This window comes from Xyrauchen texanus, chromosome 14 (assembly GCF_025860055.1).
Source record: "Xyrauchen texanus isolate HMW12.3.18 chromosome 14, RBS_HiC_50CHRs, whole genome shotgun sequence".
NCBI classification, from domain to species: Eukaryota; Metazoa; Chordata; class Actinopteri; order Cypriniformes; family Catostomidae; genus Xyrauchen; species Xyrauchen texanus.
This window is the reverse complement of record NC_068289.1, coordinates 16,032,822-16,321,179: the sequence shown is the minus strand read 5'-3', so window position 1 is coordinate 16,321,179 and position 288,358 is coordinate 16,032,822. Positions and strand designations below refer to the sequence as shown.

The 288,358-nt window shown below is 39.9% G+C and overlaps 1 protein-coding gene across 3 annotated transcripts; it reads left to right on the top strand.

Moving 5' to 3' along the window:
• Nucleotides 1–68,392: 68,392 nt before the first annotated feature.
• Nucleotides 68,393–256,225, top strand: LOC127654693 (ephrin type-A receptor 3-like). Of its 3 annotated transcripts, none has more exons than XM_052141975.1 (18): nt 68,393–68,540; nt 77,151–77,215; nt 91,881–92,538; nt 156,154–156,309; nt 180,923–181,258; nt 190,122–190,246; nt 202,607–202,769; nt 207,980–208,082; nt 209,280–209,344; nt 213,149–213,274; nt 215,919–216,104; nt 220,183–220,244; nt 225,995–226,204; nt 232,264–232,413; nt 243,652–243,845; nt 248,291–248,446; nt 253,154–253,246; nt 254,945–256,225. In XM_052141975.1, the coding sequence occupies exons 1-17, from the start codon at nt 68,456–68,458 to the stop codon at nt 253,227–253,229; spliced, it is 2,916 nt and encodes a 971-aa protein (XP_051997935.1). In that variant the 5' UTR covers nt 68,393–68,455; the 3' UTR covers nt 253,230–253,246; nt 254,945–256,225. The 3 variants fall into 3 exon arrangements, with proteins under 3 accessions (XP_051997935.1, XP_051997934.1, XP_051997933.1); XM_052141974.1 differs by having other exon boundaries at nt 254,935–256,225; XM_052141973.1 differs by lacking the exon at nt 253,154–253,246 and having other exon boundaries at nt 254,935–256,225.
• The last annotated feature ends 32,133 nt before the right edge of the window (nt 256,226–288,358 follow it).

Here is a 288,358-nt window from a genome sequence, read left to right as displayed (position 1 = left end):
TGGGTCCCCTTTGGTGTTCAGGAATAGTGAAGCCACAGTAGGTCCTGCTCTCTCTCTCTGATTACGAACTGAGCACCAGTGGCCAAGGGTGCCATTTTACTGCATTGGGGATTACTCCATTGCTACATGTCACTGTGTGATGATGACTAAATGCAGCCGGTGCCAGCCAAACATCATTTCAGTCTATTATTATGGACTTCAGAGGATGAATTCATGCCAACTCCAACCATAAGACATGGGATATGCCATTGTCTGAACCTTAGGATGGACCCCACCGAACCAACTTGAACTGCGATGCACCTCACTGATCTCTGCCTGCATCACCTCGGTCTATTGATGGACTACACTCTTGAAATGGAATACATAGACTATCAATTACCAACAAAAGCCTTCATCAGCCAATTAACAAAGGCAATTGCATCAATGTGAACTTCTGCAGTAAATCCAGGATGGACTTCAAAGACATTAGTCATTAATCTTACAGTTCATACAAAATCTATGTTTAAACACTGTCCCTTAACACTTACTTAGTTTAATAATTTTAAACCATGATTTGCACTATACATAAGTAATATTGACATTATATTCATGATATTAGCCAGAGGGGAACTGGCCCACACAGTGAGACTGGTTTCTCCCAAGGTTATAAATGGGGTTATAAATACAATTATTATTTAATTACTTATTTTTTAAACACAATTCACAATCGTATTTTATCTAATTACACAATGATGACTCAGACATTATAGTCATTACAGAAGATCATGCATTAACAGAAGATAAAACAACTTTGTGTTGTGAAAGGCGCTATACAAATAAAAATTACTTACCACTTACTAATGCAAATGTTAAAATGAGTTGTCTTTCAAATCATATGTTATAGTAAAAGTGTTTTGATGTTAATATATTAGGAACAGAGCCTTATAGCCAAAAATAGGTGTTTATGGAGTGCTAATCTGGTGTTTTACTTGTGATTTAAGTGAAAGTGAACAAAACGTGTTGTAGTTGTTGCGCCTCTAGTGTTTATTACTCCAGAATATGTAGAACGGAGGACCTAAAGGTCATTTAGCAAAAATGCAGTTATAGTAACGTGATTATATGAGACCAGGTTGCTTTTATTACTGCTTTATGGTGTAAATAAAAAACCAGCCAAATTGAGATGGGGCGAAGTACTATAGAGCACAGTGTGCCGCCCCAGAGGACACAGCCATCCTAGCCTATTTTGCCTAAACTAGCATCCTCCACTTCCTTTATGTACTGACTTGGGTGATCTTTTAACTCAAATAAAAATCTGTGAGATGCTCTGTGAGTTCTTCTATCCTTTTACAAGCCAAGGATTACAGTTTGATAAAGTACGCTGCTTAAGATCTGCCACACTCTCTTCATCTCTCACAGGATAACTGCAATCCATCTGTTTTCTCTCTCATCTGCTCGGTACTCAGGCTACTTGTTTCTCAGCCTCTGCTTATCTTGGCTCAGGTTGACATGTGGTGTGTTAAATCCACTGTTAAAGATGGTATAATCCAATGCCTAAGATTGCAAACACATGTCTTACTGTTTTTAATGTTTATAGAAGAATTCGGATCAAACTATTTAGATCTGTGGTTCATCTCTCTGTTTATTACAGTTTTACATAACCTCATATGTGCGTAAAAAATGAAAATAATATATTGAGAAAATGGTTCAATTATCTTTACCCATAAATAAAGAATTCCTGAAAATACATTGTTTTTTAGATCACAAGACAGAATGAAAACACAGATACAGTATAAAGATACAGTGATTTTTTTTTTAAAGAAAAGTTCCCCTAAAAGAGAAAATTCTGCATTACAATGAATTAAATATTCAAAATACACCATAAAAATAGTACATACAACTTGTTCTAAATTCCACACTATAAACCAAGTCTTCTGAAGCCATATAATAGCTTTGTGTCACAAACCGTCTAGGTTACTGTTGTAACCTCCATTCCCTGATGGAGGGAACGTGTCATTGTGTCGAAGAAGCGACAATAGAGGTCTCAACTGAGAGCCTCGCGCATCTCTGAACTTGAGAAAAGGCCAATGAGAAATTGGCAGACAGAATTTGCATGTCCCTCCCTCGGACATATGGGTATAAAGGGAGGGAAATATGCATCTGTCCATTCAGGTTTTACACTGAGGAGCTGAGAATGAGGTTCGGCCATAACAGTGCTCGGTTCAGCGTCATGGCCAGGAGGACACAAAGTCTCGTTCCCTCCATCAGGGAACGGAGATTACAAATGTAACCTAGACGTTCCCCGTCTGTCGCTCACTTTGACGTTGTGTTGAAGAAGCGACACTAGGGGTCCATGTACTGAACTGTTTGCGTGCGCTGCTGATGCAGGTGCGGGCAGGCAGATGTGTGCCTGCTGCGAGGGAGGACTTGCTACAACACGGCGACCGGAGGCAGTGGGGACTGCCCAATGGAGACGCGAGTCGTCCCGTAGGGGGACCGTACTGTGTAAAAAATACACACAGGAGGTTTAATCCACACAGGGGTCCATCCTGTAGAGCACCTACTCCAGAACAGAGTAGTTTCTGTACCCGTAGTGGGTCTGGTCGGGGAATTCCTCTGCTGAATTCGTGGACAAGAGGGCTAGGGAGGAGTCATCCAGGGAGTTGAGTTAGTGGGGTCTCCTGGGATAAGAGCTCACATGATCGCCTCAGTGGAGGGGAATGGCACTAAGTACAAGCGGTGTACCCGGTCAATTGTTCCGCATTACCGAGTTCTACCGGCTCGGACCTGAGAAAACACGGGACAAGACCGACTCAACCCTGAGATTGTAAAATCTTGTGAAGGTATTGGGTGTTGCCCAGCACACTGCTCTGCATATGTCTGCTAGGGAGGTGCCATTGGCACTCGACACTTCACGTCAAGTGTGGCCTGGCCTGGGTGTGATAGGCCAATGCTATGGCATCAACAACCCAGTGGGAAAGCCTCTGTTTGGAGACAGCATTCCCTTTCCGCTGTCCACCAAAGCAGACAAAGAGCTGCTCAGAACATCTAAAGCTCTGCGTGCGGTCCACATAAGTATGCAAAGCATGCATTGGACACAGCAACGAAAAGGCTGGGGCTGCCTCCTTCCGGGACAGCACTTGCAGGTTCCCTACTTGGTCCCAAAAGGGGGTCATAGGAACCTTGGGCACATAGCCCGGTCACGGTCTTAGGACGACATGAGTGTCTGCCAGACAGAATTCCAGGCAGGTGTCGCTGACAGAGAACGCTTGCAGGTCCCCAACCCTCTTGATGGAAGCGAGCGCAATCAGGAGGGCCGTCTTCAAGGAGAGGGCTTTGAGATCGACTGATTCCAGCGGCTCAAAGGGGGGTCTCTGAAGGCCCGAGAGGACCACCGAGAGATCCTAGGAGGGGAACAGGCTTGACCAGGGAGGGATCAACCTCCGGGCACCTCTAAGGAACCTGATAATCAAGTCGTGCTTACCCAAGGACTTGCCGTCCACTGTGTCATAGTGGGCCGCGATAGCAGCTACATACACCTTCAAGATGGAGGGGGACAGCCTCCCCTCCAACTTCTCCTGCAGAAATGAGAGCACTGACCAGACTGTGCACCTCTGCAGGTCTTCAAACCGGGAAGAACACCAATTTGCGAACAAGCACCACTTTAGGGCGTAAAGTTGCCTGGTAGAGGGAGCTCTGGCTTGGCTGATCGTGTCTACAATGGCAGGTGGTAGGCCGCTTAAATCTTCTGCATCCCATCCAGGGGCCAGATGTGGAGGTTCCAGAGGTCTGAGCGCAGATGCCAGAGGGTCCCCAGTCCTTGAGAAAGAAGGTCCAACCTCAGGGGAATTATTCAGGGAGGGGCTGTCGCGAGGAGCTCGAGATCCGAGAACCAAGTCCAAGTGGGCCAGTTAGGGGCCACCAGAGTGACTCGTCCTCCCTGAAATTGCACAGCACCTAGCAAGAAGGCTCACTGGGGGAAATGCATACTTGCGCAGCCCCCAGGGCCAGCTGTGTGCCAGGGCGTCTGTCCCGAGGGGAGCCTCCATTAAGGAGTACCAGAACGGGCAGTGGGAGGTCTCCTGGGAAGCGAACAGGTCTATCTGTGCTTTGCTGAATCGCTCCCAAATCAGCTGGACCGCCTGGGGGTGGAGCCTCCACTCTCCACTGAGGAACCAGTCATCTAGCCACGAAGGCTGTGGGGAGGACGGATGGGTTCCAGTCCAACCCCAGCCCGGGCAAGGATGTCGGTCATCTGAACGTCAGCCTCAGACTGGCCGTGCCAACCCGAGGGTGGCAGTCCAATCGAGTTTTCCACGTCAGATGCCAGAACGCTCTCCGATGCAGTGGTGAGCTCGTCATCCAGCTCGGGGGGCTCGAGGGAGTAAGCAGACTGGTCGTGAGGTGAGCCGCTGTCACCCCGAGCCAGGACGGAAGTCAACAAGCGTGCCGGGTGGGGGGGCGGGTAGTTCATTGGGATCTACCCGGCGAAACAGAGTCCGCTGCCATCCCTGAATCGGCTCCATCGCCAGCCGGGTTGTCCTGTTACAAGAAGGAGCGACACAGGGGGGCGGCTGGAGTTGCATTCCTCTTTAAGAAGGAAAGCCACGACCTCGACGTTGCCATGGTAAGGTTCTCGCAGTGAGAACACTAACCATCCACAAATGCTGCCTTGGTGTGATCGCTGCCCAGACACACGAGGTACCGTCTGTGACCGCCAGGAGCGGAGAGAACTCGGCCGCATCCAGGAACTACACAGGGGTGGAAGGGCATCTTTATAAAGCCACGTCCTGAAAAGGACGTTCAACGTGCTGTGTAATGCTCTTTTAGAGAAAATAAACTCTTTTAGGGAAAATTTTCTCTTTTAGAAGCGCTGTCAAAGTGCCCAGGGGCAAAGCTGCACTGTTGTGCAGAGACGGAGAAAGCCGCTGATATGCTCCATAGATCAAACAGCATATGCTCTGTAGATATGAATGGAACAGTCAGTCAGACACAATGTCTAAGTGAGCGACAAACGGGGAAAGACCAATATTTAAGTGGTTATTCGCCAAAAGTCTTGCCTTCCCCTGTAACTCTCTGTAGGCCTGTGTAGAAAGGACTTCTTTTATAATATTGTTTTGGAACCCAGTTGGTGCCACAATACTTTTATATTGTATTTTTAGTAACGTGACAGCACCCACCCATCCCCATTCACTTTCATTATAGAAAAAAGCAGACAGAATAATATTTTACCTTTTGTGTCCCATGGACAAAGAAAGTCTTTGGAACAATATGAGGGTGAACTCTTCCTTTAAGGGAGACCACATTTGTCCATTGTTATTGTGTATAGATTTTGTGTCCCTCTCCATTAGGCATTAAATGCTTTATTCCTGACTCGGCTTTTCATGATGAGTCCATGAGATGAGCTAGACAAACAGCTAACATGAATCTGATGATGGTAATCTGAAAATTAAAGGAAAATTGAACAGGGAGAAAATAATGGGGCGGTAGAGGGGTGGAGAGCAAAAAGATATGCGTTGATGATGAGTCCCCCAAATCTCCAGAGCCTGAGCTTGACATTGTGAAGTTAAGCAGTAAATAAAAGACAGGCCTGTCTGAGGGATCCTCCTTCAATAAAGACTAATAGAATGTCTAGCGTGCATTTCTGCCAGGGTTTACTGTATACCGTAAACTATGGAGCAGGGAACTGTAAATGTTAAGTAATGAAATGGTGAAAAATGTCTCTTCCTCAAAGAGAAGAGATAGTGTACGCACATCAAACAACACTTCAACAGGTGCTGGATCAAAGCATGAAGCATAACATTAAATAAAAGTCATTAAGCGAATCACAATCTTTCATCAATTTTCTTAGATATACAATCATTCTTAGATTTATTGTGATAGAACATGTTAAGTTACCTGAAGAGGAGGCAACATTAACAGCATCTTACTAAGGATTTTCTATACTAACACACTGAACACACTGTCCCCTAAAAGCCTTAATTTGGGTTGATCATTTGTTTTAGTGTTTTCAGGGAATTTGCCTTTGTACCTGTTCTTTCTAGCTTGGTTATATGTTTCTGGTTTGAAAATGAGTAAGTTTTGCAGTGAAAGGTGTAGGAAAACTTTTTTCATGTTTGTTTCAATGTAAGTGGGATTTCAATGTGCTTTATTGCCTGTGTGACACTTGTTAGCATGAATTGCACCTAATTGGCAGTTATCCAATTAGTGATCTCTAGTCACCATTAGGTGAACACGAGAGTCTAATAAGTCATTTCAAAGCAATTTAAGAGAATGTGAATAGGTTTTATGTAAGATAATGAGAAAGTTGATTCATTTTATCAAAGAAGAAAAGCTAAATTACATAAAATATTATGTTTTTGTTTTCAGAGAAATATAAAAAAACATTTGTGAACACCCAAATAGCTACTTCCTAATAGATAAAAAAATAAATAAACTTAATTCAAAGGGACAACAATTTAAATATTTTTTTTGTTGTTTAAGCATAAATGTGAAATTTAGCTAGTTTTCTCTGAAATAAGACTGGTAAATAAGAAAGAAGATTCTGTAATAATTTTTTTTTCCTGTGGAACACTAAGGGAGAACCTGTAATAAATATTCCAATCCATCTTTTCAAAGCAATGACTAATTACTCACTTTTAAGCTAAAAAAATTTGCCAAAAGTGTCAAAATGTCACATATTCCCTGTTGTCTTTTGTTTTTGTGCTTTTATGTTGAAGTTCTTGTTTAGTTCCTGTTTCCTGTTTGGTTTTTGTAGTCTTTTGTAGACGATTGGTTTTCCCCTGATTGTCTCTCATTCCCTGATTATTTCCCCAGGTGTTCCTTGTTTTCCCTTGTGTATTTAAGCCCTTGTTTTCCCCAGTTAATTTGTTAGTTCTTGCATGTTTTGTTTTATTCTATTCTATTCAGTGCTTTCTTGTTTACTTTAATGAAGCTGGGTATAGTATTTAACCTTGCCTGCCTCGTCACACAAAAATGTAGTCCATGCGACTCATGCGTAATATGCCTAGTCTTCTGAAGGCATATAGCAGGTTTTAGTGATAATATTACATTTGTTTATTTTTACTGAAAATCTTTACACCTGTTTCGCATGATCGATATGAGAGAAGCTTGTTCATAGTGGCTTGAAAACAGCGGGTTTAGTAAAAATGACCCATTTCTCACTTGCCTCTGCAGTTTCTACGTATGCCTTCAGAAGACTTGGGATACGATCCACTACAAGTCACTATCAACTGCAGTTGGAACGACATAAGAGTAAATTATGACAGAATTGTAATTTTTGGGTGAACTATTCCTTTAATATATTATGTAATTTTGCTTCTCAAATAAATCTTGTTTTGAAGGTGTTAAGAAATTTTTACTGGAAAACAAGACACAGATACTGATTAATGAAAAGTTTGCCATGCACGTCTGGAGATAATTAGTGCCCGTGCTGATATTCAACAAATGCAGCAACTCAATTATTGTCCCGACCCCTCATTACTTCTCCATGCCCTGTGCAGCGTGGCGGGCCACAGATTTTAGCAGCATTATCCTTTCGCACCTGCTCTCCGGGGTGTTGCTGGAGCACCTCGGCCCCGGCACTCGAATACTCTGTCGCCTTTCATTACTCAACCCTATTATATCCCAATCCCCACCCACAGTGGGGAACTGGCAAGCCTGATCACCGTGACAATTTGTTTTCACTGGCAGCTCAGGGTGGGGGCCACTGCTCTTTCTCCAGAGAGCGTCAGATGAAGACATGAGATGGATCTTGGAACACTGCTATACATACAGCTGACAGAACTGCAAAGAGACAGCAGAAAAATGACGCTGCATGGCTGTTTTTTTTGTTGCTGTTAAAGTTTGAGTGCTCAATAAATAAGCTTTTATTTTCCCCAGATCCCACAGTATGAATATTAATGCAAGCCTTTTGCAATTAATCCACATCTTTGGAGTCAGGGAACTATCATTAAAAATTCTGAATAATTTGAAAAGTTTGACTCGGAATGCATTGCATCAAGACTGATGGTAACAAGCTTGAAGGAAAACAGATGATTTGGGATTGCTCAGTTTCTGTAGACCATATACCAGTATTTCCCGATATTTTTATTTATTTATTTACGTATTTATTTTTTCTTATGTACTCTCACAGCCCCAACAGAATGGTTCAAGCACCCCTTCATCAACCCCAAATTAGAAATGTGTACTTCTTAAATTATATAAATCTGGATGTACATTACCATAAATCTATTAAAGTGGTCATTATTACAATGATTCACTTCATAAGCTGGAGACTCAAACATATAACAGCTAGCTGACACAATTGCTTACACTTTTAGAACTAATTTATCAATTTTCCAAGGATGTTTTTTTCTTAATTCCCAACATTTACTGATATATCAATATTTTAAAACTGTTAATTAATTTGCCCTTTCTGCTTGTTATAAATACGTTTTCTTACACAACATTGCCTTTTGAAGTAAAAAAAAAAATGTTCATTATTAACTGGTGAAATTTTGCAATCCTAAATGTCCTGTGTTGCAATTTTGCAACAGTTTTCCTAAATTCACTCCACAAAAATATCCATTAAAAAAAGTATTATTTTATAACTGCTTAAAACACTTCCAAGAAGGGGGAAAAACATACAACATCAATCAATATAAATGCTAGGGTCTCTTGGGGTTAATGAAACACCTGAGTTTATTTGTCTATTTGTTGTGACACTTCTCGGGGCAATCATAGAGAAACTTTCTTTGAAAAGACCTAACAGAAAATGTATTTAGAAATGAAATATTATTAAATTGTAATTTGTGTTAATAAAGCAAAACAAAAAGATAATTTCCCAGTTCTGCCTGGGGTACTAATTCCACTGGTTTGGAATCACTGGCATATGGGATGATACATGTTTTTGTTTTTATGCTCTGCACTATAGTTTCCTAGCTGGCTATGATGCTGCCTGCCCATTCCTTTTACCCAGGGCATGACGATCATGCCAGAATGTCCTCTGAGTCACATACCCCAAAGGGGGGATACAATTCCTCCATTATAGTTGCCATCAATTTAACCATTTTTGTTTGGTTGTGACCCAAAAATTGGTTGCCAGCCTGCAAAAAAAGGAAAGAAAGGAAAATGCAAATAATAAAATGCACAATAGCATACATAGTTAGAACAGCAAAAACAAACAGACTTATCAATTACATGAGTAGAAAATACTTTCCATAAAGTATATCTTGTTAACATCAAAGGCTGTGCATCCAATCAAACTTTTTTCTTTTTTCCTGAAGCTGATTTGAAAGGATGTTTATTGTAAAAAAGCGCTACACAAATTAAAGAAAAAATAAAAACTATGGTATTTTGGAGGAAGTTAGACAACATGGACAACTTGCATGACATGCTCTCACCCTAAAAAAACCTTACCAAAAAATATACAGGGGAAATAAAAACCATATAACCCAGACTGAATTAAATAAAGTTTCACTTGCATCAAGGTTAGTGTGACATTGTTTGTGTGACTGCAATGTTTTTAAAAAAAGTAATTGTTTTATGTAACTTCTGAGAACATGAAACTGTCGAAATCAAAATGGGCAGTTAACTTACACTCACCTAAAGGATTATTAGGAACACCATACTAATACTGTGTTTGACCCCCTTTCGCCTTCAGAACTGCCTTAATTCTACGTGGCATTGATTCAACAAGGTGCTGAAAGCATTCTTTAGAAATGTTGGCCCATATTGATAGGATAGCATCTTGCAGTTGATGGAGATTTGTGGGATGCACATCCAGGGCACGAAGCTCCCGTTCCACCACATCCCAAAGATGCTCTATTGGGTTCAGATCTGTTGACTGTGGGGGCCATTTTAGTACAGTGAACTCATTGTCATGTTCAAGAAACCAATTTGAAATGATTCGAGCTTTGTGACATGGTGCATTATCCTGCTGGAAGTAGCCATCAGAGGATGGGTACATGGTGGCCATAAAGGGATGGACATGGTCAGAAACAATGCTCAGGTAGGCCGTGGCATTTAAACAATGCCCAATTGGCACTAAGGGGCCTAAAGTGTGCCAAGAAAACATCCCCCACACCATTACACCACCACCACCAGCCTGCACAGTGGTAACAAGGCATGATGGATCCATGTTCTCATTCTGTTTACGCCAAATTCTGACTCTACCATCTGAATGTCTCAACAGAAATCGAGACTCATCAGACCAGGCAACATTTTTCCAGTCTTCAACTGTCCAATTTTGGTGAGCTCTTGCAAATTGTAGCCTCTTTTTCCTATTTGTAGTGGAGATGAGTGGTACCCGGTGGGGTCTTCTGCTGTTGTAGCCCATCCGCCTCAAGGTTGTGCGTGTTGTGGCTTCACAAATGCTTTGCTGCATACCTCGGTTGTAACGAGTGTTTATTTCAGGCAAAGTTGCTCTTCTATCAGCTTGAATCAGTCGGCCCATTCTCCTCTGACCTCTAGCATCAACAAGGCATTTTCGCCCACAGGACTGCCGCGATACTGGATGTTTTTCCCTTTTCACACCATTCTTTGTAAACCCTAAAAATGGTTGTGCGTGAAAATCCCAGTAACTGAGCAGATTGTGAAATACTCAGACCGGCCCGTCTGGCACCAACAACCATGCCACGCTCAAAATTGCTTAAATCACCTTTCTTTCCCATTCTGACATTCAGTTTGGAGTTCAGGAGACTGTCTTGACCAGGACCACACCCCTAAATGCATTGAAGCAACTGCCATGTGATTGGTTGATTAGATAATTGCATTAATGAGAAATTGAACAGGTGTTCCTAATAATCCTTTAGGTGAGTGTATATAGCCTGTTTTGCTTATTGCTGTGTCTATACTGTTCATGGTAAAAAAAAAAATGTAAGACTTTTTTTGTTTACTTTTGTATAATTAACAAGTTTGGTATTGTGTTGGGTTGCCACATGATGTTCAATGTAAACTCTGGGTCCTGAAGCAAACCCATTTGAGAACCACTGTTCTACTATCCAATAGGTATATCATTAAAGACTGCTTAAACAGACCTTCAAATCCCCTATGCCAGGCTGAAGCGCTCTTGCACCAGAATTGAGTAATGTAATCAACATGCGATGCCTGGCCCCCTTTATTACTTATCTGAGCACTTGAGGAGAGAGTAGCTTCCGAGTGTTGATTAAGGACGGTGGGTGGCGGGTCTATGAGAGTCCATGCACACTCACTGAGAGGTGTGAGAAAAATTTGTGTGTGCAGCAAAGAGAGTGTGGTGATGAAGATGAAAGGGTTGGCAGGGGAGTAGCGGATGATTCCACAGCTCACAGGCTTGATGATTCCATGGACAAATACAATGCAAATAGGATTTTACACCATGTTGTCAGGCAGAGCTTGGAGCTCCAATCTGGCGAGGCCACAGTGGGAACTTGAGGCTAACAATAGCAGACAGTGTTTCACACATAAAGAAGCGTACATTGAGCCAGAGTGAGTGGGCAAGCAAGTTCATAGAAACTGCAATGAACCTCTCTGTTGAGTTTCACCCACTGAGGTAACCCCCCTTTTTTTTTTTCTTTTTTCTTTTTTTATGTTCCAAACCCCATTGAGCTGCCTTGCTGTCAACTGACTACCTAGGCAGCTGCACCTAACTGGAATGAAACCTCTTTAGAAACGTTTAACACTCTACATAGGCAGCAACTCTATGCATCTTAGGGCACTGAAAGTTGCTAAGCTAATGAAGTTGTACTCTACCCTACTAAGCATAAAAATGCACAGAACACAAATACTGGGTAAAAGTACCACTTTTTCAATTAAACTGCACTGCTTTTATATGAATTTTAGTATGACTAAAATCAACATATACTGTATCTTCCTTCGTTCACCATATATGGATTTTTAAATGCTTGGAAGGAGTATGCAATGCTGCCTTAGAATTTGGCGGGAGTACTCCTATGAAGTCTTAAAAGTTTTTTTTTGTAAGCAGCTCACTAGGTTTCGGAGCAGAGCCATTCTTCTGTGCAAAAGCAAAACACAGTAACTACATGTTTTGTTAAAACTGAGTTGTGACTTAAATCTGGTCTGTCCTGTGACAGACGGTTTTGGGATATCTAATCAGTGCTTTTCCATGTGTGAATGTGTAGCACATTTGGCTGTACAATTAAAATACAAGAAGCCATTTTTTCTCAGTTGCAGTGTTGGTGTAGTTACTGCCTTTGTTGGGCAGCATAGAGTGTAATACCATAATTAGCTTGTTTACAACAGAGTACAGGCTGTAAAAGCAATTTTGAACCTTCTGTTTTTGTAACGCCATAGTAAACCGTGAGATTCTGGCTCTGTATGTTAATTAAGGTCTCCAACTGTCTGTCAAGTCCCTCTGTGCATGCCTATGTGCCCCAAAAAATATTATGATTGGATTACATCATTGTAGCAAAAGCACTTTAAGCTGGCTTCATTGAAGGCGACCTTTTTTTTTTTTACGACAAAAACATACATGCCCTCAAACCACAAAAATGTCTGAACCTGCAGATTATCACAGGATGTTCATTACTATGATGTTTTAACTATTGACCAATTATTTAAAGATGTTTGTAGATTTTACACTATTAAATTCTCCTGTCCAAGCTTAAGATGCAGAGACAGCTAGTAAAATGTGAGCCAGTAAGCCATTCATAGGCTGATTTTCCCTAAAAACGTGTAAATAATGTAGCTCTGTGGCACTATCAAAAGAAAAATGGTTTGAGCATCCCAACCAGCCAGACACAGCTAGATTGGCTCAACCAATGGTGTGAGATTGAGACAGGACCATTGCTTTTGCAATTTTGAATGTCGAGGCTGGTGGCTAATTACACACTTTAATATAAGAAATTTTAACAGCTTTAATATTACTTTGAAAGGAGATATTAATCCTACTCCATACAGAATAGCGGGCAGAGTACTGACTCCAACCAGAGAAGGTTGTACTACAAACCAGAGCTATAAATTTGATAGAATTTGCAGTTGTTTGGGTGTTGGTGAACCAATAAGAGAGAGCAGACCCTCTTTGTAGTTACACACTTCATAGCGAAATGAGTATTAATATTGTATTAATAATACTAAAAACACATCATCAAAGAGTAAACACTTACAATCCTCTGACAGATATGAGCTTTGTTGTCTATGAAAGAAAATCTCCCACATTTGCTGAAAAATCGCAATGAACACTAAAATAAAGTTGTTAGCAAAATACACTGGCATCATTATGACACTTGCTATTAATTCTCTTCCAATGTTAGCAGAACTGACCAAAAAAAAAAACGAAGGAATTTTGGGTAACACTTTATTTTACGTAGTCCTTGATACAGAGTAATTACTTAGTTAATTACTTAGTAATAAATGTTGTAATTACATGTACCAAAATGTAATTAACATGTAACTAAGTTATGGTACAGCCTGTACTTACAGATTGTAATTACACACATGTAATAGGCAGCTACTGTTACACATATGTAACAAGCCGAGTCTGTTACATACGTGTTACAAATATGTAACAAGCCGAGTCTGTTACATACGTGTTACAAACTTGGTACACTGTAATTACGTAAGAAAGTACTTAGTACCACACAATGTAACAAGAAGTACTTAAATATATTAGGCTACTATGGTCTGCAGTTACATATGGCAAATGTGTACGTTTTGTAGCATTACATGTATGTAACATAAAATAAAGTGTATCAAGATTGTACTTAAGTGGACTTCATGTGTATCTACATACCTTATCCATCTTAAATAACCCACTAGTTCACCGCTAAAATACATGCATTAGCTTCTTTATTACATTAAAATTACAGAAAATTACACAGGTATAAGCTACGTAAAATAAAGTGTATCAAGACTGTACTTAAGTGGACTTCATGTGTATCTACATACCTTGTCCATATGTACCTTAGTTTGAATTAACTCACTAGTTTACAGCTTAAATACATGCATTAGCTTCTTTATTACACTGCAACTACAGAATATTACACAGGTATAAGCTACGTAAAATAAAGTGTATCAAGACTGTACTTAAGTGGACTTCATGTGTATCTACATACCTTGTCCATATGTACCTTAGTTTGAATTAACTCTCTAGTTCACAGCTTAAATACATGCATTAGCTTCCTAATTACATTGCTAATTATATGTTGTATTTGAAGGGGGAAAATAAATTTACAATTTGACTTGTCATTTTGATAATGTCACCTTTTGTGTGCAGGCAGGTGGATGGAAAGGGTAACCACATCAATTCAACTCTACACTATTGAGTTAAAATACAGTATTCTGTAATTGTAATGTAGTTGGGAAGCTACTGCTTGTATTTATGCTGTGAACTAGTGAGTTTACCCAAACTAAGGTACATATGGACAAGGTATGTAGATACACATGAAGTCCACTTAAGTACAGTCTTGATACACTTTATTTTACGTAGCTTATACCTGTGTAATATTCTGTAGTTGCAATGTAATTAAGAAGCTAATGCATGTATTTATGCTGTGAACTAGTGAGTTTACCCAAACTAAGGCACATATGAATAAGGTAAGATAGAAATGAAGTCCACTTAAGTACAGTCTTGATACACTTTATTTTACGTAGCTTATACCTGTGTAATTTTCTGTAATTTTAATGTAATAAAGAAGCTAATTAGGGCTGGGATAAACGATTATTTTTTAAACGATTAATCTAGCGATTATTTTTCCGATGCATCGATTAATCTAACGATTCATTTTTCCAGTCCGATTCGATTATCTACCCATGAATTGACTAATAGCAATTTATACATGTTGATTTACATATCTGAATGAAAAAAAACATTAATTCCTTAACATTGCAATATATGTTTATTGCTCTTAAAATTCCAAAATTAAAGACTATACAAGTGCAAAGTAATGCATTCTTAGTCAGAGTTAGCATTCAATAAAACCTTGAAGCCTTGAAAACACATAGGCCTAGCTTACTGAAAAAGTGCATCTTGTAATTCTTCTTTCAGATTAAAATAACAACTTAATGTCTAGCATTCAATAAAAAAATAAAGGTCACCCAAAATACTTGTTTAGAGCAATTGAAAGAATACAGTAACCAATGTAAACTTGAGGGCTTTAAGCTAATACAGAAAGTGCTTTTCCAACAAAAAATAAATAATGAAAATAAACATTCAGAATTCAACATTTATGGGCCTAGCTTACTGAAAAAAAGCATCACATGCAAATAACAACTTACACTTTCCTTTCACCTTAAGAATAGTGTGTGTGTGCGTGCGTGCGTGCGTGCGTCATGCGCTAGCGCCGGATAGCGCCTCTTCAGGTGCTGGTGCATTGCCGTGGTGCTAGAATGGAAGGCCATCTCCATTTTGCAAAGACGACATATCACGGAATTGTTTCCTTTTAAATGAAAGAATTCCCATACTTTTGAGGAGCGAGTGCGTGCCGCCTTGCACTTCTGATAGTCTGAGGAGCTACTGCGTGTTGCTACTACGCTCGGCGCCGCCATCTTTGTTTTGGGTCTGACGAATCGACGCGCATATTTTTGCGTCGACGTATTTTTAGCGTCTACGTCATCGCGTTGTCCCAGCCCTAAAGCTAATGCATGTATTTAAGCTGTAAACTAGTGAGTTAATTCAAACTAAGGTACATATGGACAAGGTATGTAGATACACATGAAGTCCACTTAAGTACAGTCTTGATACACTTTATTTTACGTAGCTTATACCTGTATAATTTTCTGTAATTTTAATGTAATAAAGAAGCTAATGCATGTATTTTAGCGGTGAACTAGTGGGTTATTTAAGATGGATAAGGTATGTAGATACACATGAAGTCCACTTAAGTACAATCTTGATACACTTTATTTTATGTTACATACATGTAATGCTACAAAACGTACACATTTGCCATATGTAACTGCAGACCTTAGTAGCCTAATATATTTAAGTACTTCTTGTTACATTGTGTGGTACTAAGTGCTTTCTTACATAATTACAGTGTACCAAGTTTGTAACACGTATGTAACAGACTCGGCTTGTTACATATTTGTAACACGTATGTAACAGACTCGGCTTGTTACATATGTGTAACAGTTGCTGCCTATTACATGTGTGTAATTACAATCTGTAAGTACAGGCTGTACCATAACTTAGTTACATGTTAATTACATTTTGGTACATGTAATTACAACGTTTATTACTAAGTAATTAACTAAGTAATTACTCTGTATCAAGGACTACGTAAAATAAAGTGTTACCGAATTTTGTTAAGCAAGTTTAGAATTTTGCTTTGTTAATGATAGAGCCAGTCATCCATTAGTTACAGCTTGTGCTCAATAGAAGTAAAGGCACAGAACACAGAATCACTCTGGCTGCTTGTAAGCACCCAAATTACAAACAGATTTATATCAGTGTGCAGGGTTGGTCCTGCAGATAAAGACTTTGGACTTTGAATTTTTTAGTCATAATAGGCCACTACATAAGGGTTAAACACTGGCATGTGAGGGGCCTTAAAGACATCATGACATACTCTTTTTATTATTGTATTATCTTCCCTGAGGTACTCTTATAATGTTATTAAAATTTCTTTCAACAAAAACAGTCATAATGTAGTCATCTATACTGGCAGCCATATCACCCTGCAGCTCTTGATTGGTTGCCCACTAAAGCTAAGCAGGCTTGAGCCTGGCCAGTTGCTGGATGGGAGACCTCCTGGGGAAAACCAAGGTTGCTGCTGGAAGTGGTATTAGGGAGGCCAGCAGGGGGTGCTCACCCTACGGTTGTGTGTGGGTCCTAATGCCCCAGTATAGTAATGGGGACACTATACTGTAAAAAGGCACTGTCCTTTGGATGAGACGTTAAACGGAGGTTTAAAAATTTTAAAATCCCAGGACACTTCTCGTAAAGTGTAGGGGTGTAACCCTGGTATCCTGGCCAAATTCCCCCCATTGGCCCCTATCTATCATGGCCTCATATTAATCTCCATCCCTGAATTGGCTACATCACTCTACTCTCTCTTCCCCACCAATAGCTGGTGTGTGGTCGGCGTTCTGGCGCACTATGACTGCAGTCGCTTCATCCCTATGCTATGTAAAGCACTTTGAGTGCCTAGAAAAGCGCTATATAAATGTAAGGAATTATTATAATTATTATTATTATTATATATAATAAACATTTTCCACCCTGTCTCTGGCCCTCTGTCTGAAAGACTCAGTTTTAAGCAATCTGGCTGTGGCAGGGCGGAGGGCGGGGCCGGGTTGTGATCCTACACACCCGGTCCCGTATTAGGCTAATCAAGCCTCAGAGAGGGATAAAGGTCGACTGCAGAGGATCGTGCGGGAGAGAGAGATCGTTTACGGACATGTCTGTCATGTGTTTTTGTGTCTAAAGTTATTCATTAAAATATTAGTTATATTATCAAGCCGGTTCTCGCCTCCTCCTTTCCATTGATCCCTTTACACTGGCCCTTTAAGACTTCAATGTAAACGCCCGTTATAAGGATTGGCTAACATCATACAGCCCTTCCAATTTAGCCATATTTGAAATGTAATCCAAAGAAACTGAACAAACTCCACAAGACCACAACATTTATAAACCTACATTTCAGGATTAGCATTATGCAACGTCACAACATATATGTTTGTTCAGAGTTGCATTCATTTTTGGCCAAGATCTTGTATTGATGATGGGAGTCAAACCACTCCGTAAAGACCTCTCTAGCATATCCAAAATCTTTCAATGGGTTCAAGACTCTGTGGTGGCCAATTCTTGTGTGAAAATGATTCATCATGCTCCCTGAACCACTCTTTTACAATTTGAGCCGATGAATCTTGGCATTGCCATCCTGGAATACGCCCATGCTGTCAGGGAAGAAAAAAATCTGTTGATGGGAGAACCTGGTCATTCAATACATTCATGTAGACAGCTGAATTAATTTTGTTAATAATGTTGCTGGGCCTAGACCTTTCCAATTGAAGCAACCCCAGATTATAACACTGCCTCCAGAGGCTTGTTCAGTGGGCACAATGTATGATGGTGCATCGCTTCACGCGTTTGCCTTGTTATCCTGACAAGCACAACTCCAGTGATTTCAGCAATGTCCTTTTGCAATTTGCCCCTTCTGAAACACTGTAACATCTTTTCCACGATCATGGGATGCATCTTTGACATGGCTGTTTAAGAAATTAGAAGCTACACTCTGCATCAGTTTGTGTTAAAAGAATTGATGCCAGCTGAAACATATTAATCAATGCAATAAAGATCCAATAATAGGCTCTTAAGTATCTGCTTATTTAAATCCAAAAACATTTTTTTGACCAGGCAGTATATAACCCACATCCAACACATTAAATCTGAATATATTAAACTATTCATTCTAGCAGCACCATAAACTATCAAACAGTCATGATATCCAATAGTATCCAAACAATAAATCCAACAGTCCAATTTTAACTGCCCCATCTTTCAATAACAGTTCCTTTTGTGACTGTTTCACAAGGAATCCACACCGATATGAGCCAAAAACACATATAATCCACCCTGAAATCTTCTAAAAACGCAAACGTAATACAATCCACAGTAATATTGGGTGCTTCAACCCGCTTCAACAGGCCAAAATAGAGATACTGTTCTTCACATCTCACATCTTTAGTGTTTGTTTACACACAGGGCTGCATGTGTTTCTCCCAGTCAGAAGCAGCAGCAGAATGAGATGCATTTTTAAAAGTTGTGCTTGTACCGCTCTTAAAATGCAGCTTACATCACCATAAACGCATCAAAACGATCAAAGAAGTCCATCTAAATTAAACTAAACTAAATTAAAAATAGCACAGATGGGTGCAAAAATGGTCTAGGATGCCTTCAAAATAGCAAGACAGTGCAGCTGAATGAAACACAAGTGGGCCTCCTTTGTAGAGACAACTTGACATCTCGCGTTTTAAAAGTGGCACGAGATGCACGATCACTGTCGAAGCCATTCGTCTAGTGCAAGTTTATGTTGAAAAACATTTAAACCCAGTTAGGCACAGGTGTCCTGTGTAAGTCCACTTTGGTGTAGATGAATCTCCACAAGACCACAACATGACAGGCCCATCTCTCCTCTCTTCACATGTGTGATTGAGCACCAGTGGGCAGGGCCAAGGGTGCAATGACAAAAAATACGCGTTGATGTCTTGCTGAAGAGGCAGTCATATGCAAATGTATTTGGTCCGCAAAGTTCCACAAAATCCAAATGAGCAGTTTTTGCAGCTTGGTTTAAATAAATGCTCTTTTGCTGTCAAAGTTTTCAGTTCTGAAACTTACAGTATGTTTTTATAGTACAATATAACAACAGCAATATTTTATAGTACTCTTTTATGTCAAAATATCAAGACAAATTTTATTCCTCATGTCATGACCCGTTTAGTAACCCGTCCAATGTTTATGGCTCCACGTTTGGGAATTTACATATTCAATAGTCATTGATGCTATTCAGTATCCAGAATACAAAATACTCAAAGAATCTCACTGTTGTTTAATTCACTCAAATAGCACCTGATAACCCTTCATAAAATGAAAACTCTCTGAGTACACTGTCAAAATTGTATTAAGGCAAAAATGCCTTAATTTCTAAAATAACTGTACATCTCATAAATAAACAAAGACAATGCAATGGTATTTGTGGATTCAAAAGTATTTATTAAATTACTGAAGCATTAAAATACGAGTTCAAATTATGTAGTATTTAGGTACATACTGTATTATTTATTACACGTTGCCTGCAATGCAGAGAGACAATAAATTAGGCATAGACTGTTTAATTGCTTTTGAGTCGCTTAAATAATAATAAATAAATATTCTGGGATATTTTGATGCTCTGATATTAATTAGTTAATCAAATTAATAAATAACTGCTTGCTTGACCAACACACATTGGGCTTACTATGCATTACTATGCATTTAGGCAAAATAACCAACTCTTAACATGTGCTCTTTTAAATCTGCTTAAAAATTATAAGTGATTTGTTTTCAGAACTAGTGAAATATGTTTATTTACTGTACACCATTCATTCAACATCATACAGATCTGAAAGGTCTCAAGTAGAATACGACAAATATTGTTTCACTCATGTAACAGATCACAAAAAAATCACAGAGTTTCTAAGTTGTAAACAGATGTGTCTTTTACAGAATATAAAAAGAGCAGCTGCTCACAAAAAATTAAATGAGTCCAAACTAAATGTGACACGATCACTGATCAGTGGATACAAACATTGAATAGATCAAATGTACTTCGCCACCTCGGATAATTCCTTATCCGACTGGTGGGCGGTCTCTGGTAACACAGAGGACCAATCACAGCTCCTGTCGAATGCACTTTCTTCTATACCAGCTTAATATGCATAGACAAATATAAGTAACCTATTCATAGGTTAATTTTCTCAAAAACTGTAAACATTGTATACCTGTGGCGCTATAACAATTCCTGTGTTTGTTTTGAGCGACCCACTTAGACCTGCCCCAACAACATTACTCTGTAAATGAGTTGGGAGCGGGACAATCTGACTGTTTGAACAACTGCAGATGCTGAGCATATTCAGAAAGCTATTTTTAACAGAATTCATTCGGTAGCGCTAGTGTCATAGAAATAACATATTTGTGCTTAAAAGTAAAAAACTCAAAACTCCATTAAGTCTCCAGAGTTATGAAAGAGCAATAAATGTTTTATCCAATTTTATTTGCACAGTGTCTTCTTTGTCAGGCTGCAAAGTCTGGGGATTTCCTCTGCAAATAATCAGTCCTTATCTACGCACAATAGGCAGACATGGCCAAACAAAACTTTGTTGCGTTATGATTATAAGTTTCCTCAGTAAACAAGCAGAACCACTGTGGAAAGTCAGTTAAAACCAAACCAGAGTGTGTTGCATTAAGGAATGCCAAAGAAACCACTTCACAAAGAATGACCCACAATCCATGCAAATCCTGCTCCGTGCAGCCTCCAATCTTTTTGAAAAAAAAAAGAGGGAAGACCCATAACATAGCCCTCTGTGTGACTAAGCACAAAACTTTGTACAGTGCAGCCCAACTACCCTCTCTTGGGACTGGCCCTATTTTGAATGTGATGAAAGAGAAGAATCCACAAAGCTGCATGTGGCACAAATGAAACCCCAGAGAATCCCAAACCGATTTGCTTTTGACAAAAACAAAGGCGAAAAATACCATGAGTCTTGAATATTATGTGATGTATGTAGCAGATGTGAGTAAGATAGAAAAGAAGGGTGTTAAGTTTGTGAGGTGCTTGTTCGTTACCTAAATTAAGATGTAGGGCTTAGGGTGACAGTTTAGTTGTCAATAGACAGGGGATGGTTCATGTGTGCTCAAGTGCAGTCATTAAACAGACGTGGATGTTTTCATCAGACTGTGCTCTCTAATTTACTAAATGAGCTCTTTTGTGTGAAAACAAACAAAGAGTTGACCACTTATGTCCAGGGTTAAATTTGTGCAAAATTCTGAATTATTGTCTGATATTTTCATTTTTATATTGTTGGGATGTGACCATTTTAATGTAACTAAACATTATGAGAATTAAGAGAAAAAAATATTACAGGTCAAACATTTCTTTGGAAGATTGCTAAATTTTATCCAAAACAGTCATCAATAGTGTCAATAGGGACTGACAATGTTTAGTAGCCAGGAGACAATAGACAGTTCATGTGTGCTCAAGCGCAGTCATTAAAGAGATATAGCTGAAAGAGAGCTGTAAAACACTTTTACTGAATTCTAATTGAAGTGTAGGGGCAGAATCTCACCCAGAAGATCTGATGTAACGTCTTTCTCAACTGATTGTAACCTGTGGTAAAGAATACCAGGAATTTAGCTATGTCCAAAATTTGCATAAAATTGCTATAACATTTTGTATTTTATATGATTTTTTTTTTGGGGGGTCACATAAAGAACAGTTAATATTGGGGAGGACTGGAGAGCAATGCCGGTCCTACACCATGTGACACCTTAGATGAGACCCTTGAGTCAACCACCTACCCCCAGCCCTATCAAAATGAATACATAACTCTCAGAAGAGAGTTATGTATTCATTTTTACACACAAACACACACACACACACACACACACACACACACACACACACACACACACACACACACATACAAAAGAGTGAAAATGAACACGTAATTGAATATATCACCAATGGTTATAAACTAGGGCTGTCAATCGATTACATTTTTTTAATCAAATTAATTACATGATGTCCCGATTAATTAATCACGATTAACAGCATATACAAATATTTGCTGAAAAAGCCCCTCATATAAAAATGATTAAATATATAATGAAATAATTATACATAGTTATCTTTAAATATAAAAATATATATATATATATATATATATATATATATATATATATATATATATATATATATATATATATATATTCAGATAATTAAAATGCATTACAGTCTTGTGGCAGAAGAGTAAATCACTGATAAGACAATACAAAAAGCGGCTTTAGAATACAATGTATTTTTTACTACCATATTATTGATCATAAGTCAATCATTGGCATATAGTTCACAGCAATCCATTTCACCAGTGAATTTGTCAATGAGTTCGAGATTTATTATTAGGGCTTGTTTAAGGACCCGTCAATTTCAACAAGCATCAGACATGCTTGAGTAGTGTCTCAGGTGCGTTGCGTCATAATCATAATATGTTTAGGTCACTGTGTCAAGTTAAAAATAGTTTAATACTTCGAACACATCTTGAGATCCCTTAGTTCGAATTTGCGCTCCATCAAATGTTTTGAACGCAGGAACGTAACTGATACGCACTGAATTAATGCATTAAATTGACAGCCCTGGTATGAACTCAAACTAGCCAAACATTAATAATAAGAATGTAGGGAAGAAATATGCAAGTGCATGGCTTCCTTAATAGGCATCACAAATGAGTATCTCCATATATGGAAATAAACGTAATGTGAATTGCACGTAAATCAAACCAAGTGGTCTAAGATGTTCAAAAAATGTATTAATTAATTAATTAAATAAATAAAAATGAGGAAGAAAGAAAGAAAAAAACAAAGTGGGGAGCACTGTAACACATTTTGTTATAATTAAGGTTGTCAACTTTCTACCAGCCAAATACGGCACATTCCAGCTTTAAATACGGACATTTTTTCCAGATGGCTCCGGTGTGAGAAGCTGTGTAACTGTTAAAGATGTTCACCTAAAGCTTGTTTACATAGGAAAACAATTGAAAACAGTATGGACGAATGTGTTCGGTGTGAATGGCCCTTTATACGCACAAAATGTAAACCGCTTTAATACAACCACCCAGAAGAACCAAATGTATTTTCTTTTAATTAACACATTTTGCCCAAAGAATGAAGCTGCAGTCAATAGATAAAGACAATATTTTTATGTCAAGCGTTTTCTTCCCCATGATTAAGCTGAAACCTTTTATGCTTTTAAAGCTCCATTATAAATTTGGCTCATCAGCTTGTAAACCTTCAGTGGATGTCATTGATAGTGATTTTACCCCTGTAGTTCATTTCTAATTGATTAAACTGATGGTGTTACAACTCCCCGTGTTACAACATTCCCTTGGTCTCCCCAATTCATTGGGTTCTTGAAATTTGCTTGATGGTGCTTAACATTTTTTGTTTCAAGTGTGATCTTTTGGAAACCCTCGCTTTTACGTGTTTCATTACACTAGAGGCTGAGTTAACAGGCTCTCTTGTTTAGGTGCATTGGTAGTGACCTGTTTAAACTAGAGATCTATGGCCATCTGTGCAGTTCATAGCCACTGAGCCGTGCCATGCAGTTCAATAGAAACATGTCCAACCACAACTAGCTTAGCCCTTGACTACCAAGCCTGTTAAACTCCTCACCCACCCTTTCAGAGAACCACTTCTTTCATTAGGGAAATAAAAGCATGCCTTGACCACCATTTTGTAGGTCAGCTAGCAGGGCTTTTGTGTGCAGGCTAAATAACTCAGAGAATCACCTCTTATTAAAACTGAAAGTATTGGACTAAATGCTTTCCATTCTAATCGAAATAGCAGCATCTGATATTAAGGCTATATTAAGCTGTTACTGTGAATCTAAATTGGCCTCTATTTTTTGCAGGAGCTTATTGACACCAAGGTATTAATTATCATAAAAAATCCAGAAAAATCAGATGTAAATCCTACAATTTATTTGGCGGTGTGTGCTGTATGGGTTTAACTAATGCTGGCAGGGAGGGAAATCAGCAAAGGTGGCGGAACAATGGGGGATGTTTAAACAAGCTGCAGAATTTTGGTGGGGCACACTCTCACCAAGGTGAGAGAAAGAGCGAGAGAGAGGAGGACCTTTGGAGAAGAACTTGGTAAGTCCTCAAGCTCCATTGTACCCTTGAAACAATTCTTACTTAGAGCTTGGATTTGCATTCGTAATAGGGTTCAGGTTCCTGTTTGTGAAAGACTTTGGTTGGGCTTGACCCTGTGGTTCAGTCCCACATTAACACTCTGTGTACTGCCCCAGCCCCGTCTTGCAACATCCCACTGTGCTATCATGGGAAAATGTGCCAACTTAAGCGAGCTTTTGGAAGGCAGGGGCTGGAAATGAAAAGCTCAAGGCAGCCGCAGTGGTATTTAGTAGGGGAAATTACTTGGGCGTACAATGGAACCCACTGCTGTTAATTACTACTAACAAGGCTCTCCGAAAAAAAAAAAAAAAACGTGGTGTGACACATGGGCTTGCAGAGAGAAAGGAAATGAATATGAAACATACAACTGAGCTCTAGCCTCTTAAGGAAATGGTTCACCCCAAAATTATTTAATTGTTCATTCATGTCATTCTAAACATGTATACTTACTATCTTCCGAGAAACACGAAAAGAGACATTTTGAAGAATATACCTGAAGTTTTTTCTTCCATGCAATAACAATGAACGGGGACGGGAGGTTTCAAGCTTAATCAAGGACACAAAAGCACCTTAAAGTTATCTTGAAAGTAGTCGGTGCAACTTTTTCAAGTCTTCTGAAACCATAGCTTACTGAAAGGAAAAGACCAAATTTAATTCTATACATACTGAAATTCTTAACATGCACCATAGCTCTCCTTGAATGCTCATGATAACTTATAATAGAAGTAACGATGTCCAATTTGTGAACGAATAGTTCTTTTCACTTAATTGATTGATCTGTTTCGCAAAGGCGGTCTGAATCAGACCAAATCAGATGTGAGAAACCTAGTCTCATTGAATGAACTACAACAACAAACATTTTTCAGATTGAGTTTTACGTGCCACTTTCTACGTTTTGCAGCAGTTTCCTCGTGAAATTAAACCTAGAGGCGCCACAACAATTCTTATTCAATTTTTATGCAAATCACCACTACAATGGCTGATTATGACTTTATTAATGTTTATTTTTCACACTATTACTCACACCCTGCTACTGAATGTTATGATATCAGAGTATGATTTTAATCTAACGCATCATGAAAAACTATATTTTTGACACTTGTATTACAGACCCACTAATATTCACACACGTGTTCCTACATGATTAGCTTGCATGGTAGCTCACCTGATTGAGTGTTGGACTTTGGACATGGAGACCGAGTCTCAAGCCCAGCCAAGGACGCTTAAAACAAAAATTAATATTAAGCAATAGTGCCATAGAAGTAACACAAAATGACATGGTTACTTTAGTAAATGTCCTTTTCATGTCGAATTCACTTTTAAAACATTATTGGTTATGTTATGGATTTAGATGGGTAAGTATGTCTGTTTTGTTCACCTCTCTTTTATCTATTAAGACACTAATGGTTAGGATTAAGTTAAATTTAATGTTAGGGAGGTACATTTAGCTCTTTAAAACATCCATCTAATATACACCTTTAAAACCTCGTCTGATTACAACACCATTTCACTTGCTTTTGGTGCCCCGCGCTGGACATGTAACTGGGAAACTGCAGCCAAACATGTAATGAAGCATGTAATGAAGCATTTTGAAATATGTTGCCATTGTCATGTAAATTTCCTGAGAACAGGCTGGATGTGAAAAAAGAGTAAACAACAACAGAATTGTCATTTTTTTAATCATTAAAAAGCCCTTTCCTGCTATGCTTATGGCCAAACTCTTCATCATTCCATAATTTTCACCCTGTGTAATCTGTGTACATGGCAAAGAAAGGACTTTTAGTTACAGTATGTTTCAGTGTCTCTGGGTGGTATTATGGGTGAAATGCTATCCAATTAGAATAGTCAGCCATTCCGTTTTGATTTCTTCCAATGTGAACTCAAAGGAAATATGGGCCAAGAATAAGTTATGCATTTCCCATATTTCTGGGTTTCATGTGGTGTATATGAATTACATATGTAGTTACTAAATAGTGTTGTCCCCCACTGCTGTTCTCACAAATAGATAAGATTTCTGCCTCTGAAGCAATAGCTCGGTCTTTGTTCAATATCTGTCAGGCGTTAAATAAACAGCACTCACTGAATGCCTGTCAGGCAGTTTTGAGAAATACAATTCATTAAGTGAGTGAAAACAATCCAAAGATGGTGTACTTTCATCTAAAAACAATGTGATAAAACCTGTGTGATTCAATATTTAGAGCAATAAGGTACAAGAGGCTCAATGAGTAGCTTTTATAATACAGATAGTTCCAGGTCTAAATTCTGGTTGGATGAGCAGTGTCTGAATCTGATGTAAAATCAATAAATATGCTAATGAAACGTATTTCATGGGGGAAGAATTGTTTATTTCAGCTATTAATATTAATAAAAGTACTGTAAATAAAGTATTTATTTAATGCCTTGGACACTGTATTGACCAAGCAGTATACATGAATGGACTATCCATTTTCAGACTGATCTCACTGTAAATTTGGCAAAACTAGGTTGAATTTTTTTTAGATGAAATCATTCTGTACTGAAATTCGAAGCACTACCTTATGTGGCCAAAGCTGGAAGTGTTGTTAAATGTATAAACACGTTTGAGCTCCAGTTTCCAGGTGAAATGTCCACAGAGTCGTGCCAATAGTGAGTTGTAAAGCGAGTTGCTTTTATTTGTAAATTATGTAATACAGTCAACAGGAATACATATTATATTAACCATATGCACTAACCCAAACCCCAACTGTAAACATAACTGTAATCTCAGAGAGAAAATGCAACCTCCAAATAACACTTATCATTGATTATATGATCATGATTACTTTGTTTTCCATGGGACCAGAACCAAGGGCTGTTTCTCAATGCAAAGAACGAAGAGAACAGTGTTGCATTCTTATGAAGACCAGTCTTGCCAGGCCACCTTGGAAGAACAAACTCAGAATGAAAGGAGGACATAGAATGTATCTGTGGTAAGCTTTTAGATGTGCTACGATCTTCTTGTTGTGCAATTTGCTGTTACAGCACATTTGAAGCCAGTGAGAGAAATACTGGCATTATCACACACCAGTGACATCATTATTGACCATCACACTAGTGAGGTTTTACAGGACTAGTGACACGTTAAAAGAATAAAGTCTGTATACACTCGTTTCCTCCATGTGTTTATTACTTTAATAAAATCATGCCCAACAAAATGACAAATGTTGATGGAGTAAAGGGACTCTCACGAGCCGCCAGACTTTTACAAGCTTACAGCGGGACACTCTTAAGGTAAAACACAACATTAAATGTCCTTCATCTGCCAGTACTGGATGTTTGCCCACAAGTCACCTCCAATGCATCCTCAATAATAGGCCTGATAAAGAACACATCTGGGTAATTTTATGCATTCTGTGTACTCGAGTTTTGGAATTGAACTTCGGCAGTGGATTATGATGTTGAACGAGTCCACGAGAATGTAAGAACACAAAAGAATGCACATTGAGAAACAGTTGTGCAACATACACAGAGAGTGCCACAGGAGAAGAAAAATGCATATGAATTTATACAAAAATGTCTGATGGGGTAGATCGGGGTCGATAAGGGAACATTCGGTAGCTGCATGACGATTATTTTATGTGATCATTTTATCATTTTATTATTCCATTTACTTTTCATTTACAAGAATTCTAATAAATTAACTCAGCTAAATCAAAAATATTACTGACATCAATTTTAATTAAGATTTATATTCTCACAATGGATTACACAAGTATTGCTGGAATCAAAAGAAATCCATACAGCTGCCATTCTCCCACAAACCCAGCCATTCAAGCCTGGATATTTTCCAGGGAATCTTTTAATTACAGAGAGTGAATTGAAGTGTGCTGTGTTTGCGAGATAAATAACAAGCAGCACAGGCAGTATATGAAACAATTATACTAATCTATATATTTAATTAAAATAACACATGTGGGAATGATTGTTAGTAATAGACAAGTACCCCACAAATCGAAGTGTCTAACACAATCACTTCCAAAAGCCTGCCCATAAAGCATTCCAATAGACAAATGAGACACTCCCTTGTGCCTGATTTAAACATTGCTTTACTAGGTGAAAGCACTTTTATTTAGTGTTCATTCCTGGCTCTTTCTTTGAGTGTATTTATGGGTTTGGATACACAGCACTAAAGCATTCTCATGATTTAATACATAAGTAAAACTCTTGTCAAATTAGCTTCATTTGATCCTGGCATTCTGTTACATTATTCTCCTAATGCTGGGAAATGAGCAAAACAACTAAGCATTTCAAACCATCTCATAAACACTTGTGCACATATGATATGCTTTTTACAATATTATGACACTGACGTGAATTTCTAAAGTAGGTCTTGTGTTTCCTGTTATTCGCGTCTGTCTGTTTGTTTTAAACAACATTTATATCAAGTGGGTCGCCAGGATCTGGACAAAATTTTATATTTGCATTTTAGAGAACATTCAGTTGCAAACCTTAAGATTTCAGGCCTAGAAAGTAATGGATAAAAAAAATTAAGAACAATACAACCACAATGTTTAAACCAAACATATTAATAAAATATAGTTCTAAAATGGGTTTGGTAAGGCTTCTGGATAATTTTAACCTTACCTTTTTTCTTATCTTGCTTTCACTCTTTCTTTTCTGTCTGTCTGTCTGTCTGTCTGTATCGTCCCTAATCTGAGATGCCTGCCTGGCTGCTGTCCTCCCCCTGCCCCTTACTTTTATACATCCATATAAGCCAGAAAAAACAAATCAATCAATCAATCAATAAATAAACAACTAACCATTTCTATGGACACCTTTAACATCTTCATTGAACACATGACCTGTATTATACATACTATATACACACATTATATACTATGTACAGTAAACTTTACACATACTATGTAGCTAAATTATATTGGCATATGTACATTTATTGTAAAGCCAGAGGATGATGGATTTTGGCTCAGCTAAAGGTTGTTTCTGTCAACTAACTACATCATGTTTTTTATAATTTTTTATATTAAATGTTTTTCCCGGTCCACAGTTGTCTTTAGTTTGCACACTCTGGGCTTAGAGACATCTAGGCAAGATTTTCGGTAAAACTTTTCAAATGGGGGCATTTACTGTAAATGCTGTTTAATTAAAGACTAGCTGCTACGGTGTTCATGGAGTGAACATTGCTATGGATCCATATAGGTACAAACAGTCACAATGTGCAAACAGTCACAGAACTTTCACCAAAGAATACACAAACAGCAGCTGCACAATGAGTTAATTTGTGTAGTGTACAGGAAGGACACTGTTGCTTAGTTCCTGAAAACCTCTCATGTCTGCTGAGACACTCACAGAGGGTTTGTAAATGATTCCCCAGCCCCTTCAGTTTGACTGCAGAACATACGGAGGAGGCCCGAGGTGAGCAGGGCTCCTTACCGTTAAGTGTCTGAGGGCTGACAAGGCACTCAAACTATTATTCTAAGGACCGGTTCTGGCTGCAGTTTCTCAGGGAGCCGATGTCCACTGAATGAAAGAACAATTTGTGCCAGCTGTGCAGAACTGGACATGTGTTTCCCATTCACTTGGCCTGCTGAGCGAGTCAGAGACCACATTAACATAAAAGAGAAGGTAGGACTGTTCTTATATTTAGCCTCAAGCCCTTCAGGTTGACGGGAGAAGAAAGGCTCCTAAATTATTTAATTTATTATTATTTATATCTTATTTACTTTCCATAGAGTGCATCAGAATTAGGTAGTGTGCAGCAGCTCCCGGGTCTCCGCTAATCGCACCATGGGTCTTGTTGACCCAAGGTCTGGATCTCTCTGGAAGATTATCCAGCCTCTGGCATCAGTCCCTTCCCTCGTTTGCTTGAACGCTTTCCCACTGAAGCATACCACAGTGTGGTGACCTCATGATCCAGTTCCTGACACAGCTATCGATATAGCGGTACCACAGGATGTAGGTGAAATGGTTCTGGCCCAACACTGCAGGGGCCCTGCAATGTGCAAAACAAAACTTTGTTAGACAAGACCACTCTTATGGTTCTCATCTCTACAAGTCTGGTTTAAGTCTTTACCACATGCTCTTAGCATGTACCTTTCCAGTAATATTGAGTGCAAAAGCAATTGCTTTTGCTAAAGCTGAAGTTCTTACTTAATAGATGTTGCAGCAGTTTGTTAATGAACATATCCATTATGGGAACATATACAACAACATGTCTTTTCCAGCATGACAGCATAATTAAGATCAAGAGCCAAATTTAGGCTTATTAGAGTCTTGTAGAGTCAGGTTTTTGACTTGTGACATAGAGTCTGGTCCAAATTGCAGCTTAGTGCTCACTTAGGCACAGGGTTTAAATTGGGATTTTTTAGGTGGGGGAGTCCTAATTGGTGAGTCCTAATTGGGCAAAATATATTAAATGAAACTATTCCCCCAAAAAAGCTTTTTTACTTTAATAATAAAAACATTATTTATTACAAATTAGGTCAGTGTAGTAAAAGGATGAATTAACATGAATTTCAGAAATTCTTAGTAGGCTATTTGGTTTATGGAAATTCATGTAGGCCTACATTTTTCGACCTTTACCTTAAATTGTTGTGCTGATAATATAATTTGTCATTTGAAAATATTTGTATTAAATTATAACATATTTTTATATAAGTCAATGCACAATAGAAGAATTTTAACTAGTGAAACCTACTGTATGTTTTCTAGAAAACAAGCAAAAATGTCCAAGATGAAAATGGATCAAACAAAAGACCTGACTGGAGCCTACAAGAAATGAAATGGATTGAGAAATCAGAGTTTTAATTATTTATTTTTTATCAAACGTGGTTCTAGTCCATTCCAGCCCAATTTACCTCCTGCTTTGACAAAATAAACTATCTAACCAAGATGTAGAGAATAAAGTTTCTTTTCTTTTCTTTTTTCATATTTGTATCTAATAATAATTCAAATCATGTAACAGTCTCCTAGAATTGTTGTTAAGAAAACAAAAATATATATTTTTGTTCATCCAGAAGTAATACATTTGATTATTATTTCACTGACAAACACACTGGAATATGGAGTTCTGCTTTTGCACTGCAAAACATATTTTCTCAATTAGATTTTTTGTCTTGTTTGACTGTAGGAATATTTAAACATTCATTAAACAAGATATATAAGACAATAAATCTTGTTTTGTGAGAAATCCAACAAAATTTATTGAGGTTTATGCTTAATACAAGATAAAAAACTATTTGCCAATAGGGTAAGAAAAATAAATTTTTCAAATGGTAAAAACTAATTTTCTTACCCAATTGACAGATTTTTCTTTTGTTGTTTTAACCATAAAGTTCACTGAATTTAGTTAGGTTAGAAAACAAGACTTAATATCAAGTGTAAATTTGCCTCTCAAGTAAATATATATATTTAGGAATGTTTATATATTTTAAATAGAAAAGTGGACAAATATTATACATTTTTATAAAAAAATGTGCAATGTGAATAACTTACTACTAAGTGCCTCAAACAAAACTCTGAAAATCTTTCAAAGATTTGATGTCACTAACCTGACAAACTTTGACAAATCCAATGATCATGTTTTCCCCAAAAGCACATATTGTATCAAGCCAGTACCTTGTAAACACAACTTTGTTTCCAGGCTAACTGATTTAAAAAAAAAAAAAACTTGCATGAAGTTATTTGACCTGTTATGGAAAATCTAGTTGTTTCACCAATGTAGAGTGTCAGTTACTGTACGATTTCTTTAAAACTGATCTCACTGAGATGTTTGTAAGTAGCCAGTAAAAGGGGAAAACTTGAGAGCAGACTCCTCACTGTGCCAGTCAGTGCCCTCTCCTGGACAACCTGTGGCAAATGGGCAGGAGCAAGTCAGAACCCGAGCCGCACTAGACTGTTTAGAGACCCAGCTGCAACACCACTAACATGGACTAAATGCATTAATCCTATCCATTTAAATTTGTAAAATAGAAGTATATTTAATTCATTTGAGTCTTAATGTAGCAATGATAAAACTGTGCAAGATATTTCTATTTCCCCAGCATGCTTTGCTTTGAACTCAATAGGGAGAGAAAATGTTAAAATTAAATATAATTGTATGTGTTTTTGTGCAAGATGAACATAAAGGGGGATACTTGTTAGTGTTTTATTTTTGGTTATGTTAAGATTTAGATAAGTTTCTGTTATGTTGGAGTTTTGGGTGTTACTTATGTTGAAGAGTGGAGCTTGATCTAATGATGAGGACAGGTAGATGCACACATTAAATTGATTGCTTGATTCGTTGAGCAAATGCTGTGCTACCCATAGCAAAGTTACTCAACTACACTCTGCTGTGCATCCAACCAGCATCTATTTAGCATGCTAACATTCACTTACACTAGTTAGAACTTAAAGAAATAAAAGAGATTTATTTGAATTATTGGTACATCTAATTTTGTTGGGTTTACCCAATTCAACTGTTATTTCAACACAAAAGGTTTGTGTTGTAAGTTCGTAGTAATTTTAAGTAAAGAAAAAAGGTCAGAGAACACAAGGAACCACTGTCCATGACTGAATCAGTCTAATCAACTGAAAACCAAACCTCCGCAAGTCAGTTGGTGTGTGCGCAGGCTGATGAATATGCCTCTTAAACTTGACTGAAGGGAAAAAAAAAGCTTTTGCATAATGTCAAAGATGAACAACCTTGGTCAGAAGTCATTATCATATGCAGCAGAAAATTCCACCTTCACAGCTCTGCAGAGGAAGTTCAGTCAGCTCACCTCACAGGCGGAAACACTTATGCTGGGTGCCTGCCAGCTAACAAGACAGTAGCAATAAATGAGCCTTTTGTCAGAGAGTAATGAATAGAATTTTCTGCAGTTTGATTAAATCATAATGTGTTTCGTAATGAATCTTCCCCCATTCCATTATTCTGTGTGTTATCAGTGCTAAATATAGCTGTGTAATAGATTCCTTTTTTGCCTGCTTTGCTCTGAGGTGATTCTTTTATGCATGTGTCAGGTATATTTAACTACACACAGAATTATTAAAATGCAGCCAAGATATCCATTACTTTTATGTTCTTAAAACAAGACAATTTTTTCATGAGAAGCAATCTCATTAGCATTTTGATATTAAATATAAAGGTTTTAGAATAGTTCACCCAAAAATGAATATTCTGTCATCAATTGTGTAGTTACAAACATGTATGACTTCCTTTTATACTTATTTTTTTGAGGCAAAATATTAAGGACTGATTCGCTTGAAATGCGAAAACCATGAGTTCGGAATGACATGAGGAAAAATACTGGGTTACTGTTCCTTTAAGGAATGTTCTCAGTGAATATATCTTGACTTAAGTTTATAATAACAATAATAATAATAATAGTAGTAATTATTATCATTATTATATCATAATTTTACTGCATTTTTTTATTTTTTTGCATGTTTTACAATTTGTGCAAGAAAAAAATGGCAATGGGGTAAGAAAAATTATCTTTATTCAAGATTATTTAATATATTTGTTTAATTTACATTTAATATGTCTTTTTATCTCTTCAGACAATTTGTATAATAATCTTTAAACATTATTTATTTTTATTATTATTATTCAGAGCAGCTGTTGTATCCACTAATGTTATAATAAGAAGGCTAAACTAAGAAAAAAAATATATATTTTTCTTCCCTCTATATTCCTCTGGAAATCTGCCTAAATCCATTAACATTTTCTATCAAATTATAAAATGTTGAGTGAATTAATATCTGGTCAGCTACTATTTACCACCATAATTTAAAATGTAAAACCAAATAAATCTCTAAAAATGCAAAATATATTTGATTACCATTTTTATGAACCAGTCGCAGAAGGGTCCCTTGACATCAATGAAATCACAATAAAACATTAGCCTGAACTACCTGTGACAACGTCTTGACTGGGACTAGTGCTGTTTATGTTTATTTGAAATCTCATTAAGGGTATCTGATCTCTAATCTCTAATTAACAATGTTTCAACTCTAATTAAGCTGTGACTGTGCTGCTCTGTTGTAGACAGTCTTCAGTATAGTGTATGACTTTAGTATTGGTAGTATGCTTGAATGAGGAATGGCTACTTGTATTCTCTTAATACCTTTCAGTTTCTGTAATACATTTTGCAGTGTCTGGTATACAGATATTCCTCATGGTAAAAACGAATTGTTGTTTTCCACTTTCATGTTTGTTTGTTTCACTGTTGCACTGTTCCACATTTGTTCTTGATACACAAGTTATAGCTTAATTTATGGTCTGTTACAAAAGAAACAAGAACTTGTATTTAAAAGCAATTAAGCACTTATTGCACAAGAAAACATCTTACATGTCTGCTGTAGCACTATATTCTAGTACACAATTGAAATGTGGTTTTATCAAATGAGCATCTATTATTCACAGTTCACAGGGGGGATTTGAAGTATTATTTCCAACCTAGCACCTCATCATGTCCTGTTATCAATCATCAGTGGTTGAGTAGTAACTGTCCTCTGGGCCTGATGTGGAGGCCACTTGTCAGTGATACCGTCAGGACTTTTGTAGTTCTCTCACGTCCTTCACTTTCACATTCCAAGAGGCTCTCTGGAGACTTCTGATCTCCAAGCACTCTTTCCACTCAACACCCCCCCACCTCACCAGGCCGCACCTGCTGTTTCCCTGGCAACAGAGCAGGTGCTCCCCTGGTGTGGCCGGGTCGTCTCCCATGACAGCTGGCCCTCCCAGTCTGTACTGGCCTCAAAAACAACAACAGATCGGCCACACAGCCACTGCAGCACATCAGCAGAGCAAGAGCAATGTCAGAACCTTCAAACCACTGGACAAAGTGAGAGCCAATGTCACCTACATATATGTGCACAGCAGGACACCTTTATATATAAACTAAGTAGTCATGTATACTGATGTATGGATGTATATTTTAGGTGTTTTTTATGCATTACCTACATGAATGCCATGAAAAACAGCTTAAACCAGTTTTAGTTGGTTTGCTGGTGTAATTGCAATGTGAGGTAAGTGTTAAAAAGTAGTTTAATTAAAAAGTGACTATTTTACCCAATATATGTGTGTATATGCTAATGCAAAATTATATTTAAATCAATACTGAGTCAGTTCTCATATGCACGTCATGTGAGGAGTGGAATTTGTATGATGCACATAGTTCCTGCTAATGTATAGTGTTCTAAATCAATTAGTTATGAGGTCCCATGGTGGTTAGGATGCTGGACGGTAACCAGGTTTTTATTCATATATGTTTATGCGAGTTTGTCTCAACAAGAGAATATCATCAGCATCATAGCGTAGCATTTCAAATGTTGCTCTGGTTTTTCTGAAATACCAGGCACAAAGCCTGTCAGAAAAATGAAGCTAAGAAGGGCTTCGATATTCATCTGTCCACAGTTAGACAAACGTTTGGTTACGTATGTAACCTCCGTTCCCCGAGGGAGGGAACGACACGTTGTGTCGGAGAAGCGACACTAGGGGTCTCTCTTGAGCGCCGATATTCACCTCTGACCTATTGAAAAGGGCCAATGGGAGTTGGCAGTCAGTATTTGCATACCCCACCCCCACATACCGGTACTTAAGCGGGGCAAATACGGAAGTTTAGTCAGGATTTTTCTGAGGAGCCGGAAATGGTCCAGCCACAACAGTGGCTCGGTTCAGCGACATGGCGGAGGAAAGACACAACGTGTCGTTCCCTCCCTCGGGGAACGGAGGTTACATACATAACCAAACGTTCCCCTTCTGTCACTCTCTCCACGTTGTGTCGGAGAAGCGACACTAGGGGACCCATTCCAATCTTGCCATGTGCTGAACCGTGTACGTGAACTGCCGATACAGAGGCGGGCAGGGATTCATCCAGTGCCGCGCATCGTCTGTACCTGGCTGCACGTACCTTTCCCCAATGCCCCATAAGAACATCGGGATCGTTCTAGTTACCCTGAGAGGGGTATTCAAGCATTCCCTTTCTGCCGTCCCCCAAAGCAGACAAAGAGCTGCTCAGAGCGTCTGTTGCTCTGTGTGCGGTCCAGGTAAATGTGCAGGGTGCGCACTGGACATAGCAACGAAAGGGCTGGGTCTGCCTCCTCCCGGGGCAGCGCTTGCAGGTTCACTACCTGATCTCGGAATGGTCGAATTCTTAGGAATTCGACCCGGTCGCGGTCTTAGGATCACAGACGTATCCGCCGGACCGAACTCCAGGCAAGTGTCGCTGACACTTAAGAGAGATGGGCCCTGAGTCCAATTGATTCAAGCGGCTCGAAGGGGGTTCTCTGGAGTCCTGCCAAGACTACCGAGAGATCCCAGGAGGGAACTAGGCCTGGCCGGGAGGGATTCAACCTCCGGGCGCCTCTCAGGAACCTGAGGATCAGGTCGTGCTTACCCAAAGACTTGCCGTCTACAGGATCGTGGTGGGCGGCAATGGCGGCAACATACACCTTGAGGGTGGACGGGGACAGCCTCCTGTCCAGCCTCTCCTGTAGGAACAGGAGCACTGACTTGATCGCACATCTCTGCGGGTCTTCAGTTCAGGAAGAACACCAATCTGCGAACAAGCGCCACTTTAGGCCGTAAAGGTGCCTGGTAGAGGGGGCTCTGGCTTCGTTGATTGTATTCACAACGGTCGTCGGTAAGCCGGCTAACTCTTCCGCATCCCGTCCAGGGACTAGACGTGGAGGTTCCAGAGGTCAGGGCGCGGGTGCCAGAGCGTGCCCCGTCCCTGAGAGAGGAGGTCCTTTCTCAGGGGAATTTGCCAGGGAGGAGCTGTCACGAGAAGTCTGAGTTCCGAGAACCAAGTCCGAGTGGGCCAGTAGGGGGCCACTAACGTGACTCGCTCCTCGTCCTCCCTGACGTTGCACAGCACCGGTGCAAGAAGGCTCTCTGGGGGAAATGCGTACTTGCGCAGCCCCGAGGGCCAGCTGTGTGCCAGTGCGTCTGTCCCGAGGGGAGCCTCTGTTAGGGCGTACCAGAGCGGGCAGTGGGAGGTTTCCTGGGAGGCAAACAGGTCTACCTGGGCCTTGCCAAACCATTCCCAAATCAGCTGGACCGACTGGGGGTGAAGCCTCCACTCCCCGCCGGGCAGGTGTTGTCGTGATAGCGCGTCCGCTACGACGTTGGGCTTGCCAGGGATGTGAGTGGCACGCAGCGACTTGAGTCGCTGCTGGCTCCATAGGAGGAGACGGCGGGCGAGTTGTGACATGTGGCGGGAGCGTACGCCGCCTTGGCGATTTATGTACGCCACCACCGTGGTGCTGTCGATCTCACGAGGACGTGTTTGTCCCGAACTAATGGGAGGAACTTCCTGAGGGCGAGACGGACGGTCAGCAACTCCAGGCAGTGGGGCGGAAGGGCATCTTGAAAAAGACGCGTTCTGAAAAGAACGTTCAATGCCGCTGTGTTTTGCTCTTTTAGAGAAATTACTCTTTTAATAGGAATTTACTCTTTGAATACACAGAGTGTGTGTGTGTGTCTGCGCTGTCGAAGCGCTCAGGGGCAACAATGCACGCCGTGCAATGTAAAGGAGAAAGCCGCTGTTGTGCGCCGTCAAGATCCAACAGCATGCAGATCGTCAGAGGAAACAGGAATGTTTTAATGTGGTGTGTAACTCACAGCAAACTGCAGACAGACCATCGGCTCCGAAGAAATTTTCTGACTAAACTTCCGTATTTGCCCCGCTTAAGTACCCGTATGCGGGGGCGGGGTATGCAAATACTGACTGCCAACTCCCATTGGCCCTTTTCAATAGGTCAGAGGTGAATATCGGCGCTCAAGAGAGACCCCTAGTGTCGCTTCTCCGACACAACGTGGAGAGAGCGACAGAAGGGGAATTGTCTATAAATGGTGACTGTTTAGTACTGTGTCTACTCTCCCTAGAAGTGGCCATCCAGCCAAGATGACTCAAAAGGCACACCGCAGAATGCTCTGTGAGGTAAAAAAGAATCCTAGAGTGACATCTGAAGACTTGAAGGAATCATTGGAACTGGTTAACATCTCTGTTCATACTATATGTCTACTATATGGAAAACAGTAAACGGTCATGGTTAGGGTGACAGTGTGCCAGCTGTAGCTCAGTTGAAGTTGAGTGATGCAGCAGAACAGTGACCCTAAACGTTTAAGTAAATCCACTACAGAATGGCTTAAAAAAAAAGAAAATCCACCTTTTAGATTGGCCAAGTCAATGCCCAGACCATAACCCAATAGAGATGCTGTGGAATGACCTCAAGAGAGCTGTTCACACCAGACATCCTAAGAATATGGCTGAGCTGAAGCAGTTCTGTAAGGAAGAATGATCCAAAATTCCTTATGAACTGTGTGCAGGTCTAATCCGCTGTTAGTTGAGGTTACTGTTGCCAAAGGAGGATCACCCAGTTATTAAATCCTAGACTTCACTTTTTCTATAGCACTGTGCAACTTTAATGGGATGTGTTCAATAAAGACATGAAAGATTATAATTGTTTCTATATTGTTAGCTTAAGCACATTGTGCTTTGTCTATACTTGTGACTTTGATGAAGATGAGATCACATTTTATGACCAATTAATGCAGAAAACCAAAGGGTTTTCAAAAATTCCAAAGGTTTCACATACTTTTTCATTTATTAAATAAGCAACTTGGATGGAAACCTGGATAGTGTCCTTACAAGATAAATAAATTGTGTTAATCAGATTTTTTCCCCCTTACCAGCCACATGTGCAACAATTGACGAGTGACATCACATTTGATCAATCACTTGGTGGACATTTGATCAATCACTGGATAGTTCTGCCTATTATGAAATCTCAGTGGTCCAAAATCCTGTTCCACATAACTGTACATTAAACATCAAATCTCTTCTGATGTGACTGTGAATATTTCATGCCGCTCTGCAATTTTGCATTCAGTTTTGACAAACAAATTGCTTGTGACCAGAAACTTGACATATTACTGGCTATATTACAAGGTAGGCATTAGACAGCAAAAAAGCTCAAAAGGTTTTGGTAAAGAGCCTTCATGCCCCAGTCTTCATCTCTCTCTATTGAAGTGAACAGAGCCAGCGCTCTTCACCGAGTTGAGTGTGGTCAGCAAGATCAAGGTCAGCTGGATGCAGGCAGGGATGATTTTTGAACAAAACTTCAGGGTAATCATACTGCAGGTCATCTTGAGTTTATTAGCTTAATAAATGACAGAGTCATACCAGCAGCATGGGTTTTTACAAGGCCAAATGAGATAAGGGGACCTGAGGCCATCATCTGTTTCCTCGGGAGCATGGAAGCATTTCTCTGGGGAGCTCCTATCGGAGTGTGAGCAGAACCAGGGTCAGGCCCCATGATAAGGGCATTTCTCTCCCTCCTCAGGGTCACAGGAATTCTGGATATGGAGACTGTCTTCATTGGCCAGCCATGTGCAGGTGCTTGTCCATGGTCACCCCCTGAACATTCATCATATGCTTTTTGCATTTCGCCTTCAGCATGATAAGTCTGCAGAAGATAAGTGTGTTTCCCCTGTCTTAGCTTTAGACAATGAGATTTACATAATACATTTTGGCAGCAATCCAGATATGTTAGGGTTTATGATGTGATGGTCATTTTTATCAAGATCTTTAAGATATTCAAAAACATAGATACAATGACTTAAATACACAGTGTCTAAAATAACCGTGTTTTCAATTTCTGTATTAAAATTAATACAATTCAAAAAATATCCAGGTGATGTAACAGTCCTGAGATTGTAATAATGAAAAAAAAGGTATCAAAACACTGAAGAAAAGTTAAAAAAATATATTATTTCTTAGAAAAAATAAGCTGTGTGACAACAAAATCGTAAAACAGTAAATGATGCCACAGGACCTATGTAGACCCTCATGATTGTGTCAATGTCAGTATTTATTTATTTCGTTTTAAATATTTATTTTGAATATTTGGAGCTTTTGAGAGTAAGGTAAGTAAAAGGTTTTCAAATGTCAAATTGTGTTTTTCACAATTTGTATAATGTTGTATTACTATATTTTTGGGATGTGCACAGTAACCATTGTAATATTAGAATAAGGTTTACAAACAGTTATTTGGTTATTCGTATGGATTCTGGAATAAAGAAAGTGCACAGTGAGCTATTAGCTTAAATAGCACAATACATACATTTTCAAATGATAAAATCTCATACATTAAAGTCGAACAAAAACAATCAAACTGTCACTGCTTGCAACATATTAACCAACGGAAAAGAAGTAATTTAATGTACGATCTTGAGGAATAATTGTCTGCACACCAGAACAAAAGGGAAAAAAAACATTGGCTTATCATTTATCAAGCACTGAAACTTTGCTGGTCGAATAACTGGAAACATGAGTAACAGTCACATGAAGGTCTGAAGGTCTTTTTAACTTGACATGGTGTCAAAACATTTGGTTGTCCTGCGAGAAACACTGGCGAAAAAAAATTGGAAAAGTATGTTTACTTTTCTTTAGCTTAAATCTGCTTACTGAAATTTGAAACACTGCCCCCAAATGTCCAAAGCGGTAAGTGTTGTTGGATGTATGGCCATGTGTGAGCTCCATATTCTGGGTGAAATGTCCCAAACCTAAACCTAATCATCAGTGGAGTAAAAATGTAACCTTCACACTCATTATTGATTATGCAAATGTATTTACTTCCTAGTTTCAATGCTTCTGACACAACAGACTTCCAGTCACACAACAAGGTATACACACTGAAGCCGATGCAAAAATATCTGATAGGAGTTGGTGCTTGGTGCTGTGAGTCGGCATAATGTGGCCGATCCAAGGGTACAAGAATTATCAAAAACAAAATGCTGACTTCCCATGTGATCATTTTGATGGCGGGACAGTCAAAGACATCCATCCAGCACATGTTTACATAGAAAAACCAACATATATATACTGTAAAAATATTGGGCTCTGTTTTTCATAACAGAGCTATGAGCAATGCTACGGCAAAAAACGTGCACTGTGTCAATATCACATTTTCGTGAGAACGCTAATTCTAAGCACAATTTCAGTGCCAGTGCAAAATGCAAGTGCCCATGGGTGGGATTGTTTGCGCTATCATTCGGTTTATGTGCGCAGATTGTGGGTGTATTGTATGTTAATGAAGTGTAACAATGTGCAGTTTGCTATTTTCCTTAGAAAACTCAGATATCTGTGAACCACGTCTATTCTCCACGCAAAGCCTAAAAGTTCCAGCATTTACAGTTTGGGGATTTCACCAGTAGATCACTTTTAACACTAGCCATGATTTGTATGTCATGTTAGTTGATCAATATGATTATTAATAATAATTAAAAAATATGATAATAATACATTTATTTTGTATAGCACCTTTCCTAATCTCAAGGACACTGTACAGAAATTAAACATAAAAAAACTAAAAAGAAAAACATATAACAAATATACATTACGAAACAATGAACAATGGGAAAGCAGCAAAGCATGTTTCAAACACACAGTAACAGTCAAGACCGCAGGTAAGACATGTGCGAAAAGGACAAAAGCAAACAGTTCCAGAGAGGCCAATAGAGAATACAAGTTATACAACACATGCATCGTGATAAAGATCAGCACAGTCGACAATGCAGTTACAGAGTAGGGTCTTCTCGAGGCAGAAGGAAACAAAAACATCCTCAATAGTATTTCACCACTAAACTCCAAAACACTGGAGCGATGTGATAGAGTTCACAGGAGGGAGTTTAAAGCAAGGACGTATTTATTGCGCAAAAGTAACACAAATTATCAAAATTTAGTTTCTTCTAATACATTGCATTCAGCCCATTTACACTACCAGATTCTTATGAATAGGCTGTCTTCATTCATATTGACTTTGCTTAACATGGAATGGAATATACACTGATGGGCTAAAACATTGAGACCACTCACAGGTGAAGTTAATAACGTCGATCATCTAACAAGGCCACATGTCAAGGTCTGGGTAGATTAAATGATAAGCGAAAAATCACTTCTTGTATATTTAACGTGTTGAATGCTGGAGAAATGGGCAGGAGTAAAGAAAAGAGCAACTTTTACAAGGGCCAAATTTTATGGCCAGTCGACTAGGTCAGAGCATCTCTGAAACAGCAAGACTTGTGAGGTGCTCCCGGTCAGCAGTGGTGAGTACCTAATGACAGTGGTCTGAGGAGGGACAAACCACAAACCGGCGACAGGGTGTTGGGTGCCCAAGGCTTATCGTTGCACGAGGGCAATAAAGCTATCCCATCTGGTCTGCACCTACAGAAGGTCTACTATGGCACAAAATCCATGGCGACTCCTCGCAACTTACAAGACTTGGCGGATCATGCTGTTTTGGCGGCACGCAGAGAACCAACTGCATATCAGGCAGGTGGTCATAATGTTTTCGCTCATCAGTGTACAATAGAATGCAGACAGAGCAACAACTTGAGAAAAACCTCAGAAATATAATTGAACTTGATGCAGCCCATTAGCACTTTGCGTGCAGATTCAACAACCCACTTGCAACTAGACTTAGCACATGCTTGCAGGAAAATATAAAAATGTTAAGGTCATGCACAATGAATCTGCATGCTTAAAACGTAGCACTCTTAAAAGGGTGTCCTTTTCATCATCTTGAAAATCTACATTTGTTACGGACCCATTAGCTTATATTTATGGATGTGTTTGAAGGAACGGAAGATAAAACGCAACTCGCTAAAGTACACTTTTACTTTTGTTGCACTTCTTGACTGTGAATTGCTGAAGGTTGACTGGTACTGTAAATAAAACCCCTTACACCTCAGGTCTTTTTTCTCCAATACTTGCTGTGCCTGAATAATTCACTGGTCCTATTTCAATACTCCTGCTACAGTCTATAACCACCACAATGTTGTGTAGTGTTGTGTTTTTTCCAAACACATTTCTTGCCCTCTAAAATATCTCCCCCAACTAGAATATTTTTGCATCTTGAGAAGTTGCACTTTTCCTTTGGCACCTTTATTTATTATTTAACTCCAGCTTTTTATGAAGTGAAAGATGGAACACAAAGATGGTTTTGGTAGGTCAAACAGATGCACAAAGTGTCTGTCAGGAAGTGTCTTCTCCTCCCTTTAGGACTTAATTAATAGAGAGTGTTGGTGGAGTGGGGGATGTTAGAGAGAAAGAGATAAACAAAGAAACAAGGAGAGATGGAGGAAAAGGGTAGAGGTGAGAAGGGGAGGCACAGGGCTGACAGATATGAGAGTAAATTAGTGAGTAAGGTGAAAAATATGAAGAGTGATCGAGGAGAAATTGTGTGAACTAGAGGTGAGAGGACAACAGATGCAGGGAATGAAGAGGAAAAAAGAGCAACAGAGGATGTCAAATATGAATATACATCATTCTATCGGCATCTTGTAATTTAGTTTTATATATATTTTTTATTGCGTTTATACACCTACAGAGAGATACATACAAAACTACTACAAAATTACAAAGCAACCAGGGAGAGAAAGAGAAAGAAAAAGGGGATAAGGAAATTATAAATACATGAGTACATAAAAATGTATATCTCATGTAATTCATTCAGTTACAAAATGTAATCGATTGACATCCCTATTGGCTACGCATCTAGCTGTTTTTCAGCATCTTCTGCTATGAGCTCGCTCTGAGATGACAAGTTAAACTTTTAAAAATGCATCTCGAGGCCCCCGTTTTTACTCGTTGTATTGAGACAGGAGGTCAGTCTGAGATGTTTAAACCTTCCACTGGCCAATGTTTTTCCTTCTATTAATTAATGTCAGATTTCACCAAAGTACTTTACACATGCTTGTGTTTCTGCTCTACTACAATCAAATGCGTAATAATGGAGTCTAGCGTACACTTCACTCGTCACAACCTTGAGAGAATGATTTGGAAACGCAAGTTCATAATCCACACACTCATTGTCAGTGGACAGGCACAGCGAGTAATAGTAGAGGAAACATCCACCATGTTCCTCTATGCTCTGTGACAAAATCATCTAGGAGCATCCAGTCAAGCATCTACCCCAACAGTGTGGCTACATCTCTTTTAAGTGCCATTAGCATTGAGAACACACTCTCAGTTGGATTACAAATGCAATGCACTTGATCTCTAAAATCATCTTCATTGTGTCTTCCTATCTGAGTTCTTGTCTACCTGAATTTTAGCTGTAGCTTCATTATAGCTGTGACGGCAGTTTTCTTATCTTTCGCCCCTACCAGTTATTAACAAATCACTTTTACAAAGGTCAAGAAAGGAGTTAAATAATCCTCATGGAGCGTTGAACTGTGGCCCCTGAATTAAATTATCAGTTTTAAATGGGAATGACTATGACAGTAAGGTTAAACATAGTGGTGCTATTAATTCCTTTTGACAAGTGTCATGACCTCAACTGACATACATTTAATGGTTGTCTGTTCTCATTCTTGCCATTTAATTTCAGTCTTTTACATTGTTGCTTAAGTATAATAGTCCTTTATTAGTAGAGTTTGGGTTATTGCCTATTTTTAAAGTCCAACAATCAGCCCTTTAATCGCTTTACTAAGTATACTACTTAGCTGTCAGCTTTACTAAAAAACAACATGGGGATGCACTGTCATATTTTTACCATTGCAGATTGCATCATGTGTTTGTCATCCAAATCATGTACATAGAGGGGTGAACAAAACATGAAAAAAAAAAAACCATCAGCCAGAGCATTGGCATAAACAATCTCCTCTAACATGGAGAGGTGCAGAGGAAATCGCAAATGACATTAAGGATTTACTTTAGGGCCACTAAATGCCAGAATTTCAGATCTGTGCATATATTTCTGCACACATAAGCAGATACAAGCTCAACAGGATAACCTTAAAGTCCTCATGGATTTCATTACAGTTCATAAGACCATGTAGCACAAGTCACAGCCTCCAAAAAAACAATAGTCAAGGCTGCTTGAAGCTATTATGCGGTTCTGTGCATTATGCGTGCCTGAAGTTGATTCATTGAAATTATGGCATGGTAGTTTTAAATGCACATTTGAACTCTAATGAGAAACAAATGTCCATTTTCTCCTTTAGGGATAGAGTGAGCAAACATAGTTCCCCCTGAGTGCAGGGTGAGGTTTTTCACAGTGTCAGGGGCAACGTGTCCTTTGCGAAATGTTGAAGTCAATTATCTTCAGTCAAGTTACATGAATAATGGATCCAAAATAAGACAACCTGGACTGGTGTGCAGAATTATTCCACATGTATATGGATATCTATATTAAATATTTTAATTTTGTAAACATCTATAAGGAATGTAAGATGATGTGAGGTTTATCTGAAGCAGACAGTCAACTCAGAATAACTTGAATATCCACCATAAAAGAAGAATAAAGAAATGCTAAATATGGCTCTTCTGACTACTGAATTGTGGTCTGTACTCACAGACGCACCACAGAGTCAAAGGTACCTGTCTAGCACATGTTGATAGAGTATAGATTAACAATTAAAAATAGCACAGATGGAATGCAAGAACGTGCCTCTAATGAACATCATCAACATGCTATGCTTTTGGTGTGGATGTGGATGTGGAGATGTGGATGTGGATGTGGAGGTGAGTGTGAGTGTATGTCTGTCTATGTGTGGCCCTGCGATGGACTGGCGACCTGTCCAGGGTGTCCCCCGCCTTTCGCCCAATGTTAGCTGGGATAGGCTCCAGCCCCCCGCGACCCTGTACACAGGATAAGCGGTTGACGGATGGATGGATGGATGGATGGATGGATGGATGGATGGATATTTAACACCATGTGGGCCATCACATGTGTTGTGAGTGACACCTATTTTCACACATGGAGCGATGATTTGGGAATTCACTCCTGCATTTAAATTCTGTTATCAGTCCAAAAACTTCTACAATGTGATGTCATTAGATTGTGTAGGTATTTGTTAGTAAATAAGCTATATACAGTTTGGATAGACACTGAAACGTACAATTTGAACGTATTGAAACCATCTATAAAAGCAACTAAATAGACATACAAGTGTTTAAATTTGACGTTATTTGACGTTAAAATGTATACTTGCATTTCAAATTTGTTCAGATTTGATGATAAGGTAAATTGTCTTTGTTCATTATAAATAAATTATTAACTGTCTCTCACAAATTTCTCCATTATTTACTGATAAATGAGAGTCTCGGGATTGTGTCTGAGGCAATGTCCACACTAATACGTTTCAGTTTGAAAATGCATGAATTTCTCTACATTTACACCTCTTATCCACACTAGAACAGTGTTTTCTTCCACCTGAAAACATAGACCTACGTAAACTTTCACCATAAAAGGAGATGAAAGCAGCATAAAAGTAATCCAAAAGACTCCAATGAACTTAACTATTGATCTGTTTCTCACCCACACCTATCATATCACTAATGAAGATATGTATTTAACAACTGGAGTCTTATGGATTACGTTTATGCTGTTTATGTGAATTTTGGCGCTTCAATATTTTAGTACCCATTGACTTGCTTTGTATGGACCTACAGAGCTGCAATATTCTTCTAAAAAATTGTGTTTGTGTTCAGCAGACGAAAAAAGTCACATTTGGGATGGCATGAGTGTGGGCAAATGATGAGAGAATTTCTATTTTTGGGTGAACTATTCCTTTAAAGTGTGGAGTACTGAACTTGGTCACCTGCAATTGTAGTCTTCCAAAGATTCTCACAATTTCCTTTCCAACCAGTCTTTACAGAATTCATCAAGATTTGTTAATCTCTAAAGTTGTACATAGGTATATATATATATATATATATATATATATATATATATATATATGTAAAGGATATTCAATTTAGATGCTTTCACTAAGTATGTATGTGTATGTGAATACGAATGAGCAACCCTGCCTCCTAGCCCTTTCTTCCTCGATCGTCTGTTTGGGCTATGTGAATTAACTTAAGAATATCCAGTTTCTAACACACGTTAAGTGAGCTTGACAGCAGATTTAATAGAGAAAGCTGTTTGTCAGCCTGGAGCCATTTCAGTGCACCAGTGTGGCCTAAGATTGCCTTAAAGACATCATCCATTCAGTGCACACATTGGACTAATTGCAATATTGGTAGCCCAGTCATTTGCAAGTTTCTTCGACCACAGTTAATCGCATGGACTGAGAGACTGAACTAATTATCTCTTCAATGTTTTCCCAACATTGGCGAGTAATTTGGCGGCAGTTGAACTCCTGCAGTTCACAGCCAAATGAAAACATGAAGACCAACCCACTAACGATGAAGGCTAACGACCTAGTTAAGCAGGTCCCACACTTACCCCCTACCCCAGCTCTTACCTCATCTGCAATTTACTTTTTAACCGGTTCAGTATAAATAAATGACACTTGGCTTGTGTGATTTTGTTTGTTAAGGAAATAAATATGTTGATGGCTAATTGGAATTAGTTGCAGCTTCAAAAATTATTGACGATTAGTAATGATTCTTGTAATGATGCAATGCTTTCTTCAAATAGATCGAGATGCAAAGTCTCAGCATTTGGTCCATATGATGTATTGCATGCAGGTATGTTGGTAATGTGTTTAGTTAATTAACTCTGACATGTGCTAGCTATTATGGCATTAGTAGGATGCAAATCCAAAGTTCTCAGACAGAATCCAGGAGTGTAATCTTTCAAAATAGAGATTCGTTCTCTGAAACTTTGACCTTGCATGAGAAGGTCTCCTTAAACCAGATTTCGTTCTCCACAGACTCCAAAGCGATAGGGTGGGGCAAAATTCAGAATTCATTTTAAGGTTTCCATTTTGTAAGCCTGCTTCCCGTTATTTTGCTTCATTTTGAAAGTAAATTGTTAACATTCCACCACCAAGGTCCATAAAAAAAGAAAGTTAATTTCTTAAATATTATGAAATAGATATAATTTAAATACAAATTGTGTGTGTGTGTGTGTGTGTGTGTGTGTGTGTGTGTGTGTGTGTGTGTGTGTGTGTGTGTGTGTGTGTGATAACATGTTAAATTCAAACGGAAAAATCTAATTCAGTTCCCTATCATAAATCAGCTACACTTTGATGCTGTGCTGATTTAGGGAACGTCTTTAGTCAGAACTTTCTTTTCCTTTAGGAGATAGAATTTGTAAGGCAGTGCGCAGAAAACCCTTTTCTCCTTTCCAAGAATGAGTGGGAAGCAATGCAAGCAGTGTGTGTTCCCGTGGTTACGCTCTATGGCTGAAACGGATATACACCAGTTTTGTTTTGTGTGTTCGGTGGAAGAGCATGCAGCTCTTGAAGTTAGGGCGGGGTGGGTGCGAGCATTGCAATCTGTTTCAGTCAAAATGCTTTAAACTCGTCTCGCTTACTTCCAAGAGCCAGCACCCACTCTTTCATCGTGGGGTTTTTGTATGGATCTGGCTGAGGAGCGAGAGACGGGTCCGTCCCTATCGCTCGCTCTCTCCCCTGATCTGACAGTTCCTCATTTACATAGACAAAGGGGTAGCGGTCTGCTAAATAGGACCTAAACCATGCTAATGCAACTCTACAAATGCCAACATAATTCTCTAGCCTATTCAAGAGAATGTTGTGATCTATTGTGTTGAATGCAGCACTAAGATCTAAAAGCACTATAAGTGAAATAAAGCCGTGATCAGATGATAAGAGCAAGTCACTGTGTGTCTGCAGGAAAGAAGTTTTTCCTCAAAATAATTTGCCATGTGAGGAAGTAATGTATAATTTTGTGTTTGAAAATAAAGCATATTTTAAGTTAAACTACTACTACTATGGCCGTTCATGTCGAGTACGACAAACTGCTTCCCGTTTTGAGCATCTCTCTTCCAGAAATGACTTGTAGGCCTCCTGAGAGTCCCTGCGGCCGTTGTTAATTGCTGTGCGCCATTTGGTTCTGTCATTTGCAAGTGCCTCCCAGTTGTCCAGGTTGATGGAGAAAGCCTGAAGATCCCTCTTAATGACGTCTTTAAAACGTAGATGGGTCGTAAGTTAAACAAATATTAATATTAATATACAGAATAAGAAAACAAGACATATACATTATTCTTCATGAGATGCACAGTATATTTAGCATAATATTATATACTGTGCACAATACTATTCTATATAACAATAAGTGAAAAGAGTAAACCTGGGGGATGCCCTTTTTCTCAGTTTGAGCCACTGCCCCTAAAAATGTCTGTGCATGGCCCTGGTTTTGGAGATTTCTGTCTTTCCTCATTCAAGTAGATAGGAGCGGTACTTTTATGTAACTTTTATCCTTAGAAATTTGCTCCCGAGGAGCATTCCAAAGATGGCCACTGAGCGAACTGACTTGCCTTGAAAGGGACTTTGGCTACATCGAATGCACCACATTAAATTTACAGTACCATTACCTAATAACTCATACCTGCACCCTTTGTCACAGCTACACAAAAACATGCACAGTGCAGATCAACATGTTGTCACACAAATACAAGCACTTACTCACACAGCGAGAAAGTTGATTTCCTGAGAGCCTTGTAATAAGTAAACAGCCGTGCTGTGGTGACTGGAAGTTTGAGTGACTAACAAGGCCACAGTTACATTATTAGAGTGCCATGGTTTAGTAACAGTCACACCAGGCCTATATGCATCTGTCACAGATGTCCGGCATATGCTCACTCTGCTCTGCTTTGAGTTTGCCCTGCGGGACGTCAAAGCTCTATAATGGAAGGTTTGTGATAAAATGCCCTTGGCATCTTCACTTGTCTCCTGCCTGGGTACAGCCTTTTGAAAAAGAGGCTTTTCTCTGAACTCTGCACAGTCATTCCTCCCCTGTGAAACCTTAAAGCTTAGAATGCAATAAGAGGGTTATTACATGCTGTAACGCATAACTGAAGTCACTACTCTATGAAGTCAGCATTAGTGGAGGAGTAGTGAAGATATGCCAGGGTTTCAGTTGTCTTGCATAGCCAGACTTTTGACCAATCAGATAAAGTCTGGTCTATATTGCAGCTTGTTTTGGTAAAAACAATTGTTTAGACCCAGTAACTTGTAAACACAGCTTCGATTCCAGTCTTCAACTCCTGCTGTAAGTGCCGTAAAGCCAGCCAATCAGACTGAAACTGCCCATTTCGATTTTGAGTGCAATATGCACTAGACAGACATTGAATGGACTTTGGGTGGCCCAAAGGTATTTAATTTTTGGCTGAAACTAGTGCTATCATTGCTGGTAAGTAATAGCTCACTATACATGCAATCAAATATTATCCTCTAGTTTTTAGCCTGGTCATTTTAACACACAAAAAGATGCTAAAATAAACAATCGATCATCTCAAACAAAAAGTAGCTTTGCATTCAATCATATTAGTTTAGGCTGGATGTTTGGTTTATACAGTATTCATAACTGCACTCAGCATGAGCAACACTACACACAACTAAACAAGCTGTAAATGTAAATACATATGTTGGACAGGGCATTGTTTAACATGTTCCATATGAATCTGAGGAGCACGTTATATTGAGCTGTCAATTTAGATTAATGCAGATGGGCTGTTTGTTCTAGTATAAACTATGAATGCACCTTTCTATGACTCTTTCATGCGGTAGGAGTCATGCAGGCTACTGGATTGTAAATAAACCAAAACAAAGTGATAATAGTAAACTATGACCTTGAATTCTGTAGAAGAATCTGGAGATAATCAGTGTTGTGGAAGCTATTTTGAAACTGCTGCTTGTCAAACTACAAGCTACTCATATTTAAAAATTTCTGAACTAACAGTCAAGCTACTCTTTAAAAAAAAGAGTGTAAAATGTCAACCAAGAGATATAAAACGTTTTTAGATTTAAATATGGAGGAATCGGTTTTCACACAGTCAGTGGCTTACAAAATGAGCAATTTCGATCTTTATGTCTGTTACCCACAAACAACATTTGTATGAATTTAGAACACAGGAAATATCTGACATGAGTCATATGTGGAGTCAGTGAAGATGTTAAAGGTGTCCGTAGAAATGATCAGGTGAGGAAAGCAGACGAGCAGGATGAGCAGGTGAGAATTTCTGAAAGGGTTAATGTTTTTCTGTTTATTGCTGTGACTGTTGATGTCAATAAATGAACCTTTCTGTGTGGAAAGTCATCATGCCTGACACTGCAATATAAAACACAGTGTATAAATATTTAAGATTATGCAATTAATATAATTTTCAATTTATCTGTTTAACTATTTATTAATTTGAATTGTTATTATGCATTGTTTAATGTGTTGTAATGAAGGGCTGCACAGAGCATGTTCGATTATTAACTCAATTTGTTTAGTTGAAAAGCTGCACCTACAATACAATGCTACAAAACTGGTGATAGAGCATTTTGCTAAGCTACTTCGCTACTCCTTAAAAATCTAGCTTGTTAGCAGAAAAGCTGCTCTATTCTGGGGACATCTGAAATTTTATCATGCTACTGAAAAGTGGATTTGCATTGCTACTTTTAAGTAGTTACTCCCCAACACTGGAGAGAGTTTAGTTTTAGCAATGTAGTGGTATTTTGATTTCTTGATTTCCTGCTCATCTTCAGCAGTGAGAGGACAGCTGTACGAGAGGTGTGGAGTGTCGGCTCTGGCACTGGATGGGTGCTTCTCATTAGTGGTGTTGAAGAGCGGTGGATGAGTGCCATCATAGACAGATGCTAATGGAAAGCCCCATGTGTGTGATCAGTCTTCACACTATTCTCTCGGCAGCATGTATAAATAGAAGCAGGCAGATATTATTTGTTTACTGTGTACGCTCATGTTTTTTTTTTCTTGGGATGTCTTAAATATTAAAAAAAGTGTCAAGTAGAGGAGACAATTGTACAATTGTTTAGATTTTCCTTAATAACTCTCTGAGAACCACATTTCTTCCTGCCATCATTTGGTATAATAAACTTTTATGTGTGGCAAAAGTATTTGTGATTGAAGAAACGTATTGTGTTGCAATTGTCCCAGTCTCCCCTGCTACTATTGCTATGATCCAATACAAACTCCAGACACAATCTGCATGGCTACCATTCGCCAGCATCAATGAAATGGCTTTCACCAAAACCATTTTTCTCTATGACAACCTATATTGAATTCACCATAGAAAGACATGCATGATTTAAACTTTAATTTAATTTCTGAACTCTCCTGGTGACTGTTGCCGCCAGACTTGTCACTGACATCTGAGGTGACCTGAAATAGACACGGGATGGAGGAAAAATTGTGTGAGGGATGAAATGAGACATGATGTTTGGGGTTTGCTTTGAACTTGGTGAGGTATATACCCTAAAATGAGCTTGACTCTTTCGTGAGAAGCATGGCAGATTCTGGGCAAAGGGGTTTGGCAGAAACAGAGCTTGTGCCGTTGGCGTCACACACAGGTTCTCACATCATCTATTTTGACCAGCCATATAGCATTATGCACGCATCATTTGCCCTCTGCACATCCCGTACAGCCCTAGGACAAGAGAAAAGAAATCACACAACATACTCTGCTGCAAGGGCTCGTTCATCGCATCCTCTTTTAATTATGTGTCATTGGCAAGCACTCCATGTGGGGTTTATTTTGTGTGTTGAGATGTCTTGGAGGAAATAGCAAGCATGACAAAAAGAGTGCTAAGATTTGACAGTGCAGGAGGTGGTTATGTGCTTGCGTGCAATTGCTCCCATCTAAATGTGTGCATGTGGTTTTTTTGTTGTATGGATTGCATGCTGAATAAAAGAGCTTAGTTAGACCTTTGAGTTATCCCACTGGTCACTCACTAGTCTTCAACCCTGTCCTAACCAGGCTCGAACAATAAGGACTATACCAGGAGAGAGCTATTCGTTAGCATTCCCATGCATCACAATGAAAGTTGCTCAGTTGGCCCATTCAGCCTCTATAGAGCTGCACAACATAAAATACTGATCAAATAAAAAATACTGCATGTGGAGGAATGCATTTTATGGACATTTGATAGTCAGATTGGCTATGATTTTTGAAGCTGGCTATGAAGAAATATCCAAGGCGGAATCCAATATGAAGAAACAGTGGATAAATTCTTCTCACCAAGAAACACACCAATTGGTCTGTCGATTATTATATTGTAGCTGTATTAGCCCCTGACATAGTAGACATAGCCAGAATTGTTTTACTGTATTTAAGCAAACACATGCACACACACATACGCACGTTCAAAGGCACACTCATCAGTCAACCAATACGCTTGAATGTTACTTCAGAGACTACTGTATAACATCGAATACCAAGTTGGCTGGCACGACGAAAATATAAAGACAAGTATGAATCCAATGTAATAGAAACTAAACAAGATTCACACAACATGGCAACCTTGATTGCGGTTACATCGTCGTTAAAAACTTAAAATCAAGAACTTCATTGAGCCAAGTTATCCACATCATGTCTCGCACAGTTTACTAAAAACAGCATATCGAAATAAAAATTTTAAATTTGAATTAATATTTTGATATATAGGATATTAAGCCTTTTTAGTCATAATGTAACTACACATGTAGGCTTCTGCATTCTCTTCACCACACAGCTTGAATTGGTCCATAATAGCTTGATGAATTAACTGCTTAACTTTTTAAATAGTCAGGAAAAAATGCATTATTACTAAAGCAGACAGCAACTATAAATAGATAAACAGCACCTATTGATTGACTATTTTCAAAGCATTGAAAAGCTGCTTAATATACATTCTTTTACAGCATTTATCAACCATTCACAACATTCAACCATGCACAATAAAATATTTCAAATATTTTTGGCAGCAAAATATTTTGTTTAGAATTTAATTTAATGACAGAGTTTGCTAAGCTTCATGTTATGAGATGCATTTACATTTTTATTTTAAATGTTTATTTAATTTTTATTGTAAACCACAAGGTAACTTATGCATGTTTTTTCTTTTGGACAGTTCTGTTAAATTTATGACTCAAAATTATTATTATTCATGTTTTTGCAGTTTCAAAAGTGCTCAATGAAATTTTCTTTGGTTGGTATTTGAAGATTTCAGACTGATTGCAGACCAACACATCTCCCGCTCAAGCAAATATCAATTATTATAATTTCCTCATGACTCGTCACAACCGCCTGGCCGAGGGTGCAGCTGGGCATGCAGGGGCAGGGGGCCCACCTCCACAGCACCATACCTGCCATGAATGTGCGGTGTCTGGTGATCGTAACAAAGACGGCCGTAAACACAGGGAACAGGGAATGAGCAAACTGCTCTTTCTTTGAAAATGTGGGTACCGCAGCCCCTCAGGCATGCAGCGAAATTTAGGTTTAAGGAGACTTTTGACAGATCTAGACCAAACTACTGGCATAAGCTGTCAGTCAAAAGTGCCTGCATGTCACCCTGCCGTTTAAATGAGGCCAAAGCCAGAAGGAATGTGGCCTTTAAGGTAAGCACCTACAGCTCAACAGATTCCAATTGCTTGAGTTTGTGAGTGCCTTCAGCACCAGATTTAAGTCCCAATTCGGCACCATAGCAGGGCGAGTTGTGTTAAAACACCTCACTCCCCTAAGGAACTTTATGACTAGATTATGTTTGCCTATTGAAGAGCCAGCCTCCAGGGCATGGTATGCTGAGATAGTCACTACATAACCTTGAGGTTATGTAAGACCAGCATCCAGCCACTCTTGAAGGAATGTCAAAATATCAGCTATGGGTCTTTACATGAAGAAAAACAAATGGCACGTGCCATTTATGTGCAAAGAGACGTCTCAAGGATGGTGCTCTAGCCAGTAAAATAGTGTTCATCACTGACTGAGCAAATTTTGGTTCATCCGAAGAGCTCTGTTCAGGGGCCACAGATGTTTGTTCCACAGCTCTGACTGGGGATGCCAAATCGTGCCTTGTGCTTGAGAGATAAGGTCTCTCCTCAGCTGTATTTCCCATGGAGTGTTGTCTAGTATTTCTATCATTACTGGAAACCAGGACTGATTGGGCTATTTTGGCACAATTAACAGAACTGTTTCCATGTCACTCAGACTTTTCTGATGACAGAATGAAGGAGGCTAACCAGGGAAATGCATACTTGTGTTTCATTGGCCATTTTAGAGACACATTAATGATCTGTACTCGCTAGTTCGTGAGGTGCACGCATGCTCACAGAGTCAAGAAAAACTTCTAAAAAGGAGATTTCCTGGATGGGGAAAAGTGTGCTTTTCGCCCAGTTGACATTCAGACCCAGAATTTTTAGATGACAAAGCAGCAAGTCTCTTTGTTTGCTTATTATTTTCTCTGATTGGGCTAGTAATAACCAATCATTGAGGTAATTCAAAACATGAACACGTTCATTTTCAAAGGGGCAAGCACCGCATTGATACATTTCATGTTCTGTGGGAGCCAGAGACAGACCGAAAGGAAGGACTTTGAATTGATATGCAGTCCCCTCGAACACAAATCTCAAAAAACACCTGTGAAGTGGTGTAATTGGTATGTGAATGTGCGTGTCCTTCAGATCTATTGATGCCAACCATTCCTGAGTACGGATGTGCGATAATATCTGTTTTTAAGTTAACATGTCCACCGTTTTTCGAAATGAGAAAAAAATGGCTGTAAACCCCCCGGTTCGTGTAGCAGTCTGGGACAGTCTCTATCACGTTTCTTTCAAGGAGGCTGTTAATCTCTGTGCGCAACACCGGCACATCCTGTGGTCGGACCACAGATTGCAAAACAGCAGTGAAGCGAGGTGGCCGGCATACAAACTGAATCGTATATTCATGTAAAATTATTTTTAACACTAAAATGTTCACGCAGTGGGATAGAAGGCTTGTTGATTCGCTCATATTGGAGATAGAGCGCCACTCACCATGGGGAAGCTGTTGAACATAATGTGTTGGGTGTATGATACATGAAGAGGAAATGGCACCGAAGCACCGAAATGCTGTGGATTGCTGAATCAGATTGACCCGCTGCTGCATAAGCTTTTCCAGCCAATGCAGACGTCAGTCAACACAGGTTGGACGGGTGGATGGGCGGTATTTCCATCCAATGGTAGTATAATTGCAGAGGTAAACTGCAGCCACCTGTTACACCGGGGGATGCTTTGAGTAGCCTTTTTCCTTAGCGTGGTCCACTTTAGTGAGGACGGCAGCACTTCCAGCCTGAACAATGTCAGGTCTTCGTGAGCTCCGTGTGGAACTCCGCATGGACCACACGGAAGAATGGTGTGCTCCTCCAGACTGCGGTCTGTAGATGACGGCCGGTTTGCAAAAACCATTCATCCAAGCTAGACTTTTCTGTCTCTTTTGGTGGGGACAACTCAAGACCGAGCTCTTTAACTGTCATCGTGAGGATGCAAAGTAGCTCCTTGTCCATGGCGTGTGCACGTTCTTCATCCTCTCTGGGGGAAGGGGCAGCAACATCCTCCATGGACCACTCACCTGAAGCTGTGTGTGACACAACATCATCCCCATCATCAGAGCCACCAAACTTAATGAGGCCGTGTGTTTCATTAGTGGGGCAGAGTTCATCATGCGCATATTGCACAGGTGAGGACGTTAGATAGGAAGTTTTGGGGGCTTGCAGGGCTTGTGCCGGGAATAAAATCCTCCTCTTATTCTTCAAGCTCAAACTCACTGCCCCGCTGTGCCTCCTTATGTGGTCCCTCGGGAATAAACACAGAATAGATGGGTCGGAGGATGCATGAGGCAGGATCTTCCCTCAGAACGTGGTCAATCCTAGTGCATATATATATATATATATATATATATATATATATATATATATATATATATATATATATATGATACATGATATGATATATGAACTCCAGCCGGAGCGCTGTGGTAAGCAGGTAGGTTTTACTATAGATTAACCATGGCTAATCTTTTGGTTACAATAGTTTTACCTCAAATACCATGGGATTTGCAGAAAAATCAAAACAACCACAAAATTATAATTTTTACTACTATAGTTTTTGTTTTCCTATTTTAGTAGGCCTACTATGGTTTTACTACAAATATCAAGGTTAATATATGGTTATTTTAATAAAACCATAGTAAATGTAAATGTGGGCATGCAAAAGTTATTACAAGTTTTATGTATTTACCAATAAACTTTTTCTTAAAAGGTTACACTGATTTATCTAATTGCTTTTTTAATATATGTACATACTGGCGGCTTATATTATATATATATTGTCTTTGTATTTGTTTTTGAGTTACCACAGTATGCAATACACTGGCTTGTCTTAAGGTCAATTTTAGGCCAAAAATGGCAAAAAAGAAACAGCTTTCTCTAGAAAGTTGTCAATCAATCATTGTTTAGCGGACGAAGGTCATACACTGCTTGAAAATGACAAAAAACTGAAGATTTCATACAAAGGTGTACACTACCTTCTTCAAAGACAAAAGACAACTGGCTCTGACAAGGACAGAAAGAGATGTGGAAGGCCAGATGTACAACTAAACAAGAGGATAAGTACATCAGAGTCCCTAGTTTGAGAAATAGATGCCTTACATGCCCTCAGCTGACAGCTTCATTGAATTCTACCTGCTCAACACCAGTTTCATGTACAACTGTAAAGAGAAGACTCAGGGATGCAGGCCTTATGGGAAGAATTGCAAAGAAAAAGCCATTTTTGAAACAGAAAAACAAAAGGAAAGGTTAGAGTGGGCAAAGAAACAGAGACATTGGACATCAGATAGTTGGGAAAGAGTGTTATGGATCTTAACCCCATTGAGATTTTGTGGGATCAGCTAGAATGTAAGGTGCATGAGGAGTGCCCAAAAAGACAGCCACATCTATGGCAAGTGCTACAGGAAGTGTGGTGTGAAATGTCCCCTGAGTATCTGGACAAACTGACAGCTAGAATGCAAAGGATCTGCAAAGCTGTCATTGCTGCACGTGGAGGATTTTTTGATGAGAACTCTTTGAAGTAGTTTAACAGTAGTTTAGAAGGACATTTTTTTCAAATTGTAATTGTATTTGTTCACGTTATTAATGTCCTGTCCATATATTTTGTGATCAGTTCAATGCCACTTTGGTGAATAAAAGTACCAATTTCTTTCCATAAGAGCAAAATCTGTACATATGTACAACTTTTGGCCACCAGTGTATACAGCGCTGTGAATACTTTCCGGATGCACTGTATATGCAGTAAATATATATGTATGTATATATATATATATATATATATATATATATATATATATATATATATACACACACACACACACATACACAAACATATATATAAAATGTTTTTTTAAGAAATCATGAGGTTTTTGTTTCTTTACACATAAAAGAGTGTAAAGTTCCACATAGTGAATAAAATATATTCTAAACTAATTAAGAAAAGAAATAAAAACAACAGCACTGGTATCTGTTGAACGATACTGTGAGTTCAGGTATTGGAATCGAATTGTGAGAGAAAAATGGGTATTAGTGCATCCCCAGTCAATACTGCACCTCTCAATGAGATGAAATGTCGAGATGAAGTCCTCAAACTCCATAATGTTCTGGATGACTTTTGTCTTGTAATTGCAGGCCATTCCAGCAATTACTTTATCCTCCCATGAGCTGTGGCTAGGGGCAATATCCTAATGTGCTAGTGAAGATAAATACTAGTAATCTCCTCCCTGTCGGAATGCATTGCTGTTGACTGGCCAGTTTGCTCAACAGACTTCTGCAGGGAAGCAAATCCACAATGTCTGGAGATTCACAATCACCACACATTTGCAAACACAAAATTATGTCTGGTTATTGAAGGAATGAAGGCTAAGCATCTGCTGTGGTTCTTCACAGTCTCCAAAGCTCATAAAAATTTAGAAAGAAGATGTAGAAGATGTAGTGTAGCACATATTTTTCAAACTGCACATTTTTTTATGAGTTTACAGTATATTCTAGGTTACTACTTGCCAGATCTTCACAATATATTTGACAGTAGAAGTTTTACAATTTATTACAAGTAAAAGACAACTGTGCATTGAGATTTTGCAGTGAACAAGGCCAGAACATGTTGTAGAATCACAATATTAAAATGTACTTTTTTATCTACGGTACAATGTTTGTTAATTGCCACTACTGTTTATGCTGAGTTTTGATGTCTGTGTCTGCCTGGTTGACAACTCATACCAAAAGTTCATGAGTGATAACAATCAGTCATAGCATATACTAATTTCGGCTTACGGGATGACTTGTGTGCTCTTCAGGACTCGTACCCCGGTCCTTTGCATCTCAAGTAAATCAGTTGAGCTACAGCAAAATTTGGTCACATTAGAACAAGCTTATAAATGTAGTTGGTTATGTGATGCAAATGTTCAAATGTATTGCCGTACAAGCCATGCACGATAGTAAAAGTGTTTTGATGTCATACGCAAAACAATAATTTTCTTACCAAATACTTTGTTTCATTTTCCAATAAATATATTTATAAAATCCTTAAAACAATAAAAACATCAACAATGAAGCAGGAAGCCATAAGATATTAAGTTTTGTTTTCAGAGGAATCTAACAAAATTAAGTGGAGTTTATGATTAAAAGAAGAAAAAAAAATTCTATCATATGGTTTCCAGGAATGTTGGTTATTCATGTTTGAGACATTACAGACATTACATCAGAAATTAGCATATTTAATTTGGATTCAAAATAATGGCCAGCATCATCCAATCACTGCCAACCATGTTAAAATAAAATTACACATTATAAATTCTGAATCTATGTACTGATGATCATTGTCCCATGTCTGCCAAAACATCATCTGCAGCATGAAACTGAACTTTTGGTCGGATTTTAGGAGGGAAGTTATTGGATGCTCCCTTACACCCTTGCTCCCTAATTAGGGAATGACAACCTTTTTTCATCCTAAATCTGTATAAAGCTTCTGAAAGTGACATTTTCCAGCTTTTGGATCCATCCATTGATTCACAATGCGATAATGCATTGTGAATATTGGATATTTTAAGGAAAATTTGCCTATATTCCACGTACGTGATCATTGTGTTTAACAGCATGCCGTTTTCGTGATAAATCAATGACATTTTTAAAATGGCTTATCGGATTAAATGAGAAACTCTAATCTTTTGACTCAAACAGTTTTCAATGTAAAAACTGAATTGGATTTCTTACCAGATGTAGTTATGTTGGTGTTTCTCCCAAAGACATTTTGTTGGTCACATTACTCTGTATAATGAAACTTTAACCCTTTACTGACAGCCCAGTATCTCCTGAATTGAGATCATTCAGTTAAAATTAAATTAAATAATGTGATGCATATAGCGAAGCCAAAATACAACATCCACACGAGGATAAGCATAAAAGTTTAAAAAATGTGTTTGATGTCGCTGAATTCAAGACCAAATATATTTAAGTGCATTTTCATGATTTGTGTGAAAGTGAAAAAAATGTAGTTGTTGTAGCACCTCTAGTATTTCTTTCAATACAGTATAGTAACGTGATTACTAACGTGATCAAGACCAAGTTGTGTATATTACAACCAAAACATTCTTTAGGTGTATGTTACTTGCCCATTTCTTAAACATCATTGCTCTAAAATATTAATGAGTCCTTTTAGTATACTTGTTTCACAACAAACACGTTTTAATACTTTAAGAACCCTTGAGGAATGCTGGGGTCTATGTGACGTCTCTTCGGTCTTCAGGGTTTTTTTTTTTTTTTTAGACTGGGGTTGCTCCACAGTTGGCAGAGCTGGCCTTATTAAAGTGCTCTGTCATTGGTGTTGGGCTACAGAAAATGAGCTGCCACTGTGCAACACCCCCCACACAGGCAAGCCCAGCCAAAGGAGCAGAGCAAGACAGCTGTAATTATGCTGTATTCAGTTAATTACCACCTGAAACCCACATCTTAAGCAGAGGTCCCCTTGAATATGTAGATGCCATTTTGTTGTAATTAACTCTGCTTTGTAGGTTTTCAAGGGCTCAGTCTTTGATCAAGCAGAGCATATCATGCTATATTTAGAGAACTTGGAGGCTTCTTCCAGAAAAAGTGCTGAGCTTTGCTGTCATTAGAGTTAGTTTAAGGTGTCTGTGTTGTGTTTCAGTCCATTGCTGCACTCACCCACACGTCGAGTTTGATAAATGTAAATGGCTTCAAGTTGGCACCCTATAATCATACACCTGACAGCTGCTTATTAATAGTTGATATGATTACTTTCAATTGAGCACAAATTATAGTTTACTTGGAAAATGGTTTTTGGTGTGAGTAGGATGGAAAGGTATTTTTTTTTTTATAATTTTTTTTGTTAAAGTTCAGGTAGGCTATATTTGTTTAAATTTTTTCAGGCAGAGAGATTTATTCAAACTTTTTTTCTCTTGGGATAAAAAGTTTTAAATAATAAATCAATAGATATATGGTTCAAAATTGGACAAAAAGTATTTAGAGACTTTATGGTAAACTTTGTGTAACATGTCCATAGTTGATATTAACGTGATAAACTCCACCTATGGTTACACTACTAGGACACCTGTGTGAACTTGATGGGAACGGACTTCATACAGTACATCCACTAAAAATGACCTTGGGACTATTTACAAATAAATGAAAAAATGGCTAATTAAAGTAAAGTTTGTTCTGAGAAAATGTCTGGCATCATTTGTTTGCAGATGGCAGTTTGTGTGACATTATCTTTCTAATGCAATAACAGTGTCCTAAATTATCCAAATACTAAAAATTAGGGCTTTTCGTTTAACACACGTTAATTAAGTGTGAAAATAAATAAATAATAAAAAAAAGAATATTGACATAATTCATTGTACTCAAATAAAGCTAAATGGAGCTCAGGACACATTTTTGCTAATTTTGAAACTTCACTGTAAAAGAACATTATATTTTGTGCCTTTTTGCATGGGCTTTTTTGAGTTTAACTGACTTAATTGGATAAGTTTATCTCACAAAATAAAAAGTAATCTGAACTGATTGAATGTAGTTTGTAGAAAACTTCAGTTAAATTAGTTGCACTTAAATTGGAGTAAGTTTTAACAACTTCTCTTTAGTTTACTGACATTTAAGGCCTGCAACTGCACAGTTGCAAACCCTTTTTTGTACTGCAGAATGGTATTTTCTTAAGAGTCACAAGCTACATGAATAGTAGTTTCATTCGGAGGCACATCGATGTCAACACTTGACACATAAACCTCAGTTATTGTGATACTCACAAACATCATCAAGTAAAAGATGAGCTCTTAACATCACACAACTATTAATCAACAGTAATGACAAAAACAACAACAACAACAGCACAAATAAAGTGCTGTAAATCTGAAAATAGCAAGAAAACAAGCCTACATCACTAACCCTTACTATTTATTCATGCTGCAATGCATGCTGGGAGCTGGCAAGTCTTTGTTTGTTCAGACAACTTTGTAGAGTGAGTTGAAATGGCAAATACACTTGTTAATTCAACTTAAGTTCAAGTTGACAGAGTCACAACTTCATATGTTAAGTTGACTGGACTATTTAATTTTTCTTTTTTGACACAGACGGAATGTGTACTTTGAGAGACTGACGAACTCAATTGTAAAAATGATTGATGTCTATACCAATAAAATGCATATATTCAATGATATGGGTCTATTCAATTTATAAACTTTAAAAGCCACATATTGTGTTGTCTAATCAATGCTTTATAATGTGCTCCCAGAATAATGTAATGTATTTTAATAACATGAATTATATTTATATCATGTTTATAAATATTTTAATGATATATTAAATTATATTTATTTAGAGGCCTAAAATGTATTAGTGTGTGCATGCATGGCTGTATTTGTTTGCAAGTGTTGTTTCTTTACAAGACTAAGCACAATGCCTGCCATTTGGGTTGTAAAATCTTGTAACCTCCAGTCAGAATCATGCCAGATTAGTCTGTGTGTCAGGGCTATAAGCCTAATTAAGGGAGCAATTACGCTCAGCTCTAAATGAGGAGTAGACACAACTAATTGCTTCCGAGAGGTCTCTGTTTTCCTAATAATTTACCTCCAAAGTGGTCTGGCATTAGCCTATTTTATTTGAAATGAAAGTGCATATTACAAAGTCATTGAAAACTGACTTTGCCTTTGAATTGGCATGCACACAAAATTTGCTCTGCAGACACTGTGGGTTTGGATTGTAGCTAATAAGCGCAATTGTCAAAAGGGTAATCATTGCAATACTATAGTGTATAACTGAAGCCTATAATCTACGCAGACTGGCTTGTATCAGTTTTTCCCATCTCTTTTTTATGTCATTGCAGCTGTATGATTGTGACTCATTCAGCTGCAATTAAAGACTATGATTAATGAACTCATGAGGGCAAATTCTCTGACTTTGAGAAAATGCAGATCATACGAGTGACGTCTGTGATGCAAAGTTGTCTCAAAACTCCATAGCAGCAATCTTGTTCTAGTACTGTAACACTGAGTCTGTGGTAGGACCCCCTCCCATGGTTTAAAGTCTAGACAATGCAAATGTGCTCACTGAGCTCTAATAAGCTAAGGTCCAATAACATGCTATTAGTCAAAGTGCTCATATACATCGTTTGCGCACACAAGCCTTGTGCTATATCATAAACCCCACTGTGATTAATCTACATTCAGTAAGCTTTATTTTCGGCCATTTTTCAAACACCAATGCAATAATTCCCTGAGTTGTGCTTGCATTAGTGCTTGATAGGTAATTTGTCAATGCATTTCCTAACACTGTAGACATGAATATATCTGTGCTTTAAAAGTTCATGAACTAAAAATACTCTGTTCAGCCCACTGGGCACATTATTACAGATTATTATTGGTCTCTAACGGTGGCTTTAAAATGTGATTGTGAGGCAATGGATAATTGAAGCTCAAGTGACCCTAAATTATACAGCTGAAGAAAGTACATCAGAAGTGTTAAGCAATTTCATGTGTATTTTCTGAACTATTTATGCACTCATCTGAAGAAATGCAATGACCTAAATCCATGCAATGTTGACGAATAATGTGACTCAGCTATTTGCAGGCTGTAGATAGACTGCTCACTGCAACTTGCCAATAGTATTTGTGGAAAGAATGCTAAACAAAGCATTACTACTTCAGGCATCAAATTACATGAATAATAAATCAACTTCAACACAAAATTTATAAATATTCCTCATTCGCATATAGCATACTTGCCAGTGTATACAGCAACACAATAAACACATACTGTTTGTGTGTATGTATTGGCCACAAATTTGCATTTAATATTCATTATCTTACTCATTAAATGCAGTGATGTATCTAATCAAACAAGCATGTGGCACGGATGATTCATGATATTGAGTAGCAAACTGACCAAATAATTGGGAAACTCATTCTCTGGGAAATTAGATATAGGCGTGGCCTGAGGGAAAATTTACAGCAGACCATGCAATGCAACTGTTATTTTGGCTGACAATACAGAGGTGCCATTCCAAACTCTGATTGGAATGATACAAGAGCAGATGGTGTAGGAATGGCATCCAAAGACTGGCACCCACAAAAACAGTCTGTTAATGTGAAAGACAAAAGAAAGTCTTCACCAAGGTTCAGAAAACTCTGAAACAACCGAGGCTCAGAAGCATTGCAAGTGATATTAAGAGTTTTTATTAAAAAAAATGTTTTATTGCATTTAAATCTATTACATATATTACACATGTGAAGTGTGTAATATATGTGCCTGTAGTGGTATCAAACAGAACTGAAAAAGTAATAACTGTTTTCAAACAGATTTCCCAAACACTTCCCCTTTCTGCTATTGGTTGGAAAAATCAGATAGCCCCACCCCAAAGTCAAATCCAACTACTGAGGGAGTGACAGTAAATTTAGCACCTTTCTCTCTTCTGACTGCCATGTCTCTATATTTTAATCCTATTTTTTTATTATTTTGTTGTTGGAGCAAAATGGAAAGCTACAATGAAATTTGATATGGTCTCCCATTTACGGAACTATGTTCCATGTCATGGACAAAGAAATATGAAAAGGGTCAATATTATATATTTATTGCTTTAAATTTGATTAGAGCTGTAGGAATTAATGCGTTAATCGCATGCAATTAATTTATAACATTTAACGCGTTATATTTCTTAATCGCGATTAACGCATTTACCATTAATACAGCATAAACACTTGTAAGGAGGGTGAAACCTTTGTAATGAGACGATGTGTCCATCCAGAGTTATTAAACTGACATGCCACAAATGATGAACACAGCTTTATGATTGCTGTAGGAAACAGAAAAGGTGGCACAGAAGCTGCATCTGAATTGGCAGTTAGATGTATTTTTACAGAGCGGTAATAAATGCATTTACACAGAAGTTGAAAATGCATAAATAATATTATGAGATGAAATGTTTTAATTAAAAGTATGAATATACAAATATGAACCTATGGGGACTAATTCTTTCAATTAGTTAACCTCCCAATTAGACTTTAAGAAACATTTAATGTTACTTGAATAGATTATATTTTAGTGCATTTCTATCTTTTTTTTGTGGAAAGCTTTGTTTGGAAAATGTTAATGATATTGATATATATTGTTTTGTTTTCTTTACTAACTATTATATTACTGATTAAATAAACGTCAATAATATAAAATGAACTTGTTTTGACCATGACTTTGTATGAATTACTGTAATTTGAAGAGAAAATTAGAGGCAGTTAATATCTCAAAAAGTGGTCATTGGTTTTTCTGTTTAAACTCTAATCTCTTGACTACGATCGAATCAGCAAAAAGTAGTCACATGTAACTTTCACACACTATAATAAGAGCCACACACAGCTCTTCGATGCAGTGTAAGCCTCAGACAAAACCTCAATGGCATTGGGAAAAACCAAATGTTGTTTTCTTCTTTTTAATTGCCATTTTAGTTGGTTTGCCTCTTTGTTTTTCTTTTCTTCACTAAATCATGCTCTAGACATGTTTACTTGTTAAACATACTGTTAAAGCTGGGATTTACTCCATGATGTAAAAAAGTAAAAAGACTGTAAAAAGATGATTTGATGTGAATTGACAAATGTTTCTGGTGTAGAACACATCACATTTGGCTCTCTGAGATTTTGCCCAGGTTTGATGTTGAGTTCTTTGCACCAAAAACTTAAAGATCAAAACAGACTAACTGAAAAAAGGGCTACAGATTATATTTTTAATTCTGGCAAATAATTTGACACTGGAAGAACTGATAGACTGAATAGAGCCCATCATATGCTGTTAAAAAACTAAAGGAAAAGTATATCCTTAACACCAGACAGGAAAGGGGTTCCCATATGGCTATTAAATATGATTGTATGTATTTGTATTTTTAAAGTTTATTTAGTCTCAGTAGCTGCAGGGACATATTTATTTCAACATCTGCTTTCTCTGTTTTTGTAAAAGTAATGTATGCTGTGCTTCGTCTTAACCTATTTAAGTCACAATGGAACGTTAAATCAATACTCAGACTTGATAGCTCTGTCAGAGCGTTTTCCAAAAAGGACCAAAAAAGCTTATACTATAACAGTTTAAATTAGTCTGACAGCTTACATCAAATTCAGTTTGGAAAAAGAACCATTGGCAAAAGTGAAGAATACTACAATAAAGTTACCAATAAGAAATAGAAATATAGTTGTCAGCAATGAAAAATCGAATTTCTTCTAATCTCATTTCCCCCTATTGTATATATGCAAAACATGCAGACAAAAACATTATTATATATGTTATCTTGTTTCACAGCTTAAACTGCCATAGAAACATTTAACCAGTTCTTGTTTTGAGGTGAAAATAATTTGTATTATTATAAATTTTTCATTTTTTTAATGTTAAAATGCACAAATGTTTCTGTGCATTTTAGGGTTAGAGGTAGGGTTAGGGAATAGAAATTATCATTAGATCTGTATAAAATCCATAAAATGCATGTAAGTCTATGGAGAGTCCCCACAATGATGTGTGTTTTGTGTATATGTGTGTGTGTGTGTGTGTGTGTGTGTGTGTGTGTGTGCGTGTGTGTGTGTGTGTGTGTGTGTGTAGGCAGGTTTAAGTGGTTTATGGGGACTTTTTAAGATTACAAACTGATAATTACAATGGTATTATGATATAAATGTGGTTTATGAGGACATTTCTTGTGTCCCCATAATTTAAATCACTTTAAAAACATATTAACAATGTTTTATTGAAAATGTCAAAATGCAGAAAAGTTTTTGTGAGGGTTAGGTTTAGGGGATAGAAGCAATAGTTCGTACAGTATAAAAATCATTATGTCTATGGAGCGTCCTCATAATGATAGTTTCATTATGCGCGTGTGTGTGTGTGTGTGTGTGTGTGTGTGTGTGTGTGTGTGAACTAAACGAACTTTTATTGGAACTTTTATTACAATGTGGGCCCTGTTTTACCATTCAATTCATGGTAAATCCCCCACAGCCCACTTTATTCATCTCCTGTAAGTGGTTCTGTCCAAGCCCAAGTGGTGTTTTCTTCCTCTCTGAATGTCTCTTGAAAGTTGTTCCAGTCGGTTTATGTAAATCCCTGTCCCAGGCTAGATTAGCCCCTACAGTCCCAAATCTCCACCCAACAGCTGCTTAGACCTGTTTTAAAGGCCTAATATGAAAGCACGCAGCCTACATTCTGTTTCTGTATATCAACATGAATATTAATGCAGTTTATGTATAAGAGCTTTTTGCTCAAATATTGATGTACAATGAAAACGAGAAAATAAGGAAAATTAGGAATTGTACAAAAAAACATAGAGTGAATATTGGGGAACTTTGCAGTGCCCATATCACACCTTTCACATTTAGCCTATTTATAATCATTTAAAATGTTAGGCTATACATTGTGAAACCTATTTGTTAATTTGTATATATATATATATATATATATATATATATATATATATATATATATATATATATATATGTAGCCTATATATTGACAAACGAACTGCATAAATTCTGCTGCGTGACATACTAACTGGAATTTGATGAAACTGCCTCTTGTGTTTTTGTCTTCTCTACAGTTTCCGAGAGATGACATGACCTCTCCTGAACCTGCTGGCGCTGTCTGGTTTGTAGGACCCAGCGAAGAAGGAAAGCGCTCTGTGAGAATTGAGGAGAGAGAGAGAGAGAGAGAGAGAGAGAGAGAGAGAGAGAGAGAGAGAGAGAGAGAGAGAGAGAGAGAGAGAGAGAGAGAGAGAGAGAGAGAGAGACTCCTCCTCGTCTCCGGTGTCAAACTTGACATCAGCCTCTGAGCCGAGAATGGTAACTTGTGTCGGAACAGAAGCCCTCACATGAGTGGCATGCTTCATGGAGTTATGTACCTTGCCTTGCCCCCTGAACTTCTATCATGGATTGCAAAACCTTAATTCTTTTTCTTTTTCTCTTCACGTTTATTTCCAGCGCAGAATTCACCATTCATCCGTCCAATGAAGGTAAGACAACGTATGAAGTGTGAGACGCGATGGGATATTATACCCTGGTTGTCTCTGGTTAAACTGGAGCGAGTAGCTATAGACTCTGGACGACGCTGTCAATAGAATGTTGTTAATTGACGTAAAGTGGACGATAGTCTGCCTTCTGGGTAGCTTCAGCAGAAGAAATAACATTAACTTGAAATTGTTCCCTGCTTTCCGTCAGAAGCTTATCTTCTAAGCCGCCTTGATAACGAAGACTCGACGAATTTGATAATATTGGTTTATCGCTCGCTCACTTTGTCACACCATATGTCAGACCAACTGCTCCTATTGAACTGATTTATTCTACAATTCTGTATGAGAGACATAAGAGTATTCTATGAACTTCGCGATGCTTTCGCGAAGAAATACGCCGTATCGGCAATGCACGTGGGTTCGCTTCAAATGCTACTTTAAATATTGCCGAAATTGCCCAATACGTATCTGCGCCTTCTCAACTACAAATTATATTATGCTTTGCTTCAAATAAGCACCCAGAAATGTTCCGGGTGTCTATAATATTGTAAGGGATGGTTGTCTATGCTGCTGTATTTTTTGTTTATTTATTTATTTAGGCCTATTTATTTATTTAATTTCTTTACATAATCAAAACTATAAGCTTTCCTATTGAAGGATGTTAACTTCAAGCATATTTTGACATGTTTATAGCATCGTAAGATGCTCACAAGAGGGTGGTCTTTCTCGGAGGTTCCTCAAAAATTACAGGTTAGGAACATCAGTGTTTATTGGTGTTGCTCAGTTACCTAATAATTTCAATTGTCTAACGTTATTAGGTTAGCCTATTAGAATAATTTTAATTTATTAGCAGCTTAATTGCTCTTCATTTGGTCTATAAATTGAAGTAGTCTATATAAAGTCCATTGTTATAGAAATTAAAAACAAAACAGCATATAGTCAATGCACACCGGCTACAATCATCTGGAGCTATCTAAATTAGGTGTATCTTTTCTTTTTGCTGACAAAACAGTTGTTAAACTCAGTGCGTATTTGTATTTGACCAAGTCATTGTGAAAACGTCCTTCATTGATAAAACGATTGAAGAAGCGGTCAAATCTAGCGACCAAAAAGATCGGTTGAATAAAGTTGTAGACATACTCCTGAAAAAACGGGCATGTTTTTTTTTTTTTTATTCGTGTAGGCTATACACCGTTTATACATGTCTATTACATATTGCGTACAGTTTCCTCAAAAAATAGGGTTGATTGTCCCATTCAGAGCAATAAAGTTTTCAAGAGTCGCTCTTAATAAAATGTGAGACTTGTAACACTTATGTATAGGCCGGTCCCACTAATACAATTAGCAAAAGTTTTAATTAGCATTTCCATAGCTTCAGGGTTTTTTTGACTGTACAGGTATAATAATAATAATAAATAAATAAATAGATAAATAAATAAAGGGACTTTGGCTAGTCGTACTGTATACAGAACATTAACTTGACTTTGAAAGAAATAGTCTGAGGCAAAACAAATAGGCTACTCAAGCATGTATATATATTGTTGAGTTTATTTTTTGCTAGGATGTGTCTGATGTGTGTAGAAAGATACGAGCTGTTCACTGCATGTCGACTAAAGGCAATTGCTTAAACTTGTCTCTATGGTTGCATCATATGATTAATTTTAAACCGAGGAGAGATTTGTTTGTTTGTCTAACAGTCCGGGGTTTTTCTCTTATGATGATTTATGTGCTGTGAATTTACCTTTTGTACAAATAGTATATAATGGGACATGTTTTTCACCAGAGAGTGTCAGTATAGAGCTGCAGCCATCAAAATCATATAAAGCAAATTGAGCTTTTTTGCAGCTTTTATGCGCCCAATTAAGTCAAACGGGGAAGTCAGCGCAGTTGTCGTATTTATTATTTCATTATACGACGTTTAGGCTAATGAAAACTATATTTGTATTAACTTACATCGAAAGTGTCAAAGGCCATTTTTAGAGTGACCTCTATGTGTGACAGCGGCCCACCTTCTGAAAACGCAGTTTGCTTACATAATTTCGTTACTCTTAAGTTGATAAAACTTTTTATTTATGACGATGATGATGATGATGATGGCCAATCTCTTAAACAAGTTCTCAAAAGTTTAACTAAAAAGATTATTCTTCATGTCCCGTATTTGTTTTTTAGGATAATAATTTTCATAACGAAGGTTGAGCAATCGTTCCGAAAGAGCATAACTGAAAGCTTTTATTGGACTGTTAATTATATTTTAAGCCACATTGTAATTAAAGAACTACATAGACTGTGTCGATTTGGAGAGAGGGTTAAGAATGTAATTTCCCCAATTTTGTTTCCCTTTGTTAACGCATAGATCTGTTTCAAAGACCTGACCCGCAGCTCTTATTTTATGGGGTTTTCTCTGCTCTTTGAGGTCCGAAATTGGCCGATTTACTCTAAGGACCGTGTAGGCCTACAATTTAACCCTTAACATTAGGCCGTAAAATAACAACAATAACGACACTAAAGTAGGCCTAAATTCTTCGTTAAGCTGCATGTGATGAATTGTTGTCCCTAAAACCTTGTAGAGCCGACCGTTTTATATCTGTGACGGTCTTCGACTGTTATTAACAGATCTGCTTCAAAAGATGGATGATTAAAAAAAATACATCTTGCTTATGTCACTATGTCATTCTCTTAATTGATCCGAATGCAGCATTTTAAAGGGATAAAGATATATTAAACTTATGTTAAAATTGTTAATAATATTGTGGATGATTAGAAAGTTGGGGGAAGTTTTAAATGAGAGGTCTCAGATCTTCTGTCACTGCTTAAAAACAACAACATCAACATTATTATTTATTATTATTATTATTATTATTAATAATAATAATTATAAAGAAGAAGAATACTAATTCCACTGACTGTTAGGCCATTTCTTTGTCAGAACTTATTTTCTGTTGTCTAGTTTATTTTCTAGACATAAAGGAATTATATACAGTATATATATATATATTAATATATATATATAATTTTTTTTCTTGGCTGTTTTTACTGCATTTTTCCTGCAGTCTATGTTTGAAAACAACGGAGCATCCATTTGAGGCCTGCTTACACAGACCTGCATGTAGCTAAAGTATAGCTATATGTTGAATTTCACATCATAGGCACTTTTTTTTGCTTATATATTCTTTTCCCTTTTATTTGCTCTTTTTTTAATCTCAGGGAATTTGCAGCATAAAACTGACATTATTCTCTAGACCTTAACACAAATTATGTTCAGTTTAGAGTGATTTTATTTTTTACCTATTTCAAATATACATATTCATATTTTATAGATTATTTAATATGAATTGGCAATTTTCTTAATAACTGCAATATGCATGTTTAATGACAGATTACTATTTTGTTTTCTTTTTAATAAACCTAAAGGCTGTTGATATCATCTTTTTTTTCTTCTTGATCTGGGCACACTGCCTAGTGAAACATACTTCTGTTTAAAGAAGCGTATACATTTTTCTGCCATTTAGCTCGGACCGTGTAAGTCAAGATTGTGGTGGGTAAACTTTTAGGACTGGTCTTTTTCCGTAATCCATATTGCATATCATCTGTACAGTCGCGGCAGACAGCTAATCAAAGAACACAGTTGACCACATATTATAGGGGGATTTCAAGCAAAATAACAAAAGCCACATTTGAAATATTTCGCTTTAACTTTACGATGCTGATCATCTTCAGAAAAAAAATATATATTAATGTTTTAATTAAAACATTAATATATATTCAAACATCACTTACTGCATCAGTATGCTAGGGTTTCCATTTTCTAACTTGTAACCAAGATGGCGCACTCATTCTGTGATGGCAACACAACAGTGTCGTGATGTCATGGTGTACTAGATTCTTGCTGGGTCGGCGAATGTTTTGTGAGTGGGGGTACTTTTCAGATGTGTAGAAAATGTATTTACAAATAAACACACATCAAAAATAGTACTTTGCAAGCCTATAGAATCGTCAGTTTGACAGCAATGTGCATGGTCATCCTGATGGGTAGGTTTTGGATGGAGATGGTGGACAGAAAAGCTGTAAGCATGCAGAGGGGCTGGGGCAGACACCCGGAGACTCAGCTGAATTATTCATGCTGTAGAGGTTAATACTTCATTGCCATCTTGCCACTGTGGGTGGAACCTACAATCATCATTTGCATACAGTCATTGTTTTTCCATTTCGAATATGTTTTATTTTTGTTTTCTGATTGTTAAAAGCAATTCAAATCAATTACAGAACAAATATCTCAAAAGAATCCAAATCAAATGGTGTGGCCTGTTCTTGAATCGAAAAGCCAAAATGTGATTTGAGTGATAGTACTTTTCGGATGTGTGGAAAATTTGCTTACTCATACATAGACAAAAAAAATTACTTTGCAAGTCTACATAGAAAAATAAGTGCCTAATTTAGTGGCTCTACCTGTACTTGAATCTAAAATCCAACATGCAACTTGGCTTATAAGAAATCCATAAATCATTGTGATAACATCCCTTATGATTATTTTCCTTGGAAAGATGTTTGTGATGTGTGTTTCTGGTTAAGCGAGGGGTTTCTGTGAATATACAGTAGACCCGCTGCAGGGCTGGATCTAGTGCGGGTGAGAAAAGAGATCATTGGAACAGCAGTGGGTATTTTGGACACACTTGTGCTCACTTGGAAATCCTTTGAAAATAATTCCCAAGTCCACCATGTGTCTTCTACACTCTCCGTCAGATTTTAATAAAGCCAGGCATCAATTCCCTTGCTCTCCGAGGACTCGGCAGTTCCAAGTTGTCCAGACACCTGATTCCCATCTTAATTCAATAAGAGATTTAATTAACTACCTGAAGGTGGACAGTATGTTAAGAAGAGAAGGCAGCATGCCATTTACAAGCCATATGGCTCTCTTACTCATGTTCAGAGCATAATCGACAACTATGATCACAACTATGTATAAGGTTAGTTGCTATTTTATGTGCATTTTCTGTAACCCTATCCATGTGATACAGTACAATTTTGACACTGTACATATGAATTAATTTTAATGACATACAACTGGCATTGAATATCATTATATTCATATTGCAAAGGTAGGGGAGACAATTGTGACACTACATTTCTTCAATCACAAATCACCTTCAGGGATAGCAGTTATTCAGCGTATGACTAGTTTTACTTTTTTTAAATCAACAGTATGATTTTAGATTCAAACTCATTCAAATTAAAATTCATGTGAATGCATATAGGAGAAAGTATATATTTTAGTTGTTGTGAATGGTTTCCGTTTCAGTTAAGTTTTTCAACATTTGAAATGTACTTTTTGCTTTCATTGGTTCGTTTTAAATGACCCTGTGGTGTAACAAATGCATTTTTTAAAGAATACAAATTCCATGTAGTCTCTTAATTAATATAAGGTTGTAAAAGCTGCATGCATAATTAATAATTAGCAAATATAAATGATAATAGTTTAAGATGCATTTTATCATGTCACACTTTCCAAAAGTATTTATGTCAACTATCCATATGCTCAATACAATTCTCTCTATGCCTGAGGAAATATGTTATGGTATCACGACCACAAACTTTTACTTTACTTATTTGAGAAAAATAATTATTTGTCCAGTATTTTAGTTTTCTGGTTTTTAAATTGTGATGCCTTTGATATTGAAACTTGAATTAAAATCTATATTATTTCTAGATTCTTGACTAAAATTATGGGGTAACTGTAACATTGACTTATTATTAAATTCAATATTTTTATTTTTCAATATAAATATATTTATGAGCTATTGGTGTTTGAACATGCACATGCTTCTACATCAAAAAATGAGAACTAGATTTATAGTAGTTTATAAGTAGTTTTATAAGGAAAATGTTACAATTGCCTGCGGACTGTAAATTGCTTTTAATAAATATGAATTAGTCATTAGTAAAGGTAGCCATTACATTACACATTGTGCTATTCTTAGATACTTTGTGAATGAAACATTACCGTTGTCTCGTTTTCAATGCTGTTAATGTGTTCGATCAATTTTTCCAAAGGAAAATAATAGCTAGTTGTCCAGGGATGATACAGTACATTCGAGAGACAGATACCCATTGGTGGCCACTGGTTGGAATCCTAGATTATTACCTCCCTCCAGTATTGATTAACCTATTTTGTCCTATGTACTTAGAGACAGCCATTGGATCAGCTGATAATAATCAGCCCTTTGTTTTGTGCTAAGTTGGGGGGTTGCTGACTGATGCTACTCGGGACACTTTTTAATGGAGAGGGTGGGAATGACGTTGGCTGTGATTTTCGTCACTTACTGCTGCAGAATCTGCCTCACCCATGTAGCTATCTCATTTTGTGGTCTCAAATTTCCCTGGTCGGCTCAATTTGAGACGCTGGCTCAGTTCATTGAGAAATTTAAATTGGAACCAACGGAGCTGGATGTGAGTTGCCATTATCTGAAGCAGAAAGCTTTATTATAGTTAATAGGGATCGTCTACTGTATGGAAACATCCAGCTGTTTGGCTCGCACTCAGGTGCAGTGCCGTTTTGTGCTGGAATTTGATAATGGGGTCTCTAACGGACTCGCCTCTCCATCTAGTGCCTAAAATATATACTTTATTTTTTTTATTTAATTACATTTTTATTTTAATGGATGAGTTATACTGGATGGTGGGGGAAATGCATACATGGGAACTCCTTCAATACTGTTCGAAAAGCAAATATAAAGAATGCACCGCATGAAATTGGTTGAGAGAATGTACAGTTTAGAGAGTAGAGCTGTAATTGGCAAAGTTTTAAAGAAGAAATACATACTGGAAGTTTTGATTTGTTTAACCTTTTGCTCACTACATAATTCCCATACTTTGTGTAATTTCATAGTTTTAAAACTAATAATAGTTTTAGATATTATTAAAAAAGGTAGACATTAGAAATAATAAACAAAGAATCAATATGTCCTAACCGAATGGTATTTTAGATGGACTGGACTGATTTCTTACGTTAAAAAAGCTTTTATGGCCTGACTTCTGACTTGAACATCATGTTTTCTAGCCTCTGTCACACTTTGAGATAAGAAAATGAACATGCTGCCAACAAAATGTATGTTCCTGGCAATTTTGTAAAAAAAGGTTGTCATTCATGTCCCGTCCATTTGTGGTTTGGCTCAATGTTTGCTGGCCATCGCTGTAGGGAGAATGAATGGCACAGCTATTAGCAGAGGCCATAGACGCCATGCTGAGTGCCCCACATGTCAGCTGGGATTATGCCTTTACTGTACGTCGATGGAGGCTTTTGTTCTCTCTCTTTGTGCCTGTAGAAGGCTTTCTCAATCAAACAGAAGTCATCGTTATGAGAGCTTGAGACACAGAAATGTCAAGATCTTTTCAGGACCTTCTCCTCTACAGCACGCCATAGTTCTCATGATTAATGCATCCACATGAGGCAGTCAGCCATTTTTTAAGTGTGCAATAGTTTGTGCTTACTGTCCTCTCTCATTGATTTCTATTTATTTATGTATTTTTATTATTTGTATTTTCTGTTGGTTTTTATCTTTTTTTTTTTTTTATATTTTGCATGATAAATTGATTGAATTTGACAAGGATATGATAATATGTTTGAAGCATCAGCAATTATAAACACAACAATAAATATGGAAAAATACTAATAAAATATTTTATGATTGAAATAATCTTTTCTCCCATTCTACAAAATCATGTTCTCATTTCTTTATTGCAAAAATAAAAACAAATATTTACAATTTGTGCTAAATTTAATTTGAGCTGATTTACATACAAATCATTGTAATATAGTATTCATTTACTGTAACACAGTAAAAAATATTGTATTACAGTAATAAGAATCTAATGAGAATCACCATTGACAATAATGGGAATTATGTAAAACAAAAAGACTTTCTGAATCAAGTACAAAGGGGAAATGTGCTTAATTATTATGAAAATAATTTCACAATGCGAAAAAATCATAATGGTCTCAAAAATGTGCTTAATTGGCTTTAATTTTGGTATGAAAAATGTGACCCGGACATATTTTCGATTTACCCAGGAACAAAATAAATGGAAATGAAAATGAAAAAAATAAAGTGCTTAAAAATGTAAGGATACGTAATACAAATCTGTTTCACATTTGTGAATGCTCTGGCACACAGTGGTATGAACTGTCAACACTTTAAAATACTTTCAGAGGATTCTTGTCAGATAAAAATAATTTGTAATATCGTCGCATAGTTTCAGATGCCTGTCAGTAAAATAATACGCTGACACACACAAAATCAAGAATGGGTCAGATGGTGACATTCAAGACAGCACAACGCATTGAGTATCAATGGTAACTTTCCTGTTCTCCGCACAGAGAAAATTAGTGGAGCGTGCTGAAATAATACTCATTTGGAGGATGAGTCCAAAGTCTCCATTGTTTGTTTAATTGGATCGTGCCATCAGAGCAGTGCAGCTGAGTCAATACTCTCCTGATCAGGACGTTGCGCACTGAGACCTCCTGCCCTCCTGGTCTAAGTGGCGGTGATGGGGGGTGAAATGGAGTTAAAAAAAGATAAAAGTTTATTTGTTTCTCTCTCCTTCTCTCCTTTTCTACAGTTAACCTGTTGGACTCCAAAGCAAGCCAAGGGGAGCTGGGCTGGATATCCTCCCCATCCCATGGGGTGAGTGTAACAGACTTAATCCATATTTCTAGATTGAATAGAAGCAGATTTCATGCTGTGCCAAGAGAAACATTGTTTCCAGTGCATTTATTATTTTGTGTTAAGTTTCTTTGGTTACACTTAAGTTACAGCGTTCTTACTACTGTGTATTTACATAGGTTATTACTGAATAATAAACAGAAATTAAATTAACTTAGGGTTTAATTAATTTGTAGAGCTGCTTGTACTTACATATTGATATTACTATAGTGATTAATAATGGTAAATTGTAAAATGTTGTATGGTCACTTTAAAATAAAGTGTTACTCTTTATTTTTTAGTTTAAAACAATACGTATTCAAACATGCAAAGCTCTGTTTTTTAGTTTTTTAAATTTTGGTCATTTTATTATTGTGGCATGATGGCTCAGTGGGTAGCACTGTCGCCTCACAGCAAGAAGGTACCCGGTATGAGTATCGGCTCACCCAGGACCTTTCTGTGTGGAATTTGCATGTTCTCCCCATGTTCGCGTGGGTTTCCTCCGGGTGCTCTGGTTTCCCCCACAGTGCAAAAAACATGCAGTGAATTGGAGACTGTAAATTGCCCATATGTGTGAGTGAGAGTGTGAATGTGTATGTTTTGTGTGTGTAAACCCCATGATGGACTGGCCACCTGTCCAGGGTGCCTCCCTGCCTTCGGCCCGAGACAGCTGGGATAGGCTCCAGCACTACCCGCGACCCTACATAGGACAAGCGGCTTTAGAATTTATTTTGTTGGGATTATTTAAATAATATTAAGCATCTTCAAAATAATTTTATGTACACTAAAATCTATTTAATTTTAAAAGATAAAAAGACAAAAATTATAAAAGTTAAGAAAATAGGTTTTAAAGGACTAAGCCCACGATATGTTTTCTTTCAGTGCAGTGCAAATCAGAGTACTTTTATTTTGTTGTCAAAACCTCAAGGTCACAACTTCCGATAATAACCATGTTTATTTGTTGAGCTGAACAGGTATTGGTCTCAAGGGCTACTCAGACCAAGCCATTCTTTAAAGTTTATTGTGTGTTAAAATTACTTGCTGGCAGTTGCTAAAGGCAATCCAGTAATTTGTTCCATATAGCTGCCAAACCTTGTTTCCCCTCTTTCCTTTTTACTGTTGGCACAGTAAAATGTTAAGCTTATTTTAAAGAAGCAAGAAAGAAAAAAGGAAAAGAAAAAAAAAAGAGAGAGAGAGACATTTACATTTTATATAAAGTGCTTATTATTATAAAGGGCATTTAGGGACAATTGAGTAATTGTACTAATTTGCCAGATTGATTTTTTAACTGGTCATTATTTGAATAGAGGAAGCATCATTATCTTTACAATATAGCCATAAATGTGATTGAGAATGAAAATGGAAATCCCTCGCAGGTATGTGCTGAATGCTCTGGGATTTATTAAGTCGATGTGTAGCCACATGTGATGACTGTTGAAAGATGATGGCGAAGATCAAGTTCTCAAGGTGAATTAACTCTAATTACTCAGGACTTTTGCCTAGTTTGGAGCGATAAGCATTTTGCCCTGAAAGCTACGCCCTCAAAAATGATTTGGAATAATGTGCCGGTGCAGCGCTGACACTGACGGATGGGCCGCCCGCCTTCTGCCAGTGTAAGCACAAATCGGCCCAGTTAAAGCAAATTAAGAGCTAAGCCCATCGGATGCTCCGTCCGTTGCGGCCTGCACAGATAAGGGCAGTAAATATAAATCTGCCCTGTGCAGACAGCTCTTGAAATGCAGTGCTGTTTATTATGGCCTCTCCAAATTGCATCAGGCCTCAGCCTGGGATTCATTACCCACAGCAGTCGGATTACTCCGTTTGCACCACAGCTACACTTATGAACCGCTACGATCTGTTGTGTTGTTCTGAGGACCCTAAACAATTCTTCCTCAAGTTGGTTTAAAAAGCATCTATGGCATATGTGGAGATGCAGATTAAAGCTTGATTATCACTTGTAGTGTTGGGATTTAGAAAGCCTCATTATTGTGTTTTTTAGGCATTCCAAAGCTGTTTTACCTCTAGCACAGAAAGATAATTGCAAATGACTATTTAACTTTTCAGTGGCTTGGCATTAACGCAGATTGTAATTCAATTTAAAATGATTGAACAAATAACAGGATTTACTTCTAGCATTGAGAGTATTGGTGGCAAAACTGGACAGCAGTCAAGAAATTTAAATATTCTGGCATGGATATATATTTGGATGGGATATTTATAAGCGTATTCAAACCACTTCGAACCAGTTTTTTGGATATTCTAATCCATCAAAAGGATACAAAAGAAAAAAGAATGTATCAACTTTAAATTCTTCTTCTTTTTGTTTTTGCATTTATATAAATTTATTTTCTTTCTATTTAGTGGAGGGTAGTATGACCAAAATCCTTTCTCACAATATGAATTAATCTATATCACAGTAACGGTAGACAGCATGTCATCTATTTTACTGAAAATTCAACATAAAAATTATTTGAATATGTGTGATAATGAATATATATGTTGTTTTAATTCATATATATGTTTACATTTAATTAACTAAATGTACTATATATATTATATATATATATATATATATATATATATATATATATATATATATATATATATATATATATTAGGGCTGTCAATTAATTACATGGTGTCCCGATTAATTAATGCCGGTTAATCGCATATACAAATATTTGCTTAGAAAGCCCGTCATATAACAATAACTCAATATATAATGATTATACATATTTATATCAATATATAGTTATCTTTAATTATTTAAAATGTATATATAAATTAAAATGCTTTACATTCCTGTAGCAGAAGAGTTAATCATTGATAAGACAATACAAAAAGCAGCTTTAGAATACAATGTATTGTTTACTACCATATTATTGAACATAAGGCAATCATTGGCATACAGTTCACAGCAATCCATTTCACCAGTGAATTTGTCAATCAGTTGGAGATTTATTATGAGGGCTTGTTTAAGGGCCCGTCAATTTACACCTACGTTAGTCGTCTCGGGTGTGTTGCATCATAAACATAAAATGTTTAGGTCACTGTGACAAGTTAAATATAGTTTCATACTCAATCTTTAAACACATTTTGAGATCCCTTAGATCACATTTGCGCTCCTTTGAGTGTTTTGAACGCAAGAACATAACACATGTTTTTGTTGTTCTGCCTACTGAAGTGTTTTCTTCACTGTATAAACTGTGCGTTGCTCATACAGCTGAAATTTCACTTACTGCCCTCTGGTTTAAACAGGTGGTACTACAAGCTTGCATTTGTCAGGAATCATCTTTAATCACGTTATTTTTTGTAAAAAAGTCGCACTGACTTAACGGGTTAAGTCGACAGCCCTAATATATATATATATATATATATATATATATATATATATATAGTAAATTTTGTGAATTCAATTGTTTATAAATTTCATAATTTTTTTCTTTTTATTTGGAGTGTGATAGACTCAAATCAAAAGAAGCTTAGCTTGTATTGAACCCGGAATATTTCCTTTTTGGATGAACTTGTTTGGGAAGCATCCTGTGTATTCACATTTTTCAATCTTTTTCCATTTCTCTGTAAATAATGTAAAGTAGTACTGCCCACTAATGGCTATGCAAATATATTCCCCTGGTGCAGAACTTAATGTAAAAATCTCTACCGGTTGAGACATTTCTACTTTGGCACTGTATATACTGTCATACCACCCATTCCATTTTCCATTTATTATTTGGAACAGAAGCCAGAAGATCTGCAGCATTGTAGCTTAATCAAGTTAGACAAAATAGGAAGCAAACACACATAAAATTCATTATGCATTTCTGAAGTCCCAATCTGCCAAACAGCCTGCAGCTGAAAGACAATATTTCCAACATGATGCTAAAACACAGTTAGTTTTTCCCTCTGAAAGGAAACTGTGAAAGACCTCCAGCTGTACAAAGTGCAAAGAAAACCCCCTCGATAAAGGTGGATTAGCACATCATATGGTCGCAGCGAGCTGAACAGGCAGCGCACAATGTGTTGTGGTTCCTCTGTGGTAAGCTGTGATGAAAAGGTATTGACTGATTGGGTACAGTTGTCACTGTGGCCTAGAGCAGGAAATCTTAGATGGTCAAGCACTTGTCATTTCTAATGTTTCCTGCTATATTGTGGGAATGGTGTAGGCTCTTGTGCCTTAAGTATAAACAAAAGTCTTTTTTCAGTTTTTTGTTTGGAATGATTTGCGTGTTTGATTTAGTGAAGTATTTGTATTTCTTATTTTCTGTAACATAATACAGAAGAGTTTACGCTTCCTGATTAAGTTAAATAAAAATGCATTTGGTCATTCTTTCAACCCACTTCATAAGGTGCCACCTGGTATGCTTTTTAAAACAGTACAGGAGTTCCAATGTATGATGAACACTTGATGCTGCCTTTCCTTTACTTTCTGGTCCATCTCATCCATAAAAAATAATAATAAAAAAATCATACATAGACAATTAGTTTTTGTCTGCAAAACTACTTTCAAGGTTTTAAGCATAAGCTTTCAGATCAAGTTCATGAGAAACAAATCCAGTCAAATGTGTCCAAACTTTTGACTGGATGTGTAGTGGTATGAAGGACTGCTGTTTAGACTGACTTCTGCTGACCACTATTCAGTAGTCAGAGTTTCAATATCTGTTATTAAGTACCAATGTGTACTTGACAGCAAGCAACCATCTCATCCATGTAGCTTGATATATTAATTTCCTCGGAAAGATCTCCTGCAGTATATTTCCATAATTAAGCTATGTCTTTTATCTATGCCCTCTCCAGCATCCTAGCATTCAGAATGTAATGGAGTCCTTGCAACCAGAATCCTCTCTAATTTTATCCTCTTAGGCATTATAATGAAGGATTTGATAAATGAAACACGCGCAAACGTACCTACACTGGAAATGGCCATGTGATACAAGGAAAAGCCTGCAGTAAACGTCAGTCTTCTCTAACTAATACAATTTCATTGTAATATGAGCAAGAGGAGGATTATAATTTTATAACATATCTGTCTGAAACATAAGCTCCACTCCATTTTGTCCACAAGTGCCAGGGAATCTATTAGTTTAAAATACCAGTTGGCCTGTGTACACACTGAGCATACACAGGGGGGAGTTGGGCCACAGCCCTGCCAAATGCACCAACTGCTGATTTCCGCGTTTCTCCGCTTTCCTTGCTCAAGTGGAGATTGCTATTGTAAAATGATATTCGGAGAAACCTAAAGTCATCTGCCTGTTGAGTGTTATGTCACAAAGCGGAGGGCCAATGTATCCCGCTGTGGAGTAGGAAATACATATTGTTGTCCAATCGCAGTCCAATATATTCTGATAAATCAATGAGATCTTTAGAAGCTGCTGTCCGTAAAAGAGATATTGAGACAGATTGGCCCATGCTATGATGATTTCATTCATGGCAGCAGAGAATCCATATAATGCTCAATTCTTAAGTGTGTGATCTACACATTGTAAACACATTGCTGTTTCCGGCACACTGCATGAGTCTGTTTGTTTGTAGCTTGCTAGCCTGCTTAGCATTGCTTATTCCTCTACACTCATCTGTATATTCTATGCCATTTTACCACGTGTTTCCTTTTTTCTGCTTTTCTACTGTTTAAACTGTGTGTGTATTAATGCATACACCCGTTTTCTTTTTCTTTTCTTTTTTCCACTTGTCTGCATCTCGCATTTCGACTGCATGCATTCATTTTCTCCTCTGTGTTATTGCATCAATCTCAAACATCGGCTGATCAGGAACCAACACAACAACAGCAAACAATTACATGAGGGATTCACATCGATCTCAAACCCTCGACACTCAAGAACAACCATAACAACAACAACAAACAATTGCGGTAAGTCATGGCATGCGCTCATATTATTGCTTCCTGAATTGCATGCCACATGTTTACTATAGCTTATTCTATAGCAGTGAGGTATTTACATGTGATAAATGTAGTCAGGCTGACAGAGAAGGTTTATGAGTTAGAGACACGCATCAAAATGCTAGTGGAGGTCAGAGAGAAGTCTGTAGATAATGTTTTGGATGCGGGTAGAACAGCGAGCAACACACACACTTTGGTTACGGCTGTAGAGATCCAGCAGGGCATTTGGGCGATGTCTCGGCAGCAAAGCGACACCATTCTCCCGCTCCTGTTAGGGTTTCCTATCGATTCTCCTATATATCATATAGAGACTGTGTCCATTCCCTGAACTACCAAACACAAACCCCTCAATAAATAATGTAGAAAAAAATGGATTAAGGTACTACTTGAAAATAACAAAAAACAACAACAAAAAAAATAATTGAAGATAAACATCATATTACAGTAGGGCTACTAAACATTAGATCTCTTTGAACCAAAGCACTAATTGTAAATTAAATTATTACAGATCATAGTTTGGATGCACTCTGGTTGACTGAAACCTGGCTTAAACCAAATAATATATTACTTTACATGACTCTACTCCCCCAGGCTATTGTTATAAACATGAGCCTCATCTGGAGGGTTGAGGAGGAGGTGTTGTTGCAATTTACAGTCAAGGTTTTTGTGTTACTTAGAGGACAGGATAAAAGTTTAAGTCTTTTGAACTAATAATGCTTAAAGTGACACTGTCATATACAAATACAAATATTTACCCTTGCTACAGTATATAGATCACTGGGCTGTATTCTGATTTAATTCTGTCATATGGAGTTGATGTTGATACTATAGAAATTCTTCCACAGAGCGGTGACATCTCAGATCATTACCTCGTCTCTTGTATGCTGCGATCAGCTAATGTTACTCAACCTACACCACGCTATCGTTTAGGTAGAACTATTCTTTCAACCACTAAAGATAGCTTCACTAATAACCTTCCAGATTTATCTCATATACTCAGTAAGCCAAAAAGTATATAAATGCAGTCTTCTCACACACTCTTGATAGTGTCGCCCCCTTTCAATTAAAGAAAAAAAAAGAATTATTTTTACAAAGATCACATTTAATGATCACGTGTGGAAAATTGAGAGCAAGTGGAAGAATAAAAAAGGTACAAAAAGGTATTTCATGGTGCATGGAAGAATAGAGTCTGTCAGCATATTTTAAGAAACTCATAGAAAATAACCACAACAATCCTAGGTGTTTATTCAGTACTGTGGCTAAATTGATTAAGAATAAAGCCACAGCACAATAGTAATGACTTCATGAATTTCTTTACTGATACAATTGAAATAATCCGAAATAAAATTTTAATTATGCAATCATCTGTCACAGTACCACAGAAACAGTGTCTCATAATTTTCCTCACATGCACCTTCAATCCTTCACTGTCATAGGTCATAAAGAGCTAACAAAACTTTCCAAACATCAAAAGCCACAACATGTACATTAGAGCCAATACCAGCTAAGCTAATAAATATTCCCTGTAATCTCAGAACTTCTTCTTAATATTATTAACTCCTTGCTATCATTAGGACATGTCCCAAGAAACTTTAAAATGTCAGTTATCAAACAGCTTATTAAGAAGCCACAACTTGATCCTGGCGAATTGGCTAATTATAAACCGATTTCAAACCTCCCATTTATGTTGAAAATACTAGAAAAGGTTGTGTCCTCCCACCTATGTTCATTTCTACAGAGAAATAGAATTTATGAGCGATTTCAGTCAGCATTTAGGCCCCATCCCAGTACGGAGACTGCACTTATCAGAGATACAAATTACTTGCACTTATCATCTTATCGCGGCTGCATTTCTCTTCTAGTGCTTTTAGATCTTAGTGCTGCCTTCGACACCATAAATCATGACATTCTCTTAAATAGGCTTGAGAATTATGTTGGCATTTATGGACTTGCTTTAGCATGGTTTAGGTCCTATTTAGCAGACCGCTGCCACTTTGCCTGTGCAAATGAGGAATTGTCAAATCAAACAAAAGTTAAGTAGGGAGTGCCACAGGGATCAGTTTTAGTGCCTCTGCTTTTCACCTTTTCACGTATTATCAGGAATTGTGGAATGAGTTTCTACTGTTATGCCGACGATACCCAACTTTGCATTTCGAAACCCAATGAAGTTTCACAATGTCTCAATGAAATAAAATAATGGATGTCCAGAAATTTCCTTCTACTCGATTCCGATTAAAATAATTAGTAATATTTACTAATTATTGGATCAAAAACCTCTCAAAATATGTAGCTAAAATATAATTTGACTCTCGATGGAAGTACTATTACAGCATCTTCTACAGTGTATAACTTGTTCTTCACTGTAGAAGAACAAGTTGTTATAGAACAAGGTGTTATATTTGATACCAATCTGTCCTTTAAAAAACTAATTTCCAATGTTTGTAGAACTGCATTACGACACATGCTCTCTATTGCTGATGCCGAAAAACAAAATAATGCGTTCACGAACTGAAGACTAGATTATTGTAATGCATTACTGGGAGGATGTCCTGCAAGTTCAATAAATAAACTTCAATTGGTTCAAAATGCAGCAGCCAGAGTACTGACTAGAACAAAGAAATATGATCATATTAGCCTCATTTTATCATTGTTACATTGGCTACCTGTTATATTTCGTATTCATTTTAACATTTTGTTAAATACGCACAAAGCTTTTAATGGTTTAGCTCTGCAGTACTTAAGTGACCTTTTACTATGCTTTATTCCATCTTGTTAATTACAATTACAAAATTCTGTCCTGTTAATAGTTCCTAGAATATCAACATCCACTAAAGGAGGTAGATCATTTTCATATTTGGCTCCTAAACTATGGAATAGTTTCCCTAACTCTGTTCGAGATGCAGACACACTCTCTCAGTTTAAGTCTAGACTAAAGACTCATCTATTTAGCCAGGCATACACCTAATGTATCCATCAACTCAAAATTTGGCTGCTTTATCTTGATCTGAAGTCTGCAAAAAATGTAATGTCATCTACACTAATATTATTCTATTTGTTTACATGTCTCAAACTCAGGATTCATATTCCTATGTTAACAGAGCCTGCCAGATCCAGCTCCGTTCCTGCTTGGTGTCGGACTTACGATGAACTATAGGGGATGAACTGATGCCAACTTTAACCATATAACATGGGATCCTTCATATTCCACTACCTGAACCTTGGATTTAGGATAGACCTCACTGAAATGACCTGCCGTTTGAACTGCGATGCACCTCACTGATCTCTGCCTGCATTAACTTTGTCTAATGATGGACTACACTCTTGAAATGGAATGCATAGACTATCATTGAATTGACAACAAAAGTCTTCATTGACCAATTAACAAAGGACAATGCATCTATATGAACTTCTGCAGTTAATCCAGGATGGATTTCAAAGACATTAGTCATTAATCTTACATTTCATACAAAATCTTTCTTTAAACACCATCCATTAACACTTACTTAGTTTAATCATTTTAAACCATGACTTGCACTGCACATAAATAACTAATATTGACATTATATTCATTTTGTTTGGCCAGAGGGTAACTGGCCCGCACAGTGAGCCTTGTTTTTCCCAAAGTTATTTTTCTCTATTAACCAACATCTTATGGAGTTTTATGTTCCTTGCCACAGTCGCCTTCAGCTTGCTCACATTGGTTCTAAATACAACTATTATGTAATTATTTTTTTTACACACAATTGACAATCATATTTAATCAAACTACACAAGACTTTATATATATTACAGTTTAATTTTCTGCTAAAGCATGATTTTCTGTAAAGCTGCTTTTGAAATGATGTGTGTTGTGAAAAGTGCTCTACGAATAAAAATGACTTGATAGTGTACAGTATATGACGTTTCAGTTATTTTGGCAGCCGTGTTTGTCGCTACAGGATGATAATGCAGAACAGCCCAGGCACCTGGACTCTATTTGGAGCATCAGCTATGCTGTTGAGATCAAGTTGGCTATTCAGTAAATAATTTACACAGTCAAAAGCAGGCAAATGAACAGCTGAAATTTCCATTTATTTAAATTTGCATCATTTTTATTTAGTCTTGAATACATAAAAACATGATAAATGGAAGCAACTGTAAATTAACTGGCAATCAAATTCTTTGCAAATTTGCACATTTATTTGGGCACAGATTCTGCATGGGCCTGCCTAAAGCTGGAATGGAAAAAAAGGCCTAGGCTTGAATTAAACAATGTTAAGGCTTAAAAGTTTAAAGACCCCATACAATTTCTTGACACATTTTTTGTCCTGTTGTTACATAATTCCTGTTGATACAGGAAGTTTGGGTGGGGCATGTTAAAGCTTTTTCTAAAATCCATAATTTTCTACTTGCTAGTCAATTGCGAGTGGTATTAAGGGGAGGAACATTCTCATTGTGGAGAGCATTTGACAGGACAAAAATCTGTGCAGTGTTCTGTTTTCTTGGAAGAGAGTGACTGTACATTTTAATTCTACTAAAAGTTAAAGCATTTCAACATAGTGGCATGACATAATTCATACAAGATTGCAAAATTGTATGATATCTTGGACGAAAAGATAGGACTTTTATTCCCTTAAAGACCAACCTGTCAACAAACTGAATTTCAAATCAATACAATACAGCCACAAAGTTTTAGCTAGCCTCCAATCCAACACTTTTTTCAAGAAAGGAAAGATTACTTACCAAATGTGGTTTCTTATTCCATTTTTAATTATGCAATACAAATGACTGATGTAAATAACCGGTAATATGCTTCTTTGTCTTGTTTTCTCCCATAGTATACACAAGTGATTTTTCTATTGAAATAATGGTTAGGTTTATATGGTTAGGTGTTTGGGTAAGGTGGTAGACTTTATGGTTACAGTTAGGTTTGGGTAGGGGTTAAACGTCGGAAAAACATAATTTGTTGGTTTGTAAATTTTTATCAATGGGAGTTAAAGACATACACATATATTAAAAACTAAAGCCAATTCATACAATTTATAGTGATTTCGCCATCTAGTACTCTTATTACGACGTAAAGGGATAGTTCACCCAAAAATGAAAATTCTCTCATCATTTACTCACATCATGCTATCCCAAATGTGTATGACTTTCTTTCTTCTGCTCAACACAAACAAAGATTTTAAGAAAAATATCTCAGTTCTGTAGATCCTTTTAATGCAAGTAAATGTGTACCAAATTTTGAATCTCCAAAAGGACATAAAGGCAGCATTAAAGTAATCCATTGGCTACTTTAATGCTGCAGTGATTAAATCCATATCTTCAGAAGCGATATGATAGCTGTGTGGGTAAGAAACAGATCAATATTTAAGTCCTTTCTTCTATCAATCCCCACATTCACTTTCACATTCTTCTTCTTTTGTTTTTGGTGATTCATATTCTTCATGCATATCGTCTCCTACTGGGCAGGGAGGAGATTTTACAGTAAAAAATATCTGTTTCTCACGCACACCTAAAGATATTTAACCAATGGAGTCTAATGGAGATACTTTTATGCTGCCTTTATGTGCATTCTGGAGCTTCAAAATCATCGCCATTCACTTGCATTGTGAGGACCAACAGAGCTGATATATTCTTTTAAAAAAAATATTTGTTTGTGTTCATCGGAGGAAAGAAAGTCATACATATCTGGGATGGTATAAGGGAAAATAAATGATGAGAGCATTTTCATTTTTGGATGAACTAAGTCCCTTTAAGACTAGGTTGCAACTTTTAGGAGTACAGTACAAAAGCATTAACTGGCTAAAAGCCACAACACTCCAATTTAACCCTTGTGTGTCTATAAAAAAAGTTACTCAGAGGTCCTTCAAGGACAAAAACGTCCACGCAAAAAACTGCCATAACAATATTATATATTAATATTATTTTCCACTTTCAATTAGTAAATTTTTTTGACCAACATCAGTCCTGATCATTACTACCAAATATTCATTAATTTTCAGGATTGTAACCCTTTAAATGACAGTTTGTTTATATAATGCCACTGTTCTCAATATACTAAATACTAAGGGGAAATTTGTTTGGGAGATTATCACAATTTGGGATATGTCAATGATTAGCAACAACATTGATTTTGATGCATTATAATTTTTTTTGCAGTGTCAGATTTAATAAACAAAAAACTCACACTCAGGACCTTAGAGGACAAAAATGTTTGTCAAAAAACTGCCAAAAAATATTATATATTAATATTATTTTCCACTTTCATTGACCAGTTTGTTTACATAATGCCACTGTTGTTATTCACACACACACACACACACACACACACACACACACACACACACACACACACACACACACACACACACACACACACACACACATATGTTGGTCTACCTATCATTATGAGGACTTTCCATAGACATAATTACTTTTATACTGTACAAACTATAGATTCTATCCTCTAAACCTAACACAACCCCTAAACCTAATCATCACAGAAAACTTTCTGCATTTTTACATTTTCAATAAAACATTGTTCAGTATGATTTTTAAGCGATTTGAATTATGGGGACACTAGAAATGTCCTTATAAATCACATTTATAGCATAATACCCTTGTAATTACTAATTTGTAACTTACAAAATTGTCCTCGTAAATCACAAAAACACGCGCACACACACACACACACACACACACACACACACACACACACACACACACACACACACACACACACACACACACACGTTGTGTTTCCATGTTTTATGGGGGCTTTCCATAGACATAATGGTTTTTATACTGTACAAACTTTATATTCTATCCCCTAAACCTAACCCTACCCCTAAACCTAACCCTCACAGAAAACTTTCTGCATTTTTACATTTTCAAAAAACACAATTTAGTATGATTTATAAGCTGTTTTCCTCATGGGGACCGACAAAATGTCCCCACAAGGTCAAAAATTTCGGGTTTTACTATCCTAATGGGGACATTTGGTCCCCACAAAGTGATAAATACACGCTCACACACACACACACACACACACACACACACACACACACACACACACACACACACACACACACACACACACACACACACACACACACACACACACACATGTTGTGTTTCCATGTTTTATGGGGACTTTCCATAGACATAATGGTTTTTATACTGTACAAACTTTATATTCTATCCCCTAAACCTAACCCTACCCCTAAACCTAACCCTCACAGAAAACTTTCTGCATTTTTACATTTTCAAAAAACATAATTTAGTATGATTTATAAGCTGTTTTCCTCATGGGGACCAACAAAATGTCCCCACAAGGTCAAACATTTCGGGTTTTACTATCCTTATGGGGACATTTGGTCCCCAGAAAGTGATAAATACACGCTCACACACACACACACACACACACACACACACACACACACACACACACACACACACACACACACACACACACACACATAATGCATATAATTCTTGACACCAGCACACTGAAAAAAATGCAGAAAGCTCTTTTTTTAATTGGGGTGGGTGTTTCATTAAGCACCATCACAGTTGAAACACAAATAGTCAATTGTTCAGTTGACTATTTTTTATTTCAGTTGTAATGAACAGCTCACAGCCACTCCTGAGTCCTTGCCTCACTCAGCCAAAAGCTTTTATAAACTTCAGCCTGACAGAGTCCATACACTACTCTATTATTGTAATAGAAAACACTGCCCCTCAGTCCATCATTTATTCTACTTTGTGTACATTAAACCTCAAGACTTCTGGCCGCTTTGTGACTTCGGAACACCCTGTGTGACAAAACAAAGTGATTTGTAAGACTTGACTTACAACAGAGAGTACTCTGAGTGGAGTGCCTCATTAATTATATTGCACATTAATTATACAAACGGGAAATATTATTTCAAAATGATTAATTATTCCGAATGTGTTTTAGAAATAAATAACTCTGCCGCTCAGGTGTTTTACATATGTCTCAGTTGTGTCAGAAATGTTTTAATACGAATAGGTCGGTGTAACTGTCAGAGTACAGTAGCTGTTCGTCAGTGTTGAGGAAGCTACTTTTAAACTGTAGCTTCACAAGCAAGCTACGGTACATAAATTCAACATAAATGTATACTAAATACAATTAAATTGGACATTGAGCATAAATTGTTTTAACTAATAAAAGAAGAAATTACTTTATTTTATCTAACTGTGTTGAGAGGGGTTCAAGTGAATCAATCAATCATTTATTTGAACCGGTTCATTTACATAAACTGTCTGAACTGAAGTGATTCATTTAACGCTAATGTGTGTAATTTTCTCGTATACAAGATTATTATGAAGTCAGCCATAATTTTTACCCAAAAGTGTAACACTGTGGCTCTGTGTTGCTTTCAAAACTTTCCTCAAGGCCAGCATGACATGGCAACATAGGCTCAACCAATTATATTAATGTTATACTATCTTTTTGTACAACCAATGCTGGACAGGGGGAATTTTCTGGAATCAGTTTGAAAATGGTTATTATTTTTGCAATTCTGTGACAGTCCCCCAAAATTTGTACTCTTCAGCTTAACTTTTTAGACTTCCCAATGTTTCATAAGAGAGTGTTTAAAAAAATGCTAAACTGAAACTTCTAAAACTACTTAAACTGTTGCCACACTACAGAATCAAATTAGTAGCAATGCTAATTTTAGTCAGTTACTCCCCAACACTGCTTTGTTTCACTCTAAAATGATTTACTTCTTCCTCTTTTTGCAGTGGGAGGAAATTAGCGGGGTGGATGAGCACTACACACCCATCCGGACCTTCCAGGTGTGCAATGTGATGGAGTACAGCCAGAACAACTGGTTGAGGACCAATTGGATTCCTCGGAATTCTGCCCAGAAGATCTATGTGGAGCTGAAGTTTACCCTGAGGGACTGCAACAGTATTCCCATGGTCCTGACCTGCAAAGAGACATTCAACTTGCACTACCTGGAGACAGATGAGGACCAGGGAAGTAAGTTTCGAGAGCACCAGTTCTCAAAAATAGACACAATCGCCGCAGACGAGAGCTTTACTCAGATGGACCTGGGTGACCGCATACTAAAACTGAACACAGAGGTCCGTGAAGTGCGGCCCATGACTAAGAAAGGCTTCTACCTGGCCTTCCAGGATGTGGGAGCCTGTGTAGCCTTGGTTTCCGTTCGGGTGTACTTTAAAAAATGCCCCTTCACAGTGAGGAACCTGGCTATGTTTCCCGACACTGTACCTACAGACTCTCAGTCTTTGGTGGAAGTTAGGGGCTCCTGCGTCAACAATTCCAGGGAGGAGGATCCTCCAAAAATGTACTGCAGTACTGAGGGAGAGTGGCTGGTTCCCATTGGGAAATGCCTGTGCAACATAGGTTATGAGGAGCGAGGAGTCGCCTGCCAAGGTAGAGTTTGTTTTCTCTTCCTCTTCCTGTTCTCTTTTCTTCTTACACTGCCTTTTTCATTTCACGGCCCATTTTCTCGCTTTCATCAGCGTAATGTACTAGCACCAATTCTGTACACAACAGCTCTAAATGGGACAATGTAGTGTCCCTGGAATACCATTCATTTGTTTATGCTGCTCATTGTCTGTAATGGCGAAGTGTTTGGCTCACAATGTAAATGTTTCTAAACTCCATGGTGAGTTGAGTATCTGTCCCGTGCTCGGCGCGCAAATGGATTTTTTCCAGATACGGACACACCTCGGATCTGTCAGCCATGCTCTGGAGAAAGTAATATGAGAGTTCCCTGTAAGTGAGGACAGAGGAGATCTGTGGTGCAGACCACCTCAAAGGGCAGCTTGAAGCAGTTAAGCTTGTGCAACACTTCTCTACATCACCTCATCAGAGCACTGTAATAGATGTATGTTAGCCATTGAAAAGAGAGATATGTGTGTGGGTGTGATTCGAAATTCAACACAAATTTATACTAAATACAATTCAACTGGACATTGAGCATGAATTGTTTATTTTATATTGTCATATTTTACAAGTTTAAAACTTTTGCTCAGGGGTTCAAGTGAATCAGTCAATCAATCAATCAATCAATCAATAAATCAATCAATCCTTTATTTAAACCAGTTAATTGACATAAACTGTATGAATTGAACTGAAGGTGTCCATATAAGGTGTTTACTTTGACACAGAGCTGCTCAAATATTTTATTCTCTGTGAAGTACATAGCACATGCAGACTATATATTTATAAAGTGAAATTATAGCCTTTTGTGGTTTAATAAGCACACTAGCCCATTTAGCGTACTGTTTTTCCGGAGGTGAGAAATTAAGCCAAAATGAAGTCAAAAACATCCAGTTTTCTGCCAAAATGCCAAAATAAAAGCTCCATTTAACTGGAAGTGTGAAATTGAGTAAACTGCGACAGAAATATATTACTTCTGGATAGTAAAATGTAATATTAAATGTAGTAGTGGTAGTAATTATAATGATAATCATAATACATAAATATTCATTACATTATATTTAAGCAATACATCAAGCAAGAGTTTCATCACAGCTTTCATTAATACTGTGATGCTCTACTGTGCAGCACAGTATTTGACCAACATTTTTTATAAAAATAATAATAACATAAAATAAAAATAAAATAAAGAAAACTCCAATTTTGGGTTTTGGATTGTGGAAGGATATAGGCACTTTTAATTTTATCAAAATGAATGCAATGGTATGTTGAAAAGTAATTGTTCTGTTTTCATTTGATTCAAATTCTATATTTGAATTTGACTAGACAGTTCTTTTTAAAGATATAATGTAATTAAGCTTTAAAACCCAAATTCTGAGAAAATTAAATGGAAAACATGCAATTTGGTAAAAAAATATAAAAGAATTTGGAAAAAAACTAAAACGGATTTCATGGGTCCCTAACTAAACTCTGATTTTAAACTGATTTGGGTCTGCACCAAGAGCTTTAGTGTGAAAGTGCCCTTGGTGAACTAAACAAACTGAACATTGTGGCTGGCGTGTAAGTTTTGCTGTGGTCAAAGGAAGCTGATGATCGATTGGCTTGCAGCTGGTTTGAGCACTTCAGCCCTGCCCATGGTATTATTTGAGATAAGCCGTCCGCGTCCCTGGAGAAATCACTTCAGCTCTTCATGATATTCTCTGTCTGTGTTCTGTGCTCAAGTACTGCTCAGAGATGTTTGAGGATTTCACCATGATGTTTTCTGTCCAGCTGTACTCTTCATGGATGTGAGAGTATCAGTGTTTGCCTGCTGGTATTCAGTTAGAAGTGTATGTTTGTGTGTATTTCTGTGTTTGTTATGGAACACTATATGCGGAACAGCTGCAAAATGGGTCATGAGGCTGTTTACATCAAGATGCATCTATCTGAAACTTGCATGCCATAGATAAAGTGATGAGGAAAACAAGGCCACACTACACTTTTGCCTGCCAGTATACAAAAGTGTACTGCTGTTGTTCCCAAGGTTTTATTAACCACAGCCATGTTACGCTACACTTGACCAATGCAGTCTTTTACTACTGTTGTCACTGGCCGTGTAATTGGAGGATAGTGGTTAAATCATTAAGGGCTCTGACCTCTGACCCAGTGCTTTATGTTTAGGGATGGCATCTTTCCTTGAAGGATCAAAGGCACTTCATCATTGATTATCATCACACTATGTATGCTTGTAATTTGTACACTTTAATTGTGCTAAATGTCTAATCAATAGCATAACAGCATGATTGTTTTGATTTTCAGTTAGCAGTATTTAGCTACATTAATTAGAAGATTTAAGTAAAAAATAAATAAATAAAAAAACTCTGGTTTATTTCTGTAGTGTTAAGAGAGAAATTCTAGAGTTCTACTTTTTATAATTATAATTTTTTTTATAAAATTTGTCAATTATTATTGTCATGAACAAAATACATCCTTAAATGTTGAAATAAACACTGTCAGCTTAGCCAGAGCAATATTATGATTTCTACCTAAACTAGAGTGCAGTAAAATGTGTCACTACACTAGACATATGATGAATAATGGGGCACTGGATGAAATATAATGTGTCATAAATCCTTGCCTATTTCTTCCACATTTATCTTAAAAAGTAGTATTGTAAAAAAACACATTTTTTATATATATATTTAGAGGTCAGTTACAAAATGCCTATACTTCAATAAATAAATAAAAATTATAATAAAAAAAGAATGCTATGGTAATGTTAAATTTAAATCTAAATGATCAATCTAAATGGCAAATATATAAATATAAAAACAATATAAAATATTTTGCTGTGTAAATTGATAGCTTCATTAGAAGTAATAAGATAATAAATAAGTCCACATTGGAATATTATGCAAAATCAATCATTTCAAGAGATTTTCACAATTATTAATAGGGGCCTGGGTAGCTCAGCAAGTATAACATTGACTACCATACCTGGAGTCGTAAGTTTGAATCCAGGGTGTGCTGAGTGACTCCAGTCAGGCTTCTTAAGCAACCAAATGGTGAGTTGTGTGTGGATGCCGCGGAGAATAGCGTGAAGCCTCCACAAGCACTTGGTCTCTGTAATAACGCACTCAACAAGCCACATGATAAGATGTGCAGATTGACGATCTCAGACGAGACTGATCTCAGAAGCAACTGAGATTTGTCCTCCGCCACCCAGACTGAGGCGAGCCACTATGCCACCACGAGTACCTAGAGAGAATTGGGCATGCCAAATTGGGGAGAAAAGCGGAGAAACAAGTTTCCTATTAATATGCTTTAGGAGAGCTTTATTTCTTTCACAATTCCGTCAAATGTGATTTATAAGAAACACATGTGATTTTGGCATCGCTCATTTTACCCTACGAGTGGAATGAAATGTGGAATCAGCCAAAACACGGTGAAACTGAATACAAATGCTGATGTCTGAGGCCTGAGGCCTGACCATACATCTCAAACGCTTGTGCATGGTCATGCATTTTTGCTGGCTAGTTTACTAGCATGTGGTTTGGCAGGAGCCGTGAGGGACTGATGTCTCTGAAGGTGACTGCTCTATACAATGCATCAATCCAAACACCCATTTGTGGCATGTAGAACCAGACGCCTGTCAAGTGATTCAGTGTCTCTGTGACATAAACGATAATGACAAGACACTAAGAGTGCTTTGATAAGTACATGAATGAGTGAATTCATTATTGAGTGAGTGAGTGAGTGAGTGAAGGAATGAATGAGTTATTGACTGAAGTGAAATAATTAGTGAGCGAGTAAGGAAATGAGCGAGTGAATGATTGAGTTAGAGAGTTGATCCTATGTGAACAATAAGTGAATAAAATCATAACATTTTTGTGCATACAATTTTTTGTCAATAGATCTCTACTCTTCTTCCTCCTAATAACTATGTAATGGAAGTGATCGTATCAATGAGCTTTGCATTAAGAGTGTAATTTGTCATGTCCTTGTGTTTTCTGTGGAGTTGTGTGAATGTTTGGATGTATCTGACAATCTCTTATTAGTTTCAGTGCAGCCTAATGGACACTAATAAGGGCTTATATTACCAGAGCGTGACAGCTGCTCTGCCGTACATTCACGGGCCTAACTCACAAATCTCTCCACAGGCCCGCTGTGCTAACGGATTGATTACGGCAGGGAGCCCGAGTGTGACTCTAACAGAGATATTTTGAGGTGTGCAGACCTCCATTTCAACATTTCAAGTGTGGATTAGTCATATAGCAGGTTTGATGCTCCATCGCTGAGGGAGCACCTCTTAAATAATGAATGGCATTTTGTCTTTGCCGAGTACAACTGCTGTATGAGTAATACCTTTGTAAATGTTTGGATTGAGAAGATTTTACTTGAGACACAGAATTTAAAAGTCTCTGGAAGTTTCGGTTACAGGTTGCAATATCTGACCGGGAAGTACAATCAGTAGTGTAGTCTAGGGCATACACAGGCATACACTCTATGCCCAGCTATCTTTCTTAGGATTTTGCATATGCCCACCTAAAATAAGTGATGATACGTATTTCCGCCAGTATAACGATAATTCTTTTGACCTGGAACATTTTCAATCTACTAATGCAATGCTGCAGCACTGTTGAGTGAATTGTATAAACTATGTATATATATATATATATATATATATATATATATATATATATATATATATATATATAGCAAGTCAACACATAGATTGCTTATTCATTGCAATGTGCATGGCATCTCTTAAAACTCTCATCCTCCACAATATAATTGTTCTAATTGTTTTAAAAAAAAAAAAAACATTCCCAATGCACTCGAAGTCCTCTTGGTGGCGTAGTGACTCGCCTAAATCCAGTGGCGGAGGATGAATCTCTGAGTCAATCCGCACATCTTATCACGTGGCTTTTTGTTACTGCGGAGACATAGCGCACGTGGAGGCTTCACGCTATTCTCCGCGGCATCCACACACAACTCACCACATGCCCCAACGAGAGCGAGAACGAAATTATAGCAACCACGAGGAGGTTTCCCCATGTGACTCTACCTTCACTAGCAACTGGGCCAATTTGGTTGCTTAGGAGACCTGGTTGGAGTCACTCAGCACGCCCTGGATTCAAACTTGCAACTCCAGGGGTGGTAGTCAGCGTGACTCCACAATATTAATTAACTGGTACACTGTTGCTATCTGCTTTGCTACAGCAATCGTGAAGCCATGGTCATGATTCATGTCAGGGTGTCTGCACAAGCGTCAGCACAAGCGTCAAGCGTCATGTTGAACTCAACATGAAAAGGGCTCGCAGACAAAAACATCTTGTTCTGTGTGTTGGTGATAGTTAAGACTTGACTTATTTTTGTGGTAATTAAAATATGCCTTACTTATGCTGAAAAATACTTGATTTCTGTCACAAGTTCTATCTAGGCTCATTTTATGCAACAAATAGTGTTAATAGCTTCTTTCCCCGCCACTTTATCACTGATATTGAATCACTGCTGTGTGTATTTGTGGTGTGCGCATCAGTGTAATGACTCCGGCCGGACACATCTCAAAGTTTCCGCCCTTCCAACCAGTGTTTATACCTTTTCTTTACTGTGAACGCAAATGTAGGTATGCATGTTCAAATGTGAGTGAGTGCTTGTGTGTGAATGAGTGTGATCTTGTGTGTTAATATGTGAGATCTTGTGGAGTCAAGTGATATGTTTCTCATAGATAAAATAAAGGTTACTTTAAAGAATCAGTGGAGATGTTGAGCTAGAGAGGAGTCTTAAATAGATTTTCATATGCTCATTATCTGCTAACACAGACACTCTTCTGTAACAGTGTCAGCACTTACAGAGTGTGGAAATATTTTACAATGTATCATAACCTTTGCGTTACTGTTATTCACACTTTTTCATCCGTGTTATGCTTTACGGCTGATGCACCAGACTATTTCATTAAATCGGTCCAGGATTGGAAATGGCAGCCCATTATGGTATGGCAATGAAGCGAGTGAACCATCTAAAATCTGTGTGAAATTCTTCTAACCATCATTTGATCTTAAAACAGCAAATAAAAGGAGTACTTGAGCCGGATGTCTGTCTGTTTGCGAGGCTTCCCATGTTCGCAGCTGCCACAGGACTCCTTTGAGAGTGGCGATGGTTTACATTCCGCCTGGATTTACCAAGATATACAATCCCCGTGCTCGCTATCCCTGATTAGTTATCAGATCTTATTAATGCCTCGGCAGAAAGTGCAATGGGTTATTTTAACAAGCCCTTAAATCTAGATGGAAACCACAAAGCCAAAAGCTGGATTTAATACAGCCTGACAGACACTATTCTTGGTTTGGGGCAGATTTGGGGACTGATATGGTTTAGCGATGCACTCAAACCAGCTGTACTACTGCCATGACGAAGTGTTCCTCATCTTTGAGAACAGTTGTTCTTCTGCTACAAATCAAAAATATCCAATGATTCTGTTTAAGGATGTGCAAAAATACATATTTTCATAATTATACAGGTTTTCCTTAAAGGTATAGTTTACCCAAAAATTTTAATTTGTCATTTACTCACACTCATGTCATTCTACACACAACTTTCTTTTTTCTGTGGAACTCAAAAGGAGACGTTAGAGACCCCTTAGTCACCATTCACTTTCATTGTAAGGAAAGAGATGCAATAAAAAAGTGAACAGGGACTGAGACTGTGTCATTAAGTGTGTCCTTTTGTTTTCCACAGAGGAAAAAAAATGACACAAGCTAAATGACAAAAATGTAATTACTGCAATTAATATTCATTATGAAGTAACTACAAGTTTAACTAACCCCATAAGACCGACTAGTTAACTAGTTCTTCAGACTGATATCAAAGTGAATTTGGAAAAGGAGGGTTGACTTTTCTTTAGCAAAAATCGGTCTGTGCTTACCGAAAATGAAAACAGTGCTCCCAGTGGCTAAAGCGGTAAGTTTTGTTGGGCATATGGGAACATGCAAGCTCCATTTTCCAGGTGTAATATCCACAGAGGGGCGCCAAATGCGAGTTGTGAAGCGAGTTTTTTAGATGTACAGGATGTAATAGAGTGAAGAGGAATGCATATTTTATAAACTGTACAACCCCCAACCCAAACCCCAAACCTAAACCTAAACCTAACCATCAGTGGAGTGAAAATGTAATGTAAGAGGGAAAAATTCTGAATCGTGCTCATCACTAATTATGCAAACACAATTACTTCCTGTTTTCAACAAGGCTTCTGAACCAATGTTTCACACACTGCTGACACGACGTAATTCCAGTCATGCCACAACATAAGGTAAACACACCAGAGCCCAGAAGCAAAAATGTCTGATGGGAGATGGCTCTTGTCAGGGAGTTAGCATCCAATCCTTGGGTGCTAGAACTCTTGAAAACAACATGCCACCTTCCCTTCAGGCAAGCCACCGATCAATCCGTCTTAAGATATGCATATAGGCTTATTAAGCACCATATTCATCAAAAATATTATTGGACATTCACACAGGACTTGATCCTTTGTTAAAAAAACAGTTGGACAGAGTAAAACAGAATGGAACAGATTGAAAAAGTCTTGAGACACATTATTGAAAAGTTTAACTGTTTTTAACCTGACATGCAGTAATAAAAACACATTCTAACCGAAGACACTGTAAAAACAATTATGCGATTGTATGGTCAGAGATGCCATCTTCATATGTACACTGACCAGCATAGACCTCGCAAACAATCATAGTCCTCACATTTCTCATAGCAGGCAATTTGAGTAGTAAAGAGTAAAGTGTCTCGAAGTATTTTGTTTAAGACGGTGGATTTGTGATCACTGCTTTGATGACTGTAGTGGTGGTGCTTTAAAAGTGGTGCATTTTTAGACGCAACATCTCTGAGTGGGTTTTGGGCACTCTCAGGACACTAAAACTTTCCGAGAAGTTGCATCTACAAATTCACCTATTTTAAATCATTGCCGTGGAAAATATTAAAGCTAAAACAAAAAATGGGGTTAGCTAAAACCCTAACCTAAAGTACTAGTTTGTTCCCTTTTGAACAGGATGTCAAAGATCAGTGGCTCTTGCTAGAGTTTGTTTGTTCTGCATGTTGAGTTTCCTTTATGACTCAGAAGTGGTGATAATAATGAGGCTGAGTTTTGCAATACCCAGTGCATAAGGCTCAGATGGGGAATTTGTTTGCTTTCCCTGTATTTTTTTCAAATCACAGCAGCAGGACAGCTCATTAATTCTCATGCACTGATTGCTAAGACTAAAATCCCCAATGATCACTCAGTTAGGATAGCTTGTGCTCACCTCAATGGACACAATTAAATACACTCATGGAAAAGCAAAACACAACAATATGGCCTCCTGCAAGGGGTTAAGCTCCCGCACTCATGCAGATGACTTAGAGTTCTCATTTTGTTTCACAATTCATGCATGCTAATCATAAGTAGTAATCAAACTTAATGGTAGCGTAGGGAATCCCGAGGAGGTCACAGTGTTGTTTTTTCCACCTCTGGGTCCCGACCAATTAACTGTTAGAGGGTTGAAATTAGGGATTGACATGAGTACCTGAATACACAAAGGTGATAACAATCATTAATCATGAAAACACAATAATTGATCGACTTGAGTGATTTTTGGTCAACTTCAAAACATTTATGGAGGGGAGGGGTTCATTGAAAACATTGCACCCACTGATAGTGTTGTTTATTGGCACACACTGTCTGCATTGTTTTGGCACTCCATTCACTAAAGGAATTATGCAAATCAGATAAAAATGCAAACATGCCCAAAAATCTGTGCTTAAATGCATTTCGAATGCCACAATTCCCCATCTTTGGTTCAGAGTGCTAGGTTGTGGAGGATGGCTCAGATGGCCCTGATATGGCTAACTTTACTGGAACAGTACTACATCACTTATACATGAATTATGATGCATGAGTCGCATACACTATGGTTACGATACTCATGGGTGATTTTTACATTTGTAAAAAAGTGACTCCCTATCAACTGTCATTGTGTTCAAAAGACAAAACATTAAAATACTGAACAAAACAGATGGCCAAAGATGCATATGTACTGTACATAGTCCAACAGTTGTGCAACTAGACGTAACTCACTCATTTATTCCCCAACTGACTCTGCGTACTTTAGTAGTTAGTTTGTCTGTTGAGTACTCGATGAATCAAAATGACCAAAATGCACATTTCTAGTTGACAGAGCACCACTGTCCAAGCGGCTGATTGTTCTGGCTGGTGGATCAAAGGCTGTGTGTGCATGCCTGCACGTTAATCTCATGCCACGTGTTTTATATCACTCTTTAAACTCTCTCTGAATGCTCCAACTCAGTACTCATATAAGTACTCTCACCACACTACTGTCCACATCAATGCTCCAAAACAACAGCAAAGTCCAGTTAGGGCCCAAGCCGCCCTACCCACAATCAAAAACAGTGCACTTGTTGTGTTGTTTGTCCTCTTTTGCTTTCAGGTCTCACCCTTGTCCAGGTATTTGCTGGGGCCACTGGTTGTAATGAGAGAACCAAATGTGGCTTCAGACAGGGCCTGGATTTTCTCAGTAGGAAATTCAATGTATGCAATGTATCTCCTCATAATCATTGGAGCTCTGACATAATATAACTCCAGAAATCAGCTTCATTTAGACCAAATCACATGCATTTAGTTACTGCACCTCTGTTTAGGTATTAGAGAGAGGGAAATAAGGGTTTTAGAGGGCATTCGATTGGATTCTATGAGAACACACGCTGGAGATTCATTTTAGCTTCAATGGTTTTCTGAAATTAAGTTGCTTTGTATTTGGGCTTGTTAGTTGCCATAACACTGTTTCCTTTGTGTAGTAAATCTTCACTGGCACTCAGCATCTTGACTGATTGATTACAGAGGGCTTGGATTGGAATGTCATTACAGAAATCTTTTATATTAATTTTTTTCAGCTGGGTAGATATAGGCCCTGTGATAACACCAGCACTAACCAGCCTGAAGCAGCATGCTGGTCTAAGGTGAATTAGTCAGGTCTTGACTCATGCCCTTTGACTTCGGGCAGATTATTTGTGATTTTACATGGTATGGTAATTGTTTGACACCTTTGCAGGACAGATTGCCTTCTCACACATGAGGACTGAAGCTTTGTTCTTAAAAGTGCTGTCATTTTCAGGTTTGCTGTGGGCCTTTCATGCTGAAATTATCTTTCATAAACTAAGGTCAGGTCCCAGATGGAAGCCATTATTGTACCTCTGACTCATTGCATTTGGTTTTTCTATCAATTTAAAGCGAGGGGACGCTCGCTCCCTGAATATTTTTCTAGTCGTTTTCCCAACGAATAGCTGACCCCAAAGTATTTTCCACCATAGTTTCAGTCTTGATATTTTCCAAATTATATGAGATTATTTCAGGATGTGCTTGCAATGTAATAACCATGAAAGGTAACTGGTCCGAATGGTCAAGACATGAAATAGAGCAGATCTGTTTACAACATGACTTCCACAGACCATGGACGGTCACAGGAGGGCCCCGAGCCACTGTCTCTTTAACTTCATAAACTGAAGTGCTCCTTAAGGTAAAATAAATTAATTTAGGATACATTTATTTATTTAGCACACTCATTTATCCAAAGTGACTATAACAAACAGTGTTTTCTGCAATCTGATTATTATCTGATTAATTAGTTCCTGTTATCTAATTACTTTTTAAACAAAAATGTAGTGTAAAACGTTACATTTTAAATGATTGAAATCAGATTACAGTTACTATCTTTCAGTTTAAAGTAAATTACTTGGATTACACATGCTTCTAAAATGATGTATATGCATTTAAAATATGAATTCATATGTTAATATAAATGTCTGTTTTCGTTTCTGTAACAGCTGATGGGTATGCGATAATGATAAGGAAATATAGCCATTTTTAATTTGTTGAGTGTAAAAAAATATAATTTTTCTATAAAAAGTGTTGTAGAATTTTACTTCTAAACTAAAGTGTATCTGTTAGGAGTTACTGGCTTTATTTTTGAAATTATATATGTTAGCCAGCAGGTGGTGGCAAAAGATAATATTTGTGTGTAATATGAGCCAGTTAGTGACGTAAAGTGAATCAGTTAGTCATTGTTTACATAGAACTGCGCTCCATTAGAAACTTGTTAGAAACAGCACAAGCCATGATACTATTTCTGAAGTGAACTTTTGGAATTACTAACGGAGGCTTGGATGCATCTTTGTTTTGAACCAGCAACGGCAGATTTTGATCAGTCGCGTAAGAAAGTAGTTCCATGCACAAATGCGTTTTTATGACCATACTCAGTTTTTCCTATTTTTTTAAATGTACTTGTTCTTTGAACTGTTGTCTATAAGCAATATCACACTCACAATTTTGCTATATGGCCCTACATATTTGTTTCACATATGGTTCTTACAACCTCACCAATGGTCTGTAGCTCACACATTGAACTTAATTGCTTCAAACGATCTAGTGGGTCCTGCCCACAGGGTACACAACAATTCAACTGCAAAATGTGCAGTAATATGGAACAAATCTCTTCAATCTACTGTTGCTGCTGATGCAGTGGAGTCCAGACTTAAAACTTGACACAAATGTTCCTTGTGTGCAGTGACGGTTCTAGCTTGTATGGCGCCCTGGGTGAACACCCCCTTCAGCACCCCCACGTCCGGTCCGTGCTGCCCCCAGCAAGATGCCGCCCCAGGTGGCTGCCCATGTCGCCCATGTCACCCATGCCTAAATCAGCCACTGCTTGTGTGACTCGGTGGAACTCTGCTCTTTTAAAATATTATTGCTGTTCAAAAGATAATATCTTGCACCTCATCTTTGGAAGAGGATGGATAGTTTAATTAATGTAATGTTTAATGTGTTTTTTAAAAATGTCATAAGGAGCTCTTTTTGTGATGCTCATTTTGTTAGTAATGAAGAATGGAATACTTTTCTGTCCTCTTTGTAATTTTATGTTGAAATTATTATCCTACTCAAATGCATGTAACATAGATTTAGGTTGAAATGAATCCAAAAGAAATCGGATTAGATTACCTCAAAAATGTAATCTGATATTTTTTTGTCATGTAATTTGTAATCAGAACCTGAATGCAATTCACAAGTAATCTGCCCAACACTGACATTATATCAGGAATGTCAAAGATAGCACCCCTGGAGGAGTTCAATCTGGCCTGTGGGATGATTTGAGGGGAAAATATAAAAGTAAAATATGCTCAAATAACATTATTGTCCATTTAAAGGTGCTCTCAGTAACTTTTGTCTTTGTGTCATCTTGGACTTTCATTGACACATAGTGGCTTGGATGCAGCATCATTTAAAATGAATAGTTTTCAGTTTCAGATGCCATTGTAGAAATTCAGTTTTCACAGTCAGCCATGATGACTTTAATCGATGAGTGAAAGTTTAAAATAACAGGACAGTTACTGAAATTAAGCGAGTAATATTCGGCTGGTCTTGTGATTCTAACATGGCAGCCCCCATGTGTGGACCATGTTTCATGTAATACCTTGCATTTTTTATTTATTTACTTTTTGGTCTGGGTCTTTGCCACTAAAGATTTATTTTCATAGCCCTGGAAAAGACAGTAGTAAAACATGGTAAAAAGGCTGTTTATTTAGAGTATGTATGCCAGAAATGTTTTCCATAGAAACCTATTCTAAAAGTGAATGTTGTCACAATGCAAAAAGTTCAATTTAATCCTTCAAACAAATAAGTTCAGCAGTGAGTTATTTGTTTTGTGTCGTCTTCCATCTGCATTTCCATGATGCTTCCAAGTAAACACCCAAGGAGATATTTAACTTCTGAAAATCCCATCATTCACTTTTATACAACAAAACTAATTAAATCTGAGAAACCCCTGTAGCAATACTGTTTCAGTGCAAACATCAGCTTCATGGGATTCTTGTGGGAAAGCAGCAGTCTGAATAACCTGTGTGGGATCACAGACACTACATTTTTATTGAAGACACCATTCTGAAGTCCTGACCCAGGAATTAATTAAACTGAAGAAAGCCACATATCACAATGCCCATGACAAGCGCTCCAGTTCCAGTGCTCCATGTGCAAGAGTCCTTTCAGAGCGTCAAAGCATATTTGCTTTTCCAACTGTTCCTTTATGGCCTCACCTTCCAAAGCGCTGGAGTGAGAAGGAGTGTACTGGTCCAGAGGGAAAGGGAACTCTGAGAGGACTCTTTCTAAAGCAGTCCCGGTACTCTTTACTTCAAAGATGGTATCCACAGACCCAGGAATGTAGACCCCAGGTGGGAGATGCGAGCCATGGAGAGGGCTGTTTATGCAGCATGGACCCCCGATGGTGGATGGGACATGGGCTGGAAGGGGGTGTGACTGTGATCGATGAGCGTGGTGCTGGCCTGACAGCAGGACAAGGCATTTCTGACAGCCAGTGTTCCAGGCCTGCTTTGGGTTGAGCCACCCCCTCTCCTGCTCAGCACAGGGGGAAGCTTTCCATTCACAAGGACAAGCATAATGGAACCCTCTTCCAGTGCTGCATGTCTGTTTTTCTGAAATAATATTTCATTTTTAACAGCACTGTTATTAATTAACTCCTCACTAAGGCGTGTCTTCTGGTATTGCTCTCAAATGTTTCAGAAATGGTAAATTAGCATCTGCGGTTCAGCTAAATAATTCACTGAAGCAGTGATGAATCTTTTGGCAGTAAAATGGTGTAGTTACAGCATCTACCAGCAGATGCTAACTGGCTTATGCTACCCAGCCTAACCTTGACCCTTACAATGTCAATGGTCCTCATAAAATCAGATTGCGAGGAATGTGGCCATACAGTTAGAGCAAAGACATGTGGGCCATTCTTTGTACGCTAACACTGTCACATCTTCTGAATGTTCTTCTAAACACAGAACCTATTTTAAAACAATATGAGCTCATGCTGGTTTTTCTAAGTTTGACCTTGCTTCCTCTCGGTCATTCATGTCGCCTGAGCTCCCAAGGAGGAGCAGCGGACAAGCATGCCTGAGTCCTTGACCATACTCTTTGAAGTTGGAGGTATGTTTGCTGTGTTTGTCTCAAGTGCTTTATCTTAGTCACAATGTTAGATGATGAGGCATGTCTGTTGGTAGTTCATTTGTGTGGCATCTCAACAGTGTTGTCAATGCAGTCAGACCATTATAGTTAACCAGAGAGAACAAGGCAGATGTTATGCGTTTGACAGTATAAACTTTGTCTCTCGTGACACCTAAAGTGCAATTCCATTTACAGCTATGACATTTACAGTACTTTCACAATCTTTACAGCCTGACCCAGACTATCTAGCAGGGCAATCACTTTATTTTTGTACATACATTGTTTTTTTCTTTAAATCGTAAAACTGCTTAATACTACAGCTGCATTGTCCTGTACACTTTTGTTTGTTACTTTGGTAAATGAGCGCATGCAGCATATTGTGGGGCAGTGTCCCATGGGTCTCCGTGCCTTTTTTTTTTTTTTTTATGCTCCCCTCTGCAAGGGCTTCTGACAGGGGTGTATAGGAATTGTATGAAATGTGTGTTGTGGTAGATGGGGGAATATAAATTATAAAACTTATCAGGTTTGATCATGCATATTAATTACTTGACTTTACATTCATCCAGTAGTCCTATGGTGCTAGCCATATTAAATTTACTGCTCACACGTTTGTTCTGTCCACTGCTAATTCTAACGGTCGGATGCTAAAAGTCCTTTTTTATGAAGTCTGCTACTTTTTTGTGTGTGTGTGCACTGCAGCTAGAGTTTTTGAAGCTGACTTTCAAAGCCTCTGGGTGAAAATGTATTGTTTTTATTCTGAGAAACAAAATGAAACTTCTACAGAAAATTTGAGTGATGTTCACCTGAGCAAAAGTTGCTGTCACAATACTAGGGTAGTTGCCAGAGAATTGCTCTGTGGTTGCTAAGGTGTGTTTTTATAGTGGTTGTTGGGATGTTTTGTTTAAATTCAAATAAAAAATCACTGAAATGTAACATATGTTGTTCACACACCTCTGTTAGCATCATTAGAGGTCATAACAGTGAGCTTGTTTACATGCACATTCTTAAGCTAATCATCCCAAAAAATTTGCTTAAATCTTTCACTAATTATGCTAATAATTAGTGTAAATGCCTTTTACAGGTTTGCTTTATCGGGGTTAAGATAAAGTAAAAACCGAATGGCCCCAAAGCTATTTTTGTCCATTACCTTGATTTTGCATTGCATGTAAACACCTTAACCCATGTTCTTCCCGGCTTATCCAGAGTGCACAAGTGTTGTGCGCATGCTTGTTTATGTTTTGTCATCAAAAGTGGAGCATAATCTGATCATATTACGTAATTTGCTTATGTTGTTATTTGCTTGCGGCTAAGAATGTTCAGGAAGGGACAGCAGCCTCAATTGACACAACATGCCTGTGAGGATTATTTCAACATCTCTGCACCTTGTTTCATTGATTTGGGGTTGGTTTTAATTGGGATCATCCGCTCTAAGTACTGCCATGCTATTTCCCATATTCTGCTTGTGTTTCATGAGGCAATAAACAAAAACAAGACTGTGATGAGGAGGAGGGTGTGGCCTTGAGGATGCACGCTTGGCAATTAATTGCTCTAATCAGCAGGGAGGGGGATAACTTAAGCCGGAGGCACCAGTTCGAGAGAGAGAGAAACACACGCGGTAGCTGTGTGTGTTTAAGTTGATTTATTTCGTTAAAAAGTTCTGTTGACTGCTCAGCTGGTTCCTGCCTCCTCTTTGCCCATCCTTACCCATTATATTGGGGCTGAAATCCAGGAAGGAGTCCTCACCAGTGTGGTGCAGCCGTCTGCCAGATGAGTCAGATGAGACACCCTGCCAGGAGTCGGAGGAACCACTGCCGCCAACCAGGAAGGGGAGGAGCTTTTCCGTCCTCCAGGGTTTGGAGGACATGCTGCCGTCCACCAGGGGAGGAGCGATTGTCGTCCACCAGAGGGTGGAGGAGTTGCTGAGGACCAGGCAACGGCATATGCGGGGACCGGCAAGCAAGCTTCTCTCTCTCTCTCTCTCTCTCTCTCTCTCCCTCCCCTTGTCTCTCCCAGGGCTCCAGAGAGGCTGGGAAGGCCTGCTGGCAGAAGTACGGCCAGAAGGGCAACAACTCCCCTCCAGAAGGGTGGGGAGTACGTCATTCCAGGGTTTCCCCCGACCTGAGTTAGGTGGTTCTGGAGTGTGACAAGGAGGAAGCCGTAACTGGGCCATGAGGACGCACACCCGGCCATGAATTGTTCTTATCAGCCGGGAGGGGGATAAAGATGAGCCAGAGGCGCTAGTTCGAGAGAGAAAGAGAGAGAGACGCAGCCACTGTTTGTGTCTGTCTGTGTGTTTACGTTGAGTTACGTTGATATATCATTAAAAGTTTTGTTGACTGCTCAACTGGTTCCCAGCCTATTCCTTGCCCATCCTTTCCCATTATAGAGACAAAACCATATACAGTATGTATGGTACTTGGGGGCAATAATTTATGCCTATTCAGAAATATAAACAGAATGTGAGAAATAGCATATCATTACTTAAGCACAGCATTGTGATTAAAACAAGTCCAAACACAACCTAACGGGATGCATAGATCTTGAAATAATTATCATAGAGTGACTTGAGATGGCTAAAAATACTAGTTTGTGAGTGCGACGAATGTGCTTGTTGTATTTTATGAGTTGAGACTTTTCTAATAGTATGACTAATGACTATTCAATCTGTATGATCTTACCTATAGCTATTGTGATTGTTGTGATCACACTGCATAAGATATACAGTAGAACTGTCACAGATGAACGCTAGAACAAGTGTCTGTAAATGAGACGTGCATGAGCTCACACACATAAGTCATACAAACCACCACTGTACTCGCAGTCTAGCTGTTATCATAAATTAAGGTGACCAGATTTCTGAAATGAAAATAGGTGACATTTCTAGTTCAGTGGTAAATATTTCAATATAAATACACTCACCTAAAGAATTATTAGGAACACCTGTTCAATTTCTCATTAATGCAATTATCTAATCAACCAATCACATGGCAGTTGCTTCAATGCATTTAGGGGTGTGGTCCTGGTCAAGACAATCTCCTGAACTCCAAACAGAATGTCAGAATGGGAAAGAAAGGTGATTTAAGCAATTTTGAGCGTGGCATGGTTGTTGGTCCCAGACGGGCCGGTCTGAGTATTTCACAATCTGCTCAGTTACTGGGATTTTCACGCACAACCATTTCTAGGGTTTACAAAGAATGGTGTGAAAAGGGAAAAACATCCAGTATGCGGCAGTCCTGTGGGCGAAAATGCCTTGTTGATGCTAGAGGTCAGAGGAGAATGGGCCGACTGATTCAAGCTGATAGAAGAGCAACTTTGCCTGAAATAACCACTCGTTACAACCGAGGTATGCAGCAAAGCATTTGTGAAGCCACAACACGCACAACCTTGAGGCGGATGGGCTACAACAGCAGAAGACCCCACCGGGTACCACTCATCTCCACTACAAATAGGAAAAAGAGGCTACAATTTGCAAGAGCTCACCAAAATTGGACAGTTGAAGACTGGAAAAATGTTGCCTAGTCTGATGAGTCTTGATTTCTGTTGATACATTCAGATGGTAGAGTCAGAATTTGGCGTAAACAGAATGAGAACATGGATCCATCATGCCTTGTTACCACTGTGCAGGCTGGTGGTGGTGGTGTAATGGTGTGGGGGATGTTTTCTTGGCACACTTTAGGCCCCTTAGTGCCAATTGGGCATCGTTTAAATGCCACGGCCTACCTGAGCATTGTTTCTGACCATGTCCATCCCTTTATGGCCACCATGTACCCATCCTCTGATGGCTACTTCCAGCAGGATAATGCACCATGTCACAAAGCTCGAATCATTTCAAATTGGTTTCTTGAACATGACAATGAGTTCACTGTACTAAAATGGCCCCCACAGTCACCAGATCTCAACCCAATAGAGCATCTTTGGGATGTGGTGGAACAGGAGCTTCGTGCCCTGGATGTGCATCCCACAAATCTCCATCAACTGCAAGATGCTATCCTATCAATATGGGCCAACATTTCTAAAGAATGCTTTCAGCACCTTGTTGAATCAATGCCACGTATAATTAAGGCAGTTCTGAAGGCGAAAGTGGGTCAAACACAGTATTAGTATGGTGTTCCTAATACTCCTTTAGGTGAGTGTATGTTCACTTTACTTATCCATGAATTAATAAAGGGGGACAATTTGGATGTTATGTATTTTGACCATGGTGAATGTAGTAATGTCATTGAACAATAGCAGGAGATACATTTTTCAAAATGACACGGAGGGGTTATCACTAGCATGCAAGCAACATCGAGAGAGGAGCAGGTTATTTTATTTATATGAAGTATTTCGCACCTGCATTCCAATCTACATCTTGCTGCAATCCTTCCTCATGATCACGCAGCGTGTTTTCATCAGCTAAATGGGAAACAAAACACTATTAAAGTGTGACGAGACTTGCACTGTGTATGCAAGCCATTCGCGCATCACAAGATGATCAACCATTTAGCTCTTTTCGGTGAATCACACCTACATGGTGAATAAATCCTAAAATATTATATCCAGGTTTAATGTGTATTTTGAATAGACTCAGATTTTTGAACCCCATGATGTTGATTAATGTTTTCTTTTTTCATTGTTTAATGTAATTTTGTATGTGACCATGGTTTGAGGAGGGTGTACCTGTATGCTGGGTTGGAAATGTCAAGGATTAATAGTGGTGCTTTCTTTATAACATCACATGTTGTTCTGAAAGCAAAAAGAAACAAATGAAACACAGAATGTAGGCTGTCATCCACGCAGCCTGACCGAAGCAAAGTTGGCGCGTTTACTCGAGCGATTGAATGAAAGTGAAGAGCTGCAGGCTCATGATGCATGAATGGCTTGCACACGCTGCATATATGCAGCATTTTAACTTTTTGTTTAGCCTCCCATTAAGCTCATGAAAACATGGTGTGTGATCATGAGGAAGGATTACATCAAGATGTAGATTGGAATGCAGGTGCAGAGTTTAATAGGGGGGTGTAAATAAAATGGGGGTGTTTGCTGTCCTTTTCTGCATATCACTGCCCCCTTCAGCATATCATGGCGCTGTTTTGTGGTGTGTTTTCTGCCCATGCGGCCCCATTTTGCGGCTGGCCCACCGGGAAAAGTCACGGTTCTTCCAATGGTCAGTCCGTGCCTGTGCCATAGGCTGCTGACTCCTGAACTATTGTATATCATACTCTAGTAAGTAAGTAAGTAAAATTTATTTCTAAAGCACACTCAAACACAGCAAAGCTGACCGAAGTGCTGTACAGATGAATATACAATACATTAAAATAAAACAAACACACCAAGTACATATGAATATACAATACATTCATAAAACAAACACGTCATAAAAAAAATATAAAAAAAATAAAAAAATAAAAAGACAATCTCATTTAATACTGCAAAACGCTTGAGAATAAAAATGCGTTTTAAGCCTACGTTTAAAAGTAGACAGTGATGAAGCACCATGTATACACCAATACACCACTCTGTTGAATATGTCTCAATGAAATTCTGATACAGAGGTAAAATTGGTCATTTTTAATTGTCTTCTGTTACATATGAGTTCATTCTTTTCTACAGTGTATACAGTAGATGATATTGTGGCATAAAAGTGAAATAAACACAAACATATATAAACAATGGTTGAATATTGGAACTGTTGCTGCTCACTCTACAGCACAGGGACACCTTCCTGTGGTGTATTGACACATTAGTTTGATCTGATAGGCTTACCGTAGTTTTGAGTTAATGTGTACTGCACAAGCCCTTGAATATATGTAGTATGGAACATGCCTGTGTAAGTGCTGTGTTAACGGTGTTGTTAGTAAAAATCTAAAACGTGTGCAGCCGTCTCGTTTATGGAAATATACCACACTGCCCTTGGTCACACTCTTTACATCACTTTTCTTACTTTCTTCTAAAATTAGTTCTCTTCTCTTCTTTTCCTTCACCTTTACCTTGCACTTTCCTAAAAGTTAGATGGCTGCTAACTTGCTTGCTGGCAAACTGGCAGAGAAATTTCAAAAGAAATGAGCTCACTTGACTACTTTTCCCCTCAGAATTACAACTGAAATCATATGAAACACGTGTGTATTATATCAGGGCCTGAAATTAATTTCTGAAGGGGGTATTGCCCCCTAGATACCTTAAATGTTTTCCACTTTGTAGTTATGACACAAAGATATTCAATATTGTATAATAATAATAATTAGTATTCTTATTTTAAATGCATTCATTTTATATAATACATAGCAAAATAACTTATTTATAACATAGCTAGTATGTGCCTCACCTCAAAGCTTTTGATTATTTTTTTCAGTTGCGCTTGCTTTCCTTTTCCAGTCCTTATTGGCAAAACTGGCACGAACAATAATCAGTATGGGCACCATAATGTATGCAAGTGTATTGCAATTTATTTCTCATTCAAATCAGCATACATCTTTAATATAGGCACATTTCTGTTTCACGTTACATTTGCCAAACCTTCAAAATCAACCAGCCAGTTCAAATGGCAAGCTTTTAAATTACACATATTTTTCAAATTAAAAACTTTTAATGAATTAGTAGCAGTTCCAGGTTAAAGGATTAAAAATGTTAACTTACATTTATTTATCGGTTATCAGTACCAGTACAATGTGCTGTGAATTATCGTATCTGCCCGGAAATTCCATATTGGTGCATCCCTAACAAGAACACAAGGCTAGATTTAGTGATGTGAGGCTACAAATACGCCACTTCAACAGCACAGAAAAGCATATATTTAATGACAAACACAGCAGTTAAGGGGAAAACAAATAACACCATTGCAAAGAATGCAAAAGAAAACCAGGTCCAAAGTTCACTTATGGGGCTTTTCCACTGCACGGTACAACTTGACTCGACTCAACTCGACTCTGCTCACTTTTTGGGGGTTTTTCACTGTGGATAGTACCTGATACCTGATAACATTTTTAGTACCACCTCGGTTGTGGTTCCAAGCGAGCCAAGCCGATACTAAATGTGACGTCAAAATCCTGCAGATCACTGATTGGTCAGAAAGAATCGTCACTACCAGCGTCACTCGATTTCCAACACAGGACATCAACCCGCTTGTTTTAAAGTTAGCAACAGCGATAACAGTATCATTTGTTCACGCGACTTTCGAATTGTGAAAAAATGTGTGCAAAACCACGCCGTGGTCAATAAACGAGGTGCAGACGGTCCACGTGCAGACGGTTAGCGATGAGCGATGAAGTACAGAGGCAGATCAGAGAGACAAACACACAAACTTATTTTTACACTGTAGTGTGGATTACTCCATGCATCATTCCGGTGAAACCACAATTTCTGCACCCTCAGCTTATTAAAGCATTTCAAGCTCCAGTGCACTTGTACTGCTCTCCAACCTTTGAGTGTGCTCTCCACCTTGAATGCCAAGCATACCAGTGGATATTCCAGAGCAGCAGTGCGTGGAGGCTACAATAGCTACCAAGAAAAATTCTACGCTTACAGGCTTAGAATGATGAAAGCCAGGAGCCCTGACTCTGAGCTGAGACTCAACTTTTTTTCTTTTTTCATGTAGGATGTTATGTGGATTTGTTATCAGGAGGTAAAGCTGTAAAGCACAGCCCTGAGGCATCATTTTGCACTTTAATTCATCTCACACAATTGAACTTGTAATCCATCTGTTGCAAGAAGCTCCAAACAGTGTGGACGGCTCTTTGATGTGTCTGCTGCTTAAAGAGGGGACAAAAGAGAAGACCTTTAAAGGTTGTGGGATGCATTTGACATGTGCAATGACCTTTCAGGAAGCCACTGGCTGGGAGACGTGTCTTTAAACACATATGGTCAGGCTAGAGACCATGAGGAGAGGGACTCAAAATTCCATGGAGAGCAGTCTGCTAAGATTAATATACCCATCATGGAAAATTGACCTGTGGACATTTTCATCTCTTTTCTCCTAACATTTTTCCTCTAAGATTCTACCACTGAGGTATTTGTTAAAGGGAATGAAACATAATCTGTAGAGAGTTCAGTAATTGGGTTTAAAGGGGTAATGTTCTACATCTTGGATTACTGGGAAGTATCGGTTGAGTATTGGTAATGGAACAAGCGAGAGGAAGGTTTGCAGTGTGTGTGCCCTATACTTAGACAAATAAAGACAATTGATCAGTAAAGTAGTCACACCTTTGACTATTCTCACAAAGAACTGCCCACATAAACAGGAAGACCAACATGGAAATGACCAACCACAGTTTGTTTTTGTTTGTGTGTGCCATTTAGGGACAGATGTTTTCTGAAATTAATTATACCACAATAATAAACCACCATACAATTTGAACAATTGTACAGAAATCACTGGAAAATGTTTGGAATATGTGTAAAAGTAATAAGTGCACACTATTTCACATACCTAACCTTTCTAGTTCACTTGCTATTAAACAAAACTCTTTTGTCTTCTCAAAAAAAACATTTGATGTCACTAACCAGGAAATGCTTGGCAAATCCTCAAATTTGCTCTTGTATCAATCCAGCACCTTGTTAACTTTGTTTCCAGGCAGACTAAATAAAATGCACCTTACTCCAAAAATTTTCACAAAGTCAGCCAATCGATTAGAACTTTCTAGCTCAGGAAAGTAATCTCCATTTATGTATACAATATGGATCAGACAGCCAGCGAAATTGAGACAAAGATTTGCAGTTTGTGAACCCTAGAGAGACAAATAAAGACAATTGATCCTTAAAGTGGCCGAGAGTCATTGATAATCTTGTGGTCTTTTAATTTTTGACTGATGGGATGGATCTCATATCATCGCTGGAATCTGTCGAATTGATGAGAGCATATGCAATTTTTTACCCATCAGTTACTACTCTTCTTTCTCTGAGATTGTCAATAGGATGTCAGTCTCATTGCCAAAGGCCACTCACTGAGACGATGTTACACACAATTAAAGCTTAAAAACTGCTTATTTATTGTGCTGCTCAAAGATTATGTTGCCAAAGAAAAGACTTACTCCCAGAGCAGAGCAGTAAAACCGTGACATCAGAACCTCTTCATTCCCCTGTAAAAAGACACTGAGCGTTTACACAGCTGAAACTAGACTGTGTTATGGAGAGTCATGTCTATGAAACAAGAAATAGTCATGTTTAATTGCACATGATATCACGTTTTTTGACACAGCATGCACTGAGACTTTACAGTTGTCCTTTTAGTAGAAGTACTGTCAGATGGGTGACTGGAAACCACAACAGTGGATCACAATTGTTCTAATATGAATGGAAAACAGATTATTAGTTGGTGTATGCCCGAACAGACCACTATTACAAATATTTCACACACTAAGGTGTTTTCTTCATCCAAAATTTCAAAAAGTTGCAAGGTCTTTTTACTGGTTTCACACTTGGTTCGATTGTTTGGACCAAACTCGAGTTTGTTTCCTCCACACATGCATTGAATGTACAATGGTGTAATGAATGTTAGCTTTTGTCTGCTGCAAGTCCACGAATGTGTTGCAAGATACGTGAAGAATGTGAGGTGCTCTCTGAAGGGGATATATTTGGAGACATGCGGGTATGAGAAATGCAATATGCCATAATAATTGCGATCAGGAGTAAGCAAAGATGCAAATTTATTCGTCATCAGAATCGGATCACTTCCGCAATTTGGCATGATTGTGTTCATATCAGCAGCGAACAATACCAGAGATCACATGAACCATACCCCAGTCCACTTTTCCAAGCAGACTCAGGTGCAGTTCATTGGTGCATGCCCGAGTTCGGAAAACAACGCTCACATCATCCAAACGAACCAAACAGTAACGTCATTCGAACCAGGGTGTGCACTAAAAGTGCTAGTGTGAAAGCACTTGTTTCCAAATGTAACTGAAAAATATTATTGTTTTCGTACAGATTTTTCCAAATCTTCCCATCTTCCGTTGGTTTAGCAAACAGATAGTCTAGCCCCAAATTCACGCCATTGGGTGAATCAGTGTTGCAGTGTCAGGAGTTATGCATAGTTGGCTCCGTATATTAAGCTGGGATAAGAAAAAATTTACACACATCACCTCCTCTCTGCTATGTTTTATTCAAGTATCAGCATTATCTCAGATGTTTCTCCTTAAAGCTCTTGGAAGGAATAAAATAGACATAACTGAGACAATTGTTGGCTGGCAGTGAGGTTATAGAGAATATTTAAAATTATGTGAATGCATAGCTCAGGTCATTTTGGTCTTGGGAGAATTTCATGAGATATGTTGGTCTTTGTTGGAAATTTTGGTCTTGGGAGAATTTCATGTGAAATGTTTGAATGTAAGTACTTCATTCTGAAATATCTGGCTTTGATTGCAGACTTTAGTGACAAATCTGAGCACTGAGATCTCTTCTGAATTATAATCTTCATTAATCAATTGTGATATTAATGAAATCTCATTTGCGATTTTTCTTTCATCTGGGTATTGAAGTCAGAGTTAACAGCCTGTCATGTTTTACGAGGACAGACCAATGAATACATTGATTTACATTTAAATAGATATGACTTCTTGTTAAGTGGCATTTGCATGTAGATATTATGCAAATGACTGTCTAGTAGTAATATTTTATCGCATTGCATATGATTGTAAAATGTTAGGTGTTAATCATAGTATCATGCATTAAACATGCAGACTCAGATGTATAATATCTTTATGTAAACTTTACTTTGTTTTAGCTTTAATACATACAGTATGATGCTTTTTCTATATATTCCCACACTAGCATTACAAGTATGCTTCTGACAAACGCCAGCTCTTTGCTACTGTCACTAAAGGAATACTAATCTTTTATAATTGTTTGCTCAGTGTAAATTACAGCTGAGATTTATGGAACAATGTACAAATGGAAATTGCATGCTGTGGATCAATCGTAATTAATGCGCCATAGTGTACAGAGTATCAGAAAATTGTCTCCAGGTGTATGAAGAATGGGCATGGCTATTACTCATCACTTTAATTGGACTAATTATGATTGCTGCTGTATTTAGGATGAATCAATGCCAGAGGAGGTCTCGAAATACATTAATGTAGTGGAGAAAAGTTAATCCAAAGACAATATTTTTGCCAAGTGATATCTATGCCAATAAATAGATGCCATTTGTCATCATTGCCCACTCTCATGCCAGTTGAAGCATTGGGTCAGTGAATCAGCTACAGGCTCTATTATGATGCTTTAAAACCCATTTACATGCATGTCCATTATTCATGTTAAATATAAGCATTGGTTGGCTGAGAAATAGGCCAGATTGAGCATGCATTGTTTTCCCGTAAAAGGGAGTGTGTTGAGGCCAAATTTCTGCATGGCATAAAGGCTCTCCAGATAAAGTTATGGGGCCCAGTGGCTCTCTGACATGGTTTTGCGATCCTGCACCAATGAGAGTGGTCATGGGCTTTTCAGGGCTCATTGTCTGAGCCACGGCTGTGAACGAGGAAAGGTGGAACAGAGCGAAATACCATGTGTGCGCCCAGTAGGGGGACATTCCTCCAATCCTCTGAAAGCGCATTTGTCCTTTGGAAGCCCCACTGTAATCACATTTTTCTGGGCTTTAGCTCCCTAACAGACCCCCTCATCACCTCCAACACCCGTGTCAGCTTTTGTTGGTTCATGGATCTTGTGGGTTCATCCCTGAACCAACAAATCCTCTCCACAGAAACACATCTTGAATGACTGATATGCAGTCCCATATAAAATCTGCAGACTCTGTTGGTGGAACATTTACAGAATGTATTTCAAAATGGTAAAAAAATAAAATAAAAATAGAGCAGAGAATACTATTTGCTTATTGATAGCTACAATCTTATATTCTATAGCTCTAGCAAACTGATCACATTGTGAATATGATCAAAAAGTTATGCTGCGGAAAAGGGTTTAAGCTTACTGTATCCGAAGCAAAAGTGTTGTTGAGGGAAATGTGGTGGTGGTGTAGTGGGCTAAAGCACATAACTGTTAATCAGAAAGTCACTGGTTTGATCCCCGCGGCCACCACCATTGTGTCCTTGAGCAAGGCACTTAACTCCAGGTTGCTCTGGGGGGATTGTCCCTGTAATAAGTGCACTATAATTCGCTTTGGATAAAAGCGTCTGCCAAATGCATAAATGTAAATGTCTACAGGGTGGTGCCAAAACTTGATGGTTTTTTAGTCGTAAATGATGTAATACAGTCAACAAGAATGCATATTTAATTAACCTTACCCAAACACTTACCATAAACCTAATTATCAGTGGAGTTAAAAAAAAAATTTTTAGAGCAAAAATGGAACCTTTGATTGACATTCAACATTGTTTCTGTGAACACGATTACTTCCTGGTTTCCTTGAGACCAAAACCTGTATCTGAGATGGCTCACTAGCACCACAGGTAAAGGTGAACATGGTGCAGGATGGCACTTGTCAATAGTTTGGCAGAATAGGTGTTGCTATCATGATTCATCCACATTTGGAAGCAATATATCACTTTAGTGTGAGATCATACTAGAAATTGCTATTTTAAGTACAATCTTTATGAAATTATTTCTTGAAAATCTAATCCAGTAATCACAAACAAAAAAGAAAAGTCATAGATGGAAAACTGAAGAAAATAAATTGGCCAAAAAGTGTGGGAGTGTCAGAGATCAACCAAGCTTGATCCCATCCACCACACAACGATCACTCTCTCGGATTACTAATCACACACACCTGTTCACCATTAGCAGCCTCATCAACAAGCACTATAAAACACTCACCATAACCCCAGTTCAGTGTCAAGCCTCCAACAGGAACAGACCTTTCACCGTTGTCTTCTGAGCCTCTGATGCATCCTGGTTACTAAGACGTAACGTATACTCACCTGCGAATCTCTAACCTCTGTGTCCTTGTTCTGTTGTCTCCAGGACTCCTGTTCGAATTGCCTATTGTCAGTTATCCTGTATTCTTCCAATCCTCCAGTGAGTCCTCCAAACCTGCTGCCCGTCCTGCACTGAGTGATCTCCACCGTATCTACACTTGAACTCACTAAATGCTCACCTAGCACTCTTGTCACCTTAAATAAAGCTGTGTTTGGATTCACTTACCTCTGTCTCCTTGCCTATATCCTGACAGAAGGCTTGACCTTACACCACTATGAATCCTGCACAGCCCGAAGACGGCGCTTCCGCAAACCCCGCTTCCTCTCTGGTTTATGTCGCCAACTCTACCTCCCGACCAGCGCCCTTCTCAGGCCGGGCGGAAGATTGCAACTGGTTCTTGCTGCAATGCTCGCTCGCCCTTGAACAACAGCCTCAATTATATCCAACAGAAAGATAAAAAATCTCCTTCATTATCCAGCAGTTATCCAGATCAGCGTTAAGGTGGGCTGAGACGTTGTGGTTTCAAGGGACTTCAGTCACATCCTCATTGCAGAGTTTCATAACTCATTTCAAAGAAGTGTTTGGGCGTCCGGCAGGAGATTAATCTGTCAGCGAGCAGCTGTTACGGTTGCGTCAGGGTAAAAGATCAGTTTCTGATTACTCTCTGGAATTCCGAACACTAGCATCAGCAAGTGGGTGGGACGAAAAGGCTCTCCTGGCTGTTTTTCGAAGAGGATTGAACCCCACGCTTCGTCTCCAGCTTGCCATTTACGATGATACTCTAGGACTTGAAAAATGTATGCAGCAGACTCTCCGAGTGCATCAAAGATCCCAGAACTGTTATCTAGACATTCAGCAACCAGCCCCCGTACTTCATCAGGTTCCACCTGAATTCTACTCCGAACCGATGTCGGAAAAGATGCAAGTAGAAACCCATCGACTGTCTCAAGCTGAGCGCAATCACCGCCGAGAATTAAGATTATGCTTATATTGTGGGATTGAGGGCCATTTCCTCCGTACATGCCCATCACACCCTCCTCGTCTACTTGTAAGTTCAGTTCTTAACCACCCGTTAGTATCCACCCCGTTAACAATATCAGTAACCCTGAAGTCTACAAATTTCCACATTTCAGTCGCGGCCATCGTTGACTCTGGGTCGGCCGGCGATTTCATATCAGGAAGTCTCTGCAAGAAACTCAAGCTTCAGAGATCCAACACATCCAAACCATACTCCATCCATGCAGTAACTGGCGAAGTTATCAACAGGGGGTACGTAACATCTCAGATAACACCCATTACATTATGTGTTGAGAACACTCACCAAGAATCATTTGAACCGTTCATTCTCGAGAATAGCCAAACTGACATAATCCTTGGTCGTCCATGGCTCATCCGCCATCAACCTACCATTAATTGGAGATCTGGCAAGATTCTGACCTGGGGTTGCAACTGCCCTTCGACTGATGTTGCACTCCCAGTCCCGTCATCCACCGAGCCCCCAGAACCGGTTTCAGTGAGTTCAACTTCCATCGAATGCCCGACAGAAAACCTGTCAATGACTATTCCTCCAGTTTATTCTTCATTTGCAGATGTGTTCAATCCCGTAGCAGCTTCCAGGTTACCACCACACCGACGATGGGACTGTGCCATTGACTTGATTCCAGGGGAACCCATTCCAAAGGGTCGGTTGTACTCCTTGTCCATTCCTGAACAAACTGCTATGCAAAAATACATCGAGGAGGCTCTACACCAAGGGTATATCAGACCATCCACCTTGCCTGCTGCCGCCAGTTTCTTTTTCGTCTCCAAGAAAGATGGAGAATTAAGGCCATGCATAAGATCACAGTAAAATTCAGTTACCCACTCCCTCTTGTCCCATCCGCCCTCGAACAACTTCGAGAAGCCAGAATGTTTACCAAACTTGACTTAAGAAGTGCATACAACCTAATTAGAATACGAGATGGGGATGAGTGGAAGACAGCATTTATTACCCCCGCAGGGCACTACGAATACCTCATGATGCCGTATGGTCTGGTAAATGCTCCTTCCGTCTTTCAGAGTTTCATGGACTAAGTGCTCCGAGACTTCCTGAATCGCTTTGTGTTAGTCTACATCGACGACATTCTAATCTAATCGAAAGACCTAGTAGAACACCAACGTCACGTCTCCCTAGTACTCCAATGGCTCTGGGAATTCTCTCTGTTCTTGAAGGCAGAAAAATGCATGTTCCATCAGACCACTGTCGAGCTCCTGGGTTACCGCCTCAGCGAACGAGGAGTTGAGATGGATGACCACAAGACCAAAGCCATCACCTCCTGGCCCACTCTGCAGTCGGTAAAAGAGCTGCAAAGATTCCTGGGCTTCTCAAATTTCTACCGACGGTTCATATATAATTATAGTATGTTAACAGCTCCACTAACTTCTCTCCTGAAGGTAGAAAACCAAAGACTCTTCCTTGGAACTCTGATGCCGAACACGCCTTTCAGTCTCTCAAGCCCACATTCACCAGTGCGCCCCTGCTCCGTCACCCAGATCCTGAAAAGGTCTTCCTCGTCAAGGTAGATGCTTCTACTACTGGGGTAGGAGCAATCCTGTCGCAATGCTCAGAACACTCTTCCAAACCCATGCCCTGTGCGTTCTTTTCACGGAAGTTATCCACCGCTGAGAGCAACTATGACATCGGCAACCGAGAACTCCTGGCCGTTAAACTCGCCCTAGAAGAATGGAGGCACTGGTTGGAGGGGGCCAAGCACCCGTTCATCATCCTCACTGACCACAAAAACCTCCAATATTTGAAGGAAGCCAAAAGACTCAACCCACGTCAAGCTAGATGGGCCCTGTTCTTTACTTGTTTTCACTTTCACATATCTTATCGTCCAGGCTCAAAAACATTCGAGCAGATGCCTTGTCACGTTTCCATACCCCCAAAGCAACCCAGGAAGAGCCCGAAGCTATCCTGCCAGTGAAATTATTTGTTCACCCCATCCAGTGGGACCTCGACAAACAACTCCTCGAAATATCACAGCGCTTCCCTGGTCCTCCAGAGTGTCCCGCTGGAAAGATCTATGTACCCGAAGACTTCCGCATTTCTCTCATCTCCTCCGCCCATTCATCTGTTGGGACAGGTCACCCAGGCATCAGTAAGACTTACTCGATTCTCCAACACAAATACTGGTGGCCAAACATGCAACACGACATTACAACATTTATACAGGGATGCACTCTCTGCGCCATGACTAAGGTTCCACGTCATCTGCCTACAGGGAAATTACTACCACTGCCCATCCCACATCGGCCCTGGTCCCATATTGGGGTAGATTACGTCACTGAACTTCCAGCCTCTATACCTGCATCCTTGTGGCCATTGATCGATTCTCTAAGGCCTGCAAGTTAATTCCCCTAAAGAAGCTGCCCACAGCCTTTGACACTGCAGAATTACTTATGGAGCATGTCTTTCGTAACTTCGGCATTCCAGAGGATATCGTGTCTGACAGAGGGCCCCAGTTCATCTCCAGAGTGTGGCGAGCATTCTTTGCTCTACTGAACGTAACAGTAAGCTTAACATCCGTTTTCTTCGTACATTCTGCCATTCCAACCAGAACATCTGGAGACGAAACTTAATTTGGGCAGAGTATGCCCAAAACTCCCTCCGGCAGGCGTCCACTAACCTAACTCCATTTCAGTGTGTTCTGGGTTACCAGCCACCATTATTCCCCTGGTCTGGTGAGCCAACAGAGGTACCCGCGGTCAACACATGGTTCCAGGACAGTGAAAGAGTATGGAGTCAGGCACACCATCATCTTCAGCAAGCTATAAATCGCCAGCAGCACATTGCAGATACCCGTCGCCGCCAGACTCCCAATTACCAACCTGGGCAACTGGTATGGCTTTCCACCCGAGACATCCGTCTAAAGCAACCCTGTCATAAGCTGAGCCCAAAATACATTGGTCCATTCCCCGTCGAAAGACAAGTCAGCCCAGTCACCTACCAACTTCGCCTGCCTGCTCAGTACCGCATCCACTCCACATTTCACGTCTCCCTCCTAAAACCCCATCATTTACCTGTACCTGTTCCCTCTGCAGATCCTGTCCCTGAAGACAAGCCCCCGATACCGTCCATTGAAACCGAGCCCATCTACACGGTAAAGGAGATATTAGACTCCCGACGTCGGGGTGGTTGACTCGAATACCTGGTGGATTGGGAGGGTTACGGACAGGAAGAGAGATGCTGGGTACCTCGTAATGATATCCTCGATCCCAATCTACTCACCGAGTTTCATGATCGGCATCCTGGGAAACCGGCACCACGACCTCGGGGCAGACTCCCACAAAGTCGGGGTCCAAGGTCCGCTAGCACGGACTCTGGGGGGGGGTAATGTCAGAGATCAACCAAGCTTGATCCCATCCACCACACAACAATCACACTCTCGGATTACTAATCACACACACATGTTCACCATTAGCAGCCTCATCAACAAGCACTATAAAACACTCACCATAACCCCAGTTCAGCGTCAAGCCTCCAACAGGAACAGACCTTTCACCTTTGTCTTCTGAGCCTCTGATGCATCCTGGTTATTAAGACGTAACGTATACTCACCTGCAAATCTCTAACCTCTGTGTCCTTGTTCTATTGTGTCCAGGACTCCTGTTCGAATTGCCTATTGTCAGTTATCCTGTATTCTTCCAATCCTCCAGTGAGTCCTCCGAACCTGCTGCCTGTCCTGCACCGAGTGATCTCCACCGTATCTGCACTTGAACTCACTAAATGCTCACCTAGCACTCTTGTCACCTTGAATAAAGCTGTGTTTGGATTCACTTACCTCTGTCTCCTTGCCTATATCCTGACAGGGAGCCTTGAAATACGCAAAGAGCAAGGAATTTGGATGACTTTGTAAATTGCAAATTCAGATCGATTTGAATTATATGTTAAATTGTTCTTTGCGTTGTGCCTAACAAATCTTGTTAATAAGTTCTTCCTCATCTTGACTTGTTTGGGACTGATCCCACTCTGCATTTTCACATAACCACATGTTTCGTTGCCACGTGTAAATATTGTAAAGCATTTCTGCCTGCTAATAGCCACACAAATCTATCTACCTTGGTGTAAAAATATGGTAAAATCTCTACCAGTTGACATATTTATTTCTTGGCACTAGCTTCCACTTACTGATAACTGAACAGTGTCTACTGGGACATTTAAACACTTAGATGTAATAAGCTAATTTAATATAACCTAATTCAACCGTTTGCTTTGCTTTAAGTTCTTCATTGGAACACACTTTAGTGTTAATTTTCACAGCTGTCCCACATAATGATCCCTTAACTGTGGAAGTTTTATCCCACAGATATGGTAGTTATTTTAATGATTCACTGGTAGAGAGTAATTATAAGGCAATTGTGTTCTCATTAGGGCAATTGTTTCTCATTTGTGGAAACTTCAAGCTTCTTCAAGCGAGTACTTAAGCTAATGGTGTATTTCAGTCTGGAGTTTCACTGCTTCGAAATAAAAATAATACTGAAATCTAAAATTCAGTGTAGGTTTTGCTGAAATTAGAGACTTCATGCTAAACAAAACAATATGATTTATTTCAATGTTAAAATACTATTTCTTAGAATAAGCTCTTTTGTGAATGTGTATCTTTAACCTCCTGAGACCCAAGTGTGACTGGTGTGTTTCCATGAATGTGTTACTAGAAGCACCTAATAAACATGCAAAAAAATAAATAAAAATCAAGAGCAGATTGTTTTCTTAAAAATGTATGTGTACATAATGCATGTCAAAATGCACTGTATTTTCAATCTAACTCCATATGAAGCCTCTGATAGCATCTAAGTGTGAAAATGCAGAGTAAACAGGGGTTAAATTGGGCCGGGCCGGGCCGATATGGTCTGGAATGGCGACACATTCCATCTTTATGGAGTGTTTTTGTTCAAAAATATTTCAAGCTCATTATGCTTCACTCTTGTCAGTTGTGGATGCTTTGAGGCAGCAAATCTGAGAGCAGCACCAGACTGTGCGCCCCCGCATAGAAGCACGTTCCGCTTCTGTACCATGAAGTGGTCCGATCTCTGATTCATAGAAATCACGTAATATGGAATCAACTGCTCACCCGTTTCTTAGATCCACTGATATGAAGTAGCGATTTACTTAGATTTGTTAAAAACCCTGAATACCCGAAGTGGTTTTGAATCAGGAATCAATCCCATCCAAAGCGACATCAGATCAGAACAAAAGACCACTCGACCAACACACTGTAAGACTTCACTATTACTTGTATATTGATGTGTACTGCATTTCTGCTGATTCAGCATTTATTTGTATTTTGTGTTTTCTATTTTCTTTTGCATTTTTTTTTCTAGCAAATATACAGTGGGATTCACTATAGTGAAAATGCTTCTTCATGAGGCAGTGAAGAATTTTAAACTTATAATTTAATGCAAATTTTTTCATTACCAATTATATTATCAGAATAACAATTTGAGTCAAATGTTGTAGTGCGGAAGGTGATTGTTTCCCCTATTAAGAACAATTTGCATTTACTATAATATATTTGCATATTTGCATATATTATAATATTAGATATAAATTAAGCAGGTTTTAAAAGATGACTACCAACGGGCAAGAAGGTAACTTGTCCCATCTGTCATCTGATTTTTATAACATGTATAACATGCGATACCATTCTTCTAAACCAAATTTGAAAAAATATTCTAAACCAATTTTCCATGTAATTATGTATTTTCACAGTTAAGTTGAAAAAGGATCACGAAGGACAGCCAGGGGCTGTTAACGCATTAATTGCGTTAATTTTTTTAACGCGTTATTTTTTATAAAATTAATCACACTGAATTAACGCGTTAAATCGACAGCCCTAAATAAATCTAATATTTATATAGATAAACCATATAAATTCCATATATTTTATATTAAATGTATAATACAGTGTTTGTTTTAGGCAAATACCTTATTCCTCAATCAACAGCTGCGCGAATTGCAATACTTTTCCTAACAAAACAGCCATTGAGTTCATCTACAAGCTTTCTGTGTCCATTTGTACGATGTCTCATTCTTTTTCTTCTCTCAACACACATGTGGGAATGAAAGTGTGTGCATGTGTGTAAGCGAGCATGTTTTGGCATGTACGTACGTGTCATGTCGTGGTGACACACTGTGTGCTTGCCATGTTGGGCTCCCAGCAGTGGGGAACAGACAGCATCTGTGTGTGTGTGTGTGTGAGGCAGCAGGGACTTCAGAAGATCGATGGGAGGCTTATGGGGAGGGTCGCTGTCAGCTTGTCTGCTGTCTATTCCTCTACACCAGCCAATCAAAGTGGCCCGGCCCTGACAAGGTCTGTTTGCATGTGCATCGATCAGGCTGTGGTAGAGGGGCCTACCGAAGGGATTGTTTTTCACAGTCAAGTGTGTTCTAATCCCCCTCTGATGTCTTAAGAGATCTGTCAGTGTAACTAATAGTGAGATGCTAAAGGCCAGTCACCAAGGCTGCTCCCTTGATAGTGCTCTATCCATAAAATCTCTCTTCCCGACTTTACAAACCTCACACTGTCATGACAGTCACATGATGGATTGGGCTTGATACAAGTTAGGCTCTATCAACAGCATTTGAGGCATAATGTTGATCACTTCAGAAAATAATTTTGACTCGTCACTGATTTTTTAAAAGCAAAAATCGTGATAATGGTCTGCACTTATATAGTGCTTTTTTTAACCCTAAAATTGGGAGCAACTTGGTGTTCAGTGTCTTGCCCAAGGACTCTTCGGCATGTGAAGTCGTGTGGGCCAGGAATCGAACCACTAAACCTGCGTTTAGTGGCCAACCTGCTCTACCACCTGAGCTACAGCTGTGATGACTGTAACACAGGGACAAGTAAAAAACAGTAAAGTACACACTGTTTCGAAAGTATACCACAAAGAAAACATACTGATTTTGCTACCATTTGCTAGCATTTTCCTCCACTGAAAACACTCTCCATAGCGGCATTCTTTCGAAAATGATGACGTTAGGAAACTGTAAACAGTGACTTCAAACTTAAATATGTTAGCATGGATATGGCCATAAACATTATGTAAAGTTACATCTGATCTTTCAAACTTCAATGTTATGTCTATGTAAAGCTGGTAAACACACTAGCCTCGAATGATACAAATAAACGCAGAACTACAAGTTCAGAAAATGCTGTTGATAGAACTTAACCTGTATTGAACCTGGAACTTTCCTCTAACAATGCTTTATTTGTGTGGAACAACTATTATGTAACAAATAAACATAAAAGCACAGTTGTTATTAATCTTGCGTAACCATTTCCCAAAAGTAATGTTAATGTGTTAATGCATTTGTTCTGCTTTTAGTTAATGTATAAAATGGGACCAAAATGGAACAGGGAAGATTAAGCCAATATTTCCTGCTCAATCCGAATTTATGTAGAGGTTTTAAAACTTCATCCACTGCTACTGTGTTTGAAGTTTTGTTCTGCTGTATGAGCAATTTTTTGAACAGAGTGAGAAAGAGAGAAAAGAAAGGTGAGAGAGACAGAAAGAGAAAGTTTGAGTCTAGACAGGTTCAGAGATTGAATCTGGGAGACGAGTGAGTCTATAATAGTAATTTTGCATGGAATGTACCTCTAGAGGTGTGAGTTACTCTCACTGAGCACTGCACAGTGAATAGATTAAAGGGTGTGCAGAAAAAAATGTAAAAACTAGGTTTTGTAATGGCTTTGTATGGCTTTATGTTCCCCGTTACCTGCATTAAACCCAGATCAGATTTGGTAAGAGTTACTCTACAGAGTTTTGATTACTGTCTGATTCTTTCAATTTGTTTCAAGACTCTCATTATAAAACGGATAGTGACGACTTTACATTTTGATTGGATGAGCTGCATTCAGGGCCGCTGTAGAATGCAGATTGAATGCAGATGTTTTTTTTTTTTTTTTGTCTTAAATTGTTGTTATATTTACATATGTGCTTGATGGACGTCTTTGACCACTGTGCCCTGTCTCAATGATTGTTCACTTTTTTACAATTATGAATATGAATATTAACATCTAACCCTAACCATAACCCATTTATTGAACATAAGGGTTATCTTATTGCTGTTGCCATAATTTTCTAAAAGCATTCAACCACATGAGGTTGTGTTTTACAATGATTTTACCATTGGTTAAAAGAGTTTGTTAGGCACTCCACTACACATCATGCCTAAGAACACCCCTTACCCAAGGTAAAACCACTGGACAACATACTGTAGCCTATACACTGAAGAAAAACAACAGTTAAAAGCAGGTTGTCTGATTGACTAAATCATATAATTTGTGATATACATAACAAAAATGTTTCTCTTCTAAACTTGTTTTCTTGGCTTTCGATTCATGTAAATCTCTAAAATCAAGTATGTTCAACAACATGGTCAAGGGTATTTAGGCAGGGTATTTATAGCATACTTAGCATTGGACTTGATGCAAAAATTAAAAATGTTGAAATTATGTGTTATTAAATTTATTTTTGAGGAAGATGAGAAAAAAGATTACTAATTAGTGTTTAATGTTGTTATTTTGAGATTTAAAAAGGTTCTGTTATGCTGGGTTACCACTGTATTGAAAAATTTTGCTTTTGTCTAGGTTGTGGACATGTATGCAAACAACATGCTGTATGTAAGAGCAATTAGTACTAAGCAATTAGCATTTTTCATATTGTTCGATATTGATATTTATAACAATATGCATTTCATAACATTAATGGGTGTGGAAATTCACATGATTGTTATCTCAAGAATTAAGAACTTGACTTATTGGTTTACAAGTAAACCACAGATGGTAAGCTACCTTTAATGTATAATATGTTTAGGATTTAATCCTACATAAGGTGTGTGACCTCTTTTTGATGAAATTTTGCCAATTTCCTAATTCTCACTCCACTGAAAGACATTCTAGTGACGCTTCACTCCAGCTCAGTAGGTGGCGGTAATGCAACAAAATCTGGACTGCCAATAAACATCACAAGAAGAAACACTTTACTGCCTGTGACAGTGCTATGGATCATAAGAAATCTTAAACTAAATATTACATAAATAAACAGCTATGGTGTTAATTTTGGAGTTGCTGTTCTTTACACAATGATAACATATTAGCCTGATTGCTAGCTAGCAGCTATCAAGCCTAATTACTGATTTCCATGATAGCAGGGCTTTGTAGCCACTAGCCTGATAATACTTCCTAACAGACTGATTTCATGACTGTGATTCAGTTAGCAAGTGTGTATAACTTTGCCAAAATGCTTGCAATTTTAGCAAGACGTACCTGATTTGATTGTCTAGTTGTAGAACATAGGTTAAATATCAAAAATTACACAAAAGTTAAAAAAATTTTTTTTATATATATCATTATTGTTTTTATCCCCCAGCCCTAATTTGCATGTTAATGTATGCTTTTGCTAGCTAAAAGTTAGCTAACTAGCATAACTGTACAACAAAAATAATATTTCAAACTGAGGAAATTAATCATGTTAGGAACACATATAAAATCAATTTAAGTTACTTAATTGGATAATTTTAAAATAACTTTATTCCATTATGTTGAAATTACGTGAATAAATTATCTTTCCTGTCAAAAAACTGAATAAATTAAACCAAGAGGAAAATATATGTTGATGCAACATGTGGAACCGATGTACATGTTTAAATCATGGAGTGGTGATGGTGTAGTGGACTAAAGCACATAACTGGTAATCAGAAGGTTGCTGGTTCGATCCCCACAGCCACCACCATTGTGTCCTTGAGCAAATCACTTAATCCTGGTTGCTCTGGGGGATTGTCTCTGTAATAAGTGCACTATAAGCTTTGGATAAAAGCGTCTGCCAAATGCATAAATGTAAATTCAAAGCATTTTTTTCCAGTGATGGTAACTTAAGTTAAGGTGTGCAATTTCTTTGCCAATAGCATCAAACAGAACTGCAAAAATTATAACTGTTTTCAAATGACTATCTCCATTGTTCAGACAAGCATAGCCCCACCCCAAATTTTTCCCATGGGTTGAGCTGTTGTTTGGGAAGCTCAAACAAACAGATCAAAATGATCTTTGGTGCAGCTAGTTGCAAAGAAATGACAGACAACAGCTCAAACCAATTGATTTTTCCAATAAACCCCTTACCTTGCCATCTAAAGATCTCAATGAGTGGAAATAAGGATCTGTGGAGAATTGTGTGAGAAAATCTCGGTGAGTCAGAGAAGCCACAATCAGGGGAAGCCATGTGTATAAGGAGTAGTGATACACCCAGGTGAGCAGTCAATCCTATGAAGAGAAACCGGACCAGAACACTGCTTCTGACCTTTGTCTTTTAGATAATTGCCCCCCTGATGGGTGCAAACACACTGATAATTGCCCCTCTCCTTGTATAAAGGGGGGTTTTGTCTAAAATGTCAGCCCTCCTAAAGCATTCCCTTTCTCAGAGCACTCAAGATATCTAAGGAAGACCCAGAGGATCTCACTTGTCTCAAAGAGGGTCCCTTGGTATTTGGCTCATTTCAAAACACCAACGTTTTTTCTTCCTTTCTATCCCTCTCAAAGCATCAAGCAGCTTGCTGCATTCACATTTAATCTCCGACAAAGACTGAGGTTGTTTGAAAGCACTTGTGTTTTTTCTTGTCTCATAAATTCTGTTGCTCTGCTGTGTCATCAGAATATTTCCATGGCTCAGGAATTGAGCCACAGGAAGGCATTTTATGTAACAAATGTGTAACAAACAGTTATCAAACAGAAGGGCATAGTCTTACTGTTTGTCAGAGGGAGTATTTGTATTTATGAAGACCTAGAGGGACGTTCCAAGCAGCTGTCTGAGAGAAGGTAAGAAGAGACCCTTGATGTTTGTTGCCGTCCTGCCACAATGTCTTTGGATCACCTGCGGTGATGTGTCTCCTCGCGCCCTGACAGCCTCGCCTCGCACAGCTCTGTGTAGTGGCCCTCTGATTTATGGCAGCACTGGTCCCTGTACCCAGCCTGCACGGCATGGACCCTGGTGAGGCTGCCTTTCCCCCAGAGTGGCCCCCTTTGAGAGACGAATGGGGACTGGCTGGCAGGCAAGCCTTAACAAATGTGCAGACACCCTGCAGAGTTGCTCAACACAGAAGATTGATTTGTGGGCCCCTCTGCCTGGGCTGGAACGGGGCACCTGCCGGAGGAATCTAAATAGCATCCTCGCTCTGTCAGCTCTCCATAATGGCGTCAGACCCCTTTCTGACCCTGGCAGGAGCTGCTGATCACTAAGGAACCTGATCTTTTCTCTGGATATTTTATATTCTGGCAGCCAAGGACAAAGGGGTCTTCATGTTTACAACTTCATTACGAAGTGACAAATCTTAAGTGCCATATACAAGATGTAATATATAGGATTCTTATCAGTGTAGAGCTATGTAAGGTTATTACATAAAGCAGCCAAAACCAAGACTTGAAATTATTACTGTGCTTGCATGGCGATCATTGTAATGATATTTCTCAAACATTCTGGTGTGCGTTTCCAAAAAGCATCATTAGTCAGCTACGATCGCAAGTTCCATTGTTACAACATAGTTCAACGATTTGGTGTTTTCCGATGAACATTCACAAACTGAAATGCAAACTTGTGTGGTTGCTCTCCACTTTTGGTTAGAAGCATAGTTCCTTTTTAGTTTGCGGTGTAGACATAATTTGGCTTCGCTGAGGCTTCTATATCTTTTATTCTATATACAGTATATCAAGATTTGACCACATTTTCATGCACATAAGAAAACTGCTTATTCTGTGGTTTTGCAGAAAGCGGCTTTCTGAAGCATCATAGAAACACAAATGCAGATGTTTAAGGTATTAAAGGCTGTTGAGAGAAACTGCTTTCACACACATAGGCTTTATTGGAGAACACAGCTTATGTGTACACAAGTGAAGTTCTTATATGTTTTTAAAGAGTGTTTATGTGATCAAGTGTGTTGGGGGAATCCCCAAGTCTGATGTAAAGGGAAACCCCACAATTGCAGTGCAATATATCTGTTAAATTTACATAGTGCACAATATCCACATATGTAATTACTCCACCCCCTGTGTAACGTCAATAATGACAGCTCTATATTGAACCTGCATAGTTGAAAATTGAAAATCAACCACGCGCAGCTACAACACTTGACCATGAAGAAATGGAAATGGCAAAAAACTAAAAGTTGCAAAAACAAAATCACCTTCAACTTGCGTCACAGTCTCCATCTCCACCCAAGACTGCACCCAAAGGCACTTGGCCCATTTCTTTTGAGACTCGGAAAAGAGTAGCAGCAACATCAACGGTAGTGCTCCCATACATCCATGATAGTTTTCATCTGTCATGCATCTCCTAGAACAGGGGCACATGTTTCTGAGTTTGTGATTGGATCGACGTGACAGCTGGAATGATCCTCATTCGGTTATTGTGTGATGCCCTGTTTTTGTCTATAGCCATGTACAAATTTGGTAAGTGTGTGATACCTAGTATTTTTACATTCTGTTCATATTTTATAAGTGGTGTAGTGCAATCCCAGCCTGAAAGCACTTCTATTCATCTGTGTGGATTAAGAAATAAAAACTAACTACATCTCAGAGTTTAATGGCATTTTGGAGCTAAGGTGTGTACGGTCACAAAATGGTAAAACAGACGGAAACAGTTGTATGTGAAAATAGCAGATTTTGTACGTTTACCAGTTAAAGTAATCTAAAAGTTTTACTGCAATCTTCCAGGGTGAATGTGTGAAAGGGCTAGGTTAGGGCTAGGCTGTTATATAAACTTGCCTAAATGTTAACACATCTAGTTTAATGGCACCAACTTTTGAACATACTTTAACACTGTCACCCATTTGAGTTCTGAGGTTTGCTACAGCATCAGTAATGCAAGAATGCATGTTAAACATGTTCAACCAGGCCACACATGACAATGCGGTGGCCAAGCAAGCACTCACACTCAGTGTTGTATTTGTGTGTTGATTCTCACACAACCGACAGAAAACAAGACACATGATAAGTGTCACGATAACTGCAATGTAGCTCTGCTGCAGCATTCCATTTATGCAGAACCAAAGCCTTTAAAACTAAACTTTAACACAATTATTTTGCTGTCTTGCAAGTACTGTTTTTTTTCTTCAAAAAATCTAGTTTTAATAAGGATTTGGTCAGAATATTGGGGTGTGGATTACCAGGGTTCTTTGGTCATTTGGAAATTAAATGGGTTCTTGATAATGATCTTGAGCAAATGATTTTTTTTCAGCTCATCTGTTGATTTGAATACCTCCATGTTTGCGCTGAAATGCTAGGTGTGAATTAAGAGGGAAGGCGAACGTGGGGACTGGCCATATGGTTGCAATGAAAAGCTGTGGTTTGGCAATGACTTTCTAGAAATTCAACAGATTCTTGCACAGTGGTTTAAATGCTCTTGTGGAGCATTACTTGGGTTCCCTTGATAATCTTACTGAATGCATACTACCTTAGTTAGACTTCAGCTGTGTAAATAAATGATGAAAATAAAACTACATGTCACCCTATGTAGGAATGGGCATTAATCATGTCCATGATGTGTAAAAGTGGGATTTGTAAAATGAAATTTACACCAAATCCTTGCGTAAATATAATTTATTATTAAAATAATAGTTCACCCAAAACTGAAAATTCTCTCATCATTTACTCACCCTCGTGCCATCCCAGATGTGTATGAATTTCTTTCTTCTGCAGCACATAAAGATTTTTAGAAGAATATTTCCGCTCTGTTGGTCCATAAAATGCAAGTGTTAAAATATTTGAATGTCTTCTGAAGCGACACGCTAGCTGTAAGAAATAGATAAATATTTGAAACTTTTTTGACTAAAAATTTTCATTTCTGGCCAGCTCGTTGAAGAGGATGGAGTTCAAACTGCCTCCTCTGCATATATTTTCATACGTACCCTGTAGATACCTTATCAGCAGCTGTTCCTGTGGACTGCGATACTGTTTCCACACAAAAGCAGTTAAACAAAAGATCAAAGTCTTTTTTTTATATATATATTTTAATACATTGTATTTTCGACATTCTGTATTTATATGATCTGTTTATGCTATAATGTGAAGCACTTTGGTCAACATGTGTTGTTTTAAATGTGCTGTAGAAATAAAATTGATTGATTGAATTGATTGAAACATTCTCCTACCTGCCTAGTAGATGGCGATATGCACTAAGTATGCAAGTCTCCCAAAACAATAGAAGTAAAATGTGAAAGTGTAGTTGGGGATTGATTGATTGACATGACTTAAATATTGATCTGTTTCTCACCCACACCTATTATATTGCTTCTGAAGATATGGATTTAAACACTGGAGATTTATGGATTACATTTACGCTGCCTTTATATGTTTTTTGGGCCTTCGGAATTTTGGTACCCATTCATTTGCGTTGTGTGGACCTACAGAGCAGAGATATTTTTCTAAAAATATGAATTTGTGTTTATCAAAAGAAAGAAAGTCATACACATCTGGGATGGCATTAGGGTGAGTAAATGATGAGATAATTCTCATTTTTGGGTGAATTATCCTTTAAAGGGCTTTCTATATTCTGATGTTAATTATTGTTGGGTGAACTATTCCTTTAATGGTTATAATATTAAGCTGAGAATCCTGATATGTCAGTCTTTTTGCCAGTTTATTTGATGCTGTGCCTGAAATGGAAATATATTCTTGGTCAAGAGCTAGCGATATAGGAAGTGGGCCGTCCTCAGTTCAAGCGCTGTTTTTCTATGGAGTGTTGGAGATTACCTATTTCAGCACTTATGAAAGGAGGACACTTATTTCATGCTGGTCATTTACACTTCAATGCATCATTGAATGTATTGCAACAAGCTCAGTGATATTCTAAACAAATGATGGAAGACAAAGCAAGAAACATTTTTATTGTAAATAAAATATCACTGAATACTGAAAAGTATTGATAAAGATAGTTCATTCTAATTGAAAACTTTAACAGTATTTGTGTGTGGACTGTAATTGTATGCTTATTAGAATGTCCCATTGTTAGCTTAGCAACATTCTAACTTCAAACTCTATTAGAATAATCTCTAGTCAATTGTCTCCACTGCATATCATGTTTAGAGCGTTTTTATGAGGCACACCTACTAGGTTGCTACCTGTGTAGACTATTCTAAATGAGTGGATCATGAGATCTTGTTCAGGATGCTGCCTTTGCTGTTCTTGTGTTGAAAAAAGCTAGACGCAGTGCAACGAATAGACCAGACGCAGGCCCATCAAACAAGTTTTTAAGAGTTGACATTCTGTTCAACTTGACATGGAGTGTACAAAAATGTGGCACTCAAGCATGAGACACTGAAAAAACAGCGAGGCATGGCACAGTGGCCAGCGACTTCCATCCATTGCATTTTTGTATAGAAACAGTGCACAAAAAACATTTGGTGTAATCCGAACACCTTAGAAGACAGCTGCCTGTATGTAGGTAGTTACTGTAACAACAAGGCAGCTCTCTAGGTATTGAAACATAGCCAAAAATTGTGCACATTCTCTCACGCATTCCATATGCATATATTCATTGATGACCTGGGCAGAGTTGAGCAGAAGGAACTTTATTTTTACACTTTTACACTTCTAGGAATTTTTATCACCATATGGGGGTGCTGATTACCTACGTCAGTCATAAGACAACCACTGGTAGATCTCATTGACAGATAAAATGGAAAAGAGAATATAGAGAGAAAGTACAAAATAAGCAATCATAAGGTCACTTTTTCTTTCCCATCCTTAATGATTTAATGTGTTATTCATGGATATTACTTTGAATAAATAAACTTTTTAACTCAAATCATGTACATTTATATCGTCCTGGTCTCAAAATTACATCACTTTACCAAATTTTTTGCAAAATTATTTCTATGTGGCTTGTTGTGCATATCACAGCATTTTTCTGTTGAAATAAACACTAGAGGAGCTACAACAGCAATTGTTTTTCCCTTTCACACAAATCACGAACAAATAGGAAGATCATCTGTTCTTAAACACATACTTTTCACACTGTTCCTCACACAGTGCAATCTTATGACATCAAAACACTTAGTTCATGCATGACTTGTAAGGCCATTTGCATTAAACAACCAATTACATTTACAAGCTTGTTCGAGCATGATCAAATTGTGCGGTTGCTTAACTTGACCAGACCTGGCCCTGAAGAGCACTCAAGTCGACATGTAAGTCAAATGTATCATAGAAGCACCACAAAATGATGTGGTTGCTTCAGCAATTGCATTTTTCATCTCCCAATTGCTTTTATGACACTATCAATTAGGTTTACGTTTAAGGTTTACAGTAGGGAGGTCCGTTTTGTTTATTTTAAAACTCAATAGAGAACAAACCTGAACAAAAACGAAGCCTTTTTTTAAGGAAAGTATGGAAGAAAATTGCTTTTAGCTCCACACAGTGTACATTTTACCTTGAAACTTCCGTGATAAGTGTCATGAACCATGTAAAATCATTTTGCAAAAATGTGTCACAGTCATGTAATTTTCATGAGATCAGGCTGATTTGTATTGTTGATATAGTAATGGTAATGGTAGGTTTTACTATAATACCATTATGTAAAAGTAAATCTCTTGCCATCGAATTCTGAGCAGCCTTGCCATAGGAATACATCAAAAAGAAAAGGACCAGTCTATGCAGCACAGATAGCAAATCAACCACCTGAATGTTTATGTTATGCCAGTGTCTCGGAGGTGGGCATATGGAACACCTTGTATCTGTTGGCAGCTAGTCCACCCACACGTGGGACACAATGGATAGATAGACAGTAATTCTTCCAGGAACGAATCCCGCCTGTCTCTGTGTCTGTGTTGGCCATGGTTATCGCACTTCGGCTCTGCACAGAAGCACGTCCTCGCCACAATAGCCAGAGAGAGGTCATTTGGATTAGAATAGGAGGTTTATGGCCGGTGTTGGGCACTGCTCCTCTGTGAAAATAATACCTCTGTTATCAGTCATGCCTGCGGCTGACAGTCAGTGTACATTAAAAGTGGCCAGCACAATCCCTGAACCCTTGGCTGACCTGCGATCTCTTTGTCTGCCGTGGAGATTTATCAGCGGCAGCTGATTCCGTGTGGTCCATCCGCTCCAGAGGAACGGAGGGTCCTGAGGGGCCCCAGAAAGATGCGGCAATAAAACTGCCACAATAGGGGATTAGGTGGTGGCCGATGCCGGGCTCCCATTGTGCTGGCTTCTGTAGCAGAGCAATACATTCAGTACAATAGCACCAAGGAAGAGGGATGGCTAACACAGGAGAAATCACATTCTGAGAGGCTTTGGAAATTATGCTAATAGGCTTAGTTGTTTCAAAGCAACTTTCTCTCTTTTTCTTCTGTCTTTCTTCTTCTCCTGCTCTCAATTTGTTACAGGTATCATGGTGGCTTATTGAGACATGTCAGGGGATTTTAGTGAAATGATATCCTAAAATTACTCACATCCAGCGTCTTAGCGAGAAGGATGCAGAAACATAATTTCAACCTTTTATCTCAGTTTTGTGTATGTGGAGGTATTTGCGTCAGTATTTATGTTCTATATTAAAGCGATCGTATTAGTGATTGCACCACAGGTAAGGGTTGGCACAAAGCGAAGCATTTTTATAAAACGGCAGCAACAGCAATATGCTAAAAGACACCAGTTTTTGAAATATAGTTGCATTTATTCATATGAATAATTTGAATAAACCATTCTTCATCCAAGTAATATGGTTTACTTTATTATACATAAATTCATTCCTCTAATTCAGGAATTTTTGAACTTTTTGATGCCAAGGGCCCTAAAATACAATAAGACATTTGTGAGGGACTCTCCTTCCTAAAATATAAAAGCAGCTTTATAATTTCATGCGTAGACAAATTTTTACAATGTGAGAAAAATAGTAAACATGACACTGGATTATTATACATGTTCAATAGTTGGCTTTTTTATTGTCATTATACTAAAACCAAAATTATTTTTTTTTTAATTCAAATGCTGTATATTGCTGTTCATAATACATAGTGTTCCAAAGCATCTTTACAAAGAATATGACCTTACAGCCTTCAGTGAATGGTTGAAGAAATATTTTATTTTGTCACAAAACTATATGAAGATTTGTTTTTATATTTTACCGTTAAAAACTATGGTCTTCAATAGAATAAAATAAATAATCTCATGATATATGACCAGTCTTTAGAAAGAAGAATCAAACACTAATAATGTCAAATTTTGGTATTGTTAAAAAAATGCTGTACACTTTTTTCACATACATTTTCCACTGACCCCCTCAAACCCCATTGCGGCCCCCTGGAGGTCCCCCGGACCCTGATAAAAACAAAAAGCAGTGTCCCAAGATTGATGATATTTAGTATACAGCCCTTAATCACTTTACTGTTTGTTTACCTCTTTGTTTAACCTCTTTCTGTGTACACAGCACCCAATGGTTGATCCTGCATTGGCATTTTTTGGAACTATTTTCAAGAGCTGAGCAAAAATAGACAGAATAATTGGCCGTATTGTCTCTAAAATTTAAGCTACTAAATAATAACTTATTTTAAAGCACTGTTAAAAACAGTATCACTCGTAAGCATGCAGTTTTGCTGATTACAATGGCCAGGTCTGGATTTTACAGTGGCTTCGAACATGGTTCATCCAATCAGAATTCAAAGTTGAAATGTTTAATATGCATTTTATAATAGTGGGTGTGTTAATATCTGATTTGTTTATATGTCTCATGTTATAGTCTCATCTCTCAGAGTCTGGGTAACAGCCCTAGCATACTCATGTACTTTATGTTGCTATGCACGGTTGTCATTGGACCCCCAGCTCTTCCTTGGGCTAGTTTATAGTCTGTACATATGTGTCTAGCTGTGAACACAGACCTAAGCTTTTCACACACATACAGCACACACTCTTGACATTAACTGCTGACATTAACACTGATGTAGAGTTAAGAAGCCTTGGTAACAACAGTCTGTGCTGTGGTGCTCCATCATCAAGATTTCAATTATTCTGTAGTCCTATAGCATCTCTATAGCATATACTGCCCAAACATAGCACAATGAAAATATCCTGAGAAGGAATCTGCATAATCCGTGTGTATGTTTTGCTAACTTTACTATTATTCTAAAATGTATTAAAAAAAATAATAATAAAAAAAGAATATATATATAAATATATATATATATATATATATATATATATATATATATATATATACTTTGTAATAATACAAAATGAGCAGTTGTGTCATAACTTAGTTTTGGTAGTTGGTTAGTTGGTGGTTAAACTGGTAGTGTAGCACCCAGTTTTCAGACAGCTTTACCCACATGAGAGTTTTAAGGGGTACATCTAAGTTACTCACTCGGCACATATTGTAATTAGCCTTTGATGGCTGGATTCAGATTCATTTTGTGTGATGCTCTCAGCCTCAGAATGAGGGGCAAGTCAAGGGAGCCTGAATGATTGCATGAGATGCCACATTAATGCAGATGAGTATGCGAGTTTGCGTGCACATGTGTGTCTGTCCTGTGGCAGGGCTGCTGGCTGCCGTGTAAATAGGAATCGTTGCCTAACAAAGATGTCACAGGAGAGAGGTAGAGAGAGAGAGAGAGAGAGAGAGAGAGAGAGAGAGATGGTGAAATAGAGAATGAGAGAGAGACACTTGCTCTTTTCCAAAAACCCATTGAGCTGTCTCAATAGGCAGCATTTTAAGCCAATGTGCTCCTGGTGCAAAGGATGTCCGTCACTAAATGTAGGCAGCACAATTATGCTGTCTTCTGAGATAACTTCTTTTAGCCAAATTCTAAGATCTATTCTAAGATAAAAGCATCACATTTGACAAACTACTATAAAACTCAAAATCCTATATTCACTTACAAATCATTCAGTACTGAAAAATATCAATGAAGCCCTGCTTAAACCTGGTTTGCTGCTTTAAGCTAGTCTCCCAGCCTGGTCTGTTTTCTGATTTTTGGGGAGTTTTAGGTACTGGGAGACTCACTAGCCAACTAGCTACACCAGCGAAAGACCAGGCTGGTCAGGCTGGGAGTCCAGCAAACCAGCTTATTCTGGTTTAAGATGTTCAGCAGAGAAAATTACCATGTTACCCAATATTTGTATGTGCTATTTGTTTTTATGCTTTTTTAAATAGTTTATAATTAGCTTAGCAACATGCCACTGTAACTCCATACTGTTATGAAACAGATGTGAGATCAAGATTTTGGTGCAGCAGTAGCACGCAGTGGCTGCTCCGGATCAGAATGGTGCTATTTTTGTTTCTTAGCCCAATTTTTACGGCACATGGACATTGGAGCAACTAAGCTACACGATGATTTGTTGGAGAAGCTAGCTGATCTCGGCTTGCTACGGGACCAGGCCTACAGTTCTTGGTGTCACCTGATGCCGTCGGCTGGGGGGGACGTCGTATGCAGTATGCGAGGAAGTGGAAGTGCGGCAAGAGGGCTGGGGTCCATGCTAGGATAAAACAAACCCTAGCCAGCCAACTCTTCTGTCTATCTTGCTCTCAAATATCTGCTCCCTGGACAATAAATTTTACTACATCCGACTCCAGCAGACTACGCAGCGTGAGTTTAGAGACTGCTGCGTCATAGTTTTCATGGAGATGTTGTGGATGCCGCCATTCAGCTAGATAGGCTCGCCTCGTTTCGTGCCTACAAAAATGCAGCTCTGTGCGTTAAGATTGCGGTGGCTGTTTATGTGTTTATATCAACACAGAATGGTGCAAGAACTCTAGTTTCTAGTTACTGCTCATTGCTGGTGGAGTTAAATGCAATGTTAGATGCAGACCATTTTATTTACCATGGGTATTCACAACTGTCCTCATAATCAGAGCGTACATTCCCCCCAGTGCTAATGCTAAGGAGGCACTCTGTAAACTGTATAGGGCTATTTGTGAACTGCAGAACACTCACCCTGACAGACTGCTTATTGTCGCCGGAGATTTCAACCATGCGAATATCAAGTCAGTGCTCCCTAAATTCCATCAGCATCTGGACTTTGCAACGAGAGGGGCGAACATGCTAGATCTTGTTAACTCAAACATCCCGGCGTGCATTGGGCAGAGCCACGCCCCCAGCTCAGCTACTCAGACCACATCTCTGTTATGCTAATGCCAGCATACAGATCGCTCGTTCGATGGTCCAAACCTGTTCTGAAACAGTTGAAAACCTGGCCAGCAGGAGCCATCTCTTCAGGACTGTTTTGAGCACACTGACTGGCACATGTTCAGGGATGCTGCCACTGATGGCGACTCCACCAATTTGGAGGAATATACAGCACCAGTGACCAGCTACATCAGCAAGTGCATCGACTCCAACCAGAAGCCGTGGTTGACTGCAGAGGTGCATGCGCTGCTGAGCACTTGAGACTCTACCTTCAGAACAGGCGACAAGACGGCACTAAGAACAGCGAGGGCCAAACTGTCCCGGGCCATCAGCGATGCAAAGCACGCAGAGGCACAAATAATTCACAGCCACCTCCAGGACAGCAGCGACACGCAGCAGAGTCAACCCACGGAAGGCTGCTGGACCAAACAACATTACTAGCAGAGTGCTCTGGGGATGTACAGACCAGCTTGCAGATGATCTTGCTGACATCTTCAAAATCTTCATGAGCAGTGCTGTTGTTCCAACATGCTTCAAGGCCACCACCATTGTCCCTATGCCAAAGAAGACTTCAGTGTCATGCCTCAATGACTAATGTTACGTTGCACACACACCCATGAAGTGCTTCGAGAGGCTCGTCATGAGGCACATCAAGACCCAGCTGCCCCCCACACTGGACCCCCCGCAGTTCGTGTATCATCCCAACTGCTCAACAGATGACGCCGTCGCCACCACCCTCCATCTGGCCCTCACCCACCTGGAAAAAAAAAACAATCACTCGAATGCTGTTCATAGACTTCATTTCAGCATTCAACAGAATTGTTCCTCAGCACCTAATTGGAAAGCTGAACCTGCTGGGCCTGAACACCTCCCTCTGCAACTGGATCCTGGATTTCCTGATTAAGAGACCTCAGTCAGTACAGATCGGGAGCAGCATCTCCACCACCACCACACTGAGCACTGGGGCCCCCCAGGGCTGTGTGCTCAGTCCACTGCTGTTCACTCTGCTGACTGACTACTGTGCAGCATTGCACACCTTGAAACACATCATCAAGTTCGCCGACCGTGGTGGGTCTCATTAGCAAGAACAACGAGTCAGCATACAAAAAGGAGGTGCAGCAGCTAATGGACAGGTGCATAGCCAACAACCTGTCTCTGAACGTAGACAAAACAAAAGAGATGGTTGTTGACTTCAGGAGTGACTACTCTTTGTTGAACATCAAAGGCTCCTCTGTGGAGATCGTCCAGTGTACCAAGTTCCTTGTTGTTCACCTGGCGGAAAATCTCACATGGTCCCCCAACATCAGCTCCATCTTTTTGCGAAGGCTGAGAAAAGCCCATCTCCCACTGTCCATCCTCACCACATACTACAGAGGGACTATTGAGGGCATTTTGAGCAGCTGCATCAGCTTGTTTAAAAATTGCACCATTTCAGATCGCAATACACTGCAAAGTATAATGTGGACAGCTGAGAAGATCATCGGGGTCTCTCTTCCCTCCATCATGGACATTTCCACCGCACGCTGCATCCACAAAGCCACCAGCATAGTGGATGACCCTTCACCCTCCTGCCGTCTGCAAAAGGTACCGAAGCATTCGGGCCCTAACGGCCAGACAGTGTAAGAGTTTCTTCCCCCAAGTCATCAGACTCCTCAATACTCAGAGACTGGACTGAGACACACACACACACACACACACACACACACACACACACAACTGAACACCATCCAACTCCTTTTGCAATTTGCACATTTAGCAATTATTGTACCATCTTGCACTGTTCGCACACATGCATTTTATGTAATAATGTGTAGGTCTTATTTAGTTCTGTGTAGTCTCACTTAGTTCTGTGTTTGTTTTTATGTTATTTTTATGTTGCTTTGTGTAGCACCATGGTCCTGGAGGAACGATGTTTCGCTTCACTGTGTACTGTACTAGCTATATATGGTTGAAATGACAATAAAAGCCACTTGACTTGACTTGAAAGAGACAGCAAGGCAGATCACAGCAGAGCTAAGAGAGACGAACAAAGAAAAGTGAAACACAATGTTGTTGTCCATAGCGACAGCTGACATAATTATGCTAGTGAACAGAAGAGAAATACTGTTTTTAATGAGGCTGCGTTCCAGCTATGTCCCACTCCAAACATTAGATGCTTTGAAATCCCTCTCTAATTATGAAATATGCTGGTTAAAGCATGCAAGGCCCTCACAATGAGTGACCTGCTCTGATATGTCTGTATCTAGAGTCATTACTGAATCATAATTAGAACGCTTTTAGCTTAGGCACAATATTATGATTCTCTCTGACAGTTTGCAAAGAGGAATAGACCACAGAGGTCTCTAATGAATTTATAAAGATATTTAAAGGCAAATATATTATGGAATGTGCTCATTGCTGTGTGATAATTGTATTAAAATGGCGTCGCTGTTTCTCATTCCTAACAGAGCGTCTGCAAAGCTATTCATTAGCTCCAACAATCGAATTTGTAACATACTATATCACAGCGCGTCAGTGGGGTTTGGAACCCAATACCAAAGAAATACTGAGCATTAACAAGATGCAAACATTTTCCTAGATATTATTTTTGTCTTGTTTTCCAGTAAAACATTTTTTATAAAATGCAAAAAATTCTTATTCACAGAAGTGCCATATTTGATTTTTGACGGTTATGAAATCAAGCAAATGAAGCAGAATAAAGGTTAGTTCACATCTGATTTTAACATCTGAGAGTTTGTTGTCTACTGATTTTTTAGTATGATTTATTTCAATGTTTTAAACAACAGTAATGTTTTGTTTCATTTTGTTTTAGTTTTGCAAAAAAATTACAATTTATTGAGGTTTATGCTTGAAACAAGAAAAATGCAATTTGCTAATTGCAAATTGCATCACATAAGATAATTAATATTATTTCAAGACATATTCTATGAAAACCCATTTTTCAAAGAAAATTATATATTCTCTGTTTGAATTTCTCTGATTGTATCTCAAATAAATGTTTTATTTTTTTAAGGACTAAGAACATGCTTTTTTGTTGTTTAATTGCATAGCAAAATGTTTATGTTGTCCTTGATGCATTGCATTCATCACAACCAGAGCTAATCAAAACGAAACCCCAAAAAACTAATTAAGAATTTACTCTGTTAGTGTGCCAGCAGATGTGTAAGAAAGCTTGCGGAACTTGTGCTTTATACAACACTATTAATATCAAACCTCCATTGGTGTTTTGCACTAGTAACTACAAGGTAATGTTTCTGGAGTGGATGCTCATTCATTTCAAAAGGCACGTAAAGCAGTCCTCACATTGGAGCTTCACTTTGAGATATTGTTGCTGTGCGTTCTGTGAAGCCTGATTAAGTGGTTTGATCTGGAGATGATTTGAATGTGAAAGCCTGCTAAAGAGCGGATAGGGAAGGTGCGGACACACTGTAGGCATTATAGCAATGTAGCAAAACAGTTAACAGTCCCAGAAGAGTGCCGTGAATTAATATGCTAATATCCATCTCCAGTGCTCCAGCAGGGGCCTCGCTCCGGATTGAGTGCTGTCAGGCTCTACCAGCCATTTCTTACACAAAAGAATGGCTGTCCCGTAGGATGCCTGATCAAATCTAATTTTACCCGGAGCTTGGGTGAGAGAGTAAGAAGAGACAAGAAGAGAAGGGGGTGGGGTTTAGTGAGTAAAAGTCACTCTGACCTTGTGGAATGGAAGAGGAGAGAGCTGGTATTTGGAACTAGGAAATCATTTGTTTAGTCAACACTTCGACTACTCGCTCTGTTTACCGCTGGCACCATTGAAGCGGAGAGAAGCCTTCACTGACCTTTCCTTTCACAATGCGAGGCTGATGAAGAGCCTGGCTGCATCTCTCCAACACAGTCATCGCTTTGTGGACTGTATAGCCTTCACAGCTAGCAATCTTTAGTTCCCGGAATGTTGAGGGAATGTTAGGATTTTGTTCTAAGAACTTTCTTAGAACAGAGCTTTTAAGGTAATTTTTAGTTAGCCAGATTTTTTTTTTTTTTACCAACACTGAAAGTTCATTTTAAATTATGCATGATGGTTTGGACAATGTTCCTTTAACATTCTCTTAACCTCTAAATTCTGTTAACAGAATATCCCCAACATTTTCATTAATGTAATGAAATAAGTGTATATTATTTAAATTGTGAAGTATTTATAAATTAAGATAATATTTGTATAATAAGTTAAATTAAAAAATTATTTTATTACAGTACATTTACTTTAATACATTAAGAAATGAATGATAATCCAATGAGAAACACCTTTGAGAATAATGCGTTTACAAATAAAAAATATTGAAAATAGTATACTGCAAATAATAATAGTAAAACAAATTTAATCTAATCTAATCTGAAAAAAAAAGATAATAATAATCTAAAATAGACTTAATTTTCTTCATGTAAATATTTTTTTGTGTTTACGTCTTTAAATTTTTGGGCTGAAATGGAACCTTGACATATTTTTGTAAGAGTTTGTTTGATGTGTGTTTGTTAGTGATTTAAAGGGATAGTTCACCCAAAAATGAAAATTCTCTCACGATTTACTCACCTTTAAACATTTCAGATGTGTTTGACATTCCTTCTACAGCAGAACCGAAGTGAAGATTTTTATAAGCACATTTCAGCTCTTTTTTTCCATACAATGCAGGTAAACAGGTGCCATCAGGCTGCTGGCAATTTGATGGTCCAAAAGACATATTTAGGCAGCATAAAAGTGATCCACACAACTTCAGTCGATCAATTAATGTCTTCTGAAACAAAGTTGGTGTAAAAAAACGAATTGATCAATACATTTTTCACTTTCATTAAAGTTAATTAAATGCTCTTTTTTTATTGTTTGTGATGGGGCGGAGGGCATGGCCGGGTCGTGTTTAATCCCGACCCGCCTTCTTCCCTGAATTCTAATGCTAATGTTAGTACATTTGTTTTGCATCAAGTGAAATATTTGCACTGTCTCTGCCCTCTGTCTGAAATGCTCAGTTTAAACTTCAACGTAAATTATCACTGTTCTGATTGGCTAACATTGTGCAGCCCCTCAAATAGAGCCATTTTTGAAACTCAATCGGAAGAGAATGAACCAGCTCAACAACATTATAAAACAAAATGTCAGGGTTTACACATAACGCACATCCAACACATTGCATCCGAATATATATTAAACTGTTCTCTCAAGCACAACTGTTAACACTCACACACAGTCCACACTGGATGCGAGAGTCGCATAAAAAGCAATAGAACTCATTATAATCAATGGAAGCGTCCGTTGCGGTGCGTTGTGTTGTGCCAACAGTAAACAGATGTCCTGTTCCATTTTGTCCTGCACGTGGTGGTGCTACTACTACCAACAACACAAATAAACAGTTTCGAAAGTTTGTGTCGACATGCCAGGTGTAGACATCGCATCACATCAACAGATGCGCCTGGTGTAAACAGTGTGTCAGCACCATAAACAATCAGTCATAGCATATGAAATATGTATGAATTAAACTGTTTTCTCACGTTTTTTTGTGATCACGTCCAAGAGTTTTAACTGCCCGATCCTTCAATAACACTTCCTTTGCAAAGCTTGAATCATATTATGACTGGTGTGAGCAGAACATACAATACACTCTAAAATACGCTGAAGACACATCCACATTCAGTTTCCAGTATCATTCCATCATGTTTTCATACACCAACAAATAAAACAATAACAAGCAGCTGAATGACAGAGAGCTTCTCCTCTACAGAGTTATAACTTGACACTGCATCTTTTAAAAGCGGCCCGAGATATGTATCAAGTGGTCAAAGACATCCGTCTCTGTATGTTTATGTAGAAAAACATTTAAATACAGACAGGCACATGAAGTATCCTTAGTAAATCCACTTTGGATGAGTCTCCCATGACAGGCCCCATTCCTCTGCTCTTCACATGTGTGACTGGCTCTGAGCACCAGTGGGCGAGTCTAAAGGTGCAATGATGGAAAAGTAGGCATTTCATATGCAAATCTATTTGGTCCTTGTGATGTCACAAGTTCCACGAATTCCATACGTGCTGTTTTTGCAGCTTGGTTTAATTAAATGCTCTTTTTCTATTAAGGAGGAAGTTTTCCGTTCTAAAACTTTTTTTATAGTACAATGACATCTTATATGTCAGAAGATCAAGGGAAATGTGATTCCTCATGTCATGACCCCTTTAGGTCGTTGCTTCCAGCCAGCGCTGGATGAAATGAACTAACTCTCACATAATGTTCGTTCCTCTGTATTCAAAGCGCTCGCTTCCGTCTTCTCACGTGATTGCGCCATTGCGCTTATGTCACTGATGCATCAACTGCTGGCAGGAAGCAATTTTTTTAAGTTAATAAAATATTATTATTTAACCCTCCCAAATATTTTTTGCACAAACCTATCAATTTGCATCAGAAGACATTAATTGATCGACGGGAGTCATGTGGATTACTTTTATGCTGCCTATATTTGCCTTTTGGACCATTAAACAGCCAGCAGCCTGATGGCACCTGTTGACTTGCATTTTATGGACAAAAAGAGCTAAAATGTGCTTAAAAAAATCATAATTTTGGTTCTGCTGAAGAAGGAAAGTCATACACATCTGGGATGGCTTAAAGGTAAGTAAATCATGCGAGGATTAAAATTTTTGGGTGGGCTAATGTTTAATGCCACTTCAGTTACGAATTTCATGAGAAATTTGTTTATGTACTAAATGTGCTTTAGAATGCAAAAGCTACCCAACAAGTGTGCAGATGATGATGTTATTTCGGTGTCCTTGGGCACATTTGTGTTCTTGAGGCCTTTCATATAAAAACGCTTCATAAAATGGGGTGTTTTGGCGGCTGTGAGGGATCAAGCAGTTAAGCAAGAGGAGTTACAAGGGAAGTTCAAAAGTAAGGGTTTTATTTCCCAAAAATCATTACAACAAAACAAAAATAAAGTTTTGGGCCCGTAAAAGAGGTCAAATAAACAGACAATAACTGAAGCTCTGAACATAAAGGACTCAAAAATACAACTGACCTGAAACAAAAGAAACAAAGGGGACTTATATATTGGCTGATCAAACCAATTGACACACAAGAGAAGACAAACAACAACCCTACTACATAAACTACAAATAACAGCAAAACCTACCTAAAAACTTATTCCAAAAGAAATATGCTTTTACTTAACCTTAACTCAACAAAAATACTCAATATAATATGAATTCAACCCCCCAAATATCTAAACAGGGAATAAAGCTACCCCCCTCTGACTTAACAAGCAGTGGTAGGGTCCAATTAGGCCACCTCCCCTATAAAGCTGCTCCTGCTCCAAACACCACCCCTTTAAGCCAGCCGACTTCCTGAATCTCTCCCGGGTGTGGAATCCAACACTGGTAAGCTCAGAAACAAAATAATTATACAAACAGAATAACAATCCAAAAGTAACTAATGTTGCGTGCTCCCAAAAAGATACTCATGTATGGTCAACTAAATAAAGTATAATGTGTGTGAAATGAACTAAGTGTCCTGTGAGTTATTTGTAACTAAATAAATATTTGCAACAAATGTATATTGTATGAGGTTACCGCTCTTGAGCTGGTTGTGAGGCCATGGCTGTGGCCATCACAGCGGCACAGGGTGTCATTGCTTTTGTTTACAAGGCAAGGTGTATTGATTCAGGGTGAGCTGGCCTCATTCTCCTCTGAGAGTTCCATTGTAGATAGGGCTGGGATAAACGATTATTTTTTAAATGATTAATCTAGCGATTATTTTTTCGATGTATCGATTAATCTAACGATTAATTTTTCAGTCCGATTCGATTTTGATTAATCGACTTATGACAACACCGGTAATACCTGTTTCATCGGGGGTGGGGGTGTATAAAATGTAAAAAAAGTTTGATTGACTGGCGATCTGATCAATCAATCATAAATGCCATTTTTGTCCGACAAAGTAGTCAGGAGAGAGAAGATTAACGTCGGTGGATTTGAATTTGAATAATGGATTGTAGGCTACCGTACTGACATCTTTCTGCGTTTAAAACCTTCTGATTTAGGCTACATTCATGTTTGGCCTATTTGATGCTATAAATTAACCAAGGAAAAGATGATCGGTTCACGAGCAGCTTTAACTGAGGCAATCTGTCACGACACATTAAAGAGCCACAAAATAGTAGGCCTATTTATGGTTTAATTTTCTTTGAATGACCAAATTTGAAAGTTGAGACTTTATTAAATGTTACCTGCTTGGTCCTGTCTGTCAGCGCGTTGTCAGTGTCCTCTATGTATTTTTCGCGACATTCATAGCTATAAGCGCATTATTAATAGCTATAAGCGAAAACTTTAGGTGTCGACAACGTATTATAGCTTACTCCAACATCGAGTGCAAAGTGGGGAGTTAAAAAAACTTACGGTGCTCCGTCATCTGCAGCTGCTCCCGGGTGGCGCTAGAATGGAAGGCCATCTCCATTTTGCAAAGATGACATATCACAGAATTTTTTCCTTTTAAATTAAATAATTCCCATACTTTAGAGGAACGAGTGCACGCCGCCTTGCACTTCTGATAGTCTGAGGAGCCACTCGTGTTGGCGCTGGCGCCGGCGCCGCCATCTTTGTTTTGGGTCTGAAAATTCGACGCGCATATTTTGCGTCGACGTATTTTTTGCATCGACGTCATCCCAGCCCTAGTGCTGGTGCATTGCCGTGGTGCTAGAATGGAAAGCCATCTCCATTTTGCAAAGATGACATATCACATAATTTTTTCCTTTTAAATTAAAGAATTCCCACACTTTAGATGAACGAGTGCGTGCCGCCTTGCACTTCTGGTAGTCTGAGGAGCCACTCATTTTGCTTCTACTCTCCGGCGCCGCCATCTTTGTTTTGGTCTGACGAATCGACGCGCATATTTTGCGTCGACGTATTTTTTGTGACGCGCATATTTTGACGCGTCGTCCCAGCCCTAATTGTAGAGGTTCCAGGACAAACAGAGGAGCACTGATCACATTTCAGACCTCTCTGAGTGCTACAGCTGAGCTCTCCTAAGTGCCTTACTGTGGTTACAAATGGACCTCTGAGTGAGGAGAGATTGCTTATGCAAACGCAATTCAGACGCATATGCGCATCTGTGATTTATGAGTGTGTATTTAAATGTGCATTTGTGTAGATAATTTTGTTTGTATATACCTCTGTTTGTTTATCCTAAACATATGATCACATGTAGCGTATTAGCATGTTTACAAGATGTATAAACTTTAGAACATTATTTTGCCTGTCTCCACAGAGCTGAGGCTTGAACATTTTGGTCCACAAACTGAATTTGTCATGCAACTGAAATTTGCTTAGAGAGGGACTGTCAGATTTCTGGCTGTGCGGCAGTGCCAGGCAGGCATTGATCAAGGTCAAAGGTTGTGTGAGCGGAGAGCTCTGAAGGTGTCAGTGTTGGCAGTAATTTGATTAGCAGTGGAAATGAAACCCATGCATGTGCTTTAATTGGGTTTAGGTCTTTTTCCCATGGTACTCGATTAGTCAGTTTCAACTCAACGTGTAGCAGTAACCTTCCATTTCAGCTTTGTTAAGGAAACATCACATCAATGGCTTCTCATCTCTGATGAGAACTTTAACTATAGATGATTGTATTCAGTGATCAAGACATATCGATTTGGGAATCATTCCATAGTTTGCTAAATTATCGGCCATCAGGGCAGCGACCATTCTCGCCACCAGGCCTAGATTGTTTTCATTGTTCCTTTCGGAGTGCCATCACCGGCCCCCCTTTTATTTCATGGCCCAAGTGTCTGCACACTCTGCACTGCATATTACGCCACCTGGCCAAACCACTTGACATTTTTATAAAACATTATGTTAAAACCGCTGCATACACCTTTTTGTTTAGTTTTTTTTTTAACATATGAAAAACACGAATCCAACAATTATATTTCTTAAAACCTGGCTCGTGTTTTAAATGAGAATTTTAAAATATTTTCATCTCGGACAACCTTATTTGTTATTGACCCACAGCAGACCTTTTGTGGGCTGTTAACTGGAATGGGATTCTGACCATTTGACAACTTTGTTCTCTCCCTAGAGGAAGGGCATTGACTATAGGCTTTTTTTTGAGACACAGTCAGATACAGTTTCACAGGCAATTAGCTTGAACAGGAGGTGCTGAATGAATGCATTTGTTCCCTGTATCCTCTCCATCATTGCCAGCTACTGTATAAAGACACTACCGTAAATGAATCCAGCCAGCGCTTACTGTCATGTCTTCACATTATGTTTCTATTGATTGATCATATCCTGTTTATTCATAGGGAGGTCTGCTCTCATATCATTTTAGCAGGTACTGATAACACTAAAGTCTTATCTGCATTGTATCCTGCAACCCAGATGAAAATTGTATTGCTCAAAGGTTTCTCTTTCATTGTTTCATAGGAGACAACATGGAATATCAACTTTGTCTCATGCATTTCTCCTATAATTCCTTAGGAGAAATTACAATAGACACAAATGAGACAATTGTTGGTTTATAGTAAGACAATATAGATAAATAACTTACAATAAAGTTGCATTATTTAACTACATTTGTTAAAATGAATTAACAATGAATAATACTTTCCCAGCATTTATTAATATTGGTTTTCACAAATTCATGACTTATAAAGTCCTGGAGTGCATTAAGTTAAACTGATTTGGCACGATGTCCATAATGGCGGAGCTCAAGCGCAGGACTGGGCTTGAGCTCTGATATGGGACCAGTCAGATATAAGCAATTTCCTTAATGTCCTTGATATGCGATAAGCGTTACTTATGAATATAAGTAAATTAAACAGGCCAAAAATGAACAAAGAAAATGTATGAGAAAGAGCCAATCAGGTCAGTGAACCAGGTGCTGATGTAAAGAATGGAGCTCCACTTTCCATCATGTGAGGGCTTGTTCTTGACAGCTCTTTAATGAAAGCCAGCGAGGCTAATGTCTCTACGATATCACAGCCCCATCTCTCCAAACCCTCATTCAGTATGTACGGCAGTGAAAGTCTATGAATGACATTACCCAAAGCTTGGCCTGTTCTTCCTCCACATCACACAAATGCTCAGATGTTGTGATGACTGCTGTCCAAGGCTGCATATTGTGTGATGTATAAATTTGTGTGTGTAACATGACATGTTGAGGTGGAAGCTCTTTGTGTGTGCGAGCTTGAGGGCTGCTATTGATTACACGTGCTGTGAGGAGACATTGGGTCTCACTCACAGTGTTAACAGGCTCAAGAAGGGAGTGAGACAGCTACAGAGGGGCGCTGAGGTGATTTCTCATCCAGGCTTCCCAGCACACGCTCCATACACACTCAGTCTTAACAAGAACACACACTCTCTCAGGAGCACCTCTTAATCAGGATATGAGAGATGATCTTATTACTTTGTCAATCTTTTCTTTTGTTATCTTGATTATGTTTGATGGTGGGACGGTCGAGTAAAACCAAATCCCTATGTAGTTTCTTTGCAATTTTGTCTTGTCGTTTTGATTCAACATGATATGAAATTGCAACTAGTGATTGGAGGGCAAATATGTCTCTAGAGAAACTCCTTCAGAAACCTATGCAAATATTAAAAGAATAAGAAGTTTTGTCCACAGGCCACTTAGGTTGCCAGGTGCATTTCAGTGTAAACACCCAGAAATGGCTGCATGAATTGAACACACATGTCAAATGATCAAGCAAGCAGTAAAGAGTTCTACTTCGGTGATCTCAGAATTTTTTTAATCCATTAAAAAGGTTTTGTTCTGAAAGAAATGAATATTAATTTTGAAACATATGTATAAATTCATAAGCACTCACATGAGATGTAGACTCAGATCAGTAACTTTTTACAGTTTAAATCAACATGGAGAGGGTCCCCTCATGGGGGCTGCTATGTTAGAACCACATGGCCAGTTGAATACTACTCACTAAATCTTAGTAAGCACCCTGTTATTGGGCACGTTCACTCTTGGATTTAATGAATCATGGCTGACTGTGAATATCCACACAACTAGGTGACAGTGTAAGTTCAAGAAGACTGCCATGTTGACCAGCATAAAATAAAAAACAACTTCTGAGTTCTGCACTTTTAAAGTTGTCTAATTGTATAGCAATTGATTTTAAGGCTACGTCAATATTAATCCAAGTACATTTTAATTTTCTATAATACTTTCCGTTCACACTACCATTTTCAAGCATTTTGAGAAGGATATACCTGCAGGCATTGCTCCAAAAAGAGTCCCTAACCTAACACTTTCCCTAACCTTAACCGTGAGTGTAAGTGGCACCCCCTTTTGGAGTTGGTGCAACCCGCTTTTGGAGTAACCACGCCTCTTCTGGAGTAACCCTGCCCTCTTCTAGATTCCGGCCCCATTTGGAGGTCTTTGTCCTGCAGATATACCTACTTGAGTGTTTTCCAAAAGTTGCTTGTCCATACTAAAACGTTTGAAAACTCTTAAATCTCCTTACTGCTCATGCAAAAAATTGCTGATCCATGTACGATCTGAAATGTAATTACTTCCTGTCACCTTTGAAGGAATGCAGTGTGAACAAATTAGCATTTATCTTTAACAATAGTATCAAAGTGAATAGCAGGCACAACAACGCCACTACAACATGGGTTGCCAGAAAGATTGTTTTGGGTTGAATTTATCACATGACTGCATCACAAGACATCATTGTTTTCAGACAGTTTTCCCTGTCCACAATACAACATGAAGATGGCGTTTTCACATTTATTCACTTGGGAAAGCGTTTTTTAAAACTAGTCTCAGACCAAAACACAGAGAAAAACGAAATTTGTTTCATTTGTTTCCAAACGAAAACATATTAGTGGGGAGGACGTGGCCTAAATCATCTATAATCACTCACAAAATATTAATAGATGGAAAAATAGTGGTAGAGATTTCCACAAATTTAGTTGCCTGCAGTTTTAAATTAGTTAAATGAAATTTAATGGAGAACAGCTTGGTGTCTCCTGAACTATTAAAGAGCAATCTTGCTGGTCCATCTTCTGGCCACCCTGGTGTGAGTTCATCACATTTGGGACTCTGTGTTTTCTGATTTGCAAAGGAAACAGTGTGTCAGATTAGATTTTTTTAGATTTTAGATTACAGGCTATTTATTTTTTTATCAGCCCTGCTTTGCTCAAAGCAGACGATGCATTTAAACCTGCATTCTAATTATTAAAGACACTTTATGCCATCTACCACTCACAATATGTATAAGAGAACTTCTCTGGAGAAACGACATCCATGTATGTGCTTTGGTTTTGTGTAGACTCTGAGATAATACATGCAATAGACATCACTGATAAGCTGGAAGCATTGTTTTCAACTCAAGAGGACCTTTATTAAAGGGAAATATGTTATTCTGCAGAACCTGACCTCACAGCTTTAAAAATAAAATAAACCTCAGTTGTCATGCTGCAAAGCAGAATTCAATTGATTCTAGGAAGATCTTGCTGACTTGAAGTTTTGGTTCACCAACTGTATCAGGTATTGAACCTGCAACAAGAGGGGAGTGGAATACAGATCGGTGTTAGCATCAGTAATTAGCCAGCTCATCATGATTTTTCCCTCTTCATTATAGGTAATGGGATGGGATCCTCATGAATAGGGGCGGATGAGCTGATGAGTACAATTTAATAGCAGAGATATTTTTTCCATTTTAAGAGGTGTATTTGCATAATTCATGCAACATCCATGGAGTGTGACATTAGAGGAGACTTATTTTTAAACGCATTTTATCACATAGATCTGCCTTTAGCCTTCCAAGTGTTCTCCTCCCAGAGGAAAATGTTATTTCTCTGAGGTTGTCTTAAGTATCTATTTTGTCTCAGATGTTTCTCTTAAAATTTCTTGGAAGAAATAAACAATAGACAATAGAGAAAATTGCTGAAATTAATTGTATAGAGAGCTATAATAAAATGTGGCCATAGCCAGATAATTAGTTCTTGGAAGAATGTTTAAGAAATTAATGAGAAAGGTTTTGAGGTTATATTAACCCAGAGGAACATGTAATTTCTCAAAGTTTAAGAGACTTAATTAAGTTCTCAATTAACTGTAATTTAAGGATCAACTTTGTCTCCGATGTTTATCTTAAACTTCCTTTGGATACATTTGAATACAAACAAATGAGACCATTATTGACATACCGAGTATTGAGCTATACAATTATTGTGGATGGCATAGCTCAGATCATTTAGTTATGGAAGAAATGTTTTGATTGCTGACTTTGGGACATTGGCAAATCTGACCACATTTAAAGACATTTTTGAGACTCTGTCATATGGGCCTCCTGAAATGATAACATTTTCACTCTGCATTCAGTTCACATGTGCGTGTGGCCAAGCATACACACATCTCAGCGCTGTTGTTACAGCTATTAGTTTGTGTAAGTCAGTGCAGATGATTAAATGTCTTTCCATTGTGTCCGCCGATGCATATGGTCATGTGAAATGATTTGGTCCATTAAAAGTGGCAGCATAGAAATGGGGTAATGAATGGCCCTGTAGGCTTGAGTCTCCAAGCATCCTAATTTGTCTTCCCTCCTCTTGTTGTCTCCACAGCCTGCCGGCCTGGCTCCTATAAGGCTTCTTCTGGGAATGTCAAGTGCTCCAAGTGTCCCCCTCACAGCTACACACACCAGGAGGGATCAGTGCACTGCGGATGCGAGAAGAACTACTTCCGTGCAGAAGAGGACCCCGCCTCAATGGCCTGCACCCGTATGTGCTCCACACCACGCTCTAAATATCTAACCTACATAAGTCACAGCACATTTTCTCAAGATTTTATGAAGGGTTTACACTTGTAATGTATCTTGAAGTCGAAATGTGCAACTTCTGCACCACTTGTGATACCAAACAGAATTGCCATCTTTTTGTTTGGGCAACCTGACTGGGGCAGAAATAACATCATAACAACATTGGCTCAATCAATGCTGTGAGTTTGAGGCGAGACCAAGGGGTCAGGGTTTGGCAGATGCCATTTCTACAACATTTTGGGTTAAAAAAAAGCATAATTCTCCATTGATGGCCACCCAAAGTAGCTGTGTATTCTGATCAAATTTTTTTTTATGCAACATACAAATGGTGAATATTTAATTATATTTTACTAGATATTTTTGTGAGTATATTTTTGCAAGAAATTTACTTTTTCTTGTCTGTAATGTCACAGCTCAGGCTTGAGATTGTATGCTCTATTGTGGCTCCATCAGCCAATCAGCATTGTCAGGACATCAGTTTTTCTTGTGGCTCCAGAGTATTAAGTCATATGACATTTACTGCTCAGGTCATTGGCTCAAAAACATACATTCGCAGAACTGAGTGCCCATGAATAAAGATGGCAGAGTTCAGTTGCGCAATCCTGGATGGTCATGTGCCAACCAAGCAACTGCCATTAAGAATGTGAATGCTAATGTAAAGATCTCTCCCAGTATTATAAACTTTCTTGGTTTGAGCAATATGATCGTACTGGATATAACAACATTGGCTCAACTAGTGGTATGACTTTGGGATGGGACAACTTTTTGTCCGCCCAATGGACAACAGTGGGAGTGTTTACAAAAGGGCTGCAACTAACGATTTCTTTGATAATTGATTAATGTAACTATTGTATTAGAACTAGGGCTGTCGAGTTAACACGTTAATAACACGCGATTAAGTATACAAAAAATAATGTGTTAAAATAATTAATGCATTTAATCGCATGCTTGTAGTACCACCTGTATACTCCAGAGGGTAGTAAGTGAAATTTCAACTGTGTGAGCAACACACAGTTTATACAGTGAAGAAAACAACACAGATATGCGTTACTAAGGGTTCAAATGCGAACTAAGGGATCTCAATATGTGTTTAAAGATTGAGTATTAAACTATATTTAACTTGACACAGTGACCTAAACATTTTATTTTTATGACGCGACACAAACATGTCTGACGCAGGTCGTATGGTAGGGTAACCACCTGTTCTGCATTTTGCGGGACAGTGCCGAAATTGGAAGCTTTGTCCCTCAAGTCATAAGCAGTGTCCCGCATTTAAATTTTTCTGTATAATATTTTATCTTTATTATTATTATTTCGGCATCATTTTATTTCATCGTCCTTTAATTACAAAATCACTATAAAAAAAAAAGTTAATAAGAAAATACTGAACATGCGCAGCGCAGCCTTTTTTTCTTGCCAGAGCGGGAAAACACTGGAAAAAAAAATGGGTCTATCCGGAGCTCCCGAGAAGAAAAAGTGGCTTTATTCGTATAATAAAGAATTGGAGAAAATATATACATGGTTAAAACCAGTTACAGGTGACCTTAAAAAAGGAGAGTGCAGGGTATGCCACCGAAGTTTCACGGACAGCTCTGCTGAAGCATTTCTGTGCCCCAAACATGACAGCTCTGATATCTTTGGCTTTGAGCATTCCTGTCACCAACGCGTTTGTGGAGAGGGTGTTTTCACTGATGACCGCTGCGTGGACAGAGACAAAGAATTGAGCATCTGTGGACCACATCAAAGGTGAACTCCTGGTGAAAGTGAACACTTACACCTGCCAGGAGTTCTACAGTCAAAATGAATGAGAAGGCCCTACTCGAAGCAGCCAGATCAGACAAAAAAATTGTATTCAAGATTCACTAAACCCGGTAAGATCGCATTTAATCTTTCTAGTCTTTAATAATGGAATTGATGTGCATATTTGGAAATGTACTTTTTAACGATTAGATTATTATTTTCACTTCATTATATTTACATTGAGGAGGTCTGAGCTGTTAAAATTAGTTTGTATCGTAGACCTTATGCCAAACTGAGTGACGTTCACAGCGCCTTCATTAACATTTAACATCACTGCAAAAATACATCTTATATAAAATCAATATTTATTCACCTAGTACAATAATAGTAAGTTATCTCTCCCTCGTGTCCCGCATTATCCCACAAAATCAGGTCTGCTGACCTGCAACAGAGCAATAGCCAGGTGGTCACCCTATGTATACCCCTGGCTTGTTTCTTAAAAAAAAATAAAAAATATCTGATGCAGGTGTTCATTGAGGGTCCTTAAACAAGCCCTTATAATAAATCTCCAACTGATTGACAAATTCACTTGTGAAATGGATTGCTGTGAACTGTAAGCCAATGATTGACTTATGATCAATAATGTAATAAACAATACATTGTATTCTAAAGCCACATTTATATTGTTTTATCAATGAGTAATTATTCTGCTACAAGAATGTAATGCATTTTAATTATCTGAATATTTTTATATATATATATATATATATATATATATATATATATATATATATATATATATATATATATATATATATATATATATATATATAATATTTAAAGATAACTATGTATAATTATTTCATCATTATGTATTGAATTATTGTTATATGAGGGGCTTTCTCAGCAAATATTTGTATACGCGATTAATCGCGATTAATTAATCGGGACACCATGTAATTCATTTGATTAAAAATTTTAATCGATTGACAGCCCTAATTAGAACGATTAAGCTACAATCCTGCTTGTGCCTTGAATTAAGAGATTGTATTAAACATTAAATATCAACGTATTGTTTTACTGCACTGGCAGATTTTTTTTTCTCTTGTTTTTCACTTGTTTATAGAAAAAATACACATTAATTCAATATTATATTAAATATGTTCTATTTTAAAAAATAAAAATCTTATTCAATGTAGCTACTCAAAATAAATGTACTTTGTTTTAAAAGATTTTTAGATATTTATATTGGAAAAATGGTCAAAAAAGTCAAACTAAAGGTTCTCTCAGTGATTCTTGAGGAACGCTGTTGATATTCGAACTCAACTGCCAAAGCAAACACACCCCTGCCTTCAGTGCTCCTTTGGAAGCTCCCGCACCAAATTCAGTAAGTTGCTACTTGCAGAGAAGACAAGGCGGTTTTATGCACACCAGCTCCAGACACTCACATCTCTCATGCTACTAAATCTAACAGCATAAATGGGTTTTGTGAAACATAGAAACATTTATGTAACCCACCTATTGAGAAGAAAAAGAGCAACCTCTGCACCCGTCTTCAAGCCTTTTAACTCTTTGAGGTCTCTCTAATGCTGAAAAGCCTCGCCAAAGTTGACGACGTATCATAATCTTTCTTTTTTAGTTTATATTTGTCTGACCTTTTTCTCTTGGTCCATTTCTCAGCCATTTGTCCTCCTTGGAGTTTAGAATGTTTGCATCAGCCAGATTTGCCGTCCCTCTTCTAATTAATTTCCCTCTCGCTCTGCCCCCACGCCCCCATCCTGTGTACGCACAAAACCACCCCCTGTTGCTGACTGGCTGGAGTAATGTGGTGTGGATTGGTCCGATCCACTTTGTTTTTGTCCTGTTTACAGAGCCAGGGCTGTGTAAAATACTTAACCCACCCACATAATGGACAGCTAGCAGACTGTAAGGAGATATTTGCAGAATTTGACAAAAGTGTATTGGATTAGAATTACTGAGTGCACCTTTAAGAACATATTTTTTTACATTTATTTTTATTTTTCAAATTTATGTTGACTTGAATTCATGTTTAGTAATGCCAAACCAAGCGACAATTCGATATTTTTTTTTTTATATAATTATTTTAGCCGTAATTTATAACTTTCCTGACAACAGACATTACTTTTACGCTAGTGGTCCATAAATAACACACTTTGCCTGTAAGTGTAGGTCCGCAAATAACTAAAGAGGCACTTTGAAATGATCCTTATACTGTTTTACATATAGTTATTTAGACTACTTAAAGCACTTTCATTCATAGCGTTTCCCTCAGAAGAGCCCGAGTTTTTTGAGAGATGATGTTTGTTCAAGGATTGATGAATTTGTGTTGGCTCATTCCAACAAAGCTTCTGATCCCCTCTCAGCTCCCTTCAAGTATCCCGCTGAGAATACCCTGTGTTTGCTTACTTTTAACCGTTTCAACCAATGGGCCTCATCGGGTTTGCATGGTGGAGCAAGCTAACCCATTCTCTTTTATGGAGGAGCATGCAGATGGTAGACAGATGCACACAGCGACTGCCAAGCATTCCAAAACACATTATCCATAAATCATGGCATTGCTATCAGTGCTGATTCATATCACATAAAACCACCAAGAGCCTTATTGAATTCTGTGGCCAAGTTTAATAGGGTGTATCTTACGTGACATTCAAAGTAGTCAGCACATTGGATCATTGCATGATCATGCAAGTCACATTTTATTTTGCCTGTCAAAAGCAATATTGAGTCTTCTTTTCCATGTAAGCACTTATTGCCAATGTTAGTTTAAGACTTTGATGGGTACAGTGCAATGAAAAACACTTAAAGATTGTGTACGACTTTAATTTATCCACTTCGTACTGTCATCGCCCTGGAGCAGGGGTGTAAAGTAATTAAGTAAACTTAAGTATTATCTTTTGGGATTTGAGTGCAGTTGAAACTGAATACTTGTACTTTTACTTAATTACGTTTCCAAAGGAAACTTGAAAAGTACTAACTAAATTAGTTTTCAGATCATTTTCTTTCATCTTAATGGTCTGAAGCCACCATTTCACTGTATCTGACAAATGACAGATGACGGACCAGAGGTCACTCATTTCAAAAGGAGTGTCGCACGGGAGCTGTATGGAGTTCTGACCATCTGCAGAGGTGGAATTTCAGATCTGATTTTAGCTTCGGATGTGTTGAAATACCTTTGCGACTAGACCGTATTTATCTGTCCGACTGAGTGTGAGGAATTAATTCAAAACAAAGAGCACAAAGTAAGAAGCACTGACAGTTTTTGTCCTAAACTTTATTAAGAACGCCTGCTACTTCTACAGATTGGACAGTTATGAAGTAAAAAATTATCATTCATGTTGAAAATATATATATAAAACAAAAGGTTTTTGGAATGAAATGTGTACATCTCATTTATTTCTACTCTTGCCTTCATATTTAAATCATATCAATGAATTTCTACTCCCTATTTGCAGAATTATTATTGATGATGTTGTCACTAGGCAACTATTAATTATAATAATAACTATAAAACAAGCAATGATAATAATGTAATCTGAGTAAATAGTTATTATGAATTTTGTTATCTGCTCAACAGCAAGGTTTGGTAGCAAAAATAATTCACAAAACAAACAACATTACTAACTGTAAAGGGAGTTCAATGGAAAGGAGGAGGTGAGAACCGGCTTGACAATAATAAATAATAAATAATATTTTAATGAAAAATGTAAACAAAAGACACAAACTTCTACACACGACTTTCAGCTGCCCGTAAACGATCTCTTGCTCTCCCACACCACCATCCGCAGTCGGCCTTTATCTCTCCCGGATGCTTAATTAGCCTGATAAGGGACCGGGTGTGTAAAATCACGTCCTGGCCCCACCCTCCGCCCTGTCACACTAACTTTCTTCAAAGCTTATTTCGATTTTGTTATATATTTCTCTATGTCTCAAGGGACTAGGTGCTTTGACATCATAATTTATGAGTGCCTTTTCCCATGCTACGAACATTGCGTGACTGTGGCAACATTTTGGGAAAATAAAATGATGTTGTTCATTACATGTCTCAGGGCAGTTCCAAAGTGAAATGTCCACTGTGTGGTGCTAAAAGCGAGTGAAATGTTCTCCTAAACAGATGAGGTTTTTAAGGTTAATGTTCTATGGAGATTTAAATCAACAAAACAGGCATCCCTACCCTAAACCTTATGTAAGATGAAAAACTATAAGGACTTCTATGGTTCAGCCACCAAATCAGACAGAAGAAATCTACATCGTGACAGTCAGGACTGCTGAGAGGATAATTGGTGCCCCCCTGCCAACCCTCCAAGACCTGTACGTCTCCAGAGTGAGGAACCGTGTAGGTAGAATCACTCTGGACCCCACACACCCTGCCCACTCCCTCTTTGAACTGTTGCTCATCCAGGCACAAGAAAAGTTGAATGTAAGATGAAAAACTAGTAAGTGCGTCTATGACACTTTCGGCTCACGTGTCATCTTGCGTGCTCTTCAGGCCTTTGTATCGCATATCGCAATCTTCAGTTCTGACTTCGGACTTCAGGAGAAATGTTGCTTATCCAGGCACAAGAACAGTTTTTACCCTCTGGCCATTTTCCACATGAACAATGAAATTGACTTCAGGACTCCCACATAGTGCAATAATGCAAAAGTTTGGGCACCCCAAGAGATTTGAGCTCTCAGATAACGTTTACCAAGATCTCAGACCTTAATTAGCTTGTTAGGGCTATGGGTTTGTAACGACCTTCTCAAGGAGGACAGGGAAACTGGGGATCTGGCACAAGGTAAGTCTTTTAATGGTTCTTTATAATGTGCAACCATACACACACACACACACACGTAAGCACAGGAACGCTGAGTTGCTGTACGTCCGTCTCCCTCTGCTCTGTGGCTGCTGGCTTTTTATCCGCTCTCCTCGCTCTACTGTAATTAGAGACAGGTGTTAGACATAATTTAGCTCAGGTGAGAGCGCCCTTACCGCTTTTCTCTCCCGTACGAGCGCTTGACCACGCCCCGCTGCCACATACCCCCACCGCCCGACTCAGGCCGGGCGTCATCCGGCCTGCCTACCACTCCCCCATTTCTGGAGAGGAAGTCAGCGGCAGCCATCTGCACCCCGGTCTGTGGACCACCTTGAACTTAAAAGGCTGGAGGGCCAGATACCAACGGGTGATCCGGGCGTTAGTATCTTTCATGCGGTGGAGCCACTGCAGTGGGGCATGGTCCGAGCAGAGGGTGAAGGCCCGCCCCAGCAGGTAGTACCGGAGGGTGAGGACCGCCCACTTGATGGCCAGACACTCCTTCTCCACGGTGCTGTACTTAGTCTCCCTTAGGGAGAGCTTCCGGCTAATGTACAGCACCGGGCTCCTCTCCCTCCACCAGCTGCGAGAGTACGGCCCCCAGCCCTCTGTCTGAAGCGTCCGTCTGTAATAGAAAAGGGAGAGAGAAGTCAGGTGCATGCAAAAGCGGCCCCCACAAAGTGCAGCTTTAATCTGCGTAAACGCCTGTTGGCACTGCTTCGACCACTGGACCGGATCTGGAGCCCCTTTTTAGTGAGGTCAGTCAGCGGGCTGGTGACGTCCGAATAATTAGGCACGAATCTCCTGTAATAGCCAGCCAGCCCCAGGAACTGCCTCACCCCCTTTTTGGTCTTAGGTCTAGGGCAAGTCGCAATCGCCGCGGTCTTATCAATTTGGGGACGCACCTGGCCATGACCCAAGTGGAACCCCAGATACCGTACCTCCACACGCCCAACCGCGCACTTCTTAGGGTTTGCTGTGAGCCCGCCCGCCGCAGCGATCTCAGGACGGCCCTCAGATGTTGCATGTGCCGCTGCCAATCATTGCTATAAATGATGATATCATCTAGATAAGCAGCGGCGTACGCGGTATGCGGTCTGAGGATCCGATCCATGAGTCGCTGAAACGTGGCTGGTGCCCCAAACAAACCGAAAGGAAGCGTTACGAATTGGTGTAATCCAAACGGCGTGGTGAAGGCTGTTTTCTCGCGGGACATTGGTGTCAAGGGGATCTGCCAATAACCCTTTGTTAAATCCAGGGTCGAGTAAAATCGAGCAGTACCTAACCGATCGAGCAGTTCATCAACACGGGGCATTGGGTACGCGTCAAATTTAGACACCGCGTTGACTTTTCTGTAATCCACACAGAACCGAACAGACCCATCACTCTTAGGAACAAGAACAACCGGGCTGGACCAATCACTGTGGGATTCCTCTATTACGCCCATATCAAGCATTGCATCTAATTCTTCCCGAACGATTTTCTTTCTATGTTCGGGTAAGCGATAGAGGCGGCAACGCACCACCGCGCCCGGTTCGGTCTCGATGTGGTGCTGTATGAGGTTTGTACGGCCCGGAGAGGGAAAACACGTCCGCAAACTCCTTTTGTAACTCAGAAACCTCTGTGAGCTGCCGCGGTGAGAGTTGGTCTCCACAAGTGACCGGAGTGTTGAGATTGTAGTCTTTGTTTATCTCCGGTCCGAGCTCCGCCCTCTCCGGAACTACCGTGGCCAACGTCACAGAGGCCGCCTCCTCCCTCCACAATTTCAGGAGGTTGAGGTGATAGATTTGACGCGCGCCCCTCTATCGGTACGTGATAACCTCATAATCGAGATCCCCCACTCGTCGTGTGACCTCAAAGGGTCCTTGCCACTTGGCGAGTAATTTAGAGCTCGATGTTGGGAGTAATACTGAGTACCTTGTCTCCCGGTGCAAATTCCGTAGCCGAGCACCCCTGTCATACAGCCGGCGTTGGCGTTCTTGAGCTTGGAGCAAATGCTCTTGTGTTAATCGCCCCAGTGTGTGGAGCTTTGCTCGAAGATCAAGAACGTATTGAATTTCATTTTTGGCATTAGAAGGTCCCTCCTCCCAATTTTCACGGATGACATCGAGGACACCGCGGGGCGTCGCCCGTACAGCAGCTCAAACGGGGAGAACCCGGTGGAGGCTTGCGGGACCTCTCGTACCGCAAATAACAGGGGTCTAGCCACTTATCCCAATTTCTAGCGTCATCGTGCACGAATTTACGAATCATGTTTTTGAGCGTTTTATTAAACCGTTCCACTAGGCCATCTGTCTGAGGATGGTAAACGCTAGTGCTGAATCGATTTAATGCCCAAGAGCTCGTAAAGTTCGCGAAGTGTCCGTGACATAAAAGTTGTGCCTTGATCGGTGAGGATTTCTTTCGGAATCCCCACCCGGAGATTATCTTGAAGAGTGCCCCTGCAACACTACGTGCGGAGATGTTGCTCAGAGGCACTGCTTCCGGATATCGCGTCGCGTAATCCACTAGGACTAACACGAAGCGATGTCCGCGTGCTGACCGTTCTAATGGCCCGGCGAGGTCCATCCCAATTCTTTCGAAGGGGACCTCGATTAATGGTAGAGGGCGCAAAGGCGCTTTTGGGGTGGCCGGTGGGTTTACCAGCTGACATTCGCGGCACGCCGCACACCACCTGCGGACGTCACCGCCAATGCCCGGCCAATAGAAGCGGGCTATTAGACGGAGAAGTGTTTTTCGTTCCCCTAGGTGACCGGCCATAGGATTATAGTGAGCCGCCTGGAAAACCATTTCCGACGGCTCCGTGGAATCAATAATTGAGTTACTTCCTCCTTTGTTTGGGCGTCCTGCGTCACCCTGTATAAGCGATCTTTAATAAGCGAAAAATACGGATATGAGACGGCGACACCCGGCCGGAGTTGTTGACCATCGATTACTCTCACTTGGTCAAAGGCGTGCTTAAGGGTATCATCCCGCGACTGCTCCAAGGGAAGTCCCCTCCGGGAATTCCCGGAGAGGAGGAGCGTCCACCTCGCCCCTTCCCACGTCACTCGGAGCAGTCGAGGACGGCCCTGGCTCCGCCTCCCCGCCAAAGCATCGCACATCACACACCCCTTCACTCTCGCGCAGGACCCATCCGCACAAACTCCCTCCAATAACTTTCTAAAATTCGGCCAATCCGTACCCAAAATTAGCGGATGGGTGAGGCGGGACTAACCGCTGCCTCTACACTATGTTTTTCTCCCCTGAATTTGATCGCCAGAGTCACCACGGGATATTTGTGAATATCCCCGTGTACACACCTTACCCTCACCAGTTTAGCTGAGCCCAAAGCCCGGGTTGAACCAAGCGTTGGTGGATGGTGGTCTGGTTACAGCCGGTATCCAACAAAGCTTGGTATGTACCCCTGGATTCTTACCGAATCCGGTACGCTCCAGCCCGATCGGGGCAGCCTGTGGAGCATCGGAGACCCGTACCACCGCCCCTATTTCCATCAGCGGGCACTGATCCCGGAAGTGGTCCGGGTCTCCGCACCTCCAGCAGACCGGCCCAGACGCTGCGGCCGCACCCGTGCTGGCGGGCGCCCCCACCTGAGGAGGAGAGCGGCTGAAGGATGGAGAAGGGCTCGGTGGGCGTTCCCAAGACCGGGGAGCTGGGCGCGCGAACGCTCCACGCCTGCGGGGGGCAGGAACGGACCCTGGGGAGAGAGCAGAGCGAGAGGGAAGAGGGGAGGGAAAAAAAACAGGGGAAGACACAGGGAAAGGGGAGACAGACAGAGAGGGCTCATCCGCCCTCGGAATCGCCGCCATGTGGTCCTCCGCGAGTCGGACGGCTTCCTCCAGCGATGCCGGGCGGTGGCACTGGACCCACTCGGCCGTCTTCTGGGGCAAACGCTGAACAAACTGCTCCAGTACCACCTGGTCGATTAGTTCCTCGACGCCGCGGTCCCTCGAGAGCAGCCACCTCCGACAAGCATCACGGAGCTGCTGGGCGAATGCAAACGGGCGGTCGGACTTATCAAGCTTCAAGGCCCGGAAGAGCTGGCGACTTTCTTCCGGGCTTCGACCAACCCGTTGCAAGATGGCCTTCCTCAGATCGGGATAAACCAGGAGGCTTGTTGCCGGCAGTTGTTGCGCCGCGAGCTGTGCTTCCCGGACAAGAGAGGGACTAGCCGGGCTGCCCACTGGTCTTGGGGCCACCCCAAACCTCCGCCGTTCGTTCGAACAGGTCGATGAATGCTTCTGGGTCATCTGCCGGCCCCATCTTCTGTAACGCGGGTGGGGGCAATGTGGCGCTGGTGTCCGGGGTCGCGGCTGCGGCTGGAGCGGCCTCCTGGCTGAGGAGGCTCCGGATGGCGTGCCGGTCCTCTGCTTGAGCCCGCATGATCTCGAAGAACCGACGATCCTGGTCTTGCCGGAGCTCAAGCAGGGATTGTTGGTGGCTCTGATGGAGTGTAGCGAGGGACTGGAGGACTTCCGTCAGCTGGGAGGACTCTATGGGGCGACTCTGTTCCATCATCAATTTTTCCCGGGTTTCGGCACCAGTGTAACGACCTTCTCAAGGAGGACAGGGAAACTGGGGATCTGGCACAAGGTAAGTCTTTTAATGGTTCTTTATAATGTGCAACCATACACACACACACACACACGTAAGCACAGGAACGCTGAGTTGCTGTACGTCCGTCTCCCTCTGCTCTGTGGCTGCTGGCTTTTTATCCGCTCTCCTCGCTCTACTGTAATTAGAGACAGGTGTTAGACATAATTTAGCTCAGGTGAGAGCGCCCTTACCGCTTTTCTCTCCCGTACGAGCGCTTGACCACGCCCCCGCTGCCACAGGGTTGTTCACAATCATTGTTTGGAAAGGACAGGTGATGCAAATATCAAAGCCTTATACGTACTCTGACTCCTCAAACCTTATCCCAACAAAAATTTAGCAGACTCTGGAGTAGTGGTGCACTGTTCTACTGTGAGCGACAGTCCTGCATCCTGACCACAAATTGCAGTGTCAAATGTTTTTAAATGAACATCTAAACAAGCTTGATGCATTTTTGAAACAAGTCCTGCGGACTGATGAAGTTAAAATATAACTTTTTGGCCACAATGAGCAAAGGTATATGTTTGGAGAAAAAAGGGTGCAGAATTTAATGAAAAGAACACCTCTCCAACTGTTAAGCAAAGGGGTGGATCGATAATACTTTGGGCTTGTGTTGATGCATTTCTCTGGTAGAGGAAAGAATGGATTAAATTAAATACCAGTAAATTCTGGAAGAATTCACACTCTGTAAAAATGCTGAAAATGAAAAGAGGATTGCTTCTACAACAGGACAATGATCCTAAACACACTTAAAAATCCACAATGGACTACCTCAAGAGGCACAAGCTGAAGGTTTTGAAATGGCCCTCACAGTCCCCTGACTTAAACATCATCGAAAATCTGTGGATAGACCTGAAAATAGCAGTGCATGCAAGATGGTCCAAGAATCTCACAGAACTAGAAGCCATTTGCAAGGAAGTATGGGCGAAAATCCCCCAAACAAGAATTGAAAGACTCTTAGCTGGCTACAAAAAGCTTTTACAAGCTGTGATACTTGCCAGGGGGTGTTACTATTTAATGATCATGCAGGGTGCCAAACCTTTGCTTCGGGCCCTTTTCCTTTTTTGTTATTTTGAAACTATAAAAGATGGATATTAAAAAGTAAAATTGCTTAAAATATTAAAGAAATGTGGCATCTTTAACTTTATGCCTTTTGGGAATCAGTCCATCTTTTGCTCACTTAGCCATTCACAGCAACAGAAATGTTGACCAGGGGTGCCCAAACGTTGGCATGCCACTGTATTACCACTTGCACATGTACATACGCCATTCTGTTATATTTCCTAACAGAGCAAAAAGGTTTTGTTTATGAACTGCCGTTTTACTCGTTATTTGAGTGAAAGGGGATAAAAGTCATTGTTGTTTTAGCACCTTTAGTGTTCATTTCACCAGGAAATTGCCATGTTATGTACAACAGGCCACATATTTTTATTGTAACATGATTCTTTGACCAGGTTGCGAATGCCACTGGGGGAGAAATATTACAGTCATCAGAGACAGTAAAAAAGCGACTTAACAAACCAATCGAATTTAACAACATCCTCTCTTACACAATCTCCTCTCTTGATTTCATTCTAGCTAGGAAAAAAAGTACAATTTAATGTGAATACTTTTTACTTACACTCAAGCGTTTTTGACTGGATACTTTTAATTGAGTACAATTTTCACTCAGTATACATACATTCACTTAAGTATAATTTACACTTCAGCCTGGAGTTTATAAATTTATCTTGATAGTATCTGTTCAGATTCAAGTACAGATACACTTAAGCGCAGCTCTAAGAGCAGAACTGCAATTGAAGGAAGACGATGCACGATATTATATGCAATAGTTGCTGAAGGTCGTTTAGAGTTCTTCAGAGATGTTTTTCACATAGATTTGCAGCATATCTGTTTTGCATGTAATATACTTCCATATAATTCAGGTCATAGTTGTGTTACGTGTTCAGTTGTTGCAAATTATTGCTTTGGAAAATTTACAGTTTATGTTGCATTATATGTTGTGTCAGAAAAGGTCAGCATTTAATCACTGTTGAATGCTTCAAAGGCATACATATTTATGCCTGTTTTTAGTACGTATAAATGGGCTTGTTTATTTCTGCCTGTCTCCTTTTTATGACCTAATAAAGCTGATATTCTGTGGTGTAAATCTCTGACGTGAGGAAAATGCCAACAGCAGACATGTTATATAATTGTGCCACTTATCAAACTCTATTCCAGAGATACTCAAAATATGTAGTTGGGGGCCACTTTTAGAAAATGGTGGGTGACCAGGGACCAGTAAAATAACCTGGTAATTGTAGTGATATTTGATTTGGTTTTACTCTAAAATGTGCAGTAAGAAACAATTAATGCAATGTTTCAGAGAGTATCATATTTGTATCACAGAATCATAAGTTCCGGTCAGTCCTTAAAGGGACAGTTCACCCCAAAATGAAAATTCGCTCATCATTAACTTGCTTTCATGCCATGCCAGATGTGTATGACTTTTTTTTATGCTGAACACAAATTAAAATTTTTAGGACAATATTTCAGCTTTGTAGGCTCTTTCAATGCAAGTGAATGGTGACCAGACCTTTCAAGCTCCAAAATCACAGAATGACAGCATAAAAGTAATCCATTTAACTCCAGTGGTATAATATATATCTTCTGAAATGATGCAATCACTTTGGATGAGAAATGGAAACATATAAAACATTTTTTACTATAAATATCCACTTTCGTGAAAGTGAAAAAAAGGACTTAAATATTGATCTGTTTCTCACCCATACCTATCATATCGCTTCTGAAGATATGGATTAAACCACTGGAGTTGTATGGAGTACTTTTATGCTGCCTTTATGTAGTTTTTGGACTTTCAAAGTTCTGGTCACCATTCACTTACATTGTATGGACCTACAGAGCTGAGATAGTCTTCTAAAAATCTTTGTTTGTGTTCAGCAGAAGAAAGAATCTCATACACATCTTTTACCATTTACCATTTACACATCTGGGATGGCATGAGGGTGAGTAAATGAGAGAATTTTCTTTTTTGGGTGAACTAGTCCTTTAAAAGACCTATTTAGACCTCCTTAGACCTAGGTTTTATTTTTTCCACAATTTGAGGAACATGAATTAGCATGTACTGTAACTTAAATGTAATGTTATTGTAAAGGGATCAATGGAAAGGAGGAGGCGAGAACCGGCTTTTCAATGTAAATAATATTTTAATTAACAACTTAAAACAAGGACACAAACACACCTGGACGAGGAAGGGGACAAGGGGAGGGAAACAGAAATTATTAAACTCGGGGGGTACTTCCTGTAACAGTGTAGTACCCCCCAAAAAAACACTGTAAAATTTAAAAGAGAGGGAAAAGGCCAACGCAGAGCAGCAGTGAGAGAGAGAGAGAGGAGAGAGAGATGGAAAAAAAAACTTACACGGCTGGGCTCCTCGTCCCCCGGCAGATGGCCGCGGCTGCTCCGTTTGGGTGGACGGTAGTGGCGAGAACTCTACTACAGCGTATCCCTCCTCCTTCCCGGGTTTCCGGCACCAGTGTAAAGGGATCAATGGAAAGGAGGCGGCGAGAACCGGCTTGTCAATATAAATAATAGTTTAATATAAAACTTAAACAAAAGACAAACACACACACACACACACACACACACACACACACACACACACACACACACACACACACACACACACACACACACATTACGGACATGTCCGTAAACTATCTCTCTCTCCCGCACAATCCTCTGCAGTCGACCTTTATTCCTCTCGGGAGGCTTGATTAGCCTAATACGGGACCGGATGTGTACGATCACGACCCGGCCAGGCCCCGCCCTCCGCCCTGCCACAGTTATTTAACATTAAACACACACATGAGTTTAGGAATTAGTCTTTTTGTGTTAAATTGTCCTGTTTTGCTTCCAAGCTCTTCTTTGGACATTTGGGCATTGTTATCTCTAAATGGAACACACACAGTTTGAATTTCCACAAATCAGTGATGACAATATTTGAATATTCTGATGCTTTGTTATATCAAAATGTAGCATTACTTATTGAATTATGTAACTTTTTGTGGATTGATCTGATTATTAATTAAATGTGCAATAATAACAAATACATTGATATTATATTGAATAACTAGATCCTCTGAAACACAAATTGACTTTAAGTTATAGCAATAAACATGATTATATAGTAAAGTCTTTTAACATAATCACAGGGCTGTCTGATCATAATTTAACACTTATAGTAAGACAATTGACAAAGAAAATGTTTGGCTATCAGGCTATAAATAGAACAACATGTTCTATTTATATACCATAATGTGAAATCATTAATCTAGGAAAGACACTAGAAGATATTAACTGGACAGAACATGTACTGAAATGGATGCAAATGTTTTAATGGATATTATTCAAAATACTACAAATAGTTTTATGAGACATATTAAAAGTAGACCTAGAAATGAAAATAGTTTACCTTGTTTAAATGAAAATATTTGGTCATTTAAGAAGCAGAGAGACAATGCATTGAAACTAGATCTAGATTGGAATACGAGAAGCGAAATTTCAATAAATTAATAAATAAAATAATAAATGAAATTAGAAAAGAAAAATCGAAATTTCATATTTCTACTATAGAGGAGGGGAAAATAAATGTAAAACTGATATGGGAAAATCTGAGAAATTTAACAGGAAATTATAAAAAAAATAAATAAAAAATAAAAAAAATATAGAACTTGAGTTGGAAGGAAAACATCATGTTTACTGTTGTAACCTCCGTTCCCTGAGGGAAGGAACGAGACGTTGTGTCAAATGAAGTGACACAAGGGGTCTACCTGGGATGCCAAACGTACCTCTGAACCTGAGAAAAGGCCAATGTCAAGCTGGCAGACAGAATTTGCATGCCTTGCCCCGGACATACGGGTATAAAGGGAAGCGGGGCAGCGAGTGCCAGTCAGGATTTTGCACTAAGAAGCCGAAAATAAGGTACGGCCGTTTACAGTGATAAGTCTAGTGCTGTGGCAGGTTTGTGAGACACAATGTCTCGTTCCTTCCCTCGGGGAACGGAGGTTACAACAGTAACCATGATGTTCCCCTTCTGTCACTCACGCGACGTTGTCTCGAATGAAGTGACACAAGGGGTCCCATCTAAAAACGCCACGCACTGACCGTGTTACGTGAACTGTCGAGGCAGGTGCAAGCAGGCTACTGCGTGCTAGAGGCAACTGCTTCGGCTGCACGTAGTCCTCCCCAACGCCCCCAAAGAGATGTCACATACAGACCTTAGGTTCTCCGCACCCCTGAGGGGGGGAACAGGTGCTACATGACTATAATGGGAGCAAGCCTGGCAGCCGTGGCCTTTTCTCTCACTATGTCTCTAACATAGCACGTGAAGCAGCTGGGGCTATCTTAATGCTATGAAAAGTGTCAGGGAAGGCGGTCTTTCCCGGTCCTATTCTTTCAGGGGGAAAAGACCCTTTCGGAGATTTAGGGGTGGGTAACATGTGGCAAATACACCATAAGGGTTGTGAAGCCGTACATTGGAAACGTGTTCCGGGCCGACCGGGGCAGCGGGGACCATACCGCGGGAAATACATAACGGGGAGTGGGGAACTAAGCCCGTGCAGCCCGACCCCAGTACTGAGCACCTGTGACTCATAGTGGGTCTGTCCGCGAATTACTCTGCTGAATTCGCCAGCCAGAAGGCTAGGGAGGAGAACATCCAGGGAGTGATGCTTAGTGGCTAACCTGGGACAGAAGGTGCATTGGATCAACTTGGTGAAGGGCACTGTGTGCAAGCGGAACACCCAGTTGGTTGTGCCGTGTTACCGAGTTCTACCGGTTCGGACCTGACAAAACAAGGAACGAGACCGACTCAACCCTGAGATTGTAAAATCTGGCAAAGGTATTGGGTGTTGCCCATTCCGCTGCTCTGCAGATGTCTGCTAAGGAGGTGCCATGGGCCAGTGCCCACAAGGATGCCACACTTCTCGTAGAGTGTGCTCGAACCCACAAGGGGCTGGGCATGGTCTGGGTGTTATAAGCTAAAGAAATAGTATCAACGACCCAGTGAGCTAACCTCTGTTTAGATATGGCGTTCCCTTTCCGCCGTCCGCCAAAGCAGACAAAGAGCTGCTCAGAACAACTAGAGCTCTGCGTGCGGTCCAAATAGATACGCAAAGCATGAACCGGACACAGCAACGAGAAGGTTGGGTCTGCCTCCTCCTGGGGCAGCTTGCTTGCAGGTTCACAACCTGGTCCCTGAAGGGGGTTGTAGGATCATTGGGCACGTAGCCCGGTCGCGGCCTCAGAACAACATGAGAATGTGCGGGATCGAACTCCAGGCAGGTGTTGCTGACATAGAATGCATGCAGGTCCCCAACCCTCTTCATGGAGACTAACGCGATCAGGAGGGCCATCTTCAGGGAGAGGGCCTTGAGCTCAACTGAATCAAGCGTCTCAAAGGGGAGTTTCTGAAGGCCCCAGAGGACCACAGAGAGATCCCAGGAGGGTAACAGGCTAGGCCGGGGAGGGTTCAGTCTCCGGGTGCCTTTCAGGAACCTGATAATCAAGTCGTGCTTGCCTAGAGACTTGCCATCTACTGTGTCGTGGTAGGCTGCGATAGCAGCTACATACACCTTCAAGGTGGAGGGGGACAGCCTCTCCTCATGCCTCTCCTGCAGGAATGAAAGCACTGACTGAACTGCACACCTCTACGGGTCTTCGGCTCGAGAAGAAAACCAATTCGTGAACAAGTGCCACTTTAGGGCATAAAGTTGCCTGGTGGAGGGAGCTCTGGCTTGGTTGATCGTGTCTATGACTGCAGGTAGTAGATCCACTAGATCTTCCGCATCCCGTCCAGGGCCCAGACGTGGAGGTTCCAGAGGTCTGGTTGTGGGTGCCAGAGGGTGCCCCATCCCCAAGAAAGAAGGTCCTTCCTCAGGGGAATTTTCTCGGGAGGTGCTGTCGCGAGGAGCGTAAGGTCCGAGAACCAGGCCTGGGTGGGCCAGTAAGGGGCCACCAGGATTACTTATTCCTCGTCCCCCCTGAGAAGGCTCACTTCTTGCAGCCCCCAGGGCCAGCTGTGTGCCAGCGCGTCTGTCCCGATAGGAGCTCCTGTCAGGGAGTACCAGAGCAGGCAGAGGGAGTCCCCAGGGCCAGCTGTGTGCCAGCGCGTCTGTCCAGATAGGAGCTCCTGTCAGGGAGTACCAGAGCAGCCAGAGGGAGTCCCCAGGGCCAGCTGTGTGCCAGCGCGTCTGTCCCGATAGGAGCTCCTGTCAGGGAGTAGCAGAGCAGGCAGAGGGAGTTGTCTTGGGAGGCAAAGAGATCTTTCTGTGCCCTGCCGAATTGGTCCTAAATCAGCTGGACCACCTGGGGGTGGAGCCTCCACTCTTGGGGTGGACCACCTGGGGGTGGAGCTGGGCGAAACCTGCCGCGACAGCGCATCCTCCATCGTGTTGCAGTTGCCAGGGATGTGAGTGGCGCAGCGACCTGAGTCGCGGCTGACTCCAAAGGAGGAGATGGCGGGCGAGTTTTGACATATGACAAGAGCATACGCCACCTTAGTACGCTACCTTGCGGTGCTGTCTGAAAGGATTAAGACGTGCTTGCCCCGGATTAGCAGGAGAAACCGCAGTAGGGCAAGAGATACAGCCAACAACTCTAGGCAGTTGATGTGCCAATGCTGCCGGGGTCCTTTCCAGAGGCCAGCGCCCGTTGCACACGGCGCCCCAACACTGTCGAGAGGCATCTGTGGTTGCCATGACACATCTCGACACCTGCTGCGAAGGGACTCCAGTCCGCAGAAAGCAGAGGTCTGTCCAAGGGTTGAAAGTTTGACGGCAAGAAGGGGTGATTGTCACATGGTATGTGCCGTGGCGCCATGCCCCTCTGCATGTCGGGGTCGGAACTACCCATGTGCAGATTTTTGAGTGCCTTGGCTTGATGAACTTGCAGGAGAGCCATACCCCCATGCAGGACGGGACTCAACTTGTGGTGGTGGGGTGTTGGAGTTTGCCGTGTTAGCACACTAAAACAGCAATGTGATAGATTGTGAGCAGACATATAAAGCAACGGCTTACATGTGATTGGCTGGGAATTACCCAGCTAATGGTGCGATGATGTACAGCTGCTAGTCTCCCAGCTAGAACTACGCTGCGCTTACATTTCCAAACAAGTAAATGCAATAGGCTGTATTTTATGGAATAATTGTAAACAACATTTGTAACAATATAGTAATAGTAAACATACAAAGTTAGATTACAAGTTATGTTAAAATAAAATAAAAACATTGTATATTAATTAAATGTAGCCTATATTTCATAAAATATATTGTCAAAATATTCATAATAATATTCATAAATGCAAATCTGACCTGAACCCAAATGTATGCTTGAAAGACTTACCCAACAGGCTTTGGTAGTAGACCACTACTATAATTCTGCATTCCATTCAACTCGGAAAGTTGGATTTTCTAACTTCCTACTTGGAAAAGTTAAATGGAACACCACTTGAAGTCAGAATTCCAACTCCGATTTCACTGAAAGGTTTGTGATGTCACACAAACATGTTTGCACCAAGGGATATGCACAAAATTACTGATAAACATTAATTTTTATTAAATAATATCGATAAATCAAAGTTCCTACGTTACATATATTAAAGCTTGTTTAACAAACATTAACAAAGACAGGTGTTAAAAATATGGTAAATTATAGACTCTTTGATAATTATATACCTTCAGCATAAATGCTAGTGCTGCAGTATTGTTTATCAATTGGGTTGCAAGGACATTTCTGGTGACAGAACACCTGCTAAGCTTACGGGAGCATTGCAGTTTTGTTTCCTTGCACGTCTCTTTCAGAGCATCTGGCAATGGAATGCCTTCATGGTCGGAGATCGGATATGTCAAGTAGGAATATCCCACATCTGACTTGAATGGAACTCTGCATAAACCCACACCTGTGACTGCACATTCTATATTAATGTGCCAAGTTTGCTGCATTGCTTGGTAACCAAAATCAACTTTCAGTTAGGATAATGAACTATATTACTTGGCAGGTGATTTGTTTTTTTAAGATTATTATTTATAATACAGTACATTTAACCATTTATTGATCATATTTCTGTTGCCACCATTTCAAAGAACCAAAAAGCCTCTCAAGTCTGTGAGCTACAGTGAATTTACCAGAGTAAATTGGGAGTTTAGGCACCCCACTTTGCGCCATACTTAAGCACACCCCTTACTCATGATAAAGTCCCTGTAACACACAGACTTGAGTGGATTGTTGAATTATTTTACACCCGGTCTCCAATTAAAGTAAGCGACGTGGCGCAGCATGACAAAACCGTTTGAATTATGAGCACTTGGAGTGTAGGCAACATTGTTGATCATAATGGGAACACGCATCTACATTTTTGCATTTGTCACATTGCTTGCTGTCATTGTAGAAATGTGCAGGGTTGTTTGCATTGTTGATAGGTGCATTTATAATAAATAGGAGCACTCTAATTTGTGGCATTGCATCGTTCACTTGTAGTACAGACATAGAAAGGGCCACTGAGTATCCCTGTCCTATGCAAACATTTCCTGTATGACTGTTACGATCCCTTGTTGTCTGCCCCGTGTTTCACTAGTCTTTGTCACTAACTACACTTCCCATAGTTCCCTGCCCTCATCACTGCCAGCAGTCACTAATTGTTCTCACCTGTGAACCTGTTTGATCTTCACTCTCCCTGTGTATTTAAACCCTGTTTGTTCCCCAGTCCTTGTCGATTGTTGAATGTAGATGTTGGTAAATGTAAGGTATATGTTCTAATGATTTGTGTTCTCCTGCTCTCCGTGGATGTTTGCCCCAGCCTGTGTTCTCCTTGGATGTTTCTCGTGTTTATGTTTTGTTTTCCCCACGTGGATGTTTTGTTTGTTCCCCGTATTGTTTCATTCTGAGTTACCCAGTTCACCGTCTTGTTTCACTCATTAAAGAAGCTGCTTTTAGATCCCCACTCCTCGTCTGCCATCGTCTGAGTCTTAACAGAGAACAATTAGTGACTGCTGGCAGTGATGAGGGCAGGGAACTATGGGAAGTGTAGTTAGTGACAAAGACTAGTGAAACACGGGGCAGACAACAAATGATCCTAACAATGACACAAGCTGAATTTCATGGCCATAGGGTTTGTCATGTTGTGGTGGTGGCTGTTCGAGTCTGCAGTAATAACGAAGGCTGTAGTCACACTTCCATGGGCCACTTGTCAGACTGCGTCCATGTAATGGATGGCTTACTCTGGCACACCTCACATCTTCCCACTAACAAGCGAGCCAGTCTGTTAACATTACCTGGCTCACTGTGATTTCTATTATATGTCAGGATCAAAGGAGGCCTTGCTCTGGCAAAGATGTCACTCAGTGACATATAACTACTTTTCCTCCATCCTATAAAACAAGAGCTTGGTTTATGCCTCTGCCTTTGGAAACTGAGTCACATTAATGCCTTTTTTATCTTTACCGACACTGAAAACCTCCTTTTTTATGGTACGCATTATTTTATAAAGGAAAGATCAGGGTTATGTTGTAAAATGGAAAATGCAATTTACTTTTAAAGTTAAAGGGGTAGTTAAAAAAAGAAAATGTATCATCGTTTACTGTGTTATTTTCTTTCTTCCACAATTATATTTGGACAGAATTTTAAGCTGCTCTTTTTCATTTCTTGGTGCTTTTAGATACATTTTGCTAAGTTTGACAATAACTGGCAGCAAAAAATATTGGTTCTTGCTTGTCCGCAAATGAGCTATGGCGGAGAAGAATTTCAGTGAAACAACTTTTTAGTGTTTTTTTACTTTGTTCCTTACACAAAGTAACAAATTCATTGTATGGCTTATATGATTAAAACACATGCACATGAGTTGTATGAACGCCATACAGAATACAGTTGATTCTTTAAGAAGCATTGTAAATCACTATACAACATTCAGCTTAGAAAGTATGAGTTTGGAAGAACATGAGAGTGGAAATGATGACAACATTTTCATGAACTATTCTTCTAAGGATTGTGGTCTCTTCTTTAAAAAGGCTAGTGTGGAGAATCCTGTACTTGACCTTGAAGCTAAACATTTGATTTATCGTTGCGACAGAATCAAGGGAAAACAACAGGGAGTGTTCAGGAATGTTCCAGAGTGTGTTTGTGGGCGAGATTCCTTTATGTAATGTTCTATTCCTTGTAATGTAGTATCAAATCCTATCTCTCTCCTTTTCTCTCTCCCTGACAAAATGCCTGTCAAAATTATTCTCAGGTTCAAAAGCCAGGAAAACTTTCAGGCCTCCTGTGTGTGAATTCATGTCAAATCAAAGCAAGCCAACATTGCACCCTCAATTTCTTCTCTCACCACTATTATAAAGCAGATCCAGGAGCAATTTTGGTTAGTGTGATTGTAGCCACTGGTCTGATATTAAATTATCAAAATATTTTGAAAATATGTACAATATAATACTACTTTTGAGGTCTGGCTTTAAAATAGCGTCTATCTCCTTACTTTAATCTGAGAATTCAGTATCAAGCGCATGGAGAAATCTGTCACTTATTCAAATAACAGCTTGCTGTGCAGGCCTGCAATTTCAATCAGTACCCACTGGCTGCACTTTACAACCTTTTTTTTAATTTTTTTATTGAGACAATCTTCAAAAGTTAATATAACTATCCAGTGAGGACAAATATCCAATAACCTATGTAATACATTGCCAACATTATAACAAAGGGAAGGACATATCTTTTTAAATTCCCATCTATCAATATCTAATTACTTTGATGAGACACATTTCCAAAATAAATGTTTCAGGTTCACAACAAGTTAAGGTCTTTCAACAGCATTTGAGGCATAATGTTCATTAAAACAATTTTAGAAAATAATTTTAACTCATCTCTCAGTTTGTTATAAAAAGCAAAACTAATGTTTACAGTAAAGTACTAGGAGCCAGGTAATACAAATTGATATACACACTGTTTCACGCGAGTAGATACTTAAAATTTTAATTCTGGGGCATTTTTGGGCTGTCGCCTTAAATTTTTCACGCTCAAATTTAAAAACTTACTGTTTACACAGACTGTGGACTAATTGCCAAAAGCCGGTCTTATTTTTTCAGAATCCCCCATGCACCACTCCCATATCTTGGCCTCTGAGTGGACTAGAAGCTCAGTCTAGGTGTCATTAGAAATCTACACTTTGCGATGATATCTAACATTTTATCATCAATAGTCAATAACATATTCTGATGATTTGTTTAGTTTGCTTTTGCTGCTGGACTGCATATTCATTCATTCATTCATTGAGAGCTTTCATTTTGTCTATATAAGTTCTATTTAAAAGACTTTTATATTCATATAAAAATTTCTACCACATGACCTCTAGGTGGCTCTGATTTACGACGCAAATGTTTTCAGGCCTTATTTTGATATTTTATGTGGCATAAAAGCAGAAGTGAGGGCAATAGTTCAGATTGTAAGCCTTTAAACAATACCACATATGCCTAAATTATGTCTCTGGAGACTTGAACATTTTAAGCATGAAATTCTTTTGTGACATAGTGCCCCATAATTTTAGCCCTTGAAGTCCGCAGAGTTGAAGAGGTTAAACGTTATACGTGTTAACATCAGACTATTGCAATAGAATTAACAATTAACCTTGTCTATACAAAGGTGTATTCAACCTTTTCATGTTGTTGTCATGGCAACGCAATGCCAGTAAATCTGGTAACTTTCGCACAATACTAGAATAGTATGTGCCACATAGTAACTAGCCTATCTGTAAAGCACTGTTTAAATGTTTCAAACTCCACCCACAGGAATAACACTTGTAACATATGATCAGAAGTGTATCCTCCAAAAATACAATTTAGACTGCTTAACAGGTCAAATAATAAACTGGGTTGTACTGAATAAGTGCTTTGAATACGTGCATTAACAAAAATACCTGCTTCACATTTCTGCTTTAAAACACTCCAGAATGCTGGCCCCATGGACGTCTATTGTATGTTACTGTAACCATCACTAAAGAAATTATACCGAAAAAATGCTGTTAATAAAGCATAACATGTATTGAACCCGGAACATTCCTTTAAAAGATTAGTTCACCCAAAAATGAAAACTCTATCCTCATTTAATTACTTTCATGTATTTCCAAACCTGAATGACTTATTTTTTTTCAGTGGCACACCAAATGAGATGTCCCTCAGTCACCATTCACTTTTATTGCATCTTTTTTTTCTTCCATGCAATGAAAGTGAACTATCACTTTAAAGTAAACATACTTTATTATGAGTTCACAGTGTCAGTGTTGCATGCATTTCAGTACTTCTCAAATATATTATTTTATTCTGTTGTGTGTTATTTTTATGGCTTGACAAGCTGATTTTTAAATATTGTGTCATCTGTCTCCTTTCATCAGGACCGCCATCTGCCCCACGCAATGTGATCTCTGTCATTAATGAGACGTCAGTGATTCTGGACTGGAACTGGCCTGCTGACACCGGAGGCAGGAAGGATGTGACATTTAACGTGGTGTGTAAGCGATGTTGGCCGGGTCCGAGGCAGTGTGAACCCTGCCGAGGGGCTGTGCGCTTCCTGCCCCGTGCGTCCGGCCTCACTAACACCTCAGTAACCATGGCAGACCTCCTGGCGCACACCAACTACACCTTTGAGATCGAGGCGCAAAACGGAGTGTCCTCCCAGGCACCCGCACACCGCCAGTATGCTGCAGTTATCATTACTACCAACCAAGCAGGTGAGACTCTCATTCCAGCAGATCCTATGCTTAAAATAATAGTTTGCCCCAAAAATATAAATGCTGTCATCGTTTACTCACCCTGTGAGTAACTTGTTGCAAAATAATATGACTTTCTTTATTTTTCGTGGACACAAAAGGTGAATTGTTAAAGAATATAATGAAAGCAAAGAGAGACTGAACCTAAATTCCAATTCCTTTTAAGCTATACGATGGCTTTTGTGTGAGGATCAGATGGAAATTTAAGTTGTTATTCACTGAAAATCTTCACCTTACTTGTAGTTCTTAAATCAAACTTGCCATTAGATGTGCAAAGAGACATGTGGAAACCAATGGCTGCAATGACACCATATGATGCCAAATGGTATTATATCGAGTCATATGAACAGCTTTTGTGATATGTTTATGGTGCTTTTTGCATCATTTTGGAGCTTGACAGACCCAGTCCCCATTGAATTTTATTATATGGAAAAGAGCGACCATAATATTCCTCAAAACTATGGTCCACAAAAGATAGGAAGTCATATGGATTTAGAACGACATTAGGGTGAGTACATCATGACAGAATAAAAATGTGAGGTGTATAATAGCGTATTGGCACAATATTAACAAGAAATACACTTTATTAAAAAAAGAATTTATAAAAAACCTCAAAAGACAAATGTTGTCAAAGATTTCCATTGATTGAGCAAAATGTGTTTATGGTCCCCTTGGATCGGTTGAGACACATTAATAATGACAATTCAGTTTCATCTAAGCGATGTGCAACAAAGCTCAAAATTCCATTTGGAAGGAAGAAAAGATCTGTTTAATGCCTCTGCTGGCCTGTTCCTCTTCTCCACCCACCCATGATCCATCCTGCGCTATCACAGCTGTCTGAGAACATATCATTCTGCAGGTGCTGGTCTCGAGTAAAGCTCACGGCTCTAGCATGAAGGTCATGACTCCTCAGGTTACTAAAGCACAGGGATGCTGAACGCAGGGCCATCTGCCTCCCATTCCAAGTGAGCTTCCTCTATGAAGACTAGTTTATCTGGCTCTCTAGTCCTGGGGGGCTCAGGTCCCTGTCAGTTCTGTGTTGTATGTAGAGTGATAGCTGCAGGGCCTGGTGGGTGATTTAGAGTAGGCTTTGGTCCAGAGCTTACAGGGCTTTGGGGTTTGGTGTCATGAAATAGTAGTCAAAAGATGACTTGGACTACTAGAGGTTCAAAGGCTAAGGATTGATAGGTTTGCACCCTTTTACCACAGGGAGCAGTTGACTTTTCCTGAGACCTCATAAAATCTTAACTGTCATTGTGAGAGGATTGCGATTTCACTCTGCAAATCTTTTATATTCCGTTGAAGAGCAGATGCTGATTTATCTGTGGAGGAATGCTCAAGGCATCTTCTTTCAGAATACCACAGTGGTACAGGCCTTAATGTACTGAACATCAACTCGGTTTTGTTATTGCCCCATTGATTAATCAGATTAATAGGTCATTTTATTAGCAAAAGTAAAATTGTCATTTCATATCAAAAGTCATTTGAACTCTTTAACTTCAAAAAATGAACATAATTGTTGCAATGAACATGACATCTTGCAATGACATCTTTAAACATGCAACTCTAAAAATGTATTTCTGTTTAGTTCTGTTCTGTTCTTTTTTCCTTCTTCATTTTTTCTCTCAACGCACCTGCAATAATTAAAATTTGTTTGAGCACAACAATAATTTCTACTTTGTTAGACTTTCAGATATATGCTCTGGTCAAGATCAGACACTTAAACTTTCATGTTATTGAAAGTTTAATTTCATGTTCATTATGAATTGATAATTTACACAACGAAAGTAAATTAACAGGTTAGAACAAAACTGGGATTGCCAGTTAGCTTGCAGTTTTTATATTATTATGTTCTGTAATTAAACCAAAAAAGATACAAAAAAGAAAACCGACTAATACAAAAAAACATCACAAAATTCATAAAACCATTACTAATGCTTTGTGTTGTTTGTGTTATTTTGTGACCAAAAATTATGTCACTACTTGGAAGATGATAATGTCATTAAATAAGATTTTTGTTAAGTTTAAGTGGATGGAGAGTGATATTCCGGACATAGTAAAAATCTATAATTGATTATCAATTAGAATATTATTCCCATAAAACATATTTTGTTTTAAACATTTAAACAAATAAAGAGAAAAAAAAACTGCCAGCTTTTAAATTTTAAATTTTTATATGGTAATCAAAGAAATCTAATATGTTTTTCATCTTTAAAACTGTTCAGACATATCTGATAAGGTAATGAAAATGTTACAATTTACATAGTTAAAGTTACTACAATCTAATGACTTTTTTAGTCAAAATTAAGGCCACATTTAAAATTCTTGACTGTAGTTAATTAGTCATTGCATTACTTTTTCAATTAAATAACCAGTAAAGTAATCAGATAACTATTTTAAGAAGTAATTAATATTTTGTAGTGGATTACTTGTATTTCAAGGAATTTACCAAAAACTGATAGTAGGACTCACTCAGGTTGTAACTGGCAGATTTTGTTGTGGGTTTAAGCTGTGTTTGTGTTGCCAGTTCACAGCTCTGGTTATTTAAAGTAGTTTTTGACTGACAAGGATACCTTGAGGAGGCCGATTAGTGGGCAGTAAATATGGATTTAACGCTTCTCTTTTCTAGTACTTCAGTTTTGTCTCAGAAAGTGTGTCTGGAGAAAATTTTTAAATATTAAATTACATTTCATTCCAGTTTTATTGTTTAAAAATAAAAAGGATAATTCACGCAAAAAAGAAAATTATCTCATCATTTACTCACCCTCAAGCCATTCCATGTGTATGACTTTATTTCTTCTGCTTAACACAAATGAAGATTTTTAGAAGAATTTCTCAGCTCTGTAGGTCTATACAATGCAAGTGAATGGTAACATAAATTCAGTGGTTTAATCCATGTCTTCAGAAGTGATATGATAAATTTGGGTGAGAAACAGATCAATATTTAAGTCCTTTTTTCCTACAAATCTCCACTTTTGAACAGACTTCCTTCACGGCCTTCTCTCTAAGAGGTCTTCTTTTGTTTTTGGCGATTCACATTCTCTGTGCATATCACCGCCTACTGGGCAGTTGATCTGTTTCTCACCCTTATCTATCATAGCTTTTCTGAGGACATGGCTTTAACCACTGGATTTGTACAGATTTCTTTTATGCTGCCTAAATGTGCTTTTTGGACTTTCAAAAGGTCTGGTCACCATTCACTTCAATTGCATATATATTCTTCTAAAAATATAATTTGTATTCAGCAGGAGACAGAAAGTCATACACATCTGGGATGGCATGAGGGTGAGTAAATGATTAGATAATAAAGTGAACTATACTTTAAGGTCATTTGTTTTATTTATTTTCCATAGCAATACAGCACATTACTGCCTTCCAGTGTCCTCTATATACATTTTTATTGCATATCTGAATTTATTTTATTACCCTTTAATAGTTCATTAATCCCTTTAGACAAACATACACACTCCCACTCACAAGTCTTATACATTTTCTCTCCACACAAGCATGCAAAGAAGCATATTTTGACCTAAACACTCCCCAAGCTATTGCACTGCAATGGTATTCATTCCATTTGTGTAGAGACAGCACTTGGCCAATACACCCTCATTTTCTGGCTTTTCTATTTGGTATGTTAATTCGGGTTCTTTCAGAAACGAAAACGAGGAGGATCATGACCCCTCTCACTACTTCTGTACTCTTGCTCTTAGACAAATAATCCAGCTCCCTTTACAGTCCTATAAAACGAGAGCAGATCGAGGAAATAGATGTTTCAATGGCCAGTCCATTCGGGCCTGGGAAAGCACATTTACGAGGGGATCAGAGGCTTTTCAGTGCAGTCCACTCCATCAAAACAGAGCCAGTATTAGCAAAATTAGGACAGTGCTCTACGCTTGGCTCTCAACCTCCTCAGAGCTGTAAAACGCTGGTGTTGAGACCTGACAGTTCTACCATTTTAACAGGGTGCCTCAGATAAGCTTCAACTGGTCTCTCATTCCTGCCAGGATGGGGTGGAGATTTTCAGTAAAGACAACACTAGGAAAGGAGAACCCAAAAGAGATTGTGACCTAAATTTTAACAATATAGATTGTTGCCAGGATCTAGGGTTGGGAATCAAATGCTTGTTTTTAATCAGAACCAGTTCTATTATATAGATATATATTCATGCCGTTAGGGTCTGTTAATGGTTTTGAACATCTGCAATCTTCCATCGAATGTGGATGGAATACTAATCATACAATGTGAATGGTAAAGTCCAATTGCAAACAAATGAGCCAACATGAAGTCATAGCCAGTTCTTTTTTTAAATTCTAAAAAAAAAAAAAAGAGTTTCATATGAGTTCAAATTGGTCCTTCACTGATTTGTTTGAAGTTCTTCATTTAACAGTAATTAGTCATAACAAGTTATTACTTTTATCATGACTTGCTTCATCTTTGTTACTGTGTTTGTTTAGTATTTTGTATATAAAGTATTTAGGAAAAGTAATTTAGTGCTTTGTGAAAAGTTCTAAAATAATTGTGATTTCAGTCTGTAACGAAACAGAAGAGGAGTGAGGATCAAGACGCAGTTTTTAATGGAAAAACAAAAGGTGAACAGGGTAACTCAAAAACAAAACACAGGGAACAAATAAAACATCCACGATGGGAAAACCAAAATATAAACGAGAGAAACATCCACGAAGAACACGGGCAGGAACACACGGGCAGGAACACACGGGCAGGAACACACGGGCAGGAACACACGGGCAGGAACACACGGGCAGGAACACACGGGCAGGAACACACATACATTTAACAACTGACAACAAATGAACAAACAACAGGGCTTAAATACACAAGGATAATGATTAAATTAAACACAGGTGAGAACAATGAAGCTGGCAGTGATGAGGGCAGGGAATTATGGGAAGTGTAGTCTGGGACAGATGGCAAGTGAGAAACACAGGGCAGACAACAGGGAATCGTGACACAGTCCCTTTCAGGGCCCAAAATAAATTGCTAAACCCACCAATGCCATGTGAATTATGAAATTTTCCAGCCATGAATATTTCTCACCATAAAACCTGTATTTTGCATTCTTTTTTTATAAAAAATATATTTGTGTACTTTTAACAATGGGATAAATTAGGTGTTTTTTCCTTGTCATGTTTGTGACAAACACATTGTGTCACTTGCAGCATCACGAGATTAGATACTAGCCCCATTCACACATGCAACCAGGTAAATTACAGGAAAATCATTGGGTTGCCAATACTGGTAAATACAGGGCTGGATTGGTAATCTGGCATACCGGGCATTTTCCCGGTGGGCAGATTCACTTTGGGGTCGATCAGGGACGGAATGGCCTTCAGGAGAACTGCCAAATTGCAGTAACTTTTCTGGAAAATGCTGTATGTGTGAAAGGGGCTAGTATGAAACTGTTTTGTGTCATAAATACGAGAAGAAGACACATCGTAATTTTGTACCTAATAATTTCACTTTGGTAGCTTAATGTGAGGAATAGTACACATATGTGTTGCCACATAGAGAAAAGAAAACTAACATCCTTGATAAACCTATGATAGTACATTTTCCACAGGAAAACACAGTTATCGATGCACAACAAAGATTCTCTTTTACAGCGAAGGGCAGATTATCACTCTTACAATTAGACTCAAACCATGTATAGTATATGTTGCCGTTCCTAAAAAAATAACCAGCCAACTGACAAGTAACTCGTTAACACAATTTGCCTAAGCCAATTTTGAACATACGGCTCAGTGCTGCTCGGAAGCGTTTAGCTGAACCTGGCATTAAAGAGGGTTTTCCATGACTCGTTTTAGATTATTGAGATATGTTGCTGTGGTAATTTTGGAGTTTATTTGTGGAGCGTTATTGGGGAGAAAGAAGGGCACTGACATGAATGCCATGCTGAGTCTGTCCCACATCCGCAGAGCCATGTGGAGGAAATTTGGGAACGTGTTCTGCAGAGTGTCATTATCTCATCAGCACGTCACTACAATTGTTTACAAATGTTTATGTCTGTACTCTCCAGCATACTTGTGTGAGAGAGCTGGAGTATTATTGTCAGCCACACCTGCAAATGCTGCACTCTGATTTCAATCCACTTCAGAGGTTGTGGTTTCAAGTAGAATGTTGCTGAACAGCTAGGTGGCCTCCTCTGCAATTTAAGTAACTGAATATTCTTGCAGTTTCACACATACATTATAATCCAATGGTTCTTTTTTTTTTTCTGCTTTCATTTGAGAGGTTTGAACGGAATTATGATTGAGGTGATCTGTTCACACAGAGAAAGCTAAGAAAGATGCAAAGTGGCTCTGCTCTAAAATCCAAAGAGCTACATAGGCAGCTTTCAAACTGTCATGGATCCTCATAAGTTACTAATTTGGAACACTCTACATAGGCAGCAACTCTGTGCACCACAATTATATCCCCTTACATTAAACCCTGATAACATTTGACTAGCAATTAATTTTATTATGGTTTGGCATTTGCGTGTTGCCAAGCAAACACACAAATATTTGGTTAAATATTGCATTTTTAAGTATTTTTATTGCTTTCTTATATACGCATACTGAATGAATAATTTGTTTAATCAGCATTTATTTTGCTTTGCAATGTATTAGCACATGGGACTGCTTCCTCTGTGAAGAATACATGCGATGCTGCCTTAGAATGTTGCCCAAAAAAAGGTATCTAAGAAGGCAGCATAATTATGCTGTCTATGGTGCCTTAAAATAATGCCTACGTAGGCAGCTCATTAGGCTCACTACAATAAAATTGTTTTATTTTTGCGGTTTGTAGAAACTAAAAAAAAATTATAAAAAAATGTAAATAAAAAAAATTAGATAAATATATATATATGAGAGAGAGAGAGAGAGAGAGAGAGAGAGAGTATATATATATATATATATATATATATATATATATATATATATATATATATATATATATATATATATATATATATATATATATATATATATATATATATATATATATACCAGCCTAAGATGGTTTGCTGGTCTATGGGTTAGCTGGTTTAACTGGTCAGCATACTGGTCCCCTGGCCTCACCAACAAACAAGTCCCCCAAATCTAGCAAAACAGCTTTTTTTTCCTTCTTATTTTTTTCCAGCTGGGCAGATTCTTTCCTTTTGGCTTTTAGATAGAGGTGATGTTTTCACACGAACAAGGCAAAGAAAGGTACACAGTGTCAAATGAGCCTGCTGTCCAGACATTATAAATCATCTCTTCCATAAACTATGGCCACTATAAAACTTCAATAATAGCTCCCCTATCAGAGTGCCGTAGGGAAGGGGATTGTGGAGGGGACCGCAAACTGAAACAGACTGTGCCCATCTGGATTCATTAGCAAAAGACGAAAAGAAGAAAAAAGAAGAAAAAACTTCCAGGGGAAAAGAAGCCTTTTGAAACCATATAATCACAATCAAGAAAAGCTTGAACATTTCAAAGAAAAACATGTTTTTTCCTGTGGTCTAATAAAATTAAAACACGGGCAAGTTAGATGCTTCCATGGCCTCAGTGCTGCCTCGCAATTAGAGAGAGCTGTAAAATTGGAAAAAGAAACATTAGAGCACTAGGCATAGAGACCGAGCTCTGACTTGAATTACGATCACAGATTGAGACGATGTGAAATGCTAGAGTCGAGAAAGACATTAGAACTGGATGCTTATAGCAGGGTTATTCTAGTATTGTATTTTTCTTTATTTAATTTTCAATTTGTCCATTCAATTTAGTTTCGTTTTCAATAGTTTTCACATTAGTTTTAGTTTATACTAGTTTTCATTTTTCAGTGTTTATTTTAGTTTGAGTATTTTAGGAAGGAAGTTAATGCATAAACATAAACAAATATAATTGAAATATATTTAAAGCTGTTAAATTGCTCAGGATTATCGCAATCTAGTGGCATTTTCATGTTTATAATAAATGTAGGTTGTAAATGTCTGTATCTATATGTACTATGTCACACAATGCTGTGTGTGTGTGTGTGTGTGTGTGTGTGTGTGTGTGTGTGTGTGTGTGTGTGTGTGTGTGTGTGTGTGTGTGTGTGTGTGTGTGTGTGTGTGTGTGTGTGAGCGCGTATTTATCACTTTGTGGGGACCAAATGTCCCCATAAGGATAGTAAAACCCGAAATTTTTGACCTTGTGGGGACATTTTGTTGGTCCCCATGAGGAAAACAGCTTATAAATCATACTAAATTATGTTTTTTGAAAATGTAAAAATGCAGAAAGTTTTCTGTGAGGGTTAGGTTTAGGGGTAGGGTTAGGTTTAGGGGATAGAATATAAAGTTTGTACAGTATAAAAACCATTATGTCTATGGAAAGTCCCCATAAAACATGGAAACACTATGTGTGTGTGTGTGTGTGTGTTTTGAGATGTTAAATTAAAATGTTTTTATTTAGTATTCATTGTAGTTTTCATTACTGATAATAACACTTGCTGTTACTGAACCGTTACTGAACGTATAAACTTGGAAAGACATTGCCCACTGTTTGCAGGACAGAGAAGTACCAGTCTTTGCCTTACACAACTTGAGTCCACAGGGACTGCATCAATTTCTCTTTCAATCCCCAAACTTTCCCAACTGTGAAACCGGCCCCCAGTGGAGAGCATACTCAATTAGGTCAACAGTAACTAGTTCAAAGGATGCAAATTGTTGGATGAAAATGCCAGCTGAACTTCCTGTGACCTGTGGCTTTATGAGCTTGTAGTACCATCACAGCCCAAGTGCAAGCAGCTAATCTGCTTTTTTCGATTTGTGTTTGCCCCTCTCTCTTTCTGTCTATCTCTTTCTGTACAGCCCCCTCTTCAGTAACTGTAATCAGGAAGGACAGAACATCACGAAACAGCATCTCTCTGTCTTGGTTGGAGCCAGAAAGACCCAATGGCATCATTTTGGACTACGAGGTCAAGTACTATGAGAAGGTGGGTGCAATTTAATTTTCACTTGCTCTGGGGACTACAACATCAGAATTTTAATACAAATTCACCACTTTGTCCTTTAATATGTCCTTTTTAGGACTCCAGGTCCAGAGTGCACATACTGGACACATGCATACCTGGAAGCAATTTCAGGTTATTAATTGATTTGGCTTAATTTAATATTAGAAGTAAAATACAAGAGTCTTTCTGCTTTGAAAGTAATGTTGGCCTGTAATAGAATGCAGTAGTAATCACCCACTTTTTCAGTGGTCTTGGTTCTGAATGTGTTTTTCCCAGTCATGTCAACTCAAGATTTAGCATGTTAATGTTGGCACGACATATTGATAGGATAGGGGTCTTGGTGGACTAGATCTGCTAATGTTGCTGCAGTGCAAGTACGGAGAATTGCTACCTCTAGAACATACACAGGCATCCTGTGTTAGCAGGTGGAAATGCTGCTGCTGCTGCACAATTAATCAAAATGCAAGCCATGCTGCATCAAAATGGCATGCAGCTGCACAAATAGACATAAATGCAATCCCTATGTAGGCGATCTAGACAAGTGAAGCTGAAGTGATGATGGGTTTAATAGAAACTACAGAGAAACCAGCTTATCTGCAAATCTGAGCCATTTAAATGTTAGACAAAGAGAGAGACACAAGTTTATTGGCTACCGGATTACAAGTCAAAGGACCAATCAGCTTAAACCTTGCAAGCATATTGGCTTAACATGTCACATTTGAGCTAACCACAGAAGTCAAAGAAATTTGCTCTAGCTTGCGGAGTTTCATGGCTGAACTTTTGTCATTTATGGACTCCATAGGTATTTAAAATAGTCTTAAACTATATTACAAAGTATCATTTGAAGCTAAAAATTAAATTTAATTGGAATATAGAAGACTGTGAACTTATACATGTATTTATGAGTCAGTGAATTACTCATCCCTTAAGATGTAATTTAATCAGAAATGGCAGTACAATATAAAACTTTTGTCATAAAGTCATTGATTATAAATATAAATGAATATATTTTAATATAGTTAATTGAATTAGTGTAATGTCAAGTCATTGTTATTTGTATATTGTTTTTCACAACACATAATTTCAAAGTAGCTTTACAGGATATTATGCATTAACAAAAAAAAAAAAAAAAAACTGTAGTATCTATCATGTCTTACAGTGATCATTGTGTAGATTGAATAAACATGATTGTATAATGTGTATAGAAAATAAATAATGAAATAATATTGTATATAGAAGCCCTGTGAGAAAGCTGAAGGCGACTGTGGCAAGGAAGACAAAACTCTCTCAGTCCGGACTGAGACGCATCTGAAAAAATCAGATTTCAAACGCATTTGAAACCACCTTCCGATGTGGTTTGTATCAGATTCAGAAAAATCTGATTTCATGTGTTTTTTTGCTGTCCAGACTATCAAAAACTCATCTGGATATAATCTGTATATGCAAAAAATGTGATTTTTAGTGGCAAGGCCTTAGAACCCACTGACCAGTTTAGCTCATGTTAAGTCTTCTTAACAGTCTGTGAAAGTCCTAGATCATCTCGGCTTTGGTCTTGTAACAGTGATGCTGTCTGGAGCATTGATCTAAACACCACCTGCCCATTAAAACCCTGCTGTGCTGCAAGCCCACGCTTGCCCATCTTGAATGTTTTTTTTTTTTCACACCAGTAGGCCCCTCTCCTGGTTTCCTACTGCAGCTATATGATTAATGAGCCGGATAGGGATTCTGTCCTGATTGAGGGCCAGTATTGTAGTCCCACATCAGCGCTGCTCTTCTAGTTTCAGTTTTCAGTGGGGCTCTTACATGCTGTCAGATCCTGTTAAGTCTTATGCTCCCAGGTGAAGTGGAAAGTGTCTCCCATCAATCTGAATATTTGGAAGAAAGCATGGATCTGGGTTTGGAACTTAACTTGATCCTGACCGATGGAAGCTACTTGCCATGCTACAAGCTACACATAATTTAAAGTAGTTAAACTACTGTCATGCTAAGTAGTTAGCTACACTAGTCAAGTCATTTTTATATAGTGCTTTTCACAAAACACATCATTTAAAAGCAGCTTTATAGAAAATCATGTATTAACAAAATATTTTACTGTAATATCTATTAAGTCTTAGAGTGATCATTGTGTAGTTTGATTAAATATGATTGTAAATTGTGTATAACAATTATACAATTAAATAATAATTGTATTTATAACCCCTGTGAGCAAGCTGAAGGCAACTGTGGCAAGGAACAAAAAACTCCATAAGATGTTGGTTAATGGAGAAAAATTACTTTGGGAGAAACAAAACTCACTGTGGGGGCCAGTTCCCCTTTGGCTAAACAACATGAATATAATGCCAATATTAGTTATCTGTGTGCAGTGCAAGCCATGGTTTAAAATTTGTAAAATAAGTAAGTGTTAAGGTCCAGTGTTTAATAATTTTTTTTTTCTGAACTGTAAGATTAATGACTAATGTCTTTGAAGTACATCCTGGATTAACTGCAGAAGTTCACACAGATGCATTGTCCTTTGTTAGTTGGTTTATGAAGGCTTTTGTTAGAAATTCTATTATAGTCTATGTATTCCATTCCATGAGTGTAGTCCATCAATAGACAAATGTGATGCAGGCACAGATCAATGAGGTGTATCACAGGTCATTTCAGTGAGGTTCAGTGGGGTCCATCCTAAGTCCAAGGTTCAGGCAGTGGCATATGAAGTATCCGATGTCTTACAGTTGGAGTTGGCATCAGTTCATCCTCTGAAGTCCAGCGTAACAGACTGATGTGATGTCTGGCTACCACCGGCTGCATTTAGTCGTCATCACTCAGAGACAGGTAGCAGTGGAGTCCGACATCAAGCAGGAACGGAGCTGGATCTGGCCGGCTCTTTTAACCTAGGGATATGAATCACTTAAGTGGTCACTTAAGTGCTGTGGAGCTAGACCATTCAAATCTTTTAGAATTTTAAAATGAATATGAAATTTATGAGGTAGCCAATGTAACGTCAATAAAATGGAGCTAATATGATCATATTTCTTGATTCTAGTTAGCACTCTGGCAGCTGCATTTTGGAAGAAAGCTGTTCTACAAACATTGGAAATTTGATTTTCAAAGGACAGATTGGTATCAAATATAACACCTAATTTCTTGGCTGTAGAAGACAAAGTAAAAGTTCAGACATTGAGAGTCAAATTATATATTAGCAGCTTATTTTTAAAGGTTTTTAGTACAATAATTAGTACCTCTGTTTTGTCAGCATTGAGTAGAAGGACATTTCTGTCCTTCCAATCTTTGATTTCATTGATACACTCAGAATTGTGAATTTTTGTTGGGTTTGAAGAAATGTAAAGTTGGGTATCTTTGGCAAAACAGTGGAAACTTATTCTTTAATTCCTGATAATATCTCCCAGGGAAAGCATGTATAAGGAGAAAAGCAGAGGCCCTAAAACTGATCCCTGTGGCATTCCATTTGTTTGATTTCCACATTTCCACATACAAAATGTAGCGGTCTGATAAATAGGGCCTAAACCCTGCTAATGCAAGTCCACTTATGCCAACATAATTCTCTAGCCTATTCAAGAGTATTTTGTGATCTATCATGTCGAAGGCATCAATAAGGTCTAAAAGCACTAGAAGAGTAATGCAGCCATGATCAGTCGATAAGTGCAGTCTCTGTACTGTGATGGGGCCTTGATCAATTTCTTGGGACATGTCCTAAATCAGAGGTTCTAAGATTACAGGGAATACCTCTTTTAAGAGTTTAGCTGGTATTGGATCTAACATGCATGTTGTGGCTTTTGATTATTTTTATACGTTTTGTTAGCTCTTCATGACCTATGCCAGCGAAGGATTGAAGTTGCTCATGATCATTGTGAGTTGTGATCATTGTACTATGGTGTGGGGCTTTTTTCTTGAATTTTCTTTAAAGGGGAGGGGGGCTATCAAAAGTGCTAGAGAAGACTGTTTTTCTAGACTTTTTGGCTTACCTGAGTATATGTGACAATTCTGGAAGATTATTAGTGAAGCTATCTTTAGTGGTCAAAAGAATAATTCTACCTTAACGATAGCGTGGCGTAGATTGAGTGACAGTAACTGATAGCAGTAAACAAGAGACGAGGTAATGATCTGAGATGTCATCGCTCTGTGGTAGAATTTCTATTGTATCAACATCAACTCCAAATGACATAATTCAATTTAGCGTATGATTATGGCAATGAGTTGGTCCGGTCACATTTTGACTCCAAGAGAGTTGAGAATATCGATAAATGCTAATCCCAATGTGTGATTTACATTATTTATATGAATGTTAAAGTCACCAACAATTAAATCTCTATCTACATTAACTACTAGATCTGATAGAAAATTAGAAAATTCACCAAGGAAATCTGAGTACGGCCTGGGTGATCCATATACTGTAGCAAGGGCAAATGACGATATTTTTTATTTATATCTGACTGTGTAACATTAAGCATTATTAGTTTAAAAGACTAATAATATCCTGTCCTATCCTGTCCTCAGAGTAACACCATAAACTTCACTGTAAATTGTAACAACACCTCGAGCACACTACAAGCTGCTAACAAAATGTAGCTAACTACATTGAAGCTACTTGAGGGGGAATCTTTCTAATATCAAATGCTAGTCATATTTTTTTTCTGTCACAAAGGGCTGTTGAATGAATTAAAAATATAAATTAGTGTGACAGGTAAATTATGCTAAATACTTCATAATAATAACATATGCTAATATTTTAAACTATCAAAAACTAGGATACACCAACATTGTCTAATGACTTTATACAGTATTATGACTTGTCATGAGACCGGGATGGTCAAAAGGGTAATATACTTGATTATAGACCTGAGTGTGTATTGTAGCGCTACACCATACCTTGTTGGAAAAAGTAACATGTTACTGGAAAAGGTTTGAAAATAGCTTCACTAATGTAATGCTACTGAATTAGTTTTTTTTTTTTGTTGCTACATTTAGCTAGTTTTCCCCAATGCTGGCCCTGACATTGTAGGAGTCTTTTCTCCTGAACTGGCAGTGGATCTAAGGGTGCAAAAAAAGCCCTAGAACAGTCTCCAGTGGCAACCATCCAGAATTCTTCTGGCAGAACAAACATTCCATAGCTTAGTGGGGAAACGGCTTGACTGTATGACCACACAGATACAGACACATTAAAATTGTAGAAAGGATTTAGTTGTCTCCAAGACTTGGTTCATCTTCATGACAAAAAGGTTTTGTAAATATAAAATTGCAGCTCATACCAATGTTTTATACCACAGTTTACCAGCAGCTCATTTTGGCCTGTGTTTTCTTTGTATGATCCAAAGTCTTGCACAATTATGTCACACTAAGCATTTTTTCTTAAGTAATTTTGACAGGGCTTTTGGGCTTAACTGTGGATTTATTACATATCGTCTGTACAGTCTTTTTCAAAATAAATGGATTTAACCCTGCTTCTATTGAGAGAGGGTTTATACTGCCAATTAAATATGTCAAAAGTATTCATACTTTGGTATCCAATTCGATACCAATCTGACTCAGGTATGCAAGTTTCGTCTGAATCACAGGTGGCTGCTTTTGAATGGTCATGTGCGTATGTGCTCACGTGCTTTTTGAGTGTAATGAGTGTAATGTGGCTGTGTGTGATAACGTTCAAAAGAATGTCTTGGGCAAAATGTCGGTCTTGGTGAGGTAATAATGTAAACACGTTCAGTTTGTTTACAGTGAATGTAAACAGATGATATAATAATCAGATTTGTAGCAAAATATTTTATCTGTGCATTAGGGCCTTGCAGTGGAAATGTAGTTAACGTACTGCTGTTAATATGTTGATGATATTAAATATGATACTATTTATAAAATAAGAATTATTTAAATTTTAAAATGTTATTTTATTATTTAAATATTTTTTTATTATTTAATCACTGCACTTGTCTGTACAGCTACAGCTTGCCCCTTGCTGACTGAGACTCACAAAAACTTGAAGGTGGCACTTCAAGCTTGAATTGCCTCGTTGGTAGGAAAATTCGTAATAACAGAAGCTTGATAAATAGAGTTATTTTTTTAAATAATTAATCACACTGAATTAACACGTTAAATTGACAGCCTTAATTAATATTAAAGGTGCTTTAAGTGATTTTTCCATGGAAAGGTATGCAAAATATGTTCCTACTCTCTGAAAAATATTAATGAAAGAAGTATCCTGAGATATCTCACCGGTCTGAGCAACAACTCTAGACTCAGTAAACAGCAAACAAAAATGTGTCCGCAATTTGCGGACAATGACGCTATCTGTCTGTCAATTATTTTGCATATCCTCAGCATTGTAGCATTGCAATGAATTATTGAGGCATTATGCATTTTATACCATGTTATTTATAACAGTTGTCAGTTGAGGGTGCTTTTTTACTACTGTTATTTTTAACAACAAATTCTGCTCTTAATTAAGCTAATTTTGATATCTTTGGAGTTCTGAAAAGTAGAAGTACAATGGATGAAATCGCTTACAGCTCCTTTAATATTTCACTTTAATAATTAAATAAAGTATAGTGTTTAATAGCATATTATTTTATTTTAATTATAGTGGATATTTTGGAATGGTGACAACCCTACTGCCAATGATTTTGCCTCAGATTTGTCATATGAAATTTAGCATAGAATGAGCTGACATTAAGATTTGTTTAACTCACTCCCAGAAAGTTAGAGCCTTTTCATTTTTCAGCTGAATTGTTTTTTAAAGTACCAACTTTATAAGATTAGCTTTTTAGGCCAAATGGTCAACTCCCTTAAACTGATTTGATTTCTCAGAATGTGTTCAGTATTTATTTAATCCAAGTGCACATGCTGATGCATCTCCTGGCCAATAATAATAATAATTTTCTCTGTGATCAGTGAGGCCCAAATCTCCACCATTGGAAATGCTTTTGCTAGGCTGTAATCCCCTGATTTGCAAGCAAAAGGCAGCTCATCATGGGCTATTTTCACTGTCTGGCAAAGGTACACACGGCGATTCTGAAATCCTCCATGTCTCATTTGACCCTGGGTGGCATAGTGTTCCCCTCTCATAATGAAACCTAGTCCTTCTGTCCATTGATTTCTGTTAATTACACAACCTTGTGAGCTGTTGCTTCATCAAGCATAGCTGGAGTCACCCAAATCCTACACAACTAATTCTGCCATGTGGAAAAGTCAAAGAAACCTATGGTGCCCCTTGATCTAGGCTGGCAGAGGATAACAAACCACCTTGACCCCCACAAAACACACACCGGCAAACATACTTAAAAGGAAAGAGGGCCCCAAATCTTCTTACCGGACTCATTGATGCACTGGCCCCAGAAACACAAACAGACTTTAACATGTAAACTTCATAAAAGAGACCAAGTTCAAAAAACACCATAATGTTTACACTGAATAATGCTGTATATCACAAAATCAAACAAACATTGCTTAATGAATTCTCAAAAACGTATCAAGATGCACAAGGTAACATGTGATGCAGCTCCTGTGAGAATGTGTTATCCAGTCCGTTGATCCAAGAGGTCCATGTTGCTTCACTTAAAATAAATCTCTTTTTGATTATATGCGAGAGGGGAAATACTCCACTCTTTGTGTGTATATATCAAATTAACAATACTATGAAAGAGGAAAGAGCCCCACAATTCAAGCATCTCTAAATAGTTGAGCAATCTGTCTCATATTTCCCTGAAGTTACAGCATCCCGATCGCTCTCGTCTTTTTGGCAATCCTTTAAAATTGCAGTTATTGACAGATAGAGCTTTTTAATGGTCTTAATGCAAGCAGAAAATGTGGGAATACACATTTGTGACTAGTTTGTCCATTTATCATATTGATCTAGGAGTGTATTTGAGATTGTTTATTTCTACTTAAGCTTGGAAGGAAGGAATGCTTGGGAAACTCATTTTATATTTACAGATTTTTTTTTTCTTTAGCAGAGAGGAAGGCTGTAAGCCCAGATTGCAATATTTAGACTGTCAAAGTAGAACATGACAAGCATATTAAATTCCACCAATAGCACACTTGTCGAAAGTAACAATTGCACGCCTTGTCAACCTCCAGTAACTGGAGGTGGCTGATGCAGACTGAGGACATATGGTAAGGATATTTTTTGCAGGAAAACTTAAGGCACACCTGTATATGATTTCCAGTTGATCCAGTTGACAACCTGCGAAAAGATTTATGACTCAAACAAAGATGCATACAATACGGCACAAGGTATTGGTTTCTTGTTCCCAGACAGACATTGAGAGTGATTTTTTATTAAAGGGCTCCTCCAACCATAAAACCTGATGCACTCCATTTGTGGCTTTTGCATTTAAAGTCTAGAGATTTCGGCTTTTTTTCTTTGTTCAGAAACTAGAAATGATTGTCGCAGATCCAGATCTAATGTGATGTTTGCAGTAGTCACTGGGTTTCCACAAAGTCTCACTACAACATAAGTATTTTTCGTTTGTTGTGTCAGTCGTCGTCCCACTGTATTTATAGAACTGTGGTAGATATACAGATGATATTACTGTGTACCAAGGAGGTCTGTTATTCCTGGAGTAAGCTATCTGTTAGCATTGCCATTCATCTCAATAGAGGTTGCTCGGCTGGTGCAGTACACAATTTGAAATCTGCTCATTGGCATTCAGTTCCACATCCAGGTTTTTTTTGGTGCCAAATCACTCTGGAGCTGAAGGAAAATTATGTAATGATGACACTGATTGGCTGATGGCAGCAAAAGTACACACAACATCTCAGGATCTTCACTAGCGACTGTCATGAGCTGTGACATCAAAGGCAGCTGCAGGGACAATATAAGTCCATTTCATGCTTTTAAGAGCCCTCCCAAAAATCGGGCACTGGTAAAACTATATTATAATTAAATATTTGCGATTTATATATTGCAAAAAAAAAGAAAGAAAACATGATTTAAAAAACATATATTCTGTTACCTTGAAATCGATTCCATTCTGCCAAAATACTGAAGAATTCTCCCATCCAGCATTTTTGCATCAGTTCAATGGTGGTTATCTTTTCCTGTGGCACTACTTATAGCGTGTTACATGAGCAACCTCTGAGACAAGGGTTCTGGTCCAATGTAAACCAGGAAGTAATTGTGTTCAGATAATCAATGTTGTGCGTGATTCAGAGGTTGCATTTCTGCTCTGCAAGTACTTTTTTCTCCACTGATGGTTAGGTTTAGGGTTGGGCTTTGGGTTAACAAGTAGAGTGAAAGGGATCATGATATATTATTTTTTTTTATATATACAGTAAATATATATTTTTATTATCTTCCCTGAGATCCACTGATAATGTTAATAAAGTTGTTGTTTTTTGCACCGAAACTGTCATAATTTAGTAATAAATATATATAATATATAAATATATATAAATAATTTTCCACCATTTCTCTGGCCATCTGTCTGAAACGCTTGGTTTTGGCCTCAGCTCCTCATTAAAACTTCAACATATAACACCCACTGTTATGATTGGCAAACATCGTGCAGCCTCTCAAATACAGCCATATTTGAAACTCAGTCAGAAGAGAATGAACAAGCTCTACAACATTATAAAACTTAATACTAGGGTTTCCACAAATCACACATCTGACACATTGCATCCACATATATTAAACTGTTCACTATATCACAGCAGCACCATAAAATATCAAAAGTCATGACATGTGAAATTTCTGTCATGGTCCTGTCACTCTGTCAGTCTGGATTTTTGTCTGACATGGCATTATCGTCCCACGTCTGTCTTGTGTTTCGTTCCCTGTCTTTGTGTGAGTGCATGGTTTCAGTTGCATTCCCTGCCGTTTCATGCCTTGTTTCAGGAGCACGGTGTCTGGATCCTGACTTCCTGTCTGGTTCAGTTTCGGTCCGTGTCAGTATCCGGACACTCATGCTCCATGTCTGTCTGTAATTGACATGGGTGCAGCGTGCTTATGTCATCTTGGCAGCATGCACTCACTTCAATAGTTTGTTTGTCTCTCGCAAACAAAAACCCAAAATAGGAACATAAAACAATATACAAGACTTTAACACTCCGCCTCCTTGTTTTCCCATTATTAGTTTATTAGTGACACCTGCCCTGTCTATTTTAGCCTCCTCTTGTGTGCTGTCCAGTGCCAGTTCGTCTTTTTTTGTTCCCTTACGTCGGCCCTGTTTGTCGGTCCTGTTTCGTCCCAGCTCGGTCAGGTCGGTCCTGTGCCCCGTTCTCCTCTGCCCCATCATCGCACCCTTGGCCCGCACCCAGTGGGCGGGGCCAAGGGTGCAACGTTGTAAAAGTGGCTGTTGAAGTCTTGCTGTCGAGGCAGTCTTTTGCTGATGTATTGGTCCTTGTGACGTCACTAAATCTACTAATTCCAAACTAGCCATTTTTGCTGCATTTTTGCCTGTTTTTTTCTATTGAAGAGGAAGTTTTGAGTTCTCAAACTTACATTATGTTTTTATAGTAGAATGACCTCTTATATATCAAAGATCAAGGAAACTTTGACCCCTTTCATAAAATATGCATTCCTGTCGACTGTATTACATAATTTACAAAAAAATACAAATGGCTTTACAACTTGCATTTGGTGCAGCTCTGTGGACATTTCAGTTTCAGCTTCAGCCACTGGGCAGCAATGATAACATTTTTCAGTAAGCGCAGACTGATTTCAGCTGAAGAATTTTCAACCTGATCAGACTGAAAGAAAAAAAAAATATTCCTGATTGCATTTCTCAAAGCATGCATTTCACAAACCTCAAAGTCATAAATTGATTTTAACTTCCAAAGCACAAACCTGGTAACAAATATAAGGTAAAGTTCAAGACCATCATTGATCTAACAGGACCCATGTCTCCTAAGCACTTGTGAAAATATATGAGAATAAAATGCTAATGAAATACGTCTTTAATATTTATTTAATATAAGAAGTACATTTATCGTGCTGCCACATTCCCAGAAGGATGAGAAATGTAGTTTGCCACATAAGCCTGGCACCACTTATAAGCACAGCTTAATAAGTAAGATTTTCTGGCTAACTTTATCGCTATTCTTCATAAATAGTTCATGAAAAATGTACAAAATAAAATGTACAGGCAATGTTCACCATTAAAACTTAATTATTACAAATACTGCAAGTAAGTTTGCTTCTGCCATGATTTTTTATTTGATGTTCCCATCTAGAAAAGCCGGAGCTCAAAAGAAATCCAGAGTTTCCCACTGGCAGTTATCACATTGTGGTGGCATTCATGTGTAAATATGGTTATTCCGACATGAATTGAAGCATTTTTGGGTGGGGAGGTTTATTACATTGGAATGAGTTTTTGATATACAGTAAAACAACTAAAAAGTAAAGAGATCTGTTTGCTGTTTTTTTTTTTTTTTGTCACCATTGTTCTAAAAGCGGCTGTTCTGTCATTACTGTTTCATTTGTTTCGGATTAGTGGATAAGCAAAGGATTTTTAAAGCAATACGTAACTGTACATTCCCTTTTTCATCTGGCAACATCTGACAATTGTGGTGCATACCAGCAAACATCAAAAATCCTATTAGCGTGTATAGTCTAGACATGAAACCCGAATAAAGCTTAATCTACTACATGTTTGCCGACAATCGAAAAGATGCTCTCAAATCTCATTTGCCATTAATTGCTTCAGTGTGGGGTAATTCAATATCTACAGTGTGGACAAGTTAGCTATTCTTAGAGGTCAATGATGGAGCAAAATACAAATGAACTTTTTAAAGGTTTTCTAGGATGCAAAAACTCTACCCTTGTCTAAAGACATGACAAGTTACATGGATGAATGTGCTGGATAGTGCTGGCAAATTAGTGATCCCTCTGTTTGTGGGATTTTTTCCACTCTTTGCAGGACTTCTACAATAAACAATTGAAATGCTCTCATTCCATTCCTGTCTCTTTCTCAAGTCAAAGGCACATCTGGAAACAATGGTTTGAAAGCAAAGACGCCCCATAAATCAGTTTTTTCAGGTGTACAGAGGATCAACGTACCACAGAGATCTTTTGAAAAGCCATAAAAATGTGAAAAGTAGGTGGCAGTTTATTAAGATGAGTTGGCAATGTCTCAGATGCTCTTGATGAGCCTGCATTTTCCTGCCCTGTGGGGATGTCACCCTCCTGTGCACACTGAGATGTCTTTGAATGTCTCTAATGAAATATGATTTTCTTAAGTTGTTCAATGTCTCTGTTTTACACAAGGCTATGCGAAAGTGTGCTTCAGTTACTCCAAAGTCCTTTTAAAGCTGAAATGTTTCATTTCTGGACTTCTGGAGCCAACAAAAGGAATAAATGAATGAAATGAGCAAAAACAAAAATAATTCCACGTGCTTTCTTTTCTCCAGCAGGAACAAGAGACCAGCTACACCATCCTGAGGTCGAAGGGTACAAACGTGACACTGAATGGACTGAAACCCGACACCACGTACCTGCTGCAGATCAGAGCGCGCACTGCTGCAGGTTACGGCATTAGCAGTCGCAAATTCGAGTTTGAGACAAGCCCAGACTGTAAGCACTTACTTCCTTCAATACTGTATGCCAACTGTTTTCTATTTACCGTCACATTGCAGTCACCAGACACCAGATTCATAGCATTTACAACTGTGCTGAACAAAGAACCAACAATGCTGAAATTGTGAATATATTGGCTCACAATATGCTCACCTATTGACATCTTGTCTTGCAAGTAATACATACATTTGTCCTATATTTAAAAAAAAAAAATTAAGCTGTTTTATATGTTTTTTATATGGCTGTTGTATGGAAAGACCTTCTTGAAGATTTTTTAGAAATTCTCATTTTTTTCCCATGGGAAAAAGTAATAGCAAATGGGATTGGAATGACATTGGGGTGATTCAATAATTACATAATTTTTTAACTATTCCTGTAACTGCATAAATTGAGGCAGAGTAAGCTTTTTTATATGGTAGAAATGCTGAAGGCCTTTCAATTGTGACTATTTACCTAATTAAACATTTAATAGAAAATCATTGCACAGGCATGTTATGCAATTATACTCTGAGTGGCTCTCAACAGGTTTCTCAGCATAATCAAGGTAGCTAGTGTGATATGTATACCAAAGTCCAATTTTTCTTGAGATGGTGGTTCTCATTTTCACCTCTTAATATATGCAACAACAAAAAACTGAATATGGAATTTTCATATCGGTACATCACAGTCATCAGATCTTCCTTTTTGAAATCAATTATTATGTTAAACTGATAAATATAATGACTAAATATAGTGATGGTAATGTTGAACTATTATTTATTTCTGGGAAATGAGTAGCATGATAAATTCTTTTACCAATATGTTAATAAATAATGTTAGAAAATGAATATATAAACAATATATACTATATATATATCATATTCATGTTAGTTCACGTTAACTAATTCTGTTAATTAACTAAGTGTTGAAGTGGAAATCGTCATGGTTACTGTTGTAACCTCCATTCCCCGAGGGAAGGAACGAGATGTTGTGTCAAATGAAGTGACACAAGTTGTCTTCCTGGGACGCCAAACGTACCTCTGAACCTGAGAAAAGGCCAATGTCAAGTTGGCAGACAGAATTTGCATGCCCCGTCCCGGATATACGGGTATAATGGGAAGCAGGGCAGCGAGTGCCAGTCATGATTTTGCACTGAGGAGCCGAAAATAAGGTACGGCCGTTTACAGTGGTAGGTCTAGTGCTGTGGCAGGAGGGACACAACGTCTCGTTCCTTCCCTCGGGAACGGAGGTTACAACAGTAACCATGATGTTCCCCTTATGTCACTCATTCGATGTTGTGTCAAATGAAGTGACACAAGGGGTCCAATCTAAAAACGCCACGCACTGACCGTGTTACGTGAACTGTCAAGACAGGTGCAAGCAGGCTACTGCATGCTAGAGGCAACTGTGTCGGCTGCACATAGCTCTCTCCAACACCCCCAAAGAGATGTCACATACATACCTTAGGTTACCTGCATCCCTGAGGGGGGGAACAGGCGCTACATGACTAGCATGGGAGCAAGCCCGGCAGCCGCATCCTTTTCTCTCATTATGTCTCTCACATAGGACGTGAATCGGCTGGGGCTATCTTAAAGCTATAAAATGCATCGGGGAAGGCGGTCTTTCCCAGTCCTATTCTTTCAGGGGGAAAAAACCCTGCGGAGGCCACATCCTGCCCAGTCTAGGGAGAGGTAACATGTGGCAAATACACCACGAGGGTTGTGAAGCCATACATGGGAAGTAGGTCCAGCCTAATGAGGGGGACTCTACAAGCACAGCGACCGGGGCAGCGGGGCTGCCCAATGGAAACGCGGGTCCGCCGACAGGGGGACCATACCGCGGGAAATACATTACGGGGAGTTTACCTGAAAAGGGAACTAAGCCCGTGGAGCCCAACCCCAGTACAGAGCACCTGCGAATTGTTGTAGGTCTGGCCGCAAATTTCTCCACTGAATTCGCCGGCCAGAAGAGAACATCAAGGGAGCGACACTTAGTGGCTAACCTGGGATAGAAGGCGCGCTTAATCAACTTGGCGAAGGGCGCTGTGTGCAAGCGGAACACCCGGTCGGTTGTGCCGTGTTACCAATTTCTACCGGCTCGGACCTGACAAAACATGGGACGAGACCGACTGAACCCTGAGATTGTAAATTCTGGCAAATGTATTGGGTGTTGCCCAGCCCGCTGCTCTGCAGATGTCTGCTAAGGAGGTGCTATGGGCCAGTGCCCACGAGAATGCCACACTTCTCTTAGGGTGTTCTCGAACCCACAAGGGGGCGGGCAATGCCTGGGTGTGATAAGCTATAGTGTGAATAGCATCAGCGACCCAGTGAGCTAACCTCTGTTTGAAAACAGCGTTCCCTTTCCTCCGTCATCCGAAGTAGACAAATAGCTGCTCAGAACATCTAGAGCTCTGCGTGCAGTCCAAATACGTAAGCAACGCACGTACCGGACAGAGCAACGAGAATGCTGGGTCTGCCTCCTCCCGGGGCAGCTTGCTTACAGGCTCATGACCTGGTCCCTTAAGGGGGTCGTAGGAACCTTGGGCACGTAGCCCGGTCGCGGCCTCAGGATAACGTGAGAATGTGCCGGACTGAACTCCAGGCAGGTGTTGCTGACAGAGAACGCTTGCAGGTCCCACACCCTCTTAATGGAGGCTAATTCGATCAGGAGGGCCGTCTTCAGGGAGAGGGCCTTGAGCTCAACTGAATCAAAGGGGGGTTTCTGAAGGCCCGAGAGGACAACAGAGAGATCTCAGGAGGGGAACAGGCTAGGTCGGGGAGGGTTCAGTCTCCGGGCACCTTTCAGGAACCTGATAATCAAGTCGTGCTTACCTAGGGACTTGCCATCTACTGCGTCATGGTGGGCTGCGATAGCAGCTACATACACCTTCAAGGTGGAGGGGGACAACCTCCCCTGCAGCCTCTCTTGCAGGAATGAAAGCACTGACCGAACTGTGCACCTCTGCGGGTCTTCGGCTCGAGAAGAACACCAATTTGCGAACAAGCGCCACTTTAGGGCATAAAGTTGCCTGGTGGAGGGAGCTCTGGCTTGGTTGATTGTGTCTATGACTGCAGGTGGTAGACCCACTAGATATTCCGCATCCCGTCCAGGGGCCAGACGTGGAGGTTCCAGAGGTCTGGGTGCGGGTGCCAGAGGGTGCCCCGTCTCTGAGAAAGAAGGTCCTTCCTCAGGGGAATTTCCCAGGTAGGTGCCTGGGAACTGGCTACATACCCTTCAACCCTTGGACAGACCTCTGCTTTCTGGGGACCTCTGCTTTCTGTCGCAAGGAGCATAAGATCCGCGAACCAGGCCCGGGTGGGCCAGTAAGGGGCCACCAGGATAACCTGTTCCTCGACCTCTGGTGCAAGAAGGCTCACTGGGGGAAATGCGTACTTGCGCAGCCACTCACATTCCTGGCAAATGCAACACGATGGCAGACACGCTGTCATGGCAGGTTTCGCCCAGCGGAGAGTGGATGCTCCACCCCCAATGTGGGCCAGCTGTATGCCAGCCCATCTGTCCTGAGAGGAGCTCCTGTCAGGGATTACCAGAGCGGGCAGTGGGAGTTGTCTTGGGAGGCAAAGAGATCTATCTGTGCCTTGCCGAATTGGTCCCATATTAGCTGTACCACCTGAGGGGTGGAGCCTCCACTCTCCGCTGGGCGAAACCTGCCATGACAGCACGTCTGCCATCGTATTGCAGTTGCCAGGAATGTGAGTGGTGTGCAGCGACCTGAGTCGCGGCTGACTCCAAAGGAGGAGATGGCTGCCGATTTATGTATGCTACCATCGTGGTGCTTTCTGAACGGATCAAGATGTAATTGCCCTGGATTAGTGGAAGAAACCTCCGTAGGGCAAGAGATACAGCCAACAACTTTAGGCAGTAATGTGCCAACGCTGCCGGAGTCCTGTCCAGAGGCCTGCGGCAGCGTGGCCATGGTACACGGTGCCCCAACCCTGTCAATAGGTGTCTGTGGTCACCACGACACATCTGGACACCTGCTGCAAGGGGACTCCGGTCCCCAGAAAGCAGAGGTCTGTCCAAGGGTTGAAGGGTATGTAGCCAGTGCTGAAGCGGTCTCATATACATCAACTGAGCAGCGCAGCTGAGGATGCCATATGCCCCAGAAGCCTCAGGAATTGTTTTAGAGGAACCATTGTGCCGGGCTCGAAGAGAGCGTTTCACCTGAGCATTGACTGAGTGCGCTCGTTGGTGGCAGCCCAGACGAGTCATCAGCATCAGACGCCGCTGCGACGTTCTCCGATGCAGTGGCGATGTCGTCATCCAATTCCGGGGGGTCAAGGGAGAATGCAGGCTGGTCGCGAGGCAAGCCACACTCATCCCGACCTCGGACGGAAGCAGGAAAGCATGCCGGGGGCGGGTGGTTCGTGGGGATTTACCCGGCGAAACCGAGCCTGTCATTAATCCCAAATCGCCTTCAACGCCAGCCGGGTTCGTCCTCAATCCTGTGGGAAGTAGGAACAACGCGGGGGGCGGCTGAAGTGGCTTTCTCTCATTTCAGAAAAGAAAGCTGCGACCCCAATGTTACCATGTCTATGTTCTTGCACTGAGAACATGAACCATTCATAAAACGCTGCCTGCATGTGATCGCAGCCCAGGCACGCGAGGCAGCTTTTATGACCGTCAAAAGTGGAGAGAAATCAACCGCATCCAGGAAGTTACACAGAGGCGGAAAGACATCTTTAAAAGACGCGTCCTGAAAAGGGCGTTCAACGCCTGATGTGTATTGCTCTTTTATGAGTGGGAACTCAAACTCTTTTAGAGGAAATAAACTCTTTTTAGGAGGAGAAACACTCTTTCAGGCAATAAAAGCACTGTCGAAGCGCCCAGGGGCTTAGAGAGAGAACGCCAACTGGAAACGCGCCGTAGATCCAACAGCAGTGCTTATTGCCAGTGGAGGTGAGGCTTGCTGTTGCACAACCGTTCGGCTCAGAATAAAAACTTTTCTTAGGTTCAGAGGTACGTTTGGTGTCCCAGGAAGACCCTTTGTGTCACTTCATTCGACACAATGTCAAGTGAGTGACAGAAGAGGAACCCATTTTTAACTTTTACTGTTTTTAAAACTAATACTAATGGCAGGGTAAATTATGAGAAATTCAGAAGAACGTGATTTTTTTGGGCCTGTCTGAAAAGCAAGCAATAGGATATGCCACATAATATTTCCAATGTGTACCTAAATCTCTCTCTCTCTTTCTCTTTCTCTCTAGCCTTTTCCATCTCCAGTGAGAACAGTCAAGTTGTGCTTATCGCTATCTCGTCCGCTGTGGCCATCATCCTCCTCACTGTAGTGATCTACATTGTGATTAGCAGGTCTGTATGTCACTCAAACTGCAGTCAGGCAGGGGGTTTAAGTGTGCCCATCTTGAAGCTGTCACTTTGATGTCTCAAGTCTCTCCCAAGGACCCCTGATCTCCCACACTTCAGATATAAAACATGGAAATATGTGCCCCCTCACGTTGACCGCCTATACATAGTTCTAGATGATTTACTTGGCAGAAGCTATATTTTTGTCCTGCCCCTGTTTTGCTGAACGTAACGGGCACGGTGAGAGTCAAGTGTCACGTCATGCAGAGAGGCTGATTTTGGCAGACTGCGGCGATGAAAGAGTGCATAAATCTACAGCTTATTATAAAACCTCAGAAAACTGTTATGCCTCATAGCAAAGCAAAACAGTCAAGTTGTTCCTGGCAGACTTTTGTCTGTTAAGGTTTTGGTCACTTTTATACACAGTGTATGAATTATACAGTGACTTGAAGGTGGAGGGTGGGGTGGGGGGGTAGTTCTCTCAAAAACCATAATTCACATAACCCATATGTCTTTCTTTCCTCAATTGAACACAAAATAAGATGGAATGACTAGCCTCAGTCACCATGCATGTCCATTGTGTGTGAAAAGATGAAGATAGAATGGTGACTGAATGTTGACTGAAGCTTACTTGTCTTTCTTGGTATGGAAACTGTTATGCAGAATGATAGTCTCAGTGACCATTCGCTTACATTGTATCTTTTTCACATACAATAAATATGAGTGGTGACTGAGGCTAGTCAGAGAGTCCATCTCGTTTTGTGTTTCACGGAAGATAAAAAATATGATGGAACAACATGAGGGTGAGTAAATGATGACAGAAATTTTATTGTTGGGTGAGTTATCCCTTTGAGGTTTTCTGTTGCAACCCAAATTACCATTTGGCACCCTAGCACAGCTATCAAAATGTCAAAAGTCTTGTTTTTAACAAACCACTAGAGTTTAGTTACATATTTGTAAATCTATAATAAAGAGATAATGACAGAATGAATTATGTTTTTGCTGATCTACCTAAACTACTGATAAAAATAGAAAGTGTTCAAGCACCAAATTATGGCTATGGTTACCTCTTCAAATGATCGTGGCAATGCAGAACTTTATTTTTTACTTATTTCATGGTGATTCAAGCCCCAACACACACGAAAAATCTTCACATTAAAGTCTTTAACAATAATTAATGCTTTTCATTACTTTAATTGGCAGGTTTTGTAGATACAGCAAGTCCAAGCATTCAGATGAAAAGAGAATGCCCTTTGGCAATGGGCAGTGTAAGTATATATCCTATAATGCTTTAGTCTCACCAGTTTTCTTGTTCTGTCCAGGTGTTTAATACCAATTCCTTACAAATGGAATAAAATCAAAACAAGGTTTTGCTGTGATATTTCATTTTAAATGTCAGACAGCCTACAAGACCCCAGTAACTGTGTAAGGTTTTTATAATATCCCAGTGCTTCCAACTTACAGCAAGCCAATTGTCCATAGACTACCATTTCTCACACTGGTAGAGATACTGGGAAGGAAATTTAATGAAGACACCCACAATTTTTTCTTAGGTTAACCTGCATGAGGTCCCCTATAGAACTATAACTTAGGTAACTGATTAGGTTCCATTATAGACCTTTCCGTTTTGGAACTCAGCAAAGCTTGAAACTTGCATTTCTTGACAACATTATTTTCCTATCGTTAAGATTAAAATATTCAATATCTGCAATGAAATATAGTATTTTTTTCCCCACTGGACCTCTCAAGCATAGCAAATGTGGCTCACAAGCATTTGTATTTTACAGTGGTGGCAAGGCAGCTGGATTGATATTCCTCAAACATCCTGGTTAACCCGAACCCTATGTAATGAAGTTCTACAATGAATTTAGCCCCAAACGCTTAAAGAGAAAATTAAAAGTCCTATTTTTTTTCCATACAATGAAAGTGAATGGGATGACAAAATTTTCACTTTGGGGTGAACTACTCATTTTACAGCCTAAGGTTTGCTGTCTATTATTTTAAAAATGTTTTAAGTTACATGGCTCTGTACCTGTACTCTGCACAATGACAATAAAGTTTAATCTAATATAATCTAAACATGGAGCATTTCTCCTCATGGGGGCCATGTTGAGATCACCTGACAGCCAAATTCTGGGCACTTTGCCCTTTCTTGCTCATGGAATAAATTACTCATTGCTGACAGCAAATAGGACATTTCTATAATGGCATTGGTAACTGTAGACTTTTGCGTGTGCATGTGCTACATCCACGCCACTTGGTGTCAGTATTGGTCAAAGGCTGCCATATTGACTAGCGGAACATAAACCAATAATTACTGAATGCACTTATTTTAGAAATGTATGATTTATTTAAAAATCTCCCATTGACTTGCATTGATAGAATGTTTGCCATTCTAAATAAAACTGACAGCTATTTCGTCATTGGGATTTATAAAAATTTATTGTAATTGGTCTTTTCTTTATTGACCCCATTTCCACCTGGCATTAAGATGCATCTCGGGTAATCCGATCACATGTGGTCAGCCCTAAATACTGGTCTAAATCAGCTCTAAAACTTTTTGTGATCGGATAACATAAACCACATACAAAAGTGGTCAAACACACATGTGACTTATCGCATTTGAGGTGTAAACGCTAATCCATCTTGAAAGCTTCCCGGCAGTAGTAACACACCACCCCTCATCTGTTAATCAACCGCTGCACTAAAACAAGAGTTAAAGCTTTGCAAGTTACAAGTGGCTTTAAATGGAAAAAATAGTTGATGGGAAAATCTTAAAAAAGCGGATGCATACACATTCACATCATTTTTGTATCTGATATCAATACAGATGACACTTGAAGCTCCTTTAATACAGGTAATCCACTAAAATAATGCATAATTCTGCTTGAAAAATTGAATTTGTGCTTAGATACAATTTCAACAGCATCTGGAAGATACGTCATGGTTACTGTTGTAACCTCCTTTCCCTGAGGGAGGGAACGAGACATTGTGTCAAATGAAGTGACACAAGTGGTCTTACTTGGGAGCCTCGCATACCTCTGAACTTGAGAAAAGGACAATGTGAAATTGGCAGACAGAATTAAAGGGAAGGGAAGGGCGTGGGAAGCGGGCATGCATCTGTCAGTCAGGTTTTTGCACTGAGGAGCCGAGAATAAGGCACGGCTGTTTACAGTGGTATTTCTAGTTCTGTGGCAGGAGGGACACAACGTCTCGTTCCCTCCCTCACGGAATGCAGGTTACAACAGTAACCATGACGTTCCCCTTCTGTCACTCACTCAACGTTGTGTCGAATGAAGTGACACAAGGGTCCCATTCAAAAACAGCACGCACTAGTCCGTGTTACGTGAACTGCTGAGACAGGTGCAAGCAAGCTGCTGCGTGCTAGAGGCAACTGTATCGGCTGCACGTAACCCTCCCCAACACCCCCAAAAGAGATGTCATATACAGACCGTAGGTTCCCAGCATCCCTGAGGGGGGAAAAGGTGCTACATGACTAGCATGGGAGCAAGCCCGGCAGCCGTAGCCTTTTCTCTCTCTATGTCATAGGATGTGAAGTGGCTGGGGCCACTCATTCATAGTGCTATGAATGCGTCGGGGAAGGCGGTCATTCCCAGTCCTATTCTTTCAGGGGGAAAAGACCCTGCGGAGGCCACATCCTGCCATAGCTGGGAGGAGGTAACATGTGGCAAACACCACAAGGGTTGTGAAGCCATACGTGGGAGCGGCGCGGTGGTAGGTCCTGCCTAATGAGGGGGGAGCTCTACAAGCACGGCGACCGGGGGCAGTGGAACTGCCCAAGGGAGACGCGGGTCTGCCGACAGGGGAACCGTACCACGGAAAATACATCACGGGGTGTTGCCTGAGGAGGGAACTAAGCCCATGGAGCCCTACTCCAGTACAGAGTACCTGTGGCTCGTAGTGGGACTGGCATTGCGTTTGCATTTGCAGGCCAGAAGGCTAGGGAGGAGAACATCCCGGAAGCGACGCTTAGTGGCTAACCTAGGAGAGAAGGCGCATTGGATCAACTTGGCGAAGGGTGGTAGATTGCAGGTGGTAGATCACTTAGATCTTCTGCATCCCATCCAGGGGCCTGACGTGGAGGTTCCAGAGGTATGGGCGCGGATGTCAGATGGTGCACCGTTCCTGAGAAAGAAGGTCCTTCCTCTGGGAAATTTTCCAGGGAGGTGCTGCCGCTTGGAGCGTAAGATCAGAGAATCCGCAGCCCGAAGGAGGTGCGACAAATGAAAATAATGAAAACAAGGATTCTCCTCCCGGCCCACCGGGGGATGGATTGGTCTTGGTACCAGCTCCGAAGCAAACGTCTGACTGCCTGGGCATGTCTCAGGAGCACTTCGGAGCTTTCCTGGTCCTGGAAGGGGTTCTGGAGACAGGGGGCGTATGCCACCTGCGAGGTGCTCGATGCTGTGGCTGAGATGGAGGGGGGACGCCCTTGGTGTACAGGCGGGGCACGCTTGTTTGGCGATGCCTCAGCATGGTGTGGGATATTGCCTCCATCTGCTTCTTCACCGCTGAAATTCTGTCTGCCAATTTCACATTGGCCTTTTCTCAATTTCAGAGGTACGCGAGGCTCCCAAGGAAGATCCCTTGTGTCACTTCATTCAACACAACGTCGAGTGAGTTACAGAAGGGGAACAACGTGCCATTTATATTGCACTTCCTTTGTCTTTTCTGACTTTGTAGAGCTTTATTATCATGCAGTAACACACTGACATAGTGACTGATGTATGTCGTCATGAAATAGAGACCCTCTCCTCCAAATCCGTGGTCACAGGAGACACATATATGTGACCCGGTATAAACAGCTATGCGTCTCACCTGACCACATGTGATCGGATCATCCGAGATGCATCGTAAAACCAGGTGTAAACGGGTAATTGGATCTACTTAACAAAAATATTTTCTCGTGCTGAGTGCCATGACAACAGCAATACAGTTCTGATGCAGCATTTCAGTTATGCAGAAGCAAAGCCTAAAATCTAAAGCTTGTGATCACTGTTATTTCCTTCTGGAATTGCAAATGTAGTTTATTTTGTTTTGTTCTCTCTCAGTGAGGCTTCCTGGCATCAAGACCTATGTGGACCCTCACACATATGAAGACCCGAGTCAAGCCGTGCACGAATTCGCCAAGGAACTGGAGGCGTCTTGCATTGCTATCGACAAAGTAGTTGGAGCAGGTAAGCAGTGTTAGTTCTCACTCTTTTTGTGCAATGAAACAAAGTTACCTGCCCGGGACACAAATACACTTGTAACAAACATGGCAGGTGGTGTAAATGAGAATCATTTAGTGCCACAGCAGGAGGAGTGTGGCTTTTGAGATGGGGAAAGAGTCCCTCCCAGCGCTCATCCGCACTGCCTCACTGCCATTAATAGACTGCCTGCTGCCGAAACAGAGGAGCATGGGTAAGCAGAGCACACCTCCGGCTGGGATATTAGATTTCACCCCCCACTGCTCTCTCTCTCTCTCTCCCTCCCTGCATCCCTGATGTCTTAAACAGAGGAGCACATATCAAGATAATGCCTTGTAATTCATAGCGCCATTGACTATTCTGCAGCACCCAGCAAATAAAGGAACCATTCACTTTTGATATACCACCACAAAGCCGTCATACAAACACCAGGGCTTACACACTATAGATAAGTGCCGATTCCTGGCTCAAATGTCACTTCTAGTGTATATTTGCATTTTTACGACTAGCGTACTCTTTAAAAGCAACACAAAAGTGCCCAAAAGGGGATTCTTTAAAAATTGAGTTCAAAATCCACTTGTGAAAATTGTCCTATTTTACTTTTCTTTTCATTAAAAATTACACTGCATTAGCAGCATAACAATTTTCAGTGGTTTTTAATGTGGACTCAGACTATTGAACCCCAGTGTTCACTTGGACAGACTTGGAAAATGATCTATTTCCATGCTTTCGTAGGCCTTCATTTGTCTGCATAGCTTATCAGGGTGATCACCGCCAAGGATTAAGCCAGGTTGATATTTAAGATGGTCAACATCATGTGTGAGCACTGGCCAAGTCCAACATGGCGGCTGTTTAGACAGCTTGCAATTATTCCGGCTAACATTTTCCAGACATCAAGGCTGGATTGTACCCATTTCTAAACTTGCATGGGAAATAAAGTAATTGTACATATAATTACACAAACAGGACACGGTCCTTGCCTGGATGTCTGTGTGGTGACATCATCTTTGCCTAAATGTCCATCCAAGTCTCTGTCAACCAAATGAGGAGATCTGAACCCTGCTCAGCACTTTGAAGTTTTTCTTACACCTGTGTGGCTATGTGTGCTGGACGTCAGTTTGAGGCTAAGATCTATTCACTAGTATGCTACAATTGCCATCCTGCTAAGCCAATCCTTAAAGGAATAGTTTACCCAAAATGAAAATTCTCTCATCATTTAATCAACTTGATGCCATGTGTATGACTTTCTTTGTTCTGCTGAACTCAAATTAAGATTTGTAGAAGAATATTTCAGCCCTGTAGTTCCACACAATGCAAGTGAATTTTGACCAAAATTGTAAACCTGCAAAAAGCACAGAAAGCCAGCAAATAACCATACAACTAAAGTGGTTAAATGAATGTCTTCTAAAGCGATCAAATCAGATTTGGGTGATAAACAGATCAATATTAAAGTCCTTTTTTTATTATCAATCTCAACTTTCACTTTCACATTTTTCTTCTTTTGTTTTTGGCGATTAACATTCTTTGTGAATATCGACACCTACTGGGCAGGGAGGAGAATTTATAGAAAAAAGTACTTAAAAATTAATCTGTTTCTTATCCACACTTATATCACTTCTGAAGTCATGGATTTAACAACTGGAGTTTTTTGGATTAGTTTTACACTACCTGTATGTGCTTTTTGGAGCTTCAAAATGTTGGTACCCATTAATTTGCATTGTATGGACTTACAGAGCTGAATATTCTAAAAATCGTAATTTGCGTTCAGCAGAAGACAGAAAGTCATACACATCTGAGATGACATGAGGGTGAGTATATGATGAAATAATTTTTATTTTTAGGTGAACTATCCCTTTAAATGTAAAATTTTTATATACAGTATATATTTTTTTAATCCAAAGTGACTTGCTGTGCATTTATCAATGTATGTGTTCCCTGGAAAATCAAACCCATGTCCTTGCCATTTCAAATGCCATACTCAGTTGAGAGACAGGAACTTTCAGTTAGGATTGGTCAGTTGCAGTCCATTATATTATCAGACACGCTCGTTTCTAAAGTAAGTCTTTAGAAGTTCTGTGTGTTTGGATAGTTTTAAGATATTACAGAAATTATTCAAATAATATGGTAAAACATTGTTGCCTAAGCACTTAAAATGATGATACAAAGTACCGAGATATCACATGTACTGGATAGTAGAGAGTATCCAGTACGTGATATTTTCCCCCTAAATTAATCTTGACAAGTGCATGATTTTGTTTGCAGCCCTCATTCCCAAAAATTAACATTTATAACATCAGTAAAGGTAAATAAATGTTAGAAACTTAATGTTAATTGATTTATATATTGATTCCGGTCATAGTAATATATTAGTAAGAGTCCACAGTGTCATAGTGAGTATGTTGTTGAAACAATAGGAACAGTTCTTTTCATTAACACTAATGTTATGTCAAAAGGTCAGTTGCTACTGTAGATCCTAATGGATTAATAAGAGTCTTTTCATCATGAAAATGCAAACCTCAATCTTAAAATTGACAACTATAAGTAGGTAACTTGAAATATGTTTTAATTAGACCATAATTCATAGTGCTTCTTACGTTAACTTTTATTTTTCTAAAATATTGTTTCTCACCAGGAGAGTTTGGAGAGGTGTGCAGTGGACGTTTGAAGCTACCATCTAAGAAGGAGATCTGCGTGGCCATCAAGACACTCAAAGCCGGATACACAGAGAAACAGAGGCGGGACTTCCTCAGTGAAGCGAGCATCATGGGACAGTTTGACCACCCCAACATTATCAGACTGGAGGGTGTAGTCACCCGCAGTAAGTAGAATTCCTCTCACTGAGAATAAATTACATTCACAAGCTGAAAGTTGGCAGTGACACATTATAAACCTTATCAGCTTGGTTCATGAGTATTATTTAATAGTATAACATAACATTTACCCAGTTGTCCTAACTGATTTGTTGAACAGCAGGTAAGTGGGCGCTAACCACAGTAGGAATACTGCTTGCGTGTCCGTGCAGTTCACATCAAAGTTTCTACTTGGTCTTTTAGTCATCATTTTATGCAACAGGCTACAGTGAATGAAAAACAAAGCTCTTAAAATATGACAGGATTTGGGATTTTTATTCATGTACTGTACATATATATATATATATATATATATATATATATATATATATATATATATATATAAAATCCTTACAGTCCTTACACAGGAAGGTTTGAAAAACATTGTGTTCCAGGCCAAGTTGCTCATCATTCTTCTTTAAGTAGTATTCGGGAAGGAATTTAACAGTTTCCTTTCATGTCTATAATTCCTCATAAAATGAGCATTATGTGCGATGAATAAATCTTGCAGTGCTTAAAAGATCTTGACTGTAAATAATGAGAAACTTAATTGTAAACGACCGTCAAATTTGGCTGTTGCTGGGAATGAACGGGGGATTTTAAAATGTGTATGTGTGTGCTGAGGGAAGTGGTGCTCTTTTTAGCGTGTGATTAAAAGTAGGTCTGGGGTAGAGAGTTTGGGCAGTGGGGTTGGTTGGCATGTGTCTCCTGTAGCCTCTGACGTGACGTGATTTATTAACTCTACCCTGTTAATTCTTAATAATCCAGAGAATTTCACACCCCATTTAACCTGCTGCTTTTGGCCGTGCATTAGACAAAATATTTGTGGAGCACCATTTGCTGCTTCACAGAGACGGAGGGCCCAGAATACTGATTATGAGCAGGACTTCAGGATCAAAAGTTTACAGGAGAGATGTGCGGATTAGGAAGAGGGATCTTTTTTGCTATCATAAACTATAAAACCTCTCAACTGAAATCCAAAGGTCAGTTAATCATTGTTCGCTTTAATGTTTTAACTATATTTAACAGTTTCTTTCACTGTCTGCAGTTAAAATAACATATGTTTTTGTAGAACATACTGGAAGCATAAATTTTACAAGTAACAGTGCGTTCACACATACAGTGATTTTACTGATAAAAGTCAATGAGTGGCTGTGTTGTAGTTTAGATGGTAACCCACATTCTGCAAAAAGTCTTGTGTTTGTTTGGAGCAGCAGCCGTACGTCCACCCCTAACCCTATGATTAGTAGCATCAAATGCAAATCTTTTGAGAGATTCGCAGAACAATGGTTCTATCAGGAAGATTTGCAGACTTGAGTGAATTTTAAGATGACATATATTTGATGAATATAAAACAGAAAATGAATGTCTCTCTTTGGCGTATTTCCCGTCTGGTGGTCCGGAACTTGTACTCGGAACCGTCATATCCTGCCAGAGATAGGAGACTAGCCCCGTGCAGGACAGGACTCAACTGGTGGTGGTGGGGTGGTGGAGGTTGCCGTGTTAACACACTGAAACAGCAATGTGATAGATTGTGAGCAGACTTATAAAGCAATGGATTACATGTAATTGGCTAGGAATTACCCAGCTAATGGTGCGATGATGTACATCTGCTAGTCTCCCCATTAGAACTAAGCTGCGCTTACATTTACATTATAGACACATCCATTTAGACTGTATTTATGGGTGTAATGGGCATAGCTACCAATGAATTCCTTAAAGTTACTGAGGGTCTGCACAACTGGCCATATAATTTGTAAATCTAATTTCAAATGGAATGTATTGCCAGTAAAATAAGATATCATTTTAATCTGACAAGGTATCAAAATTAGATTTTTAATTTGACTTCTTCATCTTGTAGTTCATTAGTTAAATTAAGACATAACTTCCATTTAGGGATGATTTATCCCTTTAATCTGCCCAAACTTTTTTGACAGCAAGTGAAAATGCATCAGCATTTTTATAATTTGCAAAATGTTGCTCTTCTCCAGTCATTTTAATTGCACATTTTTCATAAATAGCATTCATTACAGTGCTGAACTCTCAGCTTTTAGGCTGTTGGCAGGAAAAAGAAAATGACTACTGCACACACTGTACACATCGTGACCACATGGACTAGTCATCAAGTGACTCTTGATTTAAAGAGTTGATTTACGTATTCTTTGAAATAAGGCACAGATAAAGGGTAGATGATAAAAACTGTAATTTACGAGCAGTAGGAAGAAGAAAATAAAGCTTTCCGACAGTGACAGTTGACCTTGTGGTCCGTCCAAGTTCAGCCGAGCGTCTTTTCATCCTGCTGGAAACGCTCATTTAGCTAAAGCCACAGTAAGTCATGGTTATGATGGCTGACCCACTGTGTCAGAGGTGTCATGTGAAGAGGTGCACCTCTGCACACAGAGCCCTGCTCTTATTATGGGGTTCAGACTATGTCTCTGTGATGTGTTGAAAGCCTGGTTTGTAGCCATCAACCTGATCTGTTCACCTTCTCAAACTCTATAAAACATTTAGCTGCTCAACCTGGAGCCATTTTTAATAGCCATATGTGCCAGCACTGGAAACTATGAGGGTGAATCTCACAAAAACCTATCAAGAACACACCCAGGTCACATTTCACCCCAAAATCAAACCTGCTATTTACATTTTAAGGACTATAAGGACTTTTTGCATCGTGGCGTTGTTTGACAGTTTGACCACCAAATTCTTAAAGGAATAGTTCATCCAAAAATGTTCAACCTCATAATTTACTCACCCTCATGCCATCCCAGTTGTGCATGAGTTCCTTTCCTCCTCTGAACACAAAGACATTTAGAAGAATATTTCAGCTTTGTAGGGGCATCCAATGCAAGTGAATGTTTACTAAAATTATTAAGCTACAAAAGGACATAAACGCAGTAGTAAAAGTAATCCATAAGACTCCAGTCTTATCTATATCTACATCTTTTGAAGCGAAATGAGAGATGTGGGTGAGAAACAGATCAATATTTAAGTAAATGTTTTTACTATCTTTCTCCACATTTACTTTCACTTTTTCATTCTTCTTCTTTTGTATTTGGTGATTTGCATTCTTCGTTCATATTGCCACCTACTGGGCAGAGAGGAGATTTATAGTAAAAAAGAAAAGTAAAAATGTATCTGTTTCTCACTGACATCTATCATATTACTTCTGAAGACATGGATTTAACCACTTGAGTTGTATGTATTTCTTTTATGCTGCCTTTATGTGCATTTTGGAGCTTCAAATGTTTGGTCACCATTCACTTGCATTGGATGCCCCTACAGAGCTGAAATATTCTTCTAAAAGTCTTTGTGTTCAGAGGAAAGAAAGTCATAATTTTCATTTTTGAGTGAACTATCCCTTTAATTCTCATCATAATACACTCATACGTTTTACTTTTGATTTTTTTTTGTAATTGTCATTATTTTCAATGCTTGTAATGATTCTCACTAGATTCTCATTATGGTGATATTGACGAATTCTCATTATGGCGAATATGAAGTATTTTTGGTAACACTTTACAGTAAAGTTCCATTTACTACATTTGTTAACATGAATAACAATGAAAAATACTTTTACAGCATTTATGAATCTTAAACAAGATTAATAAATCCTTTTTAAAATATTGTTTATTGTTAGTATCTAATGTTAACAGCTGGAACCTTATTGTAGTCACCATAATATTTTACTGTATTATTCATATATTACTGTAATGCATATACATAGTACAGTATGTATACTATATATATATATATATATATATATATATATATATATATATATATATATATATATATATATATAACTCTGAAAGGCATTATATTGAACATGAAATAAAAATCTAAACATAAGATCTAACTTGTCCATACCTTTGAATATTTTTTTAAGATTCTGTCTTAGAAGACTTTTCAAGAAACGCTCATTAGTTTGCAAACTGGGTAATTTAAACCTTCCAACAGAAATTACATCATTTCAGGAAAGCATAGCTCAAATTTGGCACATCTTTTCTCGATTAGATTGAGACATGTTTGAATTCTGTCTCTCCTCAGGTAAGCCTGTGATGATAGTGACCGAGTACATGGAGAATGGCTCCTTGGACGGCTTCCTGCGGGTGAGTGTGGCACACTGAACACATTTAATGAGATTCCATTATCTATGATCAGAGGAAAGGCACAGAGGGCTCATCTTAAAATCATTTAAAAACCCATCTGCCTCTTACCTTCTCCTCTTTCTCTCAGAGTACCTGCTTATCACAGCATGCCTTCAATTCTCCCAAGGTCTCCGAACATTTTATTCTCATTTATACAAATAGACACAAATTGCTCTCCACTGGCTCACCTATGTCTCTATTTGCTGTGATGAGATTAGATTTTTATATGGTGCTTTTGTGTTCATTATGTTGCCTAAATTCATCCCATTCCTATTCATTGCTGAATAACAGACCTCTGACAATAGACACTGACATTACCTGTGTTTTAACTGCTTTGTAATGTCAGAATTTCACTTGATCTGCACAATGGCCTCATTCTCTCACACAGAACCGGCTTGTGTTCAAAGAAACACTGATGGCACAATTTGCGAATAGGGAATAAAATAGGGCCTGAAATTCCTAAAATTTGCTTCTTGTCTAAATGAAGTCATGTCTAACCGTAAAAAATTTAAAAAAAATTATATATATGTATATATATATTATATAAATTTCGTGCAATTTTATCACAATAAACATGACATAATCTAATCGAATTTAAATGTAAATCTAAAAAAAAACTATATTTAAATGGATTACATGTTGGTTTGTAGTTATTTATAAACTTATATTTCACATACATTTAAAGAAAAAAACATTTGTTACATTTGTTGTTGTTATATTTGTTATATTATTGTTCTTACAATAACAGAGTAGAATGAAATGAACTTGATGAATACAGTCAACACAACAATATAATAGTTTATCGAACATATTTAACATATTTTGCAGTCCTCACAAAGACATGGGATTTATGGCATTTTTCATGGAACATCAAAGTATATCATACTTGTGGAAAGTGCCTGATAGAGAGAGCGGTTTTGCTTATGTGTTTGCTGAAACAGCACCATGGAGAATGCCATGCCGCCTGCTAGCCCAGCCATGCCAGTTAAACAGCCTGGACACGCTCCGTCCTTCATATGACTCTCTTTTAGCCCATCACATGCACTGGAAAAATAAACAAGCAAACAACAGGCTGTGGGATGGCCCATCTGAAAAGTGCTGATAAATGCGCTAATGAGCTCATTAAATGGGTCAGCTTAACCTTTGGCTGTGGCCATCCTGCCTTGGCTCTAATACACCTGACATATGAATTTATCAGCCTTGTGTAATTTTTCAACAGTTTACCACCAGCAGGGCATGCCAGACAATCTGCTATCCGTAGGACAAAATGAAAACACCAGATTTTGATGAATTAGATGAACCTTGCAGTCACAAAAATAACAAAAACAGAAAATAGCTTAAAATCTATTTTTTCAGGGCTGATGTTGTCCCTATTTAGAGGTGCACTACAGTACCTGTTAAACCTACCTGTACCTGTGTATTATAAAGCACTGTAGTAGGGTTCTGGTTGTAAAAATCCAATTCATTTCCTCCATTGGGAAATAGATTTTTAAGAATATCATATAACCTTCTGAGACCAGAGTGTGACTGCTGTGTGCATTTTCCATTTCCCTTTTTGATGTGTTACTAGTTGGACCTAATAAACATGCAAACATGCATTTTCCTAAAAATGGATGGCAACATTTGTGGACAGCGGGACTAATTTGTGAAATTCTAAATAATACCAAGCTAAAGAAAGTCAGATTTTTTTAAACAAATTGTTTATTATGTTTCAGGAGTATTGGTTATTCTTGTTTTTGAGACATTACAGACATTATAGAAATCAGAAATTAGCATAAATAAATCTGATTTAAAGCAATGGCCAGCATCATCCAATCACTACCAACCATGTTAAAATAAAATTATATATTAGAAATTCTGAATCTATGCACTGATTACCATTGCCCCTTGTCCACCAAACATGTTGAGTGTTCCAAACATCATCTGCAGCCTGAAACCTATGGTTGGATTTTAGGAGTGAATGCCCTTAGCTACATAGAGAGCTTTAGGATGTTCCCTTGCTCCCTATTTATTGAATGACTGAACCTCCAGTGTGCTGTCTGTCTGCACTAGACTTAGACTAATGTTCGAAATGCACATTATTTTCATCCTAACTCAATATAAATCCTCTTAAAGCAAAACTGTTCAGCTTTTGGATGAACCCATTGGTTCTCAGTGTGATAATGCAATAATCACACTGATAATGTTTAGCAGTCCTGCGTTTCGTGATTAATTGCTAAAAATGGTATATCGTATGAAACTAGAGACTCTAATATTTTGACTCAAACAGGTTTCTATGTAAAAACTTAATAAGGTGTCTTATAAGATGTTATGTTGGGGTTTCTCCCAAAGATAAACTCTGCTGTGATCGGCGCTATGTTGTTTTGTCACATTACTCTGTATGTCGAAAGTTTAACCTTTTACTGACATTCCAGAGTCTTCTAAACTGATATCCGTTGGTTTAAATTAATTTAATTTACGTGTTGCATATAGCAAAGCCAAAATACAACATCCAAGCATGTATCTGCAGGGTTGCATGAGGATAAACCTGTCAAGACACACCTATCATGAGGTCAGAGATTGTTAAGCGATGATTTATTTTTCTGTAGAAAAAAAAAGTCAGTGTTTTCATTTTCTTGTTTAAAAAATCTTATCTAATTGCCAATCTCCTGATGAAGAACTACACTCCCATAAACCTAAAGACAGATCAGCCAATCAAAGTGATTGCTGTTACTATTGAGACTCAAACTACTAACTTATTTTACAATAATTTTTAAGTGGTATTTTCTACTTATATTTTATGACTAACAGTCAATAGTTGTATCTAGTACACTTGTTTTTTAGGAAATTACATCATTTGCAGTGCTTCATGGGTCGTCTTTTTTATTCAGATTATGCTTTGAATCTCAGAGTTGGTTGGTTGGTTTGGTTCATGGCTTAAAACTCTTTATTCAAGAATATTATGAAATGCCTTGAATGGGGAAAAAACACTTCCAGAACCAAGACCGCTGAAAACGAGGACAGACACTGTTGCCCTCAATATTGAAATGAGCAAAGGCATATTATTAAAACAACCTGAGCAAACAAGGCGTGGAGTTAGCAGGACCTTTCTGAACTGCATTCCACGTGCGTCTGCACAGGATCCCAGAAACGAGAGAACGGTTGCAGTGTTCTGCAGCAATTTCCTGCGCAATGCAGCCTGGCCTGCACTCTATCAAAGAGAACTGTCATCCTCCCCTGAAAATGTTTCCTCTGCACTGCTCATGTCACTATTATTAGCAATCCTTTGAACCTCTGTGAGCTCCTTTCTCTTCCAGGTGGTCCAGGGTTTATTTTCATCCAAACTTAGTTTGTATGCAGTACATAAACACTCACATAGAAAAAGAGCGATAAATAGGTTGGGCAGAGATGAAGAAGGAGAAAGAGAAAAAACAAATCACACACTGGATATATGTTCAAAAGAAAATGAAAATTCTTGTTCTTTTTTCAATGGAAAACAAATGAGAAATTCATAAGAATGTACTGGTTGGTCTGGTCCAATTAGTTCCATAAAGGGGGACTGGAGCTTTCAAGCTTCAAAGCACCATACAAGGTATTAGTTAAGTTGTTCAAATGTCTTCTGCACCAGATTTCAAGTCATTTGAAGCCATATGATAGTTTTAGGTGAGAAACAAGCCGATATTTATGTAATTAATTACAGCAAATCTTAAAGGGGAGTTTGGGCAGATGTCAAGATTTTCAAAAAATAAAAATGGACATTTTTGACTTTTTCTCACACAAAGCTTTAGTATGGCTTCACAAGACTTGGAGTATAGTGCAGGATTCATATGGAACACTTTTGATACTTTCAGGGTCTGTTTCTAAGCTTTGATTCTCTAGTCACTATTAATTATAATTGTATAGAAAAGAGTACATTCTTCAAAATTTACAGTAGGAAGACTGAAAGTCTTGATGATTGTGATTAAATGATAACAGAGTTTTAATTTTCAAGTGAACTGATCCTTAAAGACTGCAGTTTGCCTGTTTTTGGTAAAGAAAGCAATTTCTCCAGAGCTCCCTGATAAATCAATGCTATCTCACTCATCCGGCCCGTCTCCCCCTCTTCTACTGAAGCGCTTCCTCCCCTGGTGTTTATCTCCAATTCCTGAGCATACCATTCTTCGTATAAAAGGCCTATTCACACCCACCATTGTAAACACTGAAGCCTGCCAGTGGGCTGCAGTTCAGATATTCAGTTGCTGATGTATTCTTGTTAAATCCTATTAACTAGGGATACAACAACATATTTCTAAAACCACTGAACCCCTAGTCGACTAGTTAATCTTAAGGAAGCCCTGTATAATCAGGCTGGTTTTGGGTTCACCAGACCCTAATCGCACACATTTTTTAGGGTACGTTTACATGAGATGTGATTTGAGGGTCAGCTAGACAGTGTGCCAAAAGAATAGAAAAGAGTTTAACTATTTAGTTGAACTATATTTAACTTGACATGCCATCTTAAAAATTAAATGCTTTTGGCGGGGGTGCTCATAACCAGCACAAGATGCAAAGCAATTGGCAAAAATGTCTGTCTGAATATGTAAGGCTATAGCAGCGGTGTATGAATTTTGAAGATTTTACCAACATTGTCTAACATTGTCTTTACAGTGTGCTACTGCTGCACAAAAGCACGACTGCTAAAGACATCCACATTTAATATATATATATATATATAGAAAAGAGTTTAACCATAGAACGTCCTTCAACCAATCAAAATGGTTGAAGGACGTTCTATGGTGTGCAATTATTTTTCGAGTAAACACACAGCTATGAAGTAGTTCCAGGTCTTGACCGTATAACGGTTACATATCACTTCACCAAATTATTTCAGTTATTTCAAAGAGCCCTACAGGCTACCACAACAAATAAGAATGACAAACAATGTCTGTAATGTCCTATATTTATTTCAATTTCGATTGAAAAGCATCCTTGGGCTCCCGCTTCCTCTCTCTCTCTCTCTCTCTCTCGCTATCGTCATAACACCCTTGTAATTACTAGTTTGTAACCTAAAAAAATTCCTCGTAAACCACCAAACCCACACACACACACACACACACTCTCTCTCTCTCTCTCTCTCTCTCTTCTCTCGCTATCTCAAACACACACACACATGCACACTCTCTCTCTCACACACACACAAACACACTCTCTCTCACACACACACTACCTTGTTACTCCAGTGCCGAAAAGCAGCGCATCCTCCATTGTTTAAAGTGACGTAAAGAACAGTTAAGCTGTATCAGCTGAATCCGTGGCGGATGAATGTAGTTCCACTCACAAGAGTGTTTTAGGGATGAAAACCATAAAATGTATTTTATATATATATATATATATATATATATATATATATATATATATATATATATATATATATATATATACTGCAGGCCTATATATAGGAAAAATCTAGATCTAGAAGTGCTGCCCACATTAATTAAACCGGAAAAGAAAAAGTCAGTGAATCAAACTCAACTTTATTAAATCAAGGATCTGCTCTTCTAAGCAAATTCATTTCCCGAGACCTGAGACAGAGTGAGCTCATGACAGATGTCTTTGGAGATGTCAGGCAATGTTTTGAGATATGAGTCACCAGTGTTCCATTGTGTTTTTTTATTTCCCATAGCATGACTTATGTTTATACTGTAGATATAAAACACCTTATTTGACTTTTCCCTTTTTCCTGTGTCTGTCAGAAACATGACGCACAGTTTACGGTGATTCAGCTGGTGGGCATGCTGCGTGGCATCGCATCTGGTATGAAGTATCTATCGGACATGGGTTATGTGCACAGGGACCTGGCCGCTCGGAATATCCTGGTCAACAGCAACCTAGTGTGTAAAGTGTCAGACTTCGGCTTGTCCAGAGTGCTGGAGGATGACCCAGAAGCTGCCTACACGACAAGAGTGAGTCAACACATACCATCTTATATTTACCCTTTCTAGTATTGCAATCGTTTTAAAGTACAAAAACAACTTTTTATGTGTTTTATGTAGAGCTGTCAATCGATTAAAACATTTTATGGAATTAATTACGTAATACTTTGATTAATTAATCTAATTAATCACAAAAAAGGAGAGACTCCAAAGGCCCATGGCTGACCAATGCCATAGTAGCTCACTATGTCCTCTCAGCCAGCCTGTCTGACAGAATCTTCATTCCCCATGATTAATGACCATATTCATCTCTCTCATCCTTAAGAGCAGCATTCCATTATCAGAGGAGATAACTAATGTATAAATACACTTAGAGTTCCACATAAATCCATAGCATGTTAGGCACGGAGAATTATTGTTGCTTAAATTACCAATACAAGTGTCACATAACATAAGTGTTACACAGATATATGGCATATGCTTACACAAGTCCAATGTGTTATTAGGAAGATGAACCCAAATTTGTTGTCAATAATTTTCTTGTGTCTGACAGCAGTTTAACTTCCAATGTAAATGTATGTCTCCACAGTTACAACTAAACCCCCTACCATAATTCTCCCTATTATGTTGCCTCAATGTGTGGCTGTAAGGACCACAAACCCACAAGAACACTGGCTACCTTCACCCTTCACCCACCCCACTTAAATTAAATGCAAGTAATTGGCTGAAATGAATTGCTACTTTTTCAGGCTTTAATTTAGCTACTATACTTTTTTGTGCTTTATTAATAAAGTGACACACTGATCATGCAGTAAACGTAATGACTGATATGCAGTCAATTATTCAGACATCTCCTCGAAATACAAACACAATTGGTCAAGCATACTACCAGGTGTTAATGGTGATGACCCATGTTAATATACATCTTTGACGAGGAGGAGGGTCGGGGTTTGACTACGCACGCCCGGCCAATCAGGCTAATCTGCCGAGGAAAGGTATAAGTGCGGCGAGATGCAGCAGTTCGAGAGAGAGAGAGCCACACGCAGCTGCGGTGTGTGTTTGTTTATGTTTGTGTCTTTTTGTTTCATTAAACATTATTTTGATGGTTCATCCGGTTCCCGCCTCCTCTTTTCCATTGAACCTTGTCACAGCATCCCAGGCAATAAATGGAACAAACACACACGCAGCGGGAGTGTGTGTGAGACAGACAGTGAAGTCAAAACTGATGCACTAGGTGAAAATGTTTTCTTATTTTTAATCTGTCAAAATTATGGACAGCATTTGAAATTTTCCATCAATCAAATAGGTAAATGATGGGGAATTTTTGGTTAACACATCCCCTGGATACATTGTGTCACGTTTTAGAGTACATTCATTAGCAGTCATTTTACAGAGACAGTTTGTACTCGCTCAGTGGGGAGGCCCGTGCACAAGTGGGTTTATTTTTTGAGGGACTTGTGTTTGGAGAATGAGAGGTAGGAATTGTGTGGCTTGGCCAGGTTGCTGGTTGGCTTTGGCTCTATACCCTATTATCTCTCCTTCTACCTCCATCATGAAGGTTGAGTGTCGAGTTACCCCAGCAGCCGAGCTGGCTAAATACAACACAGGTCCTCAGAGGACCCTCTGTACATGAAACAAGTCCAATCAACTTACAGAGCTGAAGACAGGATTGGTGAAGCAAGAGACATGCCGCAAATCTGCAAATCATGAGACAGAGCCCCGCCCAAGAGTAAAGACGCCATGCATAAGCATTTGGATTGGAGCTTAAATAGCATTATTTTACCTTTTCTTAGCTCTAATGAAAAGTGTCTGTTAATTTTTCTAGATTTCTGTCATTAAGAAAGTCTGTCATTTAGCTAACTATAAGCCTTAAGTCTGCAGTGGGTTAGCACTGAAGATTTAAAACATTGAATGTGACTAGTGACAGACCATTATATCAGCCAGACTGATTAATCTGACAATATTTGGGCCATTTAACAGATTTGGTTATTCTGCCTTGTGTCAGTTCCAAAATCTTCTGACAGCCTTGTCAATGGATAATGCACATTTTCAGATTTCAAGTAAATTTTGAGTACACAAAATGACAAAATTTAAATTTATCTTGTTTTCTATCAATTAATAGTATTACATTTATTGACATTATATCAGGCAGTGTTTACCCTAGGTTTTTTCTCAGCAGCAGATCCATATTAACACGCTCCGGTGGAGGAATAGCTTCAAATGACATTAGAATCATTATAGATGGGTTTTTCGTGGTTGCCTTGTCATGTGTGTGTTTATTTACTGGGAGCTTTTGACACTTATAGGGCTGTGGAAGTCCACATAGCTGTAGTAGTAACAGACAAATAATGAAATGCCTCAAAGCAGAAAATTACTTGCACTATTTTTATTAAACGTTAATATAAAAATAGATAATATAAACCTATTTAACAGAAGATACACATATTACAACTATCAGCACTACTGAATCACTACACTAATGATTCTCAACTGGTTTAACTTGAATTTAATGTAGCCTGGGTGACATTTTCTTTGTCCCACCCCCTTGGGTTGATAATACTATTTCTATCAGGAAGACTCGTAGACTTGAGTGAAATTGAAGATGACATTTATTTGATGAATATAAAACATAAAAGTAATGTCTCTCTTTGGCATAGGCCCCGTCTGGCAGTCAGAAGTTGTCGTACTCGGAACCGTCATATCAGTGGCGGCTGCTGGTCTTTCAAAGAGGGGAAGCTCATTTTCGGCCTACATTACAAACTTATTTACCCTATTTTTTGCACTAAATCAATCTTAGGTGTTGATCTGCCCTGCTGTTTAATTCTAAGTTTTTCCTCGTAAGGAAGACTTTCAAATGGCTTCGCCAAAATCAGGTCGACAATATTAGCACCGTCTGCCATCGTGCGCAGTTTCACCCGTACGACGCTAGCCTAGCCTACTGTATGAATGAATGAATGACCGAACGAACGAACGCTCTAAAACAAAATATATTAAACTTGGTAAAACTGAAACATGGAATGTGGTGTATAATTGTGTGAAATGTATTATGCAAATTGACTAGCAATTTCGCCAAACAAATATAAAGAAATAGGTTGCAGCAGTTTGCCTTTCGACTACACTTGAGAAATCTGCGATGGGACTGAGCACGAAATAGCTTCAGTGACTTCTTATAGTACAGATTCGCTGTCAATCAAAAGCAGATGCAGTCTTTCGACAGATCCTCCAATCATCACGCGGAAGCCCGGAGTCCGGGCCAGCCCACTCCTCATTCACCCCCAGAGACGCTGAGCGTCCGTGGGCGGGACATAATAGCAGCATTTATCCAATGACCGTCTATTTTCGGAGCACTGAAAAAGCTGTTCAGAGCAGCCCCATTGAAGTCAATGGACGCTCGGCTTCAACAGGGAAATGCACTGACGCTACAGGAATGTATGAGAAGTAAATCGAGTCAGCCGACCTGCTATATGTAATGTAGCTGATTCTGAATGAACTCGTCTTCGAGATGAACGTGTTCTAACGCATTTTTAGTCAATAAATTGTTTACACAATAGTACATATTTGACCATTATTTTTTTGACATTATAGGGGAAGCTGAGCTTCCCTTGCAGTCTTAAAGAAATCCCCACTGCGTCATATCCTGCCGGAGACAGGAGGCAGGGCGAGGAGCCTACCCCTGTGCAGGACGGGATTCAACTGGTGGTGGTGGGGTGGTGGAGGTTGCTGCGTTAGCATACTGAAACAGCAATGAGATAGATTGTGAGCAGACTTATAAAGCAATGGCTTACATGTGATTGGCTGGGAATTACCCAGCTAATGGTGTGATGATGTACAGCTGCTAGTCTTCCTGCTAAAACTACGCTGCGCTTACATTTATTTAAATGAGCCTATTATATATATTATCCAGTTTATTTCCTAATATCAAACATCAATAAAATAGATAATATATTACACAAGGGGAAAACTTTGTCCACAATTTTTCCATAAGTCTCAGAGGTCCAGAATTTAAAGCTCTTTATTATTAAAGATCTTTATTATCTGGCCCTTATATTTAAAGTTCAATGCCATAAGCACAGGTAAGACCATATATGGCTCCTCATACTGTGGTCAGGTCAGTGTAGCTACATGTAGTCTTTATATATTACTATACAAAGTATTATATTACAGTATTACTATAGTGATGATAATAAGAATAATAAGGACAACAATATATTATAGTATTTGTTATGAAAAAAATTGTAGCATAAACACATTTAGAAACTTTAACTACAACTGCCACAGTTGTAATAGAAATTAGATCTAATAGATTCTACCTAATAGATTATTTAATATGAAACTTTAAAATTTTTGTCTAAATATCAAATTATTACTGTAAAATCATGGTAAATTTTAGTAAGGATGATGATGTGTAATAAAAAAAAACACTTTATTTTGGGTTTAGTGTTGCTCTTTTCCTCCTGAGTGCTGTTTATGCATGTTGGGGCAATCTACTATTTGAGAGGTTTGACTTCCTCCATAGCGCTTGAACCTAGAACTTTCTTACTAGAATTAAAATGGGTTGCATCTGTTTTGTGGTCTGCGCAGCGATATCGAAGGAAGCCCGCATGCCTGATGTGTGCTCCAAAGATACAGATTATTGGCTTCAAAACCAGGCTTCAGTCGGCATGTGAAAATATTGCGTTGCAGATGAGAAGCATATTCAAGGTTCGGTTACACTACACTTCGTGCTTCATTCACTCCCATTCAAACACTTCAGAATGTGGGAGACCGGAAACTCAACATCATGCAAAGAAATTTCGTACTACGCTGCATATCAAAGCTAAAGTTTGGTGAACTCTAAACTGCGAATCAGTATGTCGAGAGAACACGCGACCAATAGAAGATTGAAACATCACACACTGACTTCTTGGCTCAATATAATGAATACATATTTCAAAGCTGCGTGTTTATTTTTGCAGTAAAGTGAGTAGACAATATATTTTAAGATTATATAATTTTTTCTTTTATATTATATTATTTGTTATTTTATGTATAATTTACTTACACCGGAAGCCCTCCCGTGTGACAACATATCTTGGTCCGTTGCGTTGTCCAAAATATATTTATGTGCTCAAAGCCTAGTGTGACCGGCCCTTTAGCACGTATAAACCGCCAAACTTGAGATTGCAGTGCTGGTAGGCTAAATTTAGCAGCAGTGGTGAGCTGATAGCAGCAGCAGTAGACTGAAAGCATATAGAGGAAACACTGTCAGGTATTAGCCACCTTGTTAGATGATCAAACTGATTTTACTGTGAATTCAGCAACATTAGGTCAGAAGTTCAGTCTGTTACTACTGAAATTCGAGCCACTGCTGCCCAGTGGCTAAAGATGAAAGTTTTCTTGAACGTATGGGTGTGTGTTGAAATGTTCACAGTTTACTTTTTTTTTTTTTTTATGGTAATGATGTAATACATCAACACAAATTAAATATTTTATTAACTCTACCACCTAACCCAAATCCCAACCATAAAATTATACAAATTAAATTTTAGTGTTAAAATGAAACCTCAAAATTGTGCTTAACCATTATTGTGTGCATGCAATTACTTCCTGGTTTAAATGGGACCAGATTCCTTATTTCAGAAGTTGCTACATGGGTTAGCACTAGACTGCCTTTATGTGGAATGAACATATCATATATACAGTATGCTGCTAAGATGCTACTTCTTTGCAGTGTAAAACATTCTAAATAGGCAAATTCATAAATAATTATTTTATAGAACTGAGAGGGGACTACCTGCAACAGAGAGTTGTCCCGTAATCCAGAGTGTGCAGTAAAAGCATGTTTTAACCACACTGAAATGAATACTGATGCGGTAAATTCTGTTCCCTTTCAAACACAAACAAATGCTAATGCACCACCTGAGAGCTTACGTCAAGCTGATCATTTACACCAATGTTGAGACCTTATTTATAGGCTGTTTATAACACCAGTGCATGCAGAGCCTGTGATTCCACTGATAGCTAAAATGTGTGTTTGGATATTGACACAGATGGCGAAATTGTCTGAAAAAAGGAATACTTTACAGATTTTGGATTTTGTCTGTTTACAGGGTGGCAAGATTCCAATCAGATGGACTGCGCCAGAGGCCATCGCCTATCGCAAGTTCACCTCTGCCAGTGATGTTTGGAGTTATGGGATTGTGCTATGGGAGGTCATGTCTTATGGAGAGAGACCTTATTGGGAGATGTCCAATCAGGATGTAAGTTAAGTGGCTGTCTGCATAGCAATCTTTCCATCTTCCTTGCTAAAAAAAAAAAAAAAAAAATATGAATAAAAAATGTAAGGCAGCATACTGCCAGCATGTTTGGTCTTGGACGTTTTGGGCTCCAGAAAGGGATGTCGGTGTGCTGGTGTCCTCACCATGATTCTAAAAGGAATAGTTTACCCATTTATTTTCATGTGGAATACAAAAATAAATGTTTTGGATAATCTTTATACACCTTTTATGGACCTATTCTTTTAACTAGATACTGTAAACCAGCATGAGTTTCATGAATATTAGCAGAACCACTTTGACAATAATGATTAACAAACCTGGACCAGCATGGAAATACATGCTGATCTAAACGTAAAATTGAAGACTATCTCCACAAAAACAGCTGCTACCTGAGCATGCTTGGATTCACACACAAAGAGAAACTAGAGTGCTGTTCGTCTTTTTGACAGAAAAGAGCGGAAACCATGTGTGGAAATGTATGGAAGCATATGAGTAGCAATATTCAATTTGACATTTAATATGCAAAATGACAATGCAATATGTAAAATGGCAATGCATTCTGTATTTAAATTTACATTTTACATTACCATTCTAGCAACGTTTGGTGCAAAATGAAAATTAAATTACATAATTTACATTTGCCATTTCATACACTCGTTTTAATATGCATTATTGAAACGCTTTATAAGTTGCAAAATTAAAATGAAAATGTATTACAGAAATGATTAGATATGTGTAACATGTTCAAGCAAAAACTGTGGCAAAATGATCATTCAAATGTTATTTTTCTTAATTGCATTTACACTCACAGTCAAGACACTTGCGATTGATTTTACATTAAATGTCCCGCAATGAATGTAGCAAAATTCAATGTGCACATTGAAAATGCATTCCGAGCCGATCACACCCCTGCCCCGGCCCCTCCCGCCCTGTCAATCACTGCATCAAGGCGGGGCTCGGCAACAGGTAAACATAACATGTTACGGCTATGTTACGTGTTTTGAGCTTACAGTCTATGGTTTTGAGGTGTTGGAAAAATGGCGGCGGCAGAACTACGAGCGTTAAATTCACTAGCAGATGAAGTGGAGCGTGAACAGAGAAACGGTAGTATTTCCGAAGATTATTACGAGTATGTAGGTGATAGAACCAGTACGTTGTTGGAACGTCTGGGAGAATTTTCTGCCTTATCAGGCGCCGACACCCGTTTGGCTGCTGACCTCTTAAAGGTGGTGGAAGAACAATTGTATTCGGAGAGGCCTAGGGGAGTGGGGAGACCAGCAGCCGTGGAGATCCCTGGCGAGGCCATAGAGGGGTATCTTATGTATGGGTTAAAAGTTAAAGATATCGCGGCCTTGTATGGAGTTAGTCGATGGACGGTACATCTAACATTGTCTTGTGTATGAATCTTGCTCCATACACGTGTCCTCAAAGTCATACTCAAAATTAATGCTAAAGATCGGCTTTCTTTGATGGACACCATTTCTATCCCATATGTACAGTTGCAATCAAAATTATTCAACCCCATGGCCTGCAGGTCATTTTACTGCCAAGAACACAATTTTATGAAAAAATTCAACAAAGGCATCAGTAAACTATTATAGAAAGTTTATTAATACACATTTGAGTGATTCTGAGAATGTAAAGCAGAATAATTTATTCTTTATAACCTCTTTACAAACGCTGCCTGTAAGTGCTTAGAAGCATCTGTCACCTCTCTACTGCAATCTTGGCCCATTTCTTGCTTGAAAAAGCTTCCAGATCACTGATAATCTTTGGCATTCACGTTATCCCAGCTTTCTTCAAATTCCACCAAAACTTTTCAATGAGATTTAAATCTGAATAATAATAACGTTACTACATTTAAAAAACAAAACTGCCTTTTTTTTTTATTAAAATCCCCATGGCAGAATTCGGGAGTAAACACAGAGATTATGGCCTTGAGGCATTTGTGACCGATCACGGAAAGTAGGGACACAAGTCGGTTTTGGGGCATTTTGAGTTATTCACATATTCTGAAAGTGTAGTCTCCAAGCTTTCCAACGATTTGTAACACATGGAAATCTGACAATATTTGGAGAAGTTGTGGCCATTTGAAGGTGGGCACTCAAAAAAGCTAAAAGGGTAGAAAACGGCCTCAAAAGATTGTGCAGTTCTCACCTCTCTCTGCTGCTGGGAGTGACAATAGGGCTCATTTACATCTCATTTAGATAAGCCATACCCCTGTAAAGCTCCCCTGTAAAGCACAGGGGGAGCAAAAGGTCAGGAAAATGTGCCATCAAAGAAAAAAAAAGTTTGCAAACAGGTAATAAATAAATGTCTCTTAGCATCTACCGATAAAACTGTATAGGCAACTCTTATGTACACTGAGTGCTTTTCATACAAGAATGTAAAACTAAATTCAGGTGGTTGGTTGATAAAGTGACATTCCACTTTCATCGTCGCTCAGATCGTCTTCAGAATCAGTGAACGCTTGTTCATAAGCATCCGGCTTGTCGAAGAAGTACTTCAAAACATTTTCGTTGTAACGGCCACGGTTCAGCTCGTCTCGCGACATTCTTTGCGGCATCCATCTTCATTGAATTTTGATATCAGATAGAGCCGGCTAGAGCGCTGCATAATAAGTAGCCACGCTGTTGGGGGCGGGGGCAAAAGCGCCGGCGGCTATTCAGTACGGAAATACACACAGACAATGATACGCTCCTACTGCATGCTAGAATCTCCGAAAAACAAGCCGATTTCAACCTCAAAATGTACGCTTTTAAATATACCAATACTGTTATCTCAAACATGGAGAGGCTTCTTCATGATCTCAACTAACAGATTCTGCAAAAAAGCGGAAATCACCAATTTTGGAAAAAAACACTTGTTTCTCATTTTGCTCACAAGTTGTGCTGCCGACTTGTGTCACTGGTTTCCGTGACGGGTCACATTTGTATAAAATCATTAAAATATATTTAAGTTGTTGTTTACTTAAGTCCACACTGCTGCATTCGTCGATGTACCGTCCATCGACTAACTCCATACAAGGCCGCGATATCTTTAACTTTTAACCCATACATAAGATACCCCTCTATGGCCTCGCCAGGGATCTCCACGGCTGCTGGTCTCCCCACTCCCCTAGGCCTCTCCGAATACAATTGTTCTTCCACCACCTTTAAGAGGTCAGCAGCCAAACGGGTGTCGGCGCCTGATAAGGCAGAAAATTCTCCCAGACGTTCCAACAACGTACTGGTTCTATCACCTACATACTCGTAATAATCTTCGGAAATACTACCGTTTCTCTGTTCACGCTCCACTTCATCTGCTAGTGAATTTAATGCTCGTATTAGCTCTGCCGCTGCCATTTTTCCAACACCTCAAAACCATAGACTGTAAGCTCAAAACACGTAACGTAGCCATAACATGTTACGTTTACCTGTTGCCGAGCCCCGCCTTGATGCAGTGATTGACATGGCGGGAGAGGGCGGGAGGGGGCGGGGCAGGGGCGTGATCGGCTCAGAATGCATTTTCAATGTGCACATTGAATTTTGCTACATTCATTCGTGGACATTTAATGAAAAAGCAATCGCAAGTGTCTTGACTGTGAGTGTAAATGCAATTAAGAAAAATAACATTTGAATGATCATTTTGCCACAGTTTTTGCTTGAACATGTTACACATATCTAATCATTTCTGTAATACATTTTCATTTTAATTTTGCAACTTATGAAGCATTTCAATAATGCATATTAAAAGGAGTGTATGAAATGGCAAACGTAAATTATGTAATTTCATTTTCATTTTCATTTTGCACCAAACGTTGCTAGAATGGTAATGTAAAATGTAAATTTAAATACAGAATGCATTGCCATTTTACATATTGCATTGTCATTTTGCATATTACATTTCAAATTGAATATTGCTACTCATATGCTTCCATAGAAATGTGGTAAATTTGCAGTACCTTGTTATGAACTCTTGTTGTGTTGACATTTGTTGTTAGTTCTTTAGCACTGACCCAGAGCAGCAGTCTCATTGCTGTAGTTCAATCATTTCACCCTGAGCAAATAAGGCCCTGAGTGTTTATTTTAACTGTATTGCGGCAGTGCTGATGATCCAGTGATGAAAAGCAAAGGGGAATAACAATTCTGGCACACTTATGAGTCAATTCATTTCATGTTGTTGCGTGGACAGAAGTGCTTTATTTTTGTTTTATTAATATGTGTATCTTCTGAAGCTGACAGTTGGCTGGTGAGGAAGAAAAATGTCCAGAGATCTCTAAATAGACAGGAAATTGTTCAACAGATTGCTGTGCTCGATCTTTTAAAGGAATAGTTCACCCAAAAATGAAAATGTTGTCATAATTTACCAATATGACATTCTAACATTATAAAGCCATATTATAAATTTTTTCTTCTTCCTTGGAACCAAAGGAGATCTTAAGCAGAATGTCAAAGCTTCTGTTTTCATACAAGTAAGGTGGATGGTGATTTATGCTGCCAAACTCCACGAGAAGCAAAAAGCAACATGAAAGTATATTAAAAGTAATCCATTCATGCTATATTCCAAGTCCTCTGACTTTTAAGGCATTGTTCACTGACAGTCTTCCCCTGTGCCATAGCTCTCAAATATTTTTTAGTCGCATTTTTGAAATGCCAGGTTCCCCGTCTGTCGCTCTCTCCACGTTGTGTCGGAGAAGTGACACTAGGGGTCTCTCTTGAGCGCCGAATATGCCTCTGATCCATTGAAAAAAGGCCAATGAGAAGTTGGCAGTCAGTATTTGCATACCCCGCCCCCGGACATACGGGCATAAAGGCGAGGCAAATACTAGAATTCATTCAGAAATTTTCTTCGGAGCCGATGGTTGTGCATGCTGTTCGCGTGAGATCACACCAGTTCCTGTGTTCCTCTGACGCTCTGCATGCTGTTGGATTGAGGGCGCATTAAAGCGGCGATTTCTCCTTCTTGCACGGCAGTGCAATTGCCCCTGGGCGCTTCGACAGTGCAGAAACCCAACTCTAAGAGAGTTGTTTAAGAGAGTGATTTTCTCTAAAAGAGCAATTCACAGCGGCGTTGAACGTCCTTTTCAGGACACGTCTTTTTAAAGACGTGTTTCTGCCTCTGTGTAGTTTCCGGATGCGGTCGATTTCTCCCACCTCCTACGGTCATAAAAACTGCCTGGCGTACCTGGGTTGCGATTACACACAGGCAGCGTTTTTATGAATGGTCTATGTTTTCAGTGCGAGAACATAGCCATGACAGCATTGCGGTCGTAGGCTTTTTCTTGTAGTGAGAGAAAGCCACTTCAGCCGCCCCCCGCGCCTCGCCTCTTTCCCACGGGATTGGGGCAGGCGCCGCGGGCGATGAAGGTGATTTGGGGATAAAGACGGGCTGTGTTCGCCGGGTACCCCCCCGCGAACCACCCGCCTCCCCAGCACGCTTGCTTGCTCCCATCTGCTCGGGATGAGTGCGGCCCGCTTCACGGCCAGCCTGCCGGTCCCTTGAGCTCCCGGGATTGGATGACGATAATCACCGCTGCATCGGAGAGCGTTACAGCGGCGTCTGATGCTGATGACTCGTCTGCGCCGCCACCTTCGGGTCTGCGCGCCCAGTCTGAGCCTGATGCACAGAGGTCCGATATGCTTCCCCGGGTACAGCGAGTGCAAGGTTGGACCGGAAAATCCCGTCCCCCTCCCCCTCACGGCTACTTGTTTGGTTCCACGGGCATGTGCGGCGCTCACAGCCGCGCCCCACCCCCGGTTCCTTTCTTCCAGGACGTGCATGACGAGCTGAGCAAGCCAAGCTTCCTCGCTCCTCTGCTCTCACTACCCTCGGCGGTAGAGCGGTCCCAGACCACTCCCCCCCTGCACGCCATGGCCCCCCCTTGACGTGCTGCAGGAACTGCACTCGAACACGCGATGGCCCCCCTTGTGGTCACACATGGACTGGACCTGGTCTCAGTAGAGGAGGTAGACAAAGCACGCTTTCTCAAACGCTCCCAGCTCCGTCCATTCGGTGACACCACCTGACGACTCTACCCAGCAGCCCTCAGTGGTGAAGAAGCAGACGGAGGCTATTTCATACATCCTGCCCTGCCGCAAACGTGCCGCCAGGGGCCATGCCCTGTCTGCTCGCCGAGGGCGTCCTCCTGTGGCTTTCAAGAAAGAAAGAAAAGCGGTGCTCCGCCTCAACAAACATGGGCCCAGCTCTCCGCCCTGGCGTCGAGCTCCCCGCAGAAGATGGACGCCCCTCATCTCACGGACCCCCTAGAGGACCGGAAGGCTCCCAGAGCTCCTGAGATGACCGACCCAGAGACTGAGACGTTAGCTCCGGAGCTGGTAAGACCACTCGTTCCCCGGTGGAGGGCTGGGAGGAGAATCTTTTGTTGAATTAATTTCATTTGCCACACCCCCTAACGGGGGCTGTGGTACTCACATTCTCAATAATAGAGCTATTTCCTTTTTTGTCTCTGGGTCACCTGGCCCGCAAATGCCGTTCACACGGCACTCTGCCACCAGGCCTCAACAGTCCCGGCACGCTGAGCGCGGCCCCAGATCCGCCTTCAGCCCCACGACTGTTCCCCGGCCGGCCGGTTCTGACGAGTCCAGAGGACGCCACTAAAGGACCTCCTCCTCAGTCACCAACCCGCCCCCTGCCGGATGTCCGGAGCAAGGTAAGTGCTTTGAGTCTTTTCTCAGCACCAGAGCCTCGGGACGCGTCTGTGTCTCCCGACGGCGTACTACCTGCTCCACCCCACTGCGAAGCCCCACCGGGTACGTCAAAAATAACCATCCCTTTGGTGCCCCTAGCACGGAGATTGGATGCGTGGCTTTCACTTCCCAACCCGTCTCGCTGGCTGGCCCGGACCATCCGACTCGGTTACGCAATTCAGTTTGCCAGGCCCCCACCCCCCTTCACGGGCATCCGCTTTACCGCAGTGCACGGCCAACATGCCAAATTCCTGCGCGCGGAGATCGCTACTCTCTTACTCAAAGACGCGATAGAGCCTGTCCCTCCAACCGAAATGAAGAAGGGTTTCTACAGCCCTTACTTCATTGTACCCAAGAAAGGCGGCGGCTTACGACCAATCTTGGACCTGCGAGTTTTCAATCGAGCGCTGCTCAAACTCCCGTTCAAAATGCTCACGCACAAATCCAACACCTAGATTGGTTCGCAGCGGTAGACCTGAAGGACGTGTACTTCCACGTCTCAATCTTGCCGCGACACTGACCTTTTCTACGGTTTGCGTTCGACGGCCAGGCGTTCCAGTACAAAGTCCTCCCCTTCGGCATGTCTCTGTCCCCTCGCGTCTTCACGAAAGTCACAGAGGCAGCTCTTGCCCTGCTCCGAGAAGCCGGCATCCGCATACTCAACTACCTCGACAACTGGCTCATATTGGCCCACTCCCGAGAGTTACTATGCGCTCACAGAGACCAGGTGCTCAGGCACCTCAGCCGCTTGGGGCTTCAGGTCAACCGAGAAAAGAGCAAGCTCACCCCGGTCAAGAGCATCTCCTTTCTCGGCATGAAGTTAGACTCAGTCTCAATGTCCGCACGTCTCACCAACGAGCATGCGCAGTCGGTGCTGAAATGCCTCGCCAAATTCAGGCCAGGCACAACGGTCCCTTTAAAACTCTTCCAGAGGCTCCTGGGGCATATAGCATCCTCCGCCGCGACCACGGCGCTGGCGTTGATGCATATGAGACCGATTCAGCACTGGCTTCAGACTCGAGTCCCGAGACGAGCATGGCGCCACGGCACGCACCGTGTGACGATCACCCACGCCTGCCAAAAAACACTACAACCCTGGACAGACCTCTGCTTTCTACGGGCAGGAGTGCCCCTGCAGCAGGTGTCCTGACACATCCTGGTCACTACCGACGCCTCCAGATTGGGTTGGGGCGCCTTGTGCAAAGGGCACGCAGCCGCGGGCCGTTGGAGAGGGGCCCCGCTGCGCTGGCATATCAGTTGCCTAGAGTTGTTGACTGTCTTCTTTGCCCTGCGGCGGTTTCTCCCATTAATTCGAGACAAACACATCCTAATCAGGTCAGACAGCACCACTGCGGTAGCGTACATAAATCTCTAAGGCAGCGTACGCTCCCGCCACATGTCACGACTCGCCCGTCGTCTCCTCCTTTGGAGCCAGCAGTGACTCCGGTCGCTGCGTGCCACTCACACCCCGGCAAGCTCAATGTGGTAGCGGACGCACTGTCACGACAGAGCTTACCCAGTGGAGAGTGGAGGCTCCACCCCCAGTCGGTCCAGCTGATTTGGGAACGGTTCGGCAGAGCCCAGGTAGACCTGCTTGCCTCCCGAGAGACCTCCCACTGCCCGCTCTGGTACGGCCGAACAGAGGCTCCCCTTGGGACAGATCGCTGGCGCACAGCTGGCCCGCGGGGCTACGCAAGTATGTTTTTCCCCCAGTGAGCCTTCTTGCACAGGTGCTGTGCAAGGTCAGGGAGGACGAGGAACAAGTCACACTAGTGGCTCCCTACTGGCCCAACCGGGCCTGGTTTTCGGACCTCGTGCTCCTCGCGACAGCCCCTCCCTGGCGGATTCCCCTGAGGAAGGACCTTCTTTCTCAGGGGCAGGGCACACTCTGGCATCCGCATCCAGACCTCTGGAAACTCCACGTCTGGTCCCTGGACGGGACGCGGAAGATCTAGCCGGTCTACCACCTACCATCGTAGACACGATCAACCAAGCCAGAGCCCCTTCTACCAGGCAGCTTTACACCCAGAAGTGGCCCCTGTTCGCAGATTGGTGTTCTTCCAGGGCCGAAGACCCACAGAGGTGCGCAGTTAGGTCAGTGCTCTTATTCCTGCAGGAGAGGCTGGAGGGGAGGCTGTCCCCTTCCACCCTAAAGGTGTATGTCGCTGCTACCGCGGCTCACCACAACGCAGTAGACGGTAAGTCTCTTGGTAAGCACGACTTAATCATCAGGTTCCTAAGAGGCACCCAGAGGTTAAATCCCTCCCAGCCAAGCCTGTTCCCCTCCTGGGACCTGTCGGTAGTCCTCGCGGGCCTCCAGAGACCTCCCTTCGAGCCGCTAGAATCAGTTGGACTCAGGGCCCTCTCCCTTAAGACGGCCCTGCTGATCGCGCTCGCTTCCATCAAGAGGGTCGGGGACCTGCAAGCGTTCTCTGTCAGCGACACTTGCCTGGAGTTCGGTCCGGCAGACACTCATGTGATCCTAAGACTGCGACCGGGCTATGTGCCCAAGGTTCCTACCACGCCCTTCAGAGACCAGGTAGTGAACCTGCAAGTGTTGCCCCGGGAGGATGCAGACCCAGCCCCTTCGTTGCTGTGTCCGGTATGTGCTTTGCGTACCTACCTGGACCGCACACAGAGCTTCAGACGCTCTGAGCAGCTCTTTGTATGCTTTGGGGGACAGCGGAAAGGAAACGCTGTCTCCAAACAGAGGCTTTCCCACTGGGTTGTAGATGCCATTTCATTGGCTTATCACACCCAGGCCGTGTCCCTACTCTTACAGGTCCGAGCTCACTCGACAAGGAGTGTTGCGTCCTCGTGGGCACTGGCTAAGGGTACCTCCCTGGCAGACATTTGTAGAGCAGCGGGTTGGGCGACACCCAACACCTTTGCGAGATACTACAATCTCAGGGTTGAGTCAGTTTCATCCCGTGTTTTCTCAGGTCCGAGCCAGTAGAACTCAGTAACACGCTGATGGGCTGGCCGGGTGAATCGCTTGCGTATACGCCCTTTCCCTCGCTTGAGGTAAAACAGTGCGTCTTTTTTCCCAGGAGACTCCACTCAACGTGAATCCCTGGTTGATTCTTCCCTAGCCCTCATGGGTCCGCAGTTCAGCGGAGGAACTTGCCGACCCAAGCCACTGCGGGTACCCTGATGGCTACCCTGTACTGGTATAGGTGCTCCACAGAGTAAGGGCCTCCTACGCGGACTCCCCTGTGTGTATTCTCCGCGATCACGGTCCCCTTACGAGCAGACCAGCGTTTTCCTTGGGTAAGTTTCGGCTGCCCCGGTCGCCATGTGTAGCAACTCCACCCTCGCTGAGGCTGGATCTGCCACCGCGCCACTTCCACGTGTCACCTAAGAACACGTGACGTATTCACCACCATACCTCCCCAGTTGGGCAGGGGTGGTCTCCGCGGGTCTTTCCCCCCCCCCTGAAAATAGGGGAAACTGGGTAAGACCCCCTTCCCTTAATGCGTGTAAGGGCCCCGGCTGTCTATTGCTCTATGCAAGAAACATAGAGAGAAAAGAGGCCCAGTCAGGCTTGGCCCGTTCCCAGGTTGGCAAGCGTCGCCTTGTTCCCCTGCCTAGGGTAACCAAAAGGATCCCGACGACTTTTCTGGGGCATTGGAGAAGGGTATGTGCCCTGGCACAGCTGGTCGTTTGGCACGTAACAAATACCTGCCTGCTCCTGTGTCAGCAGAACACGTACACGGCTCAGCGCATGGCGGATTTAAATTGGACCCCTAGTGTCACTTACAGACGGGGAACTTCTAGGTTATGGATGTAACCTCCATTCCCTGATGGAGGGAACGAGACGTTGTGTCTTCCGGCCACGTTGCTGAGCGAACGCTGTAGTGGCCAGAACCATTTCCGGCTCCTCAGAAAAATCCTGAATGAACTCTAGTATTTGCCTCGCCTTTATGCCCGTATGTCCGGGGGCGGGGTATGCAAATACTGACTGCCAACTTCTCATTGGCCTTTTTTCAATGGATCAGAGGCATATTCGGCGCTCAAGAGAGACCCCTAGTGTCGCTTCTCCGACACAATGTCTCGTTCCCTCCATCAGGGAACGGAGGTTACATCCGTAACCTAGACGTTGCGATTAGTCACATGATATGTGAGAGCTAATGCTTTGCCATCAGTTTATGTCCTACCTGGTATGATGCATCTAAATGTTTTAATTGAACACAGGCATGAGCAAGATTATTAGTGAATAGCAACATCAATTTTGGCCTGTTCCTCCCACTAACCTATTGTATGCTTCACAAGACCCTTGAAAATTGTGCATAAGTCACATTGACAACTTTTTTGATATTTTTATGATGTTTTTATGATAGATTTTGTGCTAATTGGAGATTGTCAGTAAACATTAACTTTCCTTGTATGGAAAAGAGCAGCTCTGACAACATCTCATTTTGTGTTTCACCAAAGAAATTTTAAAATAAGGGGTCTGAAGGATTTAACTTTTTGAGTGAATTATTACTTTGAGTCGGATTGCAGCTTGACAATCTCTTGTTGTGTGTTTCAGGTGATTAAAGCAGTGGATGAGGGCTACCGTCTTCCACCACCCATGGAGTGTCCAGCCACCCTTTACCAGCTGATGCTGGACTGCTGGCAGAAGGACCGAAACAATCGGCCGAAGTTTGAGCAGATAGTTAGCATCCTGGACAAGCTCATCCGCAATCCCAGTAGCCTAAAGATCACAGCCAGCACAGTGTCAAGGTAGGTCACCATTGTTGTACCCATGAGGACTGGCTCTGGATGCAGCCAAATTGCCTTGTCCAGATCATCTTCCCATGATTTTTAATGAAAGGCAGTGTTCTATATAAGCTATTTGGTTAAATAAAGCTTAACATTGTATTTGTGTTTGTATGTTTTTGAGTTGCCACAGTATGCAATAGACTGGCATATCTTAAGGTCAATATTAGGTCAAAAATGGCAAAAAAGAAACAGCTTTCTCTAGAAACTCGTCATTCAATCATTGTTTTGATGCAATGTTATACAATGCTTGAAATTGACAAATAAAATTAAGATTTCATACAAAGGTGTACACTACAGAAAAAGATGTGGTAGATGAAAAACTAAACAAGAGGATAAGTACATCATAGTGTCTAGTTTGAGAAATAGATGCCTCACATGTCCTCAGCTGACAGCTTCATTGAATTCTACCCGCTCAACACCAGTTTCATGTACAACAGTAAAGAGAAGACTCAGGGGTCAGCCAATTTTGAAACAGAGAAACAGACATTGGACAACAGATAATTGGAAAAGAGTGTTATGGATTTTAACTCCATTGAGCTTTTGTGGGATCAGCTAGACTGTAAGGTGCGGGAGAATTGCCGACAGCCACATCTATGGCAAGTGCTACGGAAGCGTGGGGTGAAATGTCACCTGAGAAAAAGAATGCTGACAGCTAGAATGCCAAGGATCTGCAATGCTGTCATTGTTGCACATGGATGATTTTTTTGATCATCTCTTTGAAGAAGTTTAAGAAGTTCTGACATTTTTCAAATTGTAATAGAAATGTTTCACATTATTAATGTCCTGAATATACATTGTGTTCAGTTGAATGCCACTTTAGTGACTAAAAGTACCAAATTCTTTCCATAAGAGCAAAATCTGTACATTATTCCAAACTTGTGGCTACCAGTGTGTGTGTGTGTGTGTGTGTGTGTGTGTGTATATATATATATATATATATATATATATATATATATATATATATATATATATATATATATATATATATATATATATTGAATTGACTGTGGGCATTCTATGAATGTGAAATCAGTTTATTTTTGGAACCAGTTTGCAGAAACAGTCCTCATGCAGACAGTTTTTGTGGTAAACATTTGCTGTTTATGTTTGTAATAAACATTTACTCACATCCTGTTTCTTCAGTATTCAGGATGCAGTACTAATGTTATTCAAAGTATTTAATTAGTGTAAGGCTTTTCCTCATCCTGAGGAAACAGACAGCACATTCACTTCCCCATCTTTAATTTTAGATCTTGCACTATGTCTGTCCCACACGTTTTCCTCTTTTTGTTGCAATAAAGCTCAAACCACCAGAGGGTTCGTCTGGCAAGGGATGCCTTGCGTGGTATGAGCGGTATATCCAGGACCTCTATTATTATGAAGTAAATAATGTGACTAATGGTTTCTTAAGAAAGTGAAAATGGGTCCCAGGGAGTTTGCATGTAATTTGCCTGATTGGCTTTTAACACAGCCCTACCGGGCGACCAGCATTGGGCCCAGAGGTGATTTATGGCTCTTGGGGCGAGTCTCACTCAGAGGTGCCGCTGCTGCCACTGGACTGCAGCCACAGCTGCATTCAAGCCCTTGCACCTCATTTTTCTATGCCCTACATGCTAATGGGGTGGCACTCAACCATTCTCATGGATAGACCCTAGGTCTAAAGGCCAGACGTCTCTAATACTCAATTTCCTTTTTTTAAAACTGGTCTACATTCCCACTGTTTTGAGAGCTGAAGAAAACTGCTACATTACTACATTACAACTTGCTCTCAAACAAATATGCTGTATCACAGTTATTTAAAAAAAAATATTCAGTGTCTTAATGCAATCACAATCTGCTTTTGATGCAACTTTCAGATTTTATTTTATTTATTTAATTTTTAAGTTGTTGTTTGTCTGAAAATGTTATCCCAGACATGTGGTGGTGCGGAGCCCCTTTTTTTGGGCTACCTTTCTGTGGAACATGCAGAACTGCACCTGCAGGGACACCCTGACAATGGATAAGGGCCTTATGTTGGAGAGATGGTGCACAGATGCTCGGAAGTAAAATGGAGGCTTTCCCAGTTCGAGAGAAGAGCACGATCCTAGAGCCTCCTCGCAGCAAGAGATGCATTCTTGTCCGTGACGAAGCTTCCCAGATGTCTCTCTGTGAGGAAGGTCCTCCCTCCTCTCCCATCCCAAGAGAACTTTTAAAAACATGATACTAAGCAGCATCGGTTATTTAGAGGTCACTACACCAGAGGGGAGAGGGGAAAGCAAAAGAAAAGAGAGCTGGAGTGTTTACCTCTCTCTTTCTCTCCCTCTGGCCTGTTGTGCTCCTCAGATCTCTGTCGCCAGCAGTCGATGCAGTATGCATACACCAGGGTTTGAGCTATCTCTTCTATACCCAACAACAAAGACTTTTGTCTTTGTCAACTACTTGTTTCTTGTCCGCCTTTTTAGTTTTGGTGAGAATTGTTAATGCAGTATAGCATTAAAAAAAAGCTACACATCAAAGCAGGCTGGACATCTCATTGGTTACCAGTATGGTGCTTCAGAAATTTAAGTTAAGATCTGATGAATGATCTCACTAGAACATATTTTCAGATCTCTCTATATTTTTACCCTGAGGTCCACTGTAATGTAAGTAAAAAAGATGCACCAGTCATAATTTAGTTTTTCTGAAAAGTTTCAACCATCTCTCTTGAAATGACACTTTTTATTAATTTATTTATTTTCTGCTGTGGCTTTAAGACTTTTAGACTTTTAACATGTGAAATGAGATACAGCATTTTGACGCACTTATTTGCAAGTTGTGGTTTTAATGTTGAGTCCAATATATTTGCACTGCCCCATCCTTCTATAACAGCCTCTTTGCAAAGCTTACATTACATTGTGACAAATTCATAAAACAATCTGGGTTGAAATGTGTCAAACTGTTAAGATGATTAGGAACCTTGCTAAAAAAAAATATTCAGCCACTGTTTCCTAACATTGGGATAAGATATCCAAAGATATTCAGTGCATCAGCACAGTACTTTCAGACAGCTCTATTCAATGATCTTTGTCAGCACTTACTGATGGCCTTTGCCAAGTTCCTTGGATCCATTCAGCATTTTTTTGCAGTAATGGACCACAGGAAACATTTGGTTCTGAACTTCCTGGTATTACAATTTTGTTTATTTACATGACTATACATAGCACAGTCCCCACAGGGTTTGTATTCTCATTTCCATCTGTTCTTCTGATTCCGATTAGGTGTTCTTGACCTCAATTGTGGATTTCAGATGTTGGTTTGTTTGACATCATCTCTGATATTTATGATGCGATTATTTTTACCTTGCACACCCATTATTGATTGTAAAAACTTTTAGAGGCATTATATGAAATCATCAGACTATCAACAAGTGAGAGAACCACCTAAAACATTTTCTTGCTATATTTTTTTTTTATAATAATTATTATTATGGTAAATTTACAATTAGGTTAAATTTTTAATATTTATTAACTATATAGTTAACATGAAATACAAATGAGCAATACTTTTACAGTATTTATTAATATTGGTTAATGTGAATTTCAGCATATACCAATACATGTTTTTAATTACAATTTGTATTTGTTAAGATTATTTAATACAAATTTGGATTTTCATCAACTAATATTAACCAAGTTTAATTAATGCTTTTAAATTATTATTAGATTTTTTTTCAATTGTTAGTTCATGATACCTAATGTTAATGAATGGAACCTAATTGTAAAATGTTACGATTATTACGATATAATTTTAGGTTTTGTAGTCTTATAAAGGTTTTTGCTCATGGTTTATGCTTTACCCAATAAACAATGGAATCACGCATTGGAATGTGAACAATGGAAAGTCAATAGAAACAGAGAGTCTGTGTATTAAAATAAACGTTCCTAAATGTATTGACTTCTTCCTGGAAAATGCTTGCCATAACACAGATGGAGAGAATCAGTCCCACTTCTCTGCAGGTATTTTCTTATGGGGACCTTGGAGGCAAGCTTGCATTTAGGATTTGAATGCCTTTGTGTTTGCCCTCTGCTGCATGCACTTTTTTAAGCTTGTTTTCTCCATAATGACATTTGTCTAACGTGATGGGAATTGCAGGCGACCACATTTTCAATATAGTGGTGTGTTCTCAGAGTCAGCAGGTTAGAGTACGAGTCGTGGATTGTATTCTCAAAAAAGGTTTTTGTGAATAAGTTCAACTAGGGTTAATGCAATTGATATTTTCTTCTCCTTCTATGCAGCGACATCTTCAAGTAAGCCATTTGCATGTTGTTCCTCTAGAATGTGTTACAGTGTGGCACTGTGGCATTGCTTAGTTTATAATATTGTAATGAGTAATAATACAATAATACAACTAACATTACTCCCTCTATGTGTTGTTTATGTCTTCCCAGACCAGTGAACCTGCTTCTGGACAGGAACAGCACTGACATCACTTCCTTTCATTCAATGGGTGATTGGCTGGAGACTGCGAGGACATTGCCCTGTAAAGAAGCATTCAGTGGGGTCAGCTACAGCTCATGTGATACACTGGCCAAAACCTCTGCAGAGTAAGATGCTTTTCAGGATTTTGTATTAAAAAGTTTATCTATTCGTGAATAGTACACTCAAAAAATGAAAATTCTATCATCATTTACCCTCATTCCATACCCATTTGGCTTTCTTTCTTCTGTGCAAAACAAAAGGTGAATTTTCTAAAGTAAATAGGAAGTTGGGTTGTTGAGTACCAAAATAACAAAACAAAACAAACAACATAAGTATGATAAAAGTAGTCCTTACAACATATCACTATTTTTCAAGTCTGAAGCCATTTAATAGCTATGAATATAGAACAGAGCAAAATGGGCCCTACTTTGGACATCCTTGAATTAAAATGGTTGCAGCTCTTCACTGAAGGTTTTTTTTTTTTATGAAGCAAACTGTACCTACTCCCTTTTATGCAAATAAAAATACTTTAGAGTGAAAGGCAACAGAGAAGATATATAATCTAAGACCATTAGCCTTAAATTGTCTTTAAGTCAACCAATGCATAAGACAATGACACATTTATTTACAGACTGCTTTCCAGTAAATTAAACCCAGCTTTTGATAATACTTTAAAGGTGGCCATTACCTTTGCTGGTCTATTAATCTCAACAGTGCTTTAGTAATGCTTTCTTCTATTGTAGTCTGACAAACTCTAAGGAAAGCTCTGGCCAAAAATAAAAGTGCTGTCCTCCCAGTCTTTGGAACTGATCTAAAGGGTTGAATCGGGCACATTCCTCTGGTTCATCTTTCAGCTGAGTCAAACAAATTTCTAAAAATAAAGACCCTGTTCTGCTCCACAATGTTGATCTGAGTTTATGGTAAAAACGTTGTGGATTTTGATTCAGAACCTTCCCCTGCCTGGTTAGCATCTCCCAAGACCTCTTTTCCATTTGAATGACGAGGTATTTGACAATGTAAATAATTTGACATTCATAACTTCAAAAAGATCAAAGGAGCATTCTCAGAACAGTGGCAGTACTGTGCTGCATGCTACCCGGAGGACTAAACATCTAAACACTGTGAAGTGTGCAATTAAAATTCCTTGTGCTTATATTTTGCTCAGATGTAAATAATCACATGCAAATTGCGTCCCTCACCCATGACCCAGATTGAGTTAAGATGCAGTTTTTCTTGGCCTTTTGTAGGGAGTGGACAACACTATTTTTCAGCTGACCACAGATTTGGAATAATAATCACAGTTATTTGTAAATTCTGAAGAAAAATATGATTAGTTTTGTCTACCACTGCTTAAAAGACAAGCATGACTGTTTTGTCTCAACTAGGCTGTTTAACCACAGTCACCTTGCCTGCTCAAGCTAATTAACCAGCAAGAGCACATACATTAACCATCTTAATGAGCAAGCTTGTTTGCTGTATTACTAGCTTGACCAGCAAGACCACATTTGTGACGTAAAGGTGCCTGGTGGAGGGAGCTCTGGCTTGGTTGATCGTGTCTATGACTGCAGGTGGCAGATCACTTAGATCTTCCACGTCCTGTCCAGGGGCCAGACGTGGAGGTTCCATAGGTCTCGGCGCAGGTCCCAGAGGGTGCCCCATCTCTGAAAAAGGAGGTCCTTCCTCAGGGGAATTTTCCAGGGAGGTGCTGTCACAAGGAGCGTAAGATCCGAGAACCAGGCCGGGTGGGCCAGTAAGGAGCCACCAAGGTGACCTGTTCCTCATCCTCCCTGATCTTGCACAGCACCAGTGCAATGAGGCTTACTGGGGGAAATGCGTACTTGAGCAGTCCCCGGAGCCAGCTGTGTGCCAGCGCATCCATCCCGAGAAGAGCTTCTGTCAGGGAGTACCAGAGCGGGCAGTGGGAGTTGTCCTGGGAGGCAAAGAGGTCTATCTGTGTCTTGCCAAATCGGTCCCAAATCTGCTGGACTGCCTGGGGGTGGAGTCGACACTCTCCGCTGGGCGAAACCTGTTGCGACAGCGCGTCTGCCATCGTCTTGCAGTTGCCAGGGATGTGAGTGGTGTGTAGCGACCTGAGTCACAGCTGACTCCAAAGGAGGAGATGGTGGGCGAGTTGTGACATATGACGAGAGTGCACACCGCCTTTTCGATTTATGTACCCGTGGGCCACCCCGCCATCCAGTGTAGGGAGGGCGGACGAGCAGTGGGGTCGGTTCCGAGCAGTAAAAGGTGCCCTCCAAGACCGCTGTGATGCTCTCCGATGCAGCGCTGATGTTGTCAATCCCGTGGAAAGAAGGAACGATGCGGGGGCGGCTGAACTGGCTTCCTCTCCTGAGGAAAGAAAGCCGCCATCGCAATGTTGCCATGGCTATGTTCTCGCACTGAGAACATGAACCAATCATAAAATGCTTCCTGCATGTGATCGCAGCCCAGGCATACAAGGCAGCTTTTATGACCGTCAGAAGTGCAGGAACTACACAGAGGCAGAAGGAAGTTCAACGTCTGATGTGTATTGCTCTTTTATAGAAACAAACTCTTAGGAGGGGAAAACTTAGGAGGGGAAAACACTTTTTAGGCAGTGAAAGTGCTGTCGAAGCACCCAGGTGCATGGACTGCACAGCGTGCAGAGAGAGAGAGAATGCCAGCTGGAAATGCGCCGTAAGATCCAACAGCAGTGCTTCTTGCCAATAGAGGTGAGTGGAATAGTGGTGAACTCAGCTTGCTGTTGCACAACCGCTCGGCTCTGAAGAAAAAAATCTGACTGTCACATTTGCCTTTTCTCAAGTTCAGAGGTGTGCGAGGCTCCCAAGGAAGACCCCTTGTGTCACTTCATTCGACACAACGTCGAGTGAGTGACAGAAGGGGAATCATCAACAAGCCTTCACTAACCACCATATACAAGCTCCAAAGTAAAACCCAACCAGCCTTGCAGGTCTAAAAACAGCACCAAGTCAGTACCATTATCAAACCACCACTAACCAGCATACGCCAGCAACAAAACCAAACCACACCAAATCAGTACTAAAAAGCAGTAACCAGAATCAAACCATCAGTAACCACCATACACTAGCCCCAAAGTAAAACTCAACCAGCCTTGCAGGTCTAAAAGCAGCATCAAGTCTGTACTAACCAGCACTAACCAACATACATCAGTACCAAAGTAAAACCCAACCAGCCTTTAAAAACAGCACCAAGTCAGTACTAACCAGCAAAAACCATTATGAAACCAACCCAAACCAGTATACACCAGCACCAAAACAAAACATAACCAGCCTTGCATGTCTAAAAATAGCACCAAAACAGGACTAACCATCAATAATCAGCATCAAACCATCACTAACAGCATAAACCAGAATCATAGCAAAACCACACCAGCCTTACAGGTCTAGAATCAGCATTAAATCAGTACTAGCAGTTACCAGCATCAAACCAGCACTAACCAGCTTACACCTGCACAAAGCAAAACAACACCAGCCTTACAGGTCTAAAACAGCACCAAATCAGTAATAACCAGCAGTAACCATCATCAAGCCTTCGCTAACCACCATAGACCAGCACCAAAGTATAACCCAACCAGCCTATCAGATCTAAATGTAGCATCAAAACAGTACTAAAAATTATAAACCAACACCAGCAAAGCAAAAGCACACCAGCATAAAACAACTATAACCAGCCTTAAAAGAGCACAAAATCAATACTAAACAGCATAAACCAGACACAGATCAGCACTAACCAACTAAATGACAATAGAAACCAGCACTAAACCAATGTGAAGTTGCCAAAAACAGTAATTTTATATATATATATATATATATATATATATATATATATATATATATATATATATATATATATATATATTATATATATATATTTATATATATATATTTTTTTTAAATGATTTTTAAAATATATACTTTTTTTAATTATTTTGTTTTGTTTTATTTTATGATTATTAGAATTGTTTTCAGCAGCGTTTATATGGAGTTAACAAATTTGAAGGTCCTTAACAAATCTGTGTAAAATCTGTTTTTGTGCAAAAGTTAAGCAACCAATCTCAAATTAGATAAATCATATAGAACTGAATTGTAATGTTATGACAGACAATGCTTAATGGTTATAATTTCATATTTTTTTTTATACAGTGTGATGCCTATTTGAAATTGTTTCTTGCTGAAACAACACTAAAAAAAACTAGAAGACTAACTTAATAAATAATCTTTTAAAAACAAAGCTTCACTTAGAGACATTTTAAACAGACAATTAGTTGACCAAACAGGATTTGGAATGATGGCACTTAATGATTTGCTTATTATATAAAATTATGATTTAAGAAAAATGTGCATACTATATATTATATTTGTAGTTACTATTCTATAAATGCAATAAGGCAGATGTGCTACCAGTTACCAACAAATAGAATGTCATTTTAAAACCAATTTGTGCGTATTTTACTGTAATCCATGCTGTTAATTAAGATGCTACTGGTGTTTAGTCAGCGCAGTGGTTCTATGATTTCAGCTGTTTTCAATCTGGCCACTGTGTATCTTAGCATTCTAATTAATGTTACAGACGATATACCTCTCCAAAGAAACATTGAATTAGTTGAATCCGTCTTATTGTAGCTTGAGTTTGTGTGTCTACATAAAAGTTATCTATATAGCAATTCAAACACAAACGTTTGTCACAAAGACAAGTTGCAGGCCTTTCTTGATTGACATTGTGAGTTGTTTGGTTTATATCAATGCATTGGCAGTACGTTGACGATAAACAGCCTGTGTGTCAGTGGATTTAAAGCTTTATTCTGCCTATAGAATCTGTCTGACTGAAGTAAGGCCAGCAGCCACTTGTCCTGAGTGGGAGCCATCCATGGGAATTACAACACTTTAAAGCTTATAGACTGGATGGTGGGTTTCGATCATAGCTTTGCTCTTGCTGGCTGCTCCTTAAAGCCCTCACTTGCACTCACGTCCACTTTAGGACTCAACTGCTGTGCATATTTTAGAAGTGTTTCTAACAGACCAAATAATGAGGTGTGTATAGACTAACCTAGTTTTTACTGAAACCAGGGTTGGGCAAACTTCAGAATTTGAGAATTTAATTGGCCACGCCCCACAGGATGTTGAATTGGAATTTACATTGGAATGACTGACAGTATATTATACAATTTTATGACTTGTAATTCAAAGAAATTCAACACAGTCACAGGAGAAGAATTTAATAAATGACAAAACTAATTTCATAATTGTTTTTAAACTATATATGCCTATTTAATCACTGATATTTTGCTATACAGCACTGCAAAACATTTAAACTAATTAAATTAATTTAAACAAATCAAATACAAAATTTTGACATCAAAATTTGGTGTAAATTTGAGCATTTTGGGAAAGTGTTCTCGCTATATAATGTTAATTTGATAATGTCTATATTAGGTACCTTTTCAAACATGTATTATTTTATCAGTTAATTTTTTCATCTAAAATTTCTGAAAATACCCCATATGCTGTGTGTGTGATAACATGTTTATTGATTATTCATATTGAAAAATGAAAATGAAAAAAAAAAAAAACACATTTACAGCAGTTGAATTTCTTTGAATTTGATTCTATTGCAATTTTACATCCTTAAATTCTAATTTAAATTCTGCATCATGTTTTCTTCCTCAGTTCAAATGAAAGAGTTGAATTGGAATTTAAAAGGCATTCTCAATTCTATTCAGAGTGGTGCACAACCCTAACTTTAACCATGCTTGCACTAATATGATCTAATGTTGTTCAAGATAACAGCACAGCTTTTAAGCTTTTTTCTTAAACTGACAGTATTAAGAAAATCTTATTTGTTTTGTTATTGTGTGAAATGCATTACTATCATAAAGAAATCCCCTGCACGTAAGCTCCTAAAACCTAAGTGATTGTTTTGACTGATGTATGAGCATGGGATGAGCTCATCCATATGGTAAGTCTGGAGACTCTATTCATGATTGTAAATAATGCAAGCTTCTGTCAGCTGTTGCATGGATCTCATTAAAGAAAAAATGTTGTTCTTTTTCCCTGTGGTGTAACCTTGACAGTGCTGTTCCCTTCCAATTACATTCGAAATAACCAACTCAGTAAATGGAGCAAATACTCTGTTTTATAATCTCAGGAAGCTGTAAATCATCTTCTTTTTTTAAAAGTTAAAACACAAAATCTCTGTTCCAAATCCTAGTGGGCTGCCTACATAGACAGCATTGTATGGCTTCAGGGGCGGGCTCTCGACACAAAGGCTGCCTTCCAAAAGGAAGACTGCCTTCTAAGATACCTTCTTTGGCCAAATATTAAAGCCCCATTCACACTAACTGTGATTAAAATGAAGATGCAGTGCCTTTGTGCTTGGGCTAGGTATTGATACAGATTTCCCACTTCAAATCCGATTCACAAGCTCCTGATTTCAGTTTGATTCTGATTCATTAAAGTGCTGCCTCGCCATTAATGTCACCATTTGTCAAACTCTAAGTGCTAAATTACCCATACTCAATCTCTCTCTCTCTCTCTCTCTCTCTCTCTCTCTCTCTCTCTCTCTCTCTCTCTCTCTCTCTCTCTCTGGCTGTCAGGGACTTCAAGAAAGTTGGTGTGATGATCATTGGACCTCAGAAGAAGATTGTGAGCAGCCTAACACTTGAAACACACACAAAGAACAGTCCAGTTCCTGTGTAAAATTTTTAAAAGACATATGGAGAGAGATACTTATATGAGATTGATGCTGCTTTGGATATAACAGACAGGACATTGATTATAAATGAGAAGTGGAAGTGGAAACTACAATGCTTGAAAACATGTGCAGAGCAGAACAACCTTCCTGGAGAATAATCACGTCTTCCCAGCACTCCGGGCAGAAGGTGCAAAGACGAAGAGCGTGTCGCCAGCTATGGACATGTTGCCTTATTGTGGAGACACAAGAGAAGGGAATGAGAGCAGACACACCTGTCTACTCCTATTGCATCTCCATGCTACATGGATCTTGGAGACAGCAGAAAGGTGGAAGCCTGTCTGATCCAAATGGATTTAACTAAGAGCTCTTAACATGTGGCAGGGGAGAATTAAAATGCCTTCAGGAAAAAAATAACTTTGCAAAAGCATCAGTCTTCCTATTGGAAGGTAACACTTCGGAGAGGCAATAGCTTGAGCCCCAGATATTTGCCAGTTTTGGGCCACTTGTAGAAAAGCAGCCTGCCCATTAATAAGAGCCCCCTTTAATTCCCAGATTCCTCAGAAGAATAGCAGGAGAATTTATTCTGTGGATGCATAATACAGCTGGCATAATACAGCTGGCTACTGTTAGAGCAATCTGCTAATACTTTTAAGGGTGTGACACATAGAATATACACTACCAGTCATACATTTGGACACAATTGACTGTATATAAGTTGGTCATTATCTTAAAACCTTTTGATCTAAAGTCTTCTATTGAAATTTGTTAACCTATATAAATTATGTTTAAATATGAATTTATTTGCAAAAATAAAATTGTAATAAAAATGCATACATACATACATACTGTACATACATACATACATACATGAGTTTAACTAGATTAGATAATGAAGGAAAAGCAGTCAATCATCCCAGATGGATACCACGTGAAAATGGTTGAGAGAATGCCTAGAGTGTGCATACCTATAATCTAAACAAAGTTTGGCTGCTTTAAAGAAGCTTAAATATAATGGTGGGTGCCAGAATAACCATAATTACGAAACTCAGACTTGTAAAAATTCATAGAGATGAACTAATGAATGGACTGTATGCATGGCTCATTGCCTGCATATTTCTGCTAAAATCTCAGTGGCTATGTGAACTATTCTCCAGTAGCAAACTGTGGTAGTAGCAAGCTCTATAATATTTCGATTAACTATCTATTAATTAATTATAGTATAGTGTATATATATATATATATATATATATATATATATATATATATATATATATATATATATATAAAATTATTAACCATAGTAATCATAACATTTTAGCATAATATATTAAAACAAATTTTAGTAATGAGTTCCAGAAGCTATAAATACAGATGCCAGCCTCACGATTGACATCGTTCATAGTAGTCCGTGGAAGATCTTGCAAACAGCGAGTTTAAAAAGTCAGGTTGACAGTACACATTGAAATGGTAGGCAAAGATCGCTTCTGGTGCTGCACTGGAAGTTGCGGTGGCCACTGAGTTTAAATGCGGAAGCGTGCATGGAATTTATTAATGAAGTGAGCAATACTTTTTGTTTTTTGGTTTTGGCATTATGAGTGTTACTATAGAAACAAATAACTTTCGAGGTCCGAGAACATACAGAACAGAAAAGCTCAGAGTGGACTTTCTGGTAACACTGTCTATGAAGACCATATTTATAGTGCATTCTAAAGGCATTATAAATGCATTATACTGAATCTATAACATCTCATAATACACTTTATTATAAATTATAACTTCAGTTTATTATAACTACAGTTATAATACATTATAAGACTTCCCCTATTAATAGTTATACTTTATAGTATAATGCATTATAACACAAGTATTATCCAATTTTAATGCAACAGAAGTTAATAAATTTAATCGGATAAGTGCTGTATAGTGTAAACTGTCAAAAGGCTTTATGACATGATCATATTATAAGTGGTCTTTACAAACGCAATATCTTCTTATAAACAGCCATGACATAAACTTATAACATAAAATACATTACAAGTCAAACTTATATAATGGAAGCTATTTATAAAATAAGTCTCCAAATAAGATGCACAAACATTAAAAGTGATTTATTTATTTTATTTTTTATTTAAATTTTTTAGGTGAGTTTACACCCAAGAAGATTGGCTACATGTGTGATCAACCACGTGATATCTTTTTTTTCTCAAAGGAGAGAGTTTGTTATACATTTTAACCTTGTAGCTTCACATGTGTTCTTCGTACAATCTCAAAATGTACATTGAATGTGTGTTATTTTGTATTTTGTGCATGTGTAATGTATATAACTTCCAGCATGACTTTATAATGGTTATAAAGTCATGGTTATAATGGGTTATAACCACTTAAAAATATCTAATGGATTTTTATAAGAAGATATTGCTTTTGTTACTTTACTTAAAGATACCTATTATATATATATTACAAAAATATATATATAAAAGCAGTGCAGATAAAATTGTATGTTGCTGGTGTTATAATGCATTCTATTCTAAGGTATAACTATGAATAGGAAGCATTATAATGTATTATAATTGTGGTTACAATTATTAATGTGAAGTTATAACATATTATATGGTGTATTATGATTCATTACTAATGCATTATAATGCCTTTACAAAGCATTATAAATATGGGTTTAATAGAAAATTTTACAAGTTACTACATAATTCCCTTACTTCCATTTGTGTAATTTCATAGTTTTCATTACTTTTTTATTCTAAAATGAGTTGGTGTGTCTAACATTTTGACTGGAAGTGTATATTTGCAAAACCAATAATATGCAAGTGCAGAGAGCCGTTTGCAAGAATCAGGGGACAGGGTAGGTGTGGATGGGTACACTTGACATAAAATATTTTGTTAATGTAGCCCATGACATCTGTTTCTTTGTTCCACTGTGTTCATATGATACAGGTATATTAATTAATTATGAAATAAAAATGAAAACAATATGTAATTAAAAAAAACCTCTTGTGTGAGTTGCAGTCAGTAAAACATAATGTATGAAGATCTTTTTTATTATTATTTTTTTTTTTGCAAAAGCTCAGAAATGCTGCAGCAACATCACATGACATTACCCAAATCTATTTTGTATGAAGACAAAAAGGGACCATGGCTATGTTCGAAATGGAATACTAGCTTACTGATTACTAGCTACTGTATACTGCCTATATACAGTATATATATATATATATATATATGTATGTATGTATATATTATACTGTTTATATGCATCAGAATGCAACACGCAAAAACATTTCAATTGTTGTCACATAATCTCATTATGTTGTAAGTCTATTTCTGCAAGTGTGTCCAGATATCATCTATGAAAATAAAAACTGAACACTTCTTGTTAAAATTTGAGATAAAATGTCTTAAAATTGTATATATGCATGTAACAGTATGATTGGTTTTATTTTGCACATTTAAGCAGATATTAGTAGATAATCTGGGGATACCATGCATACAGAAAAATCATACATTGTATGCTGTACACATACTGTATACTGCATAAATAGTAGGAGTGGTATAGTAGTATGCTATTCTGAGCATAGCCATGCTTTAGAATTTCCTGCAGTGAAGTTTAAAGATCAGGGGTTTGAAATAAAATAAGTATTCATTCATGACATACACCACATAGTCCTTATAATACAAGGGAAAAAGATAACCACTAATGCTTCAGATCATGTATTTGTTTGAGGCTGAATATTGCTATTGGGCTTAATACAGCACTCATGTGTTTAGTTATGACAGTGGCTCAACATTTACAAATGGCATGTCGATATCTGAAAATTTTCTTGAGATATCTACTCTAAAATCTGCACAGATATGAGAAGAAATCTTAAGACCGTTGCAGACAACGTTTAACCTTGTATGGCACTACTTAATGATGGAACCGTCCATTATTTCTCCTTCCCTCTTTCATTCTGCGTGTAAATGTTGCTGTCCCACTGTTGTTAGCATGTACATATGTGAACCGGACCTGTGATGATAGCAATGGTGACTTTAGCAGTACTATCATTTGCCTGGCCATACCTTTGTACAAATGTCTGTCTGTATGTATGTATGTATGTATGTATAAAAGAATGAACAAAATATCTGTGCATCCTTTACAAAACAAATCTTTTGTATTATATTTTATGTTATTTTGTATTATATTTGTTTTTACATAAAAAAACAGTTATAATGACTTATTTATTTCTTAACAACAAACCATACCATTGTTTTTTCCCCTGTTCGTAGCATTCACTAAGTTACGGCGCAGTTTTGTTTCAACCTTATCAGTGTTTTTGTATTTTACTTTCTTGAACACAATGTTTTGAAGAGCAATACTCTTTTTGCACCCCGTTCCTCCTTTAGATTGATGTGTGTGAGTGTGTAGATGGCCTCGTCTACTAATGTAAAATGATTTGTAGTGGAAACATTTATATTTTTATAATAAACATTCTCAAAATATTTTCTAAAGAATGAATGTTAAGAAGAATGTGTCACACTCTGGTGTTTGTTTGTGCACACACACTTTCTGAAAAGTCATACAGTGCATGATGCCACTGTTTTCCCTGAATTGAATTGAAATTCATTTTGATATTTTTACTGGGATTGTCAAAAATGTCTGCAGGTGTAATCTCCAGGAGGTCCAGCAATTTTAATAAAGTAACAAATTATTATAAAAAAAGGTAGTTTGTCCTATGCTTGTTTTTAAGGTTTATGTACTGTAAGTAGTTTGACATAACCTTTACATAATATTATTTCTTATAAAACAAGCAGAAAAGAAGTTTTGTTTTAAAATATTAATGTCAAGGTTCATTTGAAGAGAGGGTGAGGACTCGTAGAATGGGATTTATTTTAATTTAAAAAATAAACAAAACAAACGGAAACCACCATGAATTGGGAAATTCCAGTGTCCAGGGCAAAACGCTACAGGACAGACTGGGTTCGATGCTCCGGGCTGGAACTGACACACAGGAGAACCTAACAGGGTGATAAACCACAGCGAACTGGGACAAGACAAAAAAGGCAATGGGGTTTAATAGGAAAAAAAACAAGGAGGGAAATCAGGAAACAGGTGAAGCAAATGAACGAATAATGAGGTAACAAGGGGGAGGGGTCAGGACAAGAGACAGGAGAGCACATGGCAATGAAGCCATCATTGGCCATGTGTTCAAACAAACACAAAGACAAGACAATAGAGCACATGGAAATTTGGCCATCATTAGCCATGTGCTCAAACAAAAAGACAAGACATGGAGCATGAGTATCTGGATCCCAAATCAGAAACAAGACCGAACCAGAGGAAGAGTCAGGATCCAGACTCCATGCTCTAAACATGAGACACAGACTACGTAGACAGAAGAGCACACAGCCAGGAAAACAACCAAAAACATTTGCTCACACAGACACATAAAACATATGTGTCAGGATCCAGTCACCACAATAAACCTGACTGGCAAACCTAATCAGCATGCAGTAAGCCATTTTGGTGTCTTATGACAAGAAAGTAAACAGAAAATGATATTACAGAGAGGACCCCTGTAGACACTCATGACTGTGATGTCAACATCAGTAAGTTTCTTAAAAGAAATCAGATATGTTAATGACATGGCATAAGGTAATTCAGGTTTTCAAATGGAAGATGATTCAAATATGCATAATATTTGAATATAATACTCTTTAAAAAAAATAATGATTAAAGATATGTACAAATGTATTTGATATGTAACAAAAAGTATATATAAAATTATAGTTTATGTTTCTGCCACCTTTTTAGAGTCATTAAATACAAATTTCTGTTGAAAATGTTATAAACCGTTCTCAAAGTGTGTGAAAACAACATGCATACATAGATTAAGTAAAAGATGTTAAAAGCACTTTTGATGAAATTTTCTCCCAAAACACAAAATAGCAACAAAAACTACCTCATGGGGTAATTTGATTTAACATTTAATAACTTTTAAAATGTTGCTAATTTATGTAGCTAAATAGAATCCCTGAAATAACTACATCATTTTTGAGACAAAGTACATATTTGTTATTTTCAGTGATGCTCAAGTTGATTAAATCAAACTTTGATGCTGCATCAGTAGCTTCACTTAGGGCTGGTGACCTTGAAACCCTATACCTGAGGTACTCGATATTCAATCTAAAGTGATCTAAATCTTTGTGCTAGTTATCTGACACCTGGCTGAGTGATTGTGTATGCACACATGTGAATGGCCCTTTAAACTAGCATAAACTAGTATGACAGAATCATATGAACAAGCAAAAAGATAGCCAGTACTTCCGGTCCCCTTCTATTCTTAACTGTTGGCATGTGACAGCAACATCCAATCACAGCAGCATAACACCATCACTATGACGATGCTTTAATTCCACACTCTTTGGTCAGAGATACTCTGACATACCAAACTCTGCAGTTCTACCATAGGGGTGAGTGTAACGGCTGTAACAGTCAACTAGTGTGCGGATGCCATACAAACAAAACACATTTTATACATAGTTCCTCAGAAACTTTTTGAGTTTTTATTATTACATAGTTTGGTACTTGATGGGACATACACTTGCTCAATCGTAGATCCTATTGTGTGGACCTTCAGCTCAGTGGAAAATTGTTATGTGCACCACAAAGATTTAGATTTTAGTACACCTGCCCTATACCATTATTCTAATTTGATTGGCTGGTAATGCTTGGCGCCCCGCCCTTTGCTTGCATCATCCAGGGCAAATAAGTCAGAGCCCAGTGCCATACCATCAGAATTTTCCCGCTTCAGGGTCGCATAAACATCTCTTGTGCTCTGGAACCCTAAAACAATGTGTAACAGGGTTCGGAAAAGGTGGAAGAGCATGCTTTCTGGGAGAACTCACTGCTGCCATCTGCCAGAAAAGGAGGAGGCACTGCTGAGAGGGAATTAGCTGCTAATCCGCTAGCGACCATGGTGGATTTGGAGCGTGTCTGGGAAAAGTTGGACGGTAATCGTAGTCGGCGGAATAACGTCCGGATTGTTGGAATTCCTTAGGCTGAAGGTCAGGATATGGTGAAATTCCTGGATGGGCTCCTTCCAAGTCTGCTCAACATGATAGACCATAAGCTGGAAATAGAGCAAGCTCACAGGTTTCCAGCTCGGTGATTTGCTGAGGGAGACAGGCCCTGATCAATTCTGGCCACATTTCTAAGATCATCCGATAAAGACCTTGTCTTACGCGAGGCAAGGAGTAAAGGAAGGCTTTCTTGGAAGAACCACAGCATTTTCTTGTTCCCAGACTTTGCGAATTCGACATGTGAGAAATGTGATCGTTTCAAGGAATGCAAGATACTCTTACATCAATGGAAGTTCGCTTTTGCACTGATGTTCCCAGCCAAATTGAGAATAGATGCTAAGGATGGCCTCAAAACATTTACATGTCCTTCATAAAGTCATTAGACTGAGTAAGAAATGTTGTGGTGCAGCCAAGTGAGCCTGACTCACTGAAAATTCACTTGACCTTCCGAGGAAACTTAGTTTCTTTTTGTGCTGGTTCCACATAGCAGCTGGAGTTTGTTTTATGTAGTAACAGTCCTTCAGGACAGTGTTGTGGATGAATCTGCATGTTCTTTGTGTTTATGCCTCCTATTGGTTGGAGTTTGTTTTGTGGAGTATTTCTTGCAAGATATTGGAGTGATTCGGTTATTTGTTGCACTCATGTAACAGCTGAATGGGGCCGCTCACTGAACATTCGTTTGACTGTCCAAGGAAACTGAATGGCCATCTTTAATAAAAAAATTATCTGGTTCTGCTAGTGGCTGGAGTTTGTTTTGTGGAGGAACATATCTTAGAGACAGTTATGTGGATGAATCTACATGTTCTTTGTGTTTATTCCGCCTATTGGCTGGAGTTTGCTTTATAAATTATCTTCTGTTATGTTATTCTGTCTCTCAAAATGTGTATAGAAACACTGGACTTGAGCAATCCGACAGCAAATTTGTCATGGGGGCTCTCGTATGTGTACATGAACTGTTTGAGTTTAGAGGGATGGATGCCAGTTGACGCTGTCGTTCACAGGGTTAATGCGCATGTTTTTCTTTTTTCTTATTGTTTGGTTTGGGGGGAAATTTGGGGTTTTATTGTTGCACTAATGTTGGAATGTGGTCTTTATAATTTGATTTTTGACACACAATTTATTTTTTCTTATATGTCAAAATACCAAATGTTAATATGAGTGGATTTTCGCTCTCCACAAGGAATGTGAATGGGTTGGGGCGTCCCATATAAAGATGGAAGGATATTTCTCTTCTTAAATGTAGGAAATATGATATAGTGTTTCTTAAAAAAAAAAAAAAAAGATATGGGGTGGACATATTTTCTTTAGTGCTGGCCCAAGTAAGAGCAGGGGAGTTATTACACTCAATTTAAAACAAATATTCTCCTGCAATATAATCTGTAGGAAACAAAGCGATGTAGAGTTTCTTCTGGCTCAGCTAATTATCTCTAATGTGATCACACCCACCAGCAGAGCGTGCTATTCATACGCTAATGTGCTGAGACAATCAAATCAAATGGTAAACGCCCCCGACTGTGCCTTAAAAACAAAGTTCATTCACTTTTCTGCGCGTTTGAAAGACAGCACGATACACAAGTGAGAAAACTCCTGGATAGTGACGAAGAGTTACAATTTTCCTCAGAAGAAGAGCGGGACTCCGATGAACATTTGTATTTTGAAGAGAGACTTGATCCAGCCGAAGATACAATTTCGGATGAGTAAGTCATTTAGTTTTAATTAGTTGACATGCTATTTTATATAAACATGTATATATTTTACTAGTGGGACTGTTTCCAGACTTGCCAGCCAGGATTCAGAGTATTGAAATTTGAAACATGTCCTAATAAGCAAGTTTTAGTTACATTTAAATGCTGTTTTGGCTAAAGCAGGTATTTAAATTGTATGCTGTATGATATAAATATAATATGTAATATGATTTAAAAATAATATTAATGTTTAGATTATATTTTAACTAGTGTTATGCTGCCTCATTATCATCAACAAAGCTTGTGGTTGCAAATATGTGTTCAGGTTAAATGAGTAAAATGCACTTTAAATATGCCCATATTAAAAAATCACCATCTTATAATGATTTCTGAAGGATCAAGTGACACTGAAGACTGCAGTAATGATGCTGAAAATTCAGCTTTGTCACAAATTGCATTTTACATTATATTCAAATAGAAAACTGTTCATTTAAATTGTTAAAATAGTTCAAAATATCACTGTTTTTACTGTATTTTGGATCAAATAATTCCAGCCTTGGTGAGAAGAAGAGACTTCTTTTAAACGTTAGTGTAGGTCTAAATTTAAAGAAGTCTTTATGTAAAGAAAATGTATAGTCAGATTACTTCTTTTAACTTAAAACTTGATTTGTATCATTAAGTCTCCTCACATTCATTCTCTTTCTGTCACATTCCTCATTGATAGTCACATCATTTTGTATAAAAAACTCTAGGCTATAAGATCCAGTTCTCAAAAGGCTTGTGGACAAATGTTTAGTATGTGTTATATGGCCTTATTTCAATGACTTAACAATTTTGTTTTTTCAGAAAACATGCATAAACATTATTTTCTCAAAAATACAAACATGTACACACATGTTGCTCACATATTATTGTAGCCCAGTTTGTGCTGAATACAGTGTTATCAGACTTTAGCCATTTATGTGTTTTTAAGCAACTGAAAAAAGCACAAATGTCAAGGCATGTCAAAACTTCTCCAGGGCCCAAAACACCATCAGACCCCAGAGGGTTAAGAAGCCAAAACTTGATCCTGGTGAACTGGATAATTATAGACCAATTTCAAATCTCCTGTTTATGTCAAAAATACTAGAAAAGGTAGTATCCTCCCAAATATGTTCATTTCTACAGAGAAATAGTATATATGAACAAATTCAGTCAGGATTTAGGCCTCATCACAGTACAGAGACTGCACTTATCAGAGTTACAAATTACTTGCTCTTATCATCTGACTGCAGCTGCATTTCACTTCTAGTGCTTTTAGATCTTAGTGCTGGATTCAACATGATAGATCACGACATACTCTTGAATAGGCTGCAGAATTATGTTGGCATCTGTGGAGTTGCATTAGCATGGTTTAGGTCCTATTTAGCAGACAGCTATTACTTTGACAATTTAAATGAGGAATTGTCAAATCAAACAAAAGTAAAGTATGGAGTGCCACAGGGATCAGTTTTAGGGCCTCTGCTTTTCTCCTTGTATATGCTTCCCCTGGGAGATATTATCAGGAATCGTGGAATAAGTTTCCACTGCTATGCCAATGATTCCCAACTTTATATTTCTGCAAAACCTGATGAGATTTCACAAGTCTCCAAATTAGCAGAGTGTATCAATGAAATAAAAGATTAGATGGCCAGAAATGTCCTTCTACTCAATTCCGACAAAACAGAGGTACTAATTATTGGACCAAAAAACTCGAATACCCTATTCCCTAACCCTAAACCACTAAAATATCATTTGACTCTCGATGTATGTACTGTTACATCATCTTCAACAGCGAAGAACGTAGGTGTTATATTTGATAACAATCTGTCCTTTGAAAATCAATTTACCAATGTTTGTAGAACAGCATTCTTCCACCTAAGAAATATTGCTAAATTATGGCACATGCTCTCCGTTGCTGATACTGAAAACTAATTTATTCGTTCATGACCTCAAGACTAGATTATTGTAATGCATTACTGGGAGGATGTCCAGCAAGATCAATAAATAAACTTCAATTGGTTCAAAATGCTGCAGCCAGAGTGCTGAAGAGAACCAAGAAATATGATCATATTAGCCCTATTTTATCATTGTTACATTGGCTACCTGTTAAATTTCGTATTCATTTTCAAATTCTGTTAACTACATACAAAGCTGTGAATGGTCTAGCTCCGCAGTCCTTATGTGACCTACCACGCTATATTCCATCACGTTCATTACGATCACAAAATTCTGGCCTGTTAATAGTTCCTAGAATATAAAAATCCACAAAAGGAGGTAGATCCTTTTCATATTTGGCTCCTAAACTATGGAATAATCTCCCTAACATTGTTCGAGATGCAGACACACTCCCTCAGTTTAAGTCTACTTAAAACTCATCTATTTAGCCAGGCATTATCCTTCAACACACAATTAGGCTGCTTTAGTTTGGTCTGCCGGAACCAGAAACCAGAAACATTGATCATGATCTATAACTCTGAAATAAATTGAATGGCATCTATGCTTACATCATTTTATTTGTTTCCCTGTCTCAACCTCAGGACTCCTATCCTGAGATCACCAGAACCAGCTGGATTCAGCTCCATTCCTGCTTTGTGTTGGACTCCACTGGTCTCTCTGAGTGATGATGACTACATGCAGCCGGTGCCAGCCATACATCACTTCAGTCTATTATGATGGACTTCAGAGGATGAACTGATGGACAAACTCCAACCATAAGAAATAGGATACTTCATATGCCATTGTCTGAACCTTGGATGGACCACACCGAACCTCACCTAAATTACAGGCGAGATTGAACTGCGATGAACCTCACTGATCTCTGCCTGCATCACCTCAGTCTATTGATGGACTACCAATTGCCAACAAAACCCTTCATCAGTCAATTAACAAGGACAATTGCATCTATGTGAACTTCTGCAGTTAATATAGAATGGACTTCAAATACATTAGTCATTAATCTTACAATTCATACAAAATCTATGTTTAAACACTGTCCCTTTACACTTACTTAGTTTAATCATTTTAAACGATGACTTGCACTATACATAAGTAATATTGGCATTATATTCATGATGTTAGCCAGAGGGGAACTGGCCCCCACAGTGAGCCTGGTTTCTCCCAAGGTTATTTTTCTCCCATTAACCAACATCTTATGGAGTTTTTTGTTCCTTGAGTGGCAATCTCTGCTCATAAAGTGCTGCCGTTTTTTCCGCGCATTGGTGTGGAGCGAATACCGCTGAAATCACGTAGCCGAGTCGGATAGTCCTGGCCAGCCATCGCGATGGGTTGGGAAGCGCAAGCCATGCGTCTAAGCTCCGTGCGAGGGGCACTAAAGGGATGATCATTTTGGATGTGCTGGGTGGGGCCTCGTGGCCGGGGGGGGAGCAGGTAATAGTGCGTCGGGAGGCAAGAGCATGTCCCGAGGCTTGGGTGCAGAGAAAAAACTCAAACCACTTACCTTGCTCCACGCACCCGGCAGGGGGCAGGTTATAGACAGATGAGGAGGTCCTGTAGGGACGTCTTCAAGACTCGTCAGCACTGGCCTGATAGGGCTGGGCAGTCATGGGTCCGGAGGCGAGATGGCCGGGACTGCAAGGTTTTGGTGCCGGGGTGCCGTGAGAACAGCACGCACCGGTCTGATGACCAAGGAAGTAAGGAAATTACTCTTTTATTGACAATTTGGGTACTTCAGCCCAAAGGGTGTGCGGCGAAAGAAAAAGGGAGAACTGAGGATTCTCCTCCCGGCCCTCCACCAGGGAACAGAGTGGTCTTGCTACCAGCTACGGAGCAAACATCTGGCTTCCTGGGTGCGCCGTCTCAGGAGTGCTTAGGAGCTTTTCTGGTCCTAGAGGGGGTCCTGGAGACAAGGGAGGCGTACACCGCCTGCGGGTCTCTCGACACTGGGGCTGAGAGCTGGTCACAGGTTGAGGCGGAGCTGCCAGTGGTTTCTTTGCAGGGGGACGGCTTGTGCTGTGACAGCACGGCATGATATGAGAGATGGCCTCCGTCTGTTTCTTCACCACCGAAAACTGCTGGGCGAAGTCGTCAGTGGTGTCGCCGAAGAGACCGAACTGGGAGACGGGGTGTTGAGAAAGCTCAAATCTCGACCAAGTTCAGCCACATGTGGTGCTCCTGGACCACGAGGGTGGCCATTGCCCACCCAAGTGCTTGCGCTGTGACCTTCGTAGCTCTGAGAGCATGCACTTCCCGGAAGAAAGGTACCGGGGGGGTATGGGGGGTGCTGGTAGCGGCACCGGGAGCCAAGGTACCAATCGTCAAGCCGCGAGGGTTGGGGGGGAAGATGGAGGGTTCCAGTCCAGCCCAACGCTCACAGTGGCCCGGGAAAGCAAGTCAGCGATCTGCGCATCCAGTCAGGTCTTCAGCGGTGTTGTCATTATCCAAACCTTGCTCCAGGGATGAGGCAAACTGGCCGTGAAGCGAGCCGCTGTCGTCCCGAGCATAGACGGGGTGGTTCATGAGGCTGTGACCGGCGAAACCGAGCCCCCTACTATCACCAAATTGCATCCATTGCCAGCCGGGTCGTCCTCAATCCCGTGGGAAGAAGGAGGGACACAGGAGGGTGGCTGGAGTGGCGTTCATTTTGACAAACGAAAACCTCGACCGCAATGTTGCCATAGACATGTCCTCGCAGTAAGAACATGAACCATCCACAAACGTCGCCTCAGTGTGATCCACCAGAAAGCTCTCATGCAGAGGTGGGTGAAGCAGTCGTGACACACAGCTCGCTGATCACACAACCGTTTGGCTCAGAAGAAAAAATCTGTCTGACAGACGCTCGCCTGCTCCCCTTTATACCCGTTTGTCCGGGGGCGGGACATGCAAATTCTGTCTGCCAATTTGACATTGGCCTTTTCTCAAGTTCAGAGGTACGCAAGGCTCTCAGGAGAGACCCCGTGTGTCACTACAATCGACACAACGTCGAGTGAGTGACAGAAAGGGAACAATAATATATCTGCTTCAGAGATTGAGTTGGTTGAGGTTCTCAGTCAGGTGGTTGAGAGATTGTGGACCATACCTGAAATGCCCAAGTGCTTCCGACTGGATGAATTATTTTTACCGACCCGGTGTAATCTAGCATTACGTCGTCTGGGGCCATTCTTTTCCAAGCTGCACAACCAACTGGTTAAGACATGGTACTCACCGTACTCTGCGAGAACAAATGTCTCCGGTGCAGTGGCCTTGACATCTATGGATCACGCCAAGCTTAGAGGCTATACAAAGCTTTTCACAGTTGAAGAGGCAGCGGCCCATCTTTGCCCCTCCTCTGGTGTGGAAATCTAAGCCATTGCATCCATTTAAGACATGTAGGCTCATATCCACATTGTTGGGTAGGGCCTACACTTCAAAGGGTCAGGCTGGCGCAGCTGTGCACACCATGGCGGTGTTGCAGGGTCCCGTCATCACTTTTTTTATTTTTATTTTTATTATGTAATTTTTAAATCTTAATACATTTTACAACCAGAAAAAAACAAAACATTTTCCTTAAGAGGTGGATTTCACCCCATTGTACAATGAAGAACTTGGCACTTCTAGAGTATTCATCATCTTGGACATCCTTATTTATCATTGCCTGTATGATAGTTGTTTGTCTGTGTTGGTTGGTGCATCAGCAGGTGTTCATTTATGGGCAGCATGGAGATTACCTTAATAAATCTATTAGCCACCCACTGTACCATGAATGTGTCCAGCCCTCTTAGTGCATAGCATCATGTAAAGTGTAGCCATGTTCTGCTCCCTGAGGCTTAGACATAATAGTGCACTTCAGTCATTATGTGTGCCCAGCAAAATCTGTGACCCAGATCCAACTGCCTGTGAGCTTCCTCCTTAACACCTGGTGAGAGGGCTCAGATGCAATGCCCCAAAACATAGCAGAACCTGCAATTGCTGATGTTCACACATTTAAGGTGCTAATGAAGAGCTTGCACAAATGACTGAGTTTATGTGGATCAGAATGACAAAAAACTGGGACTTATTACTGTTAGATGAAATTGTAAAAAAATCCCAGTTTGTTTAGGGGAGACTGGGGATAGTTCTAACATTCTAGTCAATTTCTGTAGAAGCACGTATAGTCTTGGATACAGCAGAAATTTTAAATAATTGGTTTGGCAGAACAGAAATTTAACTAAGTGTATAAAATTATAACATTTCATGTGACAACCTGGATAGGTAAAAGTGACTGCTTGCACCAACTTGAAGTTTAAGAAAATGACAATACATTTGTCCTAAGAACACAAAATTGCAGTTAAAATCTATTTTAATTATAAACAGTAGTTGACCCTTCTAATGTATTCCACTGTGGTTATATTGCCTCGTATTCCAACAGCTATAGAAAATATTATATTGGAATATTCGTTTGGAGGATGTAATTTAAGATTGTTGTTTGAGAACAATATTCAAAGCCACTGTCAGAGAAACCACTTCTAGAGAAAACAAGTATTTATTCAATTGAGCTTCTGAGTCTTAGTTAAAAAATGTATAGTTACTGAGATTCTTGTGAAAATATTTTGGCAAAATATGACAACCAGCCTGATTAACCTTGTCCCTAATATTACACAGTTTCATTTTTTTTTCTTCTTAAATAATGATGATAAAAAGGAAAACATTATTTAAAAATGTCTTTATGAAAAATAATAAAATATTAATATGATATACTGCTATAATAGCAACAAAAATAAACACTTACTAATTTGCAGAATTTGCAAGTTCTCACAAGCTCAAATGTTCCATTCCAAACAAGCTGAAATAACTAGCAAATCATCACCAAGATTTTTGGCACATACTGAAGCCATTGACAGCCACAAAGAAAGGATTTAATTAAAGGATGTAATTTTTGCCATCCGTCAGCAGCAAGCCTCAGACTCCTGTATTTCCCTTCCTAGGGAACTCGCACTGCGTCGTTGAAAACAACTCTTTGGGGAACGCTCCTTAGCGTGCGCCTCTGAATTATGAATGAAACTATTCCAATCTTGATTGGTGTTGCGTCATGACGTAACATGTGACTGCATAACCGGATGCATAAAAGTGACGCCGGCACACAAACACATTAGCTTTCGCTCTTCAGCAAGCGCTCTATGTCTATTGTTTGTCTTATTTGGTGTTGTTTGTCTGATTTAAAAATTTTATGGCCACCGAGCAGTTCAAGAAGTGCGTGCACCCCTGCCCTCATTTCATTACGGGTAGGGACACGCACGCTTTATGTGTGAACTGTTTGGGAGCGCAGCACACACAGGCAGCTCTCGAGGGATCTGCCTGTGAAAGTTGTGAAGCACTACCCATGAGAGTGCTGCGCTCCCGGTTGGCGTGCTTTGATGAGCACGGTCAGGCTCGCGTTCCCCACGGATCTGGTCCCGCGTCTGTTGAGGCAGCGCGGCGGTTGAGATCGTGGGGTTCGCAGCGGGATCTTGCAGATGAGAATGAGACTGCTACGGCACTTTCTCATTCTTCGTTTGAGGATCCCGAGCCTACTGTGAGTGGTGCAGAAGCCCGCGTCACGGCTTCTTCTGCCCACGATCAGGTCCCAATGCTTGAGCTCTCTGCTTCCGAGGAAGTGGATATGCTCAGCATTGATGCGGACGACCGTGAGTCAAGCACACCTGTTCTCGGCCATGCTTATGAGGAGCTGGTTGAGGTTGTGACGCGTGCTGTGGCCAGACTTAACATTAGCTGGCCACAAAATGAGCAGGGAACGCTGGTCGGAAGCAAATTAGACGAGCGTTTCCTGCGGCACACATCACAACCCCAGCGCCGGGGTTTGCCGTTTTTCCCCGATCTCCACAAAGAGATCTCGAGATCGTGGGATAAACCACATTCGTCCCGTGTCTCCAGCCCCAGTGTGGTTGATTACAGCGATGTTTTTGGGGCACGGGAGATGGGCTATGGGAAGATGCCTGGTGTGGAGGAGGCTTTAGCCGGTTACCTCTCTCCTGAGTCGGCATCTTCCCTTAAAACCCCGGCGCTGCCTAGTAAGCCCTGCAGAGATACATCTGCATTAATAAGCAGGGCTTACATGGCGGCAGGTCGGGCTGGTTCATGCCTGCACTCAATGGCGATTTTGCAGGCATACCAGGCCGACCTCCTGAAAGATTTAGACGAGGGGGAGGGGCCAACTCCCGAAGATATCGCAGAGTTGCGCAGAGCCACAGATCTGTCTCTCCGAGCCACTAAAGAGACGGCCCGCACTATTGGCCGCTCTATGGCAGCTATGGTGGCCACGGAGAGGCATCTGTGGCTAAATTTGTCGGGCATAAAAGAAAAGATAAAGCTTTTCTGCTTGATGCTCCGCTCTCGCCCTCTGGCCTGTTCGGCGACGCCGTTACATCGGTCGTCGACAGGTTTCAGGAGGCGAGGAAACAATCTGCGGCGTTCAAGCAGTTCCTCCCCCGTAGGGCAAAGTCTAAATCAAGTAGGGTGGGGCAAGCAGATCAGCCCCAGCCTTCAGCCAGCTCCTCGCACCACGCAGAGCAAAAGGAGAGTGTTTCCTCTAGAGCCCCTCCTCCAGGAGCTTGGCAACAGAGCAAACGCTCCCAGCGGAAGCCCTCCAGCCAGAGGGGCGACCTGAGGGACGTCCTTAAGGCTAGGAGGGCTTCGGGGAAGAGGTCCTAACCAGGGTGGTAGAACCTCGGAGGGCTGTCCCCCTCGCTGCAGAGCAACCGAGGTTGTTCTCGCAGCGGAGTCCTCAGGGAATCGGTGTCGGTTTCCCGCCGTCTCTGACGCTTTGGGCCACATCAATTTCCAGCAAACGCACACCGTGCCGTTCGTGTCAAAAAATAAAAAACACATCAATTGTGGTCACGAGAACTGTGTCGACTAAATCCTGCCGGTGTCCCGCTTCAGGAAGTCGAGAACAGTGCTCGAAAAACACCCGAGAGGCTGGTTCCCTTAGTAGATTTTGTAGAGGCATGGAATCATCTTCCCAACATATCTGCATGGGTCCTGCATATAATAAAATCAGGGTACAGACTGCAGTTCGAGCACCGCCCCCCCAAGTTCTCTGGGGTGGTGCAGACTACAGTGGTTCCGGAGCGGGCTCAGGTGATGGAACAAGAAGTGCAATCTCTGCTGCTGAAGGGGGCCATAGAACGTGTTCCTCATACAGACAGGGAGTCCGGTCTTTACAGCCGGTACTTTATAGTTCCAAAAAAGGATGGGGGGTTGAGGCCGATTTTAGATCTCAGAGTGTTGAACCGGTCTCTGAGGAGGTTCAGGTTCAAAATGCTTACTATTCCTGTCATCGTGAGTCAGATCAGATCCGAGGACTGGTTTGTCACGATAGATCTAAAAGACGCCTATTTTCATGTATCCATCCTTCCATGTCACAGGAGGTTCCTGAGGTTCGCTTCGGGGTGAAGCTTACCAATATCGGGTTCTTCCGTTCGCCTAGCACTATCTCCCCGCATGTTCACCAAATGTATGGATGCAGCTCTTGCTCCACTGAGACTTCAGGGCATCCGCATACTCAATTATATCGACGTCTGGCTCATTCTGGCCCAGTCTCGAGAAATGGCGGTTCGGCATCGAAATGTCGTCCTTTGCCACATTCGAAATTTGGGGTTGAGACTCAACACAGAAAAGAGTGTGTTACAACCATCCCAGTGCACAACGTTTCTGGGTGTTGTGTGGAACTCGGTTACGATGCAGGCACGCATGTCTCCTGCACGCATCGAGTCCCTTATGGCGATGGTGTCCGGGTTAAAGCTAGGCCAGGCCATCACTGTAAAGCGATTTCAAAGACTGCTGGGCCTCATGGCAGCGGCATCCAACATTATACCTTTGGGCCTTCTACACATGAGGCCCCTCCAGTGGTGGCTGAAAGCCAAGGGGTTTTCCCCAAGGGGAATCCATTTCAGTATAAGCACAGTAACGCACAGATGCCTTCGTTCTCTGCTAATATGGAAGAAACCTTGGTTCCTGTCCCAAGGACCAGTGTTGGGAGCGTCATGTCGCCCAGAAAACCGCTTCGACAGACGCCTCCCTCACTGGCTGGGGCGCGGTCATGGACGGCCGCTTTGCCAGGGGTCTGTGGCAGGACCATCATCATTCTTGGCATATAAACTGTCTAGAGATGTTGGCTGTGTTCAGGGCTCTGAGGAGCTTCCTTCCAGACATCAAAGGTTACCATGTCCTAGTACGTTCGGACAATACATCAGTGGTAGCTTATCTGAACCGACAAGGGGGACTCAGATCGCGCCCTCTGTGCAGACTGGCGCATCAAATAATTCTTTGGTCCCAAGGGAAAATACTGTCTATCAGAGCAATGTATATTCCGGGGGTTCAGAATCAGGGAGCGGACATCCTGTCGAGGCAGGGGCTGAGGCCCGGGGAATGGAGACTTCATCCAGAGGTGGTGAAGTTGATTTGGGACAAATTTGGACCATCGGAAGTGGATCTATTCGCGTCTCGTTAGACGTCCCACTGTCCACTTTGGTTCTCCCTCTCACATCCAGCCCCACTGGGGTTGGACGCCATGGTACAGGCTTGGCCGAGGCTTCGCCTGTACGCATTTCCCCCAATCGCTCTGCTCCCGGGAGTCCTGGAAAGGGTCCGCCAAGAGGGCATCAGTCTACTTCTGGTTACCCCGATGTGGCCGGCCCGAGTATGGTTCTCAGACATAATTTCACTCCTGATAGCTCCGCCATGGCAGATTCCTCTGAGGAGGGATTTGTTGTCTCAGGCAGGGGGCACAGTTTTCCACCCTCGTCCAGAGCTGTGGAAACTGTGGGTCTGGCCCCTGAGGGGGTTCAGTACCTAAATGCTGGTCTATCAGCGGGGGTGGTTGTAACCATACTTAACTCTAGGGCTCCGTCTACTAGGAGATTATATGGCCTCAAGTGGAATGTGTTCTCCACTTGGTGTAGAGAACATGAAGTAGATCCAGTCAACTGCCCGGTGGCTTCAGTTCTGCAGTTTCTTCAAGATCGTTTCTCTGCGGGTCTCTCTCCTTCCACACTTAAGGTGTACGTGGCGGCCATTTCGGCTTTCCATGCACCACTGAGTGATGGGCCTCTGGGGAGGCACCAGCTGGTCATTCGTCTTCTCCATGGTACATGGAGGATGAGACCGACAACCAGGTCCAGGGTTCCTGCCTGGGACCTGGCGGTGGTTCTCAAAGGGTTATCCCTGGCCCCCTTCGAACCCCTTCAGTCGGCTTCGCCCAAGGACCTGACGTTCAAGATGGCTTTTCTCTTAGCTATTACCTCTCTAAAGAGGGTGGGAGATCTTCAAGCCCTGGCAGTAACACCAGCTTGCTTGGAGTTCGCCCCTGGCGGAGTTAAAGCCATTTTGCACCCGAGACCTGGCTATGTGCCTAAGGTGCCTTCTAACACGGCACGGTCTATGGTCCTGCAGGCTTTTCATCCTCCACCTCATGTGTCGGCAGAAGAAGAGAGGCTCCATTTGCTCTGCCCTGTCAGAGCTTTGAGCGTTTACCTCGAGAGGTCCTCTTCTTGGAGGAGGTCGGACCAACTGTTAGTGTGTTTTGGGTCACCTAAGAAGGGGCTCCCTGCCTCAAAACAAACCATTAGTAATTGGATTGTTCAGGCTATTATCTCGGCCTACAAGGTGCGCAATTTGCCTTCACCTTTGGCCATAAGGGCTCATTCAACTAGAGGCATGGCGTCCTCTAGGGCTCTCTTATCGGGAGTATCCCTCCAGGAGATCTGTGAGGCAGCCGGTTGGGCTACCCCGCACACTTTCATCAGGTTCTATAGTCTGCACCTCCCTAGTACGCCTGGCGCACGTGTGCTCTCGTCCTAGCTGAGTGCCTGAGTTCAGTTTCACTCTAGGGCAGGCCTTTTTCGGTGCGTGGCCTAGTGGGCATTCGTTCCCCAAAGAGTCGTTTTCAACGACGCAGTGCGAAGTTCCCTCAGAAGGGAACATCTCGGGTTATGACTATAACCCTTGTTCCCTGAGAAGGGAACGAGACACTGCGTCGTCCTGCCACGCCCCTCAATGCCTGAGAGCGGCTTGCTTCATCGCTAGGCTAATGTGTTTGTGTGCCGGCATCACTTTTATGCATCCGGTTATGCCGTCACATGTTACATCATGACGCAACACCAATCAAGATTGGAATAGTTTCATTCATAATTCAGAGGCGCACGCTAAGGAGCGTTCCCCAAAGAGTCGTATTCAACGACGCAGTGTCTCGTTCCCTTCTCAGGGAACAAGGGTTATAGTCATAACCCGAGACGTTTTCAGTGCCTGAAATAAAAAATAAAATAAAAAAAAAAAAAGGCCTTGCTCTTTTCTTCTGTTTCCATTAACATCACCGTCTCAAACTTTGGTGGAATTTGGTTGGACTGGGGGACTTTTGTTTAACAAAGAAAACATTGTTAATTATGTAGTATCTGCAACTGAAATGCTTTGCTTCAAAATAGGGAAAATAAGGGTAATAGCTGTACAGTAAATCTGACAGTGAAGATGAATGTTTGGGCAAAAGGACAACTCTTGGGAGTAAAGAGTTTTATAGTTTTATTTAGGGAGACGATTAAAGAACAACAAATCATTATTTAAAGAATAGTTTTACCATTAAAAAACATTAATTAAAACAAACACACTCCCCACTGTTCTTAAAAATAGGTACTCCAGGAACTAGACTTTCTTTGGTTTTACAGCAATCTTGTGCACACTTGAGTTCTTTTCAACAGTGGCTATATGATTCTGAGATCCAGCTTTTGACACTAAGGACAACTGAGGGACCCATACACACTCTACTATACTTGTATTATATGAATTGTTATACTACTGTATAAAAAAAGGTGCAAACATTCATTGATGCAAAGAAGGCAACACACTATATTAATCAAATCAAATAACTTTATTTTCACACGACCTTGTACACAAGTGCAACAGTAGGTGAAAGTCTTGTGTGCAGTTCCGAGCAACATAGCAGTCATGACAGTGACGAGACATATACGAATTATAATAAACAACATATTTACACAACACAATTTACATATCAAATGTACACATACTTACACAACACAATAATAATATACAATGTACAGTAAACAATACACACAATATAGAATACACATACAATACAAATAAAAAATAAGAGTATATAAAAAATATATATAGAGTAGACGTATTGTGGAGAATGTAATTATGACAGTCCAGTGTGAGATATAAGATTAATAAAGTGCAGTGCTGATGTATATTGATCGTGAGAGATCAAGTGTTCAAACGTCTGATTGCTTAGGGGAAGAAGCTGTCATGTAGTCGGCTGGTGCGGGTCCTAATGCTGCTGGTATTAAGCACCAAGGATAAACTTTTGAACAGGATCATTTGTGTAAATTGTTATTATTTTGTCATGTGGTATTTATGTAAATATCAGTTATGTAGATTCTAAAGGGCAGTAATACTAATACAGTAATAAGGTTCCAAATGTTAACATGAATTAATGCATTAGATATCATGAACAAACAATATATTTCTTCCATCATTCTTTTATCTTTGTTAATGTTAATGATTAAAATAAATATTTTTGTTGTTAGCTCATGTTATTTCATATTGCAGTAACTAATGTTAACAAATTCAATTGTGATTGTAAAAATGTATTTCTATATTTTGAAATTAACAGTAACTAAGATAAATAAGTGCTTAAGTATTGTTCATTGTTACTTCATGTTAACTTATGTTGTTAACTAATGTTAACAAATGGAACATTAATGTAAAGTGTTACCATTTAGGTTACCATCATGTTTAACATCAGGTGGTATTTCAAGCCAATCATTTAGGTCAAAAGGTTTCAGCTGCCAAACAAACAAAAAAATGTGGGAACCCCTGCCCGCACTATTGGCCGCTCTATGGCAGCTATGGTGGCCACGGAGAGGCATCTGTGGCTAAATTTGTCGGGCATAAAAGAAAAGATAAAGCTTTTCTGCTTGATGCTCCGCTCTCGCCCTCTGGCCTGTTCGGCGACGCCGTTACATCGGTCGTCGACAGGTTTCAGGAGGCGAGGAAACAATCTGCGGCGTTCAAGCAGTTCCTCCCCCGTAGGGCAAAGTCTAAATCAAGTAGGGTGGGGCAAGCAGATCAGCCCCAGCCTTCAGCCAGCTCCTCGCACCATGCAGAGCAAAAGGAGAGCGTTTCCTCTAGAGCCCCTCCTCCAGGAGCTTGGCAACAGAGCAAACGCTCCCAGCGGAAGCCCTCCAGCCAGAGGGGCGACCTGAGGGACGTCCTTAAGGCTAGGAGGGCTTCGGGGAAGAGGTCCTAACCAGGGTGGTAGAACCTCGGAGGGCTGTCCCCCTCGCTGCAGAGCAACCGAGGTTGTTCTCGCAGCGGAGTCCTCAGGGAATCGGTGTCGGTTTCCCGCCGTCTCTGACGCTTCGGGCCACATCAATTTCCAGCAAACGCACACCGTGCCGTTCGTGTCAAAAAATAAAAAACACATCAATTGTGGTCACGAGAACTGTGTCGACTAAATCCTGCCGGTGTCCCGCTTCAGGAAGTCGAGAACAGTGCTCGAAAAACACCCGAGAGGCTGGTTCCCTTAGTAGATTTTGTAGAGGCATGGAATCATCTTCCCAACATATCTGCATGCGTCCTGCATATAATAAAATCAGGGTACAGACTGCAGTTCGAGCACCGCCCCCAAGTTCTCTGGGGTGGTGCAGACTACAGTGGTTCCGGAGCGGGCTCAGGTGATGGAACAAGAAGTGCAATCTCTGCTGCTGAAGGGGCCATAGAACGTGTTCCTCATACAGACAGGGAGTCCGGTCTTTACAGCCGGTACTTTATAGTTCCAAAAAGGATGGGGGTTGAGGCCGATTTTAGATCTCAGAGTGTTGAACCGGTCTCTGAGGAGGTTCAGGTTCAAAATGCTTACTATTCCTGTCATCGTGAGTCAGATCAGATCCGAGGACTGGTTTGTCACGATAGATCTAAAAGACGCCTATTTTCATGTATCCATCCTTCCATGTCACAGGAGGTTCCTGAGGTTCGCTTCGGGGCGAAGCTTACCAATATCGGGTTCTTCCGTTCGGCCTAGCACTATCTCCCCGCATGTTCACCAAATGTATGGATGCAGCTCTTGCTCCACTGAGACTTCAGGGCATCCGCATACTCAATTATATCGACGTCTGGCTCATTCTGGCCCAGTCTCGAGAAATGGCGGTTCGGCATCGAAATGTCGTCCTTTGCCACATTCGAAATTTGGGGTTGAGACTCAACACAGAAAAGAGTGTGTTACAACCATCCCAGTGCACAACGTTTCTGGGTGTTGTGTGGAACTTCGGTTACGATGCAGGCACGCATGTCTCCTGCACGCATCGAGTCCCTTATGGCGATGGTGTCCGGGTTAAAGCTAGGCCAGGCCATCACTGTAAAGCGATTTCAAAGACTGCTGGGCCTCATGGCAGCGGCATCCAACATTATACCTTTGGGCCTTCTACACATGAGGCCCCTCCAGTGGTGGCTGAAAGCCAAGGGGTTTTCCCCAAGGGGAATCCATTTCAGTATAAGCACAGTAACGCACAGATGCCTTCGTTCTCTGCTAATATGGAAGAAACCTTGGTTCCTGTCCCAAGGACCAGTGTTGGGAGCGTCATGTCGCCCGGAAAACCGTTTCGACAGACGCCTCCCTCACTGGCTGGGGCGCGGTCATGGACGGCCGCTTTGCCAGGGGTCTGTGGCAGGACCATCATCATTCTTGGCATATAAACTGTCTAGAGATGTTGGCTGTGTTCAGGGCTCTGAGGAGCTTCCTTCCAGACATCAAAGGTTACCATGTCCTAGTACGTTCGGACAATACATCAGTGGTAGCTTATCTGAACCGACAAGGGGGACTCAGATCGCGCCCTCTGTGCAGACTGGCGCATCAAATAATTCTTTGGTCCCAAGGGAAAATACTGTCTATCAGAGCAATGTATATTCCGGGGTTCAGAATCAGGGAGCGGACATCCTGTCGAGGCAGGGGCTGAGGCCGGGGAATGGAGACTTCATCCAGAGGTGGTGAAGTTGATTTGGGACAAATTTGGACCATCGGAAGTGGATCTATTCGCGTCTCGTTAGACGTCCCACTGTCCACTTTGGTTCTCCCTCTCACATCCAGCCCCACTGGGGTTGGACGCCATGGTACAGGCTTGGCCGAGGCTTCGCCTGTACGCATTTCCCCGATCGCTCTGCTCCCGGAGTCCTGGAAAGGGTCCGCCAAGAGGGCATCAGTCTACTTCTGGTTACCCCGATGTGGCCGGCCCGAGTATGGTTCTCAGACATAATTTCACTCCTGATAGCTCCGCCATGGCAGATTCCTCTGAGGAGGGATTTGTTGTCTCAGGCAGGGGGCACAGTTTTCCACCCTCGTCCAGAGCTGCGGAAACTGTGGGTCTGGCCCCTGAGGGGTTCAGTACCTAAATGCTGGTCTATCAGCGGGGGTGGTTGTAACCATACTTAACTCTAGGGCTCCGTCTACTAGGAGATTATATGGCCTCAAGTGGAATGTGTTCTCCACTTGGTGTAGAGAACATGAAGTAGATCCAGTCAACTGCCCGGTGGCTTCAGTTCTGCAGTTTCTTCAAGATCGTTTCTCTGCGGGTCTCTCCCCTTCCACACTTAAGGTGTACGTGGCGGCCATTTCGGCTTTCCATGCACCACTGAGTGATGGGCCTCTGGGGAGGCACCAGCTGGTCATTCGTCTTCTCCGTGGTACATGGAGGATGAGACCGACAACCAGGTCCAGGGTTCCTGCCTGGGACCTGGCGGTGGTTCTCGAAGGGTTATCCCTGGCCCCCTTCGAACCCCTTCAGTCGGCTTCGCCCAAGGACCTGACGTTCAAGATGGCTTTTCTCTTAGCTATTACCTCTCTAAAGAGGGTGGGAGATCTTCAAGCCCTGGCAGTAACACCAGCTTGCTTGGAGTTCGCCCCTGGCGGAGTTAAAGCCATTTTGCACCCGAGACCTGGCTATGTGCCTAAGGTGCCTTCTAACACGGCACGGTCTATGGTCCTGCAGGCTTTTCATCCTCCACCTCATGTGTCGGCAGAAGAAGAGAGGCTCCATTTGCTCTGCCCTGTCAGAGCTTTGAGCGTTACCTCGAGAGGTCCTCTTCTTGGAGGAGGTCGGACCAACTGTTAGTGTGTTTTGGGTCACCTAAGAAGGGGCTCCTGCCTCAAAACAAACCATTAGTAATTGGATTGTTCAGGCTATTATCTCGGCCTACAAGGTGCGCAATTTGCCTTCACCTTTGGCCATAAGGGCTCATTCAACTAGAGGCATGGCGTCCTCTAGGGCTCTCTTATCGGGAGTATCCCTCCAGGAGATCTGTGAGGCAGCCGGTTGGGCTACCCCGCACACTTTCATCAGGTTCTATAGTCTGTACCTCCCTAGTACGCCTGGCGCACGTGTGCTCTCGTCCTAGCTGAGTGCCTGAGTTCAGTTTCACTCTAGGGCAGGCCTTTTTTCGGTGCGTGGCCTAGTGGGCATTCGTTCCCCAAAGAGTCGTTTTCAACGACGCAGTGCGAGTTCCCTCAGAAGGGAACATCTCGGGTTATGACTATAACCCTTGTTCCCTGAGAAGGGAACGAGACACTGCGTCGTCCTGCCACGCCCCTCAATGCCTGAGAGCGGCTTGCTTCATCGCTAGGCTAATGTGTTTGTGTGCCGGCATCACTTTTATGCATCCGGTTATGCCGTCACATGTTACATCATGACGCAACACCAATCAAGATTGGAATAGATTCATTCATAATTCAGAGGCGCACGCTAAGGAGCGTTCCCAAAGAGTCGTTTTCAACGACGCAGTGTCTCGTTCCTTCTCAGGGAACAAGGGTTATAGTCATAACCCGAGACGTTTTCAGTGCCTGAAATAAAAAATAAAAAAAAAAAAAGGCCTTGCTCTTTTCTTCTGTTTCCATTAACATCACCGTCTCAAACTTTGGTGGAATTTGGTTGGACTGGGGACTTTTGTTTAACAAAGCAAACATTGTTAATTATGTAGTATCTGCAACTGAAATGCTTTGCTTCAAAATAGGGAAAATAAGGGTAATAGCTGTACAGTAAATCTGACAGTGAAGATGAATGTTTGGGCAAAAGGACAACTCTTGGGAGTAAAGAGTTTTATAGTTTTATTTAGGGAGACGATTAAAGAACAACAAATCATTATTTAAAGAATAGTTTTACCATTAAAAAACATTAATTAAAACAAACACACTCCCCACTGTTCTTAAAAATAGGTACTCCAGGAACTAGACTTTCTTTGGTTTTACAGCAATCTTGTGCACACTTGAGTTCTTTTCAACAGTGGCTATATGATTCTGAGATCCAGCTTTTGACACTAAGGACAACTGAGGGACCCATACACACTCTACTATACTTGTATTATATGAATTGTTATACTACTGTATAAAAAAGGTGCAAACATTCATTGATGCAAAGAAGGCAACACACTATATTAATCAAATCAAATAACTTTATTTTCACACGACCTTGTACACAAGTGCAACAGTAGGTGAAAGTCTTGTGTGCAGTTCCGAGCAACATAGCAGTCATGACAGTGACGAGACATATACTAATTATAATAAACAACATATTTACACAACACAATTTACATATCAAATGTACACATACTTACACAACACAATAATAATATACAATGTACAGTAAACAATACACACAATATAGAATACACATACAATACAAATAAAAAATAAGAGTATATAAAAAATATATATAGAGTAGACGTATTGTGGAGAATGTAATTATGACAGTCCAGTGTGAGATATAAGATTAATAAAGTGCAGTGCTGATGTATATTGATCGTGAGAGATCAAGTGTTCAAACGTCTGATTGCTTAGGGAAGAAGCTGTCATGTAGTCGGCTGGTGCGGGTCCTGATGCTGCTGGTATTAAGCACCAAGGATAAACTTTTGAACAGGATCATTTGTGTAAATTGTTATTATTTTGTCATGTGGTATTTATGTAAATATCAGTTATGTAGATTCTAAAGGGCAGTAATACTAATACAGTAATAAGGTTCCAAATGTTAACATGAATTAATGCATTAGATATCATGAACAAACAATATATTTCTTCCATCATTCTTTTATCTTTGTTAATGTTAATGATTAAAATAAATATTTTTGTTGTTAGCTCATGTTATTTCATATTGCAGTAACTAATGTTAACAAATTCAATTGTGATTGTAAAAATGTATTTCTATATTTTGAAATTAACAGTAACTAAGATAAATAAGTGCTTAAGTATTGTTCATTGTTACTTCATGTTAACTTATGTTGTTAACTAATGTTAACAAATGGAACATTAATGTAAAGTGTTACCATTTAGGTTACCATCATGTTTAACATCAGGTGGTATTTCAAGCCAATCATTTAGGTCAAAAGGTTTCAGCTGCCAAACAAACAAAAAATGTGGGAACCCCTGCCCGCACTATTGGCCGCTCTATGGCAGCTATGGTGGCCACGGAGAGGCATCTGTGGCTAAATTTGTCGGGCATAAAAGAAAAGATAAAGCTTTTCTGCTTGATGCTCCGCTCTCGCCCTCTGGCCTGTTCGGCGACGCCGTTACATCGGTCGTCGACAGGTTTCAGGAGGCGAGGAAACAATCTGCGGCATTCAAGCAGTTCCTCCCCCGTAGGGCAAAGTCTAAATCAAGTAGGGTGGGGCAAGCAGATCAGCCCCAGCCTTCAGCCAGCTCCTCGCACCACGCAGAGCAAAAGGAGAGCGTTTCCTCTAGAGCCCCTCCTCCAGGAGCTTGGCAACAGAGCAAACGCTCCCAGCGGAAGCCCTCCAGCCAGAGGGGCGACCTGAGGGACGTCCTTAAGGCTAGGAGGGCTTCGGGGGAAGAGGTCCTAACCAGGGTGGTAGAACCTCGGAGGGCTGTCCCCCTCGCTGCAGAGCAACCGAGGTTGTTCTCGCAGCGGAGTCCTCAGGGAATCGGTGTCGGTTTCCCGCCGTCTCTGACGCTTCGGGCCACATCAATTTCCAGCAAACGCACACCGTGCCGTTCGTGTCAAAAAATAAAAAACACATCAATTGTGGTCACGAGAACTGTGTCGACTAAATCCTGCCGGTGTCCCGCTTCAGGAAGTCGAGAACAGTGCTCGAAAAACACCCGAGAGGCTGGTTCCCTTAGTAGATTTTGTAGAGGCATGGAATCATCTTCCCAACATATCTGCATGCGTCCTGCATATAATAAAATCAGGGTACAGACTGCAGTTCGAGCACCGCCCCCCCCCAAGTTCTCTGGGGTGGTGCAGACTACAGTGGTTCCGGAGCGGGCTCAGGTGATGGAACAAGAAGTGCAATCTCTGCTGCTGAAGGGGGCCATAGAACGTGTTCCTCATACAGACAGGGAGTCCGGTCTTTACAGCCGGTACTTTATAGTTCCAAAAAAGGATGGGGGGTTGAGGCCGATTTTAGATCTCAGAGTGTTGAACCGGTCTCTGAGGAGGTTCAGGTTCAAAATGCTTACTATTCCTGTCATCGTGAGTCAGATCAGATCCGAGGACTGGTTTGTCACGATAGATCTAAAAGACGCCTATTTTCATGTATCCATCCTTCCATGTCACAGGAGGTTCCTGAGGTTCGCTTTCGGGGGCGAAGCTTACCAATATCGGGTTCTTCCGTTCGGCCTAGCACTATCTCCCCGCATGTTCACCAAATGTATGGATGCAGCTCTTGCTCCACTGAGACTTCAGGGCATCCGCATACTCAATTATATCGACGTCTGGCTCATTCTGGCCCAGTCTCGAGAAATGGCGGTTCGGCATCGAAATGTCGTCCTTTGCCACATTCGAAATTTGGGGTTGAGACTCAACACAGAAAAGAGTGTGTTACAACCATCCCAGTGCACAACGTTTCTGGGTGTTGTGTGGAACTCGGTTATGATGCAGGCACGCATGTCTCCTGCACGCATCGAGTCCCTTATGGCGATGGTGTCCGGGTTAAAGCTAGGCCAGGCCATCACTGTAAAGCGATTTCAAAGACTGCTGGGCCTCATGGCAGCGGCATCCAACATTATACCTTTGGGCCTTCTACACATGAGGCCCCTCCAGTGGTGGCTGAAAGCCAAGGGGTTTTCCCCAAGGGGAATCCATTTCAGTATAAGCACAGTAACGCACAGATGCCTTCGTTCTCTGCTAATATGGAAGAAACCTTGGTTCCTGTCCCAAGGACCAGTGTTGGGAGCGTCATGTCGCCCGGAAAACCGTTTCGACAGACGCCTCCCTCACTGGCTGGGGCGCGGTCATGGACGGCCGCTTTGCCAGGGGTCTGTGGCAGGACCATCATCATTCTTGGCATATAAACTGTCTAGAGATGTTGGCTGTGTTCAGGGCTCTGAGGAGCTTCCTTCCAGACATCAAAGGTTACCATGTCCTAGTACGTTCGGACAATACATCAGTGGTAGCTTATCTGAACCGACAAGGGGGACTCAGATCACGCCCTCTGTGCAGACTGGCGCATCAAATAATTCTTTGGTCCCAAGGGAAAATACTGTCTATCAGAGCAATGTATATTCCGGGGGTTCAGAATCAGGGAGCGGACATCCTGTCGAGGCAGGGGCTGAGGCCCGGGGAATGGAGACTTCATCCAGAGGTGGTGAAGTTGATTTGGGACAAATTTGGACCATCGGAAGTGGATCTATTCGCGTCTCGTTAGACGTCCCACTGTCCACTTTGGTTCTCCCTCTCACATCCAGCCCCACTGGGGTTGGACGCCATGGTACAGGCTTGGCCGAGGCTTCGCCTGTACGCATTTCCCCGATCGCTCTGCTCCGGGAGTCCTGGAAAGGGTCCGCCAAGAGGGCATCAGTCTACTTCTGGTTACCCCGATGTGGCCGGCCCGAGTATGGTTCTCAGACATAATTTCACTCCTGATAGCTCCGCCATGGCAGATTCCTCTGAGGAGGGATTTGTTGTCTCAGGCAGGGGGCACAGTTTTCCACCCTCGTCCAGAGCTGCGGAAACTGTGGGTCTGGCCCCTGAGGGGGTTCAGTACCTAAATGCTGGTCTATCAGCGGGGGTGGTTGTAACCATACTTAACTCTAGGGCTCCGTCTACTAGGAGATTATATGGCCTCAAGTGGAATGTGTTCTCCACTTGGTGTAGAGAACATGAAGTAGATCCAGTCAACTGCCCGGTGGCTTCAGTTCTGCAGTTTCTTCAAGATCGTTTCTCTGCGGGTCTCTCCCCTTCCACACTTAAGGTGTACGTGGCGGCCATTTCAGCTTTCCATGCACCACTGAGTGATGGGCCTCTGGGGAGGCACCAGCTGGTCATTCGTCTTCTCCGTGGTACATGGAGGATGAGACCGACAACCAGGTCTAGGGTTCCTGCCTGGGACCTGGCGGTGGTTCTCGAAGGGTTATCCCTGGCCCCCTTCGAACCCCTTCAGTCGGCTTCGCCCAAGGACCTGACGTTCAAGATGGCTTTTCTCTTAGCTATTACCTCTCTAAAGAGGGTGGGAGATCTTCAAGCCCTGGCAGTAACACCAGCTTGCTTGGAGTTCGCCCCTGGCGGAGTTAAAGCCATTTTGCACCCGAGACCTGGCTATGTGCCTAAGGTGCCTTCTAACACGGCACGGTCTATGGTCCTGCAGGCTTTTCATCCTCCACCTCATGTGTCGGCAGAAGAAGAGAGGCTCCATTTGCTCTGCCCTGTCAGAGCTTTGAGCGTTACCTCGAGAGGTCCTCTTCTTGGAGGAGGTCGGACCAACTGTTAGTGTGTTTTGGGTCACCTAAGAAGGGGCTCCCTGCCTCAAAACAAACCATTAGTAATTGGATTGTTCAGGCTATTATCTCGGCCTACAAGGTGCGCAATTTGCCTTCACCTTTGGCCATAAGGGCTCATTCAACTAGAGGCATGGCGTCCTCTAGGGCTCTCTTATCGGGAGTATCCCTCCAGGAGATCTGTGAGGCAGCCGGTTGGGCTACCCCGCACACTTTCATCAGGTTCTATAGTCTGTACCTCCCTAGTACGCCTGGCGCACGTGTGCTCTCGTCCTAGCTGAGTGCCTGAGTTCAGTTTCACTCTAGGGCAGGCCTTTTTCGGTGCGTGGCCTAGTGGGCATTCGTTCCCCAAAGAGTCGTTTTCAACGACGCAGTGCGAAGTTCCCTCAGAAGGGAACATCTCGGGTTATGACTATAACCCTTGTTCCCTGAGAAGGAGCGAGACACTGCGTCGTCCTGCCACGCCCTCAATGCCTGAGAGCGGCTTGCTTCATCGCTAGGCTAATGTGTTTGTGTGCCGGCATCACTTTTATGCATCCGGTTATGCCGTCACATGTTACATCATGATGCAACACCAATCAAGATTGGAATAGTTTCATTCATAATTCAGAGGCGCACGCTAAGGAGCGTTCCCCAAAGAGTCGTTTTCAACGAAGCAGTGTCTCGTTCCCTTCTCAGGGAACAAGGGTTATAGTCATAACCCGAGACGTTTTCAGTGCCTGAAATAAAAAAAAAAAAAAATAAAAAAAAAGGCCTTGCTCTTTTCTTCTGTTTCCATTAACATCACCGTCTCAAACTTTGGTGGAATTTGGTTGGACTGGGGGACTTTTGTTTAACAAAGCAAACATTGTTAATTATGTAGTATCTGCAACTGAAATGCTTTGCTTCAAAATAGGGAAAATAAGGGTAATAGCTGTACAGTAAATCTGACAGTGAAGATGAATGTTTGGGCAAAAGGACAACTCTTGGGAGTAAAGAGTTTTATAGTTTTATTTAGGAGACGATTAAAGAACAACAAATCATTATTTAAAGAATAGTTTTACCATTAAAAAACATTAATTAAAACAAACACACTCCCCACTGTTCTTAAAAATAGGTACTCCAGGAACTAGACTTTCTTTGGTTTTACAGCAATCTTGTGCACACTTGAGTTCTTTTCAACAGTGGCTATATGATTCTGAGATCCAGCTTTTGACACTAAGGACAACTGAGGGACCCATACACACTCTACTATACTTGTATTATATGAATTGTTATACTACTGTATAAAAAAGGTGCAAACATTCATTGATGCAAAGAAGGCAACACACTATATTAATCAAATCAAATAACTTTATTTTCACACGACCTTGTACACAAGTGCAACAGTAGGTGAAAGTCTTGTGTGCAGTTCCGAGCAACATAGCAGTCATGACAGTGACGAGACATATACGAATTATAATAAACAACATATTTACACAACACAATTTACATATCAAATGTACACATACTTACACAACACAATAATAATATACAATGTACAGTAAACAATACACACAATATAGAATACACATACAATACAAATAAAAAATAAGAGTATATAAAAAATATATATAGAGTAGACGTATTGTGGAGAATGTAATTATGACAGTCCAGTGTGAGATATAAGATTAATAAAGTGCAGTGCTGATGTATATTGATCGTGAGAGATCAAGTGTTCAAACGTCTGATTGCTTAGGGAAGAAGCTGTCATGTAGTCGGCTGGTGCGGGTCCTGATGCTGCTGGTATTAAGCACCAAGGATAAACTTTTGAACAGGATCATTTGTGTAAATTGTTATTATTTTGTCATGTGGTATTTATGTAAATATCA

Excerpts from the sequence above, each read along its gene's own strand:
- LOC127654693 (XM_052141973.1), top strand. The coding sequence starts at position 68,456 with ATGGATTGCAAAACCTTAATTCTTTTTCTTTTTCTCTTCACGTTTATT. Across the intron at positions 68,541-77,150 it reads CATTCATCCGTCCAATGAAG|TTAACCTGTTGGACTCCAAA; the intron begins GTAAGACAACGT and ends CCTTTTCTACAG. Across the intron at positions 220,245-225,994 it reads CCTTGGACGGCTTCCTGCGG|AAACATGACGCACAGTTTAC; the intron begins GTGAGTGTGGCA and ends TGTGTCTGTCAG.